Source organism: Triturus cristatus, chromosome 4_1 (genome assembly GCF_964204655.1).
Source record: "Triturus cristatus chromosome 4_1, aTriCri1.1, whole genome shotgun sequence".
Classification (NCBI taxonomy): Eukaryota; Metazoa; Chordata; class Amphibia; order Caudata; family Salamandridae; genus Triturus; species Triturus cristatus.
The window spans coordinates 921,230,134-921,450,365 of record NC_140585.1 but is presented as its reverse complement, the minus strand read 5'-3'; the positions used below and the strand labels follow the sequence as shown (position 1 = coordinate 921,450,365).

Genomic DNA, 220,232 nt, shown 5'->3' with positions numbered 1-220,232 from the left:
CTGCAGAGTTATCAGAAGAGCCAAGTCTTCAGCCTCTCGTGGATCTCAAGAAGTGAGGCGGAGGCTCTGATGTGTTGAGGGAGTTCGTTCCATGTTTGTGGGTGCGATGTAGGAGAATGAGCGACCTCCTGCTCTGCTTTTGTGAATGCGGAGGAGGAGGTGCCAGTGTGAGGCCGACATAGGTGTCTGGCAGGCTAGTGAAAGTGCAGGCGGCAGTTCAGGTATGCTAGTCCTACGTTGTGTGAGGGTTTCTTGGTTTGTAAGGGGTTCACCTAATTGATTTGCATCCATCCCCAACAATCTCGTTATATTCACTGAGGACCCACATTGTCTCCCTGTACATAGAATCTACTTTGCGCTGCCATCCACGTTTTATATGCAATATCTTTGCAAAATTGCTCGAGCTCTGTTTTCATAAGAGTAAACCTGTGTAGTGTGTTGTCTGACACGGTGGATACATATTCTTTCTCAGTCGCTCTGACTTGCTCCCCCAATTGATAAAGCTTGTTCTCTCTTTTTCTTCTGATGAGACACTAAGCTGATAGTCTGATCTCACATGACTGCCTTATTGGCCTTCCTCACCACCTAAGGAGAACCTATGAATGCCGGGTAGTCTGAAAATAATGCAACATAACTTTTATCATAGAATCTCAAATCTCCTGATCTTTGAGCCACCTTCTGTTCATTTTCGATCTAAGTGGTTGCATTGAGTGAATACCCTAGAACAGGAGCTAGACTGGAACATGATGCAAAAGACCTCTGACATGAGGGGACACTGATTTAATTCGATTCTGATCTGATGTAGCTGTAAGGAAGTAGTCAATGTGTTAGAATGATCTATGTACTCCCGAAAAAAATGTGTAACTTCTCTCCTCTGAATTTATAGTCTCCATATATCTACCAGACCAATGGAGTCATTGAAGTCTGCAAATGGAGATGACTGAGGGGTCATCATGGAAAGTGGGCCGTGCCTATTTCGTACATTAGCGACCAGTCCATTATAAATCCCCACTTATTACAGTGAATAAATGAGGGGCCTTTACGATGATGGAACCAATTTGAGACAGGAAGCTTTTGTATATTGGGTGGTGCACATAAACCAAACAGATTGTGATAGTTTGATCATAGAGCTTACCGAAGACCATAACATTTCGTCCTCCAACATCATTCCAAGTCCAGGATATAACCATAATGAGCTTTCTACGTGATAATGTGGCAACCCCATGGAAGCCCCTCCCAAGTCCTGGATGAGACAGTGATAAAACCATATAACAAACAAAAATCCCCATTTAGATGTGTCTCCAGCAGCAGCAATATATGAGACCCATATTGTTTAGCGGTGCTTAAAACTGCCCATCTCTTAATCTTATTGAGATGTTCAGTCACATTCCAGGAGACACATCTCACCGGGCTCTGTGGTCTCGATCCCAAGAGACTATCTGTCATAGAATGTGGATGTGTGAGCATATAGAACCATGTTTACTTGTGTTAATTTGTGCTTGTGTTAAACCTGAAAATGTGAACACTAAGATCTTACTAACTTTAACTAGAACTACCCTTCCCAAATGCAAAGAGATTCATATTGTACAGATACCGCTGTCCTAGCAGCTTCCAGAAAGGCTTCTCAGTCTTGACACAGGCAATGATCTTCACGGAGGCTCCCCCAGTAGGGCCTACAGGCCAGGGTCCAATGTGCCCTTCTCTGTTAGGAAGCACTAGGACAACTTCTTCATGGCAACCCAGTGTTATCCAAAGCTCCAGGAAGGGAGGAAGATCCCCTGATTTCACTGGTTTTGTGGAATCCATGAACTTCAATATTATTCCTCCGTGCATGGCCTTCCACATCTTCGGTCCAGAATCCTAGGGATTTCGTGGCCTCTGTTAACTTAATAATTGTTTGCTTCATTTCTGTGAGTGCTTCTTCCATTTCTGCCATGTCAGTTTTAGTCACTGCAATTTGTTCAATTTGCTTACTTAAGTCCTGTCTGATAATTGAGAAATCTGACCAGCATTTGCCAATCTCAGTCTTGAGCGAGGCGTTAGACGATTGTATGGCTTGTAGAAAAAATTAGGTGGAGTATGAGATCTTGGGAATCTCCTCCAGAAGGGCTGTTACTCCTCTGTGGGCTCTTGAATGGGAAAGCTGCGCTTCCGCAAATTTGTCTAAAGTGCCCTGTCTGGAAGCTTGAACAGTCTTATCCTTGACCATGATGATGTGTTCCCTGCCAGACCAGTCTTGGGGATGAAAAGTGATGATATAGTCAATTGTTTGAAATACAGGAACCTACTCAAAGATTTCTGAACTACATCCATTCAATCCTGTTAGGCCTGCCAGCCCCTGTGTCACCACCACTTCAATATATGCGCGAGCCAGCACGAGCAGTCCCTCTCCGGCCGTCTAGAGTTGATAATACAGATGCTGTTGCATTTGGCACCCTCAGTCCAAGATGTTGTGTTGTCACAGAGAGCCTCCCAGGTTGGCAAGGAGGGCTCCGAAGCACCCACACACTTTCTCCAGCCAGGGAACCCTCTCCTCCTCCGCAGTCATACTGAAGTCCAACAAAGATTGCGTGGGGGGGGGACACCCACAGTGGCTGCCCCAGGATCATCGCTGATAGGAGGCAATGTCTCTCAGTATTCAAAACTGGGGAGGGGTCCCATATGTCAGGTACTGAACCCCCTGTGTCCACACAACCACAGGCAACTTATGGCTGTCTTTGTTGTTCGGACCATATAGGTTCAAGGCAGATAATTCTCTATATGAGGACATCATAATCTCATAGTGTGATGAGTCATGCCCGGGCCTCTCTGCATATTCCAGCTGTGGTCTGCAGTGTAGTGTATCACTTTCACCCCCTTTCCTTACCAAGGACTGTCCCAGGTGAGTACTGCTGTCTCTCTCCGCTGGTAGTGATGTTCCAACTCGATGCGAGATTGTTTCAAAAAGCAATAGAGAACTATAAATAGGATGCATACATAGGCTTTGTGGTTGACTGTTTCTATTGCAGCTGACATGCAAAGGAGACAAGGAAGCAGGCGCATTGCTTTGGGGGGATTTGTGGGCTATTCTCTACCATCAGATAGGGACAGTCTGTGTACTGTGCCTGGGTCTAAAACTAGATTAATGGTCATGGAGCTAAATTCAGGTTAGATAATATAATTCACAAGTTAAATGGTGGGTGCTCTTTCAGTTATTCTCCCAAAGAATAGGAGGTGGTTAATGGAGTAATAGTTGCTGAGTGCTGTGGATTAGAGGTGAGTCTGTTTTAATAGGGCAGTATTTTGACAGTTTTGCATGTTGTCCCTATATAGCAATACTAAAACAATAACCATCTATCAAACTTTGGCATCAAGAAATTGGCAACGCATTATAAATATTGTCCTAAGCAGCAGAACAGCAGCAGGTCTTATATGATCACCACACATTTCTAGTCAGGGGTAGGAAAACACACCCATAGTGAAACCCATTGACAGGTCCACTTTGTGTGCCTGTCCTGATCTTGATAGCTTTACCACCCAGAGAATTACAACACCACCCCTGAGACACCAGAGTGCTTTATTCAACAGAAAGGGAACCATACTCTTTTGCAGGTAATCCAGGTCCATACACCTGTCTCTAGTGCATTGTATTGCCACCCTTAGTTCCAAGCATCCATTCTCGAGAGGGTCTTTCATCCATGTTGGCTTTTAAGGAACTAGTCATTTCATACCATCCAGTCACATTCATCATTCTCTGGTTTGCTTCTGCAGGGCAGCCAAACAATCACCATTTGCCACTGTCCATTTCAACAAATCTCTCATCCAGGTGGTGATGTTGGTGGGGGGGGGGGGCGGGGTGGTGAGCTACCATCCATGACATGGCTGTCACCTAGCCAGCAGCCCAGTCAACTCAGCAAACCTATCCTCAAGTCTAGTAAGCTTCCACATGAAATTCCCCTTGAACCAGAGTGAGTCAAACCGCTTGAGATGGTGATTAGTGCACAGACCCCTAAGAAACTTATAACAATACAATATCGCGAGACACAGATAGAGATGCTGACTTGGGATGGGCTGGCTAGGACGGGATAGGATGCAGATTTAGATGCTCCTCTTATAGACACAGTGTGAGAGTAATGCTTTAATGTAGAAAGAAATACATAAAAATAAAACAACAAACAAAAAAAACCTCAGCTCCCTCCAATGCGCTACTATATGTCTCATCCTATACCTCTCTCAATATATCCTCTACCTCCACTCTCTGACTCATCCGAATCACATTCTACTACCATGATCTCCCAAAGATCCTTTCTTGATTCGTACCTCCTCTAGCCCTCCTTGACTCACCCCAAACCTTAGTCTACTGCTATGATCTGTCATATACAATTTCTAAACTCTTCCCTCCTCTATCCGTGCTTGACCCAACCCAAACCTCATTTCACTACTATGATCTTTAAAATAACACATCCTAGACTCTTTTCTTCTGTATCCCTCCTTTGACTCATCCCATACCTCATCAAATTAATATAATCTCCCAAATAACACTAGACTGTTCCCTCTTTTATCACTCCTTTATCGTATTCAATGAAACGAACAGGCTCACATGTCCACCGCTCGAGTTAACAATTTATATTTCCCTATACTAGTCAACCACTAATCCTTTGGGTTCTGGAGTAGCATGCTACTCCACGAAAAGTGCTTCAATGCCTAGTCAGGGGTAGTAAGTTCTATAAAAATACAATTACAATTACCCAGTAGCAGATTTCAGCCAATACACTACAGAGGCATTCACAGGGTAACCGCTGCAGGCTGAATGCACTTGGCATGGGGGTGTACCAAGATCCTAAAATATTGGGAAATTTAAATAGGCAGCATAAAAACAATAAGTGATGCCACTGTACAGACATCACCATCAATTACACTAATAGGATGGGTACAGAAAATACCTTACACAAAAATTAATTTACAGCCTTGGCTTTGTTTTGGGTCAAGCGACTGGTGGCGCAGCATTGGTGGCAAGGTTGGGCTTCACACTAGAACAATGGTTGTCTGAGATGACATACTTAAGTGAATAACTTGAACTCTATAATGAACTACTCCCGGAAACATCTGAACTAAAGCCATATGGTCGCTGTTTTATCAATTTGTATTACATAACTCTGCTGATAAGGATAACTTATCTGATAAAAGTAATCTAAGTATGATGTCATGGAATATAGACCGCAGGTCCAAGCGCAATATATGTGGACGAAATGCACAGACTTGCAATGTAACAGCTATAAGAAATGTATGTACACTGTTGGTGTAAAGCTTTATTCTCTCAATAAAAACGAATAAAAAAAAATCTAAATAAGGCCTAGTAAACTTTAAGCTTTTTAAGCAAGCCCAAGATGGCTCTTACAAGGACATTATCATAGTATCTCCCAGTAATCTCTTTAGAAAGTCCTGCACCAGTCAGTGGTATAACTAGGTGTTGTGGGGGGTGCGGTCGGCCCTGGGTGGCACTTTTTTGGGGGTGACAGTGAGCGCAAGGTAAGTTTTCTTTTTTTAAATTTAATTTTCCCTTGTCGTTGTCTATCGACTCCCCCCCACCCCCCAACACACTCCCACCTGCATCGCCTGTAACTGGGCAACAAACTCAGGGACTGCCCGAGGTGGCAAAAGCTCTAGCTAGCCTACTGGCACCACTCCACAGTTGTCACCTCCAGAACATCTGTACACATTTCACATTAGGACTGCAACATCTAGGACAACAATCTGGCACCCCTGGGAAGATCCTATACAGCGTCCTAGATGTCAAGGACACTCTGTGGAGTATTGTTTACTGTATGAAGTGAAATCAGGCATTTCTAGAGACTTTCAAGGGGGTATTCAAGTATTTGGTGCACTCTTTGGGGAGTGAAACACTGCCCCAAATCCCTTTTTCATGCTCCCTTAAAGGGGGGCGGGGGGGTATTTGCCTTAGAAAGTGTAATTAAGCTATGATACAGCACTGTTATAGCTCTCCTTCAATCCTTCTTTGCCATCACGCTTGGTAGCATGTCATGGTGGGATTGGTTTTGTGTCTCCCTGATTCCAAGTGGCTTTTAGATATCGCACTAGCGACTGGAATACTAGAAACTGACCCACAGAGAAATTAGCATTTTCTGTTGCAACTTCTCAAACGTAGTAGGTTTATGAATAATGTACAGATATCCCAAAGTGGTCACACCAACTTCCTCCCAATGATCCATCCCGGCAGTGGGCACCAACTTACTCGTTTGGGGATGTATACATACGGGATCTCCGTAGGATATTCCTCTTTTGTGTTAGTACGAAGCTAGCATCTCTTCCAAAAGTACTGAGCCACCTCTAGGAATCTGTGGTCACTGCGCGTCCCAGCCCTAGCATACATTACCTCTGTTAACAGTCCCTCTCAACCTACAGCTTGCCATTAGCATTTAATCCTTTCCGGAGAGGGGTTGCTTACCTACCTAGCCACCCACTGCAGCCGGGCGCCAATGTAGTAGCTTTTACAGATGTGGAATTCTTGTGTTAATTACCAATTCAACAAGTTGCACCTCATTTCCAAGGGAAAAGCTTGGAATCAATGCTATTTACCACACTTGGTAAATACCTTCCCCTTTACTTCCACCGCGTAATCAGGACCTTAGTCCTATTAACTGTTAGAAATGATCCTGGGGGCGTCCCAGGCTGCCAGGAAGGGTGCTACTTTCGGTCCGCCTCGCCCCACCCTGTGGGCACCGCCCAGGCCCCTGACAGAGGTCGCCTCCAGACCTCCACGGCTCCTTGCCTGCTTTGGAAGGTCGCCTCCCTGCGGCCGCTCTCTGCTCGCTCGCACTGCCACCTCTGGCGGCTCTCCCGGTTCTCTGCTCTCAATCAGGCATGCATGCAGCTGAAATCGCCCCTCCAGCTGCACCTCTGTTGGGGGGAGATTATCCTGGGGAGATCTGCCTCCGATGACCCCCAATCCGCCGCTAAACAGCGAGGCCTAGCCGGGCGGGAGCAGAGAGAGCGCGCTTCCTATCGCTTCACCATTTTAGCCACGCCCCTCTAGTCTGGGTTTTTCAGAAGTGGCAGCGCCATGTGTCATAGCACCTCCTTGACTCGTTAAGGGTCCCGCATCGCTGCTGGGGGCATCTGCATAGCTGAACTTTGTCGTGCCTGGAGGGGCTGTGTTTGGAGTCGCTGGCCGCTGTTGAGGGTGAGAGGTGCTGCTGGATGGACTACTGCTCCCAGGAGCCCGTGCCTGATCGCACCTGAGTCGCGGCCCGCCCACCCGCCTATTGGCTCCAGTATCCCTCTTATTTCATTTGATACCACAGCGCTGGACGCGCCGCGGGACGCCCAGGACGAAGCCCGGACAAAGGGCGGACAGTCTGTGACAGTCCGGGACAGGAGGGGGTAGGAGGGGGCCGTATACAGGCTTTTTTGTATGTTGTTAACTTGCCAAACTTGTTGTGTGATCCGCCTAAACGTTACTGCTATCAGGGTAGGGCAGCGAGGTGTATGGTGGTATAACGGGAAGCTATTATTTGTGCTAGGCAGCCACATACAGCGTAGGTCTATAGGTTGTTGTATATTGTGGTGTTAGTCTGTTGTTGAGTATCGGTACTGGTTAAACCCGGCTTATAATGTCTAAAGCTAAACCAGCGGTTGTATCCACTACTATGGATAACTATCTAGTCAAGATGGTTGATAAAATCAACCAAGAACGGAGGAAGTCCCTAGGACGGCCGGGGTCACAAAGCTTGAGTCCTCCCTCTCTTAATCGATTGGCCCCCCAGTCTATTACTAATCCAGATGTCAGTATTTCCTTAGATCCTATGGATAGTTCCATCTTGGTTGCTCCAATGGATATCACAAGCGAGGCTAGTGTTACTCCCGGGCCCCCTAACGATTTAGAATCTGGTCAAGAAACTTGTTTTGATCCATCAATTCCTAGCGTGACGGCACCGAGGCCACACAGATTATTACGTTCATGCAGGAACAATAGCAAGATTAATCAGCCTAAACGAGGGGGGAATCGCTCCACTAAGAGAGTCGACCCTTCATTGCCCAATACTCAACGCGACCAAAAAACGGCACAGGATGGTACCACGATCACTTTAGATAATGAGCAACTTGATTTTTTGATAAATGCTATTGATGTCAAGTTTGATTTACTTGTTAAACCCCTATTGACCAAACTTGCTATAATCTCAGATGAAGTAGTCAGATTGGGAGGTTTATTGGATTCATTCATTAATGCCGGTACGGGAGCCAAAACTATCGATAATGAACATGGACCTGTTGAGGTTCCCTCTAATACTCCTAACATAGTTCTAATGTCGTCTGTGAGCAGCAATCCTAATTTTAGTTTTGGGAATGATCGCGAAGCTGTCCCTGCTGTCCCCAACTCTCTCCCGCAGTTGTCGGGCCAAACTAAACCTTCCTATAGCTCAGTATTGAGGAAGCAGGTGGGTTCCAATGCACATTTTAATAATTCAAGTAGCCCCCAGCCGGATTTGCCGCCGACCTGTGCACCTTTTGTGGCAGTTTTAACTAATGTTCCTCCAGTAAGAGTGTCCGGAAGCAACCACGGCTTTGGGGAATCCCATTCGTCACTAAAAAATAAAACTGTGGATTGGCTCCACCGGCAGTGTGGCTTCCCCGTAGCCTTATCAGGGGATATCTTAAGCACTAGAAGAACTAGTTGGGTAGGCAAATCTCATAAGACCTGTGGAGGGGATTGTATTGTTATCAATTTTCGAAACCCACAACTTACCTCCACGGTGCTGATCAAAGCCGCATCCCTCCCTACACGAGACCAAGGAATCTCTTTACGCCCCCTTGGGTACTTTTATAGGGACCATGATATTAAATCTGATGTTGAGTGTCACCGATGGAGGTCTAGAGATTTGAACATGTGTGCTGGTCCTACTATTTCCACATCTAATAGATTCCAGCCCCTGAGTGGGCTTGATTGTAACGATTGACTGGTATTACCTTTGGTGGACCCAGGGACAGTGGTCGTTTCCTTGGGAGAGGGGAGGCGTAGTGTGGTCCCCGGGGTTCCAGAACCAGTGGAGGCTATTGGTATAAGTGGAATTAGTGTTAACCATATTGATGTCCCAGTCGATTGCGGACTTGAAAGACCGACCACTGATGAAAGGGATAGGGTTGTATCAACTAAGCTCACTGTACCAGACAAATGGGGCCTGTGCTCAATTGCCTGTTGGAATGTTGCTGGACTCGCACAAAAGGATGTATGTTTAGGTTGGTTTGATTTTATTAACATTTTTAATATTATTTGTTTCCAGGAAACCTGGAGTCTGGACCCCAATAATTACATGGGTTTTGTTTCTTACCATTTGCCGGCTGTGGCTTCCACTTCGGGCAGAGCAAAGGGTGGGCTTTTAACCTTGATTTCAGTGGAAGTACCACTCATTGTTAAGAAATGCGTACCGATTGGGGCCCATTCCCAGATTTTATGGCTTTACCAGGAGCTGGGTAGAAATATCCTTTTAATTAATTTTTATAATAATGTATTTGATAATACTAGGCAGCAGGTAGTGTTTGCTTTAGAGTCCGCTTTGGCAGATATAGTCACGGGAAACAATATCGTGTTTGATTTCATTTGGCTAGGGGATTTTAATACGGCTGTGTGTTCATCCCCCGCCCACAAGGTTTGTGGTTTTGTAAATTGCTGGGGGGAAGGCGTCTCTCATTTTCCCCATAATCTTTATGGAGATTCATTAAATAAAATTTTGATGACCTATGATATGGAGATGTTGGAGAATATGAAAGGTGCCTCTGGTGAAACCATTCCTACATTCAGGGGCCGGAATGCAAATACTGTGATTGATTTTATTTGCATTTCATCTAGCCTTAACCCGTGGTGTACAGCCCCTTTGGTAGTTGATAATTTAATTAGCGATCATAACTGCCTAACTGTGGAGGCTGTCCTCTGGAAGGCGAAACAAGGCCCCAATTTAAACATAATAGCTAATATTGAACCCCACCGACCAAATGGAACCAGAATTAGGTGGAAGGGGGATAAAGCTGATATTCTGTCCAACTCCATTATTAATAATTGTGTTAACGAAATTGCTGTTATTTTAGAGAGCAAAGAACTAACAGATGTAATTATACCCAAGTTTATAAATATTAATCTCATTATTGATGCTAAATTTACTAAGCTTCTTAAGGGTAAGTCGTGCGGGCAAAGGGGGTGGTTCGACCATGCTAGCACTATTGCCCTTAAGGGTCTCAAAGAGGCACTTGTAGCCAAACCAAGGGATATAATTCTGGTTAGGGAGCTCAGAGCCACCTATCAGGCTGCAGTTAAAAATAGGAAGGCCGAACTGAGACAAGAGGCATGGGATAAGCTAGACCAGGCGGCTGAAACTTCGGATTCCTCCCTATTCTGGGCAACAGTTAATTGTCCCTTTCTTAAGAACGAGGAGATGCCTGAACTGACGGCAAACGTTAGTGCAGAAAGCTGGGTTTCCCACTTCTCCATGATTTTTGACTCGGATAAATCTATGGATGTAGGTGGAGGTGACTGGCCAGTCATTCCTTTAGATATATCCACTTCCGAGGTTCAGGATTGTATTTCTGTTAGTAAGGGAGGGAAGGCCCAGGGGCTGACGGGGTGCCCATAGATGTCTACAAAAAAGAACCAGAGATATGGGGCCCGTTATTAACTAATGTGTTTAATGCAGCTGTCTGTTATGGTGTCCCACATACCTGGGAGGAATCTATTATAATCCCTATTTATAAGAAGGGAGAGAGGAGGGACGTTAAGAACTACCGTCCAATCTCCCTATTAGATTCCTCTGTGAAAATCATGAGCAGGGTGCTTCTGGTCAGATTAGAAGAATGGGCCGAATCGAATAACATATTGGCAAATTCCCAATATGGTTTTAGGAAGGGACGAGGGACAGTAGAACAGTGCCTTAACCTAGAACTTCTTATAGGGAAGTATACGAAGGCCAAGAAAGGTTCTCTTTTTCTCTGCTTTGCAGATTTGAGCAGTGCCTTCGATATGGTGAACCATAAGATCCTATGGGAGAAATTACTAGAAATGGGGGCACCGGAGGGCATTGTTTATTTCCTGGCCCGGCTATACGCTAACCTTAGTTCAAGTGTTCGTTACGGTCCGGGAGGGGAGCGCACCCCTAAGTTCCTTATCAGGCGCGGTATTAGACAAGGGTGTGTGCTTGCCCCTCTACTTTTTACACTCTTTATTAATGAGGTTGATTCTGTTTTAAAGACTGTTGTGGCTGACGCCCCAAAAACTCTTGATTTTCACGTCCCAGTTTTACTTTATGCGGACGATGCCGTTATTTTATCTAGGACCCCTATTCGCCTACAACGCCTAATGGACAGGTTTTCTCTGTTCATTAAGGAAAGGAAGTTGATGATTAATAAAACAAAAACTTTTGTTATGGAGTGTGGTAAGGGCTGTAAAAAACCGCATTCGTTTTTTGTTGAAGGGCATAAGGTCCAAACGGTGGACTCTTTTAACTACCTAGGTATTACCTTTTCCAAGTCAGGTAGCTGGTCCACCGAGATCAACCATGTCAGGGCTAGAATGGCGAAATGTGCCCACGGGGTGTTTCAGTTCGCATCTAAAATAGGGGATAAACGGCTTAAAGATATGCTGAAAATCTATCAAATGAGGTGTCTTTCTATTGCTCTTTATGGTGCTGGTATTTGGGGGCATGTTTTGACTGGGAGTCTACAAGTGGAGGAAAATCTCTTCCTAAAAAGACTCCTAAGCTTACCCATATCGGTTTCTACCGATTTGGTGCATAGGGAGTTTGGAATTCAACATCTTTCAGATTCTGTCGCCCTCAGACCACTTATGTTGTGGCGTGCAATCTGGGTAAAGGAAGAGACCTCCCTAAATAGAGCTATCATTAAAGATTGTTTCTCTATCGATAATCATCTAAAGATCCCATGGGTCAAATTTGTTACGGGCAGTTTTTTGGAGATCTATGGTCTTAATGTAATAGAGGATTGTTATGCAGCCTCTAGTTTGACCAAAAATGAGATGAAATCTGTTTTTATGAGCCATAAGTCTGAGCGGCGTGGGAGGGCCAGTGGTAACTCAACTACCTGTTTGTTCTACGGAAGTTTCTGTGAGACGATAGGGTACCAACCTTATTTGAGCTTTGTAACCAGACCCTCCCATAGGTTCGTACTGACAAGATTGCGTTTCGGGATTGTTCACCATTTGGTGGCGTTTCCAAGTATCAAAAAACACCCGATTGGTCCTTGCCCATGTGATAATACTACCGTACAAAGCACCATGCACTTTTTATTGTTTTGTCCACTTTATGGCAATTTTCGTTCAGCTTTTTTAAAACCTGTTTTTAAGAAGTATGGAGTTAGGATTGTAAAAGACACCATGAAATTGTTATTTAACCCGCCACCCGATGTCTGTTTCTTTACTGCCACTTTTCTTCTTCAAGCCATCAAAGCAAGGCCTAGTATGATATTTTAAACTGACATTTAATGTATTTTAACTGTCTGATTGATTTTGTATAAATGATGTTTGTTTTATAATGCAATGTATGTGCTTTTATGGACTTTGTGTTTAAGCTCCGAATAAAGCCTTATGAAAAAAAATGATCCTGGGGGCCACAGCCTCTGAGAAGCACAGGGTTATAAGTAGATTGAGAAGGGTGGACCACAAGAATTGGTGCGGATTGCTCATGGCCGCTTCTCTGCACTTTCTTCAGTAGTTCCACCCAACTAATACCCCGCATTCCTCTGACAGCGATTAACGAAGCAGTGTGAGGTGATGAAGGAAACAACGGAAGCGCACTGCAGTGAGACACCAATAGTAGAGGCAGTAGAAAGGGAGAAGGTGGGGAGGTCGGAATATCCTAACTCCCCTTGACCTCAAACACTCCTCACTGCCTCTCTAAGGTGACACTGGCAACCGCCAAGGGCGTGGAGCAGAGGCCTGGATGAAGCATGCCACGTGAGGGTGAGGGTTTGATGTCCTTGTAACTTAACCATCCCTTAACCTCTTCGTGGCAGTGCTCCCCTGAGCACCCGTGCCCAGTGAGAGGCGGAAGTAGCTTTAGAGATGTCTAGCTGATAACCGTGGATTGATGCCATCACTATTGCTGTTAGACCGCATGCATATATGCAGTTTCGGTCATCTGAAGAATTGAGGCTGCACATGGCTGGCAGCTCCAACACCGCGCCTTGCCTTAGGTATCAGGAAGAAACAGCGAAGGTGTAGCCTGCCAACAGATGACATTTTCATCTCCTGTACCATTGGCATAAAATAATCATTAACATTAAGCAGGCATAGGCGAGGAGATAACTTTAGGGACTTGTCACATGCCCTCTCAAGTTGGCGGGCAATCCTTTCTCAATAACACTGGATTTGTGGGCATTCCCATATTATGTGAATAAAGGTACCCACTTGATTGCAGTGCCAGAGAGAAAGCGGGTCAGGGCGTCTACCTAACTTAAACAGAAGCTTAGCATCAAGGGAGTGGTGAGTTTGATGTAGTTGGGTAGCAGTTTTAATGATGTGCAAGAGAAGCATTGTGCTCATGAGGCATTGACTATATGTGTTGATGAAGAAAGAGTTCATCCTCAAAGACGTTGACTTTTGTAGGGGTGCTGAAGAGTTCTTTGGTTTTGGGGGCTGTATATTGATGCAGAGAGGTATTACACGACTACACTGTATCTAGTTTTACTGGTTTTATTAGTGCCCAATGTGTTGACAGCTGTGTATGTGTCTATATACTCAGGTATGGGGATTCAGGTATGGATAGGAAAAAGAGGAAGTTTGGAAGAGGGGAATTCTTTGGTTATTGCCTTGAGTAAGACGCGCGCCAGAGCTGATCTTGTTGCCTAACTACTCTTTTGCTGTTTAGATTCTTCAATGTCACAAGTAAATACGTCTCAGTTCAAACATGCGCTGAGGTTGGGGTAGATGTAGATTCCCGAGCCTCTCAAATCTGTGAAGACCAGCTTTGTAAAGATCCTGGATTAAGGTCAGAGAGAAGTATCCTGAACTGCTGTGAACTGTAAGAACAGCGATCTGGCCTCGTGTTGGATCGTGGCAGAAGGTGTCCTGATTGTTCACACCATAGAGCAAGTTCAAGATGTCATGATTGATAAGAAAGACAGCGTTACAATTTTTCCAGTAGTAGTAACTAGTAGAGTTGATCTGGGTCCTGGGCAGATATTTTCTAGACCACAAAATATGTTGAATAAATCCTGTGCTCCTGCTCATAGCTCTGGGACTGGTATATAATGTCCATCTCTTTAGCTGCATTACCCCTAATGGCAACAGCAGGGATTCCCATCTGTGAATCAGGGGAGGGTAAGGTAAGATGGTAGTGTTTGCGATGACGGCTTTGAATATCTTCCATACCATGAAAAAGACAGAACATCCTTCGCGAGCAGTCGACAATTTCCTATTTGGAACCTTATTACTTTTGTGGGTTTAAGATGCTACACTGTTACTATCTGTGCACCAGTCAGACCATGCGATACTTCTGTTACTTCATCTGAAAGACACATGAAATAAGATACCTAGACATACAACGTTGTTGGCTTTTCAATAATCCAAATGCGACACTGCACCTCAGGAAGCATCACTGGCTTCCCAATCACAAGCGCAGCCAATTCAAAGTTCTCACACACACATACAAAGCCCTGCACAACACAAGAACAGAATACCTGAACAACCGCATACACTTTCACCAACCCACCAGACACCTCTGCTCTGCCTCACTCTCACTCGCACACATTCCCCACCTCCGCAAAAGCAAAACTGGAGGCCGCTCATTCCCCTACATCGCACCCAAGACATGGAACGACCTCCCTCAGCACATCAGAGCCTCCTCCTCACTCGTTGAGTTACGCAAGAAGCTGAAGACCTGGCTCATCAAACAGAAGAATCCATTTGTTCAAACTGGTCTTAGGTGGGACCGACTCACACACTAATGAAATTTTTATAATATACTACCCCTTGGCGGCTTTTACACTGAGGTACAATGAGGAAAAACTGCAGCCTTACCTGAGGATGCCTAACCTCCTCTAGGCCATACCACCCACTTAGAAGTAGCTGCACCGTAGGTCACAATAAGTATATAGCAGGGGAAACAATAGCTATCTGTAGGCCGAAGTTTGAAATTTCCAGTGGTAGCTTCTGGGAGGCAGCTTTTGAACATTTGAGCGCATAACTCATTTCCCCTCTGTTGAAGCCAAGGATGAGACTGCCAGATCTTGGCTTCCCAGGGCATTCTACACAACGCATCAGTAGTCTGAGTTGGGCGATCGTGTATATTCACTGGCTGGGGCTCTGCCTTTTTTGGCCTCCACTATGGATACATTTAAGCAGGAGCTATGTATCGTCAATGCATTCTGTGTCAGTGTCACTATGACATATCTTATTGGACAACCAGACAGGGCACTCTTTAAGATTGAGGCACATATTCTGCCTTTTTAATTACAGTCCTTCCAGAGCTATTATGATGCCTATATAGAAGATCTTGAGGTCGTGGTCTGAGTCGGTAACCAGCATCAGGCACATTCCCTGAGTAGCTACTAACTTATGGGGGCATAGACATCCACCAGCCTGACAGGCCGAAGGGGGGCTGAGGTTGCTAAAGCGAGGGGGGCCCAGGAAGAACTTATACTGATACACCTAGTTGGGCCCTGCCACTAATGTGATAAAGGGTGCCTTCAAGGCCTTGCACATTACTGGAGTTCTCATGCATAAAATAAAAGGGTGTGATACATTTAGTGAATCTTGAGACATTTTGGAAGTCATCCCCGGAATATGGAATGTTTCCAGCCACTGTTTGTCTTAAACGTGCAAACCGTAGTCCAAACTGGTGGCTTACACCCGTGGAGAAGTTTGCCAACTGTGAATCCGAACGCCAGTGTTCTTGTGCATATCTCAGAATCCAATAACGGCAGAAGCATATCATGAGGCACCTTGACTTTCTCACCAGGTTCAACATGGGCCTGCTATAAAGACATTTTATAGTGCTGCTTTTACTTCTGGATCCAGCACCAGAGCCAACCAGGTCAACCAAGGAATTACTATTGACAAGAACCCCTGAAGTGTGTGCATGGCAGCTCCTGTGAAAAATCTGTAAGGAAGGTCTCTGGTTCTTCGGTGTCTTCTGAGTCACTTGGGTCCTTTGCAAGTATTAGTACAAATAAGGATGAACCAGGGGCATTTAAGGTTAATTGCTACACCTAAAGAGCCAGTTCAGCACTCAAATCCCCGGATACCACCTTCATGGTACCAGAATCTTTAGAGGGGAGCGTACTGAGCAGCTGCACCAGTCCCTCATCGGAATTCTTCATTGCAGCACCTCTAAGTGGAAGCGTTGAGTGGGCTAAGAAGGAAGCAGGTCTGAGGTGTTTCATGGGTACCATGTTGAATGAGTCCAGGAATTTCATTAGTTAGTACACTGCTCCTTGGCGTGGCACCCGAACAAGACATTTGAACACACCCAGAAGTGAGTCCAGAGGTGTGCTCTCTCTGTGTCAGGGTGGGTCCCTACTGTGCACACAAGCTTGTTGGGGAAGCACCCGCCTCTTGTTGAGAACAAGGACTGATTACATAACTTCTTTGACCAGGGTTTGAAGGACTGTCCCTAAAACCCCTCTAGCGCCCTCGGGGCATATCGGTTTTTTCAAGCTGTTCAAGGCTAACTTCAGATCCAAAGGCAAGACAGGAGGACAGGAAGATCAAGCCTGTTGGCAGTGGACTTAGTCAGATGCAGGAGGCATTCCTTGGGGAATCCGCTACTCCTGCTATCTCGAACATGGGCGTGAAAGCGGGAGCTTGTGGGAATCCTGTGCATGAATCTGCACCCACAGATCCTGCAATCCTCGTGCCTCATGGTGAAACCAGAAGCCCTGGAAAGTTAGGGTAGGAAACAAATGCCAGAGGGAGCCCATAAAGTGAGAGAAAAAGAAAATTGTGTGTGATTAAGAGTTCTCTCTGCTGAGAGCAGCCAACGTGTCTCTGTTTGCCTAGCTGGAGACAGACAGACTACGGCTAGCAAAGTCGAGGGAGCAGGCGTGTGTGGTTGGGCCGTGACGTGGAAGGAACATTGCATACACCAAGGGCTATCTTTTGGTTTTAAGGCCAATGTGCCTTTGCTATCACGCTTGATGATTGGACGTCCTTCGATTATGACCGAAGGGGGCAGTGAAGTAAAATAACCTTTTTCCAAGTCTTCAAATTACATAAATTCCTAAAAACGGAACCATTGATTCGAATGTTTAAGCAAGCACAGCAACAGTAGCTGTCATGTAAAGAGCACACACTGCAAACAGCACTCCAGACCCACTTGACTGTTGGCACTACTGGCACAAGTCCTGTTACACAATGTATTCTACTTTCTCAATCTAGATGAAATGCTGAGTTTACTCATCAGGAACCAAACCAGTGCCTTTTGGGCCACACATATCCCCACACGCATACACACATATCCACACATACATGCACACATATCCACACACGCATGCACACATATCCACACACACATGCACACATATCCACACATGCATGCACACATATCCACACATGCATGCACACATATCCACACATGCATGCACACATATCCACACACGTATACACACATATCCACACATGCATTCACACATATCCTGACACGCATGCACACATATCCACACATGCATGCACACATCCACACACGCATACACACATATCCACACATGCATGCACACATATCCACACACGCATGCACACATATACACACACTGTAACAGTTTGCTTTTCGTGCATAAAACTCTTGAACATGGCAGTATTTGCTCTGGAAAAGAGATGTGTTTGGATATTTAATCACTGCATCTGTCCTGAGAGTTTTGGGCACAGAGATCCACAGTCGCGAGCCGTGCACTGCAGGCCTCCATCAAACCTCGACTAGTTCCTTTACATGGAGCGCTTCTGGGATACTGGCAATGCTGGAAAGAGCTGCTCATGCTCGTTGCTCTGAGGCATCTTGGCAAGCAGAGTCTGTGGTAGTGGGTTCTTCCTTGTAGCCAACTTTGTGCCACTCCTACCGCAGTTTAAAGTTAATGTGAGCAGAGACTGAAAGCCAGTGCAGGACCTCAAGTTCAAGTTGTGTATTGTCACCTGGATTCAAGTTCAAGGAAAGCGAAGCTCTTGTGACTGCAGTTAAGTATGAAGTAATGTTTACATTGTAGCAAAAGTTAGTGCAGGTTCTCACAACATGGTTGGATTGACCACAAACGGAGACAATAAGTTGGAAGTCTACTTCCAAATCCTTGACTTACGGCATATATAGCAATGCCCTCAAGCATTGCCGTCCTGGAAGAAAGGTTAACCAGCCCTGGTGGATTGTGCCAAAACTGCTCCCATACATCTCAGAGGGCGGCTTCTTGTTAAGAAGGCCTGAAGCTAAAGTGGTCAAATCAAGTAGATATTGCGACTCTCTGTAATTGTTTTTTTTTGTATATGGATTTCAAGTATCCACAATACTGAAAGGAAATATGGTTAGTAACTGCTGTGACTTGAAAGCAATTAAAACAGTTTTTGCTTCTCATGTTAGGGCAGTGAAATACATGTTTTCTAAGAGGAGAACGGGCAGGTGGGAGCCAATCAGGGGGAATCCAGAGGCCCAAAGGAGGAGATGCACATAGAGGATGACAGACCAGTGTCTCCTCCGCCATTCTATCGTTCTCTATAGACCTGGGTAAATGGCACCGCCTCCCCACCCTCCAGCAGGTCAGTAGATACTTGTGCCTAGCACAAGATGTGTCTACAGCTGGCAGTGGTTGGTCATGATATCTGAAGTGGGAGAGGCAGGAAATGTCGAATGAGGTGTGAAGGGGAACAGGATGCCAGCTATTTTCCGTTAAAATATATTATAGGAAAGATGGAGGAATTGTTTAGAAGAGCTTGGGTGAGGGCTGTTATGACCCAAGTATTGTTTCACTGGGAGATGTGGGGAAGAGTCTGAGGTAGGTGAGGTGAAAGGAAGGGCATTTCATGTGTAGGTACCACATGACTTCTCCCCCCTGACACTGCTGTATCATGGGATCAGTTTACAAGGGATGTGCTCACGTGGGATTGGATTAGTTTAGATGTGTATTAGCCTTGCTTGTATTTTGCAACAAACAATAAAATTAATGAATCAGATAAAAAGTTAAATGATCCTGGCAAAATGTCCAAAATTATGCCATTACGCCTCTTCACGCGCCATTCGCAGTAAATTTACCACAAATGTTCCATTCGTGATAAACATTTACAGCAAATGTACAGGAACAACAGAACACAAGTGACTGGTGTTTATGGTGCTTTTGTGTTTTTTGCACTGTTTTTGTTTGTGGGAAATATGTCCTTGCATCAAAAATTGATGGAAGGACACATTTCACGTTAAACTATAGCGCTAAATGACAGATTTATATTTTGTGTAATTTTGCTTATTAATTTTGCCCAAAACTCTGAATTAAAATTAAAAGTTCACTTACATGTCTACAGGCTAAACCCTTAGTCAACATCTACATGTAGGACACTCCGGCCCATCACCTAAATCAAATATTTAGACATCTTGTCTTAAAAATCTGTTGTTTAGACATCATTGCGCCTCTTAGCTTTGGTCATAAATGAAGATTCTGAATTGGTTGTTTTAAGAAATTATGTTTTGAAAAAGTTTACGAAGACTCATCTGTTGTTTTAGTTAAGATAATTTCCTTAATGAAACTTTCCAGCAAGAATCACATTCTCAAATACCAGCTTAGGGATTGCCTTCAGGGAAGTAGTCAAATTGGTATTTTAAAGGAATTGCAGCACTGAACTACTGCACAGGTTCAAGCGCCATATTGAAGTTCTTTTGGGAACTGTGTTCTAGTCCTTGCTGGTGCAGTGACGTGTTACGTTAAAGGCTCTTGGAAACGTGAACACAATGCTTCTTAAACTATCCATTTCTCGGAAGTATTAGTTTCAGTTCAGTTGGTATGAAGACATTAAGGGTGATTAATTTCAGCTGCTTGACTTAAAGAGTTCCCGAAGTTCAAGTAAGAAGATTTCGAACAGCCTTTATGTTTTCCTTTGTATTACAAGTTTTCATTTGCTTAACTAAAAGTGAGTCCACAAAGGTCACTTTTGGATTTATGAGTTTTCTCTAGCTTGACTTGAGGAGTTCACAAATGTCGAGTTTGAAGACTTCCAACATAGTTATTTAGGAGCTGGTAATGTGAAATTGAAAAATAACTTTGAAAGCTTTGCTTTCTTCTTCCGATGGAAACAATTCAGGATATTATCCTTTGCTTTGGAGATTATTAAAAGCATGCCATTATTGTTTGAAAGTGACTACAACCTGAGACAAGTTTAATTTCCTTTATATTTATATTTTGAATGCCTGGCAAGTAACTGGACTATATTTTTGTTGTGCTTCTAAATCGGACTTTCATGAAAAAAGGTAGAGACAACAGGAGTGGACAATTGTTAATGTGCAATTGCAACATTTAGTTCTTTTTTTCCTTTGTTCTAAGCAAATGTGTGTTTGTTTTCAAACAGAGAGTTACTGGACAGAATATATATGTGTTGTAACAGAGTGCAGCCGCCAAGAAAGTTCAAATAGCCTTAAGGTAAGTGGCAAGAGTCTTTATTGTGTATAAAATTCACATCCTCTACAATATCTGAAGTAATTGATGTATTTCTATTTCCTTAGGGAACCAACCCTTGTCTAGTGCTAAAGTGAACAACTGGCCGCTGTATCTCTTCCTACCCCTTTGCCCCCAGGGGTCTTCTTTACTCAAGTTTAGCATTGGGTAAGAGTCTCAAAGGGACGAGGAGTGAAATATTCTATAGTCATCCATGATCCCACTGCGGTGGAGCTCACGTATTTGTTTGAACCTGTGACAGCTTCTTGTTTCCTCATATGTCTCTCCCATGCCACAGCTAGGAATATCCTCCCATCCATGTGAGGGAAGTATCCCGATTACAGAGCAAGAGCATCAGTGCAGGCCCTCTGTTCCTTATCGCCATTCTTCATAACCAAGGAACTCTTCTTTCCCCCAGATTTGTTTGTGCTGGAGAATGATTAAAGAAAGTGCTATGGGATCTCCAGATGGCTGAGATGGCATTTGCAAATATCAGTTTCAGCCATCTTCCACTTCGCTAAATTTTTGCTACTGGTAGTACATTACATCTGACCATTGCAAGTAGACGTCTTTGAGCATTTATCAGCATTTGACCAGAGGTTTGCTCATTTGTGTCCATGATGAAGATTATCTTGCCAATATAGTTCCGAAGTTTTCAGTTGTGTGTCTGTCATTACTATCCTCAACGCAAACTGTTGAACTCTCCAATATTTTTAAAACTATTGGCTTTCTTGCCAGTAGAAGGTCACTGTGTCCAGCAGGCTTTTCATGTTCAAGTTGCACAACTGTTGTTATAAGATGACATGCTATTTGGATGGATTTTCATTCTGGAATACTTGGAACAAGTTTTATCAAACAAATGATCTGCACTTCTGTTTTGCTGCATTGCAAGCAGGGTTATACTAAACTTGATCTTGCATCAACGCATGGGAGATCAACCTTAAGCGTGACAGAAGGAAAATGTTTTGGGAGCATCATCAATCTTTTGCATAATGCTCTTTCAATAACTCCAATTTTGGAAGTATAACTTCCAGCCCCAAACATTATGATCCAACATGCTAGATGCTACTATACTTTGCTGAAAGAACCTTGTAACCTTGAGGAGAGGATCTTACAAATCTGATAACAATTCCAGCAGCTCCTGCTATTATAACTCCAACTTGAACAATCACTTTTCAGCTTAAAGTGTTGCTACTTATTACGTGCATGAGGAAAAACCCTGGCTATACCCAGATATTTGCTTTAAATTCTGAACTTGGCTGTAGACTTATGTCATTGGTACTCAACAAAGACCATTTATTTTTCGATTAATGATGTTTAAGTAGTTTACTCCACAGTAGGTCTCCACCACCCTTAGTTATTCTTGCAGTGCCTTTAGAGTCTGGGCAAAAGGCACAATGTCATCGGCGTAAAGCAACAGAGGAAGAAAACACGTTGAATCTTGGGTCAATCTACGAAGATGGGCAAAACCGCCCTATGAAGATCCTTTGAATAGGAAACAAAACATGTGGGGACTAGCAGGCAAACATTTGAGTCCTCCCTTGTTGTTTTGAATTATTGTTAATTTACTCATTCAGACCAATCAACAAATGGCAGCTTGTGATCTCCAAATGCAGCTCTATTTTGAGATTCAGGAGGTTCTTTTCCATCCTCAGGTCCTTTAGTTTTTTCCACAGCTTTTCCTTGGTCACCAAATGCCGATGAACAATCCGTGTACACTGTATACAGTTTCGTCTTTTTTGCTGTTTCATGCTTGGGAACAATGCTCATTTGAGAACACAAGATTGTAGAAGGAGTGGCTAAAAAGAACAGGGAGTTTGCCACCTTTGGATTCGAAGTGACATCATGAACAACTGGTGCATCACATTAATTAGCGGTGATGTTAATTGGCGATTGGAGATATAAAAACCCTATTTTTGAAGGCTGCTTGTCTGTAATTAGGTGAGAACATCCTCCAAGACTTTGCTGAGGAACAGAAGCTTCAGGATTGCATAAACATTAGAAAGGCCGTCAGAGGATTGGAATGGATCTAGAGACACTATTATGACATGATGGTTTATCGAGCATATAAAAGACTGCTAAAATCAGATCAGAGACTGGATGAGAATGCTAAGAGAAGTTACCACCATGAAGGTGTAACATCAGCCTCCAATAAAAAGCAAGGAGCTTTTGACAACTGTTAGAAAGCGTTCCCACCTGCAGTAAAGGAGTCAAAAACACCTAATCAAATCTTGTTTGATGAACTATGCCAATTTCTTATAGATACCATCTAGTCTTTCATTTATTACTGCCTACTTAAGCCTGGACTCGTCTCAAGATCTTCATGGAGCTTTTAAGATTCCAGCCGATTACTTAAAAGGAACGACGGATTTCCTATTCTATCAAACCATGGTTCCACTTGATATTTGCTACTCACAACATCTGAAAAAAGGTATTTATGCAGTTGCTTGGCCCTTGTGTAACATTATTATCTTATGCACAGGGCACAGTTAATGCCCTCTTCAAGCAATCTAGTGTCAGACTACTACTTAAAAAAACCTTTCTTTGACCCATTGTGACATTTTATCTGTATCCATCTCCTTATCTTATCAGAGTGGATATCATGGAGAAACTGTAAACCATTATTTAGGCTAACACTGCCGTGGACCCTGCTCAGGTACATTTTCGACCTCCTCAAAGCACTGAGTCAGTGCGGTTGTCAGTCCTCGGTGAAGTGGGAAGGGTATTTGGTTGCAGTGAAGCCGCATCAATTATCCTATTTGATGTTTTGGCTGCACTCAACAGTGCCAGTCTCTCTCAATGCTACTGACTCACTTTAGTCATGTGGAATTGGGTGAGAAGGCTTTGAATTGGGTGGCTTCTTCTTTAGCAGAAGACGCCAGATACTGAATAGTCACTAGCTATCTGATATTTTGTTTACAGACTGTACAGAATTCTGCTGAACCCCTGCCGCTGCCTGTCAGAAAAAGAGGGAGCAGACAAAACTAAAGCCTTGCTAGGAGGTCAGGCTGGTAAGATGCTGGGATCAAAATCTTCTACAAACGGCATAAATCAATAAGATTAAAATGGGAGAATGACCTGCCTCCCACCTCCTGCCCAAATTATGAAATACACGTCTCTAAACAACACTCACCCTTCAGGGAAAAGTCTAAACCTTGACTATTCCAGGATGAGATCTAACACTACAGTTGCTTCAAAGCATGCTAGGTAACCTCAAGAGGTAAAGTGTGTTGTCCAAAAGAAATAAACTCAAATGGAAGCTCTGGCCTTCAGAGTCTCCAGTACGTAGCTTTCTGTCGCTTCTGACGACTTTCAAGGTAGATGGAGGTTTAGCCAAGGCTGGAGGATCCAAACAATACTCTAATATTACATTCTTCCATTCTTCGGAGGGTGTTTCCCTTGAGAGCTCAGACGAGTCAGTTTAACCCGTGGAAGGATTATGTGGCATTATGTGATTGCCACATAGGAAGATGAGTGAGAGGAGAAGGCCTGTAATTTGGCACCCTTGCACAAGTGCCACTGCCAGCATTTTACACTCATTCTGAGTATTCTCGTTGATATGCTGATAAGCGTTGGAGCCCTAGATGGTTGCTTTGGCCAACCAGGTCAAAAGCCACAAATTCAGCTCCTGTAGAATTCAGAGGATCTTGACTTAGGGTAGTAAAATCTGGTGTGGATGAAGAACTGATGGCAGAAGGCATTCAAGAGGCACAGTCCAACTCCTGTGACTTCTGACTCATATCATTACCTAGCTACTCCCTCCGGGCAGTGCATGCATTTTTTATTCCATATGACAATGAGAAATACCACCCACCTGTAAGGATTTGGTCTGAGTATGCGACTGTCAGCCAAGCGCACATTCAGAACACCAGCAGCAAGGCAGGAGAAAGGCCAGATTAGAACAGCAGCAGAACAATTGAAGGGCTGGACGCTTGCTGTGAAGGCTGGAGCACTGGTGAGGGGGGGAGGGGGCTTGCTGGACACATGCCCGGTGAGCGGTAGCGATGCGGGTTCTGGGACTGCATAGGCAGAGTAAGCCAATTACACATTGTCTAGCAACTTTCGTATGTTGTAAGCTTCCCGCTTGCTGCATTAGTTCACACCCAGCTTTGCTCCCTCACATTTGTTGTCTTTTCCCTTTGGTTCCCACCTTTACTAGTCTGTCTTGTCCATAATGTCTCTCCCTGGTTAGCCTTTATGTATCTCAGATCCTTGACCTGTTTCTTTCACTTCTGAGGGCTGTACTCCTAGGCTCATCGCCGCCTTTGCCCTGGCGAAGCAGGTAAGACTCTAAGTCAGCGAGTCTTATTCAGTTCTGTATGTCGGAGAGGGTGGTGTTGGGAAACAAATCAATGTGCTGGTAAAATTTACAGTATTTGGTTTACTGTGTTACCCTCTGAGACTGTGCTTTTTCCGTCCTGCAATATTTCATGGCTGAGGATACCCTGTGCAGATTTCACGTAAGTCCAGTCCTGATCTTTTTTGTCAACCCTGACCTCCTCCCTTCCCCTTATGTATATAGTCATGGAAAGTGGCTTGATCTAAACTTTCCAAGTTATATCAATGGTAAAGTTTGGGAGTGACATTGAAAATGTGCTGTGCTCATGCCCTCAAACCAGACACTGCCAGCCCCTCATTCCTCCCAGGACATCCTCCTTCTGTTTCATGCCTATCACCCAGAGATCTCCTGTGTGGCAATGGTGGGGCAGGACCCTGGGGCAGCTAGGGACAGCAAGCTGGGAGGTTAGAAGGTAGAGGCAGAGCACAAGTGTCTGGGGCATTTCCACCACACTCCTTGGCTATACGTCGACAACGTTCAGGGTTTCTTCATTCCATGGAAGGAAGAGATAGAAAAATATGATGCATTAAATATTAGTTTATTTTCTCGAATATGTCAAATACAGTGATACATTATCATCCATAATAGCAATATATAACCAATCAAAATCACGTATGCCAAATAAATATATTTAATTTCAGTTAAATAATAACCAGGAGCAAGGTGGAAACGAGCGGCAAAAGGAGTTTACTACTATCAGTGCACAATAAAATAATAATAATAAATATGTTCATTAAAGTGCTTCAGACAGGTAATGGTCGACATGATTAAATAATGTGTGAACATTCGTGGGTAAAGGGTCATTCCCTGGCTGGTATTGTCTACAGAGCACAAGTGCATCTTCAGCATTTGACCGCCCACCAAGAAAAAAAAAAGAGGCCTTAACACTAGAGCGCTGTCATTATAAAACAGGGTGCTCACACAAGGCAACTCCCATTTTCCATCCAAAAGGCTTCCAACCTACTAAGAGTCACTTGTTTGTCCTTTCACAAGTAATGGCACTTTATCTTTGGACCTCTCTTATAGTCATGTCAGTGGTGCTTGAGACCTCATGGACAGCCAATCAGAAAGCAGATTTGACTACCGCAATCCCTGCAGTCTCAAAGTAGTGCAAAAAATGTAAACCAATTGTGGTTTAAAGCCAGATATTCATAGTGCAGACTTATACACATTCTCTCACTCATGTCTCTCTCTCGCGTGTTTTCTTTCAATGCATGTCTCTCACCGTCCTACCAATGCATATCGCTGATTACCCAACCAATGCATATCGCTCACAACCCAACCAATGCATATCGCTCACGACCCAACCAATGCATATCGCTCACTTCCCAACCTCCTCCAACAAACATCCAGCCACTCTACTGCTTTCTCGCTTGCCCATGCAAGATGTTTTCCTTTTCTCGACGAAATATACAGACAGAGATACGCTCTATGTTTGTTTTTCCTTGCCTACTATGCGTATGGACATTCAATAGATGCATAGGCAGCCAAAAACTATGATCTGATTATAAAAAAATACATTTTAAATCTGCGTTTTCCTTTTTTTTGGTATTATTTTCCATCAAACGTGATACTGCTGAAAGACTTTAGGTTCTATTTCTAACCCTTGCCATCTCTCACATTATGTAGGCACTAAGCAAGAAGGAGGGGGTAAGCAGATGGCTCAGATCCCGTACCCTAATAACAGCAGCCATCTAATGTGGTCTGAAGAAAGCTTGTAAGATACATGAGTAAATCCTACAGTCGTGGGCTGCTATGTGGAGATCTCCAAAAAAGATGAACATGGAGCCTACCCTATTGGAGATTTGTTTATAGATATGGTGTTTACCTGCGTGCAATAGCAGCTCGGCCAAAATGCACCAAACAAAGTTTGGAAGAAAAGTCAAAAAGCGAGAAAAAGTTATCCACCTAAAAAGAATAATCATAAATAAATAAATAAAAACATATAATCTCCGATGCCAAGTGAAAGAGAAATCGTCCTCTGCGGCTGAGCTGTATACATATTCCCCACAGGTATGGTACCGGAACACTGTGGCCTAAATATCGTCGTTGTAAATTATTGTGTCCCAAATATTGTTCACAAAAATATTGCTACATGCGTGATAATAACTGAAAACTCACATCTAAAAGAGCTATATTTTTGCAAACGATATTTAGCCCCGGATATTAACGGTAAACAAATTTTGTGTACCAATATTATGACATGCGACCTCCCACAAGCCACTAAATCCCCATCAGTGGGTGTCTGGCTTGGGACGCTCTAGCCCACCCTCCACCCCGCCCCCGCACCGGTCCCCTGGATGTCAAAAGCCTTGTGCCAACCTGAGAAGAAGCCACCAAACGCCCTAACATTTTGTACCTTAATAACACATTCTTGGACGTTCCCTAATGAATGCTCACCTTTTGCACAAGCGGTCAGTGTAGGTAAGCGCAATGGGGCAGGGCGGGGGAATGTCGATGACGGATTAATACATTTTTTTAAATTTAATTTTCCCTATTCCGTCGTCTCTCGACTTCCCAACCCCCCGCTCCACCCGGCGCCACTGCGCTTACCGGCACGGACCGCTGCTGACCTTTTCTTGTCTCTATTCTTTTTCTATCTTCGATTCCAGTATCTACAGAATTATTCATGGGGATAGGTGACCTTCCCTACCTCATCTGTGGTTTGGCAGGGATTACGACATTGCTAAAAACATGCCTCGCCTACCTCGGGCTTTTTTTTTTGTAGAGTTCAGTGATGTGGTATATTTAATTGCCAAGATTTTTAAAAAAATTCAATCTCCAAACAGAGTTGGTATTTTCTTATAACCATGCTTCAAATATTGCTGTACATTACGGAGCTCTCAGTGTGTGTCTTGATTGTCCGTGGCCGGAATGGTCATTTGGGCTGCCGGGAAAATCCACAGTAAGTAGACTCTGGGAGCAGCTTTAAGGCTGGATGGGCCGAGGGTTCCACTGACCCTCGAGCCCTGAAAGGAGCCCTGAAGGAGCAGCACACAACTTACTTGTAAGCCCGTAGCTGGTGTGCTTCTACCTAGAAATAATGCTCCTGTGTATATTTATGCAATTTAGCCTTTTAAAAAAAAAAATGTTATTGTCTATAAAACCTGCCACTTTGTAGCTGGCATCATTGGATCTCTGTGTTGTACAGTGAGTGTTTATCTTATAATTGCTCTCAATTCTTAGAGTGGAAGTCTGATCGAATATCGGTGACAAAAATATTGTGTGGACATAATATTGTGTCAAAAATATCAAGTAGAAGGAAAGTGCAAATAGATAAGCATAGATTTACCGTTCTTAACTCCACCTCCGCGCGCCTCGAAGATATACATAGTGCCAAGTTGCGTATTTGTGGAGTAAAATATATTAAAACGTTCTGTTCCCATAGAAACTTTCCTTTACGATATTTTTGTGTTCGATATTCTTGACACAATATTTTGTCCCCACAATATGTTTTTCCTGGATATTTTGTCCAAACACCCCTGGAGCGTGGTAGGCTCGCTTGCTGCTCTACCTACGCACTATCGGAGGATGGTATCGGACGTTTTAGAAAGCAGCTTTTTTATTTCTAACCTTTTGCTGCTCTACTGTGCCAGAAAACCCGTTCCTGAACTAAAAAGGGTCCTGAATGTGCCCTCTGACCCCCTCACAAGGTGCACATTTTGATGTCTTTGTGGTACAAGCTTTTATAGAAGAACTTGACAGTTGGCATTAACTTTAAATTCATCTTTCTTTGGTCAAAGGGTGAGAAAGTTGTTAGAAAAACAAAACAAGCTTTACCTGTGGGCCAACTGATGTTACCATAAATATAGAAAAGCTAGTCTTGCTACCTGAATGTGTGTACGCTTTTGTATCACACACACACACATTGATATGCCCAATACTTTACATATCTAATGACCCTGAAAATATTGAAATTACAATTGACCCTTAGGTCGAACCCTCTGCTGACGTCAGTCTATCCGGTGCCCAAAAATTAAGACAAGAGATGTCATCACAACAGATGAAAATTTATAGTAGCTTCGTTATCTATTTTAGAGGGAAATCTTTTTAAACAAATCTGCGTAAAAGCGCAGAAGAAATGGGAATTGAGAGAAGACGCCACTTCTTTTCCTCCCTCGGGCTCCTAGGACCCATTTTCTCGAGCTAGGCATTTCTTTAGCCACCTCCTGTCGGTCTGCGGTGGAATCTGAGGGAGGCCATCTTGGAACAGTGGCCCATCGGGGCATGTGTACCATGCTTGGCACTTTCAGACGGTCTTCCTCGGTATTTACTGCTTGTGTGTCAACGCAGCAGACATGGTGCACCTTGGACAGCTGGGACATCATGCTCACCTCCAGGAGGAGAGGGGCAGCGAATGACGTATGCTGCTTCCTTTTTTAGACACATTTAATATGGATCCTGTTTAAGCAAGAGTTTGTGCTTGGAGCCAGTCATCCCAACTTAGATTTCGACCTACCAGTCGTTGCCACATTCGGTTATCTGTCTTTCAGGCCCTTATCGTCTTTTATGGCCCAGAGCAGCCGCACGAACTGCTGTTCACAATGAGCTTGTGGCACGTTCTGTATCTATTTGGCCCACTCAAACGTGTTTTCAAGACGCAAGCAGTACCGTGGGACTAGAGACCACGTTTTCTGTTGATCAAAGACCGGGGAAGCAGAAAAGCACAGACCGAGCGTAACTTGTCTGGTATTGTGAAACTGACTTATTGTCATCACACTTAAAAACTAATAGCTTCATGGATCAGAAAGGGGGGCATCTCTTCTATAGTAACACATTCGTCAAGAGGTGGACGCAGTCATTTTGACCTATTCTGCCCCTAAACTGCCGTATTCCGTAGTTGTTAATGTCCGCATGGACGTCCCCCTGGTATGAGAGCATAGTCTCAGTTTATCTGCAGGTAACGCATGTGCAATGTAGATAGGGAGTTCTTTGATCCCGATGAAGACCTTTTGACCAATCCTTGGGGGTCAAAACATGTTGGTAGTTTTGAGTGGGTAGGTGAACCATCATGTTATACCTTTAGACCACAATTCTGATTTTAACCCGTTCTAGACGTACCCATTAATAAAGGAACTTCCTCGAGGTATACCCATAGCTATTTGTTACCTTGAATCTGGACCGATGAATGTGGCCTGTAAAATAATATTTAATAACTCCCAAGTTTACTTGGTTGAGTCCGTTGGAGTGGCACTGTCCTACTCCAGTGTGAGAGATCGCCTATGATGAAGCATGCCATGATAAGTTATAGGTAAGGCAACTCTCAAATATCATTTTATGACCCTTTAGGCCATTACTTTCCCATACAGGACAAGATTGACTTGTTCCCTATAGCACTCAAGTACCTTAGGTGTAATGATTTTGTAAACAGAAGCACGTTTGACTCGCCGGGGGGGATTAGATTGTGAACCCAACAGCCTGCGCTATCTTAGACACCTAGAGCCACTGGCCAAGGTCTTTTAGGGCAACAGTAATGTGCACTCAACCCACTAGAGTGTTGGCCCCAGCATGAGGATGGGACGAAGACCACCAAACACTGAGAGGTATCACAAGTGTTCAGTAAGTTTCCTGAGGCCCATACTCAACATTGTAAGGGGGCTCTGTGCTTAAGGAGAAAAGAACAATTGCCTGCTTTGAGGAAAAAGCTGAAGAAGACCACTGAGGCGGAGGACGGGTTTTGGAGGGTTCCCCGGGATGGGGCGATGTGGGACCTGGGAATAAGAATCTAGCATAAAACTTGAGAATGACTAAAGATAGGCGATAAAGATAGCTATATCAGGTAAGGCATCGGACTACGAGCAGGTATGGAGGTGGATGTGAGGTATTTGTATAGAGCGCAAGAGAGGAGACAGGAAACAATACAAAATAGAGACCCTGTACAGTCTCCCAGAGGGGCAAACTTGAGATGTCCGGTCTGGTAAAAGGGACAGGAAGAAAAGGAAAATGCAAATTCCAGATTACCAGTCACATATGTTGGAAGAAATTAAACATAGTTTATTACAGGCCTTAGTCCACCTCATCTGAGGTTCATGCAGGGCTGGTTCTACAGTAAGGCAACTGTAAGTAGATGTTTTATGGACCTATCACAAGAGAACGCCAGAACGCAACAACTGGCCTAAACAATAGCTCCGTTGATTGGGATGTAATGAAGAATTCTAATGCAAAAGGTCACTTTGCCTGGAGCTCTGAAATTCCAGTGCTGGCTTCCAGGCACTATTATTGGGTATTCTACCAGACGTATGAGAGAGAAGAAGTTGTGTGTCTGGGGCCTTGTACCGGGGGGGGGGGGGTAGAGTCTGAGGTATTTCACAGCACTGGGCCTTGCACTGAGATGTACTTGCCTGCCATCATGAATCCACGTCTTACCTTGGGGGGTTCTGCATGTACTCGCTTGAGCACAGAAATTCACCATAGGTGGTGGGGAAGGGGGGACTTCATAGAGACATCATGAAAATCTTTGGAAGAGGGCCTTGTGGCCCATGATAATATATTGGATCATAAGCCTCATTTGAAAAAAATCAAGTTTATTCCATTTTGTATCCAGTAGCTAGGGGATAACGTGATTACTTTTTATTGATGACTGTAGACTTCAGTTGGAGCTATTATTCCACCGTCGGGCATTTTCTGGGATTATTAGGCTGGCAATATGGAACTGATGTTCAAAAAGCCATATACTACAACTGTATCCAGAAGAAAGAATTTCATAACTTGCCTTTTGGATTTAACAATTCCAAGGGTGTCAGCCCAGCTTGAAGCATGGCACTGACAAACGAGGTTGCCATGCCAGCAGAGAACCCAAAGTTAGTGGGCAAGACCACAATGCAGACAGGAAGGAATGATGCACGCATTGCCTATTACTTTGCCTTACAGACTGTCACTGTGAAAGATAGACAGGACTGACACAAGACTCAGTCACAGAACTAATACACATTCAAAGCAAGCTAATTCTTGACTTGCTGCCCCATTTCTACTAGGCTGATGAAGGCACTGTCCTGGAGAAGCACTCTTCTTGCAAAAGCCATTTACTTGAGCTCGCCTTATGACCTCCCGGAAGAGATACTTTGGGCGAGATGTGGTTCAACATCAGCTTCATCTACTGAGATGTTTTCTAAAACCCTTCCTTACATTAGCCGCATGCTGAGGTGTGACTCCGACTAACGTAAGTAAAGAGACCATACAATTTAGATTTGTCATATTAGATCAAATACAGCTTATACTGTATAATCCTTCTCATCTTCCTTTAATCCCCGTAAGTGATTCTGTTTGTTGTCAAAGATTTCTAAGTTCTCTGTGTGAAGTAGAAGACTCGCTCAGAAGTGGTCCACTTAAATTATTTGCTAACTTCTAAGAAGCCCCAGACAGCACTAGATGTGACACTTGACTGCTCCTAAGGAAATTCATAGTTACAACCTTCTTTGTTCATTTAACGTATTCATTCTCTGCATGGGATGGAAAGACTAGTTGGCTATACTGGCATCTACCCCATGTCCTGTCCCAGCCTTTATTTCCCTCTCCACCCACCTTGGTTCCGGCATTTTATTTTGGCTAATCGACAAGAGATGGCACTAACATCACTACAAGGAGGGGACTGCAAGAGATTGATTTCACACATAGAGACGAGGATGTGCTTCAGCTATTTACTCTAGAAGCTACTGAAGGCTTTGGCGAGTGGAGAGGAGCTTTTACAGTCAGACAATGGGGCACGGGCACGCGGTTCGCAGTCTGGGCTGTTCTGGAGAGATGAAGGAAATGGGACGGCCTCACGTCCTTCTGTAGAGTTCCTTGCCTTCATCACCTGGAGTGCGGCTCCCTTCAACCGTAGCTGTGTGGACTGTTGGGATTGATGGGTGAGGTGTCCTCGCGCCCCGACTGGCCCACTAGCTGCCAGAGGCGGTGGCTGAGGTTCTGGACTTGGCAAGTGCCCAAAGAACAACCAACTCGCATGAGCTGAGGGCGATGGCCACGGAAATGGGCATGGCGCTTCAGGCGAGGTCGAGCTGGATCTGCAGGATGAGCAGAGCTGAGGCTCCTGCGGAGAAACAACCCTTGGCGCAGGATGACTCCAGGGGATCGTCTTCTGGCACCTGGCAAGTTAATCATAGCATCCTTCTCCGTACCATTGGATGAAAAGGAGCTCTTGGCTTCGGCAAGGATGCGGCTCAGCAGACCCACCTTATCGTCCCGATCCAGCAGATGTTTGTCAGGGGGCTCCCTGCAAACAAAACAAAAAAGAACATTAGTAAGAATGAATAGTGCAGACCATTCCCTCTCCTTCAGCTCTATCCAAGCCAGTCCCAGTATTACACAGCCCAATGCTCACTGAACCAGCTTCTGCATGACCTTAACTTTATTGTACTGTATTATAGTAACATAACACAACTCAGTTATGCCTGAGTGCTTAACAACAACCAATAGTAACAAGAAATACAGGAACTGTACATACATACTTATTGTTAAATACACTACACAAGTCAATTAATAAACCCAGCTTTCTAGCTGTACCCGGAGAGCATTGTACAGGAAAACTTGTATCACCCCTGTGAACATGTATGAACTTGCGGACAATAGAAGTGTCTCAGCAGACCTTTTCCGGTTGGAGTCAATTGATTATAGGAAACTAGGATGGTCAAACACAGAATTTAAAAGGTAACACCAAATTGGACAGGGAACCAATCAAGTGTTTAAAGTAGAAGAATAACTGAGTGAAGGTTTTCAGCCCAAAATTAGACATGGATTGACATTCTGAGCCTTCTGATACGGAATTATCTACTATGTCTGGAAATCTTACAGGGATTACCCAAGAATAAAGCATTTGCGAACTCTACTGTGGCACGACTTTCGTTGGAAATAAATAACACGTTGAACTGATGGGAACATTTTTAATAGTTGCTGCAACCTGAGACTTAAGGCGAGGGTCAGCAACCAGCAATATCCCTACATTTCTGACCTGTCTCTTGGGGCTCCACTGCCTCTAACGAGAGGTGGGTTATGTTCCTTAACAGAACAAAAGTTCTCAGTTTAATTTCCTTGAGCTTCAGACTGCAGACTCTCATTCATGATTCCAGGGTGACCCTGGTGCATTCTGGGATCACTAAAGTGTCCAGGTGAAGGATTAAGGTTTCTGCTCTTGTAGTCTTTTGAAAGTCCATTATCTCAGCCTTGGGCTCACCCCTCGCCCTGTGAGGCTTCTGTGCCAATAACCACTGGTGCACATTTGCTAAGGTTAGGAACACCCACCTTGCAAACTACAGTACTGCCCCAATTCTCCTCAGACTGTGCTTGAGGAGCATTATGTTGATACTTTTTCCAATTTCTTTGACAACATTTTGACCCAATCCTGGTCAAAATATTGTTCTTTACCCTCCCCAGTATTGAAAGCTCTCCCAGTTCATTTCAGCAAGAGGGAGTGTGAAGGCTTTGTGGCTGTGAATCGGATATGTTTTTGGTACTCGTGCTACGCATGTGATTGGAGATTTCTCTTCGCTCCGAGTTGCCACCGTAAGGTCTCTCCAGTCCCATCTACTTTATGGGCCAGGAGAGGCTCTGGGTGCATATAGGGGGGTGTGGAGGTATGAAGGATGTGAAACAAGTATCCAGAAACACTATTTTGCATGAAAGTAAGCGGTTCTAACCCTATATATCTGCTATCCAATTTGGCTGTCGCTCCAGAATTTGCTGTCTGAAAACCCCAAACAAAGTTGGCCTCCACCTTTCTTCCTTTGATATTATTTCCTGTCTCAAGCATACTTGAGCAGGCTTGGGCTTGAGAAGGGTGTGTCACAACACATTCATTCCCTTATTTTCTGTTGTGCCTATCACTTTTTCTATTCATTCTTGTTCCTGATTTTTACCTTTTATCCATCAGGTTTCTTCCTGTGTTTGGCCCTCAGTAGCACTTATGCTGGGCTCTTTCTCAACTGTGATACAGGGTAGTTTTGCTACCTTGCTTATCAACATTAGTCTTTCCTTTTAACCTTACTCAAGTACCATCAAGATTATGAAGGAGGTTTCTGCCCTTGTAACTTTATTCTGCATTCCTGGTTACTCTCTTGAGGATACACTGGACACCTTCCACATGCGTATTAAAGTGCAGCATGGAACCATGGCTATTGTGAAGAGTATCATGAAACACACAAAAGCTACTAGGAGAAATGCTTGCAATAATTCTAACCAATGTCAATGACTCTGAGTAGCATTCTAACCCATAATTCCTTTGCTCACCATGCCACCTCAGTTTGCACCCAGCGATATGCGAATCAGTCTTGACCCTGCTCCAATAGGAACAGTCCAGCCCGAACTGAACAGGAGCATAAGCACCCAAGACCGGTTTTACCCTGATTGGGGCGCATTAGTCTGGTGTAGCTTGGTTCCCGTGGCACAGTGAGCACCGGACCCACATCTGGGCATACACTTGCCACCCAGGGAGTAACATCAAGCACAGAAAAGGTGATGGGAAGAATGCTTGCAATAATTCTAATACCCTCACAGGTGACACGTAGTGCTCTACAAATCTACTGATTGATTGATTAAACCACTGACAATCGCTCCAGGTAGCATTCCAACCCATCGTTCTTTCCCTTACCATGCCACCTCAGTTTGCACCAGCCCTATGCAAATCAGTATTGGCCCTCCTTCAGTAGGAGCAGCCCAGCTCGAACTGCCTGGTTGCGATTCAGGGATGACATGGCCTGGCAGTTCGGGCTGGACTGTTCCTATTGGAGAAGGGTCAAGACTGATTTTCATATGGCTGGGTTCAAACCAAGTTGGCATGGTGGGCAAAAGAACACTGGGTTGGAATGCTACCCAGAGTCATTGAAATTGGATAGATTTATTGCAAGTATTCCTCCCATCGCCTTTTATGTATTGGGATAGTGGCACTTTCCTTTGGCAATTGAGAAAGAAATTAAAGAGACTTATTTTACATCCAGTCCTTGACAAAGGGTTTTCCACAACTATGAACACTGTTGCAATTAGATGATGAATGACTTGCATGCATACGGTCACACATGCCCACAAACACACACTCTTATTAAAGTAAAACTTTTTGCAGCATTTCCAGGTAAGCGTGGGGGGGCTTTTGATGACATTGCTACTTCTACCAGTGGTGTAGATAGACATCAGTTTTGATACTGGGTACCTTTCACAGTTGTGGACGCCCTCTCCTTGGGTTAGTGCTGGTCCAATGCACTACAAGAGTTTTACCTGCCCTATGGATTGTGCCGTCCACCAGCTGCACATTCTGGGGGAATATGTTCAGTTCATCCATCATTTCTACTTGTATCAATCTCTTGTACGAATGTTAGCCTTTATGTCATGCTTCCTGTGCATTGTTACCGTAACAAGAAATATGCCTCACTTCAATACACAATATTCACTGACGTACAAGTCAATAACACCACTTATTGGACCTTACCTGGCCTTTGTGTCTAAGCTACAATGGTCATCACCTGGTATGGGATGAGACAATAGTAGTAGGCATTGAGTATTACGAGGAATCTGATTGACTGTCAACATCCCTATGACCAATATCTCATCTGTTCTACACGGCTCTCTCTGAAATTTTTGGAAACATGGTAGGAATACCAAATGGTTGCCCATAAATAGCCCTAAGGCAAATATATTGCATTACTACAGTTGAAAATGTCTCTGTTTTCCTGACTGTTCTCAGCTAAAGCATCTCAAAATGAAAAAGTTTTTGTAAATGGAACTATTTTAATTTAAATAATTGGTTTGACACTTCATGTATTGCAAATAATTACCCACACACCTTGCATTTTAAACCACTGGGCATAACACTTGGAAATGCTATCATGTGTTGTATACCCCTACTAAAATAGTTGCACAGAAATTGTCTTAAAAAGCATATTACATTACTACTGTATGCTTATAGTGTATCTCTGTTGCTTCTATATAATAATAATGATCAAACAGGTCCTCATACATGGGAGATCCCTCCACCCCATCCAGCAGCCTTCCATTGACTCTCATCTGCTGAGGTATTGCCCATCCAATTGCTCCACAAACCACTGCCTGCAATTCAGTACCTACATCTCTCAGTGCTGTTCCTCTGCAGATGAACCGCTTATCATCCACTGGACATACCAGGCCCACACAACCAATCCATGACACACTGTCTGGTCACTGAGTTCTCAGGCCTGCATCTGCCAGTCATGCCCCTACCGCCTACGTGCATGTATTTCCTGTCTCGTACACTCCAAAAATCACGTGCCAGTCATTCACCTACTGCCTACACATTGAGTTTTTAGTGCCCCCCGCCAACAACAAGACAACTTTGCCTGTTTGCTTTGTTTCCGAGTTCCTTACAATCACTGGCAAAAGGCAATAGGTAATGCCTATGAGACCCACTAGTTTTGGAAATGATTTTTACCAGACAGTAGAGGGAAGCAAACAGGCAATGGAGGATAGGTAGGAAGCAAGAACGGCAACTGAGGGTGTGTGAGAGGACAAAAACACATAGATGAGAAAGAGGAACATGATTTACATGTGGGAGACAAATAGAAAACGGATGCACTTTTGTTGAGTGCTAAAAAGCATTTTAAGTAGTGCATGAAATGGAAGCAGTGGAAGATCACAAGTGATGGGCCCATGCTCCAGGGGAGGGATAACCACCAGAAGTGGAAGGAAAGTCCACAGAAGCTGATGAATAAGAAGGAAAAAAGAAGGAAAAAAGAGTCCCTGTCCGTCGGTACCATGGAGCATTAGAGAGTAGGACAGAGCGGGGCCACTCTTATCTGAGCAGGATGCCAGGTGAGGTGAGGCGGTCTCCCATACTATAGATGGGATTAAAATTAAGACGCTCCCCTAACAAATCGTAAGGAGAGGTTTGATATTTGCAATAATCCACTTGGTTTGCACTGGGGTTAAATTTAGTTTAAATTTGATTTCACACCATTATACAGCAGTAGCAAGAGTTCTGTTTGGTCCTGACGAAAGCCGGATTAACAGTCATCATTGGCTGAAACATGTTGACCTAATTTTTTGGATTTATACAGTTATTTTGTCAAAACTGCGTCTACACTGTTTTTAACTGTTGCCACATGGATAGACATTAATAAATAGTTTTTCTTTCCATTGGGCATTTTTAACATCACTCTCTTTAAAAATGTTTTTTTTTTTGCACTGCTTTTTGTCACCATTGTGTATGTTTGTCAGCCACACTATCACTGGATAGACACCTCATCTCAAGATGTATAGAGAGGTGCTCGCACTGATTGCAGCCTTGTTCGTTCTGATGGCTCAGACAGGGCTATCGAATCCCAAATGATGTGGGCTGCTATTTTGGTGGCTGATGGGATTCACGTTTCATGTGTAGACAATTTACATGTTTGAATTGCTTGATCTTTTTTGATTTGACCCTAGATTTCTTTGTTGTGGTATTAGTCTTAGAATTAAAGGGATTAGTCTTCTAGTGGTCGGTATAAATTCCTCCCTTTGACCCTCCTTTGATATATTCGTATATCTTGTTGTATAGTATAAATCACTATAGACAACACAAAAAAATCCTGTCATAATATATTGCTTACCCATAAAAAAACAAAAGAGTACCAATATATCACAGAGGTTTTCACGTGTCCCCATGCCCTGAGTGCCCAACTGTAGTGCTGCCTGGATCCCTAATGCTGTTTTTTGTTGTCATAGACAAATACAGATCGTGCGGGTGCGCCATGATATAGACCTGTCTCACGGACTGCAGTCTTGTTGGACAGGGAGGAGCACTCAAAGCGCAACCCTCATAGTGGTGGGAGGCCACTACCTTTACTAAGAGTTAGGCATCATGAGCACAGTGGTGGCAGAATACCGTGTAGTGATCAGTAGGAGTGAACAGGTCAATTTAAATCTGTGTCACCGGAGTGAGGCCTACAGGCTCACTCACCTTTTTAAAGCTCTGCTGCTGTGTGCTTAACGTGCCCTTGACCTACATCAGGTAGATGTCGAGTGTTGCGCATCGCAGGAGTGGTGGCTCTGCACTAGATGTATGTGTGTCTGGCAAGGCTACAGTACAGGGATAGAGCAGTGAAAGCATGTGCTGGGTGTATGCTTGCTTACGAGAAGTACTTACATGAAGGGGGAAGTGTTGTGGAGAAAGTGTATACCAGCAGCGTATGAGCTAGCAAATAGCACACCATGGCACAATACAGAAAGGCTACATTACTGTGCAGTGTGAGCATAATAAATGTGTGTGCTGAATGTATGCATGCCTAGGGTGGCACAATGCATGGAGGTAACAGTACTGGTTAATGTGTGTGCTGTGTGCAGCTCTGAGTGCGAGTGTGGCTGCAGTGGTACATTACATAGAGGACTCTTGGTTTCATTTTGGGAAGTCTGTGCCTGCCTGCTGAAGGCATGAGGAGTAGAGAAATCCCCATAAATGTTTGTGTATTTTGGTATTCCTGTGAGTTGGGTGGGACACAATGAAAAAGGGAGAGAGAGCCTGCCACTGTACACTTTAAAGAGGCTCTTTGATTCAGTGAGAAATCACAAGGAAAGGACCTGGACACATCTCAGGAAGGAGATGGGGTTGATAAGGAAATAGGGCTGGCAGCCCGGGATTAACCATTTGATACACATCCAGGTGTGAGCTCTAGTCTGCTAGTCTCTCTGCTGGGTGAGCGGACATCACCCAGGGAAACCAAGGCCACCTGTTCTGGAGCCTGGAGCACCAGTGCGTGCCTGCTTGCCAAGACCAGTGTAACCTGTTAGAAAGAGGAAAGAGTTGGAGCAAGTGAGGTCGAGTTGGGAGTCCAGTTGTGTGTACTTATGGTGTGAGGAGACTCCTGCTGCACCAATCAGGTTGTTGCCCATGTGCAGACTCCTGTTTGCAACCCTCGTGTGAGGAGAGGGCCGTCTTGAAAATAGCCATGAGCAGAGTGCTGTGTGGGGTGAGGGAAGACTGTGCGGTGCTGGTTGCAGTCTCCGCATATGCCAAGAAGGGCCTCTGTGAAAGTTGTGCTGGATACGAAGGGCTGAAGCCTGTGCGGAGCCTAGAGGCGACAGCGTATGCCGAGAGGGGCTGCCATGGTACGGACTACTGTGTGATAAGGGCTGGCGGATTAGCCAGTAGTGTTAAGGCAACCAGGTATGCCAGGAGGGGCTGCTGTTACCCAAGTTGTTGCATGGATCGTGCTGTCACCTGAGCGATGTGACCGAAAAACATCAAAGACTGAGCCTCAGTTACCCCGTTGAACTGAGGAGGACCTATGGGTGCATTGCCACATAACGGGGACCCCAGTCGGGAGCATCTGAATCCAATCCCTCCCTTCCATTGAGGAACGCAAGACTTACCATGCAGGAGGAGCACCAGAGCAACTCTGATCACTGCTGGAGCCATCATCGTATGCACAGGGGTCAGCCCGCATGCAAGTGACCCTCCAAATAGGACCACAGTATTGTGACTGTCCGTGGTCGGGGCACTTGCTGGGACACTGCAAGCCCCCTTTCTGGAGTGGTTAAGACTGGTTACAGTCCTATCTGGCACCGGGCACTCACTGCTAAGGGTGCAGTGGTGCCAAGACACATTTTACTTTTTGCTAAGAGCCAGAGTGGACTCTTGACTTAAGGCCTCCTAGTGGCATTTCTTGGATGCGGCCGACGGTGACTGTGGGATTACCCCAACCACATTATGAAGAGTGGGTGGGACAGAGATTTGCTAGGATAACACTAGAGCGTCAACTTCAAGAGAAAATGTTATATTGTTTACACTGATTGTAACCTTACTTTGAATGTGTAGAGTTAGAAAAGTCAAAAAAGGTTATCGATTTTGGTTCCAGATCTGAGTCCACAGCATGAGTTACAAGGTCACAGAATAAATAACCCTTCCGAACAGATTGTGGCAGCGACTTAAAAGTATAAGGTGCATACAATGTCTATAATCATAGCATATGTTTCATTTGATTGAATTAATCAATATGAAATCCTTCCATTTTGAGTATAAAAACTGCATGAGGTACAAAATCGAAACAAATGTAAAAAACTATTCAAAATTAAAACATTTTGTAGCACACACTTGTATTTGGAGCATTGTATAAAAAAATATGTGCTTTATGTACAGTATAAATCTTGTTATGTATAAATAATGGTTTTTAAAAACTTTACTCATTGCTGGACATGATCTAAGTCCTGGATTCCCTGTGAACATAGAGGGCATAACCTTAAATGTCTATTAATGTTATCCAAGGCCCCAGTCACAATCCTTAGAGGCAGAATTTGAAGTCTGACAAGTAAAAACCGACGGCGAACTTGGTGCTAAATATTCCAACTCAAATAGGGCTGCTTTTATTTGATAGTGCATGAGGATCTAACCCATTCATATATGACCTGGTGAGAGCACAAGGCTATATCTAATTCCATGCTTAACTATGGACATCAGCCCTTAAGGAAAGCTTCTAACTCCAGTGCAGACATGGCCCCCAGTGTGTCTTGCTTTACTTCAAATAGGTCTAGGGCAATAACAAAGTTTTTACTAAAGATGCCGTTTGATCGCTGCTCACTGTATATTTCTATCCAGAGTGGCTTTTGTAAGGAGCTATCCTCCGAGTGTAGTAAAAGGTATCCCCAGAAGAGGACAGCCATCAAACCCAACCCGTACATGCTGGATAGACCCATTTCCAGACAGTGCACACTTACAGAGGCTGAGCAGTTCAAGCTATAAAGTTTATGGAGGATTTAGCCCTCAATATAGTTCATGAATGACCAGGGATCAGTTCCCACAGTCTCTGTTTCATACAATAGACGTGGCAAAACTTTTAGGCGAGACACAAGCAAAAGTGTGGCAAAGTGTCCCCTTCTCTGAGCATTATAAAATCACCATAACCATTTGCTTGACTCCATGCTGTGGAACTTAGGTGTGAAACATGATCCTTCTCCAATAGGTTAGCACTGAACAACTTCCCCAGGTAAACGTAGTTTTTGACCACCTCCATTTTTTCTTTCCCCAGATGCTAGCTAAATTCGGTTTTCTTTAAGTGCGGATTTCCTTTAAATGTCAGTATTTTGCTTTTGAATTTATTTATTTTTAGAAAATGTTGATCCGCATAGCATTGACCTTTGGGGGTCAAATCTGTTAGCACTTTATCATCCCCATGTAGTAAACAACATATTCCTTCACCACCATCTTTTGGGGGGGGGTCCCCCTTGACTGACGCAAGAGGCTGCTGGTAAATCGCAAACATAGAGAGAAAACAGTATAAGGGCTAGTAAGCACCCTTGTTTTAGCCCATTATTTGTATCTATGTTTGTAGAAATACTCTGGTTTCCTCCCAGCAGCACTTTACATCAAGTTGAAGTGTGTGATTCTATTATTAGATGTCGCATTGGGGTATGCTACGAGAAGCTAATTTCTTCCAAAAAGTGGATCTGTCAGCCCGATCAAATGCGGTGGAGAAGTCAATGAAAGCTGCATGGACAAACAGACTTCTTGTCCATACATATTTTTTAGTAATTGCTTGAGTAATTGCAGTATTATCAAGTATGGCACATTTTCGTCTGAAGCCTGCCTGATCCCTCTGGAGGATCAGTTTTTCACGAACCCAACTTTGTAAATGGATTAAAATGCTTTTTACAGACAACTTGCCAGCAGCATCCAGCAGTGCTATTTGTTGGTAATTGCTCAGGAGTGGTCTATCCCCCGTCTTATATAGTAGGAGGATAATTCTTCCACTTCATGAAGGTGCAACCTCCGAGTGCTCACAGCAGAGTGGAGTTAGAAATAAAAATACTTATTTTTATTCTAAAACTAAGTATTTGGCTGGACATTGATTTATTGACAGAGTTGTGCACTCTTTGAGTTATGAGTGGTATTTACTGACCTATATTCATACTTCCCTCAGAAGGAGCCTTTAACTGTGCATCCACAGCTACACTGACACTCAAGGGCAGAAGGGGTACTTGGCCACATTTGCTCAGGATCCGTAGTAGGTCAGGCCCTGGGACATCGAGAGTAAAATGCTTCAACCCCCACGGGTGGGCCCAGTAGCCCCTGCATGCCCTGTGACCCTCTGAAAGGGGTTTTGACAGTACTGCTTTGTGTGCAGTGATTAAACATCCCACTATACTGGATCTCGGACAGGCTGAAATGTATAGAGCATGGAAGACTGTTTTATTGTGTTATTCCCAGATGAAGAACGGTATTCTGAATTAGAAAAAGAATTATTATCCAATCACATAGAAGCATCTGGATCCCAGGCAAGATCAGCAGCCCGTGCCAGGGATCCAGATGGATAAAAGGAGAATTTGAGTCAGAATTAAGATCTTCAGTATGTCGCTGATGGTTAGCAGACTTTACTGCCTACTCGATGTGCACGATCAGGCACAGATGGGCCGAGAGTCATGGCCAGAGATTTTACATACGAGGCTAGAGTGCGTGTAGCCCCTTCGAGTGATATACCTCAATTAATGACTGGATTTGCAAATGAAATACCTTTGTGATAAGTTCTGTCTTCTGAGGATTGAGTTTCAAAAGGTCTTTGCCATCCACCTCTTTATCTCTTATCTGCACACCATGACAAGCTGCTGCTGGATGTGCCCTTCCTGAGGGTGCACACTGGGGCATAATCATGTCTCCTGTGTGGAGGGTTGGTTGAGCAGTGGCGGCTCCTCTGCCATGGTAGAGGGGCGTCGCCGCACTAAACAAAAGGAAAACAAAAATGTTAATAACTATTGTTATTATCATTTTAGTTTTCCTTTGCAGTCAGTGGCTCTCAGGGCGGGCGGGCCTGGGCAAAGCTAGGGAGCAGAGTGCCTTGCACTCCTTAAGTGGGCATGACTGCTTAAATAGCCCTCTTGATCCGGCCAAACAGTCATGCGCACTTTGCATCTTCCCCACCAAGCTGCATTAGGCTTGGTGAGGAACATGCAAAGCCTGCCATTCCCCATCTGAGCGCCCATTCATGGAGCTCAGACCAATCACAACGCTGCATTGCAGCGTTGTGATTGGCTCAGGGGAGCCGGGTGCTTCCTGCTGCTGGCCAGGGCTGCAGGAAGAAGTTAGAGGACGGAGAATGGAGGGAGAAGCGGCAGCTGGCCGTTTCAGGTAAGTGTTCTTTTCTTTTTACTTTGTCCTTCGTCCCCCGTCTCCCCCGCCCACCACCCGAATCCCGTAGCAGCCGCTACTGAGGTTGAGATGACCCTGCACTTGAGCAAACCACTGACTTGCTTAATATGTCTACTACATAATCTGTAAGAAAGGAATTAAAACACCGGTACATTAGCAGGTTCTCCTGGTAGGAAAAGTTAGAAAGAGCTCGCCTGCATGAAGTATAACAATCAGCACAGTTTCTTTCAAAGGTGATGCAGGTTCTCGAACTATTGATGAAATTCCCTTCGGATGTCTTTTCAGAAGCACTGGCTTGTTAGGAACTCTCCTACTTCATCCACCACCTCAAACTCTTCTTGACTTTATGAAGTATACAACTTCATTTAACCATTAAATCTTCATTTGGTTCTCAGTTCCTTTACCCATGATGATTTATAAAACAGCTCCATGCCAACACGCCAGCACCCATGCCAGCCACTCTGTCATTGTCAATTTGTTTGGTTCATCACGTCTTCCCTTTGAGACCTCACTCACAAAAGGAAGCTTCCAATGGCGTCTTGTTGGATGTCTCATTGAATGGTGCATCTGATTCAGAAATCTCAATATATCATGTGCAGGTCACAGTTTTGAATTCAACCAGACTGACTCTGCCTTGCATCCTTTTTACATGAGTGAAACAGCCGCCATTGCATTGAGTAACAATACCCATGATTTACTTACTGAGTGACTACTTTGCTCATGGTTTGTGCTATATAAATGGCCAGTTTTTAGAATGCCCCGTCTCACCACCCGAGCACTCCCCAATCCAGGTGAATCCTCAAGCAAGTTGTTTGAATTCACAAAAAGACCTTTCATGTTCCGAGAAGGAACAGAACAGGGATTGTGGGAAGCTGCTCATCCACAAACCAGGGGTTGGTTAACTTGAGAGTTGCTTCAGCTATTCATAGAGGACATCATGGGGTGCTGTATTGATGCAGGGATGTGTGAATCGTGGCTTTTATACCACATAGTGACAGGTTCATACACAGCCCATGACCCAAAAGTAGCATTTTAAGGCATTAAATTAGCAAACAAACTGCTTGCAAAGTTAAACCATACACAAAAATGTCATTATTACAAATATTATTGCCTAATTTTATATCATGTGACACAATCTGATTTGTCATTTGTTTGATCAGTAGGTGTAACTATTACACAATTACTCATTTTTGTCAACCTCAGAGGGGCGAAAAACTGAGTGGGCTCTGCCAGCATTGAAAGCTGTGATCAGCAGGTTACGCACCAATGTTTGAGGAGCACAGTTTACAAGACTATGGCATGCTCAAGGAGACCCCACTGTCCCTCGGAAAATGCCTTTTGCCATCACAATAAGTTTGTGGCTGTCCTACATGACGCCTAGGAGACATGCCGGAGAAATGCAGCGAAGATACCTGGAGCCTTACAGCAGGTGACTATCAGCTTAACTGAGATCTTTTGTTGAACATTCTCCATGGCCTGTGGGTGTCAGGGCTTAGCTAGTGTAACCAATCATGGTGGTGAAATATGGGGACTTTTAGGAAAGTGAGTCTAAAGATCTACTTTTCTAAAGTAAGCATTGTGACACTTGCTGTGTGTGAATCTTGCACAATGTTGCCCATCAGCTGATGTTCATTTGTCCTGGTAAATGAAACGGACATTTTTATATGGTCCAGAATCGGTTGCATACAGCTAGTTGGTGTAGGAAGAACCACCCGCTGCTGTCGACTCAAGTGAGGAAGCTTTACATATTGGTCACCAACATGCGTGTGAAGGTGTCCTCGACGTTTTTGGTCTTTACTGGGACGAAGCCACTTGTGGCAAGGAGAACACTTGCCCAAAGCCTTCAATGTGGGAGATGAAAGTAATCGCAGGGTCTTGACGTCTTTATGGTGTGAGTGCAGAGTCTTGACGTCTTTATGCCGAGAGTGGTGGTCCATTTATTACTGAGAACGTCTTTGATACTCTGTAGGACTCATACAAGCGTAGAAAGTGTTTTGGGAAAATGTTGCCACCACCGACATGCTGCAAAAAGGGTACATACATCTTTGCAATCTGATGCTGAGAAAGAGGTTGTGTTGGAAGATATAATTCAAAGAGGTGACATCGTGCTGTGAGATTGAATATGAACATCATTTGAACGCAACTGAGGCCCGATGGGAGCAGCATATGAAATGTGTCATTTGTACTTGCCAGGGGAATCAGCAGCCTTGTGTCCACACACAGTTTTAATGTATCGCACTATGTAGGGTTCGGAGCAACAAAAACGTGGGACACTGCCTTGGTAGGAGTGATGTCCAAGGGCTCAGGTTTTCTTCCAGCCCTTTTCATCCTGGGTATTGCAGGAGACATGGAAGGTGTCGGAGCAGGAGCGCCGCTACTATTACTGCTGCTATTGTACAGTTTATCCTACTTGGTGGGGAGTCCTCCAATGCCACCGAACAAACCACTAGATTGGGTCTATAATTGGAGTCTGTCAGGGGCAATTGTTTATAAGATTCGCTTCGGATTGTGGTCTTTAGAACATTGATTTTGACACTGAATGTGGTGTCTGTGGTTTTCAGTAGAGTGGTGACTGTTGGAATGATGAATTAAAAGCCAAGAGGGGTGTGTTACTGATGCACACACAAAGCTTCCTGCACATGCTATGATAAGTAGAAGTCAGGCGAGATGGGTCGATATATGTGGTGTCACTTGACGTTGGGGCCGTGTTGCTATCCATTTCAGTGATGGGTGTCCAGAGACATCGGTGGTCAAGGGCAGTCATGATGCTCTTGCGGTCTTTTTAGTGAGCTCTTACCCCTTCTGAAGCACATGTGAATTGTTGTGAGGTATCTGGCAGGTGTCAGTGCGTGATGAGTTATTCTAGCTTGTGTTTAGTGTTGGGTTTAATGCATGAGGCATTTTGGTTCTATTGGTTTGGCAGGGCCTCAGAGTGCGTTTTGAAAGTCATGTCAGGGACCAGCTGGTAGGGCAAGAGTGGGAGAATGGCTCGATGATGAAGACGCGCTAGCTGACCTCCCACAAGGCCACCTCCGAGCACCACTTGGTTCACCAATGCTAGCTAGCTAGGCTTATCTAAGCCAGCAGAGCTGTGGAGTCAACAGTCAACAGACACAATCACTAACAAACTAAAAGGCAAACAGCAGACAAGTTCACGCTGAAGGATGTATAAAAAAGTTAAATGACTATAAACTTGACAGAAATATAGTGATTGAAAAATTCAGAACAAAATGGTTTTCAGAGATAAAAACCTGCTCGTCCTGCTTTTTGTAGCAGATTTTATCTGCCTCGGTTTATGCAAAGAACTCCTACTAAAACGTATTTTTCAGAAAATATCGCAAAAGTTTGGTGGCGGAATTGTAATGGTGCACTCTCCTTCTAAATGCTGGCAGCAAAACCAGAGAGGAATATGTTTAACTGTTTTATAGGAGGCCAAATAGATAACCAGCTAACATTAAAGTCTACATAGCACTATTAAAATCTGTGGCTCCGAAAAAAGTTAGCAAAAAGACAAGTTCTTGTTGCAATGTTTTCAACGGGAACAGCCTGTATGGTAAGGTAAGTCACAAGTGGACCCGGACTGCCTTAAACTGGTCATTGGACGCGACAGGGAAAGTTACAGTTTCACTCAGAGCTTTCTTGGACCCGTCTGCTGCAGGGGCGCAATTTTGAAGCAGGCCGGCAGGAAGCCCAATAAACTGAGCTAGAGCTCGTGATACGGGCGAAGGGAGAGCTCTCCCCCCTAGTCTCTGATTCTTTTCCGGGTAGAGTTATCTGGTCTTTTCTGGCCTCACTAAATTGTCAAATGTTATGGCTACATTGCAGTCAAATGAAATTCCTCTTGAATAATCTGTATAACAACAATTCTGACCCCAATAACGCAGATATCACTAATTCACTTAGCAGGGAAGTGGCCAGGATTGTTAGTGGCCACTGCTGTTATGTACCTATCGTGTGGATACTGGATTTTAATTTAAGAATGTATGAGCTGTTCTCTTCTCCAACATGCGGAATGGTGGACCGTCATAATGCCCCCTTGATACTTTTCTCCCATACTCCATGTGGTGCAGCATTTAATCAGTTTCTCCTTAAATACTTTTTGCATTTTACTCTTGACTCCTTTTCCAGTACTCCACTGTTGAAGCAAACATTCAATGGACGGGACTTCATTTTAATCTCGTCAGATATGGTAGTGTTTTCTTCAGGTTATGGTGTTCACAAGAACGCACACAGATATCATAATTTGTTGTCTGTTTTATTTCATGGCATTAATATAGCCGCAGCTCAGCTCCTGGATTTTCTTCCCGTTTGTGCTGTCAAAAACAAGGGGGTCTTGGTGAAACGGGATAGAGTAGCAAGGAGAGAGAGTTGAGTAACTTGGTCAGAAGGAATTACTCTGAGCTTCTTACATGCTTAGATCCCAGCGCTAGCTCTGTAGAGATTACTTCCTGCTACTCAATGCTCTGTGCACCAATCAAGAAGAAACAAATGATCCTTGTTCGGGCTTCAAAAACTTCACATCCTAGATGGTTCGATAAGCAACGCTCCAAGGCTTAGCGTAATATGGTCAAAGGATTTAAGCAAGCACCCAGAATTTCAGAGCTGGTGCGCCTTTGACGATTAGAATGCAAGGAGGCTATGAGAAAGGAAATCATAAGAAAGGAGGCCTATGACCCCTCATGGCAGCTGGTGCCAGTAAAACCATATAATTCTGGCATATGGTTAACTCCTCATATTTTAAGGATTCTCGTGCCACAGGGCTGGATGCTGCAATTTCAACCGACAGCTGGATTAGCCTCTATACAGGGGTTTACGGTTATCCAACACCCAGGCTGGAGTTTGTTGCCAACTCCATAGATAAAGTGGGGCATTGGGACTCCTTGGAAATCGATCTCAAGGAGGTATTGGTTGCTCTAGATAAGTGTCCTAGAGGAAAAGCACCTGGTCCAGATGGGGTTCCTTGTGACATATTTAAAGATAACCCTTCTTTGTGGGCAGCTCTTCTAACAAATGTTTTCAAGGCAGCAGTCAGCTCAGGTCCTCCAGCATCATGGTTACCCGAATTATTGTACCCATCTGGAAGAAGAAGCATAAAGAGAACCCAAAATGTTATCGCCGATCTATTTGATAAATTAGGCATCTAAGATCATGGGCAGGATTCTCCTAGGCTGGCGAAGTGGGCTAGAGTGAATAATATCTTGTCTCACCTTCAGTATGCTTTTAGAGCTGGCCTAAATCTTCATCTAGTGATTAACAAATATTTTAATGCATAGGGTAGTAGTATGTTCTTTGTGTTCATGGACTTAAGTTCAACATTCGACCATGTCGATGGCTTCAAACTTTGGGAGATGATATCTGGTATAGGGGTTGAGGACAGCATTGTCAATTGTTTGAGGCAACTTCATACCGGGGTGACTGCTAGCATCAGAGATGGCCCACGTGGTGAGACTACTGAGCCATTTATGATTTCCAGGAGAATTTGTCAATGGTGTGTACTGGCCCCTTTTCTTTCCACCCTCTATATTAATGGACACAATACATTTCTTTTGAGTTTTGAATATGATGTACCAAGTTCACGCCAAATACTTACTCTACTCTACACAGATGATGCAGTGGTATTAGCCCGGACTCCACTCGGCCTGCATTAGCTATTGGATAAATTCTGCTCATTTATGGAGGATCTAGATCTTACCATTAACCAGTCCGAGGCACACATAATGGCAGGGTGGAACACGCTCCAGGAGACTCTAAGTCTGCACTGAAGCGGGCTGGATGGCAGGAGGAGACTACGGCAGGGTTCACATGTGGAAACTTAGGGGCATATTTACAACTGAAAGGCGAAGCGTGGCGTTAAGCAAAAATTGCTAACACCACGCTTCGCCATTCTGAAAATGCAGGCATGCACTGTATTCACAAGCGCACCCCAGCGTTTCTCCTAGCGCTATCGCTAAATCTAACTACCTAGCTCCAACGCAGGCACCCTTGCACCATAGTGCAAGGGTGCCAGCGTTGCGGGGAATGATCGTGCATGTGCAGGAAGGAGTCCCTTCCTGCACATAAACAATTCAGAATTCCGGTTAAACAACTCCTAAGTGTGCTGCATTGTGCAGCATATGTAGAAGTTGCAAATCGTCATTTTTTTGAATGATTGTTTATGTGCAGGAAGGGACACCTTCCTGCACATACACAATCAATGATGGTGATTTGCTGTTTCTATGTGTGCTGCACAATGCAGCACACTTAGAAAAACCAACAACCTTTTCATGAACACATCTTCAACCTACTGTCCGGCATCGGATGCCTTGGCGCCCCAAACCCTGAGCCTTAAGGGGTGCTTGATAAACATTTGGACTTATGGGTAATTTCTCCTCGTTTCCTCATGTTGAGACCAGGTTTTCCCTGGTCTTAATTTTGGAGCGGCCTGCTATTTACACCACCCTTGTAAATAGGGGGCAGAGTAAAAATCAAAGTGTGTTGCGGTGGAACACCCACCACAACACCCATTGCACGTTCCTTTCACGCTTAGTGTAGCTTAAAAAGGGGGCCTTATTTACAAGGAGGCGTTAACCCATGTTAAGTGGCTTAATGCAGCCTTGTAAATAAGGTGAGGGGTTTATGACCGAAGAAACGTCATAAAAAGTGACTTTCCTGTGGCAATAGGAACTTGTAAATATGCCCCTTAAACCGGATGCCTGCTGACATACGACATGCAGGGCAAATTGTACCCCATCATCTGTCTCAATCTAAAGGCAGCGTTAGGGGTACAGGGGTAGCCACCCATGCTCCATATAGGCACATACTGCAGCACACACCTGCTGTCTGCCAGATGTGTGTGTGGAGGGGGTATTTTCACTCTTTGGGTTCATGGCTTGTTAAGAGACTCCAGGATAGCCAGCTCTCCGCTCTCGGCGACTGGGAGAAGGTGGGTTAGATTTCAACCAGGGAGAAGTGCCAAGACGGAGCCTCCATAGATGGACATGGTATGCAATGTGTGGTGTAATATTGAAAATACCAATAAAAAAGATTTACAAAACAACAAAAAACACACACATAACGGTTTTTTGGCCTAAGAAATTAAAAACTCTTTTTTTTTTGTGAATCAAATCAAAATTACTTCTGTCCTGACCTTTCTTTATTTGGGGTCCTGTTCGATGAGGAGGGAAATTGGAACCCAGTAGTAAGAAATAGGCAGCTGCCTCTGCGAACTCTGTAGAGGCATTGTTCAATGTTGCTACAAAATTGAGCAGGTAACCTGTAAAATGGGCTTGTTGCGGTATATAAGTCCAAATGTTTATCAAGCACCCCTTAAGGCTCAGGGTTTGGGGCGCCAAGGCATCCGATGCCGGACAGTAGGTTGAAGATGTGTTCATGAAAAGGCTGCTGGCGGTCCCTCAGAGTACTGCTGCCCATGCCAGACACCTAGACCTGGGTATGGACTACATAGCAGACCACATCAAGTTACGTCTCTTCGCCTTTGGCTGATATTTGGACCAAGGAAGAGGCTTTGTTCAATGAACTGGTACTTCTCGACTGTGCTGTGAAAATATCCTGGCGAGCAGACATAAAGGATCTCAACCATAAGCTGAACATATCAAAAGTCTCTCTCCTTAGTCTGTAAAAATGCAGTTAAATTACATTTTCCTTCTATGTGCTGGGAAAAGCGAGAACTCATGGGGGCACGGAATGCACTGTTGCAGATCACACGCTGATCCTTTCAACCCTAGGCATTGAGCCATATCTTATCTTGGTTCATAGCCAATACAGAATTTTGCTGACTCGCTTTAAATTGAACACAGTACATTGTCTGATTGCCTTTCTGACACTTTTACCTTACTTAAGACACATGCCTGTGTGCCCCTGTGATTCTTGTTCTTCACAATCAACAATTCACTTTTGTTTTGTTTTTGTAAATGGTATGCACCTCTTAGGAGGATATGTCTAGTTTTTACTTTAAGGCGTGCTAATCTCCAGAAATCCAGACAATTTTTGATTTGTATTCAATCGTTAACATCAGTTGACTGCGTTGGGCTATTGTAAAGTTCATACAGATTGCGATAACAATGAGGAAATGTCTATGATTAGCCAATTATATGTATGAGGAACTGTTCAATATAAAGTGCTATGCAATTCTAGCTATTAGTTTGATGAACTTTTCATTTATATACGCTCATTGATCAACACAGTTTACGAAATATGCATTGTAATTTAGGGTGGATGCAGGTCCTCTTTTGTACATTGTTTTATTGTTTATCTGTGTCTTTTAAAAGTTTTAAAGAATAAAGATATTTACATGATGCATACGATTTAAGGTGTGATAAATGTATTTATTGAACTGCTTGCACTAACAATGAATCATGAAGTAACTGAACACAAAGCATGGACCTTTTGGTTAAGTGCAGGAGATATGAATGTCACCCTACAGTGTCTCAATTGCTGAGTGTGTAACCAGGAAACCTGTGCTCAACGCCTGGCCTCGCCACTAGACAAAATGTTGTGATACAAGCCTATTGTTTTACTTCATTTTACATCATTTTCTTTAGTCAGTCTGCTTGAGAGAACATTGATGCAATTCAATTCAGCATATGTGCTCTACAAAAACCTCAACTATGAACGGTTAATGTAAAATAACCTTGCTTCACATGTAATAACAAAATAGCCATATAAATAGAGAGCATGACAAACTGAGACGATTGGGCTGACTTGTAGCAAAGTAGTCACCGCAGAAGAGTATCCTTGATTGATTCAAGTTAAAAAATATTACTTTCAATAAATGTCACGCAATTCCGTGCCACAAATTGTACTTAATGTAAACACTGAGAAATATTTAGAAATACATATTCTAATATTAAAGCGCCTTTATCATACTTTATCATGACATGTGTTGCCCAATTTACATATTTTGATGGCTCAGCCTGTTCTTAGGATCTAGGAGCTAGGCCGGGCCCTTGGCTCGGCTCTCCCCAAGGCTGACCATGTCCAACCAAGAAATATAGTCTCTACACTTCATGCTGTAGCAGAGAGACAGACACAAAGACAGACAATAGATGTCAGAGTGGCGCACATACTGTGACAGACACAGACAAGGTGACCGAACCAGAGCGACAGACAAACAGTGGGGCACAGAGAATGGTTTATATCTAAAAAGAGGCCCACAGATGTTGACAAGGCATACACCAAGACACAAAATCAGACCGACCCAAGTTGACAAAAATGCACACCAACAGATTGATACAGTGCCTGACACTAAGTGACAAACAAACAGAATGAGAGATGTACAGTGACGGAGAGAGACAGAGTGAGACAGTCTTAGACACAAAGTGCCAGAGTGACAGACGTGTACAGGGGCAGAGAGACAATGACAGACACACTGACAGGGGAACAGAGCACATTGTAACGACGTGACAAGTGCAGATAGTGGTAGACACACTAGCAGACAAGCACATAGACAGAGAATGACAGGCATAAGGGCAATGATGTAAACAAGTTACAGGCAAACATGACAGACATGCAGTAAGAGGCACAGTGACACACATACATGCTTACTGACATGCACAACCACAAGAAGCCAGGGCAGACCCAGGGTGACTTATATAGACTGTCACGGATATAGCGACCAATCTAGACAGAGAATGGCGGAATGCCACAGTGACAAATACAGAGTGACACAAGTAAACGTGGTATTGATAAGAGATCTAAGAGCTGATCAGGAGTTTGACGGACGTACTCGGTCACAAACCTGTCAGACAGACTGCCTGTCTAAAAATAAGTTCCCTGGGGTAAAATGCACTTGTATTGGCGGGCGTGCTATTCGTCCCGTTTGTGACGGAGCACCCAACAGCCACATTTTAAATCGGGCCCTTCAAGACAAAGAGACGAATTTAGCCCGAAAGTCCGGCAGTGGATGCCGAGCGCTGAGGCAGCCCCGGTGAGGTGCAGTGCTGCTCCGCACGCGCACACCTGAGGGCGGGGTGGAGGGAGGGAGGGAAAGAACGTGCTGCGTCCCACGTAGGGCTAAGGTGGCTCACAATGCACGGTCTGTGAGTTTGGCGCGAGAGCGAGGCTACAGAGAGCCAGGAGAGGAGGGGCGACAGTGAACAAATCGCCCAGAGCCATGCCACGGAAACTTTAGACTGGTGCAAGATAAAATGCAACAGAATGTATCCATTGCTTGTGAAATAAATACCGACATAGAGCAAATGTTGCTAGGGCAAAACAAACTGTACACTATTTATGCAGTTTCAATAAAACGTACTAGATAAAATCGCAACCACTTTACAAAATGTGAAATATAGATTCGTATTTCAAGAAAAATCAGTTTGTTCCATTATTTTAACACACATTTGGCAACATGAGTTTGCTTCATGTTTTTTCCTACTCCAAATGTAAGCAAGGCCAGTGCTCAATTTTTTCTCTCATGGAAAAAAATCTATGACCGGGAATACGGCGAAGCAGCTTGCTCCATTCCAGATTACATGTATTTGCTTAAAGGGCACAGCCGATTTGGGATGCAGGGAGGCCTGGAGTGCAGGGGTCTCACCAGCGGTGGTCAGGATGGGCTTTAGAGGGGCGCGCCAGCACAGGTGGGGCAGGGTTCTGGGCTGCCCATGAATCTTTGCAGGCACAGCAGCCCACAGAGCAGGGAGCAGTGGACTGCTGCTGAGCAGCACAGCACCACAGTGGACTGACAAAGAAAATGATGGGACCTCTTTGCAGAATGTGAAGAGGGGCCTCTGCGGCGTTGGGGGGGATCCTGAAGGCTTGGGACACTCCCCCACACACACCCCCAAGGGGCTGCAGGGGTCTGTGTCACGCCCCTGCGGAACCAGTCTCCCTGTTGTTCTGAGCAACCCTCATAGCAGCAGGAATATTTCCTGTGGATGCAAAGGGCTGCTGAGACTGATATTCTTTCACACTTGTAGAAAGTTCCCAAATTGCAACAAAATGTGAAATAGCTAACCCAGTAACTTTGCACACCCTTTAAACTTAATACAAACATCTGGAAGGAAGTAGAGAGTTTATAATGCACTGCCCCAATCCATTGAGAGCGCAACAGCACTCCTAAGACCAACCTATGTTTTTATCACAAATTAAAGAAAGCACCAGAAAAGATGACGACAATTTCGGAGGCACTAAGGTAACAAAAATAATTATTTATTCACAGTCTTCAGAAGACAAGTTCGTTTTTAGTCTATGCTCCTCCATCATACACACTTAGTGATGTAGCTGCGAGTCTGCCATTCTATGCATAATTAGGAGTCCACGTAAAAGACTTCTAACACACACATTCCGAAACATTTACAATTTGTTTGACACTCCATCTGGGCCGAAATATGCAACACAACCAGGGAAAAATCAGGCAGGCGCATTAAACAGAGGTTCCAGGATTTCTTCGTGAATAAGATCTCCGATATTCTGGGAGAAATTGCTGCAATTACACCCCTCGAATGTCCTTACCCACCGGACCTCACTGTCCCGCCAGATATTTCACCACTAGTTGAGTTCTCCCCAATTTCAAAACAAGAACTATTTACGATCACGGACCGAGTCAAATCGGGTTCCCTGGTGGATCCATGCCTTCCTGATGTGTTCAAGTTGGCATTGCCAGGAATTGAGGATGAGGTTTTGCATTTGCTGAACACCTCCCTTCACACAGGACAGGTCCCTCTAGCTTTTAAAGAGGCTCGCCTGATTCCTCTACTAAAAAAACCTGGATCGGACACAAAGTGTTTGAAGAACTTTCGACCCATCTCCCAGTTGCCTTTCCTGGCTAAGGTGATTGAGCAGCATGTGTTAACATTACTCTCAGGTCATCTAGAGAGCAACAACCTGCTGGAGTCCAATCAGGCAGGGTTCCGTGCTAACCATAGCACGGAATTAGTCATGCTATCAATCCTGGATGAATTGAGAACTCGGGTTGATGTAAAAACACAGAGCGCCCTGGTACTACTGGATCTCTCCGCGGCTTTTGATACCGTGTGTCATGAACAGCTTTTGTCGCGGTTGAGATCTTTTGGTATCAGGGGTACAGCACATGCATGGCTTACATCATTCCTGCAGGGCAGGACACAAAGAGTACAGTTGGGGGACTTACTTTCCACCTCTGCTCCCATCACCTGCGGGGTTCCACAGGGATCTGCCCTGTCACCCCTACTCTTTAATATTTACCTGCAGCCATTAATCGCACTCCTGAATAGGATGGACTGCCTAGTATACAACTACGCCGATGATACCCAGATAATCATCCGGCTGGATGATGGACCGGGAGCGTCCACCAGGTTACAGGACATACTCAAAGCCACGGTTAACTGGATGTCCGAGAACTCCTTAAAAATCAACCCGGATAAGACGGAAGTGTTGCCCATTTCCATCTTGGGCAACCCCTGGAGCGAGAAATTTTGGCCTGTGGAGCTGGGTGTGCCACCGAAACCGGCGACTGCAGTCAAAAGTCTGGGCCTATATGTGGATGACAAACTATCCATGAAAAAACAAGTCACTATGGTAGTGGGTACTTGTATGGGCCTGATACGACAATTAAGGAAGATCTCTGCATTACTCTCATTCTCTACTTTGAGACACGTGGTCTCAGCCACAATCCTGGCTAGGCTGGACTACGGGAACTCCCTGTATATAGGTTTACCCCAGCGGTTGCTGGATAAACTACAGGGGGTTATGAATGATGCAGCCAGGTTGATCTATAAGAAACCCAGGACTGCCCACTCTTCCCCCCTGATGCAGGAGCTACATTGGCTCCCGATTCGGCAGAGGGTTGTATTTAAAGGATTGTGCATCGTACACAAGGCGCTGTATGGTAAAGCACCAAGATATTTGAAATCCCGCCTACTCCCATATATACCGGGCAGGACTTTGCGCTCGTCGGACGCTACCCTCTTGTCCCAATCCCGTTTCAAACTGGCCACGGTGGGGGGACGTGCTTTCTCCAATACACTCCCAGCTTTGTGGAACAAACTGGCCCCAGAACTTAGGAAGGACTGCAATTTGCTATCCTTCAGGAAAAAGTTAAAAACTGTACTTTTTAAGCAAGCATGGAGCAGACCCTAGGCGCACTGCTGGGATCAAGTGAATGCCATACCTCACTACGTAATCTGGACAAACAGCGCTTAGAGACCCCGGTGGTTATAACGCGCTATATAAGTTAAATAAATAAAATAAATAAATAAATAAATAAATAAACATGAGCATCTTTAAAGCGAGGCTTCATTGTTTCAGAGTACCAATTTCCCTGACCAAGTGTCATCAACCTTGTTCTTTTCTCCAGAAAATTCTCACAATAAGTTAGAAACTTCTCACAAAGAGTCTCTTGGGTAGATAGCTTGGGTCATTGTCACACAACCCAAGGCACACCTACGCAACAAATTTCTACGGTTCAAAAGCACTACTTTCCCGAGGGAACTCATAGCTCAAAGTTAAATTCTTAAAATGTTGGGTATATATAATATTTCAGAACACATAATGCAAAACATCAACATTAATTATCTTGCTGTTTTGTTCCTTTGCGCTGCTTAGTTTTTTACATGGATTTACCAATTTTGAGAGACAAGATCTCAGCACAGTTATACATATGTATCAAACTTTCGATGTGGCAAAAAGTCTTCTTGCTTCAAATCTATACAGATAGTTTAGATGTGCATTTAAACAGTTGTTATATTCTGTGGTTTATTGACGATTGTATGTTAATTGACCAATACATTGCTTTGCATGTCTTAGAATGTTGTACACATTTTAAGTCTGTATTAAAAGTTTGCTATAGTTTTATGTCCTTTAAACCTATTCTTGAGCTGAAAAAATGGACTGTGCACCAATCTAAAGCTAGCTGTCATGGCAAAGCCACCATGCAATAAAAATCCAAGGTACTTTATGAAGGCTTTAACTGGTGTAAATACCAAAAAAGGACAGGAGGAAGCATATTTTTAGTTGTGGCTGCAGTGGCACATAAGCACCACTAGAGGGCATGTATGTAATAGTGTCTTGATGCATAGTTAACTTGTGAAGGCAAGTGCCATTCAACTCATTCTGAACTTCCACTATCCCCCTCCGCAGCACCAGGGCGCATAAATAATGTCACATGCGGTGTTGGTTGCAAAGGACGGTCAGCAAGCAGTGCTGCCTGTAGGCTATGAGCATGCGCAAATGCGTGATCTATTTTGTGGTGTTGTGAGAATAAGGCAAATGGCAGGCACACGGACAGCAGAAATAACCCAAGAGCTTTACTTCCATTTCCTTTCCTTGTTTTCAGGTACCCTCTTTCCCCTATCCCTATCCTCCACTTTCTGTACCTTTGTAGAAGGCCAGGGACTGCACTAAGAACCTCCTGCAAGCTTCCATCTAGTAGCAATAACATTTCAACAAGGGCGACCCAAGGATCACTAGGGCCCCTTCATCTAGTGACAAAGCTTGGTTGAGAGAGCGAAAACTGATACCTTCCTTGAAGGTTTTGAAGTTCTCAGGATGTAAGGCAGGCAAAAGATAAGAGAGCTCAGCGATTTGGAGTGATAAACAAGATGATATTATTTATTTTGTATTTAGAAAGCATGCTGTCACCCACAGAGAAGGGTGTCCGGGGGAAAGGAGCTAAGGAAATGCCAGCATGCTGAGATGTTTAGAGAAATGGAGCTGAAGCGTAGTTCCTGGGGCAAAGAGTTCCAATGCTTGGCACTCAAGAAAGCAAGAGTGCCCACTCAACATTTTCACTCTTGGGATCCGGAGGAGGTTGGTGGTAGCAGAACGTAGAGCTCTTGGAAATATGCATGGAAAGACGAGACTTTGGAGATAGCTCGATCCGTGACCATAAAAAGCGCTATGGCAAAGAGCTTTAAACATGGAACACCTTGTCACAGGGAGACAGTGGAGAGAAGAGGTGATGAGAAACAGCGGATTCCCCAGGAAGTGTTTCGTGCAGTCTATCGGGAGAGGGACATTTTCAGAACGTGACCATGAAACCACTGAGCTACTGGGACACAGAAACTGAGGACGTGACAGGAGCAAAAGACACATCTGTTCAATTTTGTTTGAAAGAAAATGGATAGAGCGTAGCACAGATCTGAAGCAAGTTTATTTGTGGAAGAGGCACCTGTCAGTTTAGCCAAATTTTGTGGGCAGGGTGAATGCTGGCCGCATGAAATGCAGAACGTGCATGTTTAATCTGAGAGCGACACGCTTAAAGACCGCCTTTATAGGACATTTTATCTCTTACATAGTGTAGATTCCACGCTTTTTCTACTGTCTTGCATTGACGTTTGCATGAAGCAAGAGCACCAGTGCACTAGGGGCCGAGAAAGCAGCTCTGTGGGATATGACAGACTTCAGAGGTGCCATGACTCCTCGGCAGGCCCCCTGGCCAGTGCCTGAAGGGCAATACTTGTCCTTGTTCGTATCTCCAGCGCTCAGACTTTGCCAGTGCTTGTAAATCCCTTTCTTAGGTAAAATGACACCACAGTATGGGTTTTCGTTTGCCAGTCGCACTTCTATTCGGCACTTGGCCCGGGTAAACCCCCAGATCTGAATACTGTCCTGTGTACCGTTAAGATAGGGTCCTTCTGTTTCACACTCCTGATTGAAAATGGTTTTTTTCTGTTGCAAGTAAATACAACTACCTTTATGCCCCAGTGATACAGATGTGAAATGTGCTGGTCATCCCTCTCTTAATTAATGTTGATATCCTGCCTCCCTTTGCGCCTGAACATTTGAAAAAGGTTTTTAGGAACGCTCTGTCCACCCCTTCTCTCCACTCGTCACCTCCTCTGCACCTGCATCCTCAGCGTGTCTGTGAACACAGAGCATCTTTTCACTCTGGAAAACTCTCACTATTTTCTGCCAGTCTTTCTTTTAAGAAGTTGCAGTGTTTAGTTGCCATCTCGCTTCAGGCTGTGCTGACTCATCTCAGACTCAATGAGCCAATTTCCACGAGGCTCTCAGCTGAACATGATGGGCAGAGAACACCTAGACACACCTATATGGCGTCAGTGAAAGCTTCCTTTACCGTCTCACAGCAGGTCCAATCGTGACCTCATATAGTTAAAACAGCCCCCCTACAAGTGTGGAGCAAAGCACTTCTAACCCCATTTTTCCTTCCTTTTAGAAACTGTGGAAACAAGGTTGCCAGCCCAAGAGATTTACCGCCAGCCCTGTCCATCTCTGCATGATCACGAATTCCACCGTGAGCAGAAGGCAGAACAGGGTGACAGGGGAGTACACCTGAGGCCCATACAACGATCTGCGCTGACCCTATTCCGTACCAAGAAATCTTCAGAGTTTAATATATGTTTAAAGTTGGTTTGTCCCCATAATTGTTGCCTTCTATACACATCCCGCGATGGGCACGAATTAACCAGTTCTAAAAGATCCGACGTTAGCTTTTACCACTGTTGGATACCCACGGCCTATTTGGATACTCCCACCTTCTCTTGGAATAACCAGACAGACAGACAGACAGACAGACAGACAGACAGACAGACAGACAGACAGACAGACAGACAGACAGACAGACAGACAGACAGACAGACAGACAGACAGACAGACAGACAGACAGACAGACAGACAGACAGACAGACAGACAGACAGATAGATAGATAGATAGATAGATAGATAGATAGATAGATAGATAGATAGATAGATAGATTTAAACTCAATTTGTAGAACAATTAATTACATTGAAAACCTGGGTGAATGTGTGTCCCTGCGTACAACTGGACCCTGCACTTCAATATGTCCAGTAAATTCCACACTGTATTACACTGCACCAAAACTCTTAGACAGAGAATAGTGTTGGAAGGTGGCTTGTCTGCAGGAAGGATAGGTATGGGACTATAACTAGGGAGAGTACTTTGCAATCTGTCTTATTTTCCAACCTCCCTGCGTAAATCATTCATTTTTAACATGCCCTCCCCAAAATGAAAATCCAGTAGGGAGTAAATATCCAACATATATTTGCACAGCACAAGCAGTGTAGCCTGAGCAGCTGGCTGCAATATCACATCAAGCAGCACATCTTGCTGGGAAGTCACCGATGCGGAGTTGGTTCTGGGTTTATGAGCATTTCTGAAGATAAGAGTCTGTGACAAGCTGGCACTTCTACACACACGACTATCCAAAGTGCAATGGAACTTTAGGTGCTATTCACCCGAGTTAGGGGCCTGCTGCATATAGCTTGAGAGCCATTCGACCAGCGCATGCCTACAAGGTTCAGCCGAGGGAAGTAACAATTGGCTTTCCGAACTGTCGTCCATGGGCCACACACATCATATGTGGTTTTATAAATCGGATCAAACCCTTAATAGTAATTTGTGTAAAATGCAGTGCCAGGCAAAACGTGAACCAAGGATGGTGTCTCCGTTGAAATTAAAGCAGCTTAAGAATCCCTATAGATCATCAGCGAGGGAGGAAAATCAAGCATTTTATCATAGGTACTGGTGTCTAATGCTTTTCCATCAGGTGACTGAAGACAACTCTGAGTTTTAGTTAGTCGAGCTGTCTTGGACATCCTTCATATTTGGTTTGTGCATTCCTTGAGGAATCTAGGGTCTCTCTCCTGATGAATCTATTTGGTCACACAATGGAGCTCTCATGTGAGGAAAGTTATACGGTGGACAATGACATTATAGTTCATTTTCTTTTCAGAACATAAGAGATGCATACAGATCTCTCAGTAAAGTTAAGTAGAGCCAAGGGCCCTGATAATATACCAATAGTGTGAAATTATACATTCATCAATTACTACCCTTTTTCATTGGGTGAAGCAACTGGGCAATCCCTTGTGTCTTGGAAGGGTGTTATGCAAAATAGGCAACAACAGCCTTCTTGCACGATTGATTAGTATTCCTGCCATAGTTTACTCGAAAATTATTTTACAGAACCTAAATGCCTGTATTTCGGATCAAAACTTAACCCCTTCGGTGCCACGCCCTTTCCCCCTCCTGTGCCACGCCCTTTCCCCCTCCTGTGCCGGGCCTTTCACACGCGGGTGGAGTTCATGACGAGATAGTCTCGTCATGGGCACAGCGCGACCGTGCTCCATGACGAGACTATCTCGTCATGGGCACAGAAGAGGTTAATACTAACAGAACAAAGCAGTTTCCTTGAGGGTTCCTCTATCACAGATCATTGTTTTGCTCTTTGGGCCAAAGAAGACAACTGAACTCCTTGGGAGCTTATTTCGTCTTTTGTCCATTTCGACATGTGCTCTGTAAATGTGGCAGTTGTCCTTGGCTGATTTTTACTTTTTGTGAAAAGGTATTGCCTCTTTTTGCAATCTTATGATTTCTATTGGTAATGTTGGTTGAAGTGCTGTATTTGTTTAATAGACTATTATGGTCCAAATAAATGTTCCTTGGCTGACTGACACTTTGTTGGGGAGGGTGCTATTGGCTGGCTGCCGAGGAAATATATTCACTAAATGCCTCTCTGTACCTAGTACCATCTTACTAGTGATACAGTGATATGACACCCCTTGCATAGGGAGAACCAGAACCCAAACCTCCTACTTTTTGAGAAAAGTTAGAAGACAATGTACTTGAGATATTTTCTGTACAGGGTATCTCTTAGCGTGATGGCAATCTTTCCCACTTCCTGCAGTCCCAGAATATCCCTCCAGGCTCGCCTGAAACATATTGTAGGAATCTATCGCACATCTACAGTATGAGAGATGCTTAGAGTTGGAGACACAAACATACAAATACTTCGATTGAGAAGTTAGGAAGGAACATCTCAGTTCTGCTGCCATCGAAGGTGGATTTGTTATAAACATTGCTCTCCAGCCATCTGTGCCGCTCCTATGAACGATACCTCTGACAAAGTACCTGCAAAAGTGTTAGGCCTTCTTGGAGCGAGTTCACATAATGCTTCAAAAGGAGAAAAATCACCCACATGCCTGTCCCTCAAAGGGATCTGGGGTAGTTTATTCTGTTTTTGGTCACAGAGCTGTTGAGTGAACGTCATTCCATAGTTTGTTTCATAATGGCGAACATTGTGCTGACATCTCTCTAGTCCATTTCTTCTGCAGCCAAACCGGATTACCTCCTTCCCTGACTGGATCTGATAGATGCTTATTTTCACATTGCAGTGCATATGGATAGCATCTGCTTTGGTTTACTATGGAAAATAATCACCATAGGTCAATTCTTCTAAACTGTCTTTGTCCTAGTGAGCTGCAACTAAGAGGAGCTATGCTGCCAGGGGGTCCTGCCACTTTGCCACTGCACTGCTGTGCTGGCCTGCCACATGCTAATTGCTCTGTAGCCAGGATGGACCAGCACTTTGCAATGTGCTCTGCTGTGTTGGCCTGATGCCTCTGCAGGGAGGGAGGAAGGATCCTGCCATCTACATCCAATCACCCAAGAACTCCAAGGGAATGTCAAGGTGACCTCTGCTTCTTTTAGAGGTCTCCAGGACTTCAAAGACTTCATGTACCAGCTGAATCCACTCTGTATGCTTCGAGCTACAATACAAGAGTGTGTCTGCTTCAGCCCTAGGGATTGACTGTGGTGCTTCATTTTAGCCTCTGCAACGCCCTACATACAGGAGCCTGCCTTTGTGCTTGAAGTTTCCTCGGCACGTGTGGAGCACTTTGCTACTTCTCTGAACCAGCGGGGGTTGAGTACCCCACCGTCTCTGCACAAGTAGCGTCCTTTCACAGTGTTTGGTTTTGTAAAGACCCTGTTTTTAGGCACGGCCTGATGGCTTCTTTCATCACCACTGAATCAGGAGAACCCCCTCAGAGCAGCCCCCTCAGGCGACCAGGTGTGCTGAAAGCAGCGTTGGACCCAAGGAATCTCTTAGCCCGGACCACCAGCTCGAGTGGCCTGACTGCGACGTCAGGGCGGCTGCAAACCTCACAACTACAGGAGAAGGACAGTGCAGAGCATTGTGGCTCCGTGTCGGAGGCCCGCCGGCGCTCTCAACTGGCAGGTGCACAAAAAAAAGGTACTGTTCTTCTGTGTGGAGGCCCACAAGGTCCAGTGTGTGCATTTGGACCTGCAAAGTGGCCCCACCACTCTTTGAGTACCCGTTGTATTTTATTTTCGTTGCACTGATCGGTCGGAGGACCATGCCAGAATACCAAACTCTCGAGTGCTCTCTAAGCACTAGTCAAGAACTTTACCATAACCTCCCTAAAGAGAGTGCCCGCATTCTTCAGCATTGGGGTATTGTTTTCATATGCCCCTCAACATAATATCCTAGGAAGGGTGATAACTTGGGAAGTACATGCAGAATCTTTCTCGTTTTACCCTTGCTTTGCCCTGGATAACAACTTCTCTTTATAACTGTGATAATTTGAAAAGCATACATGGTTTTCATGGTATTATTGGTCTACGTTATGTACAATATACTATATAATTTTGTATAATCCTGTGTGGAGTTTATTTTTGTGGTGCATTCATTGCGTTACTGGTGTGTGTCACACAAACGGTTTACACATTGCCTCTGATAATAAGCCTGACTGCTATGCTCTACAAGCTATCCGAGGGTGAGCACGAGTTATCTTTGGTGTGTAACTTACTTGCCCTGACTAGACTAGAGTGGTAGGTTCTGCCTGGCTTAGGTGCACACCCTAGCCAACCAGCAACCCCATTTCTAACACCTGGCACAAGAGGAGACTTTGGTAAAAGCATTGGCCTTAGAGCCTATGCACCATGGGTCATTCATCGAAATGGGGGAGGGGGTTACTTCCATGTTTCAAGCTCTTTCAGGCTTGGTTCCCCTCCTCTTAGGGTTCGGCAGTGCTTGTCCACACAGACAAGAAAGAGTTGAAAGCATACTTCATGCACAATGCGAGTGACTCTACGTTGTATGGATCCTCCGCTGAAGATCTGGGCAGACGACAGCCTGACCTTTCTATCAGTAGCATACCTTCACGGGTTAAGGAATATTGGGACTGACACCATAAGTGAGGTTCTTCAAACCTCAGTGGGATAGTGCCATCTTCCAAACGCATTCCACCTTGTTAGTATAAAGTACGGAGTCTAATGTTCGGATATGTTTGATTCCTGGGTGACACTCTGCTTCCAGCCTTTGCCACTCTGTCTGTGGCAGCAAATGCCCAGGCAGTGAATGTGTTTTCCTTCCTGTGGCCGAGGTTGTTAATGTAAGCCGCACCACTCATCCCCATATTCAGAAGGTGCTTTGGAAGATTTAGGAGGAGGCAGTCTGCACTGTCCATGTTTCTGGTTTTCCTAGCCTTAGCCATAAAGCCCACACTCGGGATGCTTCTGAAGGTCTTTCCTGCCCCTTCCCTCCTGATCACTCCCCCCACTTACCCTCAACATTCCTTCCTCTCTTTTGAACCGATTCTTCTTCATCTTGGCAGATGGTATGCAAGTTGAGAGGAAATGACTTCATGCAAACAGCTGATCCAGACACCTAAATATGTCATTTCAAGATCTGCATCATCCGTCCACACGGATAAGTTACATCAAACTTTGGGCTAATTCCAATATATGGTGTGGAAATAGGGCATTCATTCCGTTCCAAGACTTGCACTGCTCTACAACTCCTTGATTCCCAGAGAGATGGGTTCTTGTAAGGCCCTGATCCTTCCATGCTAAGATGTTGTGGCCCCGCTTTGCACAAAGAATCGTGGGAATCTCTCTCAGTAGGCCCTGGTTCCTGAGACAAGCAATGTCTGTGAAACAGGAGGATTGACAGTCCTGCAGGACCATGGATAGCCTTTCCTGCACTCCCTTACTCTTATCATGTTTTTTAAGAGCCCATTGCCCCATAATCCTCCTGTTGCACAGTAAGCTCACATATGGAAGTTATCAAAAGGGGCAGGGAGGCAGGACCTTGTCGAGCATGTGCTGACGGAAACCAGAGATGGGAGTAATGTAGATTGCCATTAAGTAATCATGGCATTGCCTCCTCGCACATCTTTTTCGACAGAGTCCTTACTTTGAGAGGATTCAGCAGCGCCATGAACATGGAGGATAAATGGCATACAAGAAAAGATGGTACCACACTTTTGTATATTTCAGACACGCAAGTTACACTAAAAGAATATTCAGAGACATGACACCCATCTGCACTGGACATTGGTAGCTAGAGGGACACCCACAATCTGACGGGATTTAGAAATAGCGGATTGAGATCCATCCACTGGCAACGGGATGGAAAGCCAGCCTTAAAGTGACCAGAGGGGATTTTCATGTCCTGATGAAATTAGTCTTGGTCAAACAGATGAGCAGGACACCACTCCTATCCCAACCACGAACAGCCCTTTCCTCCAGAGTCTGGGGGGACAGACCAAGGGCACTTCGAACAGCTCTTTATCTGAGTGGAACCCGTTCCCAGCCTTGAGAACACGTGGTGCAGCAGAAATTGCTTTGGTGGACATGTTAAAGTGTAGTTTCTACACTTGCAGGCCTGTGATCCTCTCGCCTCGGCCATCTGGTGGCCTTCCCCTTGTGGCGAGGGATCCTCGGCCGCCTCATTTGAAAAGCTGGACGAGGCTGTCAGCTCAGCGTGCCTCTCGTGGGGACAGGCCGGCTGTGGTAGCCGCCTCCTGGGTTGCCGCAAGGCCATATAGAAAATTCAGCTGACAGAGTAAGGACTGTGGCAAGGAATGTTCAGACTTTACTCATATTACAGAAGGAAATCAACCTTTTCCAATGCTGTATTTATTTTTGTATTATAAAAAACAGGACTAGGAGCTTTCAGTGATCGCCTCTCGACACAGTCTGCCGTAACTACCAGCCTAATAGTTGTACATATGTTTATCCACGGCTGTGGCTACTTATAACATTAAAACCCTACTTACGTCGAAGTGCGGGTGTGCATTCACCAGTTAAATACAGGTCGACATATTCGAATTTACACTGACATAAATACATCGAACACATACCAACAAGATGAGCAAAAAAGAAATATCGATAAATACAGAGGGAAATGGCAAAAAGTGACTACTAGCAAAAGTGTCAGACTGTACCCTGCATGCCATGGCAGACAGAACTCCCATGACCAATTACCTTGTGAGGGTCACAAGTCTGCAAACTTCCTGTGAGAACAAGCATTGTTAATGTGCTCTAAGCATAGACAGCACCAGTGCCGACGCTACCACACGTGACATTAGTATGTTTAATCTCATTTGACAAACTCGTGCAGTCTCAGGAAGAAACGCTGTAGGGCATTTAAAGGGAATAATTCAGAACCAACCATTCGTGGTGAGGTACATAATTGTTTTACTTCTGCTGCAAGAGCCAGAATAAACTACTACGAAACCAGACATTTAGTGTCAGGCTGGTGGGAAAGCATTGGCAACACTTCCGGTTTGGGCTTATCAGATATGAAGCCGACCCGCCTCAGTCAGAGGGACGTGTGCTGTCACTGAGAGGCGCTCCCTAGAAGGCAAAAACAAGCACCCGTGCTATAGGGGCCTATAGCGGGTGTACACCTTCAGAACTCCCACGGGGTTAGTTACTCAGATTTACCGCAGCGCTTCTGTGGCGCAAACTTTCCATTCATGTTCTAACCATTATAAAAGCCCATGAGCGCGGAGGAAAATTCAGCAGTACCACGCGAACACTCCTTAAGTCTAGGCCTTAATTTAGTAATGTTGGAGTATTGCTTGAAAAAAGGGATGGCAACCATAAGCAGGGAAGGGGGGGAGTTATTCACACGTCTGACCCTGCCCCGCAGGCCTTTAGAAGCACCAGTCTGCTAGCAGGGCACGAGACGAGTCTGCTCCAGCCCTGCAGTCTTTCCGAGAGAGGCCTGTCGGTAATTCCCGCGTCACTAGAGGCCTGCCCGTCTTGGAATCCCAGAGCCCTTTCTGTTCAGTGTATGCTCAGTTCCCATTGGCAAGAGAACGCGGTGCCCACCTGCAACGCCACAGGGCGTGGAACACGGGCCTTTCCAGGATCTGTACTTACAGTTGTCATTAGCGGTCACGCAGCCAAAGCCCAAGGCCGCCTCACCCGGGCCCTCCTCCCCTGGCACTGCCGTGCGCGCGGCCAGCGTTCCATCAGAGGCCGCGGGGAGAGGCCTGCACACGCAGGCCGGCGTCGGAATATTTACTTACTTATTAACAGATGGAAATGGAAAAATATCAGTCACACAACACTAATTCCTTCTCAGCATTTAAAAGAATAGAAAAGTTGTGGCCAAGGAATAGGACGATCTTGTGGCATTTTCAAATAACCAACTGCGGAAGCAGTTTGTAGACCAAACTTCATACCTCGATAGACTTACTACATGGGCTACATAACGGATAATTGAATAAAATGGCCATCCAGGGGTTATAAGGCATCATAAACCACGAGTCCAAGTAGTCTGTAAATGTCAACAGGCCCCGAGACAGCAACATAGGGTCATAGCACGTGCTAACCGTTAAGTATTTTGTAACATGTTTATTTTGGGTCAATTACAATGGACAAATAAAGTTTTTTTCGCAACAGGGAATAGTTTACTGAAAACAGTAAGTGAAATACTGGACTGTACTATTAGGTTGTAAAAAAAAAAAAGAATAGGAACTATTTTATTATGTAGAACACTCTCCTTTGTGAAAGAATTTATTTTGTTTGTAGAAGGTAGAGATTGTTCAAGCTGGTGCAACACACACCAGGCACTGACGGAAATCACAATGTTCGGGTTTTGTTTACCTTATTTTTATTTATTTATTTAATGCGTTTTTATATAGCACGGACTTTACACGAAGGTGTCAGAGCGCTTCACAATAGGAGCAGTAATGATACATAAGGAGAAAAATTACAAGTGAGCATGTTACAAAATCAAACGTTACGTTCCATGAGGCAATAGTGGCATTTGTGCAAGTATCAGGAGCAAATAAAATACAAGAGGGAGCAAACGATACGTTACAAAAGGAAAAAAAGTGACGTGTGCAGGTTACAAGAGCATACAACGTACACAGAGGTCAATACATGGCAGACACTCAAAACACTAAAATAAAAGTTACGTTACATGAGGCAGTGGTGGCCGTTGTGCAAGTATCAAACGCAAACAAATGGTAAAGCTGTGCCAAGTACTTTGGGGCCCTCCGTATAACGTAGAAACCCATATGTCACAGGAACTCAAAGCATTTTCAATATTTTGCAAAGGTGTATTATCTCGCTGAACTCCCTTATACGGTCGGATGGTAGTGAGCCCCTCAACCTGAAGGAGGCGCTCGGGGCTAGAGTAAGTCCCACCCGCTTCCTTAGCGATTCCTAGGGTCACCACTACCCAGGGTGCGCTGCTGTGCCCTGCCCTTTAGCTAACAGTTCAAAGGTCGTCACAAATTCTGATACCTACGCTTTTGTTTGAAAGGAACGAAGCTCAAAATCGTAACTCTGACGCCGCTGTTTCAGTAATCGCCCTCTGGCACAGAGGCCTCGCAGACATCCCAGCCGCAGGGACGATATCGCGATGGGTGCGACCCCCACTGTGTCTTCTCCTCGGGTGCCGACCAGTCTCTTCAGACTCTGAGTCCTTGTCGACCCCCCTCCCTCCCCTGTCCCAGTGCGAGCGGTGTAATCACCCTGATTGATGAACTGTTCACCCCTCAATGTCACAGACTGGTTAATAGTGCTGGCTGCTGGCTTCCAGCAAACCACGCGTGTCCTAAACTGGCCTGAGTGTGGACTCTTAACTTAAGAGTAAGAGTCTTAAATGTGCACCTGGGGGTCCGAGCCGCTTCTGGCGCCCCTGTGCCCTCTAAATAACCTTAAAGCACTCTAGGGAGGCTGCACGAGGGCAGGTCTGGTTATGAGGGGCGCCCTGCACCGCAGACGTGACAGCAAGGGCAGCTGCGGGTGGGAGGGAACCCCCTGTGTCCGTGAAAGGCCCAGGTATGTGGACACTGGACACATTTGATTATCTGGATCTAAATGTTCATGATTCAAAGATAACAATATTGAGAAGGAAAACTCTGAATAACCATTTCTAATTCCAGAGACCCAATGACGGGTCAGGCCGCCAGGAGGCATTTGGACAGGGTCCGGTCAACATGACAGTGAGAATAGATCTTGTCTTAGTTCGCAGTTACCCTGACTAGTTGTGGCTAGCAATGGCTTAGAATTTAGGGTCCCGCCATGATACGTGAAATCATCAATCAGATTGGAATGGCCCATTGGGAGGTGTCGCTATAACCTCGCACTACAGGATGACGCGTGTCCGGTTCCGGAGTTCCGTCACCACGCAACAGAGACCTGCCCCAGCACCCCTTCACCGGGAGTCAGTTATATGACGTAACCATGCCTATGAAAGGCAAGAACGGCTGGAGGAGAGTCAGTCAATCCTGTGTTGAACTTAGCATGTCATGAGACTGTCTCTTCACCTGTCTGAAGGAGACAAGCCTGACAGTTGACTGACTCTACCCAAGCCGCTCCAGTCTTTCCGTGACAAGCCTAGCGTGACGTAGAACCGATTTCCCCCCAGCCCCTTGGGTAATTAAGAGACAAGCCTCGCAGACTGCACGTGGCCGAAGCAGCCCTTTGATGCTGGAATGTCTCGAACTGCCTGAGGCTGTTACGCACCCCTACTGTTTTAGCCATGGTTCGGCCTGCCCTTGTCCAGTTGTGCAACCTGCCTCCCTCGAGTTCACCGCGGGCAGCCGGTGCACGGAAGTGCTTACCATGCGCTCCCGCGTGACCCTTGGACATTGCTCTCCTTACCACGGGGTTCCAGGAAGCTCCTGACGTGTAAAAGGAAGGAAGAGTGAAACCCGGGAGACACTCTGTCTCGGGGCCAGAGCAGCCTGGTGGTGCCCTTAGATATCTGCAGGGGGAAAAGAACTCAGAAAAACTGTATGCGTGTCGTTCCCTGAAAAGATTGTCTGTTGATTCCTTGAAAAGCCAGTCTGATGAAACCTGGGGCTGTATTTACAAGGAAATCATGCAATGGCAAATTTTGCGTCATTTATAAAACTCAGGGCTTCACCCTATTTACACGAATATGGCGTACACCTATGTTTTCCCTTGCGCTGACGCAAAAAATATTTGGCCAGTATCAACACAGACACCCTTGCCCCATAGTGCAACGCAGGGATGATTTCCTGAAACACAGACAACCTTGCCCCATAGTGCAAGGGCGCCTGCGTTGCAGGGAATCATCGCTACAACGCAGGTATCCTTGAACTATGGTGAAAGGGTGCCTGTGTTGCAGGGAATGATTGTTTATGTGCAGAAAGGGACTCCTTCCTGTACATAAACAATCTTTAAATGTGATTTGCTCATTCTATGTGTGCTGCAGAATGCAGCATACATAGAAAGAGCAAAAAGAAGAAAAACAAGTATTCCTCTCCGTTGTGCCAATCTAACGCCTGCTTTTTCATGGCCGTAGTTTTTGGTGCTGCCTCAGATTTACAAGGAGGTGTAAATCTGAGGCAGCACCAAAAGCAGTGGGTGTTGCGGTGGAACGCCCACAGCAACACCAATTTCACACACAATATCTGCCTGAAAGGGTACCATATTTACAAGATGGCGTAAAGCCACGCAAAGTGGCTTAACGCACTTTGTAAATATGGAGAAGGGCATTGCGCCACCGGAACGTCGGAAAAAGTGATGTTCGGTGGCGCAGTCCCCTTGTAAATATGCCCCCTGTTCGGATAATCTATTGTAGTCAAATCTCTTTTGACAAATGTTTCACCTACAATAGTATTCACTAGGCTGACGACATCAAACTGGTAAATGGCCTACTAGGCGAAATATCCTTTTATCTAGGGCTTGCCACATGGAATGCACATGGGATCCGATGCCGTTGTGGCAAAACCACTGTAACAAGGGGGTAACCCAAATAACCCTCCAGCATCTGGGTAAGTAAACAGAATTATGTACAAGTGATGCCTAGGGACAAATATCCAAACTCTACAGTAAGATGAAGAAATACTTGAATTATTCCTTCCTATCAATTTTATTCTCTAGAGAAATCTGCGTCTTATTTCCATCATGGTCAAAAGGCAATTCAAACAATACATCTTTAAAAATATTTGCTGAAAACAAACACTTTTTTAATATATATATATTTTTTGTTCCAATTTCAATGTGTGTATACATATACAATCCTCTGTTCTTATATACACTTAGCCGCATCGTGACTATTTTCTCCAGGCAGTACCTGTATTCAGCGTGTTAGAGGACTACTGTGCCCAGGATCCTTAGCGGGACTGCTAAGCTGCCGCACCTGTGTTCCATCAAGGGCTTCAAAAGCGCCTCGCCGCTCCTGCTGTGCGGGAGCCGCATCGTGACTATTTTCTCCAGGCAGTACCTGTATTCAGCGTGTTAGAGGACTACTGTGCCCAGGATCCTTAGCGGGACTGCTAAGCTGCCACACCTGTGTTCCATCAAGGGCTCCAAAAGTGCCTCGCCGCTCCCGCTGTGCGGGAGCCGCATCGTGACTATTTTCTCCAGGCAGTACCTGTATTCAGTGTGTTAGAGGACTACTGTGCCCAGGATCCTTAGCGGGACTGCTATGCTGCCGCACCTGTGTTCCATCAAGGGCTTCAAAAGCGCCTCGCCGCTCCCGCTGTGCGGGAGCCGCATCGTGACTATTTTCTCCAGGCGGTACCTGTATTCAGCGTGTTAGAGGACTACTGTGCCCAGGATCCTTAGCGGGACTGCTAAGCTGCCGCACCTGTGTTCCATCAAGGGCTTCAAAAGCCACTCACCGCTCCCGTGGCGCGGGACGCGCACGGGCGAAGCCCGGGCAAAGGGCGGGCCGTCTGTGGTCGTCAGGGGCTAAAGAAGGCCGGGCCGGACTGACTCCCTTGATGGTTCCCAACGATTCAGAAGTGGGACTTTACTTTGGTACTATCTAACTAAACTGCTATATTTTTGTTCAGTCTGAGCTAGGCGTTATAGATACGTTTTTAGCTTATTGTTATTTGGTATTTAAGTTCGTAAAGATATTATCGTTAGTTGTGAACTACGGGGTTATTAGGCTTCTAATTATTAAGTTTGCAGTTGTCACAATATGGGTAAAACAAATCCTTCTACTTCTCGCCCGAGTACCAGACAAAATACAGCCTCAGTAGCGCAAATTCCAAGCTTAACTGCCATTGACAAAATGTTGCAAAAAACCATAGGGGTAGTAGCCTCAGCTATTGAGAATACTGAAAGACGTCTCTCTATCACTCCAGTTATAACCCCGGTATTGTGACCTGGAAATGTATCTTTAGGTACTTGTATTTCATCTGATTCACTGCTAGCTCCTTCCTTTGCTGAGCTTCCTTGCACTCAGACAGGACAAGTTTCTGGCCAAATTGTGCCAAATTGTCCCAAACTGGCTACTGAATCAGGTCCCAAAGTGACTAAAAAGGGCTATAAGTCCTGCCCTAGAAATAAGAAAATTAAATTGAAAAAAAATCCAGCTCCAGCATTAGATGCCACCCAGGATGAGTGCCTACCCCCTTTACATCTTTAGCTCCCCCGATCTGGGTTACTCATCTATTTATCGATTTGCAAGTACAAATGGAACAGCTTATCAATTCGCAGTTTAAAACTCTATCAAGTAGAATTGATAACATTATTTCTTTGATTAATAATAAGTGCCATGGGGGAGAACATTTGCCATCCTTATGTAGGAACAATCAACAAATAGTGGCTGTAGGAAATACTGATCATCTGGCACTCGATCCCAGTCTTAGTCAATGGTTACGAACTGCTAACCAGGCATCGGGTTCGCTATTAACAAACATGCCTGGATGTTCCCCTAATACTTTAAATTCCGGTCCTGATACCAGTCCCAGGGCACTCCCGGATAACGCCACTCTATCTATTCTGGCTCCACTTCCATCTCACAAACCTAATAGTAACCCGCAGAGGGTGGGGGGCCGGGTGCTCCAAAAAACAAACATCAACTTCCCAAAAGATAGAGATTGCCGATCAACATTATATCCTCAGTTACCCCCGAGGCTTCTCCATATGTGGTGGTATTAACAGGTGTCCCCCCGCTGTTGGGCGATCGAGGCGAATCACATAGTGAATTAAAGAATAAAATAATCTTTTGGCTAAATCGTCATAGACCATTAATGAGATCGGGACAGGGGGAAATTCTCCTTGTTAGAAGAGTTACTTGGTTGGGGACCAAATCAAAAGATATAGGAGGGGAGTGTGTGATTGTTAACTTTAGGGATCCTGGAGTGGTTAAGTACATTCTTGATTGGGGTGGCTGTGGTGAAACGGGCGAGATTATTCCACTTTCTTTGGGGTATTTTTATACTAGGGATACCACATCTGGGGGACTTAGACCAAATCGCCACTATAAGGACACTTTGGAGGGCGAATACCATGTACCTATAGCCAACCGATATAGTGCTCTGAGTTGTGTAGATTGACTTCCACAACTACCAGGGCTTAACATATCTGCCTTTCATGCTTCGGGGGGCATTGTGGAGGCTACAGTGGCCTTGGAAGAAGGTACGGGATTAGTCCCTTCCTTAAATACTGGTGCAAATTCAATCACAAGCTTGTTGTTGGAGGGATCCGAATTGGTTAACCCCGCAGAGTCTTTATCCATCTGTATGCCCCTTTCTGTCCTGCCCAGCCCCCAAGTAGTGGCCTCTCCAAGCCCATTAGTGGGTTCCTGGAATGTAGCAGGGCTGAATTCTAAGTTATGTGAATCAGATTGGGGGGAGCTGGCGGATCAATACGACTTGTGCTTGTTCCAAGAAACTTGGATGTTGCATCCGCCCAACAGGGTGGGTTTCACAACATTTTATCTACCGGTGGTTCAGGGTCCTCGAGGAAGACCCTCAGGGGGACTGTGTATTTGGGTATCTTTGTCTCTGGGGTGTTCGGTGAAATTAGTTGATTCTCACTCCCCAGATCTTCTTTCTGTTGTTCTTAAATTTCTGGATGGCTCATCAGTGTTGGTTATTAACTTATATCTGCGATGCTCCCCCAATGAGTTGGGGTTATCTATGTTAGAGGCTCTCGATGAGCTTCTATCATCTACTTTACCATCCTCCCATAGAATCATTGGGGGTGATTTCAATTGCCACTTTGAACCCCTGGTAGGGATCCCTTCGGTAACCTTGGATGAGGATTCCATTTGGCACATCCAGGAGTGCTTGGTGTATCCAGCCAGGGGTTTATCGCCAGTGGCTTTGCAGATTAATAAGATTTTGGTAGCCCACTCTCTTAGGGCCTGTAATGGTAGAATCCCTCCTGACGTTCCAGGGAATTTTACATTTAACAGAGTGGGGAAGAGTTCTACTATTGACTACATCATAGTCAATGTAGAACTTTGGTCCCAAATAAGGGCTTTTCGTGTTATCCAGAGGGTTGACAGTGATCACAACCTTCTTTCTCTAGAACTAAAACATAAACTGGGCCACTCACATGGAAGGGGGAAGATGGAGACCTTTGCTGACACAAACCTGATCTCAGTGGCGGGTGGCAGACGCATTAGATGGGCTAGGTTCGTGTTAGCTTCTGGAAAAGTGGCCGAGCTCTATTCATGTGTAGCGTGCAAATTAGCGGAGGCTTTCGATCTCCCTATTGGGAATTACGATCCTTCCTACTTTCAAGAATTGGACCACATCCACTCTAGTCTAACTAGTAAATTGGCAGATTACTTCTACATCCCAGCGAATAACAGGCCACGAGCAAAAAAACAGGCCCAATGGTATAATAAAGACTGTAGACAGGCGAAAATAGTACTGGTCAGCGAGGTTAAAACTGGCCTTGTACAGAGCATTAGAGTGGCAAGAACTGCATATAAAGCCATAAAAGTGGCGGCTAAGTTAGAGTGGGAGGAACTAAGATGGGCTAACATAAAAGAAGCCTTGGACAGGCATGATTATACCGAGTTCTGGAATCTAGTGAGATCAGGATCGCCAGAAGGGATTCCCGCTTTTACACCGAACCTGAGCGAAGAGGTTTGGTTAGCCCATTTTAAGCCATTGTACTCCCTCTCGAACGTTGCTTCGGTGGCAGACCCAGGCCTCCCTGGTAGGAGCCCATTGTCTCTAGCATTGTTGGATGAGGATGAGTGCCCATCCTTTTCCATCCAAGAAATTAAAGTGGACCTTAAAAGTCTGGCTTCGGGGAAATCCCGGGATTGGATAGAATCCCAGGAGATTTATTCTCGAGTGTGCAGCAGGTCTGGGTTCCCTATATTTGGTTACTATTCAATGCTATTCTACATGGTATGGAAATTCCCGGAACCTGGTTGGGGGCTGAGATTATTCCTATTTACAAAAAGGCCTCCCCTCTTGACCCGGCTAATTACCGTCCCATTAGCCTTATTGATGTCCTGCAGAAACTGTTTGCTCGCACTTTACTAACTAGGTTGCAGAGTTGGATTGATGACCAACTCATCCTGACCTCCCTTCAAGCGGGCTTTCGTTGTAAGGTCTCTACCATCGACCAACTGTTTAGACTTCAATTGGTCTTCTGGAAAACAGTGACTTTGGGGGCCGGTAGCCTGTATTTGATCTTTGTTGATCTCCGATCTGCATTCGATCTGGTCTAGCGGGATAAGCTCTGGGCCATTTTGAGGGAGATAGGAGCTCCAACATACTTGTGTCAATTATTTAAACGGTTACACCAAGGCACCTTCGCGAGGGTGCGGTATGGGAGAAACGGGGAGCTCTCGGCCCCATTCCCGGTGGAAAGGGGAGTGAGGCAGGGGTGTGTGTTGGCCCCCACTCTTTTTTCTCTGTTCCTTAATGGATTAATTGACCATCTTCTGGGGGCGAGGGATCTGGATTCCCCCAGTCTGGCAGCTCGGAAGATCCCAGCCCTGATATTCGCTGATGATAGCCTTTTGCTATCAAAAACCTCTATGGGTATACAGCGAACACTGGAGGCATTCTGCCTATTTTGTAAGTCAAGGAATTTGGAGATCAATCTGGCCAAAACCAAATGTATGGCTTTCAATGCAAAAATATCTAGTTGCTCGCACCCCCACTTGGATGGAGTGGCGTTGGAAAGAGTCTCCACTTTTGATTATCTAGGTGTAACACTTAACGATAAGATGGGGTGGGGGCCTCAGGTAGCCAAGGCAAATATGAAGCTGGCCCAATCTTCTGGTGGCATTCTAAAAGTTCACAGTGAGTCTCCACTCAAATCCCTGGGACCGCCCCTAGAAATATATAAGTCCCAGGCGAGAGGTGGGGCGCTCTATGGGGTGGAGCTATGGGGCCATTTGTGCGCCACTTCCTTGACGATTACTGAGAACATCTTTATTAGGCGCCTAATGAGTCTTCCACAGAGTACACCATTACTCCCCTTACGTTTAGACTTGGGTTTAGCCCCCATTCAGGGGGTTATCTCGAATCGTCCCGTGCTGTACTGGAGGCGGCTCTGGTCAACCCCGAAGTTGCTAAGTTATAGGGATGATCTAAGGGATCTACTGTCCTTAAGGGGGGCGGGAAAATTCCCTGGTTAAAATATGTTAAGCATGCATGCCAGACACTGGGTAGGGGAGATATCTGTCTCGTTCCAGAGCAGATGTGTCCCTTATTATCTAGGAGAGAGTTGGTCATTTTACTTAACAAGAATCGATGGATCTTGCTCTTACTAATCCGTCATTGGGCAGGCTGACTAACAGGTTTCTGGAGGCGAAGGACCACTATTGTTTCGAGAAATGTTTGGACGATATTCAACCCGCACTGGCAAAGAAGCTGTATGTTCAATTGAGATACGGGACACTTCCTCTGCGGGCTGCGATAAACAAGTGGTCAGTCTTCCCTATGGTTTCTAGCTTATGCGCAAGTTGTGAAGGTTGTGAAGAGACGGATCTGCATGCTCTGCTCTTTTGCTCCTTCTACGCTAGGGCCAGAGCTAAATGGATTATCCCGCTCTGTAAACTATTGGGTCTTAGAGATTATAGGGAAGCCTTTAGAATACTCAAATTTGACACAACACCCCCTAATTGTTTACGCGACTTCTAGATACCTTTGGGCTATGTGGTGCGCTCAAGGTGCTAAAATTAAACAGCAATTATTCGCTTTATCTTTGTCAACATAGACACAGCATAACTAAGGATTGATTTTATTCTGTATATCTTATGTTTTTATTGTATAGGATTATTATTTGGTCTTATCCACTTTTAACTACCTTAGGAGTATTTTATCTATTTATGAATTCATTGTGCTGTGGGATGTTGTAAATGTTGTATTTTTCTTGTGTGTATACTGCTTTTATGGTTTCTAGCCGATAATAAAGCTTTATTGACTGACTGACTGATATACACTTACAAAACAAACAAACAATATTTATACTTAATCCAAACATATATCTTCTCCTCCTCATTGCCCTATTAGTCAATAAGGATGCTTTCAAAAACTTTTTGAAGGACAAGCATTCCTTTTTTAAGAGGATCACCCTTTAAAGGAAGTACTAGGAGGTCTGTTACTCCAACCTCAACCTTTTAACAGTACTTTCCACATATTAAACATTGCTTCAATTTATAGGTCGACGCGTTTCAGCCCTAATGGTATCGGGCCTCATCAGGACTAGGGCAAATCAGCATAAATTTCTCCAAAACGTCCTAAAGAAATTAAATTAAATATATTTGTTTACCTATACAATATAACACTACTATCTACACACATGTACATATATCCGAACGCAAAAGGGTGCCTGTAAAGGAAGGGCCCACAGCAGGTAAGTGTAGCTTCAATACTTTATTCGGAGTTGCCGCCTACAGGAGAAAGCCGCTGTCACTCAAATTGCCATAAAGTCCGACGCGTTTCATGCTCATCGCATTTCTTCAGGAACTGAGGCTTTTGACTGTGAAATGGCAACACGTTATTTTGAGCACCTGTATTTAGTTCAAGTCCCCGCCTCTGTGGGCGTAACCACATGTACATATATATACACCAATATACACAGGAACATGTGGCCCAAAGGCCTTTCTAGAGGTTCTCGGGATGGCGGGCCATAAACAATATAACAATTAATAGATTGATCACCCGAATGTGCACTTATAGCAAACCAAAGACCATCACCTCACTCGTGATAATAACAATAAATAAATACGATAAATTAAATGTGCCCAGTAAAAAGTCTCTAAGTACCATTGTCCTCAAAGTGATTCTAATCCAATCAGTAATAATTCCACACAGGAAACATTTACCGCTTCACTAGGACTTTGAATGGCTCGTTCAATTTCGTATTTCTAACCGCAAGGGTGCTGAAAACAAAATTATACTACTATCAACTACAATCCAGGAGATAAATGATTAAAAAACACATCCGTTTTGATTACGCATGTATACTTCTAAAGGGGGTCACACATCTAACTTACCGATCACCGGCGGGAAATTTAAATTACCGCGGCGTCTTCCAACTATATGGAGCGTAATCCTGTCTGCATAAAGGACGGGGAATAACAAAGAAAACTATATGTAAATGTCCTCTACTATGCGCACAACACCCTCTTTGTAAGTGCACATCAAGGCAAATCCTACCTTAAATAATTAGACAATCGAGCCGTGTCTTCTTCCGACATCGTACCATGCCGTGTGTACACGTAAAGACACGTGACGCGGAAGCGTTATTTAAAACACAAGACATCAAAACTGAAGAGCTACCTATCATTTCTAAAGGAAAATAGACTCCCAGTGTTACGTATCACACGGGATAGCAACGACATCACTCTTCTTTGTGCAGACTAAATAAACAACCTTCTAAGTGATGATATTTAGTGAATCATTAATTATAAGAAATAATAATAAAATAAAATAAAATTCTGTCCACACCCAACATAATGTGAATATAGAGAACTTTATAACCCGCTTCTGTTCCGCCACTCCTTACAATCTTGTTTTTATTGACTCACTGTCAGAAATTTCCAATGATGCATGCATGAGTATACATCTCAGGACTATACGGAAATAAACTACAGTATATATACATCTCATGATTTCCACCAACTTCAGTTATGTTGGAGCTATTGCAATAGCGCCCAGATTTCGTCTCTATCATTGAGGCCTGTTGTGGCTGTATGGTACTTTTCAATTAATCTGGCTTCCAATCTATTGAGTTTGGTTTGAACTTCCTCTCTTCTGGTATTTGCAATGGTATTGTGGCAAAACCAGGCTCACCAAACTCCATTTTGGAGAACTGTCGTACTGACAAGTAGCTTTTCCATGAAAATGCGGTGATTTATATGCTAAAAATATTCTTGACCAAGGTTGAAATCCTCGCTCTTCTATATTTCAATATATATATAAAAAACATTTCTTACCAATCCTAAAACATTAGAAATTGCAAAGATAAATAAAGCATAAATAAAACAAGCACTGCAAAAGCCAAAAGGTCATGCTTTAGAACCCTTTCGGCTTTACTAATGGCTATTAGCCTTGTACAGGATTTCGGATGCTGTGCAGCATGGCTAAAAAAAAAAATTAAATAAAGGAATTATGATGCGATGGTCGCATCATTTTATAGGTGCACCCAATATACATGCATGTGCCTACAAAGAAATGCAAGTATATTTTTTTCTCCAAATGTATGTATTTGGATCAGTAAATTAAAAAAGCAAGTAGCGTGAAAGCATTTTTTTTTTAAGTGCGTGTGGGGGAGGGAGCAACACAGAGTGCCGGCGAGGAGGAAGGCCACAGAGGGCTGATGTGGAGTGAAGCTACATAGAGAGCGTGAGGGGAACAGCAACGCAGGGGGAACTGAAGCAGCACAGAGGTTGGTGGCAAGGAAGAGAAGCAACAGGCGAGAGAGAAGGAGGGCACATGTAGTGGGGAGCAACACAGAGTGCGGGTGTAGGAAGAAGAAAAGCAGTGGGTGAGAGATTTGAGCACAGGTAGAGGGAGAACAGCAATTACGACGACGGCCGGTCCACGTGTTGCCTTTGCAACGCGGTCATGACAACGAATGCGTCTCAAATACGTTTTAAATGGTTTATTTATGCGTTTGCTGATTGAAGTTTATGTTCCTGAAGTAAAAAATACCAGATTCTGCTGCTGCTCCCAATACTTTTACTGGTCCAGACTTGAAAATACAGGCCAAGCTGACAGTGGCGCAGCTGGGGGGGGGGAGAGGCGGTCCGCCCCAGGCAGCACTATTTTGGGGGTGGACAAAGGCATTCAGATACGGCTCGGCTTGCTTTCGTGGACGTTCGGGGACGGGCAGAGAAGGAATAGGACTCGGGCAATGTCCTCTTCTTTTTTGTGCTGGCAGCTGTCCCCCCCCTCTCTTCCTATTATTCCCTCTCTTTCTGTCTTGCTCCTCACTTACTGAAAACCGTAACTTGAAGAAACGGTTCACAACCTCTTTCCTTTTTTCATTTAGTTGCTTCCCTGTGAAATGGATCCAAAAAAGAAAAACACTCTTGCAGGAAATGCCCTTTTTCTGACATTTTTCTATTCGAAAGTGCAGCGGGATGGAGAGAAATAGAAGGTTTTAAATATGAAAAATAAATACATAACTAAATAAAGCAAGACAGAGTGGTTGCAAAGTGGCCAGATCCAAACACATCAGCCTCACTTTACAGAGTTTGCCAGTGAAGCCCTACTTTTGTTTTCTCATCTCTCTTTGAACAGCATTGTTGTCCCCAGGTGGGGAAGTGTACCATCCCTGGAGGTACAGCAATACCTGGTTGATGGGTGGATTGGAAAACAAAATGTGTACCATGGCTCTGTTTATGGATGTGGTCTTTTTAAACCATACTGCTTACGTTTATTAAGGATATAAGCAATGGACATTGAAACGGTTCCCTTCAGGGCCCTGTAGTCATGTCCTTAATTTTTCAGGTAAAACCACTCGCTGATTTTTGAATAGTGAGTGAGAGATCGTTAAGGTAACCATGTTGTTTTTGCTTACATTTCACATGCTTTACTTAATGTTTGCTTTTACTTTTTTTTTTAGGCAGCATATTACTCTTATCAAGTGCATAATTTGAATTGAGCCACATCCAAGTGTTTATAGCGGGCACAATTAGGTTGTAGCTGAAGGCAGTGCGAGTTTCTCTCAGTGGGGCAGTATGGTGTTCAGTGGGGGAGTGGTTGTGGCACTATGGCCAGAGCTGTCGAATTTGGAACTGGGGAACTGGGTTCAGCCTTCATGACCAGTCCACCAGACCACTCTACTGAGGGAGCATATTCCCATGCTAGACCTTACAAGGCCCCACTAGACCTTAGAAGGCCTGATGTCTTAGCACAAACAGGTGTACCCTAGTGGTGTGAGTTAACCTTGAAGGCCTGTCCACCACAATCCATACTGAAGTTCATCTCCAGTCTTGCAGGCAGGCCTACGAGGCAGCACACCCTAGAGCAACAGTGATCCAGTCACTGTGACTCTGTCACTGAGGTCACATGAACCTTGAGCAGGTTAGGGCGGTGCGAACGGTGTGACCGCACAGGGTACCTATTTCGGGTGGGTGCGTAGTTTTTGCAAGTATATTATGGTTTTAAAAAAAACTTGCTGCCTCCTTCCTGGTCTCCAGCAATTTTCAGAAACAATAAAAATGTCATGATAACTTCAGTGATTAATGTTCTTCCTAGTGCGAGATCCTAGTTTTGTCTGGTGGAAGGGTTGACTCCTGGAAAGGTAACACAGAGGGTTAATGTGCCTGCTGCAAAGAACATGTACCATGCAGATCACAAAGTGCACTGCTTTAATGGGTGGACCATGGTGAATGGTCATTTAATGTCAGCTGTAGATGATGGATCCCTGAACAGTGTCATGTATGTGCATGTTTGCATTGTGCTGAGGGGATTACCAGGTAATTGTTCACGCAGCTCTCTGATGGATGTCACATGCGGTTTTTCTGAGTCCCCAGATAGATCATGCAGTCTGTGTGTTCTCTTTTGTACTGCCAGTCACTGGCAGTCACCGGTGTATTCAACTGTGTAGCCTTGGACCGTGTCATGTATGTGCATGTAACTTGCATGATCGAGGTAACTATTAGCGGGGATACTATGTGTATCTCGGTCCTCTTTCAAATGCTTGCCATCCCTTTTCCCCAGCAACCCCCCCCCCCTCCCACCGGCGGCAATCTGAGGGATAGCCCCGGGCGCCACAAGCTCTAGCTACGCCTCTGCAGGCTGATAAAATTAACTGCCAGGTGGCAATCCTAGATCAATCAATCAATCAGGAATTTGTAGAGTGCACTACTCACCCGTGAGGGTCTCAAGGCGCTGGGGGGATGCTGCTACTGCTCGAATAGCCAGGTCTTGAGTAGCCTCCTGAAGGTTAGTAGGTCTTGGGCCTGCCGTAGGAGGATGGGGAGGGTGTTCCAGGTCTTGGCGGCGAGGTAGGAGAACGATCTGCCACCGGAGGTCACTCTTCGGATGCGGGGGGCCGTGGCGAGGGCGCGGTTGGCAGAGCGGAGCTGGCGGTTCGGAGAGGAGAAGGTGAGACGTCTGTTGAGGTATGCTGGTCCGGTGTCGTGGAGTGCCTTGTGTGCATGGGTGAAGAGTTTGAAGGTGATCCTCTTATTGACGGGCAGCCTGTGCAGGTCTCTCAGGTGGGGTGTGATGTGGCTGTGTCGAGGGATGTCGAGGATCATGCAGGCAGAGGCGTTCTGTATGCGTTGCAGTCATTTCAGCAGTTTGGCCGGGGCCAAGGGCGTTTCCGTAATCCAGCCTTCTGCTGATGAGGGCCTGGGTGACCGTTCTTCTTGTGTGACTTGCTTGGTCATGGAGAGCGTTGAGTCGAGGGCGAACCCCAGGTTGTCGGTGGATGGGTGGTCGGTGGGTGTCGGTGCTGCTCCCAGGGCGGTCGGCCACCAGGAGTCGTCCCAGGCTGAGGGGGTGGAGTCGAGGACGAGGACCTCAGTCTTGTCCGAGTTCAGCTTCAGGCGGCTGTTCTTCATCCATTCGGCGACGGCTTTCATTCCTTCGTGGAGGTTGGTTTTGGCGGTGAGGGGGTCCTTGGTGAGGGAGAGGATCCGCTGTGTGTCGTCGGCGTAGGAGATGATGTTGAGGTCGTGCAGTCTGGCGACGTGGGCGAGCGGGGCCATGTAGATGTTGAACAATGTCGGGCTGAGGGATGATCCTTGGGGTACGCCGCAGATGATCTTGGAGGCTTCGGAACTGAAAGGGGGAAGAGGACGCTCTGGGTTCTGCCGGAGAGGAAGGAGGTGGTCCAATCCAGAGCCTTGTTTCGGATCCCTGCGTTGTGGAGGCGTGTGCGTAGGATGCAGACCATGTCGAAGGCGGCTGATAGGTCCAGGAGGATGAGGGCCACGGTTTCGCCATTGTCCAGCAGGGCCCTGATGTAATCGGTGGCGGCGATGAGGGCAGTTTTGGTGCTGTGGTTGCTGCAGAACCCGGACTGGGACTGGTCCAGGATGTCGTTCTCCTCGAGGTAGTCGGTCAGCTGTTTGTTGACGGTTTTCTCGATGACCTTCGCTGGGAACGGGAGCAGGGAGATGGGATTGGGGAAAAGAAGCAACAGGCAAAAGAGCAATGTGATGCCAGTGGGTGAGAAGCACATATGCAAGAAAGTAAAGGGGTCGGGGGAGTTCACATGGGCAAGCACAATATGGAGGGCAATGGGGAGAAGTACAAGGGCAACAGACAGAAACACGGAGTGCAGGGAAAAGAAGTACGTGAGCAGGACAGCTGGAAAACACATGCACTCCCATGGAGTGTCTAACCCAGAAGTAAAAGAGTAGTGCTTGAGAAGGAAACAGTGAGAGCACAGAATCCAGTCAATCAAAAGAAATGGTAAGGAGGCTTTGCTCAATGGGACAGATAAACACAAGTTTGACAAGTTGAGACACAAATAAGAAGCAGGCAAAGCAGAATGACAGGAAAGTTACCCATTGGTAAGTAATGGGCAGGCTCCAAACCCCTGTATGCTCTTCGTAAGCCCACAATATGTCTCTTAACAGACAGCACATGCACTGTCTAATTGGCGTGACCTAAAAAAGATGAAGAAAATAGATTATAAGGAAAAAAAGGGACAGCGCTAGACTTTGTTCTATGCCCATTACAACCAGGAAAGGAAGGAACAAAGGAAAATAGAGAAGAAAAAATTAAAAGAAGCAAAATAAAGGAAAGAAGGTAAAACATAGTGGGGGGTGAAATTTGTGTAATTTGCTATTCCACAATTATATACTGTGAGAAAGTGCCATCTTTCTGGCATGGTATGCCCCCACTTTTTGCTGAATTGCTGAATGTACTTTGACTGAGTGTGCCCTGGACTCCTGCCAATCAGGTGCCCAGGGCCTCTGTTCCTTCCCTAAAACCTAAAACCCAAATTGGCAAACCCTGGCCACATGTCAGCCCCTGGTAAATGGTACCCTAGGTACCCAGGGCCTTGTGACCAGGGAAGGCCTCTAAGGGCTGCAACACTTATTGTGCCACCCTTAGATGCCCTGTACCCTAACACAAACACACTGTCCTTGCAGGCTGAGTGTCTGGGTACAAGACCAAACAAAGAGTCGACATGGCACACATCCCTGTGTGCCATGCCCACAACCTACACTGCCCTGGCATACATCAGCCACCCCTCTAGCTGGGTGCCCTATGCCAGTGGTGTGGGCACAGGAGCATGAGTCCTGTGCCCCTGCAGTACCCAGGTCCATTCCTGGGCACTGTAAGTGCAGTGCTGCCATTTAAGAGTATATGGTGCTGAGAGCTCGTCAAACACGAACTCCACAGCACCATAATGGCAACACTGAAGACTGAGAAGTTTGGTATCAAACTTCTCAGCACATTAAACCCGCACTGATGCCAGTATGGGATTTAATGTACAAAGCACTACAGAGGGCATCTTAGAGATGCCCCCTTAAACCTAACCTACAATCCACGTCTTGCCTGAGAGGCTGCCTAGGCTGCCACACAGCAGACATGTTGCTAGACCCCTGGGTGGAGAGCCCCCGCTCTCCTGGGCCTGCAACAATGCACATCCTGGGCGAGGTGCTAGGTCTCCTCCCCCAGGATGGGCAGGGGGAAGCTTCTGCAGGCATGCCGCCTTTGTGAGCTTCTGCAGGCCACTTGCTGTACTCAGCAACTGGCCCCCACCGGTTCTGACCCCCACTCTGGCGGGAAGACTGGCCGGAAACTCCAAGTAAGGACAGGGGTTGTGCCAGCCCTGCCAACCCCACCCCTCAGGTGGGGGAGGCGAGGTGAAGCACATCTCTGGGCCCTCGCCATCTTGAAGATGGGGAGCACTACCCAATCAGGACTAGGACACTGGCCCCCTCCCACAGGAGAGTGGCAGGATAGGGGGTGTACCCACCCCAGGACAGGGACCCAGTGGTCCCTGCCCTGTACCTACCTGTAACACCCCTAAATTTAGTATTTAGGGGCACCCTGAACCTTCCTTCCCTAGATTCCAGATCCTAAAGCAGCAAAGACCAAGAAGAAAGAAGACCTGCCGTGCAGCTGCTAAGAAGAGGAAGACACCAACTGCTTTGGCCCCAGCCCTACCGGCCTGTCGACCCTCAAACCTGCTCCTGCTAAATCCCGGCACCTCCTGTGGCCAGCAACCTCACAAACCCTGGAGGACCTGGCTACCTTGTGACTCTGAGCACCTGGGACCCCCACGAGCAGTGGCTCTGCTCAAAGCAAGTATCTAACCCCTGGCATCAGCCCGGAACCGCGAACCCTGCACACTCTGCACCCACCAAGCCTGGCCTGTGCCGGAGTGGACAAAGACCCCAAGGACGTCCCCCGGCGACTGTGACCACGAATCCGGCACCCAAGGACCCACCTCGACGCTCCTGACGACGCCTGCAGCCTCAGAACCAGGGACCCCCCCAACCGCGATCAGCAGAGGGTAAGATTTCCCGACACCAAAAGGCACCCCTGCACCCGGCGCCCTGCAGCCCCCTGTGCCCGACTCCTGGGTACCTACCTATCCTCCAACTACCTAACTTACCTCTCAAAGTGGTGGTGGCACCTGAAGAATCTTCGTCCCCGAGCTTGCAGCCTTTGTTCGTCCTCGAGCTTTTCCATAGCAATATATTGAGCGCCCAAAGGCTCAAAATCACCCTGCACCCAGCCGCCCGAGTGGCCCTGGCAGTGAAACTTCTACTCCTACCTACTTCCCCATTTGCCCTTAGCAGGTGACCAGGAGACCAGCTCCCACGACCGCGTGGCCTGCTAGTCAGCAGCCACCAACCAAGGGCCCCCTGTCTCCCATAGGATAACATTGGGCCTAACTCACTCTGCACCTGGCTGCCCCAGTGCCACTGAGGGTGTAACAACTGTACTTACCTGACCCTGGGAGACCCCTGAGTCTATGCCCAGAACCTTAACTCTGCCAGTCGAGTACTTACCCAAAAGGCGATAACTCACTTTTCTTCCATAGGGTAACATTGACTGGTTTCTCTTGAAATTTCTTCTAAGTGTGGAGTTTCTAAACTTTAAAATATTCACCTAAAATCAACCGAGTAACAAAAACGGAAATACTCACCTGCTATTAGGAGAGATCCTAGTGCTGGATCTTGGTGCCCAGCACTGACCCTGAAAAGTACTTACGACCGTACTTACCACTAACTCAATTTTCTCCCATAGGAAACCATTGACTGTTTTTCTGTGAAATTTGTGTCGATTTTTGCAAACTACAAATATTCTTTAAAAATCGTACCAACTGTGAAAACATAATTACTTACCTGTTTTAGATAGATGCCCCAGTACTGAGCCTAGGAGCCCAGCACTGGATTACAACAGTAACGAGAACATACTTTACCCGTAACTTGAATTTTCTCCCATAGGAAACCATTGACTGTTTCTCTGTGAAATTTTGTCGATTTTGCAAACTTATAAATATTCCTTGAAAATCGCCTTTGTAACTTAAACGCAGTTTCTCAACTGCTTACAGGTGGTACACTAGTGCTGGATCTAGGATCCAACACTGACCTAGAAAAAGTAATCATAACCCCACTTACCTGCTAAGTGTATTTCCTTCCATATGATAACATTGGTAATTTGATTAGAAAAAGTTTTTAAGTGTCAACTTTTGAAATAGCAAAATATTGCTTAAAAATCACAACAGTAACTAAAAAGTATTTATTCACTTGTTTCCAAGAACTGTCCCAGGACTGAATCTAGGATCCAGTCCTGGAGTTAGAAAAGTAATCCTGAGAGTAATAAATTGCATTTAACTTAAAATTCCCATTGAGCTCAATGTATTATTGTGTTTGAAATTGTGTTGCCTATTGCAACCAACTGTAACTATTGCATTCCAAGTCAATTGTCTTTTGCAAAGTATATCACAAAAGCATCTCATTCTGAGAAAGTATATTTTTGATACCTATTGTTGGTTCTAAAATAAAACAACCATATATTTTTTATACAAACCACTGGCCTAGAGTTCAGTTCTTGAGTGTGTGAGTCCATTTGTTGACTGAGTGTGTACAACACATGCTTCACACTGTCCTCTGATACTGCCTTACTGCTTGACCAAGCTTCCACTTTAGAGAGTAAGGTTATATGTAACTTTAGCCTCTGCCAAACCTCTGGGGACTGTGGACTCTATACACACTGTACCTATTTGGGAACAGTATATATAGAGCCACTTTCCTACATATACAATGTCAGCAAAATTGCATGAAATTACATGTAATTACACAGAATGCAAATCAGTCATTTTGCACTATATTTTAGAGTGAAATGCATCCTTGTGTCAATTACTGACACTAGTATGCAATTAGTGCTAAAAAATAGTGAAGAAAAAAACCAAACAAACACCAGCACCACGAATAGCTGCAGATTATGTTCTGTTGTTCCTATGCATTCATGGTAACGTTTCACTGAGAATGATGTGTTCATGGTAACTTTTGCCACAAATATTTGACTCAAAGCGGTGTAAGGGCAGTTTTTCAGGAATTTTGTGTAACATCAAATTACCAAAAGTACTCAAACTACACTGGCATAATTTTATTTTCACTTAGAGCAAGAAAAAAGGTAGCAGGACTGGTAAAATAATAGAGAAACAGCTGGGAGGAGAAGGAGGGAGACACACCTCCCATGGATGGAGGCGCAAGGAGAAGGCAGGAATGGGGAAGGTTGGATGGAGGGAGTCTTCCCCAAGAGCATTAAGAGGTGGGAGGAAATGGAGAGGAACAGGATGCTGAGGGCTTAGGGGAGAGCACGACTCTTAAAAGGAGGAGGAGTAGAAGAAAGGGCGAAGACACATAAAATCTGATTACTAAGAGCCAGATATACGACCATTTTATTTTGCGCCTCGCAATTTGCGACTAATTGCGAGTTGCAAATTACGAAGCGCAAATAAAATGTACAACAGTGTGTTTAACACTGTTTGCGATTCCCAATGGGGTCAAAAATTGCAAGGCCCATTAATATTAATGAGCCTCTTGCAGTTTACGAACCCATTGGGAATGACAGGCCCTCCTTGAGATGGTGGCCTGCTGGGCTCCGCAAATCACCATGTCTGGGACTGCTTTGAAATAAAGCAGTTTTTTAAAAATGCATCCCGTTTTCCTGGGACCACTGCCTGCCCTAAAAATATATTTTTGCATACATTTGCAAAGTCTTACCATTTGCGAATGCATTACCACCTACTTGAAGTAGGTGGTAATTGCGAGAGTTTTGCCACCGCAATTGCGGTGGCAAAACATTAGTACATGGTTTTGAGACTCCCTATTCATAAATTAAGCAAATAAATTGTGACTTGCTAAATCGGCTTTGTACATGGCCCATGATGTTTTTGCATGCGCAAACAGGTTCACAAACCCATTTGCGCATGCAAAAACGGGTCGTACATCCGGCCCTTAGGGACTGCTGTTGTTCTAAACTTCCAAGCGCTGTTGTCTGGCTGTCTCTCCTGCAAGTACCTGTATTTATATGCTCCCCCTGCTTCCTCTACTTCCTGCATGTTCTCCGCCTTTACACCTCTTTACACGATTCCTTTCATTAAAGGGGATGATTAAAGCTCATGAGTCTGTTTTTAAAGGCCCTTGCTCTCAGTATGGGTCCTAAGGTAGGGTCAATGTCTGACTGTATTGCCTAGTCAACTAGATAAAAAATCATAGGAACATTTTTCAGCACACCCATGCATCCCTTATTAAAGTAGACTATTACCAAAAATCTGTCCTCACCACACACAACCAAACAGCAAAATACAGCTGATCAATGGAAACCTCAGAGCTATGCCATGGGGAACCACAGATCATGAAAGAACTATGGTGCTACAGAAATGGTTGATCGCATTATGTAAATGCCACCCGTTTAACACATAAAACAAAGTGACAAATTCAGGGGTGGCTCCTCTGCTAAGGCCGAGGAGCGTCTCCCCACTGCTTTTAAGCAGTGCAAAGGAAAAAATGAAATGATAATAACCAAACATTATAATTTTATTATAGGTATTGCAGTTGCCGCCAGTCTGTGACTAGGGGTGAGTTTTTGAAAAGTTTCAGCACTCCGTCCATCATCTGCTTATGTTTGCTTTGTTCCCCCTAAGTTGGCAGGGTATGCCCAGAAGTGGGTGCCTTGCTCACATTACCACTGGATTCAAGCTAGCCTGGCTGATGAGGGGTGTTACCCCGAAACCAGTCCCAGGATGCTTGTTTCTGGTCCAGGGAAGATATGACTTGGCAGTTCGGGCTGCACTGTTCCCATGAGGCAGAGGGTCAAGACTGATTTGCATATAGCTGTGTCTGAACTGGGGTGGTGAAGTGAGCTAAAGAATGATGATGGATTCAACCCAGATCTGAGACTGGAGGTGAGGGTTTGGAAAGCATCAGCACTCGGTCCATCATCTCCTTGTGTTTGCCTTGTTCGCCCTAAGTTGGCAGGGTATTCCCAGACATGGGTCCCTTGCTCACTCTGCCACTGGATTCAATCTAGCCTGGCTGATGAGGGGTGTTACCCCAAAACTGGTCTCAGGATGCTTGTTTCCGGTCCAGGGAAGACATGGCTTGGCAGTTTGGGCTGGACTGTTCCCATGAGGCACAGGATCAAGACTTATCTGCATATAGCTGTGTCTGAACTGTGGTGCGAAGGTGGCTTCTGGATCCTGCTTTCTGCATAGGAGTGGAAGCAGCTGGCAACGGCTGGCAACGGCGACCAGCAGGTAAGTTTGCTTTTTTTCTTTATTTCCTAACCCCCCCCCCCCCCACTACCTCCCCATCACCATCCCCTACTAGCCGCCACTGGACAAAGGAATGAAGAAATGAGTGGTGTGGATTAGTGGAGCACCACATAATCACGAATGCAGTCTCAGGATGGCAATCGGACCATGTTTATTGCTTCCATAAACAGCAAGTTGTAATTATATAAGGGGGACAGGTCCATATTTCCGGCCCTGCTGAGGAGAGGGAGGTCTCTCTCTTTGCTGCAGGGTGTGTCTGTGTAGTTTGCAAGTTACATATAGTGAGGTCATTTTGAAGTCCCTCTGCGGGAAGTTGTTGCTTTTTTATTTTCGTTAACAACCAACAAATTCTAGAACAGACACTAACGACATTGGAAGCTCCTGGCAAGATAGAGACCCGAGACATGGTCCAAAGACTCTTACCATCGTAGCTTACATCTGGACCAGTTGCAGTGCGCCAGACCTCCTCCGGGGCACTCTGCTATTGACGGCAGTAGTAATTAGGGACAGAAGACGTATTAGCAGATCATCAGGCCTGACCGATCAGTCCTTTTCATTCTCCACCAGCCAAGACCACAGCTTGTGTTGCCTGGTAGAGTTGATGCCAGGTCTTAGGTCTGTTAGGCGGAAGAACCAATGTTCACATGGTTGCACCTACGAAAGAGAGACTTCCTGCTGTCTAGGGTGAGGCTGATGGTTCTGGCCAGAGAGGTGATGTCCAGCATCAGGCTCAGGAATTCAGACGGAAAAGGTACAAAAAGAGGTTAGCGCAGCCCAAAAAACCTATGAATTTGAAGTTGGATACGTCTTATTAGACCAACACAAAAGTGTGTGCTCAGGTGGTACAGTGTTCAAAACATTCTTTGGTTACAAACAGAAAAAATATTTTTCAAGAAATTGCAAAAAAGCAACAGTTTTAAAAGTGCGGGGCTCACCACCACAAAGGCATTAATGTAACCAAAAAAGAAGAAGTACATAGTACCATATATTCTGCGGAAGAAAATATTGATCGCGGATCAAAAAGTAAAACTCTTCCTCTAGGGAAGAAATCACATCATACCTCTCCGATCCTTTTAAGTGTGTATATACCTACAGCTTCAGCCATACATTACCCTGCTGTAAATCAATAATCAGTGCTTAATTTGTAAAAATGTAAGTGCAAGGCTCCAAGGTATTCCACTGCAGCGAGGACCACCCACAGCTCCTGCCACTGCTGCCTTTTGGCAATGCCAGTATTACCTACTAACCATCACACATAAAAACACTGACATTTTAGGGTACGGCAGGTCAACCTATGCTCTAGGGATTGCCTGGAAGTCCATGTTTTTCCATTTTTTTATTACATTAAATTGGTAAATACTTGTGCTGAGCTCAGCACATAGGCTGGGACTGCCGCCATGTCGTGTGCTCTAATACACTTGAGCCGGTGTTTAAAAATAAGTGCAGGTGCTGAGCACTGGCAAGCACCACCACAAATTAAACATTACAAATAATTCAGGAGTTGACATACCCAATGTTAGTGGATTTTCATTGGGAGCTCATGTTGATTGTTTTTTAAGTCATTGAGGTAGATGTTACTGGCTTGCCAGTGCTAAGCAAAGAGGTATATAGTGATGGCTGCTTGGTTGGTGGCGGTGTTGACAATTTCTCAATGGGGATAATTGTGGATATTTTGTATAATAGATTTAGCTCTGGAAGATGTTAGTTGAGTCCCTGGTCAATGAAGGCAATTGTAGACATTTCCCAATGTCAGGCAGCAGGGACGGAAGTTGAATGCTTCCAAGGAGGCATATGTTAATTCATTCTAAGTGGGGTTAGAGTTCAGGAACCTTGATATCAAGATGAAGCATCGGAAGAAATTACCTCAAGAGATCTTAAGAAGAAAATGGGACTTGTGATTATGCTGCCTCTGTTCAACATGGAGCCTCTGCATCAAACCACAGTGTCTTACCAGTACCACGATGGCAGCCTTCAGACATTACTTAAGTAAGAGCTTCCCAATCCAAGATGGCCCATGGCATGCAGCTTTCCCTTCTGCGATACTGAGTACAGAATTCGTTTTTAAGGCAGTAAATGCTATGGAGTGGTGCTTCACAACTGAATGTTGGTGGGTTTTACCTCTTGTCTCACTTATCATCTTTGGTGCCCCTTATTTGTTTTCCAATGACTGCCGTGGTATTCCCTCTTAAAAATCGTAACTCTTTGGATAGAGTGCTTTCTCTTGAGCTGTTCTCATTGCCTCTCAGTCTGCATTATTCAGGTAAATAGTTTGTAGACTTCCTCATGCCCTTGTGGTGTGTTTATGCACGACTTGATTGTGATATCTCACCACTTTCTCTTATTTCTAGGCTTCCATACTGAGTGAGGGCTGAGGTAAGACCTCTTCATTACTACACCTGTGAGTTGTCTTTCTTCCTTTCTAAACTTTCTTCCATGCCCCCCGCCTCACCCCCCCCCCGAATTTGAACAGGAACATTGTTCCTTATCAGTGTTGTGTTCCAACGATGGAGTTGAGGCTGAGGACTATCTGCTCATAAAGCATCATTTGACGTGTGACAGGGGGATGATGGGAAATTCCCAGTGCAGAACAGAGAGAACAGATGCTTCTTTCGCTGTGCAGGTCTGAGCAAAGAGCATGTTGTCCCAGTACAGGCGAGGTGTTAATGGCTTCTCGTTGTTTGTCCACAGAGCAGATGTTGGTTCTCTACCAGCTCAGAGGATAAGGTACTGAAGGTCCCCATGACAGCCCAGGTACAGATGGACGGTCTCCTAGCGATACACAAGCGAATTACTTTCCAATGCCCTTCAAACGGGCAGATGTTCATGGCTTACCAAATCTGAGTTCAGATGTTGATCATTTCCCAGGGTGGCGCATAAGGTGCTTATGCGTTTCCCGCATAGGTCATCGAAATCGATAGTGAGGGTTTACTTGAACAGTGGTGGCTGCTGGTTTCCACTGACAGAAAAGGCAGATGTTGATGACGTCCCATGTCAGTGAGACAGATGTCAATTGTCTCCCAGTGAAGCAGGTACAGGTGTTGATGTTTTCAAAGCACAGGTTAGGGGTCACTGCTTTTCCAGTGCAGACAGGGGAAGTGGGTGCAAAGTCGAGGGTTTCTGAGTGCAGGTCAGCATAAATAGATCATGTTTTTCTACTCGTGAATAAGGTCAAAGGGAAAGGTGATTTAAAGAGAAACTCGTGTAAGACCCCGTGTCAGCTGAACATGTTCCCCAGAGGGCTTTGTTTGTGTACATTTTGTTTTTCCACCGTTTACCAATAATTAGATAAAGGGCTTGTTTTGCTCAAGTGTGTGAAGCAAAATGAGCTCAGCACAGGATTGAACATTAACCGTGGCAAAAAAACAAGCCATTTATCTAATTAAATGTGGATGGAAGGGGCGCAAGCGGTGTGTGAGACACATTCAACTCCCTCAGCGTCACTCGTTATTCTGACACGTCTACGCTGGGGAACTTTGACCAAGCAATCAGAAGAAGCAACATGGTATGGGTTAAAGTCTTAGTCTGTGCTATTATAAGGACCTGAGCTTCGAAGGGCAGAGAATGCAAGGAACCGACTGCCAGCAACTATGGTAGGAGCAAAGTCAGAAAAGTAATTCAAAAAAGCCCCTGCATACCATCATCATCAAAGATCTTTATTTGATCCAATGTAAGCCCATTAAAGCACATTTTGAAACACATAAGAACAATTCACTCATAAAACATATTCATAAAATCATGGATGGAAGCAAGTTTCGTGCAGATAGGAAGCAGACCTGTGATATCAAATACAGAGCTGGGGACTACATAAGAATCCAGAGTGTTAGATCATACAGGAAAAGGGTAGACATATTTGATCTGGGAGGTGTTATACAGCAGGCTGAAAATTAAACCAAGACAATTCGCCATGCAGCATCTCCTTCAGAGAATCAATATTCCATAAGGTTCCATTGAAGGCATCATACCATAACGAAGGAGCGAATAGTTCCTGTGTCTTTTCCTATGTTTACCCACCCCTGTGTACTTTGCAAATTGGAGCATCAATTTCCCCCAGTCGAGTGTCCACTCATGAATTACATAAGTATCTGTCGTACATGTTCACCATCATCTGGTTTAAGGATTGTCCAGTCATCTGCCTAATTTGCCTGCGTTTCTGCTTTTAAATTTCTATTAGCATCAGCTCATATAATTTTCCTAGAATTAGTTCATAAACTACTCATAAATATTTCCTAGCATCTGTTTACAATTTTCCCCCAGCTTATGCTCACAAAGTTTCTTCAGCATCCGCTCAGAAATTTCCAGTAGAAGCCGCTCACACGCTACTCAAATATTTCCATCATTAACTGATTAGGACCTTCCCCCTTAATTTGCTCGCGTATTTCTTGCCTCGTGATCATGAATTTAGATCATTGCCTGCTCATGTACACCCCCCAGCACATGTTGGTGAGTTGCCCTGCCATCTCCTCATGAATTTCATCCATCATGCCCACACACTGTGCCCCCAGCACATCCTCTGAACTGCACCATTATCTGATTACGAATTTTGCATTCCTCGCCCACCATCCACCTCCTGCATTTTCCACAGGATGCTCTTGCCACATTTCCCACCTTTATGCTTAGGGTCAGTTTTGCTTATATCTTCCAGATCAACATTTCCAATATTTCTGCTCTTTGTGAACTCCTCATGTTCCTTCCAAGAATAAGATACCTCTTTTCTGCCACTTTTATTTTGCCCCATTATTGCTATTAAGGAAGTCACACATTTACACTGAGTAGGATTTCCATACATCAGTGGATTATGTTCCTATATCTCCTCTTAATTTGTATTCTCTACGTCCTTCAATATAACCTCACCATTTGTGCACCACATATGGTCTTAAATATTCCTTATATTTTTCTTCTGTAAAGATTTGCACCGTATTACCTTTTTCATCACTTCTTACTCTATTAAAATGACTTGTTAGTTGGTATGGGCTTTTGCATCATAATGGATTTTGTAAGAAAGGGAATGATGAATCATTAAGATGCAAACAATATATACATTCAAATTTAGTTTAGTTGTACATTTCTCATATTTTCTCTATTCATGTTAAATTTCTATGAAGAGTAGTTCACTATAATGTCTATATCTCTGCTAGTATGAATTATTTTTGTTTCTTCTGTAATCATCAGTACTTCTAAGTTCAGTGATTCAAATAGTCCCTACTATTAAGGCCATCTTACGTTCATTCTCTTTGGCATCAAAAGGCCCTCTGTTTACGGTACATCAAAAAACCGGCAGATTTACATCCTTTACAGTTTCCCTATATTTATGCCCATCATGCAGCCATGTGTCTTTCCAGGACTCAATCCTCATGTTTGGGAATCCAACATTTATGACGTCTGTCTATTAACCATGTCTCGTTTGTTTGCCCTCCACAAATTCCTGTCTGACAGCCACAAATTCCTGCATTGATCTCACAAACTACTATCTGGTGCTCACAAATTATTATCTAGAAATCGCAAATTCCTCATAGGCATGTTCCTCATTTAATGTCTCCATCGTAAATTCTTCATGGGTGTTTATGACCCAATCATTTCTTCATATTTTAGTTGATTGTAAATTCCTCAGATATCTATCCATCATCAGCTCCTTGAACGGTCATAAATTAATTAACAATATATTGCCTTTGAAACCCTGCCATGCTTAGGTATCATTTATAAATTTAGATAGTGCCATGTCGCCTCACGGCCTACTCAAGAGTGCTTTGCCACCGTTTCTTTGACATCCAACAAAAGAATACACATGAAGATATAAAGTACCCAAAAAATAAATAACACCAGGAAGATCACAAAAGTGAATACATAGAGCTAAATGGCACCATTCTACGTCCCACCAACCAGAAATGCATTAAAAAAAAAGAAAAGAGGATTTTGCGTAATTTATTTTTGAAACGGGCAAAATGTATTTTTCCGTGTTTTGGGGCTTCGGGCTTCCGTAGAGTAGATTCATAATCTCTGTGATACCTGCCCCCTAACCTGGACTCTCTGAACTTTGATATTTTACGTATTATTAAAGGTTGGTAGTGAATGATGCACCATCTTTGTAATCCAGTCCTGCTGATGATCAGTCCTGTTTCTGTCTGGTCCCATGAGGTTACAACGGTTAATCTAAAATCTACAAAAGGTTTATGACATTTAGGTCTCAGAAGGTGACACGTAGCCATTTATTTCCTAAAATCTCTCCTTCTCTCTTCGGGGGGAGCCCGCAATTGTTAATGAAAATGTATTTCCGCAGTGTATGGCACTGTTGTGATCCAAGGCGAGGCTCAGCCTTCAGGGTTACTTTAGAGCTGGCCGCCATGGTGCAGTGTTTCATTGTAGATGGGGAGAAGGACCTGGACCCACTCAGTGGGGCCCCTGATGCAACTATTTGGGTTCTCCTAGAGGAGAAAAGGGAATCCTGAGGGCCACAGAGTTTTGCTCGTGGACATAGAGGCATACCCTGCCCTCTCCCTTCTCTTCACTTGCCCTGCACTGACTGCTTTGATGGTTGGAGTAAAATATGTAGAGAGTAATTTATCTAGAATCAGTCCCCAGATGAACCTGTGAGGATGGCTGTGCAACCCGCTGCATCTCATTGCTCTGTGGGCAGTGGGGGCGGGGGAAATACATGTATCCCCTGAGCTGCAAGTGGGAGTTGTTTCACCTTCTGGGTCCTGGGAGTGCTGTGTCTTGGCACCCATGCTTACTGACAACTAACAATCTATCCCCGTGGTTGAGGTTCTTATGGCTGGAACCCATGAACGCGCAATAGAAGAGAGACTAATGTGCACGCCTTCTTTTTATCCTTAAGCCCAGAGCTGATGGCATCATGGAGAATAACTGAGAGTTGACGGATGTCTGGATGATGACTTCTCTGCTGCACCGATAATCCACACTGGAGAGGATTTCTGATGGCTGGAAAATGGTTTGTTAAACAGACTGGTCCCTCGCTCAGAGAGGGGTTCTAGAGAGGACCCTCGTGTGCAGGGCGGGAGGTAAGGCCCACTGGTGCTTTGAGTTTGTCACTGCCAGTGAAACGTATACGCCAACATAACCTGCAATGAGCGTAAAAGGCTAGAGCCCACCACCCGTGCCCTTAGTGCCCTATGAGATACCACAGGACCACATCATGGAAGGAGACGGCTTCCACATGCCGGCTTACCATTTTTCATCAGACGAGTGAGTATATCATTGAATGAGGGCTAGAGCTAGTGGAGAGGGAGCATCCTGGTCTATCTCTGGCTGGGAAACTTCAAGACCTTCCCAGGTGGCAGCAGCGCCAATGGAACTGATAATGATACGGCCATTTCTTTCCTGGATATTTTAAGGATCAACATATTGTAGTGATGGGCACCTCAGTCCGCCTGGACCTGCTTGGTGACGGGCTCTCGTCTTCTAGTAAGATCTCTTTAGTCTAACCGGGTCCTGCCAGTCACATTATTACCTCCGAAACCAACGCATTCAGTGTTTTTATTTCTGCTCAGAATCCTGGCCATGTAGGACACATTTCACATCCTGGAGAGTCTGACTGTTCACGGCCCCGTTTGGCCTCCTAAAATATGAAGTTTTGCAATAGTCTGAGAAGTTACCCAAAGCACTTTAACATCTTATTCACACTCAATCAATCAAGCATTTGTATAGCGCGCTACTCACCTGGAAGGGTCTCAAGGCGCTGGGGGAGGGGGGTAAGTTACTGCACGAACAGCCAGGTCTTGAGTTGCTTCCTGAAGGAAAGATGGTCCTGGGTCAACCGAAGATGGATGGGGAGGGAGTTCCAAGTCTTGGCTGCCAGGTAGGAGAAGGATCTTCCTCCGGTGGTTGCTCTGCGGATGCGTGGTACGGCGGCGAGGGCGAGGCTGGTCGATCGTAGCTGGCGGGTGGGCGCGTAGAAGGTCAGGCGGTCGTTGAGGTACTTTGGGCCCAGGTCGTGGAGAGCCTTGTGTGCGTGGGTGAGTAGCCTGAACGTGATCCTCTTGCTGACGGGGAGCCAGTGCAGGTCTCTCAGGTGGCCGGAGATGTAGCTGTGTCGGGGGATGTCCAGGACGAGTCGTGCGGAGGCGTTCTGGATGCGTTGGAGTCTTTTCTGCAGTTTGGCTGTGGTTCCGGCGTAGAGGGTGTTCCCGTAGTCCAGTCGGCTGGTGATGAGTGCCTGGGTGACGGTCTTCCTGGTCTCGGTGGTGATCCACTTACGTGTGGCAATCATAAAATCAAAAGTCATTTGCTATATTTGGCGCTCAAACACTGCAATTTAAAATACATTGAAATGTTCCAGTTATGGTGAGCTGTGCCACAAACTCTCCCCCTTACCCTCTAACCCCCACCACACCCCACCTGTGGCACTGCTCATGACTTCACACATTGAGTCAAAGATGGCACTCCAAATTTCACAAGCGATCACAACACTGATAACAGGTATCATATCACCATTGACATATTCACCTACATCACAAAAGCTGTACTAAGATTGATCAGGGTAATGGGGGCGTGATATGTGGTGTCATCAGTGATGTCATAAGCAATACAGTGGGGTCTTATGATTGTGCTACTCATCGTAACTGGTAATAACCACAATATCCCTTCAACTTACTTTTTAGGGAAAATTCCGTTTTTTTTACAAGAGGTTGCTATCGTTACATTCTGATCTAAAGAAATAACCTTAAATTGCCTTTAACAACTTCTTACCAATGAGTTCTTTAGATTTTATAATGATATGCTTTGGACCCTGGCCTGCGGCGATGCCCTCTGCCTAATCCACGCGATCACAGAACACACTGCACACGGCTTCTGGCCATGCACATCATGCAATCGGTATACTTCCCAGAAGCTGCTGCACAATGCCTCCGCATGCCCAGTGAATTGTGTGTGCAGGTCTTGGCATTCAACCAATCCATATGATCAGTCTTCCTGACCCCCACAGCCACTCTGCACAGATTTACAGCCAAGTGCAATAGGCAATGGATGCAGGGCGTGGCCTTCAACAATGCTATGTACTCAATACCTGTATGCCCAAAGCACATGCATGTGGCCTATTGCCTTCTGACTCTGGCACTGGGTGCAGGGTATGATCTTCAGCCACATCCTGCATAAATTTGCTGTGTTCCCAACGTTCTCTGCAGACTCTGGGCATAGGTTATACCCTTTAGCCATGCCTTGTTCCCTATCCGTTGCCTCAAGAACATGCTGTGCATTGCCTTCAGCCATGTACTGAAGGCTCTGAACACAGAACATGGCCTTCAACAACATCCCCGGCTTAATTATCCTATCCCGAAAGCCGATGTGCATAGCCTTATGCCATGAGCAGTGGAAAATATACACAGGAAATGGTCTTTTTCCATTCTCTATCCCTTGCAGAGATTGGATCAATGACCCTTGGTCGCCATCTTTGAATGACCACAACTCATTACAATATGGCGACTGGGTGTCATCATTTTCAAATGGTTATGATCACTTTATCGAAGTATGACACTTCCTGGAAGTTCTTCTAGGAGTAGACCACTCCCCAGAGGCATTACTGGGAAGCGTGATGCTTCTGAGGAAAAGATTTGCTTCCATGAAGTACCTCTGTGGTCTTCTCTCTGGAAATAATTCCTGGAAGTGAGCTGCTACCTAGAAGGGTCAGTGGATGTTTTCAGGTCACAGGGACAACCAATTCGAGATGGCACAAAAGGGTTAAAAAAAATGTGCCCCTTTCTCCCCTCATCATGTTCACAGGGGTCAGTGTCCTCTCTTGCCCCTAATAATTCCTTTCTCGACACAAGGTTCACACACCAACTGCACTGGTTTGCATCAAGAACATGTACGACATGACAACATCTTTCAAGTGATAACAGCCAATCAGATTGCAACCTGAAGAATTCCTCATGATTAACCAGCAAAACATCTTTCTCTGCCAATCAGATTTACTTTATTTGTGAGCTGCAATCAATGGTCAGTCTAGTTCATAAACATACTGCTCCAAATATACCGAAAATTAACCCCACAACGCCAGCAGGGCTCATCAACATAATATACATTTCTCAGAAACTATTGAATTTTTTGTACAAAACTTAACAAATTGATCTCTTCTGTCTAAAATTCTAACTTCGTGCCACATATGTTCTAATTCTAATGTAATGTTGTTCCAGTCTTTGCTGTAGAGGACAGCAAACATCCCAGTGGGACTTTTAAAATAGGAAATAATATTTTAGGTTTGCCACCACCAACTTTGCCCGCTTTGCCCAATTCGCACAAAATCTGAAATGAAGGACCAAGGTTGAACAGCCCGCTTTACTACCAGATTTCATGCTGATTCGTCGAAAGGTGGCAAATTACATTGTTGCGACCCTCACTTCATGGCCAGTTGCATGCCAGGTAGCCTGCATTCAAGGATGGATGCTCACTGGATTCAGTGACAGTGCAGACTTGCCTAAAAATATTTTGACTGCATGCAAGTTAGGCCTTACACGTGCAGTGTGCAGCCTTTGCTGCAGAAAAAGCACACAGGGAGGGACAAGGATGAGAGAGGAGACTGTAACGCAGATGTGCCGACTGGACTGAGTTCCCGAGTTCATTAGAAACAAAATATAATGTATGCTATTTACATATACGTTGTTTGCCCTTTCAACGACTGTGTTTCTAGACTTGGACATTGCTGCGGCGTTAGCTATATGATTTATGCATATTTCTGCATTCTTATCACAAATTAAAATGGGCCATCAAGCGTTAAGTTGCTTTCCTTGTCAAGGCGTATTGTTAACTAACATTTTTATGGAGTCTGTGTTAGGGCAGTGTAGATTATATTTTTGGGGGGATAAAGTTGTCACAGAAAGTGCAGCATGGAAACTGACATAGGTCTTTGACCAAAGGGCCCATTGATAGTAATTCAAGTGCTGGTCCAAGTACCGGTGATGAGTATTTGGGTTCTAATTTCAGTGGTTTGCAGAAGAGTTTAGGTACCAGAACAGTTGTGTAGTACTGTGTTTTGTGCAGTGAGTGGTGTCTTAGTATGGGTGTAACTATGCAACAAGTTACAGTCCCTTCCAATAAATGGCAACTGTGGAAGATGTTCAAACACTTTTTCTCAGCAGTGCGTGGTGAGAATATGTATGTAGCAGAAATATCTCCTTTGTTGCATTGTTTCGGCTCAGATGGACAGTTTTTGACCATTTTCCATCAGTGGGGAATGATGAAGACAAAGTAAATGAATGTGGAGGATTGTTAGTTTGTTCATGGAGACATAGTTTTGGAGGGGTCATATAAAAAGCAAGAGAAAGCACAGAATGATGTATTACTGCACTTCAGGGGTTGGCCACAACATACAGTTTTGGGGCCCAATTGGATCAGTGACTGTGCGACCAGCTGCAGTGCTTCTAATGTGTGTGAATAGTTATGGCCTAAGAGAACTCCCTTATTGCACGTAATGATGCAAATAGGTAATGGTCGAACCACACAGTGGCGTTTGTGCGAACCTTGAGGAGGGTCTTGCGAGAAAGGGTGGTACCATGCATGTTGTTTCACACGAGTGAAGATTTTAAACAAAGAAGTGGAAGTGCTGGACTCACAAGTCCAAGCATAAAGGATGGGGACATGTCCCACAGAGGGCAAAAGATGTGTTGCAGGTGTGCACATGTTGAACATGTTCTCACGTTAATGGAGTGCCTTGTGCTCAAAATGATGCATAAGTTTAGCTGGAAGAGGGGAGAGCCTGAGAAACTGAAACTACAGGCATTATTAGAAAGTGAGACATACTTAGTTTGAGGATCTGTTTCTGAGGGTGATTGGTGGTAGTGCGGTGTCTGCATGATGTGGTAATGGTGGGCATCAGCATGATGATGGAGTCTGGATTGAAGGTCACTCATGTCTGAAAAACAGGTTTTAGGGTTTATTTGGTGTAGTTATTAAGGTGGGGGATTCAACATTAGTCCAGGAGGAATTGAACGCTATTCTATCCCCCACAAACAGTTTTAGTTGTTGCTAATACTGCGACAGGAATACCAAAAGGAACCTGTACATCACAGTGAAAGTTAGTTAATTGGCAGGACACAAAAGAATACCAAGCAAGTTCCTGGTGGCAAAGCCCAGGTTTGTAAATGTAGGAAGCCAGAAGTTATAGGCTGGGTTTGGGGCGATGGGTGCAAACAATATAACAAATAATTATTTGTAGGGCGCATTTAAGGAAGATTTGAGATATCTCAATATAATGTTTAGAGAGGGGTCAATAGAGACAGTACATATAGTTCACAATGTGCATTTTGGATTCTGGGGTGATGTTAAGGACGATTTGGATTAGGTTATGGGAAGAAGGTGTAATCAGCAGGGCTATGAGAAGCTGGTGTAATTAGAAGGGGTTGTTCTGATAGCTGATGCTTTGATACCATCAGGAAGAAATGGGTTTTGTATGGACGTGAGGGCAATTAACACAAATGTGCATGTGCAAAGGTACGACGTCCCTTAATCCCAGAATATCACACTTTTGCAAGATGTGAACAGTCTTCACTCCTCTGGATGTGTTTCCTGCTTATCAGGCAGCATTGTGAATATCATGGGTTCACTGCGGTCATGTTGCCCAAAGCAGGGGAGACATTTTGATTTTGAAGGTCACCATTTGGCCCAGTATTGGTGGTGGAAGCATTCCGAGAGTGATGCACAATTTTTCAATTGGCATCATTGTAGGATGATATCCGGGTGTTCAGAAGAGATGTTGGTTAGCAGGATAAGATGTTGCTTTGGGTATTGGGAACTTTTAGGAAGAATGGGTTAATATTCAGGAAAGAAAAGTGCCGAATGGTTGTTGAAGTCAATTATGAAGGCTTCAGTGCCAGTCAAGAGAGAGCATGTGTTTATCTTTTGAGGAATGTGGGAAGTTTACTCCAAATGAATGGAAATCTGTGCAGATGTTCACTATAGGTTTCATTTGCAGGTCTGTCAATGGGGAAAAAATTGTGATACTTTGCAATTGGTAAAGATACTCTACTTGCAAGTTGAGTGGTGACAACTTCTGCAGATCTTTGCAGTGAATTCAATTCAAGATTGGAACAGACCACACAAATTTGAAGACGTCTTCACCCATAAAGGATTTATACTATGGTGTCTGTGATTTGCTGTAGGGTAATACAGTTACAAGAACACGCTGCTTTTGATTTGGAGTTTTGCAGCAGATTGCTCAGCATGGTCATCCAGAAAATTGGATAGAAATTGACGAAACTGAAGACGTTTTGTAGAGACGTTCATGATTACAGAATATGGGGATCAGGAGGAAGGAGGCTTTGAAAGAGAGAGAGAGAGAGAGAGAGAGAGTACACACATACACACACACACACAAAGGTACTGCCTGGAATAGTTCTGGATAGTGGGGACTAGTTGAGTGTGGTAGACAATACCTTGAAACTGTTGAACAGAATCATTCCACAAGAATGTATCCAGACTAAAGTACGACAATTAGCCCAATCAGACCAAATGGGCATGTTGAGTTCTAACAGAGTTATGGCAGACTTTTGAATGTCTAGTTTGGACTACGTATTAAGAAGTCAAAGAAGAATTGCATAAACTGATCAAATGACAACTGTACATGAATTGTGCGAATACTGACACAGTGTTGAGCATGAGTAGACTACTGATGGTGTTGCCGGCAAAACAGTCATACCCACCTTGCTATATTGCAAAGCCTGGGTGGAGAACATGCAGAGGCTCCCACTCCCTATCTATGCGTCGAACCACGCCACTCAGACCAATCACGACACTGCTGTCATGCTGGTGACAGTAGCTTGGTGATTGGCTTAGGGGAGCCTGCATGCTTCCAGCTTCCGGACAGGAAGAGAAGCGGAGGAGAGACGATGGAGGAAAGATGATGGCCAGGCAAGGGTAAGTGTGATATATTTATTTTCATCCCCTGCCCGCCACCCCCATTCCGTACCAGTCGCCACTGGTCGTGAAGCCTATTCACAAAACTTGCATAGCTACATAAAAGTAAAAGTAAATTCTGCTCACATAACTTGTGAGGGGTCAAACTTTTATTCAAATCAATGATCATGTATTCAGTCTAGCGATGGCAATGCAAATCATTTTCTCCTTTGTGTCGTGGAAATTTTTCTACTGAACTTCACAACAAAGCAGCAGCAGCAGGAAGAACATTACATGGTTCTCTCAGAAATAGGGAAGTGTCATAACACTGAAGAGTAGTAAGAGAAATTAAAGGACTTTTATTTGCTCTCTGTAAACAGATAAACATACAAGTACAACACTCATGGAAGAAACATCCAAACCTCTTTGAAATTACCATATAGACATGTAGTCACATATGCACTGGTATCTCTAGATAGAGCCAGTGCCCCAGCTCTGTTTGTCCAGCCCCCTGTGCCCCACCACCACAATTGCCCTGCTCCCCGGGCCCCACCACCACAGTTGTTCATTGTGCCATGAGGCGAAAGAGAAAAACAGAGACCGCATTGGCCACACACGTTAAGATTTACACCTACATTTGACTGCAAAGCAGCTATTGTTTGCAACTTTGAAGGGGGCCCCAACAGTTTTATCTGTGGCACATTGTGTGCCCACCCTAAAAATCACTTCCTGAGATGCTCCTACACATCTGAGTATGAACCCTCACCTACCCAGTGTGGTATCCTTCATCAGTGGGTTCTACAATTTATTGTGGGTTCACATCTATCAATGGGAAGCATTACTACTGTTTACTTGTTGTACAATCTCCTAGTATTAGGTTCCATAGTTTGTGTGAGGTTATATCTCCTATGTAGACAGTTATGTTGTCCCTTTGTTAAACTGTCGGACCTGTATTTAAATTCTAGGTGGGCGAGATAAAAATGTTTTAACCATGTCTCCGTATCATAAAATTAAAAATAGGAGAGACGAGCAATGAACCCTGGTTTTCTTTTCCATCAACATTTGTCAATGCTTGAATATTGCACTTATGGGGGCTGGTTCCTTCCTCGAGACTATAGGTCTCAGTATCTTACATCAAATATTGCAAAACAGCCCTTGGTTCATAGGCATGTTAATCAAGTGCATTCAGTCTCAACTTTTCTCATGAGATGTTGCAACAGCCGTGGAAACATCCTTTCTATACAGACCAGTTACACCTTCAGCAGAAACAGTGCAAGCTTCCCTCCTACAGCTAGGGCAGCAGTAATGCAAGTCTTGCTTACTCACAGAAGGTGTACAGCACTACAGAAGAAAAGCAAGATTCTCTCTCACAGTAGGCAGCAAGTGCAGTTTTCCTTTCTCCGCAGAACAGATTTAATGTGGCAGACTAGTACAAGTTACCATAGCTCAGGACATGAGTGACATGTAGGCCACAGACAGATGTCTGGAGAGAGTGCTGAACTCACAGATATGACTGTATAGGTTAATGTGTCAGTGGCTATGTAAGATCTGACACCAGTCCAACGTAGGTGCTATTCTACGTGAGCACCCTGAAAGGCCTACTGCTGGCAGGCGGAGGCCTACTGTTTGTGAGGATTCTTTGGTTTTGAATATATTGAGAAGTACTTGTTTCCTAGTAGGTCGTTGCTATTTGGAAACACCAGCCACAGCCTATGTAACTATCGCTAAACAGGCGCACAAGTGCCAACCTGTTCGAAAAGGTTCTGATTGTGAAGGCACCGGCTCCTCCGTTGGAGCGGAGGAGCGTTGATACCACTTAAAATCCCCCAAACCTCTGAAAAATAAAATGGTAATTAAGTACCATTTTTTTTTTCTTCCCCGTCCCGAACAGAACGTCAGGACGGGGCGGGGGCCGCTGCTGAGTGACAGCAGCATGTCACTCAGCAGGGAGGAGGGTGGGCTTGTATGGCACTGTTTAAAGTGCGAATGTATTTTTGGCTGGCCGTCTTGAGACGGCCAGCCACACATGCGCACTTTAAACAGCTCTAACCCAACTGTTTCAAGACAGCTGGGTTACAGCAAGCCATAGCCTCAACAGCGCTGTGGAGGGCCGAGTGTCGCTGTTCCATTCAGTAAGGGAGCTGCCCTCATGCTGAATCAGAGCAGCACCCTGATTGGTTAAGGGAATTGCTGCTGCCAGTTCCAGGGGAGTGAAGAGGACCGGAGGAGGTTGTTACGCCGCCTCGCATCGTGTCGCAATCAGGTAAGTTAAAAGTTTTAATTTTATTTTGCTAGTAAACGCCCGCCAATCGCCCTGCTCCTTGGAGATGCCAGCCGCCACTGTACCCAGTGCCATCTCAGATTCAGTGCTGCACATGTTCAAAATGTTGAGGGCTGTGAAAGAAAGAGTGCTGACCTATTGGCCCTTGCCCCATTCCTCTACAGTATTAATGATTTTCTAATTTTTATTTGTAATGCCTTATGTTGCCTAAGCTGAATGATAGGAACAGAAGGGTTGGGCTCGGTTTGGATGTAAGCAATAGTGGGTTGGGGGCTATTTCTTAGATGAGAAAAGCAGGCAAAGTGCAGAGGCAAAGGGGGGAGATTGGATGGAAATCCAATTGCCAGGGAGAATCGGAGAGGGTTTTTCAGTTTATTTTGCATCCCTCAAACTAGAGCAATAGATCTGTAATTCTGTGTGTCCAACCAATGAGAGGGTTATAGGGTTTGGTTTAGCAGGATGTGGAAACACATGATTGTGTGAAGAAGGCAAAGGAGTGATCAATGTATGAGTGATGTTGGAGGGACCTTTTAAAATTGCAGAGGTGACTGGCGGTATGGTCAACAAAGGGAACCCATGTGACAGAGGGGAGGGGCTAGCCCTGCTATACCTGATGCTTTTTCTGCCTGCATCCTGCCGGAGGAAGGTGCTTGAAACGCTAACTCTGCATATTTGACACTCCATGTGCGTCATGTAAGGGATTGGAACCGAGGCTGGTGACAGCAGCACTGCCCCGTCTCACTCCTAGTGCAGTGAACAGTGAGGGCTTTGCGACATGAGTTTCAGATAAAGGAAAGCATTGAAAAAACTCCTAAAGCAACTGTGGATGACGCACGTCCAGGAGGGCCGGATCCATGCCAATGACTGTCCAAAGGAGTTACATTTAGATTCCTTGTATTTAAATGTACTAGTTTCGGCATTGTGAAAACCTGGTATGGATTCTGCTATGCTGAACCTATGTTGGACACCACTGTACTAAAGGGAATCTTCTACATGGGTGCAAAGGATGATCCCTGTACAAGAATGCAGCATTTCCCCAGAGGAGAGTAAATGAATTCAGAATCCTGACCCTGCACCCTTCCCTGGCTCTTAGACTAGATCTTAGCCATGCCTGGTTAATATGTTCCTGGTCAGTGGCATTTAAGAAGGAAGCAAACAATAGAAAAAAAGGCTGAATTAAATATGTCATTGGCACTTCCCCGTGCACTGTGTACCTCTGGATTAGACATACAGAGGAACACTCTAATCTGACACATAGGCAAGCACATATTTACACAGACAGACCCCTCATGCATTCTTCAAACCAGGTTTTCTATTTGCATCGCTGTGAGTAATATGTGTGTGGTTTCAGGGGACCCCACGGATACATGTGGCAGTTTAATGATAGCGAGTTTTGTCTACGGCCCAGCTCGCCGCATGATACCCATGAATGTAGAATCCACTGAATAACACTACTTTCGTTTCTACTATTTACTCTTTCTGTAGGTGCTGATGTACAGAGTTCTCAAGTTTCCTAAGCCTACGCATAAGTCACTTCATTAGTCACGTTTGTTCCTTGCATTCTGGGACTTGTAATCCTGATTATGTGTGGACAGAATAATGAGTGAGGGATAACATTTATAGCACCTCCCAGCTGTGCTGTCTGTTGACACAGGTCTAAGAAACTACCTACTCAAATAGTTAGGTTTACAGCCTTATTCTGAAGTTTGCTGGAGTCGGTTTGAGCAGGCGTGGTCAGTCCTTAAGGGTGGAGGGGTCCTGCCCCACCACTGTTTTGCAAACAGGAAGGTTGTCTGTCATACTGAGTAAAGGTCAGCCTGACAGACTCTATAAATATTCAGGTCAGGCAGCCAGGCACTGTACATGCGCTAAATGTGCAGTCGTCTGGCTGCCTGAGCTGAACTTTGCCAGGATCAGGATTTCACAGTCCTGTGGGCATGAATTTCTAAGTCTGGCAAAGCGCTTGGAGGTCCTCCACCTTATGACGAGGCGGCATGTTACCAACAGACTCAGACTTGGGCACTTCAGGTTTAAGCCATGATTTACCATGGGCTGAATGTCCATCAGCTACGCCTTGTCACAGAGTGGGGTGGGACCAGCAACTCTCACTGAACCCATCCTACTCTGTGAAGAGTAAAGAACTGACGCCTCCTCTGATTGGCTGACCCCTTCCCCCCTAAGGTCAACCAATGAGGGGAGGTGGCAGTCCGAACCCTCCAGGAACTTTGAAGACTTTTTTCTCGTCACCCAAGATCACGGTTGCAGTCTGTTTTTTTTATTTTGGGGTGTGCATGTGTGCATGAATCTTTGCGTATTTGTGTGTGCTGTGAAGTGTGTGGCCCCCTCATCCCCCTGCCTGCTCATGTTACTGGCTGCCGCTGGATGGGAACCTTATATCTATTTGAAAGGAGCATCAGCAAAGCAGACCCTGGATAAAAAGGCAACAGCAACGCGAAGTGGCCTGGGTTTAATGTGCTCACACAGCAATGTTAACACATTAGCGAGAGACGTATGGGAGGAAGCCAGCAGGCTTGGTCAAAGTCGGCAATAGTTGCAGTTCGATGCAAGCACTGTAGTGGAAGCGGAAGGATATGCCCAAACGTCCAATAGCATTAGGAGACAAATGACTATTCCACTGGGCTGAGCCAAGAAGTGACTGATAATCTCTCAAGTCGAACTCTGAAATGGTCTGTTCGAAGAAAGACAATGGTTAGAAGGGGTGGACCTAGAGCCCACTCTGTATATTGTAAGCAATAGGTCTTTTAACAGCTGTGCTGTGAAAACCCAGATCTAAAGATGAGCTACCATCATAGGTGTTAAGGATATAGCTGGGATGAACTTAAAAGCTACAGACAGGAGACCTGCTAGTGGATTTTCAAGGCAAGGTAATTCTAGGTCTGTTGATGGAGGCCAAAAGAAGCAGTCAGTCAGCTCGCTTTTTGCATTGCGTGTCAAACCGCCTTTTCCCCAGAGCTTAAATAAACTGGGGCGGCTGACACAAGTAAGAGCGGCGGGCAGTGTGTGTGTGTGTGTGTGGGTGGGGGGGTCGGGGAAGTCGACATATGACGGGATAAGTTAAATTAAATTTAAAACAAAATAAAACTACTTACCTTGCGCTCACCGCATCGCCGAGTTGGCAGTATGGTGAGCGCAAGGTGGGTGGTTTTATTTCTTTTCTAACTTATCCCCTCCCTCCTATGTCGACTTCCCCGATCCCCGCCCCTCCCCGCCCCACCGATCTTACCTGTGCCAGCCGTGATTGCAAATAAAGCCACCAAACGTGCACTGCGTTTTATACCCAATCCTTTACTGCGGTGAAATGAGGTTCGACTGTACATGAATGCCCGCGGTATGCCCTCCCCATGGCCGTTACTTTGAACTCCCTACTGCACGTTAGAGGAAGCAACGGCATACATGCCAACATACCCGATTCTGGCGGGAGGCTCCCGGTTTTGAAGTATAACATGGCTTTATTTGGCCTGTCTCTCGCCTAAATTGCCTCTGCTTCAATACAAATCAATGGGGATAATAGATTCTCCCTAATATTTTTTGTTATCTCTTACTTTACTCTTCTAAAATGGTGTCATGTATATGCGACGGTCTGTCACGAACATGCAGGGCTTTAAGTGGGCCAGGTCTCACCGGGTCTGAGCACCGGCAGTTTTTAAAGGGGGGCTCGAAACGGGTCTCTATCGGGATCTGTTTGGTGCCCTGGCAAAGGCGGTCCGTTTTTTTCCCGACTTCAGTGACAACAGACGCATCGATGTGTGCTGCTCACACTGCTCACTTAAGTTCTCACTAGTGGAGAAGTTACGGCATGACGTCATGCCAGGTGAGCCTTGTAGGGGAAGGGTAATCCTTTAAAGAGAGTCTTTTTCTCTCTGGATTTCCCTTCTCTTTTTGAACCTCAGGAGCAGCAACAGTGTCGTAGTGTCTGTCACCAGGGCTGTAAGTGGAAGCTTTTTCAATCTTAAATACAAGCCATAGTTGCTACCTATTTATCGTATGCAACTAGCAACCATTGACAGAGCCAATAGTCCTGACTTGTTGTAGGTATGATGTTACTTGTATCATGTATCTGGATGCAAATGATAGAAACAGCAAAATATAAGTCAGGCGGCACAATGTGCTAAGCACAGATTTTTAGTTTAGGTGTTCTTAAGCCACACCCTTAATTACTTTGGCCACGCCCCTTTGAGAGACCCCCCCCCCCAGTTTTTTCATCCCACTTAAAGCCCTACGAACGTGTGATGACAACTCATCAGATTTAAACCTCGAAACACAACGGATAGATTAATCAAGGTGTTTGAAAAATGTCTGTTTACAAAACTAAAATGCACACCAGGTCCGATTTTGGTTAGGTTGACCACGCTGGTTGCATGCCAATGTATACATTAGCCCTTAGAAGCCCACAGGTGCTGCCCGTCTCCAGGGCTTCACGCCAGAGGCTCAAATATACCTCATCCGCAAACACCACAAAAGGGCCCTCACGCACATTTACACAAATGGAATTAACTTTCTTTTCAGGCCCTGCCTCCCCTTTACCGAGCTGGCCGTTAGTCTGAAATGTCAGACAGGGTGTAATTATCACACTCGGCGCGGGAAAATGTCTTATTTCCGACTCAGGGCACACAGTGCCGCCTTTGTGCTGCGTGCGAAGGTGGAAAGAACACTGCCCTGGGAGAGGGGGAGGGGCGGGGGCTGCCTCCGCTGTCAGGAGGGCTTAGGGATGAACTTGCCCAGAACATTTCTGCTAACGTACTATCTGTTTGTCCCTACATCTGATTGGTTCTCATCTTGTACAGTTCAGTAGCTGGCAAGGATGCCATGTGCTCTGGAACAAGCAAAGAAAATAACCCCTTTGACTGCTGTCGGGGTATTAAACTACAGCAATGGAAACCTGAAAATTGCTGAAGTGGCAGTGGCGGCTGGTGACATTTGAAAGAGGTGGGATGTAAAAATTCTAGATGAGTTAGTCACAATTAAGCCTGGCATAGGGGGAGTTTGGGGTGAAAGGGGTTCTCCCACTGAGAACATGTAGAAAACTTTAGTAAAGGGTGCATTTGTAAGCAAATCTGAGAAAGCAAGACGGTTTATAAAGCAATTGTGAATGTGTACTTTTGTGGCAAGTAATGTTTTTAATTACTTTACCTGCACACATGGCTGTCTTTACGCTGCAATGTAAGAAATTGAGTCATCAGTTGGGCAGGATGCGAGCCCTGCGCAAGCAGTAGGTCTACAATTGTTTCCTTACTGACAACAGCCCATTGCGGCTCTTGACTCACTCAGGATACCAAAGAGAGCAGTCGCAGGCCTACCCTTGGGAGGTGGTGTGGGCCAGTGATCTCCATTCTTTGGCCCTGACCTTCTCACTGCGCCAAACCTCCCCCTGTACTCTCTCCATGAAGACCTGTGAGGGGTCTCTCTTCCCTCCACCATTGGTTGAGTGGGGTGCGAATGGCCACCTCCTCTAAATGGAACTTGAACAGTTTACACTTAGTTTCCAACCCCATCTCCGTATCCTTCCATACTCAGCCTAGCCCCGCCCCAGACTGTCCCTTAAGCACAAAAAGTACTTTTATTATTACGCGTTTTTTCTCTTCCTGGATGGGTGTTCCTGATGTTTAATGCCGACAGCTGATAATGTTCGGGCCCAGAGGTGATACCATGAAACAGGATTATAGCATAATGTTGGTGGGGCTGTTGATGGGCTGGAGCGATGAAAGCAGGCAAGGCCAGGCCAGGCCTTCACTCCAAGGCTGCCTGCATGCACCCGTGCTGCAGGAAGACACTATGTTATATAGTGCAAATTTGACCCGAAAGTAATCACTGCGCTTTACGTGAGCACTAGCTACATTATATAAGGTCACATTCATGTGTAGGCAAGACATATTAAGGGATTTACACAGAACCAGAGGATGGTGAGCCCACACCGAGACTCGACCCTGGCTCCCCAGTTCCAACGTCAGCCACTCTGGTCGCAACACCACTTCCTATCCCAAACCAGACTATTCTTCATGGCGATTCACAGGACTTCCATATTCATCACTAATATTTTTTGCGCTACACTCCGCAAGAGCCCTGCACTCTTCTGATGACCACTCCAGCACTCTCCTATATGAACGAATATGTGTGCTACCTCATGTTAAAAGGCCCGACTCCCTATCTAAAGAAGCTAAGACAGAGAAAACGATTTGCAGAGGATCACAGTCTCTTAGTTAAGTGGGGGATGCTGGGGTTAACAGTCAGTTTTGCAGGCTCCACAGGCAGTAAATCATTTAGCCAGCAGATAACACTTCAGCTTTGGTAAAGAATCGCACGACACCCCGGTTTGTGCTTGCACAATATCTTGGCTAGTCAGTTTCTTACGCCAAGCTCCTGAAGCATGGAGTGAAATATAGATTTACTCCTCTACTCATTAGATGAAACGAAGTAGCAAAGGACGGGTGGGACAGGGCTTTGCACCTTGCTATTTGAACCCCAACATCGTGATTTTGATATGTTTTATTGGATTAACCTATAACGTGCATGCTAAAATAATACAGTACCTGGGGTGACTCCATTTAAAGAAGATGGTTATAAAGTGGCCAATCGCTCACTAACTCACTCACGTGCCCACTCAATCTCCCACTCAGTCTCACTGACTCATTGCCTGTTCACACACTCACTGTCTTACTGACTTTTTGCTGGTGCTGCTGCTCTGTTGCTCGTACACAAGCACTAACTAAAGCAGTGGCTCAAAGATGCCCTATCTCCCTCACTTGCTAGCTTAAATGCCTAGTCACTCACTGTTTCGCACTTACTATCTCACTCACAGTGGTACTCGCTCAATCACACACACTCGCATACCATGATACTCATTCACCCTCTGTTAAACGGTTCACCTACATACTTTGACTTGTCGCCTTGTTCACTCACTTGCTGACTCACATTATTGTAAACCCACAGTCACTCATGCACTCACACGTTCTTTCATTCTAGTACAGTCTAGCTGTTTGAATACATTCACTAGAGGAGTCATCCACGCACCCAACCACACACTATCTGACTCATTCACTGAAACACTCTCTCACCTAGTACACTCCCAATAGTTCACTCACTGTAGAATGCACACACTCAATCACTGTCTCATCTACTCATTGTAATACTTGCAGTCAATCGCTTAGTCATGCACTCATTGTCACTCTCATTCATGCACTCAATCACTCACTCATTTGCATATACTTTTCTATTCTCTGAGATCTTTTTCTTAAACAGCAATATAATGATAAAATAGTGATGTCACTCACTAATTTTGCTTAACCTACTGGAGAGGGGAGACACTGAATTAAGTGATAATGGGGTGGTAGTCGTACACTGCACATTATTAATGCTACCAGCAGCATATGCACACGCCGGCTCATAGCGCGCAAAAACGTTTGTTCGCTCTGTCTGAATATTAGAGCACGTGTCTTGAGATATTGAAACCAGGACCCGACGCATTCTGGGAGCAGTAAACGAAAGGAGTGCATTTTTTTTTAACTCCAGTCCTGGGCTATTAGATGCAAACACAGTTCCATATTAGAAAGCGTGACAGGTTCAAGGCATTCCCCCAATTGGTGGGTTCTAGGCAGCCCCTAATTGGAAGTTTCCTCAAACGAAGGCTGCCGAATGCTTGGCTGGTGTGAACGCTATAAAACACGCGTTTTGCACACAGGATCACCGGCCCACTACATATCCAACTGGTACATAGAATCGCAATCTGCCCTAATTGCATCCCTTAATGGTGAAATGCGGGGGGGGGGGGTTATTCTTTTAAGTTAGTTCGGTCAGCAGTGATTTTTCACCCAGGGCTATGAATGTAGGGAAGGATCGGAGCCTCGAATCCAACTGGCCAGTTACAAATGATGTCTCTGTCATCCCGTTGTTAGGAGTTTTGGGCACTTTGGAAACTTCCTGTTGATCCCAGCTGCCTGCTGCCTCTACCCTGCACCACCCTCCACTCGTACTCTCTCCATAAAGACCCGCGAGTGGTCTGTCTACCCTCCCACCATTACTGACCTGGCCACGAGGAGGGAAGTCTGAGCAATGGAATGAAAATGACCAATCACTGCATGGCTTCAAAATAACGCCATACACTGATTGGCCATGTTGTGTTCCTCCCTCCCCGCGCTCCCTCATGGATGCAGTAGTTGGGGATAGACAATCTGGACGCGGCTCTCTTGATACTTATATTAGCAAATATCACAAAAGCAGAGCAAGGATTGGCTCAGATGTGCGAATATAGTGCTCCTTAGTAGACTGGAGGGGATTCCGCTGGGATCCCCCGGCTCCTAACATAGTGCAGGTAGAAGCGGCCTCAAGTGCGCATGTTGGGCTGGGCATGGGAAGACACCTGCCCAACCAACAATACATGCACACTGTATGACCAGGCAGCCTACTGTCAAGTAAGTGAGCCCCACCCCTGCCACCCTCATATTGTGCAGAAAGACAAGTGACGCAGCTGATCACTTAAAAACCTCTGCAGGAACAAAAAAATTATTAAACATTTATTTAATACAGGGACCAGGGGGCAAAAAATACATGGGGCAACGCCCTAACGCTCCTGAACAGAAACCGTCCCTGGTTTCCATTGGCACTGGTGCCACTGCACCTCCTGCACCAATAGTAGGTACGCCAGTGGTACATCTCTATTTACCGAGTAACACCTCATCTTCTGATGTTGTGCCTCTCAATTAGTCCCCTCGGCAACCTTGGTTCTTCTTGCTACCTCTCTATATTTACCCCCATAGCACCTCCTTTTCTTATTATGTACCTTTTGGGTTGTCGAACAAAGCAAAAACCAAAGGAAATGATGGACGGAGTGTTGAACATTGCAAACACTCACCCCCAGTCAACTGATCTGGGTTTAATCCATCACTGTTCTTTAGCCCACTCTGCCACCCCAGTTCAGACATGGCCATATGCAAATCAGTCTGACCCTGTGCCTCATGGGAACAGTCCAGCCCGAACTGCCAAGCCATGTCTTCCCTGGACCGGAAACAAGCTTCCTAGGACCGGTTTCTGGCATTTCAGCCGTCTTCAGCCAGGCTTGCTTGAATCCAGTGGCAAAGTGAGCAAGGGACTCACGTCTGAGCATACCCTGCCAACTTATGGCGAACAAAGCAAAAACCAAAGGAAATGATGGACGGAGTGTTGAACATTGCAAACACTCACCCCCAGTCAACTGATCTGGGTTTAATCCATCACTGTTCTTTAGCCCACTCTGCCACCCCAGTTCAGACATGGCCATATGCAAATCAGTCTGACCCTGTGCCTCATGGGAACAGTCCAGCCCGAACTGCCAAGCCATGTCTTCCCTGGACCGGAAACAAGCTTCCTAGGACCGGTTTCTGGCATTTCAGCCGTCTTCAGCCAGGCTTGCTTGAATTCAGTGGCAAAGTGAGCAAGGGACTCACGTCTGAGCATACCCTGCCAACTTATGGCGAACAAAGCAGGATGCTTGATTCCGGTCTAGGGAAGACATGGCTAGGCAGTTCGGGCTGGACTGTTCCCATGAGGCACAGGGTCAGACTGATTTGCATACGGCCATGTCTGAACTGGGGTGGCAGAGTGAGCTAAAGAACGGTGGTGGATTAAACCCAGATCAGTTGACTGGGGGTGAGTGCTTGCAATGTTCAACACTCCGTCCATCATTTCCTTTGGTTTTGCTTTGTTCGCCATAAGTTGGCAGGGTATGCTCAGACGTGAGTCCCTTGCTCACTTTGCCACTGGATTAAAGCAAGCCTGGCTGAAGACGGCTGAAATGCCAGAAACCGGTCCTAGGAAGCTTGTTTCCGGTCTAGGGAAGACATGGCTAGGCAGTTCGGGCTGGACTGTTCCCATGAGGCACAGGGTCAGACTGATTTGCATACGGCCATGTCTGAACTGGGGTGGCAGAGTGAGCTAAAGAACGGTGGTGGATTAAACCCAGATCAGTTGACTGGGGGTGAGTGCTTGCAATGTTCAACACTCCGTCCATCATTTCCTTTGGTTTTGCTTTGTTCGCCATAAGTTGGCAGGGTATGCTCAGACGTGAGTCCCTTGCTCACTTTGCCACTGGATTAAAGCAAGCCTGGCTGAAGACGGCTGAAATGCCAGAAACCGGTCCTAGGAAGCTTGTTTCCGGTCTAGGGAAGACATGGCTAGGCAGTTCGGGCTGGACTGTTCCCATGAGGCACAGGGTCAGACTGATTTGCATACGGCCATGTCTGAACTGGGGTGGCAGAGTGAGCTAAAGAACGGTGGTGGATTAAACCCAGATCAGTTGACTGGGGGTGAGTGCTTGCAATGTTCAACACTCCGTCCATCATTTCCTTTGGTTTTGCTTTGTTCGCCATAAGTTGGCAGGGTATGCTCAGACGTGAGTCCCTTGCTCACTTTGCCACTGGATTAAAGCAAGCCTGGCTGAAGACGGCTGAAATGCCAGAAACCGGTCCTAGGAAGCTTGTTTCCGGTCTAGGGAAGACATGGCTAGGCAGTTCGGGCTGGACTGTTCCCATGAGGCACAGGGTCAGACTGATTTGCATACGGCCATGTCTGAACTGGGGTGGCAGAGTGAGCTAAAGAACGGTGGTGGATTAAACCCAGATCAGTTGACTGGGGGTGAGTGCTTGCAATGTTCAACACTCCGTCCATCATTTCCTTTGGTTTTGCTTTGTTCGCCATAAGTTGGCAGGGTATGCTCAGACGTGAGTCCCTTGCTCACTTTGCCACTGGATTAAAGCAAGCCTGGCTGAAGACGGCTGAAATGCCAGAAACCGGTCCTAGGAAGCTTGTTTCCGGTCTAGGGAAGACATGGCTAGGCAGTTCGGGCTGGACTGTTCCCATGAGGCACAGGGTCAGACTGATTTGCATACGGCCATGTCTGAACTGGGGTGGCAGAGTGAGCTAAAGAACGGTGGTGGATTAAACCCAGATCAGTTGACTGGGGGTGAGTGCTTGCAATGTTCAACACTCCGTCCATCATTTCCTTTGGTTTTGCTTTGTTCGCCATAAGTTGGCAGGGTATGCTCAGACGTGAGTCCCTTGCTCACTTTGCCACTGGATTAAAGCAAGCCTGGCTGAAGACGGCTGAAATGCCAGAAACCGGTCCTAGGAAGCTTGTTTCCGGTCTAGGGAAGACATGGCTAGGCAGTTCGGGCTGGACTGTTCCCATGAGGCACAGGGTCAGACTGATTTGCATACGGCCATGTCTGAACTGGGGTGGCAGAGTGAGCTAAAGAACGGTGGTGGATTAAACCCAGATCAGTTGACTGGGGGTGAGTGCTTGCAATGTTCAACACTCCGTCCATCATTTCCTTTGGTTTTGCTTTGTTCGCCATAAGTTGGCAGGGTATGCTCAGACGTGAGTCCCTTGCTCACTTTGCCACTGGATTAAAGCAAGCCTGGCTGAAGACGGCTGAAATGCCAGAAACCGGTCCTAGGAAGCTTGTTTCCGGTCTAGGGAAGACATGGCTAGGCAGTTCGGGCTGGACTGTTCCCATGAGGCACAGGGTCAGACTGATTTGCATACGGCCATGTCTGAACTGGGGTGGCAGAGTGAGCTAAAGAACGGTGGTGGATTAAACCCAGATCAGTTGACTGGGGGTGAGTGCTTGCAATGTTCAACACTCCGTCCATCATTTCCTTTGGTTTTGCTTTGTTCGCCATAAGTTGGCAGGGTATGCTCAGACGTGAGTCCCTTGCTCACTTTGCCACTGGATTAAAGCAAGCCTGGCTGAAGACGGCTGAAATGCCAGAAACCGGTCCTAGGAAGCTTGTTTCCGGTCTAGGGAAGACATGGCTAGGCAGTTCGGGCTGGACTGTTCCCATGAGGCACAGGGTCAGACTGATTTGCATACGGCCATGTCTGAACTGGGGTGGCAGAGTGAGCTAAAGAACGGTGGTGGATTAAACCCAGATCAGTTGACTGGGGGTGAGTGCTTGCAATGTTCAACACTCCGTCCATCATTTCCTTTGGTTTTGCTTTGTTCGCCATAAGTTGGCAGGGTATGCTCAGACGTGAGTCCCTTGCTCACTTTGCCACTGGATTAAAGCAAGCCTGGCTGAAGACGGCTGAAATGCCAGAAACCGGTCCTAGGAAGCTTGTTTCCGGTCTAGGGAAGACATGGCTAGGCAGTTCGGGCTGGACTGTTCCCATGAGGCACAGGGTCAGACTGATTTGCATACGGCCATGTCTGAACTGGGGTGGCAGAGTGAGCTAAAGAACGGTGGTGGATTAAACCCAGATCAGTTGACTGGGGGTGAGTGCTTGCAATGTTCAACACTCCGTCCATCATTTCCTTTGGTTTTGCTTTGTTCGCCATAAGTTGGCAGGGTATGCTCAGACGTGAGTCCCTTGCTCACTTTGCCACTGGATTAAAGCAAGCCTGGCTGAAGACGGCTGAAATGCCAGAAACCGGTCCTAGGAAGCTTGTTTCCGGTCTAGGGAAGACATGGCTAGGCAGTTCGGGCTGGACTGTTCCCATGAGGCACAGGGTCAGACTGATTTGCATACGGCCATGTCTGAACTGGGGTGGCAGAGTGAGCTAAAGAACGGTGGTGGATTAAACCCAGATCAGTTGACTGGGGGTGAGTGCTTGCAATGTTCAACACTCCGTCCATCATTTCCTTTGGTTTTGCTTTGTTCGCCATAAGTTGGCAGGGTATGCTCAGACGTGAGTCCCTTGCTCACTTTGCCACTGGATTAAAGCAAGCCTGGCTGAAGACGGCTGAAATGCCAGAAACCGGTCCTAGGAAGCTTGTTTCCGGTCTAGGGAAGACATGGCTAGGCAGTTCGGGCTGGACTGTTCCCATGAGGCACAGGGTCAGACTGATTTGCATACGGCCATGTCTGAACTGGGGTGGCAGAGTGAGCTAAAGAACGGTGGTGGATTAAACCCAGATCAGTTGACTGGGGGTGAGTGCTTGCAATGTTCAACACTCCGTCCATCATTTCCTTTGGTTTTGCTTTGTTCGCCATAAGTTGGCAGGGTATGCTCAGACGTGAGTCCCTTGCTCACTTTGCCACTGGATTAAAGCAAGCCTGGCTGAAGACGGCTGAAATGCCAGAAACCGGTCCTAGGAAGCTTGTTTCCGGTCTAGGGAAGACATGGCTAGGCAGTTCGGGCTGGACTGTTCCCATGAGGCACAGGGTCAGACTGATTTGCATACGGCCATGTCTGAACTGGGGTGGCAGAGTGAGCTAAAGAACGGTGGTGGATTAAACCCAGATCAGTTGACTGGGGGTGAGTGCTTGCAATGTTCAACACTCCGTCCATCATTTCCTTTGGTTTTCCTTTTGGGTTGTCCCCACAACAATCTGTTCCTTGTCTTGTACCTCCAAGGGCGTGGGAAACATGTAACTTCAGTGAGGGGGCATGGACAGCCCTGGGGGGAGTCAAGCCTAGGGTCTGGCTTGGCTCCAAGAGCCACAGCACGGACAGATCCATCAAAAGATGTAAAGCGGGCAACATATATAATGAAAAAATATGATAAAGAAAAAGCGCCTTGTCGAAATTTCTCAGTGTCTCAATGACATACAATTATATTGCTGAATTGAGTGACAATTATTTAAAATTACATTTTTTAATCATGAAGCAGTCGAGAATTCCCTGATGGCCTAACAACATTGCCACAAACTGCCCACAATGTGTCCGTTTTTGTTCTCTCTTTATATTGCGTATATTGTTATTACATGAAAAGAAAGATTCCTTTATATTAACTATACATAACGGGTTTTTGTAGAGCACGGTTCCCGTAGTGAGTTACTTCCATGGCTTTCAAACTGGATGGTCGAGGGAAGTGATGCACAGTGCAGTGAGGCTGTGGGCTGCAGACCACACAATGTGATCAAGTGGGGGAACTGGATTGAGTCAAGGGCTATATATTGTGCATATTGTGTAGGGTCACATCCTTCTCTCTTCCATTTAATATGAAAGATCAGTGTTCTGTGTCCAGTTTTTCAATTATTATTAGTATATGGAGTTCAATAAAAACACTTATTACACCTTAAATCCACTGACCCTAAACATACATATATACATGTGCGTTTTCATAAGATTTAAAGGTATACTTTTCTTTTTTGAATGCTTCCACAGACTTCGAAGTTTAAATATAGTGACAGAAGATGCCTATTTGAAACCATGCAGCACTGCGCACTTTAATTCCTTAACGGGGGTTCTCATGGTGTTGAGCCTCAACAAAAATCATTCCTTTTCTCAGGCGAGCCAGCAGTATTAACATAAACAATCCTCCACTCTACTGGTTCTCCAGGAGTGACAGACCGGTTTAAGGAGAGGTTTAACACCCCAGTTACCACAATTAACGAAACAAAGAGGCCTCTGAGCCCCCATAGAGGTTGCTCCTCTGGTGATAACTCTTCAAGGGGACTTGGATGGTGTGCAGCATGGTCCTTCCTTTGTAGCCATCTCTTTGACCCAAGTTGACTGGCCTTTATCTTGTACCTCTCCCTTTTCTTTGCCCCACACTGCCTGAATCTCATTGTGTGCCTCTCTCTTTGCCCCCTCACCGCCTGGTCCCTATTTTGCGTCTCCATTGTTGCTCCCCACTACCCTTTCCTTTTCTTGTACCCCTCTCTCTTTGACCCCCGCTGCCTGGTCCTTATCTTCTGGCCCTCTCTCTTTGACCCCCGCTGCCTGGTCCTTATCTTGTACCCCTCTCTCTTTGACCCCCGCTGCCTGGTCCTTATCTTCTAGCCCTCTCTCTTTGACCCCCGCTGCCTCGTCCTTATCTTCTGGCCCTCTCTCTTTGACCCCCGCTGCCTGGTCCTTATCTTCTGGCCCTCTCTCTTTGACCCCTGCTGCCTGGTCCTTATCTTGTACCCCTCTCTCTTTGACCCCCGCTGCCTGGTCCTTATCTTCTACCCCTCTCTCTTTGACCCCCGCTGCCTGGTCCTTATCTTCTACCCCTCTCTCTTCGACCCCCGCTGCCTGGTCCTTATCTTCTACCCCTCTCTCTTCGACCCCCGCTGCCTGGTCCTTATCTTGTACCCCTCTCTCTTTGACCCCCGCTGCCTGGTCCTTATCTTGTACCCCTCTCTCTTTGACCCCCGCTGCCTGGTCCTTATCTTCTAGCCCTCTCTCTTTGACCCCCGCTGCCTCGTCCTTATCTTCTGGCCCTCTCTCTTTGACCCCCGCTGCCTGGTCCTTATCTTCTGGCCCTCTCTCTTTGACCCCTGCTGCCTGGTCCTTATCTTGTACCCCTCTCTCTTTGACCCCCGCTGCCTGGTCCTTATCTTCTACCCCTCTCTCTTCAACCCCCGCTGCCTGGTCCTTATCTTGTACCCCTCTCTCTTTGACCCCCGCTGCCTTGTCCTTATCTTGTACCCCTCTCTCTTTGACCCCCGCTGCCTGGTCCTTTTCTTGTACCCCTCTCTCTTTGACCCCGGCTGCCTGGTACTTATCTTGTACCTCTCTCTTTGCCCCCGCTGCCTGGTCCTTATCTTCTACCCCTCTCTCTTTGACCCCCGCTGCCTGGTCCTTATCTTCTAGCCCTCTCTCTTTGACCCCCGCTGCCTGGCCCTTATCTTCTAGCCCTCTCTCTTTGACCCCCGCTGCCTGGTCTTTATCTTCTAGCCCTCTCTCTTTGACCCCCGCTGCCTGGTCCTTTTCTTGTACCCCTCTCTCTTTGACCCCCGCTGCCTGGTACTTATCTTGTACCCCTCTCTCTTTGACCCCCGCTGCCTGGTCCTTATCTTCTAGCCCTCTCTCTTTGACCCCCGCTGCCTGGTCCTTATCTTCTGGCCCTCTCTCTTTGACCCCCGCTGCCTGGTCCTTATCTTCTGGCCCTCTCTCTTTGACCCCCGCTGCCTGGTCCTTATCTTCTAGCCCTCTCTCTTTGACCCCCGCTGCCTGGTCCTTATCTTCTACCCCTCTCTCTTTGACCCCCGCTGCCTGGTCCTTATCTTCTAGCCCTCTCTCTTTGACCCCCGCTGCCTGGTCTTTATCTTCTAGCCCTCTCTCTTTGACCCCCACTGCCTGGTCTTTATCTTCTAGCCCTCTCTCTTTGACCCCCGCTGCCTGGTCCTTTTCTTGCACCCCTCTCTCTTTGACCCCCGCTGCCTGGTACTTATCTTGTACCCCTCTCTCTTTGACCCCCGCTGCCTGGTCCTTATCTTCTAGCCCTTTCTCTTTGACCCCCGTTGCCTGGTCCTTATCTTCTGGCCCTCTCACTTTGACCCCCGTTGCCTGGTCCTTATCTTCTAGCCCTCTCTCTTTGACCCCCGCTGCCTGGTCCTTATCTTCTGGCCCTCTCTCTTTGACCCCCGCTGCCTGGTCCTTATCTTCTAGCCCTCTCTCTTTGACCCCGCTGCCTGGTCCTTATCTTCTAGCCCTTTCTCTTTGACCCCCGCTGCCTGGTCCTTATCTTCTAGCCCTCTCTCTTTGACCCACGCTGCCTGGTACTTATCATGTACCTTTTTCTCTGCCCCGAGTGTCTCTGGTTTCTTTTTTTTGCCTCTCTCTATGCCCTGCACCGCCTCATCCTGATCTTGCACCTACACCTTTGCCCTAAGGGCCCATGGCCCTTACCCTGCATCTCTCTTTTTGCCCCAAACCGTTCTGGTTCTTATCTCCTGACTCTTTCTTTGCCCCACACCGCTGGAGCCTTACCTTGTACCGCTCTCTTTGCCTCCCTCCGCCCCGTCCTTATCTTGTACCTCCAGTGGCGGCTCGCTGAGCGAGTGCTGTGGGGCGATGGGGTGGGGCAGGGGAGTGGCAGGGTAGGGGAAGTGTGGACTCTGACATACGGCGGAATGGAGTAAGGTAAGTAAATAAATAAATAAACCAATTTACCTTGCGCGCGCTGCATCGCCGAGTTGGTGATGCAGCGCGCGCAAGGTAAATTGTTTTATTTATTTACTTACCTTACTCCGTTCCGCCGTATGTCGGAGTCCACTACCCCCCACCCTGCCACTCCCCCGCCCCGCAGCACTCCCTTAGTGAGCCGCCACTGTGTACCTCTCTCTTTGCGCCCCCGCCTGGTCCTCATCTTGTACCTCTCTGTTTGCCCCCCCAACCCCCTACCACCGTCAGGTCCTTATCTTGTACCTCACTCTTTGCCCCCTCATCGCCTGGTCCTTATCTTGTACCTCTCTCTTGCCCATCACCGCCCAGTCCTCATCTTGTACCTCTCCCTTTGCCCCAACCCGCCCTGGCCGTTATCTTGTACCTCTCTCGTTGCCCCACACCACCTGGTACTTATATTGTACCTTTATCTCTGCCCCTAGTTCATTTCTTTTGCCTCTCTCTATACCCCGCACTGCCTCTTCCTTATCTTGCCCTTTTGCCCTAAGGGCCCCTGGTCCTTATCTGGTATCTTCCTTTTGCCCCACACCGCCTTGTCCTTATCTTGTACCTCTTTCTTTGCCCCCCACCGCCTGGTCTTTATCTTGTACCTCCATCTTTGCCCCCCACCGCCTGGTCTTTATCTTGTACCCCTCTCTTTGTCCCCCACCACCTGGTCCTTATCGTCTCTCTCTTTGCCCCCTACCGGCTGGTCCTTATCTTGTACCGCTCTTGTTTCCCCCTCACCTCCTGATTATTATCTTGTACCTCTCTCTTTGCCCCCACGGCCTGGTCCTTACCTTAAACCTCTCTCTTTACCCCTCACCACCTGGTCCTTTTCTTGTACCTCTCTGTTTGCCCCCCCCCACCGCCTGGTCCTTATCATATATTGCTCTCTTTGCCCCCACACTGCCCTGGTCTTGACCCTCTCTTTTTACCCCCACACCACCTGGTCCATATATGTACCTCTCTCTTTGCCCGAACCCGCCCTGGTCCTTATCTTGTACTGATCTCTTTGACCTCCACCGCCTGGTCCTTATCTTCCCACCTCTCTTGTTGCCCCCACCGTTTGGTCCTTATCTTGTAGCTCTCTCTATGCCCCCACTGCCTGGTCCCTATTTTGTACCCCTCTCTCTTTGACCCTCACTGCCTGACCCTTATCTGGTACCTCTCTGTTTGCCCTGCACCACCTGGTACTTATCTTGTGCATTTGTCTCTGCCCCTGGTTCCTTTCTTTTGCCTCTCTCTTTGCCCTCATCCTTATCTGTATCTACCCCTTTGCCCTAAGGGCCCCTAGCCCTTATCTTGTACCTCTTTTTTTGCCCCCCACCGCCTAGTCCTTATCTTGTACCTCTCTCTTTGCCCCCGCTGCCTGGTCCTTATCTCTTTGCCCCTCGCCGCCTGACGTTTATCTTGTACCTCTCTCTTTGCCCCCCTCCGAACCCCCCACCACCACCAGGTCCTTATCTTGTACCTCACTCTTTTTCCCTCACCGCCTGGTCCTTATCTTGTACCTCTCTCATTGTGCCAGACTCCCTGATTTTTACCTTGTGCCTCTCTCTTTGCGACACACTCCCTGGTCCTTATCTTTTGTACCTCTCTCTTTGCCCCACGCCGCCCTTTCCTAATCTTGTACCTCGCTCTTTGCCCTCCCCCCCACACCACCTCCTGGTCCTTATCTTGTACCTGTCTTGTTGCCCCCCCACTGCCTGGTCCCTATATTGTACCTCTCTCTCAGTCCCCCACCGCCTGCTCCTTATCTTGTACCTCTCTGTTTGTCCCATACTGCCTGGTTCAGCATCTTGTACCTCTCTCTTTGCCCCAACCTGCCCAGGCCCTTATCTTGTACCTTTCTATTTCCCCTGCACCACCTGGTATTTGTCTTGTACCTCTCTTGTTGCCCCCACGGCCTGGCCTTTATCTGGTACCTCTTTTTTTGCCCCCCATCACCTAGTCCTTGTCTTGTACCTCTCTTTGCCCCCGCTGCCTGGTCCTTATCTTGTATCTCTCTCTTCGCCCCTCGCTGCCTGATGTTTATCTTGTACCTCTCTCTTTGCCCACACCCCCCCCCGAACCACCCACCACCACCAGGTCCTTATCTTGTACCTCACTCTTTGCACCTCACCGCCTCATCCTTATCTTGTACCTCTCTCTTTGCACCTCACTGCCTCGTCCTTATCTTGTACCTCTCTCTTTGCACCTCACTGCCTCGTCCTTATCTTGTACCTCTCTCTTTGCGCCCCACTCCCTGATTTTTACCTTGTACCTCTCTCTTTGTGCCACACTCCCTGGTCCTTATCTTGTACCTCTCTCTTTGCCCTCACCGCCTGGTCCTTATCTTGTACCTCTCTCGTTGTGCCACACTCCCTGGTCCTTATCTTGTACCTCTCTCTTTGCCCCTCACCGCCTGGTCCTTATCTTGTAACTCTCTCTTTGTGCCACACTCCCTGGTCCTTATCTTGTACCTCTCTCTTTGCCCCTCACCGCCTCGTCCTTATCTTGTACCTCTCTCTTTGCAGCTCACCGCCTCGTCCTTATCTTGTACCTCTCTCTTTGCGCCCCACTCCCTGATTTTTACCTTGTACCTCTCTCTTTGTGCCACACTCCCTGGTCCTTATATTGTACCTCTCTCTTTGCCCCTCACCGCCTGGTCCTTATCTTGTACCTCTCTCTTTGTGCCACGCTCCCTGGTCCTTATCTTGTACCTCTCTCTTTGCCCCTCACCGCCTCATCCTTATCTTGTACCTCTCTCTTTGCACCTCACCGCCTCGTCCTTATCTTGTACCTCTGTCTTTGCGCCCCACTCCCTGATTTTTACCTTGTACCTCTCTCTTTGTGCCACACTCCCTGGTCCTTATCTTGTACCTCTCTCTTTGCCCCCAACACCTGGTCCTTATCTTGTACCTCTCTCTTTGCCCCATGCCGCCCTTTCCTTAACTTGTACCTCGCTCTTTGCCCCCCCCCAACACCACCTCCTGGTCCTTATCTTGTACCCCTCTTTTTGCCCCCCAACGCCTGGTCCTTATTTTGTACCTCTCTCTTGCCCATCACCGCCCAGTCCTTATCTTGTACCTCTCTCTTTACCCCTCACCCACTGGTCCTTATCTTGTACCTCTCTTTGCCCCCACTGCCTGGTCCTTATCTTGTATATCTCTCTTTGCGCCCCACTCCCTGATTTTTACCTTGTAATTCTCTCTTTGTGCCACACTCCCTGGTCCTTATCTTGTACCTCTCTCTTTGCCCTCACCGCCTGGTCCTTATCTTGTACCTCTCTCTTTGTGCCACACTCCCTGGTCCTTATCTTGTACCTCTCTCTTTGCCCCTCACCGCCTGGTCCTTATCTTGTACCTCTCTCTTTGTGCCACACTCCCTGGTCCTTATCTTGTACCTCTCTCTTTGCCCCTTACCGCCTCGTCCTTATCTTGTACCTCTCTCTTTGGACCTCACCGCCTCGTCCTTATCTTGTACCTCTCTCTTTGCGCCCCACTCCCTGATTTTTACCTTGTACCTCTCTCTTTGTGCCACACTCCCTGGTCCTTATATTGTACCTCTCTCTTTGCCCCTCACCGCCTGGTCCTTATCTTGTACCTCTCTCTTTGTGCCACGCTCCCTGGTCCTTATCTTGTACCTCTCTCTTTGCCCCTCACCGCCCCGTCCTTATCTTGTACCTCTCTCTTTGGACCTCACCGCCTCGTCCTTATCTTGTACCTCTCTCTTTGCGCCCCACTCCCTGATTTTTACCTTGTACCTCTCTCTTTGTGCCACACTCCCTGGTCCTTATATTGTACCTCTCTCTTGCCCATCACCGCCCAGTCCTTATCTTGTACCTGTCTCTTTGCCCCTCACCCGCTGGTCCTTATCTTGTACCTCTCTTTGGTTCTGGGCGTGCCACGGGTGCCACCAGCCTCGTTCCTCTCTAGCTGGCACATCCCCTGTGCCTCTGTGCTGCTCCTGGACCCTTCTGTAGTGGGTGCCCCGTGGTGCCGGGGCCCAGGTGCTGCTCTGGTTCCGGTGTGTCCGCCCGCGGTCCCATAGCAGCACCAGAGCTCTGCTGGGTCAGGTCTGGTGTCTCAGGATCCCCCACTGGGAGCACCTCCCCGGCTGCTCGTCCTCACCCACCAGTACCCACATACACCTGCCATCAGTACCTCTAACCCTGCATGGCGATCCCTGGCCGGGCACTCTTGCGTCACCCAGAACAAGGAGTCGGGTTGCAGGGCTCGAGGCTGTGATACAGTTACATGTTCCGGAAGCAGGGTTGCATCACCCAGTGCCTAACCTGGAAACGGACTTGCATCACCCGATGCATGAATGGGACAGATGCAGGGCAGGCAGGAATGGGGTGCACGGTTGCATCACCCAGCACACTGATGGCTTGGATGCAGGGCTGTGTCCCCCCTGTGCCTAGGTAAGAAGCACGGTTGCATCACCCAGCACACTGATGGCGTGGATGCAGGGCTGTGTCCCCCTGTGCCTAGGTCAGAAGCAGGGTTGCATCACCCACCACACTGATGGCTTGGAAGCAGGGCTGTATCCCTAGAAGCACGGTTGCATCACTCAGCACGTGGGTGGCCTGGATGCAGTGCTGTACCCCCTAGGTCGGAAGCAGGGTTGCATCATCCAGCGCTTGTGTTGCCTACCTGTGCTCTGCTGAGATGCAGGGCCGCACCCCCCAGGTTGCCTAGGTTTGAAGCAGGGTTGCATCATCCACCGCATGGCTCGGAGAGACGGTTGGGAAGGCAGGGGTGCAAGGAGGCGTCGCCCAGCGCATGTCAGAGACAGGTTCGCGTCAGCTAGGCTTAGCTGAAACGCCTTGTGACTCGCTTGGAGGCAGGGTAGGATCAGCCGGTACACGGTGGGGACCTCGAGCTGCATCAGCCGGTGCTAGCCGGGACGCAGCACTGTGCTTAGGTGGGGGGCAGGGCTGTATGGCCCGGATGCAGGGTTGCATCACTCAGTGCAAGGCTGGAATGCAGGGTCGCACAGCTCGCAAGCAGGGTGTTAACTCGGTCCCTGATACGTGACACACAGGACTAGTCCCAATTTTTCACCCCCGGCGCTTACCTGGGCTCAGGGGGGAGGTCCTCGGACCCGGAGTGCACGGGGAGGGCTCGACACATCGACAGGTGCAACAGGCACAGCAGGCTGATGTAACCCAGTGCAGCAGGCATCAGCGGGGCCTTCATGGGCAGGCCGGAGAGAGTCCTGGTCCGGGAGGGGAGGAACCCCGCGCGAGCACGTGCAGATCGGACTGCTGAAATACAATGTGTGAGACATGAGCAAGAGAGCGGCGGGAGGGCGAGAGAAGATCAAGGAGGGTGAGGAGGGCAGCCAGCGGAGAGAAGGGGAGGGTGGGGGGGGGGGGTCGACAAAAAGGAGGGGAAGAGAAGAGGCGGGTGAGGGGGGGGGCAAAAGTAAGTGTGTGAGAAGGAGAGACAGGGTTAAGAAGAAAAGTAGACGGAGCAGATGGAGATGAGGGGAGACACAAAAACAGTGCGTGAGAGGAAGAATGGAGACAGAGGAGTGGGGAGAAACAGAAATGAGTGCGCGGGAGAGAAAGGAGAGAGAAGCGAGGGGCAACAGAAAAAGAGGAGAAGTGATGCATTCACAGAAGTGGGCGTGAAAAAAGAGCGTGAGAGGGAGAATGGAGACAGAGGAGTGGGGAGAAACAGAAATAAGTGCGCGGGAGAGAAAGGAGAGAGAAGCGAGGGGCAACAGAAAAAGGGGAGAAGTGATGCATTCACAGAAGTGGGCGTGAAAAAAGTGCGTGAGAGGGAGAATGGAGACAGAGGAGTGGGGAGAAACAGAAAGAAGTGCGCGGGATAGAAAGGAGAGAGAAGCGAGGGGCAACAGAAAAAGAGGAGAAGTGATGCATTCACAGAAGTGGGCGTGAAGTTGAAGTAAACGACGCGAGAGGAGAAAGAGAAACGAAGAAAGGGGCGGTAAGTTAATACAGTGGTAGGTGGGATGGAGGCTGTAGTCACTGATTTTGACTCCCGGCTTAAAAGAGTTAAAAAAGGTGAACCCATGACAGACTTAACAGGTAAGAACTCTTACAGAGCAGGAAGGAGCAAACGGCAACTTAAACTGCGAGTAAACTGGAGGCAGCGTCCAGAGCTCTACGTAAGAGGCTGCGTGTCACCGGCGTGTGGAAAGAGTAGCCGTCCGGGCCACCGAAGCAGGAGAGAACGGGATTTAAGAGCGGGAAACAAGAGAGAAACCCAGAGAACGAGCACGCGCGAGGAGCAGAAGTGGTGTGAGTCTGAGATTGAGAGCGGGGTAGAGACAGGGCAGGCGAAAGATGGGAGAGTGTGCCAAGACAGAAACATTGTAGGACAGGCGGGTAGAGAATCAGGAAAATAATACAAGAAATTACACAGAGAGCGGGGGAAAGGAACTAATACAATAGGAGGTGAAAGAAAATAGAAAGAAAGGGCACGAGCGAAGGCAATGGTAGACTTGGTGGAAGAGGAAGGAAAAAAACGCATACCGAGACATACACCAGAGAGAGAGAAAATGAAACGCAAAGGTTGTAGGGGAGGACCGGAGGAACTATATAGGCAAATGAAGAAGGAATCAAACAGGGAAGAAGGAAACGAGGGGGAAAACTTGAGAAAAGGAGTTAAACAGTGATGAAAGGAGGGACCGAGTAAGAGGTTGAAGGAAGGACAGAGCGAAAGGTAAAAAAAGCAAGAGAAAAAAAAATCTAAGAACTGTCTTCAGAATAATAAACTATGGAATGCGTCCAAGGTGAGACAATTAAAAAGCGCAGGCAAAAGAAACGGCGAGAGGGACAGGCGCTGTTGCAGAGGTACAAAGAAACAAGTTAACGGCCTCGCTCCGGTGCACGTGCTCTTACAACTGTCCAAGACGCTGTCAAACTGCATTTGTGCGGCGGACGCGCTCTACGTGTAGCCCAGACGGGCTGCTGCACCGGGAGAGGTGTGTCTGCAGGGAGGGGGGCTAGAGGCACCCTCGCACTGCAAACGCAGATCTATGAGCCAGAGACGTTTTAAGGCATGGGCAAAGTGGGCTCTGGCCCGGGGCCCCAGCCTTTCAGGGGGCCCCCTGATAGAGCCAACCCAGTTCTACAGAATCTTTTCTTGACGACCTATGATAATTCTTAAACAGATTGTTTTAAAAACCGTTTCCTTCAATTTATTTTTATTGTGGGTGAAGTGAGAGCCTATTAGTGAACTGCTGATGTGTTACAATATTGTCACTATCAATATTAGATGTAAACCCATTTAGAATTTGGACAAGTGTGCAGGTGCACTGTCATTGATGTGCCCAACGAGGGCCTGAAAGATCTGAAATCGGATTATAAATTAAAAGCTGTTCCGAACCGGGGCCCCAAAATATGTTTGGCCCAGGGCCCCTAAAATCCTTAAGATGTTCCTGCTATGAGCCTCAGATCCCAGGTTGCGAGCCCCGGAGAGTCAAATCCCCTCACTGCGTCAGAGCGGTGAGATCTCACGCAGCGCTCTTACCCTCGGACATCTGTAGACCCCACGGAATCACTGCTGAAAGCCGGAGGCCCTGGACTAATCAATGTGTAAAACTTGAGCCCCATACAATCCACAAAAAACAAAAACATGTTTATGTCAAACAAAGGCCCAGATTACGAAAGATATTTTTTAATTGATAAACAAAACTTATAAAAATAGAAAATTTAATGGGAAGATTGGAGCTTTTCAAAATATGGTGTTATTTCTAAAAGAGAAAGCGATATGCTAGGCTCCAACATGCAAGCTGTCTTATTTGTTTGTGCATGTGAGTGCTTCAATTGAGGCCATCAGTCCTCCATATTAATTTCTGTTTGCTGTAGTTACCCTTCTACCACCAATCAAGGTGTAGATAACAAGTTTAAGTGATTTAGATGTGGCAGGCGGCCCACCATCCATCAGGGTGGTGAAGTTCATCTCCACCACCCTGGCCTAGCGGCCCAACACCAACTTTTGAGATCACCCCTGGCCCTATGATGATGTCCATCCCCTCACAGGAGCTGCCACCACCACAGGGGCTCCTGTCTAGGTAGTAGCCGGAAACATAAAATACCCCCCACTTTACACCTTGTATCACATGGTAAAGGTCTGAGTGAGCAGGTGAAGCAAGAACATCTGGCAGTTGTTCTGAAGATTCTATTCCTGAAGGAATTCTGAGATTCTTACATTTCTTTCCATACTTTTTTTCAATCTTTTGTCCTCTTACCATTCGTCTTTCTGTCTTTTCCCAACTAGCTTTCATTCCTTCTTTCCATTCTTTTTTTCACTTTTAGCCATCATTCTTACTGTCTCGTCCATCCTTTAATGTTTGTTTTATTCATCCCTCCTTCTTTCCATCCTTCTCTTTTTTCATTCCTTCCTTTGTCATCCATCATTCATCCTTCCTATTGCTAGCTTTCCACCCCTCCATCAATCCTCCGATCCGCACATCCTCTTTTGTTTCTGTGCATCACTTTATTTTTTCTGTCGTTCCCTTAACTCTAGTCATCCTTCTCTTTTTCATCCATCATTCATCCTTCCTCTTGCTAGCTTTCCACCCATCCATCAATCCACTCATCCTTCTTCCTTTCCATCCATCACTTTATCTTTCCTCTCAATCCCCTCATCTCTATTCATACTTCTCTCTTTTTCATCCTTCCTTTAATCCATCATCCATTCTTCTCTCCATTCATCCTCTACCCCTTTCTCCACCCATCTATCTCTGCATCCATAAATTTTCTCCCCATCGTTCTCTCTATCCCGCCTTCTCTCCACATGGCCTCCCTCCCTTCCTTCCACTGCAAGAGATCCTATTTATGAGCTTCTTGGAGACCAGAGTGTCTGATTAAAGTCAAATAAGCCATAAACAACTTTAATGTTTCACAGAACTGCCCAGTGACACCCAACCCCCTCAAGCTTCTAAAATGGGGGTTAATGGCGTCACAGCTCCTGTGAAGCCACTAGAGAGAGATTTTTCCCAGTGAACGGAGATCATTATTATTTTTTTCTGTTCATGAACAACAGCTTTTACCAGGAAGCAATGGACAGAAAAAAGGACATTAGACCCTCTGTTGTAAATAGGGTGGGCGGTCTGATGTTGTTATTCAGACAGGCCTTGGTCCATTAGAGTTCGTTGTCTGATGGCACAGCCAGAAGGAGGACCACTGCCGGAAAACTGATAGTCTGCCCAACTCAAAATAGAGCAGACGGACCTGAGGGGTTTGATGGACACAGTTCTCCATCACACGTGTGATGGAGTAACATGTCCACTAAACTCCAAATCAGGTCCTTAATGTACGACCTCCAAAGTAACATTTCTTCACATTTAGAAAGCATTTTAACATTTTAAGTTTGTGTGTGTGTGTATAGGGAAACTTAACATAAGCAGTTTGGGCCTCCAGGTGTTCCATTAGTGTATTAGTCTTCTGATATAGAGACTGTTACGCTCAACTTTTAGTAACCCCACTGCTTAAGAGCCACACTCAATTTTATCATTAGTACAGCAACTGAAAAAGGAGCATAACATGTAACATAAGTATCACTTTATTTGAGCACTGGAAAAAAGTTCCAAGTATTACAACATCCAAAGATTTCCATTAGTCAGTTAAATTGAATTCAGTTCTTCAGGAGTCTTGTATTTGTGTTCAAATCCAAATGTATTGATTCTTTTATCAAACAAAATTCAATCAGCCCTGCCAACGCGTTTCATCCTATAGGACTTCATCCGGGTTTGCCAATCCAGGAGTCAATTATCCCAGCGTGATACAAGATGTTCTCCCATATCCAATGTCTTCAGAGAAAAAGTCTTAAATCCGGGTGGTATAGTTCCCCCTATTCCACCTCGCGCAGACCTGTGGAGAAGCTTCAGTCCAGGGATTAGTTCCTGTGCTTCGACTGAGACAGTGCCCTGCCCTTCCAGGCAAGTGTGGGCAGGCTGGGCACCAAGGAGTCATGGCTGATATGCAATAGTGGGTACTATACCACCAGGATTTAAGACTTTGCACTGAAGTCATTGGATATGAGAGAACATCCTGTATCACACTAGGATAATCGACTCATGGATTGGCCAATCCTGATGAAGTCCTAAGGGACAAAACACGCTGGCTGATATGATTGACATTTGTCTGATAAAAGAGTCAATAAAGTTGGATTTGAACACAAATACAAGACTCCACAAGAACTGAATTCAATGGAACTGACTATTGGAGCGCTATGGATGTTGTAATACTTTAAACTTTTCCAGTGCTCAAATTGAGTGATACATATGTTAGATTTTACGCTCCCTTTTCAGTATTTGTGCTAATATATATATATACACACATACTTCATTACTCAATTAATATTATTTAACTTTCTAAACAGCCACTGGGCCCCTGAGTAGGTGTTGCGGATCCCTGCGTTCCACGGACCACCGTTTAAGAACCGCTGATCTTAAGTGTCAAACTCCATTCTGTAAGCTAGTGGTAGCCACTGCAAAACTGCAGGAGGGAAAGCTTACTAGTCACACTACGAGTTCTAGAGCATCAGAATCCACGCTGCAGTCTAGAGGCACAGATACTCTGGGGCCCAGTTGGGGCACCAAAGTCCACACTGCAAGTTGTGCTATATCAGGAGCCACGCAGCAAGCTCTAAAATGTCAGCGCCCTCACTGCAAGCTCTTGAGCCCACCATGCTACCTCTGCCACATGAGAGTTCCTCATTGAGTGCTGTACAGAAAAGAACTCAAGCCCACACTGCAAGCTCTGCGTTTCCAACAGCCACACTGAAATGTGCAGGTCACCAGTACCCGTGCTGCATGCTCTGTCGGCACCAGAGCCCACCCTGTAAGCTTCTAGGTCAGTGGACGTTTTGATGCAAGGTCTGGAGGCTTAGAGCTCACGCTGCACGCTCTGTAAGCACCAGAGCCCCCACTTTAAGCTTCTAGGTCAACGGACGCTTCCATGCAAGATCTGGAGCCTTAAAGCTCATGTGTCACGCTGTGTAGGCACCAGAGCACACACTGTAAGCTTCTAGGTCAATGGACGTTGCCATGCTAGGTTTGGAGCCTTAGAGCTCGTGCTGCATGCTCTGTAAGCACCAGAGCCCACACTGTAAGTTTCTAGGTAGATGGTCATTGCCATGGAAGGTCTGGTCAATGGACGTTGCCATGCAAGGTCTGGAGCTCAAGCTGCACGCTCTGCAAGCACCAGAGCCCACACTGTAAACTTCTAGGTCAATGGATGCTGCCATGCAAGGTTTGGAGCCTTAGAGCTCACGCTGCACGATCTGCAAGCACCAGAGCCCACACTGTAAGCTTCTAGGTCAATGGACGTTGCCATGCAAGGTCTGGCCAATGGACACTACCATGCAAGTTTTGGAGCCTTAGAGCTCATGCTGCATGCTCTGCAAGCACCAGAGCCCACACTGTAAGCTTGTGGGTCAATAGATGCTGCCATGCAAGGTTTGGGTCCTAAGAGCTCAAGCTGCACGCTCTGCAAACACCAGAGCCCACACTGCAAGCTTCTAGGTCAATGGACGTTGCCATGTAAGGTCTGGAGCCTTAGAGCTCAGGCTGCACGGTCTGTAAGCACCAGAGCCCACACTGTAGGCTTGTAGGTCTATGGATGCTGCCATGCAAGGTTTGGGTCCTAAGAGCTCAAGCTGCACGCTCTGCAAGCACCAGAGCCCACACTGTAAACTTCTAGGTCAATGGACGTTGCCATGCAAAGTCTGGGGCCTTTGAGCTCATGCTGCATGCTCTGCAAGCACCAGAGCCCACACTGTATGCTTCTAGGTCAACGGATGGTGTCATACAAGGTCTGGGGCCTTTGAGCTCAAGCTGCACGCTCTGCAAGCACCAGAGCCCACACTGTAAACTTCTAGGTCAATGGACGTTGCCATGCTAGGTTTGGAACCTTAGAGCTCACGCTGCACGCTCTGCAAGCACCAGAGCCCACACTGTAAGCTCTAGATCAATGGACGTTGCCATGCAAAGTCTGGGGCCTTTGAGCTCATGCTGCATGCTCTGTAAGCACCAGATCCTACACTGTAAGCGTCTAGGTCACTGGATGTTCCCATGCAAGGTCTGGAGCCTTAGAGCTCATGCTGAACGCTCTGTAAGCAGCAGAGCCCCCACTGTAAGCTTTTAGGTCACTGGGCATTGCCATGCTAGGCCTGGAGCCTTAGAGCTCACGCTGCGTGCTCCGTAAGCACCAGAGCCCAAACTATAAGCTTCTAGGTAAATGGACGTTGCCATGCAAGGTCTGGCCAATTGACGTTGCTATGCAAGCCCTAAAGCCTTTGAGCTCGCGCTGCACGCTCTGTAACCACCAGAGCCCACACTGTAAGCTTCTAGGTCAATGGACGTTTTCATTCAAGGTTTGGCCAATGGACGTTGCCATGCAAGTTTTGGAGCCTTAGAGCTCATGCTGCATGCTCTATAAGCACCAGAGCCCACACTGTAAGCTTGTGGGTCAATGGATGCTGCCATGCAAGGTTTTGGTCCTTAGAGCTCAGGCTGCACGCTCTGCAAACACCAGAGCCCACACTTTAAGCTTCAAGGTAAATGGACGTTGCCATGCATGGTTTGGTCAATTGAGGTTGCCATGCAAGGCCTCGAGCCTTAGAGCTCACGCTGCACGCTCTGTAAGCACCAGAGCCCACACTGTAAGCTTCTAGGTCCATGGACGTTGCCATGCGAAGTCTGAAGCCCTAGAACTCACGCTGCAAGCTCAGTGAGCACCAGAGCCCACACTGTAAACGTTTAGGTCAATGGATGTTGCTATGCAAGGCCTGGAGCCTTAGAGCTCACGCTGCATGGTCTGTAAGCAACAGAGCCCACACTGTAAGCTTCTAGATCAATGGATGTTTCCATGCAAGGTCTGGCCAATGGACTTTGCCATGCAAGGTCTGGAGCCTTAGAGCTCAGGCTGCACGGTCTGTAAGCACCAGAGCCCACATTGTAAGCTTGTGGGTCAATAGATGCTGCCATGCAAGGTTTGGGTCCTAAGAGCTCATGCTGCATGCTCTGCAAGCACCAGAGCCCATACTGTAAGCTTCTAGGTCAATGGACGTTGCCATGCAAGGTCTGGAGCCTTAGAGCTCACGCTGCACCGCTCTGTAATCTGCAGAGCCCCCACTGTAAGCTTTTAGGTCAATGGATGCTGCCATGCAAGGTCTGGCCAATGGACGTTACCATGCAAGTTTTGGAGCCTTAGAGCTCACACTGCATGCTCTGCAAGCACCAGAGCCCACACTGTAAGCTTCTAAGTGAATGGACGTAGCCATGCATGGTCTGGCCAATTGACGTTGCCATGCAAGGCCTCGAGCCTTAGAGCCCACACTGTAAGCTTCTAGGTCAATGGACGTTTCTATTCAAGGTCTGGCCAATGGACATTGCCATGCAAGGCTTGGGGCCTTAGAGCTCACGCTGCATGCTCTGTACGCACCAGCGCACACACTGTAAGCTTCTCGGTCCAAGGCCGTTGCCATGCAAGGCCTGGAGCCTTAGAGCTCCCACTCCACGCTATGACCCACCTTATCCCTCACTGAACCTTTCTAGATCACTGGGGCTCACACTGCAGGTTCTATTGCACTGTGAGTATAAGAGGGCACACAGTAAGCTTTAAAGAACTAGAGTCCACAAGGCAGGCAGGTTCTGGGGCACCAGAACACTCGCTGAAAGCAGAGTGCACACGATGTGCAGGTTTTAGATCACCAAGGGGGACACTGCCGGCTCTGAAGCATGACTGCAACCACCCGTCTCCCAGAGCCCTAACTGCAGGCTCTACAACCCCAGAGTTCACACACCAGTCTCTGGGGAGCTAGAGCACTCATTGAACGCTCTGCGCCCCCAGCTCCCGCCCTGTATATGCGCAGCTGCTGCAGGGGTCTCAGATTACCTGCGAGCTTTGGGTTCCTCGGGTGGATGGGCCTGGAGTCTGCAGGTGAAGAAAGGACCCCGAGGCCGGATTCGGGGTTACGATCTTGGAGAGCTCTGAGCCCCGGGTTCAGGTCGTCTGATCGCCGTTACTGTGACTGTTCAGGCTGTGGACCCCTAATGTCTGCAATCTTATCCCGGGGTCCCTGGTTTCTTGAGATTCGGCCGCACCAGCGCTCAGTCCCAGAGTTCTGAATCCCAATGGTCTGACCCTGTGACCTTCAACCCTTGGAGCGCTGATATTCGGATCTCCGATTCCAAGGGTTCTTTTGCTCCTATTTTGAGCTTTTGGGTGTCCAAGTTCTGATGCCTGTCAATCCGATCCTCAGAGCCCCGACACAAACTTGTGATTCCTGGAGCTATAAAACTCGGGTCTTTGATTTGAAAAGATAGTTCCAAGCACTTAAAAGTGATTCCTGGACATCCCACTCTGGACTCACCCCTAGTTTCTGGGCCTCTGGTTTGCAGCGTTTTGGCCCCTGGAGCTCGAATGTCCAAAGTTCTGATCCCCAGAGCTCTGATTCGCTGAGTGCTGACCCTTTGGCTCCAATTGTCAGTGTTCGTATCCCCTGAAGCTCGGATTCCCAAGTTCTGATCCCCAGAGCTCTGATTCGCTGAGTGCTGACCCTTTAGCTCCAATTGTCAGTGTTCGTATCCCCTGGAGCTCGGATTCCCAAAGTTCTGATCCCCAGAGCTCTGATTCGCTGAGTGCTGACCCTTTAGCTCCAATTGTCAGTGTTCGTATCCCCTGGAGCTCGGATTCCCAAAGTTCTGATCCCCAGAGCTCTGATTCGCTGAGTGCTGACCCTTTAGCTCCAATTGTCAGTGTTCGTATCCCCTGGAGCTCGGATTCCCAAAGTTCTGATCCCCAGAGCTCTGATTCGCTGAGTTCTGACCCTTTAGCTCCAATTAGCAGAGCTCTGACCCCCGGAGCTCGGAACCGCAGAGTTCGGGTCGGATCCCTGAATCTCTTACTCCGATTTGTGATCGCGGAGCTTTGACCCGCGACGAAACGATCCCCGCGAGTTGGCTTGGCGGCGCTCCCTCTTCCTCCTCCTCCGTGAATGTCTCAAGCTCGAGCTGAACTCAGGTCTGGATCCGCAGGTCTCTGAGGCGGGGTTAACAGCAGGAGGACCTACCCGTCCTCTCTCGCCACTGCCTGCCCTGTTCCCGCCGCGCACAGCAGGCTGTCCCTTCCTCTCCTGGCCGCTTCTCCACTCCTTTCCCTGTTCTGGACCTCAAACAACCGGCTTCACGCCTCTCTGTTGCTGTATTGTAGCATTTATGTAGCGCTTCATGTTCCATTGCGAGGCGTCGAAGCGCATGATCAGACAAGTAGTACAACACACAGACAGGGTTTAAATAGCTGGAAGGGTGTTTGCTGTATTTTTTGTTATGAACCTTTGTGGGTGCGCTTGGAAGTAGCGCGCTAGTGACGAGTGAGGTGCTGTGATCTTGGTGTGTAGCGCCTACCTGTGTGACGGAGGAAAGAAGTGCTAGAGACAGGCGCGCAAAGGTGTGATTGTAGTTAGCTGGTGGTAATGGTTTACTTTGCAGGTCACGAGTTATGCTTATGAGTTCTTTGTGTTTTCCAATTTATTTCCCATGATGCCTCCTGCATTTGGGGTAAAGGTTCCGAGGGCCTTGTATAGAGATCACTGAAGTACTTGCTAAAGTGCACAGTACACACCGAACCGTCTCCCGGTGTTTAAAACGTGTGTTTTTGTATCATCTATTTCGAGTGATTCTTCTCTATCGACCGAGGACGGGTGAAATGCTGGGCCCGCACTGATAGAATTGACACTGGTGACTCACGGGTGACGCAGACGCAGTCACGGGCCTTGAGGCAGGCTGTCGGTCTTAGGAACTCGCATTCTTTCAGCTTTCCTCTGGCTTCCACCACTCCCCTCCTTGTGTAGCTCTGGCCTTCCCTCCTTGCCACACTCCTACTCATCCATACCTCAGCCTTTCTGATCTCGGCCACATTCATTCCACCCATCTCACAAGCTTCCTGCACTCTCATCAGACCCTCCTTCACCCCCACCGTCCTTCCTCTCAAGGGTCGAAACAAGACGGGGCTGGCTCCACCTTTCATCCTTCCGAGGTCGATTGTTTCTGTTTTACGTGGCTTTTCAGTACATCTTTTAATTTAAGGTTTGATACCTTTACTTTAGCAATTCTAAATATATGATTTGGGTTCTTACAAGTTTTAATTTTTTTAATATCCTCTCGGACTAATCTATATATTTTTGATCATCTGACATATTCCCTTTTAAACATGTATAGTGTAAAAGTGGTAAGTTGTACTTTGGAGATGGGTGATGAAAGCAATTGAAATGTAAACTATTGTTTCAGTCTATCAGTTTCATGTGTAGAGTTGTTAACTATGTATTATATATGTAAGGCGAAGTACTAAGCAGACAAAATAGTCCACTTCTGTAACGCAACCAAAGATATTTTCGAGATGGCTAATTAGCCTTCTTCCTCTTATTGTCTGATGTACAGCCTGATACCCTCTCACACCCTCTATGTCAACCCCTCTTGACTCTTATAATTACAACATTTCTTCTACTTGCAATTCTTTAGAATGGAGATGGCTCCCTTGGCGTGTTATAGGAATTACATTTAGGCTCCATTTAGGTTTTCCCTTCTGACTTGAAATCTTTTTGAGATAGTGTTTGAAAGTGTTTTTCACTAATGTGACAAAATGCCACACGCATTAATGCTACAGCTAGTTTAGGGGTATTAGTGATAGACCGGGGTAATTTTAGGAATAATGAACTTGGTTGACTTATTTGTATTTCTTCACCATTTTAATAATGCTCATAACAATGATGTGTCTCATCTGTTTCATAATTGCAGTTCACGTTTTATTTGCAAGGATTAAATCTCATCAATAAACATTTGAAAATGTATTATTGTCTCATCTCTTTGCGAAACCATGGGCATGCAAAAGTGAAATACCAAAGGGTTAGATCTGTTTCCACAAATTCCTTGGGAATAATGGTGGTCATGTTCGAGGTTGCTGTTGGAGGGAAAATCTATTAATAAAGTAAGACAACAATTTTACACAATAATATGGTTTTAATCAATCAATCAATTAATCAGCCATTCTCAAAAGAAACTAAAGTCTGAAGTTCAAAGTTCTGGATTAGACACAGTAGTATATATACTGTTACACAAATTCCTACATGAAGTGAATAGACAAGCTAGGTAGATAAGATATTGCCAAAACACGTAAATATTTCCAAGACTTGTGTGTGTGTCCATGTTTAGCAGAAGCCTCCTCTTGTGGGTTAGTTCTCAGAATAAGGGTGAGATAATACTGAAACACATTCTTGTTTTTATGCATACTGAGTGATTATCTCTTGCTTTACATCAATGGGCCCAGCCCAGCCTCACAGACTTTAACATATTCTCTACAGGGGTGTGCTCAGGCAAAATCCACAATTGTTTAAACTCTGTGCTCAGTGACAGTGCAAAAACAGTTTCTACTATTGGCCTCTCGTTGTTAAATTGATAGAAATAGGGTGGCCTTTTCTGTGATGTCTGTACTAATTGTTGATGTCCTAGCAAGCTTGAGTCTGCAAAGAAATATAATCTATTTATGTGTTTCAGGGCAGCTAAATTGACCATATAACATTTTATGTGTATTTCCTCAAATTAATGTGCTCTGTGATCTATGTATTTCTGCAGAACCCACCGTTTTCAGCAGGTCCATGTATTAGCCCAGGCCTGTTCACTACTTAAATTGATTTAAAACTATCCCATAACTGAAATGTTTGGGAGTTTTTTTATTTGTGTGTATATAAACATATTCATATTCTTTCTCTACATCATTGCTGACAGCAACTATAACTCTGGAGGTTTAGGGGTTTAGATGCGGTACTGTGAGCTAGCCAGACCAACATTTATTTATGATATAAGAACTCTCAGTCCCTGTATTATGAAGTTTTGTTGATCTATTCCACAGTTCCTCTAAATTTGTAGGAACCTGTAAAACAAGTGGGACTCCAATTTGTATCCAATATTTCTGTTAGCTTTCCCAATCAAGATGTTGGAAAGAGCGGTGAAAAAACAAATGTTCTCTTTTTTAATCTAATTCTAACTGGGACGCTGCCCAACCTGGTTTCATGTATTTTTATAACACTGAGACAACACTGGTCTCGGTATTTGATGATTTGCTCATCCTGAAAAACCAGGGCAATAATTCTGCTCTGGTTTTATTAAATTTGTCTCCCACTTTCAACACAGTGGCCCAAGGTATTCATATTAATCATCATTTAGAAGATGACAAACACAAAGCTAATATGTGCTTGATAAAGTCCTACCTGTTGTACAACTTGCCAATCTGATTTGAAGGCTTTTACTCATGGTGTTCCTCAAAGTTCCTTCCTTAGCCCAACTCTTTTTAGGTCTCGCCTACTCAGCGCGCATGCGCTGCATAGGAGACCTTTAGCCTTCGTGCAGCTCTTCTTCAAAGCACATACTCATGCTTGTGGCGGCATACGCCTTGCGGGAGTGCGCAGCAGCGCGCCACAAGCACGAGTATGTGCTTTGAAAAAGAGCAGACTGCTCTCCCAAGCGTGCGCACACGCTGCATGCCTTTTTAAAAAAAACTTTTAGCGCGAGGCGAGCGCGCTTCTTTTAAATGGAGCATTTGTGGGCGTAAGCATTTATGGGTGCAAAGCACCCATAAATGCTTACGCCCACAAATGCTCCAGTACAAACATCAAACGTATATTTGTGGTGCACCCGTGCTTCACGTATGATGTTCCCCCATCAGAGTGTAGACTGCCAGAACACAAAATTATCCACTTGTCTGAGCTTTGCAGAAACTGGTGAAAGGCGAGCAGTGGGTGGAAGGACTACGGAGCAGAGTGTGGTAACTGTTCTTTAAAATGGTGGCGCCCATAGCTGCTTCTGCCTTCCCAAACAAATACCGCATTTCCCTTAAATAGAAGCCGCGCCTGTCACTGGGCCCGTCATTCAATGCATTTCTTTAGTTTGGGCAAACTGTTTTTTTGTTGTTTCCTGCACACGTCCGTGTTTCTTCCCTGGTTTTATAAATGATGGTCTGTAAACTTCCTCTGCTTCCAGGTGGCTCTTCTGGACAATGGCGTCAGATGAACCGTTCTTGTTTTATTTGCTGTTCTAGAATGCAGCAGGCGTGTAGTGCCTGTAAGTGTCTCATGTGACAACTTTCAAAAAGGCCCACTCATGTTATAAATTACAATATACAGTGTCCGTTGTAAGAAAATGCATCTAGCTAATGAGTTTTCAGAAAGAAAAAAACGAGTCGCTCACTGGGTTCGAAATTATATTCAAGTGTATTTTTAATAAATTGCAAATCAGCAATTGAAATGGCTAAATTCATCTGCCACTACACAGCAAACCGTTTGCTGAAAGTTCATTGGTTACCACTTCAATATGGCCACTATTCTTGTTTTGCTTCTGTAGCAGCAAGCAAAATCCCAGAATGGCACATCCTGCAGCTGGCCCACTTTAAAGGTAGCTGTGTCAGCATTTGGTAGGGAACAGATGAAATGCGGGTGCCCGAGGCGCCCGCAGGGTGCCCTAAGGACGGCGGGCCTCTAGTGCCATCGTGGCACCAGCCCACCCCCCCTCTTCTCGGTGTGGGGAACCCTCGGGGAGGAGTCCCCCTACTCTGGCAGTCAGGGTGCTGCGCCGGGGCGCGAGGAACGGGGGGGTATATAGGTCTCCCCCACCCACTGGCCTTCCTCTTTTGCACCTTGGACACGCCATCTTCTGGTCACGTTGTCCCTGCGGTTGCGACGGTGTGTGGGTCAGCTCCGGGGCCGAATCGCGTCGTGCCGCGGGTCGAGTCGGCTTTGGTGCGGTAAGTCAGGGCAGTTCTTTTGACTTGTTGGCGAGTTGAGCGCTCCTCGGGGTTCTCCCCTCCCCCAGCCCTTGCATCGTGGTGTGCGGGGGTCAGGTTTGGTGGCTATGCTGGGGTGATCGGGCGCTGTTTGGCAGAGTTGCCTTGCGCTCGCCGGACGGGTCTCCCCCCCCCGCCACCATTTGAGGCATGTTCGGCCTCCAGCTGGCTCACTGTTGTGGTGCGGGATCGGGGGAACGGGGGAGCGGCAGAGCAGGGGGCCTCACGTTTGGTAGAGGCACTGTGGCCTAATGGTTAAGGTCTGAGACCCTTACTCTCGAGGTTATGTGTTCAATTCCCATTGTTTGTGTTAGAGCTCTTTTGGTTTTGTGAGGCCTCGGTCCATCTCGGAATGGGGGGCACTCGGGGCTGGGGAACGGGCATGGCCTCAGTGTTTCCCGTGCGGTTGTGTGCTCACGGCTGCTGCCGCGTTGTTGGCCTGGTTGCGGGATGTTGCCCCAGTGCAAAGGGCCTGGGGCGTGACATTCGCCTCCCATGGCGGGGCTTGGGGAGAGCGACGTGTGCATAGGTGAATTGTTTGTTTTGCTTCACCATTGCAGTGGTGGCACGCATGATTCGTGGGGGAGAGGAGGTGGCCTGACAGCGAGGACGGTGGAGCCTATGGCTGGGGAGCCGGGTCCAAGTCTTGGCAACCTGGGCTTGTCATCCCGTGTTTCTGTGCAATTCACTATCTCCCCTATGAATGTGTCCTGGTATAACGTAGATGGTGCTTGTGTAGGCGTGCTCTTTTGCGCGCCGGACACGCCGTCCTCTGTTCACCAGCCACGCCATTTAGCTATCGTCTGGAGTGCAGCTGTCTCGGTACCTTGAGTCACGCTTCTGCGCGTTTGGAAGCGAGGTGAGTGCTGGGCACAGCCTCTTCCCCTACCACCCCCTCTTTGGGGCCCACCACACTGGCTAAGGCCTGGGTGGGACCCGGTCCCTGGCAATAGCTCGGACCCGTGCCCGAGGAGGCCCGCCGGGCTGTGCCCACGGTCGGGTTCTGTTGAGGGATTGGGTCGGTGGCATGTCTGGGGGTCTTCATGCCATGCGGCCATAGGCCGCGCAGCCTTGCCACAAACCAGGGAGTTTACGAGCGCCTTCCGCCTCCCCCAATGCTCGGTCCCTCCTGGCACCCGCGGGGTCATTGAGGTGATGCTGCGTGGACAGTCTGGACATGTGGTCGTCGGGTCCAGGAGCTGTGCACGGTAGTTTGATCGCCCCCCCCACTCATATCCCCTCGGCATCCATGCTGACTGACCCCAGCCATTGCCTGGGGTGAAGTCTGCTGGGGGGGGTAGGTAGTGCAGCTCCCAGATATGGTACCGGCATGCTATTAGCTTTAATTGTCCTGCGGCCACCTTTCCTGTAGGCATTGCAGGGGTAGTACCAATGTCCATGCGAACATCCAAACGGGTTCTTAGGTCCCCCTCCCTGGTCAGGGCAGAGTGTGCTGCGGACCGTGAGGCGCTGTATCCCGTCGCGTGTTTTGTTATGCGGGGGTGTGAACCTGAGGTCCAGGGTTTTGATCCTTGGTCGTGGCTGGAGGCGCGTCCGTGTGGATCCAATGCATGGTGTGTGGGTATGTGGCAGAGCGGGTTACTCTCACCCCTTCTGCCTCAGTGGTGTATGTAGGGGCGACCACGTCAGCCCCTGAGGTGTTGGGAGCGTGGCGCGGGTGCTGTGGCCCCAACAAGGATGTGCCCGTCTTTGGTTCTGTGGTACAAACAGTTAATTCAGATTGTTTTCCCCGTTTTACAATTTAGCGGGTCGCGGGGGGCTCACTGCCCCCTGCTTAAGTGCGGCCTGAGTTGCCAACTGAGGGGGTGGTTGAGCCTGGAACTGAGCGCGGCGTCTGCTGCACCCGTGATCTTGGGCAGGACGCATTGTTACTTGTTGCATACGTGACACAGTGGTGGAGTGGCGGGGGCCATGAGTCTGCGTCCATGATTGCTATGGGGGAGCCCAGACTCCCCCCCCCCCTTCCCCATTGGGGGGCTTCCTATTGCCTCCTGGCGACCATCTTTATGCTGGTGGTGCCGGTTCCAAGGCTGTCTAGGGCACGTGAGCTGGCGTAGTAGTGAGAGTAGTGTCCTGGCCTTCAGGAGTTTACTTAGCAGTGGTGTAGTTTAATTTCTTCCTAGTTTACCGTGACCCGTTCCACCTGGAGGGGGTGATTTATGGGTGCGTTGTTAATTTACCGCATGCTTTTCGGAAAATGCCCCAGATTGAGTGACTGGTTTCACGCGAAGAAGCCCAAGTGCATGCCTTTGTCCGGGTTAGGCCAATTGGGTATTCGAGGCTCTACCGTTTCCGCACAGCCCCACCGCCTCCCACCCATTAACGAGCATGTCGCTGCCCCTAGGCGGGAAGGCCCGCCCCTGGCTGTTACGGGTCTCCGCCAGGTGCAGGATTACCTGTGGGTGCCTGCATCGTCGTCTCTAGGTAGTGGGTCTTGCGGGGAGAGCGTCACCGCATCTTGCATCCGTGGATCCTGGATCCGTGGGCAGGGTTGCTGCCTCCCGGCTGGCTGCTTATAGCCTGCTTCTCTGCGCTACCGTAGCGGGTGCACGGTTCCGGCTGGGCGTATTAGAGGTGGCAGAGGGTGGTGCGCCTCCCCCCACCCTAGTGGGTAACCCAGGGTGACCGGCGGGTGATGCTAGCGTGTCCGGTCGCAGCAACTTAATATTTATTATATATAAGCCTTAGTTACTACTTATTTATCTTTTGTACTAACGACCATTGACGTAGCAAATAGTGCAGACTTGTTGTAGGTATGATGTTATGTGTATCATAATCTATAAGCTATGACAGAAACAGCAATTCAAGTCGGCGCGCACACCATGCTATGCATGGATTCGAGCTTTATACCACAGGAGGCCTGACATTCCTGCGCTGGCGAGCCTAGGGTCAGGTGGAGTGAGCTATCAGTGTTCAGGAATGTGCCTTATTTTCTTTTTCTCCCCACAGCAGGGCCTGGGTGAGTGGAGCGTGAATTTCACCCAGGGCCTGGTTCCTTGGGATTGGATTGAGTTCACTTTATACTGGGATACATATATTCAGCTGATTTGTGGAATGTAAACTGCTGTTCTGTTACTACTGCTCGTTTGTTTGGACTAACGGCTAGGGCGGTAGACTTAATGCTGGGATGCTGGAGAACCGGGTTCGAGTCTGGTGGGAGGCTGGGACTACTCGTAATCTCCCGGTACTGTCTGTAATGCAGTATGCGGTCATGTAAAGCGCTGTGAAAACCGCAATGAGGCTGTTCAATAACTATCTCCACGCCCCCGCTCAGGCCATTGGTTCGTTATGTGTGGTGTTAATCTGCGGGCGCAGGCATGGAGTGCGAGGTTCTTGTTTTCTTTCCGTCGTGTCTGAAGCGGGAGGGTTGTTAATTAGGCACAGCTGTGGGCTGGGTCTTGCCTCGCAGGATTGGGGTTAGCTCCCGGTTGCTTACACATGGTTTTAATGCTGGGGGCATTTCATATTAACACGGCATGCACGGTCCTGTGGTCCTACGGTCTGGCTGAAGGCATTGGGCAGCCCAGTGTCACGAAGGTGTAACCTTCTCCAATGCACAGCCTTCTTCAGGATGTGTGGGGGGCTCTGGCGCGTTTAACACAGCATTTTGAAGGTTTGAGGTCAGGAGTGCATACTAGTGCACAACAGCACATGCGGTAGTTCAGCTGCACTTGGTAGAAACTTATTTGGGGGCCCCTGTTTGGAACAGCTTTGAATTAGGCCAGCCCTTTCATGCCCACTTTAAGAAAAATTACGGACACACTCTTCCAATTCCTAAAGGTGTTTGCATGCAGTATTCGGGGATGGTGATGGGTTTTTATCACGATAACACAGCAGCAGCTCACTAATATTACTGCAAATAATATGTGACTCTACCACTTAGCATATGGTGGGTTCTGCTTAGATCACAATAAAGCTGTTAGTGAAGTGGTAAGTGTGGAACACATAGCCCAAGCGGCGCATGGTGAAGTTTCGCAGGGAGGCATACTGGGGTCAGTAAGCGCAGCGCAGTGGGTCGGTAGTGCGACCGTTGGTGTTAGTGTTGCTCTCGCAGGTTGAGAAGAATAACAAGAAACTTGTACTTGGTTGGCGCCAAATCACAGGACCATTCTTTTTTTTTTTTTTTTTTTTTTTTTTTTTGGAAAACCTTTATTTCAAAAATCAGGACACAGCTACTCAGCCGACAGCCCGAAGGTTCGGCAGCATTGAGAATTAGATACAGTGACGTGTCCCCAGTACAGTACAAAGAGTAGTGCAAAGGTCCAATTTTAGGTAAACACAAAAAACCACAACAAACCCCAGCAAGGCAAGAACATTGAAAGCCCATGGTGAAAGCCCCCAGGGGAGGCCGGACCCCACTCATCTACTAGTTACAAAACGGTGTACGGAGGAAGAAGGGGGGCAGCAGAGGCCCAAAACAGTTCCTAAAACCCAACTGTGCCGGAAAGAAGGTCAGGGGGAAAGCTGTTCCTCGGGAGGTTCCAGATCCGGGGCAAGACATATTCCCCCCCTGTATTGGTTCCATCGCCCCCAGATGGCATGCCACTTCCGGGGGCGACCTCTGGAGCAATAGACCGTCTTCTCCCTAAACATGCTCCAGTCCATGTTCTCTTTCCATGCGGTCAGTGTAGGGGGTCCCGAGGAGCCCCACAATCGCGCGATATCCCTTTTAGCGACCATGTTACCCAGAGTCACCCATTGGGTCTGCGCCTCATCAAGGTCAGTGGGCCCCCAGACGTTCAGGAGGCAACACCGCGCCTCCGGCTGCACAGCAATGCCCGTCACCTCCCCCATAACTGAATGGACTCTCCTCCAGAACTCCACAATGACACCACATTCCCAAATGATGTGCAGGAAAGTGCCCACCATACCACATCCCCTCCTGCACAGGCCATCCTCCGAGAATCCCATGTGGACCAGCCTTGGCCCCGTCACATACACCCGGTGCAGTATTTTAAGTTGCACCAGCCTCAGACGCGACGGGATCGCAACCTCCTTAGGAGAAGAAACCGCTGACTGCCAGTCCTCATTATCCAACTCAAGGCCATCCCTAGTCCACTGTTCTCTCAGCCCCAAAAGCATGTCTGCCCGGACGTTAATCAATTTCTTATATATGAGCGAGATCGTGCTCTCGGGCATATGACCATCAAGGACCCGGTCCTCAAGGGGAGAGGACTCCGGCACCCTCTCACCCTCCACGAGGACTGATCGGAGGGCGTGGCGCAGCTGGATATACCTGAAATACTCGGAGGGCCCCAGCTCATACTCTGTCTGCAACTCCTCGAAGGACTTCACTCTCTCCTTATGCAGCACATCTCCCACCTTGGATATACCTATCAGGTCCCACTTATCAAAGCCCTTCGTATGCCAGAGCCTTCCCAATCTCTCCGATTCAAACAATGGGGTAGCGAGGGTGAGCCTATCCTTCCAGCCCAACGAGTCAGTCGCCATCTTCCACACACGCACCGCCACACCTGTGGGCCCCGTAAGGGACGAGTCTAGAGACCGCGAATACAACGCCCTGTAGTAGTTGCCACCACGCAGCAACCACCTGTCCATGGCATACCCAGGGCTTAGGGCGGGGCCATAAAACCCATGGTTGATCGCGCTCAGCTGCGTGGCCCAGTAGTACCGTCGGATGTCTGGAAGCGCAATGCCCCCATCGTACCACGGGAGCGTCAACTTTGCAATAGCTATTCGCGGCCGCCCATCCCACAGCAACGTCCGTTGGAGGCCTTCGACCTCCCGAAAGTATTTGGCCGGGACCCAGTCCAAAGTGTTCTGGAGGGCGTAGAGGAAGCGGGGAAGAGACATCATTTTGAACAGGGCCGCACGCCCAACAAGGGAGAGCGGCAACTTCCGCCAACCTTCAACATCTCGCCTCAAACGTGCCAGGGGGGGGAGCAGATTCTTCTCGTAGCGCACAGCAGGGTCCATGGATATAAAGATCCCCAAATACACGAACCCCTGCCGGGCGACCTGTATCGAACATGTTCTAGGGATCGGTGGGACCTCGCCACTAAGAACGTACAAGTACGATTTGCCCCAATTAATAACGAGCCCCGAGTTCCTACCGAACGACGCAAGTACGTCACAGACCACTATAAGTGACTTCTTAGGTGAGGCAAGATACAACAGGATATCATCGGCATAAAGCGAGATACGGTCCTCGTGATCAGGCGACCACCGAAGGCCCCGTATATCCGGGTGCCAACGTATCCACGCAGCCAACGGCTCAAGGGCGAGGGCGAACAACAGAGGTGACAGGGGGCAACCCTGCCGAGTACCCCTACCAAGTTGAAACGGAGTAGAGGCCCGACCATTCACCACAACATTCGCTAGCGGCCCCTCGTACAGCAACCTAACCCAACTCACGAAACCGCGACCAAAACCAAACTTGGCCAGCACGGCCCATAAGTATGCCCACTCCCACAGGACCATTCTTAAATGTGGGCAATTCCAAAGGGGGTCAAAGCATCCTTATGCATCATAGGTTTAAATCATTCAGGAAGGCTGCTGCAATCGCCATTGCAGGATGCACTGTTTCTGCAGGTTGCGGCGATGATTCATTGTCACAGCGGGTAGCGCTGCCCGATCCCCGGCGTGGAGCTGGTTGCCCACGCTCCAGCATGTTTCCTTGCTTCGCTGCCTCTTGCCGGTATGGCCTCCAAGGGATTTCTTGACAGTCCTCCATCTTCGTGGAGGCAGTTTTGGGCTTGTGGCCGGGCAGCGGTGGTTTGGGATACCGCTAGCGCGGCGAGACTGCCAATGCAGTAGCTGCATTTGTTTGGATACAGCATGGGGGCACTGGCGCCATACAGGCGACTTGGGAACTTCAAGCCAGTTTTGGGTCCCGGCGTCGGCTCTGCACTGAGGGGCCCGGGGCGGGTCTCTTGGTCCACCATGAAAGTGTATGGTTATATCGGGCGCAGTGCAGCCGTGAATTACCAAGGGGCTCCATTCGGTGGTTCCTGAGATGGAGCACGTTGCGCGGCATCGGTGGAGCTGTGGCAGTTGTTTAAGATTGGTAGGAATGTTCACCCCTGCTCAGTGCCAGCATTGGTGTCTGGGAAGGACACGGCTGTTGCAGGGCATGGTCAAGCGCAGTGTCTGGCGAACCACAGCCTACTTTATTCTCAGGGGGCACTCAAGCTTCATGCAGGGGGCGTTGTCCATGGGTGGATCCTTCAGCGGAGCCTCGGTGAGTGACTCGCGCAGGGGTTTGGGGTGCCTTTTCTTTGGAGTTGGGAAGTTCGGTGTAAACCTCTGTGTCCTGTTTGGCACCTGGGTGGCGTGCGCCGTGAGAAGTCTGTTTCGTATTATTGTATTGAGCGAAGATTTCGCCGCTTGGCCTGCAAGGTCCTTTGGCCACCAGGAGTTATGCATGTGGCCCTTCTCAATGTCTTATTGATAAATGTGCTACTGATGACAAATGGTAAAATGGTTGTCGGTTCTGGCCGGGGCTCGGCAAGTATGGTTTCATCTTCCTCACCTAACACTTGTGCATTATCGGCCTAGAACCCAAGTATACTTCACGTATTCTAGTCACACCAAAGTGGGCCAAGATCACACAAAGCACAGGCTGAGAGTGTGGTGTCAGTCATATATGGTGAATTATGAGAAATATGCCAGAGGTAGCGAAGAGGACATCACAGACTTGGTCAGTGATAATATCATGGTTCATCTTTTGTCCCTATATAGGCCAAAGTTAAGGACAGGCTGTTTTGCTAAGAATAGTTATTTTTTCTCCTCATGTGCCTCTTTCGCAGTACAACGAGGTCAATTTTGTCTCCAACGCTGGGATTGTGTGCCGCTATTCCGTTTCCAAAGGGCTCCCACTATCGGTACCTGGCTTAGGGGCTGGTGACCTGTCTGGCTGTTGCGGAAGTTGATTAGTGGAATGGTCCCAATTGCGGTTAAGCTTACTACTCATCGTAGGGAGACAATCCATGCAATGTTCAATACGTTAAGGTGACAGTCCCACCGGTTCTGAATGGAGGCATGTTCAATATGCGACGCAGCGAAGCCGGAATTGTGACTTCAGTTAGCTTATGCAACTAACAAACATTGTTAAAGCTAATGGTACTGGCGTATTGTAGGTGTACTGTGGTTTTGAGTAGTTACCCAGCGGCAATGTCAGAAGCCACAAATTAACAGTCTGCCTTTGCCACCGGTTTCCTGCCCAATGGTGGGAAAGTATAATTTTACACTTACTCAGGAAATTTTAACGCAGAGAGAGGCACTGCAAAATAATGACTGCATTGTGCAATTGGCTAAGAGGGCCTTCATGGGGAACACTTGCGGGCACCTTATAGAATCGGGAACCATGTTCACAGGGTGGGCATTCGTCTGCAGCCAAGGGCAGGTATCAGGTTGCTTAAGTTAAGACATATTCACCCGCGCTTTAACCAGGGCAGCAGGCGGGTGGTGGTAGTTGTCAGCCAACAAGTGTGCTGTGGCGCAGTAAAGTTTGGTTAACACTGTGTTATTGCCAAAGGGCGACACTGTATCGTAGGCCTTTTGGCGTTCCAATATTCAGGAAAGGGCAGGTTTTTGCACAGTATGTTCCACCTGGTTCTATGTTCCCCCTGGTTCCCACAGACTTGTCCGCTCCCTGGTTATCCTTCTAGGGGCTAGAACCTGAGACTAGAAGGGGCATCTTCTGCGACCGATGCCCCAAATATGTTGATAGCCATTGCTGGGGTAGATGTACCTTGAAGGGCAGGATTACTTCTTGGCCTGTCCCAAGTTTTGGGGTCAAACTAGGTTGGAGTATTAAGTCCACAGTCCTTAGCAATCATCCAGCATTCCTTCTATCCAAATAAGGGCAGTTAGCGATACATCAGCGAGTGGGTAACATACCCGGTAATCAGCGACTTCGTGCCCCGGGGGCACGCGCGCTTCACATAAACACAGAGCTGCAACCAGTAGGGTACCAAGTGGCAGAATTCAGTAAATAGGTTGAATATTGTGTCTCTCTGGCCTACAGCTGTGTGGAGCCGGTCTCATTGAGGGCTATGCCCAGGTGGTAATTGTGTGCTTCTTAAGGTTCTTATTAACAATACGGTTTGTGGCAGCACACCACGCAGATTGTTTAAGGGTCATCCCGGGCCGCATTTACTCAGCCCAGTAGGAGCGTTACAGCTGGGTGGAGCCAGTCCCATTTAGTGGTACGCCCGGGGGAAAATGGTGTGCTCCTTAAGGTTCCCATGACCTAGGCAGTGTGTGGCATCTCCCACATCAAGTGTTAGGCACTGGATTACAGACAGTGCGCCCTGTATCGAATCAGACAGATTCTCTGAGCGGGTATGCCTAGGGGGCTTCACCAGAGGGAGCTGAGCGTTCTAAATTCCCATAATGAATAAGGGATGCAGGGCAAGTGCTGGAGGGCAGCCGTGCTCATTGTCGCATACGCCTGTTATGGACATTCCTGTGCGCATGGATTTAGCAAGTAAAGGGACCCTGCCAGGGTTAAGCATAATCCCCCTCGCCCGTATAGCCTAAGCTGGCAAGCGGGGGTAGGGACGGTCTTCTAACATGTGAGCTGCTGTCCCAGAGATGGGAGACACATGTGTCCAGTCACACACAGTGCTAGATAGGCGGCTGCCAGTGTGATCAGCAAATAGGTGGGGCATCGTGTGCCAGGGTGTCTGAAACTATCCCGCCCAGAGTGGGACGGGGCTGAGTTATGTGACGCAGTGGAACTTTGAGGCGTGAGGTGAATAGTGCTTGGCACAACTTCACAGGCATAAAGGGCGTTTTTGTTTCATCAGACACTAGCTGATCCAAGCTAACGTCTAGGGCTATTGGGATATACATGGTGCATTGATAACCAGTAGGGATGTTCTCTTTCATCTAGATTTGCAGGAGGTTCTAGACAGGAGAGTTAGTGGGCAAGACTATAGCTGTTTTGGTGGGGGGCTCTGGCGGCAACGGTGGCCGCCTCCAGAGCTGTGGCTGAGTTACAGGGCGATCTGGAAGCAAATGGGTACCGAAGGGTACCTCTGCGCAGCACCATAGGGGTGCCAGAGCCCAGGAGCCTCATGGGAGGTTCCTGGAAAACCGTGTCGGCGCCCCGTTAATCCTTCGGGCGGTTGTGGGCCTGAACAACCGGGGGCTTGCCTTGCTACGCTCCGCCCTGATAGGGGCGTGAGAAATAAGGGACCGTGATCCGGGAAGAGGATCACCAGAAGGAGCAGCACAGATGGGGTTCGCTCCAGTGCTGCTTGGCTCATCAGGTGGCCCAGATGGTTGCCTGCCCCTGGATCGCCCATAAGATAACCCACCATATTACATAACGGTGTATGCAATAAACCTGCAGCAGTTTTACCGAAACAAAAATTGTGTGGTGTGTTTTATTTATGCGTAGAACATGCATGCTATTGTGGTGGGGTGGGGAGTTGCCTACTGCTGGTGCTAGGCTTGTGGCCTACCGTAAACAGGAAAGAAATACTTCGGGTTTATGTCAAGTGGGGCTCATCTCATTAATTAGCTGCGATTTCAAGCGCCATTGTTTCCCTTCACTACAGTCAGTACTGTCGTCCTTTGTTTCCCTGGTCTTTGTAACGCTCGAGGCCTTACACTTTCTGTTGTCACCAGTGTCCCGTTGCCTTACTAGGGAAGCAGAGCAGTTGCGTAGGAACTTTTATAAACTGTCCTGCCAATTGCATGTTAGACAAATAAAACCCCGGGGTCAAATACAGTGTCGACGACATTCACATAGTTTATGCAACATTGTATTTTAACTCTAACATTAGACAGTTTTATTTTTTTTAAAAGCTGTATAAGAAATGTAAAAATGAACCTCGGAATTTACAGAATTTTGAAGTAAGATTAATCATTATTTAAGAAAGGTGAGCGTGGCTTCTTTAGGCGAAATCCCCACTCGCTAGTTATGGTTCAGAACACATTCAATTGTACTTTTTGGTAGGTCCCCCTAAGCACTACCACCCTCATCATGCAGATCACAAAGTTGTATTTCTGTGGAAAGGTCAGTGGGTTACTGCTTTTGACAGAGATATCCTTTTGTTACTTGCAATTCTTAAGCTGCAACCCTCACAATATAGCACAGTGAGCTATAAACCGGCACCATCTGCGAGGTGTGGCTTTAGAACCTTATTGTTTTTTCTAGAAATTGTCAACGATTCATGCACAGCAGGACCTCAATAGTGTCCACAACTGTTGCTTGATCGGGAAGCATCTGTAAAGCCCTGGCAGTGGGAGCAGTGTCTGGACGTTGTATTGAAAGCAGTAACTGCTTGGGTAAGGAGTCTAGTCATGAAGACATGGGAGCTTTCATTTGCCCTGTGGGTGTGGTAAGGACCTTTGCTTACATTTAATGATGCACAACTCTCAGACTGTTCACTCCATCTGCTCATACTTTGCACAGTGATGCTTAGCAGTCTGTTCCTTGCTAGGCTAGCACTTTTGTTAGCACTTTCTAAATCCTCCCTGTCCTGCCTGCAGCTCGTTAATAATATAGTTTCAAATTCGGCCATGCTAAATCGCTGCTCCAGAAAATTCATGGGCTCGCGATCCTGGCTAGAGTCCCTTTCAAAAGTCTTTTTGGCAATGCTGGTAGATTCCTGAATCAATGCTTGCAGTTTTGGTCACTGGACCATCCGCTAACCTCTAAATGATTGCCTTAATTAAGCTTGGAGGCAGGAGTTTCTTGGCCCTTGGTGTGCCACTCCCTGCGAGTCAATGCCAGCCACTTGGATGGATCTCACAAACCTCATAAAAGGTAGTTTACATCTGCGTTTGTGTAAGGGAAGTGTTTTATTACTGCTTATTCCCCAAATGTTAATGTGTTAGGTTCCTTTTTTTGTTAAAAAAATATTACAGCAGTAGCCTAAATAATAAAATAAAATCCACGAAGCAAGAAGAGGATGCCATACCACAGGCTGTTACGAAGTGTCCCTGTGGAGGTGAAAAGGGACCTCTGTTAGTCACAAGGTTCTGCACCCTTACTTATGCGACTGCTAGGATATTTGTTAACCAAAAAAAACCTAATAAACATTATTATTTGCAACGCCATTAGCTGAAACCTTCAGTAATGCGAGACTTTTGCATTGCAAATGCAAGCATTGGCATAGCCAATAGGTCTCGCTTTTGGGACCTTATAAGTATTTAGTTATGCAGCACAATATCCTTGGTGCAACAACATCAACTGTTGCATGGTTAAACACTTATAAGGTCCCAAAGGCGAGTCCTATTGGCTACGCCAATGCTTGTTAACTTATATGTTTGTGCTCTCATTCAATTGATCCACTCGGTTGGTCTCAGATTGGTGAGTTATGCTGACAACACACACATTCTTGTCTCTTTTGATGATCAAGTGCAAAATGAAAGTAGTCCCTTCCATGATTGTAGGCTTGCTGCGGTTGAGTAGATGAGAGATTTGCCTGAAACTGAGTAATGACCAAACCGAGATTATCATCTTCACAGGCAAACATAGACCTCAAACCTCCTAGTTGGTCTTTGGCCTGTTCATCTCGCCCACCTCTCATGCCTGCTTCTGTGGTCAGAAATCAGGGAGTATTCCTTGATTGCAACCTTTCCTTGGCTCCACAGATTAATAAACTATATTCTTCCAGCTTCTTTCACCTAAAAGCTTTGCACAAGGTTCTTCCTTTTTTACCTACTGGGTCATGTGGCTTAGTGAGGCAGGTTTCAATCTCAAGTTGTCTAGATTACTGCAATGCATTACTTCTTGGTTTGCCCCTTCATTTTTTCTTATGACTACAACAAATCTTCAGAATTTTGCTGCCAGGTTGGTGCTCGGTGCTTAGTCTACTGCCTCCGTAGTGGTCTGTTTGAAAATGCTACATTAGTTGCCCATCTCCAAGAGGGTCCTTTTTAAGGCCATCTGCATTACGATCAAATCTTACCATTCCCTGGGCCCTGTCTACTTAAGATGCAATTGTTTTAGTTATTCTACTCCACAGCAGCTAAGATGCAGTAACATCTGCTTGGTTCTGTCCCTCAATAATCGGCTGGGAGGGCGAGCTTTCTCAGATTTTGCCGCTCAACATTGGAATCAGTTTCCTCCTCTTTTAAGAGCTTCGGATCAGTTAATGATATTCAGACGTTGCTCTTCACACGCTAGTGGCCACCTCTCCCCAACATAGTCTTCAGCCTTGTTTAGCCCCAGGACACCTTCTAGGTATTGCACACTCTTACATTTAATTCAATCAAACATTTATTATCCTGCCTTGTAACTTTTGAATAAAAAAATTCAACTGATTGAGTAATGACTTTCCTGGTAAATTTTATATGATCATGCCACATGTTTAAATGGTTTGCATTGTCTCGTAACTGTTCGTTGGTACCGCTGGACACTAAAAACCTGTTATTGACATAATCACACAATATGCTTTTAGGTGCTTGCCTCAATCCACATTCCGTCTTAAGAAGAATGAAGAAATAAATTTGCTCATGAAGGGGCTGGCTAGGAACACATCGTGGTTCCTGGGATTTTCAAGTGCAATTTTGTTATGCATTAAAAAAAAGTTGTAATACATCACATAGTGTAGTAGCAGTATAAACAGTATCCCATTCACACCTGGGACATCCATTTTCAGTACTGCCGCTCCGCACAGTCTCAGTGCCCTCCCAATGAGGGACTGATATATATATAACAATGTAAAGTTCTTCATGCAAGATTATTTCTGTAACATATTCAACGACTACGGGGTCTCTGCCACGAATGCAGTAGCCCTTTGTGACTCAGGCCCTTGGATTCTGGAGATTATTATGTGTCAGAAATTGTTTAGTCCTTTCTGTGATGCATTTATCCTCATTAGCCTATTTCCAAATAGTTTCCAGTATCTCCTGCTATATCTTGGTGAGATTAGCTTCTCTGGGTAAGTATGTGTGAATAGCATTACATTGTTTGAAAAGCTTTTGTTCATAAAAGGTTATGTTTTATCCAGCACTACAATGGCAACTCCCTTGTCAGCCATTCTAATCTCTTGTTATAGTTTTGAGTTTGTTTAATGTCATCCCTTCTTTGTTTGACTCCTACCTTTTTGTGTATCTTGTAGGTATGTCTGATGAAGGGTTTGTGTACAATTTTTGGAAATAGATCCAATGTCTTATGACAAATTGGTGGTTGAAAAGATGATTTTTTTTCTTGAACTTGCAGAATGTTGTGTCATCTGGGTCACTAAATATATGTTTCGAGGTACTAAAAGGTATTTTAACCTAAATGGTCTTCTGAATCGTTATAATGAAGTCTAAGTCTCCATAAAAATCAAGTGTATAAACTAGCGTGCAGCCCACACCCTCAAAATATACACACTATACATGACACGGTATACCATGGATCTATTATAAACATGAAGATATAGTCCACATACAGTGGTAGGCGATCATCAGCACCATCCTCACTGAAGGACCTAACCCACTGGGTCCTGCCTAACTTAACTTGCCATGGGTACCAGTGTCTAGGGGTAAATATTGGGGACAGAGGACAACCCTGTCTAGGTTCCCTACCCATTGCGAATTGCAAAGGTCAGCGTCTCAATGATCCTAACGGCAGCTGTAGGCTGTGGCCATAACACCGGACCCCACAAGTTATATTGTGACCCAAAACCATTGTCTGCAGAATGTTTAGCAAGGAACTCCACTCAGTGGATTCAAACGCCTTATCGGCATTTATAAATGATATAGACAATGTTTGCTTAATTTATACAATTATGCGGACATTGCAATGTCAAGCATGTGGATCTATGGGGCATAAAGCCGGGATGGTCAGAATGTAGCACAGAAGTGATAAATGTCAGCATCCTATTCATGTGACTCTGGCTGATATTTTGACCTCTGAAAGAAAGAAATGGGATAGCACAACGAATATTAGGAGATCGGTGTGGTAATTGCTTGTCGTAGGTACTCAGGTAGCCTACCCTCGAATTTGGAACAAAAAAGAGAAGCAAAAGCCTGTCGCTAAGAATATCACAAAGGTGTTTTAAATATTCAAGGGGGTGCCACTGTGGCTCGTCATTTTGCCTGATTGTAAATGGATCTTCCACTATAAGCCAGTCTGTCCATGTCCGACAACATGGGAGGAGTCAATAGTGTGCGGAAACTCAAACTCACTCAAAAACTGTTCCATAACTGACCGAATGTCTGGTAGCAAAACTCGGTTTAAACATTTTTTTTTTTGCATTTCAGATAAAACTTTACTTTGGTAAACACATACAAAGGGCAGTACAGGAGCAGCAAGAGATTTCATTTCATCATGGAAGCCAGCACTAGCACATACCCTCTATTTGGCACATGCAAGCAGGTAAAATCAGGATAGCATGAAACGAGCCACCACATACATAAAACCCCACTTTAATTCCCGGCATTGAGTACAAATACCAAAATGATTCCATTTGGGCCATCAGGTCTTCCTATGTTTATGGGGACAGCCTCTCACTTGATACATGGGTACCTCGAGCATAGCTAATCTGTCCATTCCATACAGCCAATCTGTCACTCGGGTGCATCCCTCACTCTCCAGTATTTGCCCGTATTCTGCATAGTCAGAAAAATCACAGGTTTACCAGCATTTTGGAGCCCCTAGCCAAATCTAAAACTTCATCTAGGCCACGTAGGGTCACTTTTGGGTCCGATTTGATCTGTTAGCACACCACTGTGGACACTATATACTTCTGATTTACCTGGCAGCCCTAAAACATATGAAAGAACCCTCTGACCTAAAGTGAGCAGCACAAACAATTTGGGAGGTCACTTTGGTGCATCTGCTTTGATGAGGGTGAATTCTAAAGGATGGAAGTCATGCTGGTCTGGGTGGTGTCTAGAATGTAAAGCAGAAGAGGATATCTGTATGGGGGAGACCTTCCAATGCAGTTGAGTATCATCTGGGTATTGATGGTTTAATATACCAGCGTTCGCAATGGTATCTATCCTTGGTTCAAGATATAGATTGAAGCATGCTGGTGCTACAGTAGAGCCTTGAGGGACCCCGGGGAGAACAGGAACAGGGCTAGAGAAAGAGCATCATCATTTATTCTTTCAAGATCAATTGGAAAGTATGATTCACACCGCACCAGACCGTGTCAGTGATCTTCAAGCGATCTTTTTAAAGTTTAGCTTACGAGATGATGGTCATCCAGCAGCGGTCCGTGGAGGGAGTTCCGTGGGGCGGGGTGGGGGGTACTAAACACCGGAACATGGATAATTGGAGGTTAGTAAACAATTAAATAAATAAAACGAATTTCGTAGCGCGCCCTGCATCACAAAATGCGGTGCAGCACGCACTGGGAAATTCGTTTTATTTATTTAATTGTTTACTTACTTCCAATTATCCATATTCCGGTGTTTAGTACCCCCCACCCTGCCCCTCCCCCGCCCCGCCTTTCCGCACCACGGAACTCCCTCCACGGACCGCTGCTGTGGTCAACACGTATGAATCTCCAGTTTTAACAATGCGCAGTACATTGATTTGCAGTAGGTCTATTTCAGTGCTACTTTCAGCTATAAATCTGGGTTGGACATCATCCAAATATTATTTTGAGTGATTATTAACATATCCCTCAATGACTTCTTCTATGAAGGGAAGGCCAGAGACTGAATAAATGTTATTAGGATCATCCCGGTCACCAGACCAACGGCAACACCCCAAGGAGAGCTTGGAAACGTTGATCCAGTGTGTTGCAAGGTTCGGTCTCAGGCTTTGGCCAGGATAACCAGAATAGGATAAGAGAAATTAATGGATTGTTTCAGTTAGAAATAGAGTTGAAAAGGCCAATCTGTGATATATTTTTAATTAGAGACCAGTTGTTAGATGATTCTACACAAGTGAGAGGTGAATTGTTGATTTTGGGAAGCTTCAATATCTTTGACATTTATGTAGAAAACTAGCAAATGTCTCACATTCTTGCTGATTTATTTAACTGTTTCGAGAAAAAAATTGGGATGAATGTCAGCCATTTTAATTTGGAAATGAATGGAAGTAGATTTAGTTTAAAAATGTGTTTTATACATCTTCTGGCAAAGATGTTCTAAGTTAGCTAGTGAGGAGTTTTGGAACCAAGAACTTTCTGTTGCTCCTAGGGCTATCTTTTCCTCCTTTAATTCTTTTCTTCTTTGAAGGGGGCAAGGTGTCATTGCAGTTAATGTAGCAGTACTTCCTGCAAGTCACAAGCTGAAGGTGTGAGAGCTCCCCTGGGTTTACTGCACGGTCGGCATGGATGAACACGAGGCTAAACCCCAACTTCCCTCACCCACCTCCTTCTCCCAACTTAGTCAAAATAAACGAGGGAAGGTGGGGAAGAAGGGAAACAAAAGAAGGGAAGGAAGAAGGGGTAGTCATCTGCTGGATCTTCTGAGAGAGTCTCCTAGAAACCTAAAAGAGAAAGCACATGGTGAGTGCTGAGTATTCACACAAGCAAGCTAGCTAAATACCCCACTATTACTTAAGGGATACCTTGGATAGAAGAAGCTAATATGCACGAAGAGACAGCTCTTAGGAACGCCAGAATGACTAGAAGGATGGACAAGGTTCAATTAAGTATAGGAATGCAGGAGTTAGCATATGAAACTAAGAAGGCAAAACAGCGAGCACTAACCTGGGTTAAAATCACCATAGGTATAGAAGACCCCCAGTAAAACAAAAATACATCCGTACTCCTATACGCAGGGAAAAACCAAACAACTCATTTCCCTTCGCAGTAGGAGGTACGGGGATTTACGATAAAAAATAAAAATAAACAGGGGTCTAATTATGCAAACAATATAATGAAGATGTGGACTCCTTTATAATTCCAATATTTCTTCCTTTCTTTTATAGAGACTGGAAAGCAAAAAGAATCGCCAGAAATGCTCAGGGGAACGCAGGACCATCAGATAAGTACTGTTCCAAAAGTACAGTTTTAAAATCCAAAAAATAACAAAACCAAAACAAAGATATTGATGCTTTAAAACCCTATTCTGTTTCCTATGTCTTACAGGACCAGACTGCCAAGGGTTATCACCACTGAGTCTAACTAACAACTATGTAGCAACATCACTGAAGAGCAGCAAGCTCCGGAAGAAGATCCCAGAGGGCCCAGGAAGCTGAAGAGCCCTTCCGGAGATCGAAAGCAGGCAAACAACCAACACAAAGATCCGAGGTCCAGGAAGAAGCAGGTAAGCATGAACAGGAAATGCGGCGGGCAGTGGGAGGCCCGGTGGGATCCGGACTGGAACGCGAAGCGCGTTTCCAGCATGGATCCCATCCTTAAATACCCCTTAGGTGCCACCCTTGGCCGCCGACAGGGAATGGCGGGTGGGGCTCTCTGTTCCATGTGCGAGCGCGGGTGCCGTTAAAGGCAAAGCACACCACGGAGCCTCACAGAAGGTTAGTGGGATTTATATTCTTAATGTGCCAAGCTCAAAGTTTCAATCTTTTTTGTTGATTGATGATCACCGATATGAAGAAAGAAATGGAGATGGGTTTGAGAGTGGTCTGATCGGTCAATGAGATGGGGTCATCCGCTAGGACGCCATCCTTATTAAGAATAAAGGAGATCAAGGGTGGCACCATTGATATTTATAGCTTTCCAGTAGTGCTCGATCAATTTGTTAATAAGTGCAAAACAAAGCATCATTAAGATTGTCCTGAAACAAATTGGAATCACCAATAAGTATATAGTTGTTTGACAGGGCCTCTTGAGAGGTGATAGGCTCCATGCACTGAAACGTGGGGAACAATTCGGATTACACAGGGGTGGAGTGAATGGCATTTTTAAACCTCAGGACACCTGCACCTCCTATGCTATTTGTTCAATTAAGGTAGTCGACTGATCCAGCATAAGGAACAGACCCATGATCCGTTGGGAAGTTTTGTTGCCAAATCTCAGTATATAGAGTGCCCAGATCTGCAATCACAATCGATCTTTTGAACTGCAGTAGTGAAGTAAGCAGCATGGACTGGAGTTGGTAGTTGTGGGGACTAGTTTTGGAGAGGAGGTCCTAAAACAATCAGAGGTTATTCTGCTCTAGTTGTGAGCGTTGGAGTCATTTACCTTTTGTGTCCTGGAGCTACTTGACTGTTAGCAGTTGGAGCTCAACATAGCACAGCAGGGCAGGTCTGGGCTTACTCAGAGAAGGATGTGGGCTAGAAACTCAGAACCTAGCAGAGTCATTATCACTTAATAACGCCTATAAACCAGCCAGTGCATTTACTTAAAAGAAAAAGGTACTTTAATCTATACACACAGATAAATACTAAATATGAAAGACACAGATGTGCATATAGAATTAACCAGCAATATTAAATGGAGTTTTCACAATCTACACCATTTGTCAAAAGGGGTTTTACAATAGATTTTCGCTGCCTACAGGGATTTGCAGAGGGTGACACTATGTACTAGACCCTACCTATTGTCTTTGGCCATTGCCTGTCGGGTCTGGCACAGGCCCTGGTACAAATTACAATCCATGGCCTATTGGTTATATGTGAATGCACTATTATCAATCTATCTGTCGAGAGCTTCTATAAGGATGAGGCGAGAGGTGTCTGGTCTGTTCCAAGCTCGTGAGCAGAGCGAGCTTCATGAATGCACTGGGGTCTCCTGCTTACATTGATTGCACAAGTCCTTGCAGTAAGAGCTGAGAGCAGGTCATTCAGGGTGGTGGGGTGGTCACGGTCAGTTGGAGCGTGGTTTTCTGCTGTTGTCACAAGCTGAGAATGGGATCCTGCAGTCACCAAAGCCTGTCTAAATCAAGCCCAGTGCCACACCAAGAGATCTTCTGTACCACCCCTGGCCCAGACACAGCCCCCCATTCCTGCATCGCGTGGGGCCACTCTGGCAGATTATAAAGGATCCTAGTGAGAAGGGGGACGCAGTGGATGAGCGGGAGTCCAAATGGGGACTACAGTTATTCTCCATTGCTCATGCTCTGGAATTCTGGGGTAGCTGCAGTGACATTAAAACTGGGTAATACTTTGGAAACACTAAACATCATTATGAATATTTTGGTTTGCAATTGTTTGATTTTCAGAACCCATCATTTCTGAAAGAAAAGCATCCAACTGCATGCCCCTGTTTTTGTCATCACTTAACCCAATATTGACGTCCCACAAATTTATTTTGCACGCATTTAAATGAAAAGATAGAGAGATTGAATAAATGGAGGACTAGTCAGTTCACAGAAGTCTTTGGACTTATACCTCAGAAATGGGTGCCACTTGTGAGTGAATGTTGTAGTGTTCCCCCTCTAAGTATACTTGTTCGCGTGGGAAGATGCTCCACGTCTTGTTCATCCACAAAGGTTATGTAGGGCCTTGGTTCTCATGCCCTAGACTGCACACCACAAATGTTGCCACTGTTAGGAGTTGGTGACAGAGCCTTACTGTGTCCAGAGGCTTGTGTTTCCCCCCTGAGGTCCTGAACCTCTCAACAAGCATTATCAATCTAGTCACCTCCTGCAGTTGCTTCCTCACCTGATTCCAGAAGTCTTCAGCCATGACCACCAAATATGTAGGCAATCCCCCCATGCCCTCAGCCTCTCCAGCAGGGATCTGATTTTGTAGTGACGCATCGTTTTACCCTCATCGATATGTAGAGCAATCTGTGCATGCTCTTAAGTCCACTTCCATATGTTGGACAGCAGCGTTGGCCGTATATATCTCATCATGCATCTCCTCGTATTCTTTTTCAGTGATACTTCTCCACAGATCTTTCTCCAAAGCCACCCTGTGTCGGTTCTGCAAGCTGGATAGAGTATATGATATCACGTTGAAACTCGCCACTTTCAACTGACTAGCCTACAAACTGTCAGATGCTTTGTGGCCCCATCCCTAACCCTCAGCTGCAAGGCCCATGATGTAAGTTTCAACCCTTAACTTAGGTTGTTTAATACATTTTAAATGTATTGAAGAACCTAACGTTACACCTGTGAAAAAAGATCTGTAATCCTTTGACAGCCCCCTCTTTACCTATGAGGAAATGTGATCCCGTCTAACTTGGTGGAAATTCAGGGTTCATATGGATAGGCAGAAGGAAGCCGGCAAGCAGGCCACCACCTACAAGCAACCTTTCCATCTCATGTATCTAAAACCAACTAACCAATTGGATTAATGCAGTGTGAGCAAGGCCAATACCGCCTCTGCAGCCAGACTATATCACATGGAGGCCTTCTGGCAATAGCCCCCTCTTCTCTGACATCTCCTTAGTCCAGTCTGCCAGAATTCTAATGCCCCATTACAAGCTGTGCAGCACTGTATCCCCCTGTGGGATGCCACTCTGCTCAATTATAATTACCCTTTGTTCTTGCACCCACATTTTCCAGGTGCAGGATTACTCAACCAGATTTTGCAAGATGGAAAATCCTGCTGGTAAATCACTTTGGGATTGGGCACAAGTGCAGCCCGTCAATTTCCTTGTAAAGTACGAGGGAAGAATGTGTAGCTCCCTCGTGCCACATCACATCCTTACTTCCCTCTGCAAGCCTGCCCACTCCCCTCCAAATATCCCCTCCCACAATCGCCCCCTCTCACATTTACCATCTGATCAAAGAAGGTGGTAAATGTGGGTGTCATTCCCCACAGAATTGGATATTATTTGCAGATTTATGCCTGGAAAACCAGAGTCTGCACAGTTATTCCTCATTCCGCTGGGTTTTAATAGTAATAGACATAGTCAGGTGTGGAGATACTGGCCACAATAGTTTAATCTAACTACCTGTTATCTCCCCGCATAAGTAGGCCTAACTGGAATTTGCATCTTAAGTGATGCCCTAATACCTTACCACATCTCTATATATTTAAGTACCCCTTTCTCTCTGGCAGCCATGACCAACCTTCCAGCTCACCCTGCCTTCTTCCCACCTCATAACATTGTCAACAAGCATTGGCATAGCCAAGATGTCTCGCCTTTGGGATGTGTATAGGCTGAACTATTGGCTTTGCCAATGTCTTTAAGCTATGTTGTAGAGCAGTGTAACTGCTGTGCAGCATGTTAAAACGTTATAATAAAAGGTGTTAAGCATTTTTGTTACCTTATATATATATAACCAATAAATTATTTACAATGAATGACCCTATTAAAAAACAGAATGGACACAAAAAATGTCTTCTAGTTTGTCCTTACAATGCTGGTAAGTTGTTCTTGCCTGTTTTAATGGTTGTTCGTTATAGGTTTTTTTTGTTATGGGAGGGCATAAACATCGTGAGGGTGGGTGTTGGGAAATAGTACCTGAATTACAACACGAGCAGCAGGCGGACACTAGGTGTGACTCAACAGATGGTAGATTCCGAGGGCAGACAAAGAGTGATACTGAGTTGGTGGTGTGCTGGTGCTGAGGTGATGCTGAGGTGGTGCTGACTGATGCTGAGGTGGTGGTACAATGGTGCATAGGGGGTGCTGAGCTGGTGGACCTAAACTGAGATGATGTGCTGATGCGGAGGTGAGGCTGTGTTGGTGCGGAGGTGGAGCTGTGCTGGTGCTGATATAGTGCTGCGTTAGTGCTGAGGTGGGGCTGTGCTGGTGCTGAGGTGGTGCTGCACTGATGGTGGTGCACTGATGAGGTGGTGCTGTGCTGATGCTGTGCTTGTGCTGTTCTGATACTGTGGTGGTGCTCAGGTGATGCTGAGTAATGCTGAGGTGATGCTGAGTAATGCTGAGGTGGTGGTGGTGCTGAGTTGGTGCTGTGCTGAGGTGGCAATGCTGAAGTGGTGCTGGTGAATTGCTGAGGTCAGGTTGCACTGGTGCCGAGGTGGTGCTGAGTGACGCTGAGTTGGTGCTGAGGTGATGCTGGACTGATGCTGTAGGGTTGCTGCACTGGTGTTGAATTGCTGAGGTGGGGTGGCACTAGTGTTCAGGTGATGCTGAGTTGGTGCTGTGCTGAGGCGATGCTGTGCTGAATTGCTGAGATGGGTTGCGCTGGTGTTGAGGTGGGGCTGAGTGATGCTGATTTGGTGCTGTGCTGAGGCGATGTTGCACTGATGCGGTAGTGGTGCTGTGTTGGTGCTGAATTGCTGAGGTGGGGTAGCACTGGTGCTCAGGTGGTGTTTTAGTGATGCTGAGTTCGTGTGGTGCTGAAATTACGCTGCGCTGATGCTGAAGTGGTGCTGCATTGGTGCTGAATTGCTGATGTGGGGTTGCGCTGGTGCTGAGGTGGGGCTGCACTGGTGCTGAGGTGCACTGATGCAAGGGTGGTCCTGTGTAATTACATTTCTGTAACAATTGCAGAGGACCTAATTTAATTTGTACTTTTGTAAAAGAAAACAAGTGTTTATAATATTAACAGCAAAATCAAAGATGAAAAAAATTGAGAGACCGTCATTTTGAATTACTTTTTTAATGATTATTTTGTATCACTGATAATCGGTGGATAAGGTCTGTGTCCCCCTGTCCTAGGACTGGAAACTTAGACCAAACACCACCCAGGTAAATGCCTGCCTATTTCGTAACAGAAAGCATAAAGCATAGCATGGAACCTGAAAAGTTAATTATAAACCTCAACTAATCCCACTACCACTTCCATCACAATGGTATCCACTGCAGCTCAAGACAAGATTAAAGCATCTCTCAGGTCTCTCAGTCAAGACACCAAGGATCACAACAAATACAAAGTTCTGCACCAACCGTGCACACCCAAATGGTGTCGGTCTGCACATGCGAAAATGAGCCCCATAGTGTTATACGAAAAGCTATATAAATGCTACACAATACAATACCAATGTGTCCAGTTTCCACTGGCAATTGCTGCCAAGGCCATACACACACAAACGTCCTTCTCGCTGACCTTTAGTCCCCAAATATTATGTTGCAGAAGAGGGGAATGTCTTAAGGGCCCGGCCTGCAATCTTCCAACTCTCATTTTAATGTTTAAAAAATATTTGCATAATTCAGTTAAGTGTAATTTCCACATTTAGGACTGCTATGGATGTTTTGTGTATGCTTTGAACCCATTGTCCCAAAAAATCTGATTAAAGGCAGCAGGAACAGAAGTAGTGATAATAGACATGGGGAACAGGAGGGAATAAGTATGAGCAAAATCGGGAAAGGTGACAAAGAAAAGATCGGAGGGGAGGGAGTTTCAAAGGGTGAAACAGTTAACGTAGTGGACAAACACAAGGTACCATTAAATTAGAATGGGTTTATTTTACATACACGTGGTTTCTATCTGATGTGTGCCTTTCCTGACCCTCCTTCCCGCCTTCCCGTAATGATCACCTTTGTGTTCCCTAACTGCTTGATTGCTAAATAGTCAAGCGGGATACAAGGGCAGAAAATTTGTTTTGGGACACTAGATTAAAACCATGATGAGAGGATGGCTCCCTATTTTGCTATTACTATAAAATCACTATTTAGAGCAGACTCTTAGTCAGTCTAGTTTGTTAGAAGGTAACAAGGAACCTTGTAGTTGATTTTATAGGACTTTTGACACTACCTTTGTATATCCTTGTAGCTTTGAGCCGCCATGAGGGGACTGATGAAGGTGGAGCTAATTATAAAGGTCACAATTGGTAAGGACTGATGTAGTTGGCTTATTAGCACATAACTGTGTCACAGTGGGTTTGCAGTGTTGGTGATGGACACTTGTGTGGTGAAAGATGTTAACCATCGTTGTGTTTGATTTCATTTTTGTATTTTACAGTGGACCCTACTAGATGTCTGTACCACGAGACTGTTCCATACCAGTGAAAGTATGTTTTTCACCTTTCTAATTCTTATTTGAAGCAGAGTGACTCTTAATTTTGGTCCTGAAGAATGGCATGAAAATGTTGGTCAGTGTAGGCAGAAACATGTTGACCAGGATAGAATAGGGAATATCCACATCCGTATTTCACCAAGCTTTTTTTTAATCCTATCTATTTGGGGTACCAGAATAAAATTGTCCTCACCCACTAAGAGATAGTTTTCACTCACACACAGTTTTTCGTTTGCACTCCGCCCCTCCCTCCCCTACACAAAAGGATAGAATTTATAGGGAGGTTGACATAAAAAAAAAAACGCCCTTCTCCTACGGGAAAGTAGTCCACACTGGGTACCTTGCGGTCCTAGTGTGAAGAGGGGATGCTATGATAAAGTATGTCATCCTAGGGTGAGTGAGGGGATCTCGCCTTAAACACACCAGTGCTTCCTAGTACCTTTCTTTCTTTTTGTTTTCCCTTGTTCCCTGTTCTCTTATACTTTGTACCATCCTCAGACACTATGTGAGATATAAAGCTGCCCCCATGCCTGCATTCTTCTGCCTAGGCAGCTGCAACCTTGTCAAAGAAAGCGTTTATAAAATACGCCATGGCCATGTTGAAGCTCTTCTCAGGGCATGGGAACAATTCAGCGAATAAAAGAGTGTGCCGAACAAATGATACATGAATCAAGGAGTTAGGAGACATGTAACAGGGGCAGTCCCCGCATAGTGAAAAACACACCCATAGGTGGGACAAAAAGCAATGTTTTACCAATACAAAGAAAGGAATTCAGAAAAGCACACAAAGGGACAAATGAAAAGTGGTGGGGGTGGTCTCAAAACCCGAGCAGATACAGCATACATCACAGAGCAGCGAATGCGCGCTGCTAGGCGCGACCTAAAATGTGGACTAGCCACAGCTTTTCAGGCACTACCACTGGGAGCCTGGAAGTTATATAACAGCCAAGAAAGAATCACCACCCTCCCCAACCACAATAATAAAGGCCATCCTTGTAGGTCCATTTCTGTCCCCCCTATATATAGTGTATCCAACCCCCTCAACAGGGACATGGCCTTCAATCCAGTGCTTAATTTAAGCCGGTGGTTGCCACTGGGGGGGGTCCCGAAACATATGTTTCGGGTCTGGCACTTATTCACCCCCACCAGATATTTAACAAGTGTAAGAAAGAGAAAAACACACAGATCAAAAAGACAAGGAAAGACTGAAAGACTGCTGCAAATGGAGAGAGCAAGAGTGATAAAAAGGAGCGACTGACGTTTAATTGCACCGGCCACCGGCTTCTGAGCAGAGCTTCGGACAATAGCACTCTTTCCTTCACAAACTTAGCACTGCATGTATCTCAAACCCCCACCCCCTGGGAGACCAGGGGTAGGATACGTCCCCACCCCATTTCAGCCTTCACCTCTGTAATCATGTTTATAGCCAATATATTGGACATTCAAGCATTTGTTTCTAAGCCTGAGACCTTACTAATGTTTTCCAGTCCTTCTATTAGTGTTGTGAGGGATACACCGTCCTCCCTCAGAGTTAGAAGAACATCAGCAACAGTCACCCCTATTGTAGCTGCAAGGGGCTCCATGCCCAAAGCTAACAGGAGGGGGGAGAATGGACATAACATTTATTTTTGATCCTCTATGCAAATGAAAATGAGCCGAGAGAATTCCAGTAACCCTTCAGAGGCTTTTATCTAAGGGACTCCTGAGCAATTATTAGGAGCAGGACAAGTCTTGTTCGAATTTTGTTTTGTATGTATGTGTGTGTTTTTTTTCTTCTAGATTTTGAACTGAAGAAAAATCAGTCTCTTCCTTTAGATTGCCCCCTGGACAATACAGAGAGCTTTGAATTATACTATTAATGCAACAGGTAACTTTAGGGCAGGGAGGGTGGTTACGTCTGCTCCGAGAATTCGTCTGGCCGCAGCATTCAGGTTGGTAAACTAATACCAGGGCAATCTCTGGTAAACAACTTAGCACAATAAAAGAGGCCCTCAACATCCATTTCTATCGATTTACAAGGTATATCAGGCACATTTTCCAGACTCATTGTTGAACAGAGAAATCTCTGAGTTTCAGCTTTCTCATAAGTAACCTTTCACCACAGTTTCTATTTATAGACCAGATTAGGCTTCTAAAAATATCCCCTCATTCTTCTAGCTGTTCTGCTCCAGTGCACCCTGATGAATGCAACCGAACGCACCACAAAAGCACAACTTTCTCAAGTCTCATTGAAAGCGATTACTCCAGGATCGAATCTGTCCTTTGGAAACTAAGGACTTACTACTCTTTCAGCTGCGAGGCACATCCTGTTTTCATCTATAACTGTACGCTCGTGACCTTGAAATCCCCTTCTTCTTCTGTGGTGCTGGGACTATGGACCATTTCCAGTGGCAGCGATGAATTCACACTTTTAAACTGCAAAATGCTATCCAGCTAACAGAGTCATCTAGTGATGTGTGTGCCGCAGCAGTGTCTACTCTACTACTCTCCAAATCCCATCCGCCGCTCATTCATCCTTTCCAAATTAGGGGTGGATTCATTTTCTAGAGCGTTAAGCAGTCTGTAAAATAGTACTCCTGTACTTCTCCCTTATAAACTCTTACATCCATTTGTTAATTCCCACCCAAAACATCTCGAATGGAAATGGGAATATTCAGGGATATTCATATGCAATAAATACAAATAAAATGAACTGTACCCTCTTTGCACTTTTACTAATAAGGATTTGGACATTTTGAGGCCGGTTCACAGAGGCATGCAAGAGTTGTAAAGTACTCCTTTTATAATACTTTCCATACACATAGATGCTTTGGGGAGTTGGCTCCTAGATGGTTACAATCAAAGTGAAGAAACGCTGATTGAGAGTGTAGCACAGAAATAGCTTGGAATGTCGGTAGTAATGTAGTAATTATTGGGCATTCTGCCAGCAACTAGAGGGTTAAGTAGCTATGAAGGCTGGGGAGAGGAGGCATGTTTTGAAATGTATACTTTGCTAGGTTTCGTAACCAAGCAGCAGGATGTCTTGTTTATGCTTTCTCATTTTCCTCTCCCATATGAGAATAGTTTTGTGAAGACCGAGTTGCTTCTAACACTATAGTGTTAGAGGACGAACTGGCCACTTGGGTTGCTGTGGGAATTGGTGCATGAAGAAGGGAAAAGGAAGGGAGGGAGGGAGATAAGTAGGAGGAGTGAAGGAGTGGCAAAATTGTAAAAATCCTCATTAAGTAGCGGGCTAGCTCTGATTTTCTTTTTGCATCTAGATAATTTCTTGTCAATGGTCACTTCAGTGGTTTGGATAATAAAGGGCACGAGCCAGTCCGCATACCTCTGTGTTCAAACCAGGCATACTGTAGATGCAAAAGACGCATTTGCCCTTCAAGGTCTAGAACCTGCTACCAGAACTAGGCTATGAGTGATGTGACTGCTAAGAGCAGTGCTTCCCAAACCTTTTAGAACCACAACCCAATTTTTAGAATGACAATCTTTCATGACCCACCTTGCATTAATGGACATTGTGTCGCGGTGATTCTTGAAATGTAGTAACTTCAATTATTCGTAAACCACAAAACCTTGACCACGCCCTTCATTATCGGACTGTGGCCAACATATGGATTTACCCATAAAGGTAGCTGATGGTGAAATCCACTGGAGTCTGGAGCTGAAACACTTTTCAATTGGGGTGCTGGCCTATGGCATCAGTTATCTAAAATCACAAGGCTCTTCTGAAAAATCTTGGTGATACAGGTGATTTTAGTAAATTTGAGAAACTGCTTCTACAGCAGAGTAAGAGATAAGGCCTCATATCCATTTTTTGTGTTAAAACAATGCCCAGTGGTGCGTTTTGGAATAGATAGATATTTATTTGTAGCAATGTGGTAGTAGGACATCATTTCTTTGTAGCAATGTGGTAGTAGGAAACAGCACACTCTCACAGCTGGTGCAGGTATGGAGACTCAACTAAAGTCTCCCACTATTCTTTGTCAAAGTCGTCAAAGAACCCAAGGTGCCACACTACAGGAATTCATGTGAATCACTTTATTTAGGCAGTATACAGCATAAAACACTAACACGTTTCGACCGTAAAGATCTTTCTCACAGTTGGTTATTCCTTTTTTCATTTTCCCTTTTATACAAACTCACCATCTTGCCCATTATGAGGCCTTCTGGGTGTTGTAGTCTTGATGACGAAACCTTTCTCGTGTAGTCTTTTAAGTTCAATAAAATGAACATGAAATTTCGAGGATGTCTCTGCTCTATCATTGTAACACTTTCTCTACAGGATGTGTATTTTATGTATAGTTAGCCACTGTGAATTTAGTTAGCAGAAAGTTGCAGTTTCTTGTTTTCAGTATTGGGCCACACATTCACCATTATTGGCTATTACTATCACGTTCATAGTTTGTCCATTTTTCGGGTTGATGTATCAATTTCAAACCTGAGTAGTATCTTGTACAATAATCATATTTCAATGACCTTGGTGGGGGTTCAATGGCATTATAATAATTTGAGATGGTTACCGAAATATTCTTCTGTATCATAGTTACATGTTCCAAATCATTAAACCTAAATGGTTTTGGGTCCTCTTTACTGTGGCCAATGCAAGCTATTAATTGTTCTCCTTATTCACTGGAGTTGGCTATGATACATTTTTAGCACTTGTTTAAATAGGAACCCTAGTGGTTGAAGGATCAATTATACATCTGTTATATAATTCAATGTCTTCCCTTTAATTTGTTGCTTATTTGACTAATTACCCCTTCTTATTGTTCTTAATTGTATTGTTTTCTCCTCTTCTTAATATTGGTTATCCCCGTTAGTCGTTTCGCATTTTAATTTCTTTTTTTGGTGTGCTTGATATCAGTGGTAATGATTTTCATTATGTTAATCAGCACTTGATTTTGTCTGTTATTTACACTAGTCAGAGACTGTTTTGGGCAGAGACTGGCTTTATGGTGGACAAAGCATTTCTTCATCATTAACTAATCCAAACAGAATTGTAGTTCTTAGCCTTATGATGTACTTAGATTCCATTTGGCGTACTTGCTGCATTCTATCTCCACTTCGTTCTGTGGATTTCATCACATCAATTCCATAGTATGTCCTTGTTACCATGATGTCTCATATACTGTTCAGCCATTGTAAACGTGGCATCTTGCTTTTGAACTTCTCCAATATAATATAACATTATTTTTTGAGGGCACAGATGGTGCTACCTACAAATTTCAGCCCAGACTTATATTCAAGAATGTATACAACAAATTGTGATTCACCTGTGATTCTGTTTTTGATGGTAATAGCATGATTGTTTCTGTTTTGTATGTATTTGGTACTCTTTCCATTCTTACAGGCTTTGCATGCCCTACATTTTATAAACAGCCACAATACAATTGTTCACAAGGAACTCATTTAAGTACGAAATTACAATTTGGCAAGCAATTAATGTCTTGCGCGATTTAAGCGAATAAGTATACGATATAGTCAATATGTCTTACATTTGTTTTAAATTTGTAATTTTGATCATCCATTTCAGAGAACAAATATGACTAAGGCGAAAACAGCCCAACACAACCAGTTATTATGCAACACTCACTTCAGCCGAAGTAAGCGCTTTCTATTTGCAATTACAATCTAGGAAAATAGAAAAATAAACTTCTACTGTGTATTGACACTATTTACAAATTTATTTAAGAAAGAATGTGACTGATTTGACCCCAGTGGAGGGACCATAACCAAAACAGGGAATATTCAGAATAAATCATTGGTTCTAGAGTATGTTTCTAGTGTCCTGGGACTATCCTTTTTCAATTGTTGACGACGTTTCGACCCTCTATCGTTACGGGATCTCTTCAGGGCGGAGATTCTGGGGACATATGCACTTTGAAAATGCCGGAGGCGTAAATTAATTCACTCATCTAGTGACAATTCAGTGTAGTGTCCAATCTATGGAAGCCTTCAATGACCAGAGTAACCACCGTAGGTAGGGTATATTCCTTCTATTGATAGACCTGAAAAGTAGCAGCTAGTGCCGTAAACCATGTAAGGGAATTGCAGCCATGAGGGGGTAATTCAATCAGCCCACACTCGTAGTGTGGTTGATCCAGTGTCTAATACAGGGGACAGAGGCTTGAATGATCCGTACAGCAACCAGGACGATGCTCGCATTGCTTTTCTGAAAGGTTTAGCTTTTCTGAAAGTGATTGTTGTGCTTTTTTCCCAACCTGGTGCCAATATCTAAATCTTGGCTGATCTCATTCCAGTATTTGTTGAAGATTTTTCCGAATCTGATTCATTTCCTTACTGTATGTCACAATAAGTTTTATCTATTCATTTCTTTGATTTGACATGTTTTGTTCTTTTTTTGTATTGAGAATGTCCATTCTAATTTTTGTTTCACTCGTTCTAAGCCTTTCTTTATGCCTTCCAATGATATCCTCTTTGTTTGAACCATTGTTTAACCTCTTTATATCGTGGGCACGCTAGAGACCCCAATGCAAGATGGCCACAGATTAGTGCTGCTCTCCAGACCGGGGAAAGTAATGCACCCATAGAAAGGTGGGGCCGGCATCGAACCCGCCGATAATATGGCGGTCCTGCCAGCCACAGACGACCCAACGGAGGCGGGCCTGTCGCGCACAGTAGTGACGTGACAGGCTCGCCGCCCCCCCCCCCCCTCCCATTGGCGAACCAGGTCGTGGCCCGGAAGTGAAAGAAATCACTTCCTGGTCACACGAATCGCCAGCTCCCACCCCCCTGAGGGGCGAGTACTCGCCCCAAATAAAAGGCTGGGGAGCAGAGGAATCTTCCTCTTTGCCCTCCGCGCTCCCCAGCCTTGTCGTGCGACCTCATTAGGAGGTCGTAGTTTTAATATTTGCCCCTTTTTTCTTTTCTGCAGGTGCTGCTCGTGGTGAGGTTCCACGTCGGGGAATTTAGTTTTGTTGGGGAGTGACGAATTAATCAGCAGGGGGCTTTTGCGGCAAGTGTTGACCGGCGAGGATCATCGACGTCGCTGGATCGGCGCGGTTGGGGTGGAACATCCTGGACGATCGCGTTGGACCATCATGACGTCGTGCCGGAGTTTTCTGAGCGGTTTGTGGCCCAAGAGGTTGTAGGTCGGGTAAGTGCGGGTATTGTGGTCGTGGTGCCGGAATATCTGCCCCCCACCTCCGAAAGTGCACGCGCGCTGTAAAGCTGGCATTTGTGTTGGTATAGTGCAGGTATATTGAGTGCCTGACGCGAGTGAGATATTTCTGGGAACCTTGGTGTAAGGAATCGAGTGCTCCACATGCGCGCTGCACTCCTCTTCTTAGATCTAGTTCTGAGGCTTTAAAACAGCGCGCGAAAGGATAAAAGAGACGCGCTGCCAGGATTCTTTGAAGGCAGGAGAATAATCAACGTTCGCACTGGCCTAGTGGTTAGAATTGTGTAAGCGCGCACAAAAGGTTAGGGGTTCAATCCTTGCATTGTTTGTGCTATTCCAAATCTCTTTGCACGGTGGCTGCTAGTTCTAATCTAAAGTGTGGGAAACTGTATTTACCCGTTTATGTTGGTAATTAGGTGATTTTAGGGGAGTGATAAACTACACCTGTGTATTGCATATGAAGCAGGGCCTTATTTACAAGGGTTGTTTTTTCATTTTGAATGTGTTGGGATGCAATTGAGAACATACAGGTGTGCAAGCAACAGCGAATTCAGGATTGCGGTTTACAACACTTGCGCTGGGTAATTGTCTAGGCTAGGAGAATAAGGGGCTAGCGAAATTTGTGGATTGTTTTCAAACATATATATTGCATATATAGTGCAGTAATATAGTGCTGAGGAATTAAGTTACCAAGAGAGCGTTCTTATGTTGGTACCTTTAAGGGGTGGTCTCTAAGCTAGCATTGTACACGCGGTGTTATTCTAAGGTCATAGCATTTGGTACATAAGTGACTATGGCAGGTAAGATGAAGCGGGGCGACAAGCGCTCTCGCATGGAGTTCATGATGGAGACAATGATGCAAAAAATGGTTAGCATGGACAAGAAATGGAAGAAAGTGGATAGATTGGGGAGGAATTTGTAGGATCTCAAGCAGAGGGTTGAGGGTCAAGAAGGGACCGTAGAGAGACCCAGGCGCACCATAGTATCCCCCAAGCCCAGAGGGGAATTGGATCCACTTCCAAAGTGGGTTAGGCCAAAGAAAGGGGGGTTTAAACCTAAAGCAACGGCGCCGGTGTCTCAGCCTAAGGATGGGGAGGTCCCTGGTCAATCAGGAGTGGTCCCGCTTGGGGGTGTCCCTAAGAGTCCCCCGGTCCCGGTACTGCCAGTAGGGGGGGTACCTATGGGAGAACCATTAACTGAGCCATTACCGGTCGTCCCAGCAAGCGCAGTACCGGTAGCCATCACGCCACAGGGCGCAGGGGTGCCAGATACTGGGGTCCCTAAAGATAGCACAGCGGGCATAAATCCGGTTCCAGCAGATTTGGTGGCGCATTTAGCGGCGGTTCTGCCTTGGTTGGGGAAAACAGGAATATTGTCACCAGCCTTAGGCGGGAAGGACATGCAGGGCAACCCTGAGGCAGAAGTTGATTGCACAGTTTGTGGGGCCAATAGGAACAGGGCAGGCGCCTCTTTCTCTTCCTAGCCCCATTAATAGGGGTTCTCCAGGGGGCGTTAACAAAGAAGTACCAGTGGTGGGCCAGGTGAAAGAGAAGCTGGCAGAGCCCGCGGGCGTGACCACAGCAGGTAAGCAGGAAACACTGCCTATGCTGGGGGTGGAGGAATCTCGTACCGGGAGGGAGAATGTGGCTAGGCATGTGTCTCGCGAATTGAAGGAACTCATTTGGTCAGGGTGCTATGTTAGCATGTTTTCCCTGCTAGTGGATGAGAGGGAGAGAGAAGAAGCTAAGAAACAGAAAGACTGGATGCTCCCCAGAGAATGGGCAAGCGAGTTGTTACGATTCAGAGTGGAGGAGAACTTAACCAATTGGATCAGGGGTTTCTCAGTATTTATGGCAGTAATGGCAGAACGTTTCACAAACATTCAGGCAGAGATGGCGTGTTACCAGAACCATATTACCATGGCTCATGATAAGTACGGGGGATGGGGTTGGAAACAGTATGACATTAACTTCAGGAGGGCAAAGGCATCAGACCCTGCGCTATCTTGGAACATGGTGGACACGATCTCATGGTTGAATCAGTTTGGCGCACCACAGACCAATTTTCAGTTGAGCACAACGCAGGCGAACAGAGGACAGGCAAGTCAAGCGTTTCAGCCCTATCAGTCTTATCAGCCCTTTCGGCCTGCGCAGAACACAGGCCCTGCACATAGCTCAGGTGGTGGAGGGGGGCGAAAGGGGACATGTTGGGATTTTAACAGAAGAACATGTACTAGGGCGCCAGGCACATGTAAGTTTAAACATGCCTGCTCTATCTGCGCAAACCCGTCCCACCCAGAATCCAAGTGTCTCAAAAAATCAAGAGATAAAGGCAAGAGAAAGCAGGATTGAAGACATTGGGTACCGAGTCACACATTCCCCCATTGACGTCATAGCCATGAACCCGTGGCTAAACAAATACTCCTGTCATGATACTGCTAGGACACTGCAAGAAGGTTTCAAATATGGGTTTAGGATTCCTGCCCCGGGTTATAAGGGGGATGCCTGACTGCGAAAATCAGTTGTCAGTGAGGGCTAACCCTGGAGTGCCGGCAAATAAAATTGCTAAAGAGCTACGCCTGGGCAGAATAATGGGCCCATTTGATTGCATCCCGGTAAATAATTTTGTTTTTTCACCACTGGGTGTTGTCCCCAAAAAAGAGGAGGGTGAATTCTGGTTGATCCATAACCTATCCGCACCTAGAGGCAACTCACTAAACGATGCCATCAGTGAGGAGAGTTGTAGTGTGAAATACGCGTCTTTTGATCAGGCTGTTGAAATGCTCAGGGAGCTGGGCACTGACACCTTGATGGCAAAGTCTGACATTGAATCAGCATTTCGCCTGTTACCGGTTCACCCAGAGGATTTTCACCTGCTAGGCTTCAAATTCCAAGACAAATTCTACATGGATATGTGTATGCCCATGGGTTGCTCGGTCTCCTGCGCCTATTTCGAAAAGTTCAGTTCATTTTTGGAATGGGTTCTTAGACGTGTGACCGGGCACCCGTTTGATATGCACTATCTAGATGACTTTCTTATCCTGGGTTCGGCGGGCTCCCAGAGGTGTGCGTGGGCACTGCAAGAATTCTGCACACTCATGCGGGCTTTTGGGGTTCCCCTGGCGCCGGGAAAGACAGTTGGACCAACAACAAAGATAGAATTCTTAGGTATTGAGCTAGATTCTGTTCAAGGGTGTTTCCGCTTGCCGGAAGATAAGATTAGGAAATTCAAGATAACCTTACAGCAATGCTTAGCTAAGGAGAAGGTGACCCTGCATCAGTTGCAGCAAACGGTGGGACAGTTGAACTTTGCCCTTAGAGTGATCCCTATGGCACGCCCATTCTCTCGCTCTATCGCCCAGGCCATGACCGGGATTCAAGAAAAACATCATCATACCCGGCTGTCGGCTGAGGTCAAGCAGGACATGCGGATTTGGATGGCATTCCTGCAGGACTTCAACGGCAGGGTGGTCTGGCCCAGTCCACCCACTACCTTGGCAGATTTAGGTTTATGGACTGACGCTGCGGGTAGTGTGGAATTTGGCGCCATACTTGGCAATGAGTGGGTGGCGCACTGGTGGCCAGACGGATGGGTGTAGAATGGTCTAACAGCTAACATTGGCTTCTTAGAATTGTTTCCTATCTGGGACGCCTTAACGGTATTGCCAGACAGGCTGCGCAACCAATCGGTGGTATTTTGGTCTGACAACATGACTGTGGTGGAGTGCATCAATCAGCAGGCCGCGAGATGTAAAATGATCCTCCGCCTGTTAAAAGAGATTGTCTTTTTGTGTATGGAGGAGAATATACTGTTTATGGCTAAACATGTCCCAGGTGTTTTGAATAATGCTGCTGATGCACTATCTCGCTTCAAGATGCAGGTCTTCAGAACACACCTCCCTTCTGCAGAAGCGAACCCAACACCCTTCCCAGAAGTACTTTAGCTGATTGGTGCCCCCAGCTACCGAACCTCGTGGCAGCTAGCCTAGCTCCCAGGACCAAGAAAGCCTATGAGGGGGCGTTTTGGGCATATTGCACTTTTTTGGGGAAGGAATGGGCGGAAGATTGGCACACCCCGAGGGCATTGCTAAGCTACTTAGGCGTATTACAAGTGAGGGACGCTCAGTGGCGTCTGCCAGGCGACACGTGGCAGCGATATCTTTCTTTGCCCAAGCTAGGGATAAAGGGGATCCCACTGATAGCTTTACAGTCAGGAAGACTTTAAAAGGTTGGCAGCGCATTCCGGGGACTACACCCGATTCAAGGCGTCCGATAAGAATGGAGCTATTAGCCGCCTTGCTAGGGACATTGGACGCCGTCTGCACGATAAAAGAGGAAGCTTTATTATTCAGGGCAGCCTTTTCACTAGCATTCTATGGCGCATTTCGCGTTGGGGAGTTGGTCGCCCAGAATAAGCAGGACGCACAGGGGGGTTTACAGTTGGACCATGTGAAAATTCAGGGCGATGCCCTATTAATATGCATTAAAAAGTCCAAAACTGACCAAGAGGCCCACGGTGAAGGGTTAGTTTTGCATAGAGCACATGGCAATCCATGCTGCCCGGTAACGCAATTGGAAGCATTTTTGAGTCAGAGATCTCCGATAAGGTGTGGGACTCTATTAATCCATGCAGAGGGTACACCTCTCACCCGGTTTCAGTTTAAGAGGGTCATGGACATGGTAATTCAGCGGATAGGGTTGGATCCTGCGCACTTTGGGACTCATTCGTTTAGGATAGGTGCTGCGACCGAGGCAACAGCGAGAGAGTTACACAGCAGCAATTTCAAGAGAATTGGGAGGTGGTCCTCCAATTGTTATAAACGTTATGTGCGGCTGCACATGTTGTAAGTGGGCCATGTGCACTGTACTGATGCGTGTCTTTCTGCTTAACCTCCACAGTTTCTCGAGCCTGTCACGCAGGGGAGAAACTGGCGTCGGAACATCCACGAACACAAGAAGGACTTGCAACTCGGCCAGCATCAGGAACACAGGTGGTTTGGATTATTGGCCATTCCTATGTGACACGTTTGAAGGCATTTTTCTGTTCAGGGAACTACAGACACAGGGTGGAGCAGGCTGGTCTAGAAGTTGCATTCCATGGGAGGGGGGGCCTTTGCTTGAGTCAATGGAGGGGTTTTATAGGGGATTTGCTGAAGAAAGGGGAATGATCTGGTGAATCTGGGTAGGAGGGGGCTGGTGGAATCCATAATCACAGAAGTGGGTTGGTTAGCAAAAACATGCCAAGGATGCACCATCGCATGGTCACAGATAGTACCTAGATGTCAATGGAGGGGGGGAGTCTGTAAAGGCACTGAACCACTCAGTAAGACGTATCAACAACAAGATAAAGAGGTTGTTTAGGTCTCCTCATTTGCAGACTATCGCCCACGGGTGTATCACGGGGGGACCGTGCTTCTTAAAAGACGGTGTCCATTTATCAACTGTGGGGAATGCAATCCTATCAGAGAATCTGCGGGCGTGGTTGTTGGGCTTGAGGAGCGGGGCATGACTTCCTAGTTAGCCTAAGGTTAGGGGGGCCAGATAGTCGGGCAACTATGCTGGCCTGTGGCGGTAAGGTCATGATTGGTGAGCAGTAAATTTAAGGTCCTTAGGGGGCGGCGCCATTTCTTGAATGGGGTCGCCCAAGGGGGAAGGACAAGTCGTCCCTCCTAGAACTCTCCAGGGGCAGTTACAGCCGTCTGTATGGGTGCGGGGGAGGGGGGAGTTACGCTTTTCCTAGGCTGGTTGGCCACCCCGCACGTGCGTTGAGATAGTATACAGGGCGTACGGGGGTAACTGGGGGGGAAGTCCCCCCACGGTGAACGGGCCTTCTGCGCATGCGCACTCAGGCGGGAGGGCGGGGTTTAATTGATAGGGATCTGACACCAGTTATTGACCTTGCCGTAGGCTCAAACATGGATACACAGAAAATGATTGCCATTATGATTATGAATGATGTTATGCTTAGATTCGGATAGGAATAACTTGTATTAGAGTTATGTTAAGGATAGCCGTCTGATATCTGTACATGTCAAATGTAATCAAATGTCAATTATATGATTATCTGCGTAAATTTTGTAAAAAATGTATATTTATTGTTTGATTAATTTTGTTAATAAATACGGCCGGGGGTTATCTACGACCCCCTTTTCCAATTAAACTCTTGTTCCTGATATTCTGTGCGTCTGAACAAGGGAGGAGGGGGATAGGTAGTACCAGGCCATATAGATAGGTGGGGCCGGCATCGGACCCGCCGATAATATGGCGGTCCTGCCGGCCCCCGACGACCCAATGGAGGCGGGCCTGTCGCGCACAGTAGTGACGCGACAGGCTCGCCACTCCCCCCATTGCGAACCAGGTCGTGGCCCGGAAGTGAAAGAAATCACTTCCGGGTCACGCAAGTCGCCAGCTCCCGCCCCCCTGAGGGGCGAGTACTCGCCCCAAATAAAAGGCTGGGGAGCAGAGGAATCTTCCTCTTTGCCCTCCACGCTCCCCAGCCTTGTCGTGCGACCTCATTAGGAGGTCGTAGTTTTAATATTTGCCCACCCACCATCCCCTAGTGCAAAAGTTGTGTTATGTACAATTGTCTTCTTTATTCATCCCAGGTTGTGATGTAAATAACTTGTTTTTTCCCATTTTTAAGGTAAAATTGTGGTATTTTAGTGCGATTCCGTGGTCAGGCGGTAAGGTCATGATTGGTGAGCAGTAAATTTAAGGTCCTTAGGGGGCGGTGCCATTTCTTGAATGGGGTAGCCCAAGGGGGAGGGACAAGTCATCCCTCCTAGAACTCTCCAGGGGCAGTTACAGCCATTGTGGCTGTATGGGTGCGGGGGAGGGGGGAGTTACGCTTTTTCTAGGCTGGTTGGCCACCCCGCACGTGCACAACGGCACCAGTAAAGGGCGCAGAACTGCAAGGGCCCCCGACGGAGAGAGTATACAGGACGTACGGGGGTAACTGACGGGGGAAGTACCCTCACAGTGAACGGGCCCTCTGCGCATGCGCACTCAGGTCGGGAGGGCGGGGTTTAATTGATAAGGATCTGACAGCAGTTATTGACCTTGCCGTAGGCTCAAACATGGATACGCAGAAAATGATTGCCATTATGATTATGAATGATGTTATGCTTAGATTCGGAAAGGAATAACTTGTATTAGAGTTATGTTAGGGATAGCCATCTGGTATCTGTACATGTCAAATGTAATCAAATGTCAATTATATGATTATCTGCGTAAATTTTCTAAAAAATTAATATTCATTGTTTGATTAATTTTGTTAATAAATACGGCCGGGGGTTATCTACGACCCCCTTTTCCAATTAAACTCTTGTTCCTGATATTCTGTGGGTCTGAACAGAGGGGGTATAGGTAGTACCAGACCATATTTTCCTGCACGGGTCGCTCATTCGCTATATGAAAAGGTCTCCAAACACGGGGGAAGAGGTGGAACAGCTGTGAAATAAACAATTGAGACCAGGCGCTGCAGCACAAATTTAAAAAAACTCGAATACTGAATGCAAGCAGCAAGGGGAGAATGGAACAAGAAAATGGCAACAGCAGCTAATGTTGGGGCCGAGATACAAGTGTGAATGCCCTGGCTGGTGCGGCGCTGGGCATCAAGACATGGCTGCGGCAGCTATCAAGGACACAGTGCCCCCCACTTGAACTTGTAAGGTGAGCGGAGTGGAAAAGTGTAACGGGGCAAGCAGACTGAGGGGTTCAGAGAGGGCTTCTCTGATGTTCACGAGCCACGCTTGTCCTTGAAACTAGATGGCAAGCCGCGGTTGGTTGGCGTTCCTGATGTTCGCTCACCAGCGGCAAAACGTACAAGGCAGGGTTCAGACACCTGACCGTGTGGCCTCTCAGCGTGAGGAGGCCACGTGTGTGCAGAACGGTGGTCGGTGGGCTCGCCAGCAATCTCAATGCCCAGGCACAAGTGGGGCATCTGAGAATCGGACTGTAGAGGTGCATAGAAGACATTGCTTACTGCCTGGCCTATGCAACAGCCAGGAGGTGATGGCAGCAGGCGGTGGTGACATCAGCCCACCGACCTCAGACTAGCACCCAGCCTCCCTAAGGCACGGCTGTCAGAATATGCACGCTCCAAGTGCTGTCTTCCCCGATCAGCAATATACAGTAACTGCACAGTGCATACCTCACCCTGGAAGGCGTTACTGGCTAAAGCGTGATCGAACATATGGAAGTACAGGATCTGTTGACCCCCAGCTGAAAAGTTAGTCAAAAGGGGGTGTGGGACCACACAAGCAGTGTAGAAGATAATCTACAAGTCACGCGAGAGACGTGCCTGAATATGGAGAAGGTGCTGGAGATCATACAGGCCAAAAATTAGGACCTCAAAGTGCGGTCACACTGAAAAAATCTGAGAATTACTGGTGTTCCGGAAACCCCCAACACCGGCAGGCTGGAGCTCCATGTTGAACAGATGCTGCAGGGCATATTTGGATCATAGCCCTTCTACAGTGTGCTGATAGTGAAAAGAGCACATAGGTAACTAATTACGAGGCAACCTTCTAAGACACCCCGCATCCCATTATAGTGCGGCTCCTAAATTACAGTGATCAGGACAAAGTATTGTGCCTCTCCAGGGAGAAGCAGGCCATACAGCATCAGGGAAATTACATCTCCTTCTTTCCTGACTTTATGACAACAGTACCAGCCGCTCGAAGAGAATACATCCCCGTAGAAAAGAAACTGCAATCATAGAAAATAAAATATGCCATGCTGTACCCGGCCAAACTGTGCATTGACCACCAAGGCAGCCAGAAAGTATGCCACACCCCTAAAGCAGCTATGGACTTTTTAAAGAAAATTGTCACCAGTTAGAATACTCTACTGGACATGGAAGCTTGAGCTCTTCAGATACGTCGTGCTCTGTAAATACTGTTTGAACATGGTCGGCGGTCTCATGCACCGTTGGGGAAACATGGTACATAAAAGTTTGTTAGGTCTGGCTGATCATTGAGATAGATGATCGGGCGACCTCTCCATGCATGAGTTGGGCATGGCCGATGCGGAGCTCTTGAACCAATGTCTGCAGAACACTGGACATCATTGGGAAACAGGGGCTTAGCTTCTCAAGATCCTACTGCCCGGAATGGGGCTGTGCTTTGCGGTGATGCTATGGAGCGTTTACTAAACACATCCCATGGAAAGACCTGCTGCACAAAAGTTGTCCCTTAGTTTCCTGGTCATCTCCTTCCATCTGATTTTACTTGAAAATCTAGCCACTCCCATAAGGGAGCACACATTTTACTCTTGTTGGTACACTGTTTTGCACTTGGGTTGCGTGGGGCTCATCAGACCTTACCAGCATTATGTGTTTCATTAAGCTGGGAAAATGGCTTTAGCAAGTTCGGGTTGCTGAAGTGGGAGGAGGGTGGGTATAGGGTTTATAAGTCAGTTGCCTACAAAATATTTGTTGATGGTGTAGACATGCAAAATGTCTCACTGAGAATGTGTAAGTACACATGGGATTATGGGGTCTGACAGGTCTGATGGGTCTTCTACTTCTGCTCAATTAACTTTGATAACATGGAATGTTAGAGGGCTTAAGAACCTTAAAAAAACAGACATGTACTGGCCTACTGGCACAAGGTACAAATCGCACTATTGCAGGAGACACCCCTCACAAGACATGCAGCAGGCATGGTGGGGGTGCAAAATGTGTGGGATTTTGGGTGGCTGATCCTACTCCACATATGCTAGTGGGGTTCTTATATTGATAAAAAAAGCGGTGCTCTTCATTGACATACATTTGGAGATCGACCTAAGTCTATATCTAATCTTACAAAGCAAATTATGCGGTACCCTGGTGAACACTGTAAACACATATGGCACAAATGTTGATGATTCTGATTTTTTTAAGGACATCTGGCGAAGTCTGCACACTTATCAGCCATCAGTCATTGTCTGGGGTGGTGACTTGAATTTTTATTTGGACCCGATTGTGAATCGATCCGCTACGGTGGATTGGCAGAGCAAACAATCGGCGCAGATTGGTTGAGAGGCATGACAGATTATGGCCTCATTAACATTTAGGGGTTCCAGAGTCCAGCAGTCAAAGAAGGGACATTCACCTATTTGGTGTACAGCTAGTGGTCCCGTCTGGACTACTGGCTGGTGATGAGGGAAGTCCACACATGGATAAAGGACAAACCTCAAATGCCCAGAACGTTATTAAACCATGCGCCGGTATGCCTGGCGATATCTTTTCCTACACATATTCCCATGCAGTTTCATTGGAGCGAGCACCCCACGGCACTGTTGGATCCAGTGTTCCGGCATAGACTACACAAGGCCATTATAGACTATTTTACCATCAATACAGTTACTGTGGACAGTGCGGGTGTGTTATGGGAGGCGTTTAAAGCCACTATAGGTGGTGTTTGCATAGGAACACAAGCTGGTATTTTTAAAGGACATAAGTTGCAAAAGAGAAAAACAGCACAGAAACATCTGGAGCATGAATATGAGACTAACCCTAAGACTAGTACCATCGCAGCCATTAGGATTACTGCATATACAGACACGGCAGAGCAAGAGGCCTGCCATCTATCAAGTAGACATGTAGCCAGGGCATACAGTGAGGGAGGGAGATCAGGCTGCGACCCCGCACACATAATTAGTGTGAACAAACCAGATGGCATACCCTGTTTTGATACACCTGCAATTGGGGCGGCGTTCTCTGCATTTTACACACAACTGTATGGGTCCATGGGGTGCAGCATTGGTGACTGAGATCTCAGAGTATCTGGATGATGTTACCCTATCGTGGCTGATACAGGGTCAGAGGGAGTACCTCCCACTCCTATTACTGAGGACGAAATCAAAGACGTCATAAGTACCTTACAGAACAGCTAGGCCTCCAGTCTAGATGGTCTACCCGACGAATTTTATAAAGAATTTGCCATACTGTTGACCTTCAGAAGATTTTTGAGGAAGCATACAATAGACAGCCAATGTGCCTCCTTCAAGCCGCTGCCACTTATCAATACTGAAACTAAAATCCTTTAAGATACTTGCTGGTAGGCTCTAGCCACTGCTCACTCCTATGATTCTGCCAGACAAATCCGGATTCATTCCTAACCGCTCAACTGCACAGAATCTGTGCACTATTTTTGCACTCCTACATCAACTAGATCCCCCTATGAAAGCTGCCGCAATCCTTCTGGATTTCACTTCCTTCGAATGAACATATATATTCACCATTCTACTGCGGATGGGTATCCCCCCAGCCTTTACTCGATATATATATGCCTTTTGTACACTGATTCGACACCCCAGGTGAGGATAAATAGCATCAAATCTGCTGTAATAAAAGTACACAGAGGCACGAGAAAGGGGTGTCCATTGTCGCCAATTCTGTTTGCGCTGGCACCGGATCTCATGGCATTTGTAATACACAAGAGACATGCTGCAGACGCTCGGAGATTTTGGCTTCGTCCACTAGCCATTTCGCTGTATGCAGAAGACATGGTATTGTATGTCTGGAATACAGAAATCCACCTTTGACTGCTCATCTGCTAATATATTTGCTTTGAGCGATTCTCCGGACTAGTATAAACTGGATAAAATCATTTATTGTGCCTCTCACTGCACACACTGTGCCTTATGCACTGGTGTTCCCATTGGAATGTTGTTCAGACCCAGTCAGATATTTAGGTATTTGGATACAAAGAGATCCTGAGTTGGTAGTTAGATACAATTATGATAGCGATGTTCAAATTTGAGGACCAGATGAGGCAACGGACGCGGCTGCTGTTGTCAATAGGAGACCAGGTGGCCATTGTCAAAATGATTGTGCTGCCCAAGTTCCTCTACCTGTATAAGACAGAAATAGCTCAGCACACAACTCAAATTCATGTATTATAGACAGAAATATTTGTCAAAGTCAATAAACAAACAAGTATGTGATATATCCCCAAAGATTCACGGTAAACTTCAGTATCTGGATGATGAATTTTTCTTTATTTTGTTGTTCAAATTATTCCGATTTAAAAGTACAGCATACAATTCATCTATCTGTATATTAACATACCCATACCGCTTACACAAGCCTTCTTTAAAACCCTTAAATCACATATGATAGCTCTAGTCTGGGCAGGTAAACAGCTAAGAATTGCATGGAGCTCGCTCACACTTCCAAATGAGCAAGGGGGCTTCAGTGTCCCGGATCTGGATCTGTATTACTTGTGTGCACAAGCCCAATAAGCGCATTACTGGTTCTATCCCCCCATGTACACTCCACATTTGGCAATTAAACATGATGATGCACACCCTACTCAGATTAAGTCTTTGATACCGCATACACGAGAGGGTGGAACACGCGCAGAAATAAATTCCATTATTAGTACCAAGAGAGCCTGAAGGACGCTCAGTAAACGGCAATCAAGCACCCGATATATGCCCCAGCCTTTCCATTGGTATATCATCTGGCAAACTTCAGCTACGACTGAACCCAAAGCACTGAACTTACTAGCCAAGGCAGGATTGAAAACAATGAATTATGCCTTCCCTGCCATTTGGTTGAACGGACAGCAAACCCACAGCAACATAGCCGCTCTCTTCTCGTGCTTTTCACATATATTTCCTTTGTGCATCTCTGCGAGAGCTCTACCCACAGTTACTGACACCACCGCCTACCTTGAATGCACTTCAGGTGCTTCTCACTAGCTCCACATGCCAGAAACTCATCACCAGATTATACAACACTACTGGGTACAGGTTACATGAGCTCTTACAGGTGATGGAGACAATATCTTGCACCCCAAAGATGTATCTATTAGGGTATGTTAAGCCAATGCCACCAGCAAATTTGAAACTGGTGGCAGTAAATCTATTGCTGGACAAGAAATGGTTGGCTATAAATTGGGGAAAGAGATCATATCCAAAGCTCAGACAATGGTACCGGGACATTGCATACTATAGAGATCAACTACAGGGATGTGGAATTTCTATAGTCCTACGCCCAGGACATATTGTTTAGGGTCAAGGGCAACAAGTTTTCATGTGTATTCTGTCCTTGGGACAAGTAGGCCTAACCCCCTGCAGCACAAACGCTTTGGCTGCTAGTTTGCAGTACCACATTATGGATCAGGGAAGGGCACTGTCTGCAATTAAGGTAATTTTTTTGCCCATATGTTAATGCTGTTCAAACTGGTATTTATGGTTCATTAATTGAAAGCCTTTATTATTAGGGTGAGTGCTCTAAGTAAATGTTTTAAGCTCCGACTACACTACTGACAGTGGTTCCAGTATAAAAATGTGTACACACGTTTTCAAAGCTTAGCAATATGAGGCTATGTATAATGCTCCCAGATTTGATGCAAATATTAGCAGAAGCTTGATTCTTTGCTTTCAAAATAAAATATTCATTAAAAAAATGAAAGCAGGAAAAAAAACATTTTGCTAAACTACTGTAAAATGTCAGGTACCCTTTCTTTGCAGCATCATTTAGTAACATGTGTTGATGCATGCTAGTATTTCCCCAAAAATATTCATAATGGAAAATCAGTGTAACCAGTTTCAATAAGATTATGGGAAACAAAAATAAACAAGCATTGGCAAAAAACCAGTAGGTCTGAAATTGGTGGTCAGCTTTTTAGTTTTGGCAATGCGCGACTACTTTTGGCATGGTTTTTGTAAAACCTTATTGGTGTGGGAGCTACCGGGCCCTCACCATTATAACAAACATTGGCAAAAACAAAAATTGTTTTTTGGTCTCAAAAAGCACACACTGTTACAGTAGTTACTGGCACTGAACAAAACTACTTTGTGTGCCGATATGCTCATTGAGAAAGACCAGAATGTTGTCACTCAACAGTGAAGCCAGCCAATACAGAGAGAGAGAGAGAGACAGAGAGAGAGAGAGAGACAGAATTTTAAAAAACACAAAAGGTCACGGTCAACACCAGAACAAAGTAGGGGCCCAATTTTTAAAGAAAGTCTCAGAAGTGCACCATGGTATATGTCCTTGCATTAAGTGCAGCTATACAGCTTTTGTGAATTCCCAAGAATTTACAGAAGTAGGACAAGAAATAGTACTCCTAGAAAATATTTGTGAACTGCATTTTAGCATGAGCAAATATGCATGTATAGATTTGTTCATGCGAAAATCTGAGTGTTTGCAAGTTCACTTTCCCTCCAACCACTTTTTCCCCCAACTCTGGAAGAAGCTTTACGTCTGCCATTGTCAGGAGTAAATTTCCAACATTTCTCAGTATGGGAAAAGATCAGAGAAGAGTTGTTGAAAACCCTTAAAGCATGCAAGTTAGTAGGTTTGCTCCGACTCGAAAAGGCATTCTAACCTTGAAACTATTGTTTACCACTACCTTCAGCCCCAGTATTTAGATCTGCGGAAACGTGACAGCATAACCATAAGCGGATTGGTAGTATTCAAACACTACTATGGTATGAGCCCTGGCTTAATCAGAGAGGCTCTTATATAATGAGATTCCAGCCATAATTTGTCGCTGCACTACATGGCACCAAAAGGCCAAGTGGCTTTTGTTACAGGAAAAGTAGATTTATGAAGCAACCTGCCCCATGGACAGGTAGATATTTTATTAAATACCACACCCCAACTGAAGACATATGCCGAGGAACTGCTGAATGCTTTACAGCCAAAAGATTTCTGGGCACCAATGACTGCATATCTCTTGTCCCTACCTGAGGAGACCCAAGCAGCACACGCTGTGAAATGTACACTATTGGCATGATACCCACGGATTTAGATGAATGTATGGTTCACCTGGCATGACCGCTTTGATTTACTGTATCATAAACGACAATTGCTGTTATGTTGTTATATGTATTGTCTGAGAGGAAAAACCTTCTTTATTTCGCTCTTGCAACTCTTTTCATTAGAAACATTTAGTTTCATTCATAAAAAATAGAAGCTTCTTCCATATAAGATGCTGTTGGTGGTTATTGTTTTTCTGAAGAGTGTTGTTTCTGTCATTTCGTTATTGTTTATACCTGTGTTTCACTCGTTGTGCTTGTACATTTTAGGCCATAATTGTTCTGGATGAGATTATTGAAGTATTTCAGCAATTCTTCCATCCTGTGTGTCATTCCAAATATTAAACAAACCTTCCTTGTTGTCGACCATACATTTATCTTATCCAGATATCTCTCATTTGGTTTTCCCCATGCCACTTCCTTCTCCCACCAAGCCATGGTCAGATTTGCATAGCAAGGAGAAAAGGAAATTCCCATGGCGGTGCCACATTGTTGTTTATACATCTCTTGGTTAATTAGAAACACCTCATTGGTGAAACACATCTCTATCATCTGGACACTGGTCTAAATTTAATCCAGCTATTCTTAGTTCACTTCTACAGAGAACTCTACCAGAACTTAGTCGATCAGTGGACATTGATTCCAATTTAATTGACAACTGGATTTGGTCACCCCTAGATTATGTGCTCCCACTTTAACTCATCACTAACTCCAGATCACTTCCCCCTGCTCCTTGGTTTAATGACTCCTTACTTGGGCTTAAAAAGAGCTGCAACTGTTTTGAGAGGACCTGGTGTAAAACTCACCGCAAGGAGGACAAGATGAAGTATAAGCCGGCTGCGAGGGCTTACCATAAAGAGTGTCGCTCCATTTGGGCTTCCTTTTATTCTAATAAAATCACTTCGACTCAGAATTGCCCTGAAACATTATTTCAAATGAGTAAATCTTTATTGGAGCCTGCTAACACTTCTCCTATACCTATACTTTTACAGACTCGGTGTGATGATCTAGCTGTTTCTTTTCTTTTTAAGTGGCTGATATCAGGCCCACTTCTCTCATCTGCATGTGAGAAGTGTTGATGTCCCTTCCAGTTCCCCGGTTTGCTTTTTGAGGACTTTTGCCTCTATTGGAGTCCCTTTGTTCATCTCCATACTGAACTCTGTTAAGTCTGGTTCTCCATTAGATCCTTTACCTCCGGCATTTTCCAGCAAACTGTGTCCCTGGGTTTTTTCCACTGTTATTACTCTCTTCAATTCCTCGATATTGGAAGGACTAGTTCCTAAAGCCTGAAAACATGCTGTGGTAATTCCTGTAATGAAGAAACCTAATCTCGATGCCCTTAATTGGTCTAACTATGGGCCCATTTCACTTCTGCTACTATTTGCAAAACGTCTAGAAAAATATGTTGACCAGCAATTGTTAGCTTTTGTGTAAACTAATTATCTTCTTCACCCTTCAGAACAGCTTAGACTCCAGATTGAAAGGGGAGGTATGGCAGCTTTGATTTTATTTGACCTTAGCCCGGCTTTCGACACAGTCTCCCACCAGTAACTTCTTTCAAAGCTGGAGGATCTGGGCTTAAAGATCTGCCTATAGTGCACTGCCCATAGAGTGTATAACTTAGTCCAGCATGAGCATGCTATGATAAAGTACATAGGGACCAACAAGCTCAGACTAGGACTCCAGCCACCGGTCTCCTCACTGAGAGGACACAGGGGGTCAGATACAGTCTCCTTCTGCGCTCTAAGCCTATGTAGTCTCTTCCCCTTTATGCAATGCCTTTAGGTCACAAAAATGTCTTAGGTTTCAATAAACCTTTTCTCATGGGATGAAAACACCTACTGAAAATGAGACCTGAGCTGGTTTTGTTCTCTATGGTGTGGCAAAGGAAAAGCACACATTAGTCAGCTCCTATTTAAAGGCTTGCATGTATTTCTAGCTACATAGCCACACCAAAAATGACATCCCGAGACTTTACATAAATAGATACATCCCTGCAGCCGGCAATGAGAGAGCTGCCTCCGTGTCCTCCCTCTCGCTGCCTCTGCACACTCCGTCAGGCTTGTGGGCAGCACTACCAGCCTATAGCTTGACACCAAAGTGATATCGCGGCACGTAGAGTTTGACGCAGCGTCACTGCAAACACGGCTACGTGGCTGCGCTGCATATATTTAGACGCGAGAGCCATCTGCCGCGTTCACCATGGCACGTAAATGAAACCGCTGATGAACTGAGGGCAGCACATTACGTGTGGGTGTGCTTGCCCTCGTCAAGTCACGCAGCGCCGTCATTACTTGAAAGCAGAGGCCAGTCATGCAAGAAACGGCCCATTCACTCATGGCTAATAAAGTCACATTGTGCTTTCAGTGCCTCAACTCTCGCTCCCGTTACCTTAAAATATATTGAGCTTCATGGCTGCTAGTGACTAGTCGTGAGCCCAGAATGTATTAACATGCATAGAATCTAGGCAAAGGATAACTCGGAGGCAGCCACAGAGAGTTAGGGGCATATCAGCAATAACCGGCACGAATTATCGCTAAGCGCTAGGATAATTATCACCGGCTAGCGTGGATTTGTATCGCTGAGATAGCGTGCTATTAGCAACGCTTATCTCAAAAGCGAAAAAATCCTAGCGCTAACTGCCTAACGTGAGATTATCGCTGGAAACCCAGCGATGTTCTCACGAAATGTGGCGTTAGCTTGTTGATAGGGCCTCACAAACTTAGCCATGAAATCCACCTTCCAGAGGATATCATGGTTAAGTCAGTCCTGAAGCAGGCGTAAGGAAAGTAGCAATAATGGGTTATCGCTACTTTTCTTGCCACTTTTCTTGCCGCTATGCTTCATGGCGTGGGGCTTGATGATAAGAGAAATGTCGCTAAGCGACATTTCTCCTGTCATGTCAGGAACGCCCACTTTGCATCTCATTAGAGATGCAAAGCTGGGCGTTAGGAATTCCTGCACTAACGCAAGGTTTCACGTGCTAGCGTGAGCTTGCTAATTAGGCGATAAAATTATCGTCGCTTTTCGGACAAAAACGGCCACAAAAGAAGCGATAATTTTCTATCGCCACGTTGTAGATATGCCCCTAAGTTAGTAATTTAAATGCAGCTAACCAGGCACAAGTGTTTACTCGATCTCAATTATATTTATTTCTTTAACCCCTTGGCAGCGGCGCGAATTCTGCCGCGGTACTGGGGGGGTGCGGGGTGAGCGCGGCGCCGCCATGCTCGTGACGGAACCACTCCGTCATGAGTCACGGGCGAGCTGTGCTCATGACGGAGTGGTTCCGTCACAGCTCCGCCCACTCGTTAATTCGCCCGCACAGGTGGGGAATCAGCGACGCGTGGGCGGAGCGGCCGCAGCATGACGGAACCACTCCGTCATGAGCACACGCCGCCCGTGGCTCATGACGGAGTGGTTCCGTCATGGGCACGCAAGGGGTTAAAAAGAGTTTCAGAGATAATTAGTTAAATGAAAATCAGACAACAGATTAACTTCACACCACCCAGATATCTAAAAGAGTTATGCACTGAGGTGCCTTCAGTGGCAGGGTGCTGGCCAGGGGGCATCTAGCATAAGTTGTGAGGCCCCTCACAGGAATGGAGAAGCCACGTCTGCTGGCAGAACTGTGCTGGCTTTGTGGGCAATAAGGAAATACCTTGTCACCTATACAAAACTATATTTAAAGTCAATGGCACAGTGTACCCATCCTTGTAATGCTGTTGCCCTGTACAGATCACGAGAACTTTGAACGAACAGCTAAAGCTGCCTAGAGCCAGATGCTAAAAGGGTAAGACAATTAAAAACAAACATATACCGTTCTACTTTCGCCTGTGTATGTAAGTATGAATGGGATTTATGGGGAACATATGATGTGCCAAGCCCTTTCACACATCAGGATGTTCATATTGCACAGCAACACTTACAAACAGGAACGCAATTTACACTGCAAGCTGTGTACAAAACAGGTCACATCTCAAATTTTCCATTAGCAGTGTCACAAAATGACCTGCCTAATGAATATTAATTTGGCAGGTCGATGGTTGCGGCTTTCTACGATTGGCTACAAACACATGGCTGGTGGCCTGCAGGTACAGCACACCTCCATCCCTGCATTCACAGTCCCAAACAGATTTTTTAAACCAGCAAATGGTTCTTGAAGGCCCAGGTTCCGCTTTAAAAAAATAGGTTTTCAGTTTGGGAAGACTTCGCCTAGAGAATGCAGTGGAAGCCCGACAGCTTCCTTTTTTATCAGATACTCTTCCAACTCACTTGTCAGAGGGGGTAAACGTCTGGGAATCACCTGGACCAATCAGGACTGCACATTTTACAAAGCAGCAACAACAAACCCTTCGGTCCCTCTGGTTTACTGTCATTTCCTATGTGGCACCTGTGGAGTGGGCCCGTTCATGGCGAGTACAAAAACAATAAATGTAGGCTTTAATACCCCACAGGAACGAAGAACACATACAAATTGCAATAGCGAGTTTGTGGTCTATTTTATCAGTCGCCTCTGCAGATTGAGGTAAACTGGTAGGACAATATGAAAAGTGAGAATTCAAACCACAAAATACAGAAGCAGTGTCTGTAGTGGCAGGCTTAGTACAAAATTGGTAACTCATTTTAATGAAAAAGGTCATACAGAGAAAGACCTGATATGGACTGTCATACAGAAAGTAAGGATGGGTGACAATTTGGACCAATCAGTAAAAATACTATACAGAAAGGAATACACATGGATATTTAGATCCTTCTCACATATTCGGGACCAAAATGACAGCATAGTAACATTTAAAAACGGGGGGAATCATGGTTCTTTGGCACATTACTCCACTCTTTTACTGCTAGCTTATGTGAATTCCCACTGCAGATGTCTATGGGCTCTACAGTAGATTAAAATAGGTTTACTACATGCATGGAATCATTGAGCAATCATAGAATTTGCTAATAAAAAACCAGCTTGAGTCATCCTTATATGTAATCATACCTGGGCTTGGCCAACCACAATACACAGTGAATTTGATGATGGTGCTAATTGTATTGTAATTGTATTTGTATTGCGCTTACTACCCCTGATGAGGCATCAAAGCTCTTTTCTATGATTGGCACGCTACTCCAGAACCCAAAAGGATTAGTGGTGGATTAGTATTGTGAAATAGGAGTTAATTTGACATGCAAGTCTGTTAGCTGTATTGAATATGAAAATGGATGGATAGAAGAAGTAAGAGTCTAGAAGGTGTTAGTTGAGAGATCATAGTAGTAAGGTGAGGTAGGGGATGAGCCAAAAGAGGGATACATAAGGGAAGAATTTTGAAAGGGTTGTTTGGGAGATTCTAGTATGTGACACTAGGGATATCCAATGAATTACCCGGTATGGTGCAGAATACATCTGTAAGCGACACAGAAAAATGTTCAGGCCTGCTTTCTATAAAGACTAATTCAAAGATGCATCATTGGGTGAATGGGTGACTTATACACCTCTCTCTATAGCTGAATGACTGGAGTCCATTATAGCACACCATCAACACAAGGGGGGTTGCACATAAAACGCCTGCTCAGTGACTTAGACTGAGATGGTTTTCTAAATCCCTCAAGCGCCATCTAAAAAACATATAATACATTAGTAAGAGACCTAGATTGTCAACAAGCAATCCTTTTGGACAATTCAACCAGCACAATGGCTCCAGACGCTGTGCACAGCATTATGTACTGTATCTAACACCTGGTTACACAACAGCACAATAACACAGAAAAACACAAGAAAATGAACACACCGCTATGCAGCAAGTTGGTTTCAGGAGTGGGTAGGCATACCTATATTATATAACACACTACATGGAAGAAATACTTTCGCTGAGTACAAGCAGTGGAGTATCTTTGGAAATGCTCATCCCTCTGTTCTCTACGCAGAATCCCACTAGTTGCACTGACTCATTTACGTGGCCAGTAGGACCAAAATAGCTGGTAAGATACATTATCAGTCAGAGGGTAATGCACAGTTTGCAGAGCCACGGGTAGAGGAATTTGTGGTGATAAGTGCTTTCTTTCACAACTGATAAGTTGGGCAGACCCTGGCTACTCATCACTATGAATCACTGTATCAATAACAACAATATTAATTTACTTTTTTATCTGTTGGGAAAGTACCTAAGATAATCACTGTTAAATATTTCCTTTTCCTTGTGCTCTGTTTTACTCCAGGTTAAAGATTAACTGGTTGGGGAGATAGCATTTACTCACAGTGTAATTATAACCAAGGTATTTCTATGCATGTGTTGTGTTCGCTATTACCAATCTAGGAGTACGGTTCAGTAGGAAAAGAGTAGGAGCACTACATGTATTAATCTGTTCTGATGAATGCCCACAATCCTGATGGGACACTTGTTTTGCACTGAAACGTGTCGACACACAGACCATAGAAGCACCTAACTAATCCCTTGGTGATCATTTTTTTCCATTGTAACCATGTGCACGAGCTGTAGTAGGAATAAAGGATTAACACTATCTGCAACATATTTTTAATTTAGGAGTCCCCTGATAATCCTCACTAAGTAGGCTGTCTTGTGAAGAACACCCGCAGTTGTTGTATAAGTTGGTAAAAGCTGTTGTTGTGTGACCCTATAACTATGGTTGTCCCCCACTATAAATCACTCAAAAGATGATGGAAGGAATGCTTGCAAATAGTCTAACCACTGGCAATCGCAGGAGGTAGCATTCCAAACTATGTTTTTTTCACCCACGGTGCCACTCTACACAAAGGTCTGCAGTTGCTTGCGTTCTCTTCTGGAGGGGGCTTTGCCATAAAGTTTGGGAGGGACTGTACCCATGAGGAGCAGGGTCAGTACACATGTTCACATGGTAGGCCTTTGTCTAGAGTGGTGCATTGGGCAAAACACAATGGATTGGATTGCTACCCCAAGCAAATGCCAGTGGTTAGACTATTTGCAAGCATTTCTCCCATCACCTTTTGTGTGACTGATGTAATTCCCTAAGTTGCCACGAATATGCACAGACGTAGATCGCATCACTGAACTATAGGTTCAAAGCTATACCTCACTGATGAGGGATAGGCCGTAATCGGTCTGGGGTTGTTTGTGTTCCCTTCTGGAGGGGGCGTCATTTGGCAGTTCAGGAGGCCTGTTCCCATGAGGCGCAAGATCAGTACTGATTTGCATAAGGCAGGCCTTTAACTATAGTGGCAAAGTTTGTGAAAAATGATAAAAAGATGGGTTGGAATGTTAACCCATGTGATTGCCAGTGGTAAGACTATTTGCAAGCATACCTTCCATCACATTTTGTGTGATTAATATCTGACTGCTATAAACATAGAACAAGCCTGGTTTAGTTTGGGTAGTTATTGACTGGTGGAAGGTGGAGCAAATCATTTCATTATCCCCTGTTCCCTCATGAGTAATGTCTTATCATATTTCTTACCTTCTTAGATTCCTCTCTATTATCTGACCCTGAGCTTGTAAACTTTCTCTCAGATCTGCCGGCTGGTCTGAAGCTCTTTTTCCTGATTTGTGTGGTCCTTCCTCTGTTTCTACTATGGTTGCCACCTGAGGAGGAACACTGGCTGCATGCTGCATCTAGGCAGTTTAGTCTTGCGCTATGTGTCAACTGGCTTCTGCTAATTAAGAGATAGCCACAACATGGCCATACCAATGTCCGACAAGGGCAAGCTTGCCTGTGCCAGTCTGTGCCAAGCTCACACGTTCAGCAGGACACTGACAACTGTTATTCAGTGCCAAGGTACACTTCTGGTCAAACCTGCACTTTACAAATATACATGTTATGTTCTCTAATATGACAGGGTTCTGATAGCGACATCAAGCCCAACATCTCACATTCATATTGAACTACATCTTCTGCATTAACATACTCCTAGATTCAGTTCCAACACATTGGTTCTTTCAGCCTAGGACACAATCATCCTCCTTTCGAGCAACAAACTGGGGAAAAAGGTTTCTCACCTTTGGGGACAGGGTGAGGAAAAAAGTGGGATAGATGAATTCAAGCTCTATTAGAAAGTGCATATGAGAAATTAGAGAGCTCACAGAGGAAGGCCCTCTGGATATTCTGCTGCTAACATAATCCTAGCTAGGGTTCTGCTTTAATCCTGACCTAAGGTGACTATCCCTATGGGGATAAAGATCCTGCAACTGGACAGGTATAGGAGGAGAGGAGGGAGTGTGGTGGCCTTATGTAGCGCTGAGTTAAGTGTCTTGGTGGACACAAAGTGCAAATTATCTCTACCTGAGATAGTGCTATGACATTTACCCATCACACATTCAATGACACAAGTGACTCTTCTTATCTATTGTGCGCCAGACTCTAAGTCAGAATTTATTTTATCACACAACCTATTTGCAGGAAACCAAGTGAGCTTTCAATGCATATAAACCACTTTGAACCAAGATGGTCTACCAAAAGCTATTCTCAATTCAGGACTCCATGTCTCAAAGGTGTTGCACTCTATTATTAAACCCTCTCAAATGCTCTGTGACAACTAGCCGCATTCTGAATAGAGGAGATTAACATTATTTACAGGGCATATCACCCTTTTCCTATGTGGGACATATGAAGACACTTTTGCAGGCTACAGACCAATGACGTAGCAAAACCTATTCTCTTCCAGAGGTTGAAGGCAAAGGTGAATGCTGCTCTATCTAATGTCTGACCCCCGTAATGATCACTGTCCAACAGCCATGTTGACGTCCCTTGCTAAAAGCATTGCTTCTTAACTTTGGAAGCTTATCAATTCCTCACGGTCTGAAAGGAGTGTCCCAGATGGTTGACTTCTGTACAATTTAGAATTCAATGATGTGAATAACTTTGGCTCTGTGCCATTTCTAAAATCATAGAGGTACATCTAGCAAAGTAGACATCCACTTCTCTAGATGCCTTTAGATTGGTCACAGGCTAGACCTGGAGCTAGGCACATCACAAAGACCATCCTGGGGGTCACCCTTGATCAGCTGTGAATATCACTGGACCATTGGGCAGGCCTACCTCAACAGTTTCAGGACCAAATTCCCAATGCTCCTTTCCTAGCTCTTTAGTGTCTTCACCCCATCTTTTTAGTTTGCGTTCAGAGGTGCCTACCTCTGCAAATTCTAACTTAGCTAGAGCAAACCCCAGCTTACCCACAGAGGTCACCCACAGCTTGAGCAACCCCACCATGACCAATAGGGTCAGGGGGCCTAACTTGCTATTTGGCAGGGGCTAGCCCACCATGCCAAGGACAGTGCCGCCATGGAGGCTAACACCCAGCAGAGGCTACTGACAGCTGTCAGTGCCCAGAACCACACCTTTAGCTCTTCACTGGTAGGCTTCTTTGGATGTGAGGGGGCCTGTCTGTTTTAGGGTGGAGGGTCACTGCACTTGGTAGTGAACACCCTTCTTTCACCCTCTGTTCTGTCAGCTGAGGAGCCACCAATTCAGGCTGGACAGTTACCTGACTAGTCAGGTCTTTTGTTGGCTAGGAGGGACTTCACCAGTGCCAATTTTGGAGTTCTCCCTTACTTGGATAGAATCTCCCTGGCCCACTGGAATTGCGGCTAACAGTTGCCCAACTTTCCTACACTGTTTCTTCTTTTTCTTTTGGGGCTTAGCTGCACTAACTGCAGGTTGAACCCCCCCCCCAGGTTTCTTGGGTGAGGTCTGGAATTGGACCTGTACCTCTAGGTGGTCACTCCCAAGGAGGCAATCTAGGGGGAGGTCATTACTGACTACCACCTTTCTCCATCTAAGGGATCTAGATATTTCTAGAAGCACTACAGCCACAGGCTTAACAGTGATACCCCCTGGGACAGTCCTTAGTCTTTGTGTTTCCCCTGGGACATACTGGTTTTGAGAGAACCAACCTGACCCATGGCAATGTTTTTAAGTTTACATAGGGACCGTACCTCCTTGAAAGACAAGTGAAGGTAAGGGGTGAGGTCGAGCTCCTCAACCAAGTCCTCTATGTCATTGTGGTTATTTTCACTAACAGCTGGGTTCTTGTTTTGAGACATAGTTGAAAAAAAAGTCTAACCATTCTAACCCTGGCTATAGTGACTTTTAGTTTTCTCAAATTCTAAAGGAAATTAACCAAGGCCCTAACAAGACATTTAGAAATTTTGCAAAAAATTGCCAATTTGAAAAATCTGTATTCTAAAGACAATTTAAGAGTTCTGTCGTGTGATCAGATGGTAACCAAGTAGTCCAACAGATGCAAAGTTGTATATTACACCACTGATCCACCAATGTAGGAAGCTGGCTCTGTATATACTATACCAAAGTGAGGTATAGTGTGCGCAGAGTCCAGTGGATCCCCGAAGGTAGGCAGAGGTACAGTTAGATAGCACCTCACTCTCTATTTGTGGTAGTGTGTCGAGCAGTTAGGCAGTATCAGAGGACATTTGTTGAACATACTCAGTCAGCAAATTAATTCCCACACTCAAAGACTGAACTTCAGACCAATTGTTTTTGTATACAAATATTCTTTGGTTATTTTATTTTCTAGAACCAAGCAAGCCTGGAACAGGTAAGCAATTAATACTTTACAGTAGTAATGCCATTGAAATTCAGTTTGAATGATAATTGTATATGCAATTTGGTTTGATTTACACTATGGATGCAGAGAAATGCAATACTTATTAAATGCTTAAATAGGCGTTGTAGTAAAATAGCAGGTAAGTAACTTTTGAGGTTACTAGGCTTACACGGAGTAGCGGAGTAGTATACATAGATACTACTCTGGGACATTTCCTGAAAACAGGTAAGTAAAGTCATTTTTGTTAGATTATGCAATTTTAAAGAATTTCTTTAGTTTCTCAAACTCCACACTTACTTTTCACAGAAAAAATAGTCAATGTTATCCTAAGAAAGAAAATAGTGTTATCGGTTTTGAGGTAAGTATTTGGTAGTGGGAGTTGCGGTTCTGCGGGTAGACTCAGGGGTCCCCCCGTGTCAAGGATGCACTCTAGTTTTGCCCTGAGCGGCACTAGGGTGGCCGGGTGCAGAGTGCAGAGGCCCAACGTTATTCAAATGGGGATAGGGGGCCTCCGGTTGGTGGCTGCTGGCAAGCAGGCCACTTGGTTGTGGGAGCAAAGCTCCTGGACTTTAGCTCAGGGCAAATGGGGAAACAAAGTAGCACCAAAGGTGCACCCTCAGCAGCACTAGGGCGGCCGGGTGCAGGGTGCTGTTTTGACGTCAGGCGCCCAGTTGTTTTCAATGAGGGACCTCCGGTTTGCAAAGGTACTGCAGGCTTGGGGACGAAGGTCTTCTGGGTGCAACCACCACTTTGAGAGGTAAGTTGGGAAGTTAGGGGTTGGTTAGGCACTGTCGGTTTGGGCACACAAGGTCGTGGGGCGTCGGGTGCAGGGGTGCCTTTTGGGGTCGGATCTTCTTACCAGCTCCTGGTCTCGGTTGGGGGACCTTCAGGATTTAGGCTGCAGGTGTCGGCTGGAGACTTGAGGCAGGTCAAGGGTCACAGGATCTCAGGTCAGGATCGCCGGGGTGACCTCCTCGTGGTGTTTGCCCAATCGAGCTCGAGCCGTGGATGGTTGGTGCAGAGTGGGTCAGATTTGCGGTGTCCGGCCAGAGCCAGTGGTTGCAGATGAACAAATACGGTGTTCATGGGAGACAAAGTCTTTGTGCTTGAAGGTAGGCAGGTCCTCTAGGGTTTTCGAGGTTGCTGGCTGCAGGACACACCGGGATTTTGCAGGAGCATGTTCAAGGGGGAGACAGGCCGGTAGGTCTGGGGCCAAGTCAGTTGGCGTCTTCCTCTTGTTAGCTGCTGCACGGCTGTTTGGTCAATCTTCTTCTTCTTCTTGTAGTTTCTTCTTGTCTGAGGAAGCAAGGTTCAGGGGTGCCCCTAAATATTAGATTTAGGGTGTCACAGGTAGGTAAAAGGCAGGGACCAAAAGGTCTCTTCCCTGGGGTGGGTACACCCTCTATTATGCCACCCTCCAGTGGGAGGAGGGCATGAGCCTGTCCCTGGTTGGCTGAATCCCCCATCTGCAAGATGGCGGGGACTGAGAGTTGTGCTTCCCCTAGCCTCCCCCACCTGAGGGGTGGAGTTGGCAGAGGTGGGTACACCTCTCTTCCTCACTTGTTTGTTCCTGTCAGTTTTCCTGTCCAAAGTGCGGGTCAGAACCAGTGGGTACCATTTGCTGAAAGCAGCAAGTGGCCTGGGAAAGCTCACAAAGGCAGCAAGCCTTTGAAGCTTCCCCTTCGTGAACACTGCCCATCCTGGGGGAGGAGGCTTGGCACCTCGTCCCAGGATGTGCATTGTCTCAGGCCCCAGAGAGTAGTAGGCTCTCGACCCAGGGGTCCAGAAACATGTCTGGTGGTGGCAGCTGACTCAGCCTGGACACTAGTAGTAGGTTAGTTTTCAGGTGGCATATCTAAGATGCCCTCTGTGTACATTATGCATTAAATCCCACACTGGCATCAGTGTGGGTTTAATGTGCTGAGAAGTTTGATACCAAACTTCTCAGTTTTCAGTGTAGCCATTAGGGTGTTGTGTAGATTGTAATGACAAACTCCCAGCACCATATACTCTTAATGGCAGCACTGCACTTACAATGTCTAAGAATGGCTTTAGACACTGTAGGGGTACAGGGCTCATGCACCTGTACCCTCACCACTGGTATAATGCACCCAGCTAGAGGGGTGACTGATCTATGCCAGGGAAGTGGGTTGTAGGCATGGCACACAGAGGTGTGTGCCATGTCGACTCTTCACTTTGTTCTGCACCGAAACACGCAGCCTGCAAAGGCAGTGTGTGAGTGTGTAGAGGTACAGGGTCTCTAAGTGTGGCACAATAAGTGCTGCAGCCCTTGGAGGTCTTCCCAGGTCACAGTGCCCTGGGTACCTGTGGTACCATTTACCAGAGGCTGACCTCTGGCCTGAGATGCCAATTAGGTTGGTTTTGGATAAAGAACACAGGCCCTGAGAACCTGTTTGGCAGGGACCCAGGGCACATCAAGTGAAAGTGCATCAGTAGTCTGGCAAAAAATGGGGGGGTTACTGCAACAGAAACCCACGTTCTTACACTTAGGTGCTCCTATGTTTAGACTGATGTAATGCAGTGTACATTGGACTGCTGTATGTTCAACTTGGAAAGTTGGAATGCATTCAAAATAGGCCAGGGTGAATCTTTTTCCATCTACAGAAAATTGATCATGTTTCAGATTCTTGATGCGCACTGCACTGACTGCCAACTGAGCAGAGGAGTCAGTCTCTGTTATTTGGCCTGCTGCATTGGGCTATCTACCATAAAGTACCTGAGATAGACTTCTCGTTCTCTTTTAAAGTGCCTTGTTTCAAGAAAACATTTTTGCCGGAGAATGGATTTCATGCTCCTGGTTCCCTTCCTCTTCACTTCTGGCTGATAGGAGAATTTTCTTGGGTGTTGAAAAACTGTTTAGTTTAGTACTTTGTATTTCTGTGTCCTTGTCTCTGAGATGTGGTTTGTTGTCTCCTTTACCCCACACCTTTGTTGTCGATCTGGTCCTAATGCCATGAAGCCTTTGGCATTAGTTCACTTTATAAATAAATAAAATATTGTGTGACTGCAAAAGCGCTTTGTACATCACACGCCTAGTTACAAAGTAAAAGAGCATTGTACAAAAGAGGTTGGTGCAGGCAAATGAAAGTTAAGGTATCTCTCCTGGTTGTACGTATATGTGATTATTTAGGTTTTTCCTGAAATCTAAATAATCACATATACATGCAACTGCTTGTGCAATTGTTGCAAAATCTCTTGTAATGAAAAAAGCTTAAAAAAGGCTTCGAGCCTGCCATTTACTTATCATTACTTACCATTGGTTGGCTTTGACTTCGCTCTCATTTTCTTGCTTTTCATTGGTCAGTGCCTCCTGCTTTTGCTTCTTCTTCAAGGCTTCTTGCCTTACATGAAGCATGGACCAAGTCCAGTATCATGTCTGTGGCCAGTGTCCTTGTACTGGCCGCATGCTTGCAGAAGTACTTTTTAGGTCTCGCCCAGCATTGCTGCGCACATGCGTAGCTCGCTCGGCAAGATTTATTGCAGATGAGTACTTTCAGAAAAGGGCTTGAAGCCCTGCCCTTTATTCCCATTGGCTTGCATCACTGTTTATGTTAAACGTGGGCTGCCATTAGAAATAAGGTTTCTAGGGTGCCTCCTTTTTGCTTTTTCGTCCAGTCCACCTGGACTCGATCGCCTGCTTCGCGGCTGTCGTGAAGACTTTTCTTATCTGCTTGTTTATTTAACAAGCAGATAAGAAAAGTCTTGATGACGGCCGTGAGACTGCTCGCATGCTCTGCGCATGCATCCCGCGAGCCCTCGGTTTACAAGTGAGCCGGGGTGAGGAGTCGCGCGCTCTAGCTGCCCACGCACACCACCCCGTGGCTGACTGTCCTGCTTAGTGCGGCACCCCCAGTCCCGGACCTCGAGGGAAGCGTCATTGGTATGCAGCGGGTCAGGCAGACAGTGTCAGCTCCCTCTTAGGCAGCAGCAGAGGATTTGTCAGGGCTTGTACGGACTTACAGGAACAACAGAGTGGGAATCCTTCAAGGGGCTGGGACCTGATGCCAAGCTCGAGCGGGGAAGAGAACCCTCTGCCGGGAAAGCCTGGGCCTTGCTTGGCAGTTTCGGGGCACCGGATCAGCGTCGCAGCTTTATGCGAAAGACTCGTGGGAAATGATTAATCCGCGTGCACCTTGCTGGCAGACGCAGAGCCTGGCTCTTGCTTTAGAGTCGCAAGGACGGGCACGGTGCCAGCCATGGGGGCCTCCGTCAATCTGGGCGCAGAGTCTCGGATTTGTTAAATGTAACCTTGAGACTGGAAACACTGTGTCTTTCTGAAATAGTCATTAACAATCCTACGTGTCTACGTGTGCTCTAATCATTGTACCGTCTCTGCTCCTCACTTGCTGTGAGACTTATTACGTTTGTGCTGTCTCCAGGTTCGATGAGCTGTATTATGGCCAGTTTATTTCTCTTTACATGAAGTGGATCTTCTTTGTCGATGAGGTAGGAGCTCCAACATCAGAGGAGAATTGTCAGATGGCGTCACATAAAGTACCTTATCCAAATTTTCACTCTTTGTTTTTTTCAAATTCCCTGCTTTGTCCATCGCACTTTTGTGTTATCCTAAACCGCTATTGCCTGCAAAATCAACGGACTTCGTCCATTTTCGGAATGGCACCAAACCCCTATCATGCCTGCAAATCAACTCCCCTGTACCAACCAGATGTGAGGGACCGCCCAATGTACCATCGCTGGCACCCACCTTGTTCTACCTACTTCCAAAATTCCTTCTAATGAGCGGCCTCGCCCCCCGGCCACCCCCCACCTCAACCCCGCATTTAGCACCATTCAACCTCAAACCTCCCCCACCGACCAGATGTGAGGGAGCGCCCTCATGTATCACAGCCAGCCACCACCCCGTTTTCCTTATCTGTAACATTCCTTCCTTTGCACAACCTCCTCCCCCTCTCCCCCCTGTATCCAGACCCGTCGCTGCCTCTTCTCCAGCTGCCCAAACCAGTGCCCCCTGCCCCCCGGCGCACCTCTGTCTCTGCCCAAAACCCAATCAGTGTGGATGCGTCTGCCTTCATCAGCCCCCCTGCGTCATACCCAGATAAAGTCCCACCCTCCTCCTCAGTCCGTGCTATCCCGAGGAGTCCAAACAATTTGCCCAGGATCACCAGATGTCGCTCCACACTGCATCCGAACCCCACTCCCAGTGAACGCACCCCCCCCGCTGTCCTCATGCGTGCAAGACCAGTGAAACAAAACATGTTCATGTTGATGGCTCTCTGTTCGTTACCTGTTTATGGCTGCAGGCTTACGTTTTTTTCCAGTCCTTAAACTGCTTTCATTAACACTATTTGAGCTAAATTGCCTCACCTCTTTTATGCCCGAATACCTCACTAAACAGCGGAGCGGTGACCGCTTACATTTTGCAAAGTGACTGGCACTGAGTTGCAGTCACTATGAAACATGATTGGTATCATTTTAAACCATTCCCGCTGCAGTCTTTTTTAATGTTGAAATCTGCACATTATGCAGTGGGTGGTAGATTATGCACATTTGCGCGGCAAAAAAACAGTAGAACCAGATGATGTAAAAGTAGTGACATAGATGCTGTGCAACTCTGGGGGTTGCAGCTGAATACTGGGGTCATAAAATGAGGACAGCCTTTGGTGGGTTCGTTCATTGGTTAAATGCAACATTTGCGGTGAGAAATGAGGAGGTCGGGCTGACTTGGTCTTTCATCCTTCTGTGACAAAACAAGCACCGTTGATGTCGAGTAGCAATAACACTCGCCATCAGTTCCACGAGACACTTCCATTTGTGGTGTATGCTACCCGTAGATGTTCATGTATACAGGCACACACAAAACACTTCTTAAATCACTGTGGAATACTATTCTGTGTTATGGTATAGAATTACATAGTAAAGTACAGTATATTATGGCATTATATGATGTGTTCTATTACAACCATGCGGCACCCACGCCGCCAACATTTAGGAACTCTAAACCATTGCTCCACGGACTGTACACAACTTCCGCTGGTAAGCACCTTGCCTCCCCTCCCCATCGCCTTTTCTACCTATAACCCTTCTTGTCCGCCGACCCTTACATCAGGCTTCCTACCACATCTAGGTCGCCACTCGCGCGCTGGCCTATCCACGCACTTCTCCTTCACGGATTATTTGCTCCGAGAAGAATATTCCCAAATAGTAAGAATGACTTCCCATCCCTCACGCGTGGCCCATCAACCGCCCTACGTGTCACCAACCGGCCTTGGAAGGTTCCGATACCGGTAGCTTCCAAAACTGCATGCTATCAAAGGTGAATGCATGCTAGGAACACCCTGTTCAACTGTTATATGCACCTAGTCACTGCACCGTAAACTCCCTTTTTATCAAACACCTTGTCACTATGCCGGCATCTTTTCGCTAAAATCACTCTGTCACTGCACCAATTTTCATTCTATGTGTGCTAGCTGAATTGTACTGGGTCACTTTACAGTTGCTTTTATGCTCTACTAAGTCGCTAGTTCATATCGCTAAAATCGCTCTGTCACTGCGCCAATTTTTATTCCAATTTTATTCTTTTTGTGCCAGTTGGATGACATTAGGTCACTTTATAGTGTTGGTTGTGCTCTATTAAGTTGCCACTTCATTTTGACAAAGCGCACCAAGTAATATGAGGTTATGTTTACTTTACATCCTTCTAACTCTCCCCTTTTTCATGTCTTCCTTTTTTCCCCTCTGTAATTTTACCTTTTTGATTGTTAATGAATAATATACTAATCTTAGGCACGTATTAACAGGCATGCTTATCTAATGTCCTGAAGATGATCCTTGCACTGTTCTCTTGGATCGAAACGCCGTCGACACCTCAAACTTCGACAAAGCCAGGCCATGCAATTAGGCTACGACATACATAAAGTATGCAAGAGTCTACAGGAAGGTTCTAAACACATCAGAATACATTTTTGGAGGGAGTTTTATATAGCACGAATTGTGTTGGACATTGGGACGCTTTACATGAACACCGGTTACATTACACAAGGTCGGAGTTTTCTTTCAGGCACAAGGATATTAAATAACTTGCCCAAAATCACAGGATGTTGAACAAGCGCTAGGAATGGAACTCGGTTACTCAGGTCCAAAGTCGGCAGCTTTGGCCCGTATACCATAACTTTTCCCTACACTTATATTTCAAATTGCGTAAAACCTTTTTGGGTATAACAAAAGCCCTCCTTAATAAATATAATTGCCGATAAATGTGTGAATGGAAATCGAAACGATTGTACTTTGGCACTTGTGCACTCTATGGTCTGTGGCAAACATAGAGCTCTACATTGGCGGCAGTGGGCTGCTCGAAGTGGGCACTGGAAGGCAGTTCAAAGGCGGAGAGCATTGGGGTGCTCCTGTTTGCGAACGGGAAACCCACTAAAAGTGGACTGTGTGGGTGATGCTATTCTATGCACGGAAAGCCATCAAAGGAGGACTGTGGTTGGTCGGTCTTGCTACTCTGTGCATGCGAAGTCCATTAAAGTTGAACTGAGGTGGGTGATGCTATTCCGTACACAGACGTCTATTACAGGTGGACTGTGGTTGGTTGGTTCTGCTAGTCTGTGCATGCGAAGTACATCAAAGCTGCTTCATGATTCCTTTCTATCAGCGGCTCACCTTCAATACACATTCTTTCCGAATCCCGGCCCACCCCCTGACTCAACGCTGATCGCCCCCTTCTTCTATTCCGCACTTGGAAAATATCAGGCCGGTGTTTTGGTGTTAGCGCCTTGAAGTCTAGAGTGCCTCCTCGTGCCCATGGGATTCTAATGTTCTAATCTGTGTAAGTTCACAAGAAAACATTTTATCCACACCCAAAATCTTAAACACTAGTTCTCTGACATGTTTTATAGCGTACACAAAACTTGTGAGCACAAGCATTCAGAGGGGTCTGCGCCTTTGCGTGCGATGGGATCTTTAAATATCACGTTTTGCAGTTTTATGTGAGCTGCAGAAATGTTCCCTGGTGAGCGTTCCATGTGACTAATTACAAATGGTTTCTAATGGGTCCAATTAAGAGTCAAGAGAACCGAAGTGCTTCCCTTCTGAAATATAACACCGGCTGACATCAGAAACAGTTTCACAGCCGAATCAACTGGAATATTTACCGTGGTTGCTCAATAGATACTCCTAACCCCTATGACATGGCGTGGAAACCACCTGTAACTGGTCAACTGGATTAATCACATTCTATGACACGAATAGACCAGTTGAGAACGGCTGCCATAAATTGCAGGCGTATTGCTTTTCGTACATCATCATAAAAAAGGCACACCGATAGTGGACACTAAACTGCAACTGTTTCAGGTACTCCCAACAGGTTTCCAAGTTGTCTGTGAACGCACAGGGGTTGGTTTTGGACTATTATTGAAATAAAATAAAATTGTTGCTCGTCGACAAGTTTTAAAGCTGTGTTCACACGTATTATCCCTGTCTGAACTCCTAGTCCCTGCCCCCATGTGCAAAGCAGCGACACAAATTCAGAAACACATGGGACACAAAAGGGCTCTTAAAAAGTGTTGCATGGCGGACGGGGTTATTTCCAAGTCAGAAAGCGTCAAGTCTCGGTATAAGGAATCACGCCATACCTGGCCCTTCTCCTTAGAGTACAGGGAGCTGGAATGTTGTGTACGTTTTTTTCTTATTAACTTTACCTCACAATTGGTAATCATAAGTTTAGTCCACCAGCACAGCAACCCGTGTAGGCAAACCAGAGTATAAAATATATCACAAATAGTTAAAGTGTTTATATATTTCGAGATGGATCAACATTGTATTTTTTAGCATAAATGTGTTTTATTTAAGATAAAAAGTTATTGTGTGCTGTTCTTGAGTTTTCTCCTTGGTTTATTTTTTACTTTGCTGTGGTAAAAATGTTCATGCGCGGTGTCCCGTGCCCGGTGCCGTTGGTCGCCTCAGCTACTTTTGTTCTGTCGAAGCTTCTGGTGAGGTTAGTGACCTACATCTGCTGCCAGGTCATCGCATACCCTCTGAAACACACAGCTGCAGGGTTCTTTAAATATACCGTTTGTGTCTCATTTTTAGCCTGCATGTGGGCACATCATAAAACTAATGCGCGAGTGGTTCCCTCCCATTTAATGAGCGTAAAATGCAGCCGTATCCTTTAGTACATGTATGAATCTTTCATTATTTATTTTTTAAGGAGCTCTCAAGATTCCAGGTTCCACACGCGAGTAGCTCATACAAAGCAGGGGTGCAGTCTGGATTGGCCGTGAAATTGATCGCACGCTGGAAGAAAATGAAAGTGAGAGGCCGCGCGGCCGAGAAAGTGATCGCGTGCGCGCGCTGTAAGGGTGCCACCAGCTATGCGATGTGTGCGCACCTTGACGAGAGAGGAAAGCCAGAAGGCGCCTCTGCTCGTCATTGTGCGCGTAACCGCACGCTCTATGCCACCCCAAAAGCTGTGGTCGGACTTTTGAAAGCCCACTCACTAAATGTCTCGCCAGAGCAGCGCATGCGCTGGCTCAGGCAAGACCTAAAAAGCATTCAGAAAGTCAATAGGTCTCGCATAGGCAAACCCTGTTGGCTTTGCCAATGCTTGTTTTTTAATGCTTCCTGAATCCTAATTGAACAAAAAGTATACAGGGAACCAGCCATACAGGGGAAATTACATCTTTACCACCAAAATTCGAATTTCCTTGACATGGAATCTGTCAACACAGCCTGAATCAAGATGTTTGTAGCTATGTACAATGATCTTTTACAGCCTCTAACATAATTTTAACACTTAGACCAGGGATGTTCAATGTAGGTCTTTGGGGGCCAGATCCATATCAAATTTTTCGGATATTCATGTAAAACCAATATACATAACGGAATCAAAATGGAACTCATTCACATATTTAGTGGTTATCATGAAGATCTGAGATGGACCTCGACATCCAGGACCTACTTTGGTTTAATAGTTTAGACAACATGGTGAGATTAGCCCGGAAACGCTCTGTGATCACCCTGCAGAGTACATCATATTGTCATAAAAACTCTCCATAATTGCATACAACATAGTAGCATTTGCTTATACTTGAAGGTGTTTGTTCAATTTTCTACCATTATTATGAAACATCCTACCTTTACTGATGTATATTTACCATTACCCTATTGCATTCTCTGATTGGTCACCTTTACATTTTTTATAATATTTTTTTTAACAATGAGTGAGTAAGATGTAAAAAGAAATGGCGAACTTCAGAGTCATAGATGTGTACCAGGGGTCAGTTTCAAAAAGCTGTTTGCACTCCTAAGTCTAAAATTACGACAATAAGGTGTAATTTTAAGTGTGAGTAAATCTACTCATGGGGTGGAATGTAACTATTTTCTTATGAAAACAGCTGTACATGTGGGTAATCCCCCACAAACTAATAAGGGTGCCAGTATTCACATGCTTTTGCTGGCTATTCCTGGTCTTGATATGCTCCTAAATGTACTCCTGTCAAGGACAGAAGTAAGTGTATCTTTCGGGTGAGACTGAGGAGAGATCACCACCAAAAACAGTGAGGATGTAGAGGGATGAGTTCCTCCATGGGAAACATATTTTCCCTGTAGGATTCCTTTTTTAAGTTTTAAAGTGCAAATGCACAAGTGTTACATTTCCTGTGCATAAACGTACAACAAGTACATCACATATACACAAATGGTAACGCACATGGGTGACCTTGAATTCTCAAAGCATTCTATACAGTGCAGTAATTCTTTTACTTGTGGGGTTCCCTTTGAACCCAGCTAGGTGTTACATCTATGGAATGCAGCGTGTCACCAATGGAATGGTCATTGGTGAACATTCTTGGGGGCTGCAGTGCCAGTTATCTCTGGGTCGTTGCTGGGGCAATTCCGTGGCCATCGATTTGACTCCAATTAATTCACCAGTGTAGAACCTGGTTGTGCTTGAGGGGTCAGTACAACACGTTCGACAAACACTCCTGAGAATCTACCACTGGCAGAAGATTTGGTACCTTTTGTGAATTCCATGGCAGTCGGACATTTTCCAGGAAATCATGATGGAATACCTTTTCAACTCCTTTTCTAAACCGTGGCACATATCTTTTTTTGTTGAGTCCTCTACTGCTGTTAGTAAGATCTGTATGCACAGTAGGAAGATATCTGCAAGCAATCTACCTGCTCCTTGAGTCACTAAGTAGCATTTGTGAGCCTTATTTGTAGACTATGCAAAGCTTAAGATGTTTTATCATTTAAACTGAAATGTTCCTGGTGTGATTAAGAGCAGAGAGTGCAGTGTTTCGCCACACGCTCCAGGAAAACTGTATAGGCGTAATACCTCTCTAAGCCTTCACAGACTGTGGGATGTCATAAGCGGCAGCGACCTTGAAAAGCCCTTCGATCCTTTACACTAGGGATACATGCATAGAGTATTATTTAAGCATTTCGGATTAAGTTTATATATGCTTATATGGGTCCGAGTCTTGTATACAAACCCGCCATCTTGAGTTAAGACAAGGCAATGTGTCTCTGATTCTTGCACTGTTGGTAGTGGTACCCGCCAGGGCTTCCCTATGTTGCCACTGCTCGTCACCCTTGCTATTGAGCCTCCCGCAGCCAGGCTGCGGCTCCTGGGGGTGTATTAAGGGCTGCCGCTATATGGGATAATACATGCCTTATCCTTGAATTCCAACAAAATTATTTTATTTATTAAGGATATCACGGCAGACCTCTCTAATGTCACACAGCCGGTAGACAATTTCGCAAAAATTGCTGGTTCGTGTGAAGTGGGCTAAATCCTGTATTATCCCTTTTACTATCGGATGTCTACCCCAGCAACCAGTTTTGGATAACAGACTGTCATGGGCGATTGAGTCATTCCGGTACATGGGAGTAAATATTTACCATTCTTCAAATGATCTTCGGGATGCCAACCTGGGAAGAGTGGTTTATGTGCTTCGCACACAAATCCCATTTTGGTCCACTCGGGGTTATTTCACATAGTGCTTATTAAAATAGTAGCACTTCCATGGCTGTTATATTACTTTACTTATATCTCCATTGCCGTACCTCATTCAAAGCTAGATCAATCAATTACTTGGTGAACTGATATGGGCTGACAGCAGTCGCCGAGTCACCATTTCCACCCTAAAATTACCCGTAGATACCGGGTGTCCTGGCCTTCCTCATTTTGGATGATGCTATTATGCAGCGCAGCTGCCGTGGGTGACTCAATGGTTGGCTGTCCATTGTTTAACTGAGACAGGCCTCCCTGAGAGGGCTTCGTTGATGTCTGATGTTTCCCATGAAGCGTCTATTAATCAAGCCCCCCACGTTACCGCGCACAGCCTTGCCCTCTTTTAGACATACTCGTATGATCACTAAACTTATACCCCCTTGTGCCCTGGCAATCCCCTCATTGGACTTCACACACGGATGGGTTGATTACACAGGCATCAGATTCGGTCATGGGCTTTAACAGGATTAACTACAATTGGTGATCTGTTTGTTAAAGGTGAAATAGTTGAGTTCCTGGGTTTAATATCGGACTATAATGTCTACCTCGGACAGTTTCTTACTCCCGGACTAATCAAATGCGTGGCGAGGTTTATTTAATATTCAGTCCACTGAACCTTAGAAACACACGAGGTGTTTCAAGTATTACATGCCATGGGTGATGGCAGTAAACTGATTGTTGGTTAAACACAACATACTTGCAGCTTTGAGATTCGTTATCAGGCACCCTTTGCACTTCATGAGAATCAGACCTTTAGATACCACTAAATGATGATCTAAATGAATTATACACTTTGTCGATGTTCAATAGCACTTTGCGTGGCACTTCGTGTGGCGGTGATAATCGATATCGTCATTTTTGAAGGATCTTTGAAGAGACGAGATCCCTCCAAAAAAGATACCATTAAATGATTCTGAATAGCCGAAGACATTACAATACCTGTGATCAGGAAAAAGTTCCTTATTGGAAGATAGAGCCCTCACACACCCAGCAGGGTATCATGCTTCATCATAGGGCTTTGCTCCTCGTGGGCCGGCGCTGCAATGCCCGACGGGCCATGCGAGGGCTCTTTGTCAGAGGTCTTCTCCTTCTGCTGCTATGATGAATGAAGGAATGTGAAGGTAGGGCAGTGTGTCTGGTGAAACTGAATAAGGTGTACCGTGTTTTGTTTTCTCAAAGGGGTCCCCTTGGCACGGCTAAAAAGCGAAAAATATGAGTTCTGTTAGTTTGATATTATGAGCCGTGACAGTCTCACAGTATATCTATTAAGATCGACATGTTTCACATCTAAATGGTCCAGAAGGGATCAGTGGAGAAATGGAGCAATGTTCTGCTATCATGGCTTGAGTCAGAAAGTTTGTATTTGCATAGAAAAGAGTGGCAGGCTGTAGAAACAATATATAGCTCAGACATGGGACATGTGGGTATAGGAGTTTAAAACACAAAGTAAAAATGATGAACATCCTCCATAGTTTCCCGCCCCCTTGTTCTTTCATGAAATATGTTATGTCAATGTTGATAGAATACATACGATATATTATTATTTTTTTCCTTACATGGTGTAATATTTTTACTTCATTTGGCGAATCAGATTGTAAGGTATTTTCAGATGATTTGACGAATGTACTCGCCGAATGTATCCTGTATCTATGGAAATCTCAGGGCACTTTCATTATATTGATTGGCTGTTGGAAAGGTTGGTGGGATTGTGGGTGTTATATTAGTTCACTTCAATTCCAAAATGCCCGGTGTTTATCTTCTTCACGGCATAGTTCTGATACCACCTTACTCTGTAATTGGTCACTATCCAATAGCTCTTAACTCGTTTAACCTGTACCTGTAATCGTGCTAATAAACTCACTTAATAAAAAAAGGACAGAGTTTATGCAATATGACCTTTGAGTTTGTTCTTTTTTCGGTGTAGGTTTCTCTCTCACAATTTAGTAGATTAAGAAAGGTGGGAATGTCATATTTACGAGGGGCTCAGTTTCTGTGTCCTGTGCCAGCGTGTTTGTCCTGGACTTTGGTGTAACTACTTTTGCCTAAGGAACGTGTTTGATTGTTTTCGATGTCAGTATTGGATTCGGAGCTAAGATTTGATCGGTTTCTTTTCTTGAGTGCGGCTGACTCTGGTGTTTGTATGTTGTATTGATAGTCGAGGATCTTTTCTGCACTTGTTCAGGTGCAAGAGGGTCTTTATGGTTTTCCCTCCATTCTTTCTAGTTTGAGATGTCTATATGACTGTCATTTAAGCAACTTGGTGTCTTTTGCTAATACAAAATAGCAACTTGCAGCATTTTTAGTCGAGCATCCGGTCGGGCTTTGGCGTCCAGTCCTTCCTGGTCAGGGTCTGAGTCTCTGAGAGCACTTTGCGTCCACCCATGAGCGATCACCCATCAACCAGTAAGTGCCTTGGCGCACTGCACTGCCCTCGGAGAGCTGTGGCTTCAGCCATGTGTACCAGGGTGCACACCGATAAGGGCAGGAGGAGCTGTGGCTGGCAGGCAAATGCAAAGAAAAAAAAGCTGAGGATGCAGTTCAAATGTTTCCATGGCATCCAGTGATTTAGGACATTGGGCAATAAATGTGTGACTGAAAAACATGGAACATTCTAGCAGGATTGGTGCTGGGAAGCTCCTCAGCTTGGCTCTCGAAGCAGAGCCTTGTGGCCTTCTCTTTCCCCTTTCTTCTGGGGCGTGGGCACCCCAGTGCACGACCCCGAGGGTTTCTCGGCACTGGGACAGAATGCGAAGAGGCCACAGCCCAGTGACTAGGGTAGCATTGGTCTCTGATGTGTCCAGACCCTTTCTTCCACACTCCTGGCACACAGTGCTCTGGTCAGCAAGCCAGCAGGGCAGCTCTTAGTAGCAGTAGGATTCAAGGCAGCACAGGCCCAGTACTGTGTGGTCACTTCTAGATACCTGACTGGTGGGGATTTCAGGTATCAAGATGGCCACCCTGTTCCACATAGTGTGACAGCACCCAAAACCTGAGAATGTCACTTGATGGAACATAAAAGAACACATATCATTTCCTGTCCTGCGAAAATTACTTCTCCAAATTATGTGAATCAGTATTTTGCTCGTTGCGTGTCCCCTCTGTGGAACCACATTACCTGGGAGAGCATGCCCGGTGCACTACTGGACTGACCAGCATTACCATGCAGGGAATCCGGTGAATAAGCGACATGCCTGGGTGGCGGGGAGGGTGGATATTTGGTTTGTTATGGGTTAATTGAGGAACAGAATATTGAGATGATACATACCTAATAACGTGCAGTACCGAGCATTACAGGACTGAAGAATTTAGGCTGCATTAGGTGAACCACCATTTCCTTGCGCAGGAGCAGGACTAATGCCTCCTTGCGGAAAGACAACCTGAGGTTAGTATGTGTAACTATAGTAGGATGTACCCTGGAATTAGACTGTAATTACAGTATTACCTCTGCGATGCTATTGATTGTTCTATCACAAATTAATAAAAATCGGTTTACAAAAAAAAACCGTATTTTGCTCGTTTTTATCAGAATAAAGGCTGCTGCTTCAGGGGCACCCCAATACCCCTGAGGTGTTTGGGCCTCCTTGTCTAAGGGAGGAGCCTAGTGCAGTCTGCCTCACAGTGGATCCGACTTTCTGGTTTATTATTAAAGAGTAACACATGCAGGGGTGTCGGGGGTTAATCTCGGTGCTACCAGCATCTCTTGAGGCTTTGTAAAAGCCTGGCATGACTACACGTTAGGATAAGAAAATACGTCCCTTAAGAAGTAAACTTCCACGTCTACCTGTATGATGGAAAAAGAACAAGACGCTAAACTCACAGCTGCCACATTTGATGAAGGTGCATGCAGTATTGTTACATTTCATTATATGTCTTAGCTTTTAAACTTTAGTTTTTGCATTGCTGAACAGAGAGGTTGCTGGTTAGAACGTGCTTCGGGTACCCCGGGCCCTTATCATAAAATGATGTGCTCAGGAATAAGGTAACTCAAACAAGAGATTTTAGCATAACAAGAAACCTTTGTAGATTTTCAACTTAAGAATGATTCAAAATAATAAAAAAATAATGTTGAATCAGTGCCACTTTTATCCTATGAAGGTTGAAGTTGTGCACATTCGTGGCCGCTGTCATAGCAGAAAAAAACTTATGTCAACTTTTATCCTGCAATACTCCAGGCTGTAGCCAGTTATGATTGGAGCCATTTTCGTGCATTGTGGTTAAATTGTTATATGACCACATTTTATTCATTTATTTATTCAGCACATGACTTTTCTTATCCAAATGTTTGCATAAAGACACAGCGATACATATTCTCATGGACAAATGGTGTGACTAGGGTAAACCAGTGTATTTATGAGGTAAAAGAAAATAATTCTGTTTTGTGCTGAAAAGACATCAAGGCACTAACAGAGAGAAATTTACTGGCAAGTAACTTGCTATAGATTCACAATAGACCCTTTTACATGTTTGTGTGCAATGTGCGTCATTGTTTTTCCTTTCATTTTGATTGTGTCGCCACCAACTTTCTCATGAGGGGAAGGGGAAGATAGGAGGCTCACCTGACAGTGGCGGGGGGAGCAAGAAGACTCGCTCCTCCGCCACTGGGACCTCGGGCAGTGCCTCTCGGATGAAGAGCGCCTGGTTTGGGCTGGAACCTTCAGCGCCTCTGCAGCCACATCGAGAGGGCTGAGCCACGACCGGATAGACCTCTCCTGGTCCTGCCAAAAACATCTTTGTAAATGACGTGGCACATGAATGCTCGAGCTTTATCAAGCCAGTGTTGAAAAATATCTCCTTATTCACCAGGTTCAGAGTCAGAAAAATGAATAGTCTGTGAATCACAGAGTCAACCGAACCGGGATCCCCCGAGATCAATGAGGGAAGACAAAGCTCAATTTTTTTCCCTAACATATCCAACTTTTAGTATTAGTCATACAGCACAATTATCACAACGAATATGAGCAGAGACCTAGCAGAACTCGTGAAAATAGGGGAATGACCTTCCATAGATGCAAAAATGTAAACATTTCTCAGCTAAACCTCAGCTGCTTCACTATTTTCAAGCCCAGAGAGTCAAAATGCAAAGCCAGAAACATATCTAGAAATCTCCTTGAGGAACTGGTCCCTAAAGAGAGTAATCCGGCTGGGTTGAAATGCTTATAATGCTGCTGCCCATGTGCATAAACCCAGATTTCTGATGCTCAGCAATGATACTGGCATTAGCCTCACACAAGAAGGTTTTTGCTCTTTGTGCCTAACCCTCGGAACATAGATATAAAAAAATAAGGGGAGAAGGGTCACTATTAAAGAACAACATCCTATTTCGAGGGCCAAAGACATCAAGGATGTGGTCTTCAGCACTTCAATATATGATCTACTCCCCTAGGCTGTCTAAGAGGCTGTTCCAGATTGGAGACCAAGTTAGGGTCAACATCAAAGGTAAGGGAGAGTTTGCTAAAAATCAAGGGCTTCACGCATTCAACCTGGAGAGGATATCCTGGGCTCATGTTTACTCAGACTGCAGAACAGTGTCATACATTCACCCCAGTACAGAGATCTGGGCCTAAATTCATCATTTTTTTGATCACCATGACATTCCAGTTTGAACCCCGCCATATGCAAATCAGTCTTGACCCTGCGCCCAATGGGAACAGTTCAGCCCAAACTGCCAGGCCAGATCCTCCTTGGACTGGAAACAAGCATTCTAGCACCGGTTTCGGGGTATCACCCCTCATCAGCCAAGACAGCTTGACTCCAGTGGCATGGAGAGCGCAGGACTCAAGTCTGGGCATACCAGTCCCACTCGGGGTGACAAACGCCAAAAGAACAATTGATGGACAGAATGCAGAAAAATGTCATACATTCACCCCAGTACAGAGATCTGGGCCTAAATCCATTGTTTCTTTGCTCCCCATGCCATTCTAGTTTGAACCCACCCATATTCAAATCAGTCTTGACCCTGTGCCCAATGGGAACAGTCCAGCCCGAACTGCCAGGCCAGGTCCTCCCTGGACTGGAAACAAGCATCCTAGGACCAGTTTCGAGGTTTCACCCCTCATCAGCCAGGATAGCTTTGTGGAAATCTGAAATAATTTCCGTTAGCATAAGCTGAAGCCATCTTGGTTGTGGCATCCATTTTGTTAGCTATATAATTCTTCCGTCTTCACTGTTGCTTGCTCTTCTATTCTGCTTGTGTCATCAGATTTAGTTAACTCCTTCTGTACTGAGCTAAAGAAATGTACGTGCTGAGAAAAGGCCTGTACCTGCGAAAATGCACCTGGTTAAAGATGTAACTGTCAACTATTTTCTGCTGTTGTAAACAGTTCTGTTCCCCCTCCCACTTTGCTGACTAAGTGATCACCCATCTGCCCATGTTTGTCTGTAACTATTTCTGTGTAGGCCTGTACCTTCTATTTGTATCTACATGCACAAAGTGTGTATAAAAGCAGCATGGTCTGTGTATTCAATGTACTACCGCATTCAACACTTGCGGGTGTTGTATGGACGTGGTCTCACTCATGAGTGATTAATAAACTTGTGTTTGAATTCCAGCTTCAGTGCCAATCTCTATTTTGTTGGTGTACGGACCCGTGGACAGTGAAGGGTGACCCCTGCACCGGTGTGCTAATTAAAAGGCAAATTTCCACAGTTGGCGGCCGACAAGAGGGGCCTCATTGAGGATGCAGCTGTCCAAAGGAATGGTCTTGATGGAAGAGTGGAATATTACTCAGGAGACGTCCTGCATGAGGAGACCCTTGTCTTTGCAGCTGAAGTGACTTTTCAGGTTTTTTTTATTTGGCCCACCGGGTGGTGGCCGGTCCCGACTGAGGTATCCTTTGGCGTAAAATTTGCAGTGACCATTAGGTCGACTAAGAGATCGGCAGGTGGAAGTTGGAGACTCTTGCTTTGTAAGGTCGCTGAAGCAGCACTCTTGATTTGCTTTGGTCAAGATTCTGGTTTTATTTGTTTGATTTATTTTTCGCAAAAGAAAAGACTTTTGAATATTTTGTAAAAGTAATATTTACCAAACATTTGGTAGCATGCCTGTTTCCAGCACACTCCATAGGTTGTGTTGCTGTCTTGGTGGTACCAAAACGGTTTTAGAAAGAAGTCAGCTGGCTCCCCCAAAGGGGACACCTAATAGACATATGTATGTTAAATATGGTATTTCTTCCATAATGTATAGTACATTGTGGAACAAATATACGAAAAAGGATCCTGATCTACAATGGCCAGTGAATGGGTCATTTGACTTTAAGAAGATTCAATATGTAGAACAGTTTTTGTTTAAAAGGAAAAGTCGACAAGATATGTTTGATTGTGTACGAATGTGGGAGAAAGAAGTGCAAGAGAGAGTGAGGAAAGAAAAAATAAAGAGATGAAGGCAATGAAAGAAAAAGAGGAAAGGGAGCGTCGTTTAGAGGTGACTGGCCAGTACCCTATTAGGCGCCCCATTTATCCCATACTTATT

General features: G+C 46.0%; 1 protein-coding gene across 3 annotated transcripts; it reads right to left on the bottom strand.

Annotated features, from left to right (window-relative positions):
• Positions 1 to 25,474: 25,474 nt before the first annotated feature.
• On the bottom strand, positions 25,475 to 138,929 carry ADM2 (adrenomedullin 2). Of its 3 annotated transcripts, none has more exons than XM_085653744.1 (3): positions 137,724 to 138,929; positions 128,924 to 129,113; positions 25,475 to 33,164 (listed from the first exon to the last, which is right to left on the bottom strand). In XM_085653744.1, the coding sequence occupies exons 2-3, from the start codon at positions 129,043 to 129,045 to the stop codon at positions 32,765 to 32,767; spliced, it is 522 nt and encodes a 173-aa protein (XP_085509870.1). In that variant the 5' UTR covers positions 129,046 to 129,113; positions 137,724 to 138,929; the 3' UTR covers positions 25,475 to 32,764. The 3 variants fall into 3 exon arrangements, with proteins under 3 accessions (XP_085509870.1, XP_085509871.1, XP_085509872.1); XM_085653745.1 differs by lacking the exon at positions 137,724 to 138,929 and adding an exon at positions 129,917 to 130,060; XM_085653746.1 differs by lacking the exons at positions 128,924 to 129,113; positions 137,724 to 138,929 and adding an exon at positions 127,727 to 127,997.
• Positions 138,930 to 220,232: the final 81,303 nt, after the last annotated feature.

Coding starts and splice junctions, on each gene's coding strand:
- ADM2 (XM_085653744.1), bottom strand. CDS start 129,045: ATGAAGGCCCCGCTGATGCCTGCTGCACTGGGTTACATCAGCCTGCTG. Junction 33,165..128,923: donor GACCTCCCCCCTGAGCCCAG/GTAAGCGCCGGG, acceptor TTTTGTTTGCAG/GGAGCCCCCTGACAAACATC.